The sequence below is a fragment of the Sphaerodactylus townsendi genome, linkage group LG04 (genome assembly GCF_021028975.2).
Source record: "Sphaerodactylus townsendi isolate TG3544 linkage group LG04, MPM_Stown_v2.3, whole genome shotgun sequence".
Lineage (NCBI taxonomy): Eukaryota > Metazoa > Chordata > Lepidosauria > Squamata > Sphaerodactylidae > Sphaerodactylus > Sphaerodactylus townsendi.
In genome coordinates, this window is record NC_059428.1 from 109,087,738 (window position 1) to 109,295,292 (window position 207,555).

The 207,555-nt window shown below is 41.9% G+C and overlaps 1 protein-coding gene across 24 annotated transcripts; it reads left to right on the forward strand.

Moving 5' to 3' along the window:
- Positions 1-3,414: 3,414 nt before the first annotated feature.
- Positions 3,415-175,902, forward strand: DOCK9 (dedicator of cytokinesis 9). 24 transcript variants are annotated; one of them, XM_048492448.1, is made up of 57 exons: positions 34,005-34,271; positions 69,563-69,679; positions 72,040-72,129; positions 75,669-75,751; positions 77,458-77,527; positions 79,639-79,734; positions 81,683-81,817; positions 84,166-84,340; positions 85,985-86,052; positions 93,298-93,372; positions 93,464-93,604; positions 94,267-94,470; positions 94,553-94,675; positions 96,010-96,092; positions 96,450-96,572; positions 99,341-99,420; positions 99,501-99,688; positions 99,818-99,883; positions 102,826-102,918; positions 104,246-104,369; positions 104,782-104,903; positions 105,934-106,020; positions 106,879-106,968; positions 110,233-110,348; positions 111,257-111,326; positions 111,434-111,559; positions 111,899-111,970; positions 116,476-116,622; positions 117,443-117,526; positions 119,172-119,283; positions 119,568-119,591; positions 121,690-121,868; positions 124,230-124,346; positions 124,482-124,602; positions 127,749-127,882; positions 134,488-134,602; positions 136,145-136,211; positions 145,273-145,320; positions 149,136-149,272; positions 152,103-152,218; positions 152,816-152,953; positions 153,168-153,350; positions 154,674-154,787; positions 155,815-156,030; positions 157,128-157,185; positions 158,789-158,895; positions 162,809-162,931; positions 164,592-164,705; positions 165,867-165,872; positions 166,255-166,290; positions 167,028-167,174; positions 168,897-169,107; positions 170,904-171,094; positions 171,703-171,803; positions 171,893-172,077; positions 174,204-174,211; positions 174,771-174,931. In XM_048492448.1, the coding sequence occupies exons 1-55, from the start codon at positions 34,110-34,112 to the stop codon at positions 172,065-172,067; spliced, it is 6,300 nt and encodes a 2,099-aa protein (XP_048348405.1). In that variant the 5' UTR covers positions 34,005-34,109; the 3' UTR covers positions 172,068-172,077; positions 174,204-174,211; positions 174,771-174,931. The 24 variants fall into 24 exon arrangements, with proteins under 24 accessions (XP_048348396.1, XP_048348402.1, XP_048348412.1 ...); XM_048492454.1 differs by having other exon boundaries at positions 34,007-34,271; positions 171,893-172,031; positions 174,771-175,902; XM_048492439.1 differs by lacking the exons at positions 34,005-34,271; positions 174,204-174,211 and adding an exon at positions 3,415-3,728 and having other exon boundaries at positions 171,893-172,031; positions 174,771-175,902.
- Positions 175,903-207,555: the final 31,653 nt, after the last annotated feature.

A 207,555-nucleotide genomic window follows, 5' to 3' on the forward strand; every position in this document is an offset into this window, starting at 1 on the left:
TGGAAAACAGATATAAGAGCATGTGTAGGAAAGTGGGTAAAGACTTACAGGATAGAAGAAAAAAGAAGCTGGAGCTAGAAGATGAAATTTCAAGTTCAAGAGGAGTAATCTGTAATTCTTCATTATGGAAGTCTTTTATGTTCTCCATGATTGACTTAGGGCTTCAAAACTTGAACTTCACATCCTAGGCACAGCCCTACTAGTGTCATATGCAAGACTATTCATTCTGTTTCTCTCCTGGAAATGTCACTCCTAATGACATGAAAATGTTGCATTCTCTCTCTATCAGCTCAATCACATTTGTGGTTGACAGCCATATTTGGAATATACCAAAACCATGAAAGCACCCAGTCATTGCCAGTTGAAGAATCCTGAAACAGTCACAAAAATGTTATTTCTCTGCAAATAGACTTATTGCTATTAAATGTTATATTACTTATTTACAGTTTATGAGATAATTTATTTCACCTTGCCTAGCTTGCCAGTATGTCTCAATTTAATGGTGCTTTCCACCTCAACTCCCTCCAGAAGACTACTCCCAATGCAGTATCTGAGGATTTCAGATGAGGAACATTACTCATGCGAAAGCTGGTATGAACTGAAAATAGGTGTTTGGAGTATTATTGCCCATCATATAAAGCACTTTCATATTGTCTTATGTATAGCAGTTTTGGAACATAAACTAAATACTAAGCATCCCAAGGGCTCAAATGACAGGGATAACAGGCAGGTTTTGTTGCCTTGCAAGTATGTCTCCTCTCCCACAAAACATATTTTATGCAGTGGGAATGAATGATATGGCTGGCTCATGTGGTTTTTACCCCTTGATGATCTGATGCTCCCATCAATTATTCTTTTTCTGTTAGAATGAAGAGAAGAAACTCAGGCAGAAGCAATTTGCACAAGGAGCTGATAAGATAACAGGTGAGGCAATTTCCTCCCTCTGAGGGAACATTGCACAAAACAGGGAAATGGTGGGAAAGCAGCTTATTGAGCAGAATGTGAACTGCAGCTCCTGACAATTGGGATGGATGGAAATTTCCAGTGCATTTTCTCTTCTTTCAGTGGCAGGCTCTTGCTTTGCCTTCCTATCCACCTCCACAGGGATTTTAATGGAGGAGGTGGGGCTTTAACTCGTCTGCTTCATTACCAGGGTTGCCTGAACCCCTACTGGTTCAGCTCACTGGTGTTTGCTGTTCGCAAACAAGAAGCCAATTTTTCATCAGCAATTTGTGTCTGATCATTGGGCTTCCTTTTATGCATGCACAATACAGTACAATACAGCGCAGCAGTTTTCATGCATTATCAGTCAGTGATTATAAATAAATACTATTTTAAAAAACCCATACTATATGATATTTAAGTTCATGCTTATGTTTTTTTCATGCATGTACAATTTCATGCAGCCTTATGGGAGGAGTATTTTTCCATTCACATAATTTAGCTACAAGATCAGCCATGGTCCTGGATAGAATAATCTCACCTACTGCACCAAAAGTCCCAATAAGGTATGGCAGTGAAACTTCACCACCACAAGGAAACTGAACTCCACTGTCAAAGCTGCTACATAGCCGCAGCTCTGTTCAATGTGAATGGCAGACAAATAAGCAGACCAGAGGTTCTGCTCACAAGCAAGCACAGCTGCTGAACACAGTACAGTTGCCTACTGAACATGTTCACTGGCATCCCTATTCCTTATTGGGAGGCAGATGTGTTTTAGAGGTTTGCGCAAGTTCTCTCTCAGTTCACCACTCCCACCTGAGATGGGTGGTTCATCATCTTATGGTAGGTAGGATCAAGCCTGCTGACAGCTATTCTTGATATTAATGTTGAAAAAAGTAGTGGGCCTGGCCCTATCTTCAGGCGCTCATTCATTAACACAACCTGAATAGAATCTAAATCTATCCAGTAGCTGTGGTGACCCTAGGATCTCAAATGAGAAGCAGGGTTTGCTCCCTTTCAACTGTTTCCCACATTCACTTTGTTATGCAGATGTCAATGGAAAAATTGAGAACCATCTTGGTAGTACTCCTGAACTTGGTACAGTCTCCTGGTGATGCTAGAATACTGAGAACTGGTGGACAGAGAGATAAGAAGCTTATGGGAAGCGGTCAGGAAGCCATACAGCAACACAGTACCTGGGTGTCAGCATACCTCCAACACAGGAGCCTGCACCAGTGCCAAAGGGGGTGATCCTTGGGGGAGAGCCTGGTTTAATTAGATTTCTGAGCTCTTTCGGTCCAGGAAACCTCCATTTGCCAGCACAGACTTTCATGGGAAGAATAAGTGGTGCAGCCCATTGGGTGCCAGAATACAATTTTACAGAGAAGGGGCAATGTTGCTTTCAGCTTGCTGTCTGCAGTGCAGCAAGCCTCTTTGGAGACAGCACAGCTTTGTTATGGCTGCACTATCTCTGGCAGTGGAAAAAAAACCCTTTAAGGATCACATTGTTCATGTAATAAGCAGAAGTAAAGCTATATCCACTTAGTAGTACAATGAGATTACCAGTCCTCCTTGACTCAAATACACAAATGAAAAAGAATCTGTTGGAGTATGGAACTTCCAGCGTTTTATTTGCAATTTTGGCTGTTGCGTTTATCTTCCTGTTTTTGTATGCTGTCTTGAATACTTCTCAGATAGCAAGGTAGGATATGCATTCCCCAAATTCAATTTACTAATTAGTATTTAAAATATTTAGGCCCACACTATTTACGTCTTTAAAACTAGCACCTGGAACGTTTTAAGCAAGCCAGTGCAGATGCAATATGCATTACTCATGGGAAGCTTCATTCCCCTCCCTTATGAATCAGCCCTGCAAAGTCACTTGATGAAAACGTACGTAAAGCAGCAACGCTGGTCTTCAAAATGCTGGTTTAAGAATTAGGAAGAAGTCTCATTTATTATTAACAATATAAATTGTGTGTTTTCATTGGCTACGGACCTACGCCTCAAAGCCTCCGCCTTGGCCAGCGTTGTGGACCGGGTGTTCTGAAAAAGGGAGACAAAAATAGCACTGTCTGCTAAGGACGCCTCTTCCATCACCCGCAGGATGACCTGCTCAGAGGTGCACCAGACAGACCCGGGATCCAACGCCTGGAAGGCTGGCAAAGCCATTTCCGTTTTCTTCTGGCCACGCCCTCTCACTGTTCTAGGAAGAACCAATCAGGGTGCGCGGGGCGGGGGACGAGAACTAAGAGTGGCCGTAGGGGAGTAGCAGCCCAGGTAATGCCCGTAGCCAATGAGGTGCCGCGTAAAAGAAACAAGCTCGGAGGTGGCACGGCGAAGGGGGAGAGAACGCCCAGGCCCCGCCCCATTAATTCTTTCCCCATCCGCCCGGGACCAATCAGCGCGCGAGACGCATCCCTCCCTTCCCCTCCCGCGTGCCAGTGTTTGGGCCAGGGGAACGCGCGCGAAGGGAGGGGCCACCTGACAGGAGAGGCAGCGCGAGCCCAACCGGCGCCAAGACCAGCTGCGACGACGCTCGAGTGACGGACCGGTCGGGGGAGGGGCCGGGGCATGGGCGCCCCACTCCGTCGCCAACGGCGCCCCTCAGCGCCCTGAGGAGCGGCTGGACCGCGTCTGCGGGAGCGATGGCTGTGATGATGCCGCTTCAGCCGCCGCCGGTCTCCGCCGAGACTCGCAAGTTCACGCGGGCGCTGAGCAAGCCCGGCACGGCCGCCGAGTTGCGGCAAAGCGTCTCCGAGGTGGTGCGAGGCTCCGTGCTGGTGGTGAGTGGCGGGGAGGGAGGGTGGGAGGAGGAGGCAGGCGCGGGGATGGGGCGCACCTGGCTGGGATGGCTCCCCTCCGCCTCTTCCAGACCGCCCTCGCGGGGAGGGGGAGTTTGCCGTAGTGCTGCTGAGTTTCTGTCCTGGGCATGGAGCCAACCTGCCTGCCCCTCTCTGCCCTCATGCAAACTCCAAGTACCTGGCAGACACGCAAGATTCAAGGGGGGGTTATCGCCAAGAAAGGGTATCGTTTTCAAACAGCCCTAGTTCCTGCACGCCTTCTTTCTGAGGGCTGCCCCCACCGTAGCATTCAGTGAGCCTTTCCCTTTGGCGTTAGTTCTTGGGTGATATAACGCAGAAAAAAAGGAGGAGAAAGAGAGCCGTGTTGGCAACTCGGTTTTGCTTCTGTCTAACACACACCGTAGACGTCACTATTTCTCTAAAAGTTTTCTGGCAGGATTTTTGCGTGGCTGAGGGAGGAAATGTGCGTTTTGGGAGTGAAGGCCATGCCTGATCCCGGGTGGTTTTCCCCTCTTTTCAGTGAATCGCGTATTGACACATATCCCGTTGCTCGGATGCTTCCTCTTTCCCTTTCTCTGAATCGGGATGCTGAATGGATAAGGATGGGAAAGGAAAGGAGGAGGGCGGTGCTTTTCCATCTGCAGCATCTGGCTCCAGACCTGGGCTTTTTCCTCCTGCTCTGTAAAAACTTCCGTCCATTCACAGCTGAGTCCCGCCTTCGCTTCCTTCCCGGAGATGTCTGCGAATGAATGAGTGGCTGGAAACTTGGATGGGGATTTCAGGTTACCTTTGCGTTAAAGGTAACAGTACTGCAGGAAGCATTTGTCTGCCCTGCAAATGTAAAATCACACATACCTAACAAAAGCAGAACGCATACTTGACTCGCTGATGTGGCTCTTGGCACGGTCGTTGGTATTAGGGTCATGCTTTGATTAATATCCTGTTTTTCTGGAAATCTGGGTTACATACATACTTGTCACTGCCTCTAGCAGGCTGTTGCATGAGTGTCTTTGTCTTGGTGTCTCTTGTTATGTGGGTAGAGGTCACAATGACAGGTTGGAGAAAAAATAAGAATAAGGTACAAGGAAGAGCAGTTTATCTGACCTTATAGATCCCATTGCATTCTGCTATACCAGAGCCCTTCGGGGATGGGCGGTTTATTAAATTGAATTAATATTTATTTATTCATTCATTCAACTTTTATACCGTCCACCCCATAGGGCTCTGGGGTAATAATAATAATAATAATATAATAATAATAATAATAATAATAATAATAATAATAAACAATAATAATTTTAGTTGAAATTGATAAGAAGAAATTTCTCTGTCTCCCACCATGTTGGGACCTAAAAGGTCAGATAAATAGCTCTCCCTTGTGGTTCTCCTTATCCCCCTCCCCCAAATATTAGATTGAAACACTTAAAGAAAAAAAAATATGTCTGTTATCTTGTTTTAAGCAATATTAAGTCTTGCTGTCCAGTGACCCTTCTGGCAACTTGAATACCTGCCTTATTTCTCAGGAAGAATTGATAGTTGCTTTCAGATAAAACCCCTCTAATAAAATTTTCGGTAATCCATGGAGAATAGAAATATTACATTTTTGGCAGGCTTCATATTTCATTCTTTGCTATTATTAATTCTTAGCTAATTCTGTATTACTATGAATGTATTTTAAATAGTTTCTCTTGAGTTAGTTCAGCTTTAGCTCCCTCTGTTAATGATTATTAATGTCTGCATTAAGTAACCAAGGTTCAGGCAAATCCTAGAATTTGATACCATTGCCTAATAATTTTGCCATGTTTCTGGCTTTATGTATTTTAACTTTTAAGATTTTGACCATGTCCTTGAATTTTTACAGTAGTTTTTTAAAAAATTTTAAATACTTTATTGAAAAAATTAAAAGAAGTTACAGAAAGAAAAGGAGAGTAAGAGAAGAAAAGGGTCCTTACAATATTCATTGATTCATTAATTCAGTGGTTTTACAGTAGTTTTGATCCCTTTCTAGAACTTAGGGTGACACAAGTGCCTATCAAATATCTATCTTTTCAGCTGTTAAGTCTGAGCCATCACGGAATCAGTGGAGTACAATATTCTGGCTAGATTTCAAAGGAACTGTATTAGTGTTTAGTGCAATATGAGCTCAATGTCACATTTTCCATAGAATCTCTTATTAACCTACCATGTTTTCATTGTGTATATTTCTTATTGTATACTCATTATACAATTTGTCCGCTATTTCAGCTGTACTTCCTTCTACCTTAAAACTAGCATTGTGGCTGTATTGTTGTTGAACACAACAGCTCCTTTCATTGCAGTCATATCAATCCCTATGTGAAATAACTACACATCAAATGGCTGTTGCATGCTTCGTTCATTTTCTCCTGAAAGTTCTTTGGTTTTTCAGATCTAGGTAATTTTTAAATGAACGGTTGCCTCTCAGATTTCTGCAAACGTTCCTTCTTGATCAGGGGGCATACCAGTGCTCCCTTCAGAATAACTGTGATGCTTCTGGCTTTGGCTATAGGTCTCCAAATATATAATGTTTTTCTTAAAGACCCTTTTAGCTTGTGTCTGGGGAGTTCTCTACCATGTTTATGCTGCTTTGTCGGTCCTCCTGGATTGCAGTTTCTATGCCCTGCTCAGTGACTCTTCTGTTTTATTTTAAATTCATTGAGGCACATCAACTGATCTTCTCTTGTGTGATATGTTTAAGTTTGCAATACTGTTGGCTCAGGATATTGGGAAAACTGCAACACTTGCTCTGTATACTTTTTTTGTTCTTAGAATTTTACTGCGCACAAGGATTCTCTGTGAATTCTTTTTCACATTCTCTCAGATTGTCCAGCGGTTTTTTAAAATGCTGGTGTGTTTTTTAATGAGATTGTGGTGTGCAAAAGTCATACATTTTGCTGCTGTGTGTGTAGTGTGCACACAAATAATTCACAGCTGCTTAAGTGTACTTGTGACCTAATGAATGAATGAGTTGGCTGTACAAATGTTAGATGCTTGCAGCACTTAGGAAATTTAGCATTGTAAAAGATATTCATAGGAACAGAACGTAGACATAATGAAGGAAATACAGCAGCTTGTAGCATTCTGCATTGATACACTCCCAGCTGCTATTTTACCTCCCTTCTTCCAAGAAGCCCCTCCCCAGGTTTCAGAGTCATATTTGGAACTCTACAGTTTGGCATTCTGCTCCATCTGTGTCTTGGCTATTATGTGATGAAGTGTAACTACTACTGTGATAAAGCAAATCTCACACACCCTGTGTACTGAGGTAAAATTTGGTGTTCTCCAGCTAATTATTAGGGCTATTGGCTGTTGTGGGTTTTCCAAGCTGTGTTGCCATGGGTCTGGTAGTTTTTGCTCTGAATATTTCACTTGCATCTACGGCTGGCATCTTTAGAGGTACGTCAGAGTGAGATGTGTTTCTCTGTGCCAGGGAGGAAAACACATCTTGCCATGACATACCTCTGAAGATGTCAGACATAGATGTAGGCATAACATTAGAAGCAAAAACTACCAGACCACAGCTGCACAGCCTGAAAAGCCCACAACAGCCAGTTGATTCTGGCGGTGAAAACCTTCATCAATACATATTAGGGTTTTGTTAGATTATGTGTGATGCAGAAAATATTGCTGTGTAATTTAAGTGTGATTGTGACTTAGAGGTTCTGTGCCTCTCTAACTGGCTAACCTGGTGAAGCTCATACCCCAAAAATGTGATGGTCTTGAATCTAGCTGTTTAATTGGCCAAGTTCAGCACAGTTAAATTCCTTTAATTTTCTTTACCATCTTTTTTCAATAAGCTGTTTCCAGACCTTGTGATATGTACAACTCCTTGGCTGATGGGTGAGAGGGCTGTTGAGAGACCAAGTAGTGTATCCCCAGAGCTCTGGATGTAGGCCCTAATGCCAGTGAGATCATATAATGGGGTATATATAAATATTAATGAACAATATATTTCTGTCAGTAAGTGTGCATAGTTCAACACAGGGCTTTTCACCTGTTCTCTTTGTAATTTATTTCTTGTTAGTACTTAACACTGACACTGAAAAGCTTTCCCATCGTACCCTAGAAAGGGCTCACCTCTGTTGCCTTTATCTTCTGAATACAGTTGACAGTTTGGTAAAAGTTCCATGAAACTGACAACATTTTGTCTGAAAAGTCTGAGAAATTGCAGAGGCGTTCATGTACTAGGGAAAATATCTGTTTGTTCTAAAACCTGCAACTGACAATTCAGTACGATGTGTTACCTTGTGAACGTATTTGGAAACATGGGGTTGCATTCAGACTAAATTAGCAATTTCCACTGGTTCTTCCTTCCTGCCTCAGATCCTCCACATGACATTCCTCAGTCTCTTACCCACCCACCCCCACCAGTATTTCAATGGCTGTAGTGTGAGAGAAAGGGGAAAGTTCCATTTTGCCTTTGAAAAACAAAATCTGGAGCCAACCCATAGAGTTTCATGATGTCAGTTATACCATTAGGTAGACTTAAAGTAACATTTCCCATTTTTATTTTCAACAATAGTGGAATCGTAAAACAAGTTTTGAGAGCCAGAGCTAAGGTAAAGTCTTACCAACATATATAAATAGAACCTCTGGAATTCTAAAACAACAAAACCTTTATTCTATAGTCTGAGAAAGGCAAAATAAAATGCCATTATTGTGCTGAGGTTGCCAGCTCAGTTTATTTTTATTTGATTTATTTATTTTATTTGATATACCGCCCCATCCCCAGAGGGCTCTGGGCGGTGTACAACACAAAACGGTATACATAAAATCATTAAAATATAATTATCATAAATGTCATTTAAAAACAGCGAATATTTCCTAACCTAGGCATCCCACGAAAGCCAGTGCTTAACCATAAACTAAATCTCTCCCAGGAAAAGAGGAGAGAGGGTAGATGATAAAACCCGATGATATTAGGGACTAATGTTCTATTTTCACTTTCATGATGTATAGTAGATGGGTAGCCCAATCCAGAGCCGTGGGCAACCAGGGATAGTACCACTGCTGTGCCACCCTGCTGCCTCCAGAGGGCTTTCTGGTGGCATGGGGAGGGTAACTCCCCCCCAAAAAAACTGACAGAAAGCCCACCATATGGCTTAATGGACTTACACCATCCCAAAAGAAGGCATATGGCCCAGGCCCCGTGTACCTGGAGATAATGTTGGCTTAACCTCTGGCCACAACTCCAGAACACCTCTGCTATAACGGCAAGGCTGGTAGTGACACAGGAACACTGATGTGGTGGCCGCCTGCTGGTGGATTGCCCCTTGGCTAGGATAAGTGCCCCGGGGAGGGCAAATCTGCTGACGCAGGCCTGCAGTACCTCCAGAATTCGCTTCAGTCCCCCCCTCCCCTGGATTGGGCTGTGAGTTAGCAATATTGAAATTATTGCATATATATTTTATTAAAATCAGGATTAATTTAGGGATATGTTCAGAACATTCATTTTATTTATTCAAGGAAGTCGATATAGAATATAGGCTTTTAGACAAAGTAATATCACAATAATTCAAATATATTATATTAGGGACATTTGTTGCTTTGAGAAAAATGATCAAATACATATTTTAAGAGAGCAAATTAAAATTGCAGGTAAAACAATGACAGAATTAGAGGATATTTAACTAGGCGCTGAGTTAATGTCAGTAGCTTGAATTTTTAGAGCAGCTAAGATGCATTTGGCAACTGTCAGAGAGCTGTAAAATTTGTTTCCAGATAGGAGATTGAGTAAGTGATAATCCTTCAAAAGCCTGGGAAAAGTTGCAAAAAAAGGGGGGGATATCAGAGAAGGTTTTAAACTGCCTTAGAATTTGCATGAGAGGAAAAAATGTGACAGTGTTTCAGCACCTCAAGACCACAGGAGCAAATCCTTTGGCCACATGGTATGCTAGAAAATCTCCCAAAAAGATCAGTAATGGGTAGTCCATTGAAATGGTCTAGGAAGAAGAGATGGCGATAGGAGGGAACTGTGAGAAAATGTAGTTACTTCTTTCTGACAAATGTTCTTGAAGGAGTAAAACCAAATGCCACTGAGAGCAAATTTGTCTGACATCTGATAGCAAATGACTGTAGTCTGATAGTTCCAGGTTTTTTTTAAACATCAGAGTGCAAATTCTATCAACACCTTGCTCAGGCAAGCCAGAGAGGGAAGACCCTAATCCTGCTATTTTAGAATCCAGAAACTGGGACCATGGACTTGCAATGGGATTAGAATAAACCCAGAACAAAAAAGCGGTGGGGTTTGAAGTGTAAGAACAGTCTGAACTTTAAGGCAGCAAGCCAAGCAGAGGTGGCAAGCTGTTTCATGCCAGTTTCAAGGCACAGGACTAAAGAGGCCACATGTCTGGAAGTGCCAAATGATGTATGGAGGAAAGATGATTGAATGATTTCCATGTTGGGACCAATACTTGGATCCACAGAGGGACCCCATATAGCAGTTGTGCCATGATTTTTGCCTAGACTCCTGTAAAGCTGATGGAATATGTTGGCCACCATTATTTTTTAAAAAATTGGATAGCTGCTATATTGGTATTTGTACTTGCTAGGGTGCAGTGGGAATGGGGAGTCCATGGGAGAAGGACATGAAATAATAAATCTGAATAATTAAGCAAATAACCCTGCTCAAGTTGATGTTTTATCTAAAGACCGAGAGGATTATTAATACTGTCTAGATTTGGAAAAGACCATTGGTTTGGATTTATGTTTATGTGGAGAAATTCAGCTGCACAGTATTGTGAAAAGATTTTAAGAGCTAGCTGCAAGGCCACTGCTGAGAGGGACCGTAAGACAGCATTGTCAGCATAGAGAAGAGAAGGGATTAGATGACCTGCCAATTGAGAGGCATGCATGTCATTTGCTGAAAGTTTCTGGGTAAGGTCATACAGGTAAAGATTAAAATGTGGGGGCCAACACATAACCCTGACAAACTTTGTGAGTAGCTACAGTTGAACTGGTTAAAAAACCCAGGTAGTTATACTTCACCATCAGCTCAGAGAGTGCATAAAGATGTTTAATTAGATTTAAAAGCATAGAGGTGTTTAATTAGGTGTGTGGTGCCCAATATTTCTTTACCAAATATCAAACCAACAGAAGAGAGTTTTAAGTAGCTTTATTTGCAAAGAAAGAGGAGCCGTCCCCACATGGGCAGACTCCGCCAAAACAGTATATCCACAGTACGTTTATTCCCTTCTCCTGAATTCGCCTCACCCTCTCTGTTCCCCCATTGGCTAAGGGTACTTAGACTGACAACTTTATGATCTGCCTATTTACATGTTCCTCCTTATTATGTGGCTCCCTCCTGTACGTTCATTATAATACAGTTTGTCATCAGAGCAGGAGGAGAAGTTGATATGTATTAGCCTATTAAGCATGCTCAGTACATACAATCTGATACAAGCCTTGCCTTTCAGCCTAGTCATCCAGTGGTCTTATCTTGTCCTGCCACAAGCATCCTCCCTTATGATTCATCTCCTCATTCCTAGTAGAAAACACATTTCTCGTTTATCACAGGTGCATAATTAAGTGCATAGTTTAATCAGATTAAAAAACCTATATAATACTGAGGTAGCTTCTAATTTCTCCCAGAATGGTCTGTGGGAGATTGAGTCAAATACCATTTGCAGATCAATACATGAGGTTTAGAACTTTCCCTTCTTTTGAGAAGTGTACTTTGCTGCAGGGGGATGCAAGAGATGGGCATGATACAAAGTCGGATTCTTCATTCAAATCCAATCTGTTCAGGGCCTAGAACAACTCTGTTTCAGGACATGTGAAAATCAGGACTCTTAATCAGACTCTTATATCATAAATGAACTCCAGTTGTAAAAGAAACATCTGTATTTTTCTGATTGAGAGGATATTCAGCTGTTTAATTTTCGCAGGTTTGCAAAGTTGATTCAGAAGTGAAGTTAGGAATGTCTTTTATGTAGCATTTCTTGGTCAAACTTTTCATTTCCTAGTTTAGTTTAAGTGATGCTACTTTAATGAATTTTGAACATGATCACTTCTTTGTTTCTGTTCTGTCAGCTGACATTACACATGACCCTCCCGGTTGACCTGGACTTCTCTATGGCCTTGAATGCCATTCAAATTTTTGGAAGTGAAGAACTTTGCTCTGACTCCTGCCTCAATGACAGAGGGGGACTGATCAGTAAGTCAGATAGCTAGAGGGGGTCAAGACACTGGGCACCTTTTCTCTACTGCTCTGGCACGGTCACTTTGATGTATAGATTGCTACTCTTCGAGAACTTCCCTCCTGCTTCTCCATCACACACCACTTTTCTTGCACACACTCCTCCATTTTATACCACGTGTGCCAAGAGACATAGACAGCATCCCTCGCCATCCAGGAAGTTAGATTAGAATGAAGAACCTATCTCGCCACTTTTTTATCCATAATGGAGTTCACTAATGGCCGGGAGCGGGGGTAGCCCTCACCCCCTCCCTGGACTCCCCGGACTTACCGGCAGACGTTCCCTCCTCTGGCTGGGGAAGGTCTCGTGTCCGGCGCAACGACACCGGGGATCCGAGGGTGTTCCCCACCCTCTCCCCAGACGGGTTGCCAAGCGGGGGCCCAACCTGCGGAGAAAGCCCCAGCAAAGGGGGGGAATGGCGAGATGCGCGAGCTAGGCAGGCTCCCAATGGGCTGCAGAGACAATGCAGAAGTTTTTACCCCCGCTGAAGAACAGGAAGGGGATAAAAGGCGGAAGAGTGGCAGAAGGGGGGGCAACGTGGTGGAAGGCAGGAGAGGTGGCGGGAGGAGATACGGAAAAGAGCGAGTAGAGAGAGGTGGAGGGGAGAGCAGAGGAGTGGGGGTTCAAGGATGGAGAGCGTACAGATAGCGAGAAGAACAGTGAAAGAAGGAAAGAAGAGGGGAAAGTAGAGTAGGCTGGCGGTACTAGGGAGAGGGAATGCCCCAGAGCAGAGGCTGGCAGGAGGGCTTCTCTAGCCATTCGCCCCAGCTTCTGACAATTACTAGGCAACTGTGGTCAGCCTAAGCAAGCTGTAGCTAAAAAGGATGCCCCACTTAATCCACTCCCCAGAGAATGGGAATGAAGCCAGAGGTTCCAACATCTGGGCAGGGGAAGGAGGGTTGGCAACAGGAGCCCCGGTGGGGACCCTTCCCGTGGCACACGACAAATAATAAAGACTTATTAGCTAGAAACTATGAATTGACTCCAAGTTTCTTTTGTTTTCAGTACACACACATGGGTAATCTCTGCTGTGGTTTGCCTCTGCGCATACTACTTGAATGAAAAAGTATCTCTTGGCAGAGCAAGAGATACCAACACAGACATGGAGTCCTTCTGGAATGTCTGTTCAAGATGGACTTGGAAGATTTAGCATTGCATTAATTTTGTTTGACCTGTTGGTATATGGGTACCTCATGCTTCAGTTTTGTACCTCATTCTTATCTTCTATGTAAGCCTACTTGGACACATCTTCCAGAGATTTGGAAATGCCAATGATGTATATATCTGTTTTTCCTTTTTAAATACAGGATAGTAAGCCAGTGGTTGAAACAGTGATGGATTAGGTAAAGTCAAATACATTGGGAGTAAATAAATAGAAACTTAATCCAGACATGATATGTATTTTAGTGGTTCCGGGTGGCATAGTCCATCCCTTGTAATACCACAATATCAGGTATGTTTTATTTAAAAAGCCACATTTTTAGTCATGTGTACCTTCAACTAGCTGTTCTATTGAGCAGCATAGTAGTACTGTAACCAAAAATGGAGCAATTACATCCTCTTTAACTCTCTTATAATAGTTGTAAGCTCATGGGATACATTCTCTGTCACCACAATGACATAATTAATTGTTTAAAGGTGTGTGCTTATACTGAACCTCAGAAATTGCTGACGGCAAAACATTACAAAGATTCTGTCATAGTTTGGAATATTTAATAGCTTTCACATTCTTAAGTACTGGAAAACCTAGATCTGTATCACAAAACCTTTGTTTGACTAACATCTGGGTTTTTAAAAACACTAATAGCATGATCCTAAGCAGAGTTACTCCAGCCTAGGGTTTGGTCCTATGAACGTGTTTCTTTCATGCTTTTCTCCAACCACTGCAGAGACCACTATGGCACTCGCTTTCTCTGTCACTAGCACCCACTTGTTTAAGAGCTACTGGAAAAACACTGGTCCTGCAGAAGTGCTGCTAGCAGAGAAAGCAAGCGCCTCAGTGGAAGACCGCCTCCACAATGGCCAGAAAGAAGCAAGATGAGAACAGTGTCACAGCAACATAAATGGGGGGGAAATGCAAGCTCGTCATAGCTGTTTGAGGATTGAGGTTTTAAGTACCCCTAATTAGGGGTTCTGTGGCCTTCAGGCCTATCCATGTATTTCAGATGACTCAACTGTACTGTGCCACTGATTCTCATTGTTGATATGAGGGTATATCTCTGTAGCTAGCTGCAACTCATCTGCATGCAATGGATTCACAATGATGATGGTAATTTTCAGGACTGGGGAAAAAACCCTGGCTGATCCTGGGTGCCTAGGAATCGGAAACATTCTGTTTGGAGTAATATAAGCACCTGCCTACATACGTGAAATGTTTTTTCCTATGTTGGTCTCTGTCTATTCCAGCCTCATTAGGCTTCTATTGATGTGAGACTTTACAAATCAGCCGACTACTGGAATAATAGTAAAGTTCATTTTGTATTCTGTTGTCTCTGTGGCCTTCCACTTGGCATCAGATTACTTTTTAAAATTATGGATTTATTGAGAATTGCTTTTCTCCAACCAATAGTTTTAATTGCCTTAATTTCATGAGAATGGCTTGACCTGTGATGTGAAGTCTGATATGAATTGATAGCCATTTGGTATAGTATACAGTTCCAGTCAGCCACATACAATTTTTGTAAGAAGAGGAAAAAAGCAGTTAATGAACATACCTAAAAATAGCCCTGGGTGTGTGTCAGACATACACTAGACTAGGCTTGTTTCCCTTATCACTGAATTATTTGCCAGCATTGCTCTTCATTACACATCTTAACTAACAATGAGTTTTAACTTGCCAATTTTTGCTGTCAAGCAGCATTCATTCCAGCACAGATCAGCAGAGTGTTACGGAGAAGCCTGAAGCACCACTTCAGAAAATGTGTATTGCACAAGAAATTGCTAGTGTACATATTGCAAGATGCAGTAACTAGTAAGTCATCTGAAGTTTTAATTGATTTTCTACGGCTTTGGGCAATAATGCTCATGAACTTCCCAATATTATAGGGAAATCCCTTGTATTGCTCAGTAATAATCCTGCCATATATCATGGGGGTTAATTGAATTGTAACAATAGTTCTAATATTTTGCCTTATATATTGGGCCATTGAAGGGATTCCGAAACCAAGCGCACTGGAGTTTGGTCAGCCCAAGCCCAAATATGATTGTGAAACTATGATAGATTATTGACAAGGTGTCAATATTTGTGTTATTTACATTGTTAACTGGTAGCATTATTTTGTTTAGTAGTTTCAAGGAGAACTTTTGTATGTATGTGAACACTTGAATTTTTGTTTTAAAGATTTACAAAGCATTGCTGTCTCAGGACCAGCATGTTAGCCTTCAGGGTGTAAAAGTGGTTTGTCTGTGTATTACGTATTTGTAGGGCAAAACATACCCATTTATTTTAGATATTTTTACTCTGCTTTTTTCTCCCACTATATGGACCCAAGTGATTTACTCCTGCTGTTCAGGTAGAGGTAAGGAGGTATTTGTGTGGAACTGGTGGATTCCTGGAAAAAAAATAGCTCTTTCTGATTAATATTTGCCAGCTAGAATAACAGTGGTATTTGTAGTGTTTTATAATACCCATCAAGTAAACAGAAAGCCTTTATTGGCATTACCCATCAAGTAAATCCCAGTAACGTAAAATAAAAAGAACACTAAAAATTGAGTTATTATGCTAAATATATATAGAACATTTCTTATTATATCCAAATGTAAATTTCTATTTCAAAGCAAAAGCCCTATACCCTTTAATAAGATCTAGTACCAAAGTGGGTGGCCCTGTGCCAAGGTGCCATAAGTTCTCTTGGAGGCTCGGGGCATCTTGGTGGGTGATTCTCCACCCCCAATTCAGAAAAATAAGAAAAATAAGAAAAATAAGAAAAATTTCTCCATGCCTCCCAGAGGCATTTTCCAGTTATGTAAAAAAATCCTGGTTTGTACAAGAAAAAAAAGCCACCTAAATGCTGTGAATTTGTGCTGCATTCACGCTGCAATGAAATGCTTGCAGTGCAGGTGCTACTCTCAGAATTGGGTAGCCATTAAGCTAAATGGGGAAGGAATACTTGGACTGGGAAAACTTTCCCTGTCAGGAACTTTAGTAATTCAGTTGTTCAGTCAACTGCTGCTTCTCTTTCTGGTTTCCTGCTGCTTAGCTTCTCTGCTTTATACAGTCAACCTATTCTGCAGGTGAGGAATCTTCTGCGAAGACCAGAACAAGCAGAGTGACAGGCAGGCAAACTTTCCATTCCCAAGGGGAAGAAGAAGATGAAATCACGGTGTGCAGTTCGGCAGCCAACAAAAAATTATAGCTCCAGCTTCATTTATATAAACACCTGCGAGCATGGTATGAGAGATGAGGCATTTCCATGATTAACATTTCTTCTCATAAGCTGCACACGTGCCCAACTTTAATTATTTAAAACACTGCGGTAGTCCAAAGGATAGAAAAGGATATAAACACATATTATATCTCAGTTACATTAGGTCTTGCTGCTAGGTATTTATAAAGCAGTGATAGTGTTTGTAGAAAGAAGTCACCAAATTTATATACTGAGTTGAACATTCAAGTGGACATTTTGTATGGTTCAGGAATCTGGACTTCCAACTTCAAGCATTATAGAGGTAGTTGGAATGTGAATTACATTTCCTTGTACACAGTGCTTATTTCTGAAGTTTCAGAATCAGTCCTGTACACTATTTGAGCAAAAACTGCTTCTACTGTAGGAGTGGGGCATCTTGTGTGGGTGTGATCTCGACCAATCGCAGAGAGGCAGGAAATGATGAAATTCTTCCCTGTACTTCCTGTGAGGTCTTGGGGTCAATTTGCTTCAGTATTTTCCTGCCTCTGCAGAGAGCAGACGCGTTTTTTGTGGCTCTGGCAAAAAAACCCTATTTGTGTTCTGTTTGTCTCAGTCTGTGTCTGTCTGAAGTCTTAGAGTGGTGAGTAAGCGGGGGAAAAAACAATCCGGATTGAGGGGGAGTAGTTCAACCGTCGCTTGAAAACAACCTGTTCTCTCCCGCCCCCCCCCCGCCCCCAGTAGAAAAAAAACGGTCGTTTAGAACATGGAAGCAAGATCATTCTCCCCAGAGCGCGAATCCTTCGCGGTCTCTGCGGCGGAGCGCACACGCTCCGCAAAGTCAGGCGGCCATAACGAGGGGGGGGAGTTCCAAATCGGCCCAAACAGACGCTGCATCGCAGCGCGCGGGAAAATCGGGCGCCTCCGAGCATGCGCAGCCGCCTCAGCCTGCCAAGAAAAAGAAAAAGTCTAAAACGACCGGGAGTCTAGCGCCTTCCCAGGGCGCACCCTTAATTGGAGACTCCACAGCTGACTCCTCCAGCCTTCCCAGGGTATTGGAGCAGTCAAGCGACCCTCTAAGCGGGCACTCTGATCAGCTGGCTCTTCCCTGTGAACTCAACAGGCAAGACCCACAGTCTTCTGCGCAGGAAGACTCTATAACTCAGGGCAACTGACTCCAGCCTCGTCCTGGATGAACGCGCCCCCTGCTGTTTTTGCTGAATTTCTCAGACGTGAAATTGACAAGGCACTCGATGCCAGAGAGCAAAGGACAGCCGCTGCCCGCCCTGCTACTCGGTCCCATAGATCCCGCAGTCCCCATCGAGAGGACTCCGGCTCCTACAGGAGGGACCCTTTAGCCCTACCCAATGAGGAGGAAGAAGAATTCTCTAGCCTAGACGGCTCTGAGGGGGGAGAAAAATTCTCTGACACAGAGGAGACTCCCGAACCAGCTACAGAGCAATCCATACAATTCTTTAAATTAGAGGAAATCCAGTCTTTAATTTCCAAGACTATCTCCGCCCTCGATTTACGCAACCCAGAGGACGCGGAAGAACAAATTCCCCAGCCTTCCATCACTACGTCCAACAAGCCAATTAAGGGGTATCCTAAAGGAACATCATCTTATTTCCCCAATGACAATGCGGGGGGGGGGGGAATACTTCCCAGTTCCCGAATGCTTTGTTAAAAGGATCCAAAGGGAATGGCTTAACCCCACTGCCCATAAGGGCTTGCCCCCAAATTTTAAGAAGTATTTGATGCCTCCGCAGTTTCACGTTCTTCTCCAGAATCCCCCAGTAGATGCCCCTGTGTCCATTCTGCATTCCGGCGCACTGGTAGCCAAAGAGGGGGAGGGCAACATCAAAGACCCGCTTGACAGGAGATCAGAAGCAGCCCTGCGTAGATCCCACGAGTGGCTGGCAGCAGCCATCAAGACCCTCACGCCCTCATCCACAGTAGCTAGGGCCTCCATGGTGTGGCTAAAACGCCTCCTGGAGATGATGCCAGTCGAAGCAAAAGGTGTCAGAGAAGGCATTGAAAGAGTTCTCACAGCCAATTCCTTTATAGCAGACCCCACCTTCGATGCCATGGCCCTGATAGCGAGATCCCTAGCCTCTAACATGATAGCGAGGCGCAACGCCTGGATTCGCCCTTGGCAAGCCGACTTACAATCAAAACACGTAGTGGCTGGATATTCATACTTCGGGGGGGCACTATTTGGAAAAGAGTTGGACGAAGTCCTTGTCCAAACCAAGGACAACAAGAAGACAATGCCTAAATCTGTTCGGGCACCCGATAGGTCATCTGCCAACAACAAATTTACCTTCAGGTCCCACAAGGCCTTACCCCGCACGCAACGCGACGGACAGAGACCACACTGGCAGAATCAGCATTCCTTTCGGAACTACAAGCCTTTCAAACAATACAACAAGCCGGGCAAGCCCTTCAATTCCAACAAGAACAAACAATGACTATCGAAGCATTCCGGTGGGCGGCCGTCTCCAACACTTTCAACACCGCTGGCAAGGAGACCATGTGGACAGGTGGACAAGGGAAGTCGTCTCCACAGGTTATGTGATAGAGTTCAATGTCATCCCACATCACCACTTGTTCATTTCGCCGCTGTCAAACGATCCGACCAAAGCCAACAGAACTCTGGAGGCGGTGTCTCACCTGGCCAAGATCCAAGCTATCGAACCAGTACCGACACCGGAACGTTTCTTAGGGACTTATTCACATTTCTTTACAGTCCCCAAAAGAAATGGGGACTGGAGAGCAATCCTGAACCTAAAACGCATCAACAAGTTCATTCGGATTCCCAAATTCAGGATGGAAACCCTTCGGTCAATCACGTCAACGCTCCGCCACCAAGATCTGCTGACCTCATTAGATCTGACCGAAGCCTATTTGCACATCCCAATTCACAGTGCTCACAGAAAATTTCTGAGATTCGCCATACAGGATCAACATTACCAATTCAAGACATTGCCCTTCGGGCTGGCCACGGCCCCAAGAACCTTCTCCAAGGTGCTGTTGGCTCCGGTCATCATGCTGAGGGAACAGGGGATACACGTCTACCCATATCTAGACGACCTCCTAATTCGGTCACGCTCCGTCCCCAAAGCCATCACCGACATCGAGGTAGTCCAGGAAACTCTTGCGCATTATGGTTTTATCATAAACAAAGAAAAAAATTCCTTCATTCCCTCCACGCGACTGGAACACTTAGGCGCAGTGCTGGACACGGTCCAAGACTCCCTTTTCATCCCAGAAGAGAAGGTGGAAAAAATCAGAAAGACGACACTACACGTCGTCGCCAACAGAAGGTCATCCCTACTAAAACTGGCAAGTCTCCTGGGAACCTTCATCTCTGTAATCGACCAGACCCAGTGGGCACGGTTTCACGCGAGACCGCTCCAACGATTCCTACGTGCTTATCAGCTGGACATTATTGCCAAGAAAGACAAGAATCTGACCATAACCCCAATTGTTCGACAAAGTCTACTTTGGTGGACGAACCGTGCCAACCTCAGACGGGGGAAACGCTACCTACACTCTCACCGCGCTCAAATTTTCACGGATGCCAGCCTCCAGGGCTGGGGGGCCACTCTCAACCATCAGTATGTCCAGGGAACGTGGTCTCAGGGAGAAACTCGGCTACACATCAATGTTCTGGAAACCCGAGCGATTCTTCTCGCTCTTCGACACTTCCGGCCACAGATTCATCACCAACACGTCGTCATAAGAACAGACAATGTGGCCGCGAAGATGTATATCAACAACCAGGGAGGTTCCAGATCAGTAAAGCTCCACGCGGAAGCAACCAAAATACTCAGTTGGGCAGAACAGAACTTGATATCACTAGAAGCCCTACACATCAGAGGGGTCCAGAACCTAGAGGCAGACTGGTTAAGCAGGCAGAATCTGTGCGAAACCGAATGGCGACTCGATCCGCTGGTCTTCAAACAGATTTGCAACACCTTCGGTACTCCAGAGATCGACTTATTCGCCTCTCAGAAAAACCATCAATTGCCGCAGTTCATGACCCGACATTACCACCCACAGGCAGTGGCAACGGACGCACTAAATGCGATATGGCCCCCGAGTCTTCTCTACGCCTTCCCTCCCTTTCCCCTAATCCCACGCCTCCTACGCAAGATCATATCAGAGGGCGCCACGGTAATCTTAGTAGCCCCCAGATGGCCCAGGAGACCCTGGTTCTCCACCATCCTGGAACTGTCCTTCTCAGAACCACTGATTTTGCCAATCACTCCCGAGTTCCTGACACAGGGCCCTATCGTGCATCCCGATCCCACTTGGTTCAAGCTGACCGCATGGCTCTTGAATGGGCAAACCTGAGGAGCAAAGGTTATTCGGAAGAAGTTGCTGCTACAATCCTGACAGCCAGACACAGGTCCACAGTCAACATCTACAACTCCTCATGGAAGGCCTATGTCAGGTGGTGCCACCGCAAACAATTTGATCCCACAAATCCATCCATCTCCGTCATTCTGGAATTTCTGCAACAAGGATATTCAATGGGGCTCAAGTGTTCCACCTTACGCAGACAACTAGCGGCTCTCGCTACCGTTATTCCTTGTGTGGACAACAACCCTATTACCAGACATCCAGATGTCTTAAACTTCCTGAGAGGGGTAAAACTGTCCCAACCTGCGGTAGTCCACAGGTTTCCATCTTGGCGACTGAACGCCGTCCTGTCGGCACTCACTAGGTCCCCGTTCGAACCCATACAATCTGTACACATCAAATGGGTACGAATGAAAGCGTTGTTCCTAATCGCAATAACATCGGCCAGAAGAGTTGCGGAACTTCGTGCCCTTTCAGTAAATTCTAAATTCTGCGTTTTTCACCAGGATAGAGTATGCCTTCGTACAGATCCAACCTTCATTCCGAAGGTTAATTCTCCTTTTCACGTGCGCCAGGAGATCGTTATTCCAAACTTCATGCCGAATCCTTCTCACCCCAAGGAGAAATCATGGCACACCCTGGACGCGCGGCACGCCTTAAAGGCCTACATAATAAGGACAGAGGAATTGCGCAAGTCGGAGAGTATGTTCATCAACATCAGCCCGCCCAACTTGGGAACGCAAATGTCTAAGGCTGCGATCAGTAGTACCCTGAAAGCTTGCATTTGCGAAGCATACAAGGCATCAGACTTACCGATCCCTAGGGCGTCACTGCTCACTCAGTTCGCAACGCAGCGGCCAACGCTGCGTTCCGAAATCATGCATCGGTGGAGGACATCTGTAAGGCCGCTACCTGGTCTTCCATTTCCACCTTCATTCGTCACTATAAAATTCAGTCCCTAGCCTCGGCAGAATCGGCCTTTGGCAAAAGGGTGCTGGAGAGTATCATCGGGGAATAAAGAAACCCACCCGATTTCGGGACACTGCTCGGGGAGGTCCCACACAAGATGCCCCACTCCTACAGTAGAAGGATCCATTGGATACTCACCGTGAAGGGTCTTTCTACTGTAGGTAAGTGGGGCATCTTGGCCCTCCCTAGTTTCATTTGGTTCCCGATTTTACTCTCTTGGCCATTAACTAAATTCATGTTTTCAGACTGTTCAACGTTTAGGGTTGTTGTTGTTGTCGTTGTTATTACTGTTACTGCCGAGCCGTTGTTTTCTTCCCATTTTTTTTTGGTCATATGTTCCTGTGACGTTAAGTGCTATACTACTATGCCAGGAGGGGGTACTGAAGCAAATTGACCCCAAGACCTCACAGGAAGTACAGGGAAGAATTTCATCATTTCCTGCCTCTCTGCAATTGGTCGAGATCACACCCACACAAGATGCCCCACTTACCTACAGTAGAAAGACCCTTCACGGTGAGTATCCAATGGATCCTTCTAATATATCACTTTAAGCACAAATGTTGGGATAGAAGTAAGAATTCAAAGGGTATAAATGCGTTTATTTCTTGTATTATGCTCTTGCATGAATCTTTTCTGCTGATGGCAGTCATGTAACTAATGAACACAGAAGTGTGCAAATATTGCATTCAGTGCATGTTTTCTTGTGAATCCCTAATCCTTACCCTGAATCTGATACATCACGTTGGTGCTCTATTAGAGCATGGTTCTTGGGGTATAGTTAATTATGTTCTGTTCAACTTTTATAATGAGAAGCAACACTTTGTTAAGGTCATCTGAGTATGTGTTAATTTTTTGCAGGAATCCTAAACAGAGCCATGTCTTAACCCCATAGATTTTAGTGGTTTTAGAAGAGTGTTACTCTGCGCAGCATTGTACTGGAAATTACTCATCTCGTGCTTTAAATCCAGAACTGGATTAAGGCACTCTGAGACCCTAAACCTTGTAAAGTTAAGAGGCCCCACAGGATTACCAAAAATAGTAATTTTTAGTCATTCTGTTTGTATTTATAGGTCCTTCATAATCTCAGTCCCTAATCTATAGTTTACTTTGCTTTTGCATAGACCCGGCTCTGTTTAAATCAATGCGGTCTTGCTGTGGAACAGCTGGATTGTACAGCTATAATGTGTATTGGATTTGTCCATCATCACTGGCACTATTAAGAGTTACTTTGGCAAGTGTTTATATGTAGGTCAAAGCATCTAAGTCAGCTTAGTTCAAGAATTGATACTCAAGAAGGATAGTTGTCTCTAACTAATACAGCCTGTGGAAACAGAAGAAGCACATTGCCTTGCTGAAGGATTTATTTTTGAAGCCCGGATCCAACTTCTTCTTAGAGAGTAGTCCTTCTATTCTTTGTTCCTTTACCTGGAACAAAAAGATATTGTGGTTTTATTTTGCTGCTGTATAATGCTGAGCCACTAAGGCTATTTTTGGAGCATTGCTCTTCACCAGGTTCTGGGGACAGTAGGAAGCCGAAGTTACTAACTCTGTAATGGTCTGTCAAATGACACCGTGCTCCTACACAATGGTTAATGCACAGCACTTTATAAGAATTTTTGCCTGCCATGTTTGTAAGCACTCTAGCTCAGGGGTAGGGCTGATGGGAATTGTAGTTCCTGAACATCTGGAGAGCCGCAGGTTCCCTACCCCTGCTCTAGCTGCTATTCAGTTGCATTCTAAATCAGGGCTTGGAAGATAATTATGTATTGAAGTAAGTAGCTGATACAACTCTTGATGTTTTGATTATGCATTTTGCTGGTCCTCATTAGGGGGTTCTCTGTTCCGGGATATTAAATTCTGTGCATGTCTCCTTTCCCTCATTCCACTAAACGCTATCATTTGTATCTTGTTGCCCATTTCAGAAACGTATTTGAAGAGCAATTTTGTATTGCTTATTGTAGTACAGGCTATTGTTGGTGTTACTCACATTTTAGTGCCTTTGGGTGAGTTTACCTATGAATTCAAACTATTGTCTGGTTAACATTCTATGCCCATTATTGCTTTGTCATTACCGGTAATTGAGGACCTTTTGGAAATTTGTGAAAATTTATGGGAGAAAGGGTGGATTTTTAAAAAAAACTCTTGAGGTGATGCTTTCTTCTAAACTGTTTTGCTTTGTCAGGAGATTAGCTTTTTATAACATCTTTATGGTCAAGTAAGCAATTCTGTTTTTAAATTAAAAGGCATTAAAGAGATACAACTGGCTCTGAAAGATATGGAGAGTTATTCTGTGTCAAGTGTTGCTGATGTTATGATTTTGTGCAGCATGGAATATGTGTGAATGTGTGTTGATGTGCGCTCCTACCTCTCAGGGAACAACTTACTTCCCTTGACACCACAGTTGCTGACCTGAAGCAGTAGAGAGAGGCAGGGAGGAAAATACTTAATTATGCATTGTTTTTGTTAAACTAATTGACAACACTAGTGAAAAAGGGGGATTCAGCTTTCAGTGTGGACATTTGACATTGTCTTGAGCAAAATGCAGTTTAACTGCCATTCAGAAGGAAATTTGTGCTGTGGAAGAAAACTTGTGCATCCAAGATGAATGGCAGAGCAGTAGAATTTAGCGAAACATACTTTAAGCTATATTTATCTGAAATGCTCCTATATTGGCCTCTGTATTGTCTGGAAATTTCAGTACTTGCAGGCAGCAGTACTTTCCCAAGTCCTTTTTTTTAAAAAAAATTATTGTATCATTTGAACATTACAGTTTATATTAGTACTCTTCTTCATTCATTTTCAAACAATACATTTTCCCCTTTCCCCCCCTCCCCTTGTGTTTTCTTCATGATTTTATCAAACAAACAGCAGTAAGTTCATTCTTTGTGTGAAAGTGAAAAGTGATGGAGCTCCAAAGCAGCCTTAGAAAGGAAACCGAGAGTGTAAGAAATTGGAATAATCAGGGAGAGCAGCAGATCAAAGAGGTAGGCAGTCAGAGTAATACCTCAGTACATTTCAGTGCAGAACACTTCATAGCCCATCATTACTTAATTTTGGCTCCTACCCACCAGTTACACCCATGCACCTAAGAGAAATTTTTTGGGCAAGAAATAAGCGGAAGAGTGAAAGAAGACTGGGGCGGGGGTGTATGTTGCCTATCCTTTTTTTACCTTGGGGGATTATGTGTGGTGGTCTAGTTGCATTGATTCCCAGACTAGCATATCAGCTATGGTTTGGTCAGGTATCCAAGGAAAGACATTTGGCAAGGGAGTCAAATGTGATCCAACAGCAATTATAGGTTATAAATCCAAAGAGGCTGGGTCTTTTCAGCTACCTAGAACCCAGGGCACACATGTGGCAATTAGTCAGGGTAATCTAGTGCAAGTTGGTAGTGAAATTTGGTTCTCAAGTTATATATACTGAGCACAACAGCAAAACAAAGGTTTACTTTTGCAAGCTTGCAACAGGGAGGATAAAATCAAGGCAAGTTATAATTGGCATGTCTGATGGCCCAGGAGAAAGTTCAAAGTAGTTTGCAGGTTTCTTCTGCTTCAATTAGAGCAGGAGGCAGGAATTGGAGTCCTGAAAGAAGCTTGTTTGATCCTTTTGACTGAGAGTTGACTAAGAAGAATCCAATTGGTCTAGTTGAGTGAGAACTTTTGCGAACTAATCTTTGGTATGAAAGAAAGAAAGTCAGCTGTACAGCCTAGGTTTAAATTAAAATATGCTGGTTGTGTTGAGCTGGAGTCTGCTTCCCAGGACATTTACAAAGGCTCTGCCTACCTTGACTTTTTCCTTGATGGGTATCCATCGGTTCTGTGCTAAAATTCACTCATGCTGAGTGGCTAGTCCCAGCCTCATGTTTCTTTTACCAGCACGCCTCCTCTTTTTGCCTAGAGATTGTGTAAAATCTGGCAAATTGTTTGGATCTAATCAGATGCAAACCAAAAGGGAAGAGAAGCCAACAAAAATTGAGGCATATGTCTTAAAATAAAAACGACACTGATTTGTTGTATTACTTTGATTCGGCTGGAGACTAGCTGGGCATCAGAGACAAACTCTAATTTGCTTATAGTAGGGACAAGCTTGGCTTATTCCAGGGCTCATGTCCTTTTTTCATTTTCTTTTACCTCACTTGTGAAGTCATAATTGAAGGTGTCCTGTTTTGGGAAGTCATCAAACCACAGTTCTTTTAGATTCTGTATTGGATTTATTTGCCTTGACCTGGATAGCCTAGACTAGCTTGGTCTTGTCAGATCTCAGAAGCTAAACAGGTTCAGCCCTAGCTAGTATTTGGATGGGAGACCTCCAAGAAAGTCCAGAGTTGTTACTCACAGGCAGGCAATGGCAAATCACTTCTGAAAGTCTCTTGCCTTGAAAACCCTGCAGGGTTGCCATAAGGTTGCTGCAACCTGATAGCAAAAATAAAAATGGGAATAACTTGATCAATTTATTAACATTCTAATACCAATCTGTAAGCAAGAAACAATCTCCAGTTTATTCGCCTCAGTTGATCAATAAGCTACAGTTAGATAAAAGACTTTGTAAATCAAGAAACCTTACTGTGCCGGGCAGATGAGGGAAAAAAGTAGTATTTGACCGCAAACATAAACCGAGCTTATTCTGAAAAATAAATAAAATAAAATACAAGATGACCTCTAAAGGCAATGACAAACCACCACAAAAACATAGTTTGCCTAGTAGATGTCGTGATGTGACGTCACCCCCTAGATCAGTAATGACTTGGTGCTTGCACAGTGGGACTATCTTTACCTTTTTACCTAAGTGCAGCCTAACCTACACTTGTGCATTGTAGTGGCAGCACAAGCTAACCAGATCTGATTTGAAATGCTTTGTCTGTCATTCTAATTATACAATTGTTATATGTAACTTGCCACTTATTAAAATATCACACTTTTAGCTGAAGCATTTGCCTAGAACACACATCGAATGACTCAAAACGATGTCTTCCAGCCACTAGATGGAGTGATACGAATGTGTTTTAGTTAGAATGCTTTATTTATATTTTGAAAACAAGCTGCAAGGTTAATGTTCTTAGGGCTTAATAAGTTGATCATCTGACCCTTTTTTCACTTGGCATCTTCAGTGTTATACTTAAGGATATACATCATAGACCCAATTGTTAACACATATTCTACTAGCAACTAGCACTCTAAAGCAAGGCCCTTGTATTTCTGCTTTAAAATATAATTAGTGTGAACTAACATTTAGTTCCCAACATCATTTGGGGGTGGGGGATACAAATATGTATCTTCTGTGCATATACAACAGTTTCATCCCTGTGTACACACAGTGTCATAATGGAAAAGTTTTTAAATTTTGAATTACATTTTCTGTTATAATCATCATACATTCTAATAGCAAAGAGTTTCCTTGTGTGTAGACATTTAAATCTATGTCTCAGGCCATACTAACAGAAGGTAGATGTTTCACCAAATGCGGGAGGGACCCTTCAGATTTGCAGAAGAGTCTGACACTGAAAAAAGAGCGTTGTTTGCACAGGCGCAGACAAAATCCTACTTATTGACTGTGGCCAGACTGCTGATCAAGCAGATTGGAAGAGCCCTTATGGCTAAGCTGGGTGGGTTGGACAGGAGATGCTACTGAGGTGGTAAAGCTGGGCAGAATGTGGGGTGTTGCTGCCATGGGAAACTTTGTGTTGGCTGGGATGCAATTCTTGTGGTTCCCCTCTTGTATTTTTACAATTATAGCATGATGTGCACTAGGGATTTTTCCTGTTTCCCCCACATAAACACTTTTCTGTTTTAACATAACATCCAGTTTGAAGGTGAGTCCTACAAAATTACTGTTTTGTAATGTTTTGGGTTGGTTCTAATGTATTCTCCTGTTTTGTAAAGTTTTGGTTGGTCTTGAGGTATTATCCTGTAGAGTCTTTGATCTCTGTTTTATTATGGACCAAGACATGGTAATAGAGTTGCAACCTGGGCTGGTTGGACCTTTGTGGCCCCAGTAAAATGTCCTCTTCCACCCAAATCTTGGGCCATGCAAGCTTTACTTGTTTATGCTATTCTATTAAGTCACAGAAGGTAACATTTTTATTTCTACTTACATGAGTGAAGTGCTGTTTGGATTTGTGCAAACAAGTGCAGAATTGGGTGTAAGGACTGTTAATTTATTTGTTCAGCTGACTCCTGTGCCTGAAATATTTCAGATTCCTGGGCTCTAGTGAGAATGTTGAGCATGGCGGAAGAAACTACAGAGGGGGGCTATAATGATGAACAGACAGAGAAAGGGATGCAAGAAGAAGATGATTTAAGATTATGGAAACATGACTACATGTTCTCTGACATTCATGCTTAAAAACAGTAATAAGCATTTTTCCTATTTCTTGTTCTGTGATAGGCTATTTTGTGTGTTGGGGGGGGGAGCTTTATATTATGAACCATCTCCAGATTCTCCCACAATCCTCTTGATGTTCTCCTGGAGGCGGAGGCCATCTTGAATGGGTGGTTCTTTACCCTTCTCTGGGAGGCAGGAATCTATTTTTTCTAACTTCCTGTCCTTTTTGCCAGGCTCCATCTTTGCCAGTATTGTTCCTGCCTCTAACGGAGAGCCCGGATCTCTGCTAGGCTCCTATGCTTTTTTGCTTATATTGCTAATTCTTTGATCTTGTTTTTTCTGTGTACCTCTGATCACCTTCTGTTTCCTATAACTCTAAATGCAAATTCTTCTCCTGCCCTTTTCAATTTTCGGAATTCCTCTCTCTCTGGTGATTCCCGCCGAAACCTCTCCTTCAAGATGGCCAGAGAATTTTCTCCTCCGAGAGGGAAGGATTTCTCCTTGGCAAAGGAGGCTGCAGGGACCTTTTTCAAATCAGCAGCGGAGGCTACAAGGGCAGCCGTGGCCCGTGATGTCACTGCCCCTCCGGGAGATCGACAGACTGACCCGGAGGAGGCCCAACCACTTCACCCAGGAGACCGCCAGGCTGACCCAGGAGCGGTGAAGAAGGCGCAGAGTAAAAAGAAGAGGAGATGCGACGGGAACTCCAAGCCTCTCCACAAATCGCTTGCCTCCACCAACAGCAATCCCAATGAAGGGACCTCCAGAGATCATCCCAACTTCAAAAGGAATCCTTTCAGATCATGTCATGGGCAGAAAAACATCTCTCAATTCAGGCAGAACATATTCAGGGGACCCTCAACATCACAGCGGTCTGGCTGAGCAGACAGACAATCTCGGAAGCGGAATGGTCCCTCAAACGCAAAACTTTCCAGTCCATCACCAAGAAGTTCAGAAAGCCAATAGTGGACCTCTTTGCCTTCCCAGACAGTGCCCAAATTGTGAGGTTTATGATGAGGTACTTTCACCCCAGAGCCTTGGCTGTCGTGGTCTTGAGAAAGATTGTTGAAGAAAGAGCAACGTGATCATTGTGGCCCCATACTGGCCAAGACGCCTCTCATTTTTAATAATAATAATAAGCCTTTATTTGGCATAACAATAATCATAACAATAAAAAACCTGAGATAAAAGGTATACAGATACAAAGGTTTAAGATAAAAGGTATACAAATACAAAGGTTTAAGATAAAATATAAATTATTGATTGTGCATCACCTCCAGTAAAAATTGTGCAACCAATTCACAAGTTTCATTGTCAGAATTGTCCAGAAGAAAAGGAAGTCTACTTGATTCTTCCATTTCACTAGGTATCCTAGAAAGAATGTTGGAATATTTTGATCTGATATTAGCAGATTTAGGGCAGCAAAGCAGTTGATGTGCCAATGTTTCAATTTGTTGTTCACCACAAGAGCATACCCTTTCGCTCATTTCCAAGTTGTTAAATCTACCACGCAATAAAGCGGAGGGGAAAACATTGAAGCGAGCAAGTGTGAGGGCTCTTCTCTGCATTGGATTAGTCAAAAAATACAAATAGGGAGCCATCCTGTTTTGATATAGGGGGCCTCTCATTTTTGGTGCTACAGGAGCTAGTGGTCAAGCACCCGGTCCATCTACCATTCTCTCCAGACCTTCTGATCCAGGAATCACTCTGGCACCCGAGGCCAGAGTGGTTCAGTTTGAGTGTGTGGCTGTTGAGAGGGAAAGGCTGAAGAAAACAGGGTATTCCGAGAAGGTCATAACCACTCTATTAGTGTCCCGCCGCCAAGCTACAGTCCGCATAAACAATTCCTCCTGGAAGACCTTCGTCCGTTGGAGTAGACGACATCATCTTGATCCAGAGCATTTATCACTGTCTTCTGTCTTGGATTTCCTACAAGACGGCTTCGAACGTGGTCTGCGCTGCACCACACTCCAGTGGCAGGTGGCAGCCCTATCTACCGTATGGTCCACCTTTCGAGGTTTCCAGGCTTCCGTCATCCGGATGTCACTAGATTCCTCAAAGGAGTGCCTCAGAGTCAGCCTCCACAACTGCACAGGTTTCCCTCCTGGAAGCTGCACTCAATCTTCTCAGCACTTACTGCTTCGCCATTCAAGCCCATCCAAACAATTCATCCGCGTTGGCTAAGGATGAAACTGTTACTCCTCATAGCCGTCACCTCAGCGAGAAGGGTCTCAGAACTTAGAGCCCTCAAAGTTATGCACCTTCCATCGTGACTGGGTAGTGCTGCGCATGGACCCCACCTTCAAACCAAAGGTGAGCACAGAATTTCATCTGCACCAGGAAATTGCTCTCCCTAAGTTCTACCCAGAACCCTCTCAGGAAAAGGAATGACTCTGGTATAATCTGGACGTGCACCAAACCCTTAAAGTGTTCATCCTCAGGACCGAACATATCAGTAAAACAGACAATTTGCTTATCAATGTCTCTCCTCCAAATGTGGGATGTCAGATATCCACAGCGGCCATCAACTTGACATTCAAGGCATGCATAATTGAGACGCACAGCCAAGGGACTGCCAATCCCTCCCAGGATTATGGCCCATTCGATACAAAGTGCAGCTACTAATGTGGCTCTTTGTTATCAGGCTTCAGTGGAGGACATATGCAAAGCTGCTATCTGGTCCTCAACATTATCCTTCATCAAACACTATAAATTAAAGTCTTGGGCAAATGCCCAAATGCTCTTTGGTAGAAAGGTCTTACAACATGTGCAGGAGGACTAGCGATGACCCACCAATTTTTGGGACACTGATCAGGGAGGTCCCATTCAAGATGGCTCCGCTTCCAGGAGAACTACCCATTGGATAATCACCATGAAGGGTCCTCCTCCTGGTAGGACAGAGGCCATCTTGGCCCTCCAATGGTCATTGCTAGCACTTCTACTTTGTGTTGCTCTTCAACACTTATGATCCCTACTGTTTGTTCTAACTAGTTACTCTGTTCATTACCTGTTACTTGTTTCTTTCTGTTAGACTTGTATTCTATTTAGTGTTCAGAGACTGCTGGTCAAGTACTGGCAAAGATGGAGCCTGGCAAGAAGCACAGGAAGTTAGAAAAAAAATCCTGCCTCCCAGAGAAGGGGTAAAGAACCACCCATTCAAGGTGGCCTCCGTCCTACCAGGAGAAGGACCCTTCAAGGTGAGTATCCAATGGGCTGTTCTCTCCCTCACCAGTAGATCCTGTCAGCTGTTTATGTATTAATTGCCTCCTGCTTAAGGAAAAAACCTTCAATCTAGTAAATTCCTCACGAGGCCAGTCAATCCAATAATAGATGGGGGCTTGTGGTGTTTGTTTGCAGTGCTCTCTGAGGGAGAAACCAGGTATAAATGTGCCTCATACATCTCAAGTAGCCTTGGTTAGCTTTGGGGCTGTGTAGGGCAGAGAGAGTGTGTTCAGTCTTTTCTACCACCACTGACTTTCACTAATCAAAACTGGCCTCCCCATTTTGTTGTTGCTTTATAAAAATCCACCTTTTTTCCTTCTAAAATGCTAACAGCAGACTGGGGGAGTTTGTTTTGCTCATGAAAACTGAGCAGATGTTGAAGGGTAACGTTTTTTTCTCCATTTCCCGTACACTCTATGGCAAATTGAGGCTTCAAGAGCCTTCCATTTGCATTTTTATAGAAGTGATGCATAATCTTTATCATGTCTGAATAAATCTTCAGCAGAGTAGTTCCTAGTTTGTTTTGATCCTGGTTGCCCCTGTACAGCACTTATACTTCTCTTTCATACTACTAATTTAATACTAAATGGACAGACAGATGCTTATGACAAAAAGTGATGTAAAATCATCACAATTTAAAATGTTTTAGTCATTGTTACAAGGATTATGAACAAGCTCGCTGCATACATCATAATCAATTTAAAAATTTGTATTTTAAAGAAGATGTTAATCTTGACTTGCTGTTCCAGTATATATTGTGGTTAGAATCATAGAGTTGGAAGAGACCACAAAGACCATCAAGTCCAACCCCATTCCATGCAGGAACAGTTAATCAAAGCACCCCTGACAGATGGCCATCCAGCTGCCAAAGGAGGAGACTCCACTACACTCCAAGGAAGTGTATTCCACTGTCAAGCAGCCCTAACTGTCAGGAAGTTCCTCCTAATGTTTAGATTGAAGCTTCTTTCCTGTACCAGGAGTGCCAAAGGTTCGCCGCCACTGTCCTAGTCTCTGGAGCAGCAAAAAACAAGCTTGCTCCCTCTTCAACATGACATCACCTCCAATATTTAAACATGGCTTTACCTCTCTGTCAAACTAAACATACCCAGCTTCCCTAGTCTCTCCTCATAGGGCATGGATTCCAGATCTTTTACCATTTTGGTTGCCCTCCTCTGGAACCGTTCCAGCTTGTCAATATCCTTTTCGAATTGCAGAACTGACCGCAGTATTCCAGGTGAGGTCTGATCAATGTAGAATAGAGAGGTACTATTACATCCCTTGATCTAGAGTAGACACTATACTTCTATTCATGCATCCCATAATTGCATTGGCTTTCTTGGCTGCCGCATCACACTGCTGACTCATGTTCAGCTTGTGGTCTACTAAGACTCCCAGATCCCTTTTGCATGTAGTGTTGTCAAGCCAGGTGTCACCCATCCTGTATCTGTGCATTTCATTTTTTCTGCCTAAGTGGAGTATCTTACATTTATCTCTGTTGAAGTTCATTTTGTTAGCTTTGGCCCATCTCTCTAACCTGTCCAGGTCATTTTGAATCCTGACTCTGTCTTCTGGGGTATTAGCTACTCCTCCTAATTTGGTGTCATCTTAAATTTGATTAGCATGCCCTCTATTTCATCATTCAAGTCATTGCTAAAAATATTGAATAGCAACGGGCCCAGGACAGAACCCTGTGGCACCCCACTAGTCACTTCTCTCCAGGATGAAGATGAGCCATTGATGAGCACTCTTTGGGTTCGGTCAGTCAACCAATTGCAAATCCATCTAACAGTAGCATTGTCCAGTCCACATTTTACTAGCTTACTTGCAAGAATGTCATGGGGCACCTTATCAAAGGCTTTACTAAAATTTAGGTACACTACATCAATAGCATTCCCTTTGTCAGGCGTGTCACACAAAAAGAGATTAGGTTAATCTGGCATGATTAGGTTTTGAGAAACCCATGTAGATTTTTAGTGATCACACTGTTCCCTTCTAAGTGTTTAAACAACTTAGTATACTTGAGTGTTGCATATTCTGTAACCAAGTATGTTTAATATTGGCTGGCGGAAAGAGTGGCGGCTGGGAAAGAACATTGGAGATAAATGCTGGCCTGGATATTGTTTTTTTTAAAATTAATATTTACATCCATAGTTGTAACTTTGTTCTAATTACATTGATATAAGTCCCATTGATCTTGATGGGAGTCATTTTCTTGGATACCTGAAGCTGTGTTTTAGCTTTTACTCAATGAATGATTATAGTTCTTGTGCAGAAGGGAGGAAGCAAAATGAATATTGACAATCTTTTGCTCTCTGTTGATTTTCTACTAGTAGCACAGGCATATATATGCTTTTTTGAAGCAGACTTATACAGTGCCATGTGTTAAAGTGTTTCCATAGCAGCAGTAGGTGGGATATTTCTCTTAAATTTTGATTGGGGTGTGAGTCTTCTTGTCAAGTTTTTCTCAATGCAATGCTGAAGAAAATACATTTAGGTCAAGCAGCGAAACATCGTCTACTGGTACGAACTCCATGCTGAGCATTCTGAGAGAGGCTTTTTCTTACAGCAGATGAGGGTTCTTTGTGCCTGGCTGCAGAAACGGAAGCGGTATCTTTGCTTGAATTGTGAATAGAATTTAAGGATGAAACCAAAGAGATTTCTTTAACAGTGTTGCTTTCAGCCCGCTTGTATTGACATTTTAGAGAGAATCCTGTTGAGAAGATTGCACTGTAAGGCGTGGCTTTTGTGGAAACCTGCTGAATTTTTGCCACTTAGCTAAAATTACAATGCAGTGACTGATGACATTTAGTCTAAATAGATACTACGTGCCAGACTTGGCGAAGATGGTAGAGAAAACTATTCTTGCGAGACAAAAAATATTCTGCAAATAGTCTGCTAGAAATTCAATTTTGAATGTATTTGGAATGGGTTGCACTGCTAGCGTGATTCTATTTAAAGGTATTCGTACAGTTATTGAAAGAAACTGTTCCTATATTTGCAAATATCAAGGAGAGAATAATGTTTTGGAATATGCAGTGCCTACTTTGATGAAAGAAGACTCCGGAATACTGATCCATTCATTCCTGGTAAATGTCGATTTGTTTTATGAAGATCTTTGATCAGTGTAATGTGGTTGTATTGATATCCAGTGTTGCTGAAACTGTCCAACCTACAATGTATTCTGTTAGCACTATAAATGCCTTTGGAATAGGTGTGGCATTTTACATGCTACTGTTCTTATAGGAGTGTTTGTAGAAAACATTAAGAGGTATCTGTGTAGAAATGCTTAAAATATTAAAAAATTATATTTTTATATTCAGAACCATATCTTTGGAGATGCAGATGTTGCTGTACTAAGCTATTATTTGGAACCAAGCATGGGGGTGGGGGGCGGAACCAATTGTGTTAATCTTGCATACAATACACAGAAGACAGGTTTAAGCAGGTCTACTCAGAAATAATTCCATTTTATTCAGTTGGGCTTACTTCCAGGAAAGTGTTCTTATCATTGCCACCTAAAAGTATGTGCTTGTGACAATGAGCAAAATGCAACCGGGGTGGGGGGTAAGTGAAGCGAGAGCTATTCAAAGTCTTTATATTTATATGTAGATGCTTTTTGGATTGGTAATATTTGATTCATTGGACAGTGATACTGATTGGCAACTGTTAAGGTATAGTAACATTAATTTTTATTAGGCTTATTGTAATTGTACTCTAGCTAAATGGAAAATTTAGTGATATGAGATATTTGCCTAGAAGTCTAACAGTAGTGCATGAGAAGACATGACTTTTATTTTTAAAAGTGTTTTAGATTTAATATAACAGTATAAATTCTAGTTCCTTTCTGTTCATGAACATGACTGTCAACCAAAATGGCATGTTAGCCTGGAAATGTATTTTTATATACAGTCTTTCATCAGTGTTTTTGGAAAATACTTTGCTTTAAGAATTGTTAGAGTTAGGGTTAGTGGTTGGTTGGTTATTCCCTTAATCCATTGGATATTCGTCTTTATTATTTCCCACATTTCCAACGAAATGAGAAAGCAGTGAGCAAATCTGACTTTAAGAAATTTTTCTGCACTTCCAGTGCTGAAAATGATGATCCTGCTCTATGAGCTAGTTGAAAAATATACTGTGTCAAAGAACTGACTTTGGATCTATATTGAATATTTCAATCAGCTAGTTTTAAAATGTCGGTGTCATAGGTTACGATGGTCATACAGATCATTTGTACAGGTCAATAGTTGTCACTTTGTGGTTCATGGAGTGTCACATTTTCAATTACCATCAACCAAAAGAGCCACTTGACTACTCCATAACCTATGACCACCCCACTAAACAGACACATACAATAATTTATTAATATTAAATATAAACTAGAACCTTTTAAGTCAACAAAGTACTTGCATGCCTGTAACCTTGTTTCTCCCCACCATTATAGAAACTTGGGAACAGTCCTCCCTCCCACAATGTGCAAAACTGCATTACATTTTCCCTGCTTTCCGCCCATGCCCTACCCCTAGGACCAGGCTCTTCCTTCTTCTCTCTGACTCTTCCTTCCTCTTTAAGACCTCCATTAGCTCACGCTGTCCTCCACCAGCCCTTCTACCTCCTCAGCCTCTCCCCTGCCCTGGACCTCAAGGTAAGCACGGTTCTGGGGTACTGTTGGGCGGTGACTTTCCACCTGCAATCTGGAATGTGGAAAGTCGTGAAATGGGAGGGAGGGTGTACTCTCTGTTCTTTCCTTCTGTCTTCTCAGTCTAAAGCACAGAATGTCATGTAGGAGAGTGAGATTACCAACCCCCCCAGAGAAGGGTCTGCTGGCTGTATGGAAGAGAGAATAAAATCACCACCATCTCACTTAAGGTTGCCAGGCCTATGCCTGATAATCCCATGAGCATTTGGGAATGGTGTCTGGGAAGTGGAAGTATCATGCAAAGTGGTGACATCGCTTCTGGATGAAGATACAGAAGTGACATTACTGGCATTACATGCACAAAACTGCCTTATATTGAATCAAACTATCAGTCCATGAAAGTATTATCTATTCAGACTGGCAGAGCTGTCCAGAGTCTTAGATAGAGGTCTTTCACTGCCTGGTCCTTTATAAAACATTTTTATTGTGTGGTTTTTTAACATCTACAACAAAAAAGAAGAAAATCGGGGGGAAAGACACCAGTGATCTAACCACCCTATTCTACTTACATGACAAATATTAATACTACACAGATAGAGTACATATACCTAGATGACTTTCCACCCATATTCTGCTGACAGTCTTATTCATCACATTTCTTCATTGTTTGTGAAACTTCTAGTGCCAATCTTTGGCACTCATTATTGACATAATTCTTTGGCACTCATTATTGACATAATACTTTGTTGTCCCTTGAAAGTGAAGAAAACTCCTTTCCATCTGAGCCATGAAAATCTTATCTGTTTTTTTCTTAAAATGTTTACTAGAAATGCATAATCTTTCCTTTTCCATAAGACTCTTAAGGGATTTCTGTCATGGTCAGTGACAGTATAAATTCCTCTCATGGTCAGTGAAGGTATATATTTTATGGAGTGGGTTTGGGGGGACCACGCCCCACCTGGCCCTGGGGGCGTGGCCATGCCTCCCCAAGCCCCGCCCCTGGCCTCAATGCTTATAAAAGCAGCTCTCTGAGACCAGGGATGACAGATTCCTCTGCCCCACCCTCCGCCTCCCCCATCATCTGGGCTCCCAGCTGGCAGTCCCTTCTGCCCTCCCCTCCGGGCAGAGGCGTAGCTATGGAAAATGGAGCCCGGTGCAAAATCTGAGTTTTGCACACACACACACTCCCCCATGGGTGGCCACTGTGATGCTGGAATACACCCCCAAACAGCATCACTTTCAATGGTGTTTAAACTAGGGAGTCCAGATTCTTCTTTTAAATCCACCTTAAAGGGAGAATCTGGGGTCCCCAGTTAAAACAACATTGAAAGTGATGCTGTTTTGGGGTAAATTCTCCCCCACCCTGAAACAACAACTTTCAATGTTTAAATTGGGGACCTCAGATTCTCCCTTTAAATTTAAGCCGAAGGCGGTGGATTTAAAAGGAGAATCTGGGGAAAATTGGGGGGTACCTGCTGTGAGGGGTGCAACTGTTAAGCTAGTAGCACCAAATTTTCGGGTATCTTTAAGAGACTCCCCTGATGATAACACTCAGGTTTGGTGAAGTTTGGTTCAGGGGGTCCAAAGTTATGGACCGTCAAAGGTGTAGCCCCCATCTTCTATTAGCTCCCATTGGAAACAATGGGGGATGGGGCACCCTCTTTGGGAGTCCATAACTTTGGACCCTCTGAACCAAACCTCATCAAACCTGGGTGAGAGTCTCCCAAAAAATTCCTGAAATTTTGGTGCTGCTAGCTAGCCTAAAAACTGCATCCCCTGCAGGCCAAAAACTAAAAAACACTAAAAAAATACAAAAAAAACCACAAACGGGGGGGCGGAGCTTCGGACATGTAATGGGGGGTTTAAACCTGGGAACTCCCCCTTACCTACGTCCTTGCTCATGGTGATGTTGTCTTTGTCTTCTGTCTTGATGGTTGATTTCTTGTGTATTTTCAGAATCTGATCTTCCATTTCTTTAGAGTAGAAATAAAGTCTCTACACAATCCTTGATAAAAAAGAATTGGGAATTAAAATTAAATACAACTATAAAGGATAATGATTGGAATAAAATATTTAAGCAAGTCCCATTTAAGTCAATTTCAAGAATGTGCAAGAATATGGGTGCTTCCAAAATTCTGGTTAGGATTTATTATGTAATAAAAGTCAGAAATTATTTATTTATGGGTTAAAGGGGCTTCCAAAATGGTATTATATTTTGGTTAGGATTTATTATAGAATAAACTTCAGAAATAAAACTTGTTGGAATGGCTGTGGGAAATTGGTGACTTTTATACACATGTTGTTGTCCTGTCCCATGATAAGAAAGTTTTGGGAAGCTATTTTTGCTGAGATTAGTAGAATAATAAAAAAAAACTGATGATCAAATTAGCCCTATTAAACTTATTTTCTAATGGAAATGAGCACTGTAAGCAGAAAACACTCATACATTTTTAATTAGTATTGGCCAGGATGGTCATTGCCGCAAACTGGAAAAATGCAAATAATATTTCGATGGAGAGAGATGGTGGCTTAAAATTAGGAATGTTATAGTACTAGAAAATTAACTAATATTAGAATAATATAAGGAAGAAAAAAGGAAGATGGAATAATCTTGTAATATATTTAATAGGATTTCCAGAATTGAAAAGATGTGATCATTTTTAATATGTTGAGCACGGGTCCTGGGAATAGTAATTTGAATATAATTTGTATTTGTGCAGAATGTATAGAATGTAAATGGAATTATTGCCAACGATGGAAGATTTCTTTTTCTATTTCTTTTTTTAATGTGCCTTTTATTGGCTAACAAATGTTTTGTGTAATTTCTTCATTTCCTCAATTAAAAAAAAGAACTGTGAGTTCTGGAGGCCTTCTGGAAGACTGGAGAAGACTGGGGATGTGTCAGGCCCTGTCTGATTCAGGATGGGACAGGGGAGCCCATGTGCCTCTTGGCATATTGTATGTTGCCTTTTAGGAGGCTGGAGGGAGTACGATACCCACATTAACACACTGTTTGAAAACCACGGTCTTAAATCAGTATGGTTGCAACAGTTACAGAAAAATAATGGATTGGTTTCTATTGAAATTTTTTGCATGGGAATTTCCCCCTCCTGAATTTCTCCCTCCCACACCTGAAGTAACCCCTGAAATGCTACTGCTGGAGGATGAGGGACTGCTAGAAGTAGCATGAGGAAGGCGCTGAAGGGCCTCTTCAGCAAGTGGGAAATGGGCAAACATTGCATTCCCCAGTTTTTTCAACACTGTTGAAATATGCATATATCACCGTGATTACTGTATTTAAAATTTATTAAGTTCCTCTTACTCTGTACACTCTCAAGATTGTGGGGTTTTTTTTTGTAAGCTTAGGTTTACTATGGCAATGGGCAGTTCATCTCAGAAATGCACATTTGAGAAAGTGGTTGTGATTCCCCTAATGTTAGTTATCTGGAAGAAGCAGGGGCAGCAGCCTCTTATCTAGAGGAGCCTGGAAGGAGGACAGTGCAGGTGAGGCTGCCCTAGAAGAGCTCTGTCAGGGCTGAGCAAGGCAGCCCCCACATTGCAAGTGGCAGCTAGAAGCAGTCGCTAACATCCAGTTGCTAACTTTGAGACCACTCTGGCCGGTGTGGGACTTGGTGATGTGGTTTCTGGGTGCCACCTGGCATCAGGTAAGATGTTAACAACAAAAAGGAAAAGTAGATCAACAGGCAAGCTGAATGTTAGTTGAAATTCAACATTCAAACAGGAAGGCTGGAGAGTAGAGGCAGAGGCAGGAAGGATAAAGTGAAGGCAGCCAGAAAGTTGCTAGAGGATACTGTCATGGTGAAAGAGAGAGGCAGGTGAATCCAAAGGAGAGAACGAAGAAGGTAAGGTTGAAGAAACCAGGTTGGTAGAGGCCAAGAGTAAAGGGGCAAGGGGGATAATCCTGAGTCAGAGGGCTTCCCTGAAGTGTGTTAGAGTTGGAAGATGTTGCTCTAATCATTGGGGCTGGTTATACCCTGAAAACTGCAATAAATCCCTTGATAAGCTAAACAGTAGCTGTTTCTTCTTGCATTAGCTATCAAGAGTGGGTTAAACATGCCCCTGTCACAGTTATAAATAATAGATTTCTTGTGTAGTTTCTCGTGGCCTGATATGAAGTTGATGTTCTGTAGCTTTTCAGTACAATAGTAAATGGGTTCACACATTTTAAACTGGGCAGTTGCTAGTTCAGGGTGTAAAATATTGACAGACAATGCATTCTTTTAGTGTTTGTAACGTGCGCCATTACAATTCATGCACTTGTCTTATAGTACCTTGTCTGGTTACAACTTATCTCCTGCGCTAATATAACACTCCAGTTTGCCTATTTTAGTACTCCCCTTCCCAATTATGTGTTATAAATATGATAGCACTGTGTGAAGCCTTCCCACTAAGAGGAGTCGTTGTTAGGTAGTGTGCTCACTTTTTAACTTCCGACTAGTTGGACAATATGTAAGCATTGTTTAGCACCATGGCACTGAGCCAATGACTATGGAGAGCTCAATCAATGCATTTAAGTCCAAGCAATAGCATGTTCAGAAAAACTAATTGTATGAACGCCATCCATATAATTTGCTAGTTTGTCATTCTACTACTGACCACTGTAGCAGAAATCAGCTATTTGCCTAGCTGGTAAGGTTCTGCTACCAGCTATGTGTGTGGCTCAACAGCAGTTACCAACGTTGTATGCTACATGCACAACTAATGCTTTGAGACAGAAAACAGAAGATCTGTGCACACATTTTCTACAGGAGTTAGGAGCAAAAGCAGTCATGGCATCTGCATGTAGTATCCTCAAGGTTATGACAGCAGTTAGCACTAAATTGGGCAAGAATTGTTCAAACCCCAAATTTTATAGCAAAGTGTGTATGGGCGAAAACAGTCTCATACAGTCGCAGTAGGATTAGCATCTTATTTGGATATTGAATTAAATGTTACAACACTGCAAAGAACTCATCAGTAGTGTGTTGCCATAACATATGTGGCATATTTTGTGGATCTAATTGGTCATAGTTAAACACACATGAAATTATCACTCTGTAATGCTCTGTAAAATGTTTACACTATACATTTGAAATGAGTCTTTTAAAAAATCCCAAAAATAGACTATTTCATAGAAAGTTGCTCACCAAAATTTCATATCTTTCTGTTAAGAAAAATTATGGAGAAGTTCTTAAGAACAGGTGACCCCAGATTTTGCGAGGGGTTCCCCTCTTGCATTTTATATCTCTAGGAATGCTTCTTACTGATTAGTTTGCTTCACCAGCTCCAGTTGTTGCTGCAGACAGCATACCTGGTATTCTTGCATGTATGGTGGAATTATATGAACATATTTGCTATAATGTACTTTACACAGAGCTCCCTATAAAGGTAGTTTGGAGACACTAACTTTTTTTCAAATGTGATGGCAAGAATGCTGATATGCATGCAAAAGCTGTGCTATATCAACTTCACTTGTGTCCATTTCGTTTCTGGGCTAGGGTTGTTAGCTGGCAACTGATGGGAGACTTACATTGTGGTGGAAATCCTCTATAGCATTTTAGAGGGCATGTAGTGAGATGACATGCTAGCATTCACTCCAAACTTAACTAATACAAAGTGCTGGTTTTATTCTTTTGTAAAACCATTAAATGGCTTACGTCTCAAATATCTGAAGGAGTTCTTTTGCTTCCGCCCGTATGGGTGAGAGTGAGGAAGAGCCTGGTGGCTTGCTAGCAGCAGTTGAATTTCAGCTGACTACTCTTCTTACTTAGGGTTGCTCTGCACTGCTTCCAAGGCACCATTCCTTGGAAGCAGTGCAGAAAATTATGTTATTGTCCAGATCTTAATTCCCAGTGACTCGTGTTTTTAAAGAAGTGAAAATTCTGACAGTTTGTGTGGACACATGTTTATATGAAGAGCTGGATGACTGCCAAATGTTAAAGCAGTTAGATGTATCAGAATCTGGAAGTAAACTGTATCTTTCATGGGAGTATGCATAAGGCCTTCAGAGGATTACTGCCATTGAAATTATCTGCAGTAATTGGAATGGCTGCAATAATTCTTGGATGAAGTTGTTGACTTACTTGTCTTGTGAAGTTACTGCATGAGGACTGAGTTTGTTTATATGTGCATGGGTCCTGATTTGAAGCAGCATCTTGAATTTAAAATGGTAACAGCATAGTCTTTTATCTATTGGCTGCTATTAGGGAAACTAATGTTATTTCTGTGGGATAAACTACATTTGACAAGTTTCATGTAAGGTGAGCTCTCTTGCTGTGGAAGCCTAGTAGGAATTAAAGGTGCTTGTAGGTGCTCTACATTGTTGTGCCAATGAGCGCTATGATGCCTGCTGACACCTTACCTGGTTCCTGTCAAAATGGATGGCCTTGTGGGACTCTTACCCAGCACAGCTTCTGACTGGCCATTGAGGATCTGATTGACTGTGCCAATTAAAATAATGTCGCTTTGATAGCATCTGCCACCATAGGGTTGATTTTATTTTCTATCACTCCTGTTTCCTAGTATTGTTTAAATTATCCCTCTTCTTCAGTTGAACTTTTTCTGAACGGTGTGTGTGTAACTCCACCTACTTCAGCAGCCATTTTGTGATTTCACCCATCACTCTGGTTTCAGAATTCCAAAGATGCCCACAGAATCAAAAAGGTTGAGGACCTGATCTCTACATGCTCAGTGAATTATAGAACAATACCTGCAGTCTGTCCATGTCCTTATCGTGTATATTTTTATTCTATGGCCTAATTCAGAATTAAATATAATGATAATAGGCTGATCCTGGTTGTCATCAGCACAACAAAATAACTTCTGCTCAGTTTCTCAAAAGTCCGTCATTATTTTTAAAAGTCCCATTTAATTGAATATTGGGAATCATTGTAGAAACAAACCACCTAAGAAATTAAACTCACTAGGAGATCTTGGGAATTCTTAATGGCAGTTAAAAGCTTATTTATAATTTTAAATCAGAATATGTTGGTGTATGACAATATAAATGTACATGAACCTCCCGTCATTGTTTATATTATATATCAACTTAATCTCATAACAGTCAAAGATTGAGTCAGATACATTTGTCTGCCGTCAAGGTTTCATATGTTAATGACCACAAAACACAATCCTAACCTTTTCACAGTTTCTTGTAATTTTATTGAAGATATGACAAAAATGTAGTTGCGATCTGGAAAAGGTCACACTTTGGACTTAATCTTTTGAGGGGAAGTCTGATTTTGTGCCTTACCACTTTCTGCTCAAGACAAGGCTGAATGGGACTCCAATGCTCTGTGAGGATAATTAAAATGAACCATCTGCAGAGATTCTTGGATCCCACTGGATTCCAGAATGCTCTGGAGGATTTAAAATTCCAAACAAATTCTCTGTTGAGACTGGGAGCTTGGAACTAATCCTGTAGTTTACCACGCAGCTGGGTAATATGAAAAGGGCTAGGAAAGATCTAGAGTGATGCTCGCTAGAAACTTGTATCAAATCCAACAAAACATTCTGCAGAGCTTTCTGGAAGATTTATGAAGCAGCGATGACAGGAGCAAAGAATTCTTACTTCTCCGCTGTCATTGCATTTACTAGTTAATGACCATCACAGTTTTTAAGGTATTTTGGTGTCTAGTGACATTCAAATCTGAGTCTTTAATATCTCTGGAACAGGAAAAGCTTTAAAGATTTTTTACACAGCTTTTTGCTGATAAAGGGCGTTTCCCCACTCACAAGGATCCCCCCTATGCCGCGCGCTGCGTCCCCACGACCCTGCACTCATCAAAAGGCGCCGTTTTCTCCAGCGCCAGGGATGCCGCGCGCTGAGGGGGCGCGACCATGGCAGTGTTGGGGCGGCTTCGCTGTCGCCGCCCCTGTCGTGGGGAGTGCAGGGGGACCCCGCGCTACTTGCGGAGAGTAGCACGGGGCTTAAGGTAAGTGGGGAAAGCCCCAAAATCTCTCAAATACATTCTGGTTATAACTGGATGGTTGGTGACAGGATTCTCTGATCTGTGAAAGCAATCACATGCTCTGGATCCATGTCCATCCTGGTTGCTGAAATCATTTGGACTCTTTTCAATCTGGTTTTAGGCCAAGGCAATCTCTGTCTGAATATAAATAAACCCATAACACTTTGCTTCTCCTACTGGATGTATCTGCAGCCTTTGATGCTGTGGGTCATGCTATCTTACTGAGATGTTTGGAGGTCTCTAGAGTAGCTATCCAGAGTTGTGCTGTGGATTGGTTTTTCCTTATAAACTGGACATAAAGCTTGCTGTTGGTGAACAGTTTTCAATGTGGGATTTGTCCTGTGGGGGTTCCTTAGGGTCCAGTCTGATCTTCTGTGGTATTCAATCTCTCTGTAAAGTCCCTAGGGAAAGATCATTGGCATTTTGGGCATTGAATGTCATCAGTATATTGTTAACATCGAGTTGTATCTCTCTTTATTCATATTTCCTGGTGATGTAGAAGACTTGAGGTATGTCCAGACTACTGTCATTGGGAACAAATTGAAACTGAATCCTGACAAGATTGAGATTTTGCTTGTTGGGACCTGAGGTCTTGAAGGACATTATACTTCCCACTTTCAGTGTAATTCAGCAGTTCCCTTGCTGACTCAGTTGAGAGCCTAGTGTTTATATGAGACCCAGATTACTCCTGGAGAAGCAAATTAATCCAGGTGTAAAAATGCTTTTTTCCAACTTAGTTTAGCCCAGAAGATAGCCCCCCTACCTTAACTCAGTTGATCTGGCCTTCTGGATCTGTCCCGTAGTAACATTGAGACGAGTGTATTGTAATACACTATGAAGATTTATTTATTATTTATTTGTTCCATTTATACCCCACCCTACACCAAAGTCCCAAGGCAGCTTACATAAAGGGGTTAAAAACCCTATCATGAGATCTGCCCCTGATCAACTTGAAGACTGCAGTCAGCACAAAACGCTGCAGCTTGACTATTATCACGAGCTAAGTAGAGCATACCTATTGTAACCCATTCTGCTGCCACTCTATTTGCTGTCCATCAATCCAATTCAAGGTATTGCTTATCACATACAATTTTGTGGACCTTCACATCTGCAGGACCACCTCTCCTCCTGTGCCTCATTATGAAAGCTTCACTTACTTTCACAAGGCCTTCAGTCTGATGCCCTCCTGCAAATGGACAAGATCAGCAACTGCCCAAACACATTCACTCTCTGTTTTGGCTTCAGCTTATGTAATGGCCTGCTTGAAAAAGGCAGACTCCCACACTTCTGGCATTCCACAAATAACATAAAACAGATTTTTTCAGGAAGGTATTTTTGTAAAGGTATTATGATGCAATGGTTCAAGAATGTGCTTTAATAAAGGATATGGAACTGTGGTTACATTACTGTGAATATTATATAATACCTGTTTGCTCTGTGTATTATGTTGCTCTCACTACGCTTTTTTCTACCTATGTAATTTCATTTTTGGTATCATTAATGTATGCCTAACTCTTATATTTTGTTTCTGATTTCTGTAATCTTACTCCTATTGCTTTGTTTATCAGATGTCTTATTTTATTGATTGCTCTGACTTACATTGTTTAAAGCTTCTTGACTCTTAGTGAGAAAGGCAGATTAAATAACATAAATAAATTTACCTGTGGGTAAAGCAGTTCCCTCTAACTTCCAATCAAATTTAAGACTGCCCTCTCTTTTTTGATGTCCTGTATGTGGGAAAAACATTTTTGTAGGTTTCTGAGATGCATGTACACTCCAATGTGTCCTTCACATGTAACATGACTTTTAGGACACTGTTATTCTTGCAGCAATCCTAATGAGATACACAGCCTCCATAGTAGTGCTGAAATCTTGGGGCGGGGAGGTATCAAGCCGAGAAAGAAGAGCTGCGGGGGGGAGGGAGAGAGAGAGGGGGGGAGAGGGAGGGAGAGGAGGAGGAGGAGGAGAGAGAGAGAGAGAGAGAGAGAGAGAGAGAGAGAGAGAGAGAGAGAGAGAAAGTCAAAAGGAAAGTCAGACAGAAAGAAAGGCCGAAAGACAGAAAATCAAAAAGAAAGACAAAAAGAAAATAAAAAACCAGAAAGTCAAAAGACTGCACTTCATTTATGCACAGCTCCTCCTGCGCCCCCCCCCCCAGCCTCACCCTCTACCCACAATTCACCTGACTTTGGCTGCCACCACCTCGCCACAAAGGGTGTGGCACTCGGAGAAGGCTGTACACACTGTGGACTTCCAGGCTCATCTCCCTTGCCACCCCCCTCCCCGGGCTTCATGGCCATACTGGAGTTCAAAAATATGGGAGAACTAGACACTGCTGTGCCTCTGAGCAAGTGCAGAAGGCAAGTGGGGGGTATTTAAAGTAAAAGGAGGTGTGGCTGCTGGCAGAGGAAGAGCATCCTGAGTGTCCTGTCAGAGCCTCTAAGCCCAGGCAAGAGGCCTTTTTACCTTCAAGGAACTGGGACCCGCCTTCCAGGGGGGAATCAAGTGGCAACCCTTGGCACCCTCCCAGATGAGGCCCAATGGGGCAGGCAAAGAGAGCCACTCTCTTCTCAGAAGAGAGTGCAAGGCAGTAGAGGAGGGCTGTGTCTTGTCCTCCTTCAAGAACTGCTCACTGGGGGAGACTTTTGCCTGGCCTTACCTGCAGCGCCCAGTAGACTACCTAGCCCAGCAGGGCCACCAGGCAATGGCAAGAGGAGGCCCCGGGTCTCAACACCATTACCACAAATTTCAAGCACCACCATGGTGGGTGCACATGCATGCACACACTCACTGCCAGCAGCACAGGACCTGTCTTTCTTCCCAACCTGTTCTTGTCCGTATGCTGCCTGATGGGAGTCCCTTGAGCCTGCGGGGAGAGGCACACAGTGCTTCAGGGGAAGCAACTGACTTGTAGAGGGGCAGTGCTATGTCCTTGGCCTTGTTGCCGCCCCCAAGCTTCCTGCAGCCACTGCTCCTTTCCTAGATATAAGTACTGTAAAGCTTAATTTTAAAACCACCAGAGGTGATGGAGGGGAGAGCTTGCCTTTCTCTGCATGAGGGCTACTCCTGCTGCCTTCCCGGTCTGGGTGGGAGAAAGAACGGGGGTTGACAGCCAAATGCATCCCCCACATGACCCAGGAGAGAGCCCCCTGCCGTCCTCCCCCAAGGTACACCAAGGTACACCTCTGAAGCTACACTGCTTTTCAATTTGTTTTCAAGTTGAGTTTGACGAGGGAAAGTAGGAATTTCTCTGAGCATAGTATAATCCATACCAGGAAATATATACAGCATCTCTTCCAGATAGCATTACCATTGTGATTATGCTTCCCACGTGGACTGCGATAGTGTGGGGGCTCAGAAGCACTTTGTGCTGATGTTGATTTTTTAAAAAATTGACTGACTTCTGTGGCTTCAGTTTCTTGAACGATTTGAAATGTCACTACCAAAGTTCTGGGGTCAGAATATTAAAGCAAATAAAAATAAATAATGCTAAAGTGTGTTTGATTTATCTTTTTGTTTTGTGGACTTTGTTTTGGTTGAGATGTGAGCAAAATGAGCTGAGAAAGACAGGCTGAGGTGCCTTTGAAGGAGGAGGCAGTCTGGCCTCCCTGACGCTGACCATGAAATTGACAGGCACATCTCTAGTAAAAGCAGTAATTGTCAGTTTCATCCTCTAATAATTGGTATCTCTAAATAATATTGCTTCTACTAGACTGCTGATGATCTCTTTTTCATTACAGACCTCTGTATTTTGGCAAATGTTGCATATGGAGGACTCCTGGCTCTCAGGATTTTGTGGGGGGAAGCAGCAGTGCTGGGGTGGGGGGAGATCTACATGGTCAACTCCTTCTGCAAGTTTTTCTGCAGGTGATTCAACTCAATATCTGTAGCCATATTTCAAAAAGGAGCAGGTCTTATCAAACTCCCTAGAAAAGGAATTCCAGAATACAGGCATCACCACAAAAATAACTGCATTTCTAATAGGGGTGAATCTTACTTTAGACAACTGTGACGCCTGAAACTGTATCTCTAAAGCTAGTGTTAGTAGGACGATGACCTATATACTCCAGTTGTTAAACATGGACTACACTACTGCATTTCAGCCTCCGCCAGCATGGCAAATTGGCCATGCTGGCAGGGGCTGATGGGAATTGTAGTCCATGAACAACTGGAGTGCCATAGGTTCACCAGCACTGCTCTAAAGGGAGTATGCTGCAAATGAATGATTGCATACACAACAAAATGTTCAAGGCTAGGGAGGGGACTTTTGTCAGTTTTTGTGCCCCTAGTCCTTCAATAAGTGCGGGGAGGGAGCAGTAGGAGCCATGTGTCTCTTGGTTTAAGAGATGCCAATTCCTGGTGAATGCTATACTTCCCAGTCTCGCTACAGTCTCTATAAAAACAGCCATAGAATTATTTGGACTGTCTAATGGCTGGGGTGCAAGCTTGCACCAGCTTTGAGTGTCTCTTCCTACCCATGCTGTGCAATCTCTGGTAGTGCCAAAGAAAGGAACAGCAATTGTTTGGTCCTTTAGGACATTTCTGTGCTGCCTGATCAGAGTAGTGCACAAGGCAGCTTACAGTGGAAACAGGAGGAGGTGCTACTGACCCACTATTGAAAAATACTGTGATAACATCATCAGAGATTCACTGTGTCCATCTTAGACAAAATATGTTCTGTGAATGGTGAAGGTGTTTGTCTGTTCTGTAGTGGGTGTGAGAGGAAGAACTAGCAGTCATGGGATGTTTGTGGCTGGGAAATGAACGGGATGCTGACCCCCCCCCAAAAAAAGTTGACATGGTCATGAACTATTGTGTAGGCAAGAGTGTTTGGCGTCTGCTTAATATAGCTCGATTTGAAGGACTGTTAACTTTTCATTCTCTTTGTCCTGTAAATATTCAGACTAGCTTGTGTGTCGTCTGCCCCTTAGCTCTCTGGTATCTGGACACTGAAGTACTGGCATCTTTGTTCCACTCTATTGTTGACTTATCTGAGAGTATAACAATTTGCCTAAAGGAATGAAGAGAGCCTGTTTCTGAGGTTTCTTATCTTATGAACTGCATGTGCTGTACTGTAGTTCTCCCAAATTTCTGCTTTCCTGGCAGCAGGAAAGGAACATGTGTACAAGGTACAGATATGTTTGCAAAATTACATTTTTAAGTTGTGAAAGTTGTGTGCAGAAGGAGTCTGTTAATAGCTGGGTTTTTTGGCATAAGAAGACTGTGCAGCGAAGGCATGTTCAAACAGTGCATCTCTCCTGGGGATCACATATGGAACATGTTTTGAACTCACTTGCTGCTTTCCCATTCAGGTCTCCCCAGGGAAAACCTGAAGAATCCAGATCCTTCTTGACCCAGTGCAATAAAAATCACATATTATCTTCCCTGTGCAGTACAAAGGTTTCTGGAATGTGACCTCCCCCTCACTTGACTAGGATTCCCTGAAGACTAGGTTTAAAACTTTCTGAACTGTTTGCAAATGAAACATGGTAGCTAGGAATCTGTTCATGTAAAAATTACAAAATTGTTGGAAACTCTTTTACGTTTTTGAGGCATAGACATCTTCTTCATCATTGCTCAGAATGATATAGATTTGCCATATTGGAGGATGATAAACATAATGTATTGTCAAAGGCTTTTATGGATGGAATCTGTGGTCTCGTAGTTTTTGTTTCTATGGCTGGCATCTTCAGAAATATGTCTTGCAGTGAAATACCTCTGAGGATGCCAGCCATACATGCGAATGAAATGTTAGGAGCAAAATTACCAGACCATGGCCACACAGCCTAGAAAACCCACAACAGCCAGGTGATAGACACAGCTTTTTTCAGTAGCCTGCAAGGGAGAGGTTTTAGTTGCATATAAGCAGCCCTGCTCAGTGAGGTATCTCTGACTTGAATTAACATAATGAATTGGACGGCATTTAATTTTTTTAAAAAATCAAAGTGTGTGGTAATGGTCGTCTTGGCTCTGCTAACCTAGAAGATTTTAAACGGCAATATTTTGTGGAAAAAACCTAGTTTTGTGTTGCTGACACTGAGAAGTTGGTCCGCCTCCTCTTCTCCCACACTCTCCCCTCCCTCCAGGCTGGCCTTCATCTGTCATGCATTCCCACCATAACTTGACTCAGACTACTGTAAAGTAGTACAACTGCTTTGAACTCTTCACAGCTTGTAAGTGGAAGAAGCTTTTGCTTTCTGTAGACCACAGGCATGCTGTTGTCAGAACAGAAGATTTCTTAGGTTTATAGCTGTGTTAATTCTTTTCATTTGAAGAATGCTGGCAAGAACAAACAGCAAAAATGTTAAAAAAGAACTTGTCATAGAGTCACCACAAAAACGTCTGGATGCAGCCGCTGCTGAAGCAGAGGTGGACAATCCAACAGAAGTTTTGGTAAGTGAGTGGGTTGGGCTGTTTTGTGAAGTGTATTAATTTGCTGCAAAGTAAAAGGATGACTTCTGATTATTGCTGTTCCTTTTTGGTTTGCTAGTATGTCTCCCCTGCCCCAGATGCTGTGATTCTAATGTAGCATAAAATGTTTTAAATACGGTATAGTTTTTATTTCCTAAATGTGTGTCTTTTGCTGAATTTGTAAAGTAAATCCAGTGTCCACAATTTTCAGCTCAAAGTAGTTTGATCTTTGAAGAATATGTATATTGTTGCTTTTGATGTACTTGCCTTAAGGCAAACATTTAATGTGGGCAGACTCACATATTTAGTACTCTGTTCTTGGTGAATATCTGCAGTGGGGGAAACATTGCAGTGGACATGTACTGAAATGAGCCTGCTTTATTCTGCTGATGGGTGTTGACCATTTGTGCTGAATTGGAAGAGCTGTATGATTTACTTCTGGTTGCATTTCCTTATGTTTTGCTGTGTATTTTCTTATATATTTAAGTGAAGGGAAAAGGAGGAATGTTCTGATTTTAACAGTCTGTGAGTCGACACACCTAATTTTAAGAGGTCCACTAGCACACTTCTCTCATTTGTTCTTTCAGCTGTTTGCCAAGGAATTAACTAGAAAACTGTGTTTTTAAACTTCGCAACTTCAACTAAGTACCTGTTACAACTGCCAAGCCATCAGTATTGGACCTAGGTGTATTGTTAATCTATCAAGGGTAAAGTTTACTGAATAGTTCTCAGACATGGGGGTACTCCAAGGAGGAATAGACCTGTTGTATTAGAGACATTCACATGGAATGTGAAGGGTAAAAACAACAACAAACCATCAGGGAGTGGTATTCTAGATTCCTGCCGGGTTTTGTTTCTGTATCCTTCCTGCAAAATCCGTACGGATTCATCATTCCAGATGCATTTTATTTTCATAATTTTTTGATGAGGGCAGTAGGTAATTGAGGAGGGGGTTATGTCCTAATAGCTTCTTAGTTGATACCAAAGGAAGTATGTACTTGTACAAACTTTGGGAGCCACACCCAACATTTCCTTTTTCTGTGTGTGTTAAGAAGCCAGTAATCGTTGGGTGTGCATTACGCATGAGGTGCAGTTTTCCACCAGAGACATTTTCAGCAAGTGTTTGTTGTTTCAGCCCTTTTTTAAAAATGCTTGTTAGATTCTAAATAAAGAACAAATGTGTTCTCCAAGGTAAGGATTTAAAGAGAATGGTGTTGTTTATTTGTAGTACGTTTGCCCTTTGCTTCTGAAACAAGGGAGCTGGGAAGACTAGCAACAGCCTTCTTGTTCTTCTTCCCATGCAGAACTGACATAGGAATCACGCGGGAACCTGTGGTCTGCTTTTGACTTTTATTACATATATCCACCCAGTGCTTTCAGGTGAAAAACTTAGAAGGCGGCTAAGAATTAAAACAGTAACCTTTTAGTTCCATATTTCATTTATATGTTGTACCCTTCCTTTCTGTCCAGTAGATATTCAAAGTAGCTTACAATCCTTCTCTTCTCATCCATTTTAACTTCACAATGGCCCTGTGATATAAGTTAGGCTGAGTGTGAGTGACAGGCCCAAGTTCGCCAAGCAGGCTTCTGTGGCAGAGAAGTAAAGTTGCTAGCTGCAGCCAACATCATCCCAGGGAGAGTTTGGCAGGGGTGGGGGGACAGGTGTTCCCCTGTCAGGTCAGTGCACAATGCCACCTATGGCAAAAAATGAAGTGGTTGCCCAAAACTATAGATTTCTGGGTGAATCCTAGATCATTATGACATCACTTCCTTTCCTATCATGTGTCAGCATGAGGATGACACACTCTTCAGTTTCCTCCATTTCCTCCCGCTGGCCTTGAAGCACCAGTGAAGAATGGAAGGATGTCTCCCAATATAGCGGGAGATCTGAGGAATTGAGATCTGGATCTCCCAGATCCTAGTCAAACACTCTACACTGCCTCTTAAAAAATGTAGAATAGTAGCCTACAGCTTCAGTAGAAACTGTAATTTTCCAAATCCTGAACAGTAATTGTGTTGCAAAATCACAGTATTGTTCCAAGTTACGATACAAAAAATAAAAACAAACGACCACCTTTAATAAGACTCCACAATTGCTGTACAGATGATGTTTTTAACCATCATCAAAACAAATTATGAGACAGGTAAATGGATACGGGGATGGAGTTCTGAAGTAGTTTTGAAGCAGGCTTTTGAAGGTGGTCTTAACTAATGGTTAGGTTTGTGTGGCTTCTCCTCTGTGAGCCTCTCCAACAGTTAAGATTGTCTTCAGAAATAGGGATTCATTTGGATACTCTGGTCCTCAGACATTTAAAGGAAAAAACAAGCACTGAAGGTGAGACTTGTACCTGAAATTGAATTACGACTAATATAGATTTGAACATGGGTAAGGTATTCCCTGTGGGTGGGTTAGACCTTCTGAGCCTGGGAAAGTTTATTTGGGAGCTCAGGAACTTGTATAAGGTAATACGACACTTGTTGGATAGCTGCAGTAGGGATGGGGCAAAAATCTCTACTTTTTCTTTCATAAGTGGTGTGGTGCTCACACAAAAGGCAGAAGAAAGAATCTAATTCCATCCCTCTTCCTCACTACAGCTGTCCAACAAGCGCATCCCTGAGTTTTGGGAATAAACTTTCCTGGGATTGAAAATGGCTTCGGGGGGAAGGGAAATTTGAAAAACATCCTGAACTATCAGTACTTTCCACTGATGTTTTGTGGGATTGAAGCCAAGATTATCTTTCACACATATTTTCAAAAGTCCCAGGTGGAACGTGTGACAGTAACCTGAGTGTATGTATAACTGTGGCCAGATTTTCTTCACAAGGAAGCTGATGTTCCAGCCAAGATGTTTGAAGGCAACATGTGCCATAGATGAGACATACACACCCTTCTGTAGCCACTAATCTAAAAGCACTCCTCAAGTGGAAACCTGCTTCTTGGGGGAGGGGGTTATAAACCCGTAAAGCAATAGTTTGCTTTCTGTAAATATTAGTCAGGATTAAAGGTTTATCCAGAAATGAAATGTAATGTAAAACGTGGTTAGAATGAATCTGGAAAATATGACATACACTAACCCTGGTTCAGTATTGCCTTAACCATAGTTTACTTAGTGCAGATATAGTTTCCTTTTCCAGTCTCTGTTGCAAGCAGGAAAATCTTACAAGCTAACTTGTGTAGAATTGCAGTCTTCTGTATCCAGGAAGTAACTATTGTGTTGAGTTGCTGTTTTCTTACTCCCACATAACCAGCTGTTTATAAGTATATGGAGAATAAGTATAAACCAACATCTGTGTCCCTGATGAAATAATTTAAATATTTGGACAGCATGTAACATGTCTGTTTGCTATAAAATCTATAAAATCTGTCTCGTGCCAACTCTGGTGTCTCCATTCATACATGTCCTACAAGTCTTATTGCTACGTCTATGAATTTTCAATGGATTAAATTAAAAAATAATTTAGTATTTTACAACATATTACATAGTCTTTTAAATTTTACAATTTTGCATATTTGGGGTTAAATCCATGTTAAGATTCGAGAAAGTCATAGACTAGCTGTAGATTTGAGTCTAGTAGCACCTTGGAATCCAGCAAGATTTTCTGGGTATATGATTTTGAGAATCAGAGCTCCTTTTGTCAGATAAGAATTGGAATAGAGATCTCCAAATCCTTATATCCCAATCAGAAGGGAGTCAGGATGTAGAGGTACAATGCACACTGTAAACCACTTGATTAGAACAGAGGGGAAGTGCTTGGGTACAGAAAATTAGCATATGTAATAGCGTAACCCTGTTTATAAGTTTTTATAAGGTTTTTTGTCTCAACATTGCAGAATGTTTTTGAATTTTTTATAAATGACAGCAGAATAATGACTTTTAAGTTTCATGCTGAAAAATTACCTGTGGAATCTCAAATGGGAAGGTGGCTCTTGCAACAGATCACTATCTCTACATAGTTCTAGAACCTTTTATGACACGTCTTAAACATACAGATTTCTCTCCCACATCTTTTAAATATGAATGTGTTGTAGCTCGAGCATGTCTGTTTTAATCATAATTTGTAAGCCCAAATGTGAAGTAACTGGACTTGCTAGTGCTGGAATTTTTTTTTAGTGTATTACTTTGTCCGTTATGTCTTTTCTTCCACTTCTCCCACTTTTGGGGGCCAAGCAGCACCCCAGGAATCTCTTATAACTTGCAAGATTTTGAAAGGGGAAAACATTCAGGAAATAAGTTGCTTTCTTTATAGACATCATCTAAGAGGCATGGTGTCTTCCTTTTCCCCTTGTCTGTTCATTTCTTTATGTTTCCCAGCTTCTTCTGTGTGTGTGTTTGGTTTTTTTGCCTTTTGTCACCTCTGCTCTTTGCTCCCTTTGCTTCTTCTTTCTGGTTTCCCTTTGATAGGAGGGTTATTTTCTGATTTTTTTTGTCATGATTGGGTGCTCAAGGAAGTTTGCAAAATAAACACTTTAGTTGTGTCACTGCGGTGGGGGAAAGTGGTCCCAGCAGACATGGGGTCGTCAAGGCAAGAGACAGAGGTGATTTTCCATTGCCTGCATCGGTGGACTTCCTTGCTGGTCTCCCATCCAAGTATTACCTAGTAGTGCTGACCTTGCTTAGATTCCAAGATCTGTTGATATTAGGCTAGTCTGAGCCATTTTGGTCAGGGCTGCATCACTGTAGCAGTGCTAAACTCTTTTGTTGTTTCACAGAATTCTTAGTTCTTGGCCTTCTTCTCGTATTGCTTGCATTAGTAAATTAATGAGAAAGGACACAGTTCTAGATTCTGTTTTAAAGAGACATAGGCTTCTAATTCAGGGGTCTCCAGTAGGCAGGTCGTAAGCTATCTGCAGTTTGTGAATCCTCTAGAAGACCCAAGAAAAGGCTGTGGAAATATCTAGACTTTTTAAAATACCCGTATATACTTGTGTATAAGTCGACCCAAATATAAGTCGAGGCATCTAATTTTACCACAAAAACTGGGAAAACTTATTGACTCGTATAAGTCGAGGGTGGGAAATGCAACAGCTACTGGTACATTTCAAAAATAACAATAGATACCAATAAAATTACATTAATTGAGGCATCAGTAGGTTAAATGTTTTTGAATATTTATTTCAAAGAAAAACAGTAAACTAGCTCTGTAAGTGGACAAAAGGGTCAACGAGAACAATATGGTAACAACAATAACTTTAACAGTACAAAAACCTTAGCTTTTTTGTAAGGAAGGGTTTTAAACAATTGATCTTACAATAAAAACTGGAATGAACATGCCTGTTCATTGTGACTCAAAACTACCCTGCTTTTTAAAATAATAGTTCATTATTTTTAGTGCACATATTTTTAAAATTGCACATGGCAGGTGTCATTTTAGAAGGGACATTCACACACAACTCTGTCCAGGAGGGAGGAGATGTTTATGTTATGTAGTACCAAACCATTTCAGAGTATCTTTAGGAGACCCTCCTGATGATGCCACCCAGGTTTGGTGAAGTTTGGTTCAGGGGGTCCAAAGTTATGGACCCTCAAAAGGGTAGCCCCATCTACTATTAGCTTCCATTGGAAACAATGGGGGATGGGAGCATCCATGTTGGGGATCCATAACTTTGGACTCCTGAACCAAACATCACCAAACCTGGGTGGTATCAGCAAGAGATTATCCTGATGATACCACCCAGGTTTAGTGAAGTTTGGTTCAAGGGATCCAAAGTTATGGACCCTCAAAATGTAGCCCCATCTACTATTAGCTCCCATTGGAAACAATGGGGGATGGGGCACCCCCTTTGGGGGTCCATAACTTTGGACCCCCTGAACCAAACTTTATCAAACTTGGCTGGTATCATCTGGAGTGTCACCTGATGATATCCTGAAATTGTGGTGCTGCTAGCTAGCCTAAAAACTGTGCCCCCTGGTGGCCAACAAAGTAAAAACCCTAAAATATTTTTTAAAATACAGCTGACGTGTATAAGTCATGGGGGGCTTTTTCAGCACAAAAATGTGCTGAAAAACTCGACTTATACATGCTTATATACAGTAAGTTCTGGTAGGATTTTTCTTTGTGCTGCTTGGCTAATCACATCTTCTTTTAGTGCTCTTCCTGGTCCCTGTTCTGTTTCTAGGACAGAACAGAATCTACCGTATATACTCGGGTATAAGCCGACCCGTGTATAAACTGAGGCACCTAATTTTACTGCCCAAACCTGGGAAAACTTATTGACTCGCGTATAAGCCGAGAGTGGGAAGCCAGGAGGCAGAGGGAGCTCCTTATTTGGGCAGTGACTCCCCCTGATGTCACTGCCCAAATAAGGAGCTCCCTCTGCCTGTCGGCTGTGGCTGGGCTTCCTCAAACCCAGGGGGGAGGCAGAGGGAGCTCCTTATTTGGGCAGTGGCTCCCCCTGATGTCACAGCCCAAATAAGGAGCTCCCTCTGCCTCCTGGGTTTGAGGAAGCCCAGCCAGCCAGGGTGCCTCAGGGTTCCTCCTTCACCCTCCGAGGAGGGCAGCAACAAGCGGCTTGTGCAGCCTCAGGGAGGTCGTCCCGGCCACGCCCCCAGCCTCGGCAGAGGCCTGAAGAGCCGGCTGGTAAGCAGTGACTCGTATATAAGCCGAGGGGGCATTTTTCAGCCTTAAAACAGGGCTGAAAAACTCGACTTATACACGAGTATATACGGTATTAGTGCTCTGGATTTTGTTCTCATCTGAGAGAACAGTAAAACCTGTCTGGGAATAAGAAAGATAATGCAAGGCACTTTAATCTCTGGTTCTTCGCCTCCAGTAGTACATGGCTCTGGGTCTGTTCAGGTCATGTGCAAGTAGAAGTTCTCATGTAGGAGGTTCTTGTTTTCCACCCTTGAGCCCTTAACAATTGCATTCTGAAAGCATGCATGTACATCTAGCATTTTGCCTTAGTAGAATTGGAACATCCTTATAGTAAGCTGAAATCCAGTTTAGGTTTCTGTTCATCATGTTGATTTCAGTGGGATTTCTTTGGTTTCCATTAAACTTACTGTCACTGAAATGTGAATAAGACTTCAGCCCTAAAGTTTAATCCCGACTTACTCAGAAGTAAATCCTTTGACTTTAAAATGGGGGTAATTTCCCAGCAAGTGCATATAATACTGTTGCCTTTAGACCTCTACCAACATGTAGAAATATTGAGTGTAAGAGATTCCATGCTCAAACAATTGGACAGGCACAAAACTGAAGATTAATATATCAGCCCATATCCTCAACCAGTTAAAGAAGTGCTGTCACAAACTCCTGGCCAACAGCATGCTATGATGATTAACCTGCTTTTATTGACAGCTGAAGTCGAACGTAGTAAGAACTTTGAGACCAACAAAATTTTGGGGGTGTAAGCTTTTGAGATTCAAAATTCCTTTTGTCTGAATCATTTTGGTGCAGACCAACATGGCTACCCTCTGAAACTGTTTTTATTGGCATATCCAGTCAAAGTATATGATGAAGTTCATCAGCTAATAGGAAGAATTATCCCATCTCATCATCACCACCAAATCTGTTGATACGTAAATCTAGAGATTAGAGACAGGCAGGACAGATCTTTCTAGAAATGTGAACAAAGCCTCAGGATTGCAGAAAAATCTGAAATCTTAAAAAAGCAAAACATTGGGGAGTTAGAACCCTCCAAAATAATAGGAGCAGCACCTGTAGCTTTTAGAAACAAATGACAACAATGGTTATTGGTAGATAACCAAAACTAAATTTTGGTTTCTGTCTGTAAAAGATGGGAGATTGGGCCTTTTCCAGGGCTGTTTGGACTTTGGATCCAACCAGTTCTCATGACTTCTCTAGAAGTGGTTACTAATTTTTTCTGAGTGCTGAGAAGGGGTTACTAAAGCAACCTCCCTTGTGCTAAAGAGAATGGATTCTACTGTAGGTGTGGGGCATCTTGAATGGGTGTTCTCCACCAATTGCAGAGAGGCAGGGAGTAACCAAAAAAAATCCTTCTCCATGCCCTTCCTGTGTCATGCCCGGGTCATCTTCCCTCAGTTCCCCCAGTATTTCCCTGCCTCTGCAGAGAGCAGACGTGTTTATCAGGCTCTTACAGAACCCTTCAATTTCTGTCTGTGTTTGGTGTTTGTTTGTTCATCTGAGGTCTTGTGCGTTCCTAGAGGTGGTGAGTAGGGGCGCTCGGATTTAGGCTAGTCAGCAGCAGGAAACCAAAGCCATTCCCATCTGCTTGCCCTCCCCTCCCCCCCCCCTCAATCTCCCGCCCAGCCAACCTCCCCTCCGTGCAAACTATGGAGGCTAGATCCTTCTCTCCGGAGAGAGAACTTTGTCAGCCTCAGCTGGCTGAGCTTCAATGACAGCCGCTCTTCCCAAAACAGACAAAAGAAAGGGAGCGCAGGAGAAAAAACTGCAAAAGGCGCCAAATCGGCCAAAACGAGCGCCAAAGAGACCGAGCAGTCGACACAGCCCTCAAAGAAGAGGTGCATGTCCAACCTCGGTCAGGGAGCTACAGCCTTCCCAGAGGCGCCCAGCCCGTAGGCAGGTAGTTCTGGACGCCACTCCTCCAGCCTTCCCAGGGCTCCGGAGCAGTCGCGTCCTCAGGTGGGCGGGGCTACCGCTCTGGTGATTTCCCCTGGAGTTCAAGCGATGCAGGCTTCGCCAGCCCCAGAGGCCTCTCATCCAGAAGGGCAGTTGACTCCAGCAGCAGCTTGGATGAACGCCCCACCAGCAGCCTTCGCTGACTTTCTAAGCAGACACAAATAGAGAAGGCACCTGGATGCTAGAGATCAACGTTTAGCCTCTGCCCAATCAACACAGTTTTTTAAAGTGGAAGAGAGATCCAATTATTAATTTCAAAGACTATCTCAGCTTTGGATTTCATTGCGATACTGAAGATGCTGGAAGTAACAGCCTTTCTCAGTCCCTCCCCCACTCCTAACAAACCAATTAAAGGGATACCCTAAAAGGGAAAACCTGAGTTACTTCCCCTGGGTGAGTGAATAGCTTAAGGGGCTACAATTCTTCCCAGTACCAGAATGCTTCGATTTAAAAGAATACAAAGAGAATGGTTGGCTCAACCCTACCGCATTACATAAAGTTAGTTTGCCCAACAATTTTAAGAAAAGTATCTGATGCCCTAACAAATACCTCATGTCTTTTACTCGCAGTGAACCTCCTTGGTGTAGATGCCCAGGTTCGTTACTGTTTTACACTCCGGAGCCCTTGTTGTACAAGGAAGGGGAGGGAAACATCAAAGACCCACTTTGACAGGAGGTCTGAAGTGCGCATTGGCGAGATCCTATGGGAATGGCTTGGCGGCAGCCATCAAAACCCTGATCTCTCATCCATCAGTGGCCAGAGCCACTATGGTTTGGCTAAAAGACTCTTAGAAATGATCCCGGTTGAGGCTAGAGGCATCAGAGAAGGTGTTGAGAGAGAATCTTGTCAGCAAACTCTTTCACCTTTCATAGCAGATGCCACCTTTCAACGCTGATGGCCCTGGTATGAGCATCCATCGCTTTAACACTTGAAACAGCTAGATCGCACGCGTGATTCTTTGGATTGCATGCTTAGCTAGCTGAATACCCAATCCAAACATGTGGTCACTGGCTACTCCTAATACGGAGGGGCCTGTATTTGAAGTAAAGATCTGGAAGAGGTTTTAGTCCCAACTCAAGGACAATAAAAAAGACAATGCTAAAAGCAGTCCGGTTTCTGATAGACTAAAAACAACACAAATAGAAGTGTCTTTACGCTCCAGATCCCACAAAACCTTACCTAGAACTCCAACGGAAGGTCACAGACCAAATTGGTAAAATCAACAGTCCTTTCGGAGTTACAAACAACCCTTCAGGAGGCGGGTGGCGGTATAACAAACAAGGGAAGTCCGCGCCCCACACAAATAAAACAAACAATGACTATCAAACCATCCCGGGTAGGGTCATTTTCAATGCTTCCAGGACGCTTGGCAGGGCAGTCACGCGGACAGAATGGACCCGGGAGGTCATCTCCACAGGTTATGCCGGTGATAGAATTCAATCACCATCCCATCGCCACCATCGTGTTGATCTCTCCCCTCTCGAATGACCCTGTCCAAAGCAAACAGAACTCCTAACAGCAGTCTTCCTCACCTGATCCAGATTCAAGCGATCGAACCTGTGCCTACAGCGGCGGGAGGCGATTCTTAGGGACTTGATCTACATTTTCTTTATAGTCCCTGCTTAAACGGGGACTCGAGAGCACATTGAATTTTAAAAACGCCTCAACAAATTCTATTCGCTCTACCAAAATTCAGGATGGAAACTCTCCAGTCAATCATCACTGCAGCCCTCCGACACATTGTGGACTTCTTGACTTCGTTGGACTTTAACCAAGCGTATTCTTTACACATCCCGGATTCACAAAGCTCCATCGGAAATTTCCGTTCATGGTAAATCCAGGGACTACCACCACTACCAATTCAAAAACGCTAAGCCGCTTTGACTGGCCACAGTCTCGGCGGACTTTCGAAGGTCCTCCTCTAGTTCGGGTTCATCTTGCACTACGCGGAACAGGGTATCCCATGTATAATTCTTATTTAGAGCGCATCTTTGGTTCGCTTCCAGATCCGGCCCATCAGGCAAGGGAGGGATGTAAAAAAAGGGTACAGGACGCACTCTGTCACGTATTTACACGGTTTTATCATGAGACAACAAAGAAAAGCTCTTAGGTTCCTTCCACAAAAGAGCTGGAACATCTAGAGGCGACTTCTGGACACCTCCAAGGACTCACTCTTTATTCCATGAAGAGAAGATCGAGAAGATACGGTACGCTATACTGGACACTATGACCAACAAACTCAACTCCCCTACTGAAACTCGCCAAGTCTCCTGGGATTATTTATTTCCAGTATTCGATCCCCTAGCCTTCAGTGGAGCCAGGGACTGCACTTAAGACCACTGCAAACTATTTCCCTGAGACCATACCAACTCAGACACATCATCAACAAGTATGACAAAAAACTATCACTACCACTGATAGTACGACACAACCTCCACATGGTGGACCAAACGGTCCAAATCCCGCATAAGGAAAACGATACCTGCATCAAAACCGCGAGTCAGATTTTTACAGACGCCAGTCTTCATGGATGGGGAGCCACTCTCAACCAACAATATGTTCAGGGAACCTACCAGTCCCTGGAGGAATCCAAAATGCACATCAACCTGCTAGAGACTTTCGCCTCCATTTTCCTGGCTCTCCATCATTTTCTTACCACAGATTACAAGCGCTAACACATGTCCCTTGATCCAGACACGGACAACATAGCCGTAAAAAATGCATATCAACAACCAGAGGCGGCTCAAAATGCGGCAACACTCCATCGGAAGCCATGGAAAATCCTTCTCGATGGGCAGCACCCAACCTACTCTCAATAGAAGCCTCACACATCAAAGCGAATACCAGAACTCAACGGGCAGACTGGATTTAAGCTGGCCAGGAAATATGCGCCGAAACCGACTGGAAACTTCGGGATCCGGGCGGTCTTTCAACCTGATTCATAAACCTTTCAGTCTCCTGAGATAGATCTTTTGCCTCCCCAGACAAATTCCCAACTACCAAGGTTCATTATGTCCACGCAATTATCATCCTCCTCCTCCAAAGCGTAGTGGCAACAGATGTCCTAAACCGCGACGACATGGCCCAACCTGCGCTCCCTGTGCAATGCAGCGTTCCCCTCCAGTTCTATTAATAACACCCCTCGGACTAATGCGCCAAGGTACAGGTGATTGTGGAGGAGTGCTTGTGCGATCTTGGTAGCACCCAGATGGCCCAGGAGACCGTGAAGCTAATAATTCGACAATTCGAAATTTGAGTATCGACAGACCCATTAGCGCGGATCTGCCCCATCACTGCCAACTTTCTGACTCAAAGGTTAGTCCATTAGTCCATCCCAATCCCGGGCTTGGTGGTTAAAGCTAACCGCTGTGGTTCTTTGAAGCGGGACAATCCCTTGGATAGAAGCAACGAAAGCATATGGCAAAGGTGATATCTCACGATGTTGGCAGCCAGGTGAGCCATCTACTTATATTAAGTAAGCCGTAGACAGTTTATCCACTGTTAATATCTACTAACTCATCATGGAAAGCCTTCTTGTCAGGGTGGTGCCAACGTAAGAAAGCTTCGACCCCATAGGATCTTCGGTCAAGGACATCCTTGAATTCTTGCAACACGGTTACTCCATGGGACTCAAGTGCTCCACTACTATGTGAGAGCAACTGGCTGCTCGCCATGCTGCTTAAATTGCCTGTGGTGGACAACTGTCAGATCACCAAACACCCAGATGTTTTGAACTTTCTGAGAGGTGTGAAACTATCACAACCAGCAGTAGTTCACAGGTTTCCCTCTTGGCGTTTACATGCAGTATTTGTCCCAGCTCCCCTCACTAAGGCCCCTACTGAGCTCCATCCAAATAGTTCATCTCAAATGGGTTAGGATGAAGACTCTATTCTTGATCGCTGATAACATCAGCAGCAAGAAGGGTCTCGGAGTTGAGAGCCCTCTCTGTAAACTTCGAAATTCTGCGTTGTTCCACAAAGATAGGGCATGCCTCGCATCGGACCTCTACGTTTCCTGCCAAAAAAGTGAATCCCTACACAATTCTTCGCCAATGTACGACAAGAGATGCGCCATTCTCCAAAACTTCATGCCAAACCCATACGTGATCCCAAGGAAAAAAACTATGGCACACCTTAGATGCACGCCGGTTCTGAAGGCTTACTATCATCGTAGGGACAGAGGACATCCTTAGCAAGACGGAGACCCGATATTCGTCAACATTAATCCGCCCCAACACCGGATCTCAGATGTCTAAGCAGAAGCGATCCAGCAGCACTCTGAAAACGCATGCATTCTCGGGGCTTACAAAGCATCAGGGTCTCCCTATTCCATCGGGAATTACCGCGACACTGCTCCGTTCACATGATACCGGCAACTAACGCCGCTTTCAGAATCATGCCTCAGTGGAAGACATCTGCAAGCAGTGACAACTTGGTCTTTCATATCCACCTTTGTCCGTCACTACAAAATTCAGTCCCTAGCCTCGGCAGAGTCAGCCTTGTGCAAAGGGTACTGGAGAGTATTATCGGGGGGGGATTAATGAAACCCACCAGGTATTCGGACACTGACTTTCGGGGAGGTCCCATTCAAGATGTCTCCCACACCTACAGTAGAAGGATCCATTGGATACCTCACCGTGAAGGGTCTTTCTACTGTAGGTTAGTGGGAACATCTTGGTCTCTCCCTGGTTTGTATTGCTCCCGATTCTACTCTCCAAAATAACCAGAACGCTTATCTGTTCCTCTCATGTTTCATAGTTTAGGGTTTCTGTTGAGCCGTTGTTTGTCTCCATGTCAAAGTTATATGTTACCTGTTCCTTGTTTTTTGGTACTACTATGCCAGGCGGGGGAACTGAGGGAAGATGACCCCGGGCATGACACAGGAAGGGCATGGAGAAGGGGTTTTTTTGGTTACTCCCTGCCTCTCTGCAATTGGTGGAGAACACCCATTCAAGATGCCCCACTAACCTACAGTAGAAAGACCCTTCACGGTGAGTATCCAATGGATCCTTCTCCACATATTTCTTGCTCCTACAACCTTACATGTAGAGCTTTGAAAGGGATTGAGAAACATTGCACATTTATATTGCTTGAATCCTTTCCAATCTTATGGTTATGGGACTATATTGTAATTCTATGTTTTCTTCATTTCACAACTAAAATTCTTACTACAACTAAAATAGTGTTTATTTGATTATAATGCTAGAAAAATGAATTATGCAAAAGAACAGAGAATATGTTTGGGTGATAGCCACATGATTGATCAGTCTACATAACGAGTTCTAAACTCTTTACCTGCTTTACCAATTTTTCCCATTGTGAGAGAATATCCAATGGAAAATGGTTGTAAGGAAATGTAAGAGGTCCTGTTTCCCTGGAAAGAGGTAGTGTTAGTTTAAGTAATGCCAAAGTCAATACTTTGTCCTCATTTTCTTTTGTTTGAAATGATGAGATATCCTTCCTGTCACTGATTATACATATTCTTAGAAAATGCAGTGAATAACAATTAAGAGAGAAAGAACACGTTGGATCTTATTCCAGACACAGAACTAAACAAATGTATGTAAGCGACTGATTTTCGAAGTAGTATAGAATCTTAATGAAGTTTTTAACAGCTATGTTTTAGCAGCTAGGTCATCCAGCAAAACTGGAGGAACTTTGTTGCTATCAATTGCAAAACCTTCTTAGGAGTTTGAAATTAGATAGGCAGAATAATATCCTTCAGTGACAAATATGAAACATCCAAACCATAAGATTGTTATAGTGTTTTGGGATAGTAAAGAACTTGTTGTATCTTGTGGATCTATTTTACTGACAGCAGTACTTTCCTTTATTGCAAGGAGACTTTTCCTGATGGAAGAGGCTCTTCTGTTGCAGAAAAACCTTCTGTGTTAGGCTGATTATACCCTACTGCCCTGTGCAGAAGTTGCAGAGCAGCAGGGGAGTGTGCCCTCAAGCACTCTGTGTTTTTCAGCCTCTGTGAGCCTTATCGCCCCCCCCACACCCCCGTTATCTTTTCCAGCCAGCAGAAAACAGCTTTCGACTGACTGAAAATGGACCTGGGTGGGTGGGTGGGGCCAGGCCTGGCAAGGTGGGGTGAGGGGGTGATTTCCACATGCCTCAGGCGCACCCCCGGTGCAGCATGCACACACACACCCCTTGTAGCTCTGCCACTGGCTCTGTGCCACAGCAAGAGAATTTCAGGCTTTCCATCTTCTGTCTTGTCTGGATTCAGCTTAGCTTGTTTTTCCTTATCCACATGTGTACAACATCCGCCTCAGCACACCAAACACTGAAGCTTTACTGAAACATGAAAGTAGGTTAATCAAAGAAAGCTCAAACTAAGCAGCATGATTGTATTTTAAATTAGTAGCACCTGAATAAAAGTAGTAACGATAATAGTAAATCCCTAATAAATATATTTGAATAACTTATTGTGTATCACTTGAGCAACATTACCAGGAAATGTGAATGTAGAAGAAATGAACAAATTAGTTGTGTACGAGGAAGTTTCTAAGCAATGGAGATGTAAAAATATTCTGACTATAAATATAAAACTTACAACTATGTGAAGATCTGTACTTTATTAAAGAAACAGAAGGTTCCCAATAGTGTTTCCATTATAGTGGGGGTGGGGGTGGTACATGAGTGGGCATGTTCATGCACACAAGCATGTTTGCAGATTCATGGGAGAAAAATAGTGGGTAGGAGATGTCTAGCTTTCTCCTGGAGGCGTAGGGCATCTCTATGGGTTGTTCCTTTCCCTTGCTTAGGAGGCAGGACTTTACTGGTTTTTTCTTCCACTTCCTCTTCACGCGCTCACTTCCTCTTCACGCGCTCACTCCCCCCCCCTTCAACTGCCAGTAATGTTCCTGCCTCTTGATAGGAGAGCACGACTTCTTCTTTGCTCCCTGTTGGCATCCATGAGTTGTACCTGTGTCTGCTGCACCAGTTTGAAACAATTTTTAAAATGCCATGAGAGTCTAATCTTGACCAGGTCTGCAGTGTAGCAGGTTGGAACCAGTGCCGGATTTACCTATAGGCTTGGCAGGCAGAAGCCTAGGGTGTCAAAATTTAGGGGGCTTCTGGCCAAGGTGTATAATATTTTTTAAACTGTCATAGGCCTTTCTTACATATGCTGTCATAATGCACTGTGGTCTCTAAACAACCCTTCAGTAATTTTCCTTACACTCCATTTCAGAATAATACTGTCTTAAGCCAATAACTTGACATTAGCATTGCTTTCTGTGTTAATTTTGTCACATGCTAGACTTCACTGAAGTGGACCCCATCTTCCTCTAGTTGTGAGGGTGGAAGATTGGGAGGGGCCTCAGAAGTGGAATAGCTGAAGACCTCTCTTTATCTAAATCCAGCATTGACTGAAAAACTATTGTGTCTCACCCCCCCCCCCTCACTTTTTCAAGTGCTGAACCAGTAATATACCACAACCCCCTCTTCTGTTTTGGCACTTGAAGAGGTGCATGGGGTAGATCAGGAGCCACTCAGATCATAGCTTTGTGGACCCAATTGGGAGCGAACTCCCAATGGCATTTTAAAAATGTTTTTTAAATGGTGTCATTCACTGGTCTGGCCTGCCTGTAAGTCTAGTTTGGCTCTCAGATTTGGGAACTCATGTTAACATGTTATGGTGAAGTAGAATAATTTCACTTGCTTTTGGAAACAAACATAATTTTAGTCAGAAAATGTAGTTGTCTAACGTAACTAAAGATGTATAAAAGCAATCTAAGTGGAAATCTGGAATGTAACTTTTTGTTAAAGAGTTGAAGTTTATAACTTTCCATACTCACAAAACCTTAGTTAAAAAACAATTGGAATGTGGCTATACTTAAATGGATACTGGAACCTTTGCAATTAAATCTCATGTTACATATAAATATTTTCATGGAAGGTTGGTGCCATTGTTATTTTCTTATAATTTCACAAAATGCTTGTTCCACGGTGAAACTTCCCATATTGTGCCCCAATTGGAAGTTTTACAGGAAGTAAGAGTTTTCAGGAAACATGTGAAAACAATAGTTTTAGAAGAGTGCAGAAGAAATATTTCCACTTGAGAAGTTGTAACTACTTGCTTTTTCTGCTGCTGTTGGTGAAAGATCTGCAACCTGATCTAAAAAATCACAGAAGTGCTAAGCTTGTCTGTTTTCAAGTTTTAATTGGAACAGAAATAATGTATTCTTACCATTGTTGAAAGAGTAGGGGAAAGGGATGCTTGGGCTAATTCGTTTTATTGAAGATAGCCCTTTAATAGCATTTGACTCCTCCCCATAGTAGACTAATGTTGTGAAGTCTCATAGTGGCAGTGGTTGGTTTTGCAGGGAGAGCAAAGAATGCATGGTTATGCACATGACATATACTCCTAATACAGGATATCCTCCTTACCCTCGCTGGCTTCTGATCTTTAGTTTGACTGATCTGGAGCTCAGTATACCATGTGAATGGCATTTGCTGCATCTTGTTTATAGAGTTATAGAGTTAAATAATTGGAAAAGGACTGAATACCATCTAGTCCAATCCCCTGCACATGCAGAATTACCTGAAATATTCCTGACAAATAAATGTCCAATATCTGCTTAAACACCTTTAAGAAGCCACAACATCCCTGGGTAACCGGTTCCACCACTGAACTGCTCATATTTGTAAAAGATTTTCGTGATATCTCACTGGTATCTCCCCACCCATAATTTAAGCCCATTATTATGAGCCCTGTCCACCACTACCAGTTGAGATAGTGCCCTACCCTCCTCTAAATGACAGCCCTAAACATTCTTAAAAAGGAAAAGTAAATTCCAACTTCAATATTGTCTTCTTCAGACTGAGCATTTCCAATTCCTGCATCCTTTCTTCATGAGGCCTTGTTTCCAAACTCTTAATCATCACTAGCTATAAATTGTTTTGGACAGTTAACATGCAGGGCTAATGGATCCTTGTTGCAGCCTCATTTTTTCTTTCTTTCTTTGAGATGAACTAAAGAAATGTTTCTCACTGGCACTATGTAGAATTCTGATATAGTAGGATGAGTATTTCAGTGGAGATAGTTAAGTCTCTGTCCAGTCACGGCAGATTATTTTCCAGCCTCTAATTGATATGTGACAAAATGAGTCTGGTCTTTTAAGAATTTATTGTGTATATCATCAAAAGACCCTAGACAGCTTGCAGATGTAGGAGTGGTGGGAGATTGGAATCATACGTTAATTCTTTTTCCCATGTGACTCTTTGATTTAAGATCAGCCAATACCCTGCCTGCGTGTTTTTGTATTAAACTAGTTTCTGTTGCGAAAGAAATTTCATCACCTTGGTGGTGAGTGATAAATTGCATAATTCAGCTGGTTGCTTCTGAGAAGATATCTGAATATCGGTACAGTACATTGAGATGTAATTACCCAGTCAGCCATCAATTAAACTGACATCTGAGCAGATAAATTGCAATAGGTGGTATGCCATGTGCAATGTAACTATCAGTCAAAATTATTTGAAAATTTTCCCCTATCCTTCTTAAAAGTGTTTCCCCCACCTAGATTATCATATTAATGAATATTTTCACAATGAAATACCTTTCTATGCTAACATTTGCTTATTTCTTTGCATGTGAGTGTTCTTATTATTCTTAAATGAACCATGATCTGCTATACAAACAACTAATGCATACTTTTCCTTTCTATAACAATCTTTCAGCAGTGTATTTTTTAAAGAAATTGTTCTAGTTGCATACTCCTAGTTCTCTAGCCTCTCCTTGATAGTGAGTCTTTCCAAATGTAACATTTTGTTCTTTTGAACTCTGTCCAATTTAACATTTTGTTTAACAAGAATGTTCCCATGTGGTGGATATAAAATCTGAAAAAAAAAATCCTGTTGACTTTTCTAGATATGTGTGCTTCTGATGGCGTTTTCTAGGAAAAACACATCCCAGTATAATTTTTGCATTTTTGGTAAACTTGAATTATACTAGAAAGGAAAAAAAACCCCTCTGGTAATTCTTAACAAAAACTTTTCTTGGTGGTACTAATTTAAGTAGTCTACAATCTTAAATATTGTAAAAATGGAATGATATATAAAGTACCTAAAAATTGTATGTATCCAAACAACATTAGGAAACGACAGAATTTTGTATTTGTGTCTGTACACATGCACAGCCATGGCTTAGGTCCTAGACCTTTGCTCCCTGAATGGTTCTCCCTGGGTGCTTTGGACCTTACTTTCTCTGGGGGAAGCACTTAGGGACTTACTGAAAATCATTCCAATTGCGTCAGGGGAAAGTGAGCACCTTGGCTCTCAAAGAGAAGTATGCTTGGGGCAAAGGTGTAGGACCCAAGCCGGTGACTTCCACAGTCACCAAAACCAGGCTGCTGAGGTTAGAGATGCTTACCCAGTTTAAGAACATAAGAACATAAGAACAAGCCAGCTGGATCAGACCAGAGTCCATCTAGTCCAGCTTGCTACTCGCAGTGGCCCACCAGGTGCCTTTGGGAGCTCACATGCAGGATGTGAACGCAATGGCCTTCTGCGGCTGTTGCTCCCAAGCACCTGCACTGTTAAGGCATTTGCAATCTCAGATCAAGAGGATCAAGATTGGTAGCCATGAATCGACTTCTCCTCCATAAATCTGTCCAAGCCCCAAGTTTAAATAAATACATGCTGCACAGTGGTCAGTGTTGTAGTCAGATAGTTGACTGTTTGATGAGGCAGTGACTAGATAAAAAAATTACTCAATGCAGTAATGAACTGATTTAAAAGAAACATTGTTTATCTTGATTCATGAAAATATTTCTGTTACTATACAGGCAAAACCGAAGCTAATTGAGCCAATAGACTATGAAAATGTTATCGTTCAGAAGAAAACACAAATACTCAACGATGCCTTGCGTGAGATGCTACTCTTCCCCTATGATGACTTCCAGGTAGCTTAAAAATTTTTCTATATAAATACATGTTGTATGTATTAGAAATGTAATGTACAATTGCCAATTTAAATCTATTACATAACAGTCTTCTCATAATCTATTTTAGTCATTCGTCAAATTTCTCACTAAGCTGCCATTGCTGTATGTTTTTATTATCTTCAGTTTGACCTCAGCAAAAAAAAACCCAAAAAACTAAAGAGCAAATGAAGTCTGAACTTCATTCTTTATGTGGTCACATAAATCTGGATGGGAGACTTGTATTTTTATTTTAAGTCTCTTTTTCAATGCAGGATTTTTTTCACTCTAGAATATGCATAAACAAAGATTATGCTTCCAACTTAAGGTTTTAGGCATTGTATACTTTTCTTTAATATATGTCATGCTTTCAAGACCCTCCCCCCTATATTTCAAAGCCTGTGGTTTAAGCCACCTAAAGCCTAGGCATGCCTGTTATTGCTTTCTGTCCTGTTTTATGTTTGATAGTGTAGCAGATACAGAGTATAACAATAGAACAAGTGGAGGTCTGTTGGTTCATGAGCAGGCTGAGAGTGTGTGATTGTTGTAACTGCTCTGGAATTAGCCACCATTGTCGGTTTGGCATTGTAATAAAGCCTTGTAACTACATACCATCCTGAAGCTGTTCAGCTGTCATGGATGCAGCTGTGATATTTCAAGTTCATATGCCATTGTTTTTGTAGAAAGGATGCCCTGTACACACACAGTAGCATGAGGGACCTGTCCCCCATTGTCGTAAAGCAATGTGTTATCACAGCTACTGTGGAACTGCAGAGGTGGTGAGCTGTTTCAAAGGTTTATTGTTTTGGTTTACAGGCTGGCTATTGTCTGTAGCAATGCTGCCTTACAAGTAATGCTGTCTTTAAAATCAGGCCTTTACTTTAATTAGTTGCTAGGATTATTAGCTGGGTTTGCTCAGTTTTGGATTTAAAAAAGAAAATCTGTGAAGAATATTTTCCTACTCCTGAAAATTAGGCACTTCTTGCTATTTAAAAGATGTACTATGTTGCTGTTCTGTGGTGTTATGATGGCAATGCAAGACACTTAATCTTGAGGAAGGAGAAATCAAGGAACTAGCAGAGAATATGGCAATGAAGGAAGAGGAATCACCATTGTCACCAGTCAAGTATCTTGTAGTACTAATTCTTGAAAATGGAAAAGTGTTAAGTGGAACTGAGAAAATGATGGGTGTTGTAGCTTTTGTTATGAGTGCTTGAGATTGCATGATAAACAGCCGCTTCAGCTGAACCTAGGAATTAATTTTTTAAAAAAGATATAGTGTCTTGATCGCTGTCAGTTTCTTTTGACTGCAAGGTAAAATGAAATGATACCGGTAGATCTTTACTCAGATTTGCTGTCAACCCTTGATTGTCGTACTGGGTTTTTATGTTATCTTCTCAGTGGAATTTTTAAAAAATTCATGGATATTTTCAACTTTTTGTAAGTGGCTCTTGTTTTCAAGAAGGATGTCCTTTGTAAAGGAGAGAGTGAGGTAGGTTGAACTGTATGTTTGGATAGTGCTATTTTTTGCTACAAACAGGAAGAAATATGTAGAGCATCCATGGAAAGACCAGCATTGAATGCAGGAAACAGGTGTGCCTGCAAACAATAGAGCATGTGCCTCAAAACAGGCTAAATGTCTTGTACTAGTAACTCATCCTAGTGAGGCTCCTTTTATGCCTTCTTAAAAGTATGGGCAGAATTTCTGCATCTGGGAGAATATTTTTTACTTGTTTGATGCTATCATTCCAGTCAATTGCTGCAGCTGCCTAGTATATTTACTGTTTCTAATTTTACATCACTCTGTACATGTCATTTCTTTGTTAAATTTTAAAGTGATGAATATGAGCAGATTTTACTTATGTTTCTGTGAACGTCTTCTCTGAATAAAGAGGTGTGTGCTGAATATTGTAATAAAATCCATGTCAGTAACATTTTCAAATAGCATGTGGATTTTTTACTCAGACTTCCTTCTCCTTGCTGTAAAGTGATTATAGTCTTAAATTGCTGAGCTGCACAGGAAGCCAAACCCTTCTGATGACAAAAACCATAAAAATTCCCACCATTATGTCTGTTTTATAAACATACAGTCTAGGAACTTGAATGTCAAGGACCACACTGTAAACTCAGAAACATTACCAGTAGCTCAGAATGGGACAGTGTGTCTTGGAAAATTAGTTGCATCTAATTGATACAAGATATAAAAATTAGTGCAATAAACTTACTTTCCTGGGTTTTTTGATTTAAAGTAAATTATTGAATTGAATTATTTTTAAACATTATATGGTAGTCATAAATACAACTAACTTTTGCGGTTAATCCTACTTTTTTATCATTAACAGACAGCAATATTGTCACGCCACCGTCAATATGTCTTCTCTACAGTTCCTGATAACGCAGAGAAAGAAGCTCATAGTTTATTTGTAACTGAGGTAATACTACTTAATGTACATACTACTAAATGTCCACAGTTTTGTTCGGATCCTTCCAGTTTTCTGCCGGTGCAAGAGGGAATAGGGGCAATCTCGCTCAGTTCCTCTCCTCACTCTATCCCTTCCTGTACCACATGGCTTTTTGATCCTGTAGGTCCCCTGGCTCCCATCATAGCCTGATCAGGCATCAGAAGGGACTACAGAGGGAAAGCAAAGTGTTGTGAGGAGGGAGGAGTTCAGTCTGCTTCCGTTAATGAAGATATTTAACATTATTACAGCACATATATTTGCCAAATATTTGCTAGATACAGTTTGAAAGGTAAGCGTAGACTTGCATTTGGAATTCAGAACAAACCATTATGTAAGAAATCCTGAAGCTACAATCTGAGTTTGAAGTTCTTCTAGAGTTCCGTACTTGATGGCAGCATAATCTTTTTTTTAACATGGATCTGATTATTTAGATAATGCATTTTTAGCCATCTTTCAACCAAAAACGTTGTTAAGTTAAATAATACAAAATTATGAAACTGTATCATAAGTACAGGAGCCGCATGGTGTAGTGGTTAAGTGCTTGCACTGCCACTCACACGGTCAGGAGTTTGAGCCCCCTGTGAGTCAGATAACTTGGCAGCTGGCTCATGGTCAACTCAGCCAGCCAGCCATTCCTTGGTCGGTAAATGAGTACTTAGCACATAGCTAGCAGGTAAAGAATAGCCAGGGAAAGCAATGGCAAACTACCCCAAAAAACAGCTTGCCTATGAAATCATGGCTTGCAGTGGTACTCCAGGGTCGAACACGACTGAAGGGGAAACTTTATCATAAGTAAGGAAATTCTTCTTGTTCTTAGTGCTGTGTTTCTATAGAGGAGACCCCAGTGTGGTGCCTGTGGGTACCATGGCATCCACAGACACCTTTTCTGGTGCCCGCCAAGTGTTTTTAGGATGTGGGTGGGACCTGGAAGGGCTTTCACCCAGCAAGGCTTCTGATTGACTATTGGAGATTGATTTAAAATGTTACTTTGGCAGCAGCTGCCACTTCAGCACAAGCACGTACACAGTGTTACTGAATTAAGCTATGGCAATCATTTTGTGGCTGGCCTGCCCTTCCGCAGCAGCCATTTTGTGGCAGCCATACTGTTGTTGCACCCACCATGCCATGTCAGAATTCCAGATGTGCCCACAGAGTCGAAAAGGTTGGGAACCCTTACTCTAGAGCAGGGGTAGGGAACCTGCGGCTCTCCAGATGTTCAGGAACTACAATTCCCATCAGCCTCTGTCAGCATGGCCAATTGGCCATGCTGGTAGGGGCTGATGGGAATTGTAGTTCCTGAACATCTGGAGAGCTGCAGGTTCCCTACCCCTGCTCTAGAGGCTTGCTTCAGTATCATGTTGTGAGCTAAAATGTTTTCTTCTGTTTTGGCAACCACACAGTATGATGGTTTAGTCATCTTTCCCCCACCCTTAATATGTTTTCTCCCAAAGTGCTTTTACCAGATCTTTTTTTCAAGATTATAGCTTAAGTCCCTTACCAGACCATCTGGATGGGAAGGTGATCATTTTCAAAGGTACTAGCCATGCATAATTTTCTTTGCTTCAGCCCCTTGCACCTACAATCTCTCCCACTGTGCCACTGCAAATCTTTTGGGTTGCATTGGTAGTGGGTTATAGCACTATAATTCAAACAGCCAAGAATACAATCCACATAATACATTTAATTAGGACAGAAGAAATGGCACAGAACAGTGTACAGCCTTTCAAGCTCACCGGCACTCTTAATCAGACCAGATGTTACAAAATATTTTTTTTACTTGTGAAGCAATACAGTGCTATAACAATACAACTTATAGCACTATAATGATTTTTTAAAGCTCCCCGGTTTCACAGCAAGAAAAATGGCATCTGATACAGAAAACTCTAGTATGTGGAACCCCACTACTTCTGTGAATTCCTCTGCCTTTATAGCATATTTAGTGTTAGCAAACTGCACATTCAACTCAAACCTATAGTGTTTCATTTTCCCACCCAAATTCTTATTAAATAAAAACAGACACAAAAATCTGGCTATTTCTTATAAGCAAATACATATTGTGTCATGTTAAGTTTCTGTTTCTATGAAAAACGAACAAAACAATACTGATAGTTTTACAACCGGTATAAATATGTGTGAACAATGAGTCCTCGTTTCATAAATAAAAAATTGCTCTGGTCTTAAGCCTTGTACTATGATCTCCAGTAGATACAACTAAGAATATTTCAAATCCAGTAGATACAACTAAGAATATTTCAAATTCCTTAAATCACTGACAGATATAGATAACACTTATCTAAGATTTGGTTTAATTGTTTCTATTTTAAATAAAGACAGCAATGTTATATCACTTTACATCTTTATGGACTTCTCCATGAATTAAAAATCTGAATTGATAATATTCATTCCTTTTCTACTATCCTCTGTCAGTTTCTTTCCACATTCTGGTTACATGTCATGCTAATACGTTACAAGTACACTGAGAGTTGTCATTGCCATCTCGCAATAAATTTATTACCCCTGGAAGTAGATTTGTAACCTAAGTGCCATATTACGCAGGCATCATTTTTATAATGTTGTATTTTTCTGTATTTTAATGTATTAATTCTGTCTTTTATGTTCTATGCTATTTTATTGTATTTATGTTAACTGCCCTGACCCCTGTTTTTGCAGGAGGAGGGCAGCATACAAATAAAATATTATTATTTTATGAAACCACAGCCACCAGATTTCAGCCAGTGTTGGCCTTCATACAAATTTGGTTCTTCTCAAGAACCTAGGGTGTCATGCTGCATCAGCTAGTATATGTAGCTGTATAGTATAAGATCCAAGCAATAATTTATTAATTTCGACACTAATGTGAAATCCCAGTATTCTCTCTTTTTAAACTATAGCCTTGTTTTTCAGTACTTCACAACTGAAAATTGAAAACCTTGTTTTGAAAATCTTTGTTGTGTAGCCTGTGTTGGGTGGTTCATCTTGTAGTGTAGCCTGTGAACAAAGCTAGCTATGAGAGCTGCTAAATTAACTTTTATTACCAATTAGTTACTGACATAACCCTTGTTGTATAATGTTTTTGACCGAACTCACAAGATAAGCTAACGCCACAGCCAAAATAAATGAGAACTGTTATGTTAGTACAGCATGGGTGGAGTGCAAATGTATTTCCTCTGACCCAGTGTTGGGATGGCTTCAAGCACAAAGCTTAAGGTTAAGACGTTTTTATAATCAGATTAAAAATAGAGCCATATGATCTAACCATTTCTTTCATGATATAATGTTTGCTGGAATGTTAGAATGGTTAGAATAACATGAGTGAGCTTTTGGTTTACAATTTTATTGTTTCTAAAAAATGGTAGGCTTAAAGTTCATGATAGTGTGTGTTCTTTAACTAGCACTGTATAAAAATTGCAATTTAATCAAAATGAACTTTCGCTGCATGAGAAAAGTGTATTTTATGCAAGGAATTTCTGCTCAACCTTTGTACTCTATGCTCTCTCCTTTTAAAAAAGTGCATTAAAACATACAACTCTGACTGGCATGTTGTCAATTATAAGTATGAAGACTACTCAGGAGAGTTTCGACAGCTTCCCAAGTGAGTCTAATTTTCTAGTATGTATCCTGTACATCTGCCTAAAATGTTTTCTTAACTTTTGGCTTACTTATTCTGTCAAAAACTAGAAATATGAAACTTAGCATCCACTGAGATATCACAACATTTTTAATGCTGATTAGCATGTTTACTCCCTGACCTGGCCATCTCTAGACTAGCCTGATCTTGTCAGATCTCAGAAGCTAAGAAGAGTCCCCCTGGCTAGAATTTGGATGGGTAATCTCCAAGGTCTATCACGGTCATAATGTGGAGGCATTCAATGGCAAATGTCCTCTGAACATCTCTTGCCTGGAGTTGGCATAAATCAGCTGTGACTTAACAGGGGGAAAACATGTTTACAGATCTTTAAATGAAGGTGAAGTTTGAAGACCTGTAAAGCGAACTGCTACACATGTAGGGTTTGGGAGGAATTTCTTTTTACTGTAATTTCAAGAATATGGGGAAATGGTCTCCTAAAATACAAGGGATTTGGCAGTGCAACTGTTGAAACAGTATGAATAGTTGCAGTTGGAAGAGCATACCTACAGAAATCTTGGAATGCATGTATGGTCCTCCTTGGTTTCAGGGAAGTAACATGTACTGTGTAATGTAAGTGGCACATTGATGGAGTCTTATTCCCATATTTTTTGGCGCAAACTTTTTAAAATGACAAAATAGTGCTAAATCTTAGGGCAACTCTATGAGTGAACAATTTAGGCTCAAATCTCATCTCAAAACTGCCCCAAGTTAAGATTTTAAATATCAATAGATCACTGAATGCATTCAGAGATCATGTTTAGTTGTGTGTGAACCTGTCTCATTGCTGGGCTAGAGTATGTATGCCTTATTCTTCCTTCCTCCCCCTTGTATGGAATGCATTGGGGGAAAATAGGATGAAGGGATCCTGGTTTAAAACTTACTTCAGTTTCTCACAACATACAAATAGAAATGCCTGAGTTAATTGCAGTTGGTTTCCCCCCACAATCTGAGATTGTAAACCAATACTTAGTCTGGGTTTAGAGTCTTGGACTGTGCTTGTATATATGTGTGTGTAGAATTAACTCCAGTTAACTCAGACACCTGCATTCATAAATCATAGATAACCAGATTGTTGAGGATTTGGGGTCTTTCAGGGTTCCCACCTCCAAGGGGGTGCAGAGTTCAAAGTTCAAGCACTGCCTTTAAGATGATGCCAGATGGACCTTGGCAGCTGGTCATGTAATGGCCCATTGCCTGATGCTCAGGTGGGAGATAGTCCTGGGGTGGGGAGGCCAAAAAGAATGAAATCATAGCTGTGTTGTAGGGGTAGTGCCATTTAACATAAAGTCCAGACAGACCTTTTACTGATGTGAATGGTAAATGTGGTCAATCAGTTGGCATAAAAATTGTCCTTCCGTTCAGGACGTGGAAGATATGTCCCAAACGTTCTTCTGTTTTTCCCCATAACTGTGGTTGATGTATGTTGTTACCTCTTTCCAACAAACTTTTCAGTGAGGAGATCCAAACAATTCTTGAATTAACTACATTTCTAAAAAGGATGTTAAGGTAGTTTTGTTCTTGGTGTGCATTTTCCAAAAAATAGTGGGCACATCCGTGTATATGTTTTTTTCATGCATGTTGCGCTTTGAAAAGCTGTCGCCATTTTTTTGTGAAACTACTTTGGTACAAAAGTTTTTGTTACCAGATTTGGGATTTTTTTTCCTCCATAGCAAAGGAACCAAGTTAGAAAAACTCCCAGTTCATGTGTATGAAGTTGATGAAGAAGCTGATAAAGATGAGGTGAGTGTATGGTTTCTAGCTTCACTTTGCTGTTCAGATACAAAAATAGCAAAGTAAAAAATAAATGTTTGTGATGGGAATTACTAGAACACTGAAGTAAGTTGAAATGTGTTGTGTGATGTTTCACTATCTGTATTGGGCACTGGAAGTCTTTGGATACACATGAAACTCTGATCCTCAGAAAGATTTCCCATTAATTTCAGTTGTTACCCTGCTTTATTAATTCCTTTGCTCCTGTAGATCAGGTTCATTCACTGAGCTTACTGGGAATAAAAAGGTCCTCCCTTTAAGATTCCATCTAGAACCCTGGATCAGAATGAAAGATAAATGAATGAAGGGCTGGTGATAACCCAGAGAGATTAGCTTTATGGTGGTAAACTATTATGCAGCTGCTGACAGGACAGGAGTCCTAACTAGTAATATCTACTTTTCAGGCTTAGGTGCCTTGTTTGTTGAAGAAATGCTGTAGATATTGTTGAGGAGCTAACTCTTAAACATACAGTACTCCTCTTCCTTTATCAGATTTTGACTTCTATGGTGCATTTTTATTCTACTTCATATAACATTTTGTGTTAGAAAAGTAGGAATGGGGGAAAGTGGTCCTGCTGATAGGTTGTCCTGGATTTTGAAGCAAACTTTACAGCAAAACAAGTCCACTAGCTGGCTCTTTATTAGGCATTCGGTTTAATCTGTGTGGCACACATGGTGGTCCATATTAATTTTAGTTAAAAGTACACCACAGTGCACAGCAGGGAGAGTCGGTTGTTATCTCTATTGTAAGCCGGCAAAGTTGTGATGGCTCTGGATACCACTGTGCTGTACTTTTGTTGATTTGTTGTAGGTCTTGGCCAGGTATGTGACAATTAGTCCAGAGACTGGCAGGCTGGCATCTCACATCAGAGTGTCACGGGAGAAGAGTGTTCAAGCCTATGACACATAACGTAATCCAGTCAGCAGCAGAAACTATAATATATTGGGAACAGGAGGGGAAGGGAAAGAAATAATTACTAGTACTTTCACAATGTGAAAAACTGCATGTTTATTTTGGTGTGAATCCCTTAAAGTACACTACTCTAATCTGGAGCTGAAACTAGAGGAAGTATAATAGCAAATGCTAAACAAATAACATTTGAAAAGGTGATCTGTTAATGCAGAATATGGACATTTATTTAATAGGTTGTATATGGCACAATGATCATATCAGGATTCAGTGGGGGTTTTTGTTTGATTCAAAAGCAATTAGAAACATGCCCTGTAAGTAACTGGGATGGGGAAATGACCTGATCTCCAAGAACCAGGAAACAGCTTTCTATTGTAAAATTACTGCATAATTGGCATCCGTTGCCTTCTATTCATTTAACAGATGTTTTGGTCTGAAGTGCATTCGCAGTTCACAGTAGACGACTGATTCTCATACCCTGTCTTATGCGATGAAGGAAAAACATGTAAAAGCTGCGCAGTGTGATCTACAATAGTAACATCAAAGAGTATCAAACAGGTTGCAGAGAAGTGAATAGACAGTCTTCTGATGCAATGTTCATGTGAGAGGGGTGGTGGGATTTTTTTAACTCATTTTTGGAATACCTGGTGGTTTGGTTTGGGTTGAAGTTTGAATGGTGAACTCTTAATTGATGTCTACATTGAATTCTTTGTCAGAAGTTGTGATGTCTACATTAAATTCTTTGTCAGAAGTTGGTGTCAGCACTGCTGGTAGAACTTGACTTGTATGTTACTATTCTTATGGTACTTCTGACACATCAAAAATATGAGTAGAACTTTTCGTAAAGGGGTACAGGCAGTACTGTGGAGATTTATGGCATGTGCTGTACGATTCAGCAGAATGTTAGTAGTTTTCTACTACTTGGAGAACTAATTACCTCAGCCCTCTTTCTGGTAGCGTGCTTCAGCATCAGGACTATGCAGGGAAAAACAGGTGCAAGTAACATTCTGTTAAAATGACATACAAATTATTTTCTCTTAGCATGATGTAAGGTTTTTAATCATGGTTTTATCTTCTTAGTCATGGTTTTTATCTTTGATATTTTTAGAAAACCATCTAAGCATGTATAAGTAAAGGACTCAAACACTGTTTTTACTTTTTAAAAAAATAGGATGCAGCATCCCTAGGATCTCAGAAGGGGGGCATTACGAAACAAGGATGGCTGTACAAAGGCAACATGAACAGCGCTATTAGCGTGACTATGAGGGTATGGTTAATCTCTTCCATTAAATTTACAAACTCCCAACGGATTGCAATGATGTGTCTTGTTATACAAACGTTAATTGTTACTGATTTCAGCATCAGTTTTTGTTATGTGACCTGTCGTAGCATGATGACCAGAATCCAACTTCCAGCTTCCTGGAAACTGACAGCAGCTTGTCCCAGTTGATCAGTAATGTTCCCAATCTTCCAACCCATTGGCACTTGGGCAAAAAGAAGTGCAGGATGATCCAGCCTGCCCACTCCTTCAGGCATGTCACTCGCTCGTGCTGGCAGCTGGGCAGCCCAGCCCTATGCTGGACTGGATGCCAGTGCTGAGCCTGCCCCACCCCAGTCAGCAACGGGGGCCAAGATAAATCTCAGCCGCTCTTTCTGAAGGGTGACGTGTTGGTCAAGGCAAATTAGAGGAGGTGAAGTGGGAGTCCACAAACCGTGTGGTATCACTGTCAGCCAGAGACCAAGCCTCTGGCCCTCCCATGTCTAAGGCCCCTTCCGCACACACAGAATAATGCGTTTTCAAACCACTTTCACAACTGTTTGCAAGTGGATTTTGCTATTCCGCACAGCTTCAAAGAGCATTGAAAGCACTTTGAAAGTGCATTATTCTGCATGTGCGGAATGAGCCTAAGATCAAGAAGTCAGCCCTGCAAGATAGGACATCTTACAACGTGAGTCCCTAAAAACAGTTATTCTGGTAGTCCCTGCCTGGTGGAACACTCTTCCTCCAACTGTCCGGGCCCTGCGGGATCTTGGAGAGTTCCGCAGGGCCTGTAAGACCGAGTTGTTCCACCTGGCTTTTGGGGAGGCCAGCCATTGATGGTGAGCGCCCTCTTTGCCTCTCCCTTTTTAACACCCTGGGAGCTGTGACATCTAGATCTACCGTCCCCCTCTTTGGGAGGATTTTATCGATAGTTTTAATACTGGACGCCAAGTGGTTTTTGTAGAACGCTGTAATTTTATGTTTTAAGGATGTTATTTATATTAATTATTTATTGCTTATGTGATATTAATCTGTTGTTCACCGCTCAGAGCCCTCAGGGGATGGGGCGGTATATAAATATGATAATAAATAAATAATATGGGCTAAAGTACTGTATTCAGACTGAAGTCCCTAAACCGAAGAACACTGCAAACTATAATTAAAGTGATTTATTAAAAGATTGTTCAGGAATATACAATAAAAGTGCAGTGAATAGTAAGAATAAAATGATAAAGATAAATATCTAACCTAAGAAATCTAGATGTTACCTGGAAACACTGAATCCTATATAGTTTCAGAACCTTAAGTCCAAACAGGTATTCTGGTCAACCTGGCCCACCCAGAATCAAGAAGTGTCCCAAAGTTAGACGTAATACAGACGGTAAAAGCTAGACTGAAGAATCCCATGCCCGGCAACCACATTGGCATGATTCTAGTTGACCAGTGATGTAACTTGACCAATCAGTTGTGGTGCTAACCATGTAAAACCAGTCATTAACAAGTAATTCAACCTGGTACTAACCAGGTAATCAATAAGACTATATACTATAGGGCATAGCTGTATAGGGTTTGTGTCTGCACTTACAAGATGGAATGTATCCTTTCGGATTCTTTTAACCTTAAACTGCTAGACCCGATAGTCTGCCTGGCACCTCTGACAACCTCCCATCTCCTGATCTTTTCCTTTGAAGCTATAGTCAGCTTGATCTCAGTTCTCAGGGAGAGAAATGCTTCCCTGATTTGTTGTTAGGCATCATGCTGAACCATTGTTTGCATTGACAAGGGACTGCAAAAAGAAACCAGTCTCCTGACTGGAGGTTATATAAAGAACCCTGCTATATGGTCATAAAACCTTGGATGTTCCAAGGAAACTTTTTGGATCTTAGCCTACAAACATTCAGTATTGTTCTTTGGGTTTTATCATTTTTAATACAATGTTATTGTTCACCCCCAGTCATTCAAAAGAAGATTTTTCCATCTACTCCAACTTGGTGATGGATCATATAATCTCAATTTCTACAAAGATGAAAAAATATCTAAAGAACCAAAGGGATCAATATTTCTGGATTCCTGCATGGGGGTGGTCCAGGTAAATATACTGTTTATTCTTTTTAATACTTTGCTATTCAGGACACATAGAGACTGCTTAATCTGCATGCTCTATTATCTCTCCATAGCATTTTGTGTACTAACATTAATGTGTGCATAGTTTAACCAGTTTTTTGGTGTTTTGGGGTAATATTTTTAAAATGTGCCACTAAATGTCATATTGGAGCCAGCTATTTGTGTGTTTATAATGACTTAGGTTATATATCTGTTGAGTCAAGTAATAAAGACTGGTTGTGGAGAGCAGACCATTTAGAGCTGTGTAAAGATCTAATAGGAGTACAAGCAGTGCTGTTAAATGTTTTGCATAACTTCTTGTGTGGGATTTTAGTTGTGGGAGCTTCATTACAGCCGTAGCTTCCCTCCCAAATGTTTTCACTTGACCTTTACAATATTAACTTTTTATTATTTTTTTAAGAAAGCTTTTGAAGCAAATTATAAAATAAGCTCTGCATCAAAGCCTTGCCAGCAGCAAGTGCCAAAAAGGGGGTCGTTTGCCTGTGTGTGTTGATTGTGCAGCCTGTTCAAAGAATCTTATGTAGCCGTGTTGATGGAATGAACCTGGAAACAACTGAGTTTTCAGATTTTCTGGCAGTTATTTCTGCACTGTAGCATCCATCTCCAGGGTTTCCTGGATAACATAACTGCCCTTGACTCTGTCAGTCTGGTTTTCGGCCTGGGGAACTTGGCCTTTGTTGTTCTGGTACACAATCTCCATCTGAGGATGGATTATTGTTTAGATCTGTCAGCAGGCTTTTCCATTTAGAGGGTGAAATTATAGTTAGAGGAAGAATTATTGAGCTTTTAACCACGGTATACCACTGCCCTGAAGACAAGCCAGATACTTCAGCCAGCACAAAATGGAATGACCTGGTTCTTATTGGAGGTAGCTGCTGCATACACAATTCATATTTAGCAAATACTGTATTGACTACCTGTGTATTTCCAGGTTTAAAGTGCTGGTATTCAGTTTTTCAAGTCCTTGTGGCTTGGGAACCATCTGCCATACTGCCTCTCCTGCTTTGTTTCTGTGTGGTACTTGTGCTCTTTAGATCAGGGCATTATTGGTCATTTCAACCTTCAGGCAAGCAAAAGCAGTCAGGGCCTATTGTCATGTATTTTCAATTGTTGCTGCTGTGATATGGTATGGACTTTTTTAATGTTTCGGGATACCGCTGGAGATCTTAAGTCTGAGGGTCTCCTCAAGTGAGAGCTCCAGCTGATGATAATTTGATCAGTCATTGTATTGTGTTACATATGTTTTATAAATATGTTTTAACTAGTTGTCTTTCCTCAGGCCCTTGTGGGAGAGAGGCAGGCTAAAAGTTCTCCAATTAAGGAAATCTAAATGAAGCAAAATCCAGCCTAAATTATTGTGCAGATAAAAGTGTATTTTTAAGCTCTGCTGTATTCTTAGTTCATGAACTTCTAAAGAACTGTTATAAAATGTGTGAAATCTAATGTGTTTGAAAAACCAAACCATATTTCCCAATATAGTTCCTATAATCCCCCAACAACCATTTTATGGACTGTTTCTGTATCCCTAGTTTGTATGTTCCCCCCACATTTTGTGCAATGAATGTGGCTTGCAGAGAATGTGGCTTCTCTGAGAAATAACTGCAGTATTGTGTTTAGAGAACAGGGGTAGATGCAGATATGTACTTTAGTGGTTTTGTACAGAGTCCTGGTGTGTAGCTTAGTCCTGCTTGAGCAAGGTCAAGGAGATCCTGTTTATCTAGACCTTACCTTTCATTTGAACCCTGTAAAGATTCCATTAATCTGACTTTCCCACATAAAAATTAATTAAACCACTGATTTTCCAGGGTTCTGCGTCTTTCATTCTGCTCATGTCCTTGACTGATAATGCCTTTCACTCACACAACCCGTTTTCACTTAGATCTTGATCACTATAGAAAAGCACAGTACTTTATGGGTTGGAGGAGGTTTTCTTAGCATAGTTAGAAGTTCCTAAAGCTAATGTTACATAATTCCCCTCCAGCCTGAGGAAAAGAAAAAGAGCTAAGATTCTTTTTGTGATACGCCGTCGATTTTAACTAATGCAGATAGATTTTTTTAAAAGTGAATATCTCATCTGAAAGGTAGTCTTGCTGAAATAAGTTGAATGTGCCCATTTCTTTCTGTTTAATATAACTTGTTTTTTCAGTGTGGCTTCCATAATAGGGGTTTAACTCTTAATACAAGAATGCCTTCTCAGTGTATTTCGTTGTGTGCGTAGACGGAAAGAGAGAAAGATGGGGGAGGGATAAGGAAAGCGAGAAGAAAAACCTAGGTGTTGTGGCTAATACTGCAGTATTTTTTAATCTGTCGCAGAACAACAAAGTCCGACGTTTTGCCTTTGAGCTCAAGATGCAAGACAAGAGCAGCTATCTTCTGGCAGCAGACAGTGAAATAGAAATGGAAGAGTGGATAACAACGCTAAACAAAATTCTCCAACTAAATTTTGAAGCTGCAATGCAAGAAAAAAGAAACGGAGACCCTCATGAGGGTAAATACAAGTTATTTTTCCTTACTGATGTTGACAGAGTTATTCAATAAATTTGAAGTTTTGCTGCTGCCACTCACACCATCACTGTGTGTGTTAAACATAAACCTGGATGTCATTTCATCTTCCAGAACCTGGATATTATTTCATCTTCCAACGACCTACGTCAGCCCTTTTCTGTATCTTCATACCACTTGATTAAGTGTTTTCAGAAAATCTTGACTCAGTCTTAGACATAACCCTTCTACCTAAAGTAGTGATCATGTTTTGGAGTATGTCATTTTGTCCAAATTAATGAGCAACTTTTCCAGACTGCTATCTGTTATGATCTCTGTTACCTCCCCTTTGGAATAGCTCTTCTTGGTCCCTGTTATGTCAGTGCATTTTTCCTAGATATTGTATATCGTTTGGCACAATCTGCCATTCATTCGCTTCTTTCTCACAGTCAAAATAGCCCTTCCTCCTGACCTCACCATAGTAGCAAAAACTTTTTAATCCTTCCATCTTCTCTTGGAGGTTTTATTTGTAGTAAGGTTGACAGCATGATGACCCTACATACCCCAGATATTAAACAGGGGCTCTCTTTTTACATCCTTCACATAAAGAGTTCTGTAATGATCAGAATCTCACCTTTTGCCATAGTGGACCAAAGGAAGATACTTCTATCAGATATTTTTGTAGTGGATAGTGTCTACTGCAGTGATCCTTAACATAGGGCCCACCAATGTGTTCCATAGCTCCTGCTTGTCTCTTTCCAAAACAAACAGCCAAACCTGGCTCTCTTCCATTTCACTGGAGTAGGAGGGACTTCAGAAGAGCCCTTGAAGTGTCGCCTTTGCATCTGCATGGCATACGCATTCAAAAACAGCTTATTTCATCATTGGAGCACATTTGGCTTGCAGTGGCCACAATATTTGCGACTGACTCCAGGCCCCATGGCAGCTATTTTGTATTGGTGCTTTCTTAATGTTTTCAGTGTTCCAACAGTGCTTGTATGCGCAACAAAATATGTGCAACAAACTTGGGGACCCCGGTCTGCTTTTGTGTTGTGCTATTAGTTGGCAAAACTACTACATCCTCCTTGGGCTTACTCTGCTTGAACTGTGACTGCAACTTTCTTGAAAGAAATTCTACTTCAGCATCTGTGATGACTATATAATGGATATCACCTGGGCAATAGCCTGTATGTTCATCTTGCATTATCCTCTGCACCCCAAGGACAAAAAGATGCTATTTTGGCCAGCCTGTACTTTGCAGTGTTTTCTTTTGAGGAGACACTAGCATTGACCTTTGGTGAACTAGTTTGCTAATGTTCCAACTCTAAAATTCTCTGGAGTTACATCTGCACCAGCACAAAGCCTGTATGACTGTGCAGATGGCCACTGGAAGGACTTCAGTTATGAGCAAGCAACCTGACTCACCACTGTGGTTGCTATTTTCATGCAGTCCATTGTGGAATGGCTACAACTGAAGAATACCAAGCAAGATTTTCTGACTTCAGTTTTGAAAATATGGGGCACTGATTACTATACTGTCGTTTGTAGCAATTGTCTCTCTAACAAATAGCCAAAGTTGCTAGATTGTTTAAACCTGTAAACTCCCTAAAGTTACCAGTGGTTTATCATTATTTCATTTTAAAATTTCCAGATGATGAACAAAGCAAGATGGACAGCTCCTCATCCAGTTTAGATAGTTATCTTCCTGACATTGCCAAGGTACGATTCTGTTTTTCCTTTGAATGTGAATCAGTGATGAAATGATGAGATCTAATTGTAATGAAGACATTTTTACATTGTCATAGCTCCATTTACTTTTTCTTCTAACAGCTTCCCCCCCCCCCCCCCAGCATAGTGACATTGATGCTAACATGTAATCAGATGTTGTCATGTTTTAGAATAGAGGAGAAATTTGTGATACACTTGTTAATATTAAGTAGTCCTGAAAACTAGTGGATTTTGGAGAAGTTCATGTATGCTCAGTGTATTGTCAAAGGCTTTCACAGCTGGAATCAACTGGTCATGGTCTGGTAGGCTTTGCTCCTAATGTTTCACATGCATCTGTGGCTGGCATCTTCAGAGGCATGTCACGGTGAGATGTGGGTCATTCATGTTCCTGTTCTTTATTTCATTTACAAACATATTCCTAATGCAAACTAGATTCTATTTTTTGTAATGTGTTAAATATGAGGGAGAAATTATCACTCAACTTCTGTCATACAGACTTTTTCACACCAATCAGGCTCTCCCCCCACCATCACATAATCCTGTATTTAGAAGTGACCTCCTTACACCACTTGCAATGGAAGAGATCCATTGTCTTAAATTAGATGGAGAAATTAATTTGTGCTTTAAATATTTCCATCCTTATATAATATGTTGAAGAATGTAATGAGGTGGCCTAGAATGAGGTTTTAATTTAAATGATCTATGGAATTCAAACTGTAAAGCAAGGAATGGCAGATCTCTCATTTCTAGTACCAGATTTCTGACTCAGTAACTACAGACCGTGGATGTCTTCATTGACATTTAGTGGCACTTTAATATGTAGTGTTGCCTGATCTAAAATGGAACAGTTCTCATACTATCTGCATTCAGACAAAGTAGGATTTTTAGGGTATAATAATGAACATGCCTACAATTGAGAAGCCAGGGTGTTAAGCTTGCTCCGATAATAAAAATAAAAGGTACTTGTCCAAAAGGTTGTGGTCATCCCTGGCTCAAAGTATGAAGATCAGAGTAGGGAAGCATATTTGTTCATGACATTCCTTTATGGAATACTATTGTTGTTTTTTTGAGGTTCCTCTTGCCAAAATAAAATGTTTCTCTTTATCTGGGACTGTCAGTTTAATATCTCCTCTAATGTGCCTACCTTCACAACAATTGCCTGCCCCCTCCCCTCTCTGACTCTCCCAGAGGCTAATCATTTTAAGGAAGGAGAGAGAACAGGGCTTTTTCAAGCTGCAGTCAGAACAAAGTTATAGTGTTGCTGTTAACTTGTTCAGTCCTGAGTATCTGGTTTTATTCTTTGGTTGTGTAAGCTGTCTCATGAATGTTTTAATCTGAAGGTGCAAAATATTGATATCCTAAACAAATATTTGGGGTTTTTTGCATGTACACTCTCCAGGGAGTAGTTGTAATTCATATTTTTCTGTATGTTTATACAATGTATATATATATGACTCTGGTGAGCTAAACAGGAGGAGGTACTCTTGACCTTCTAAGGGAGAAGGCAGCCTTTAAAAGCTTCGAGGGCTAAACTCCCTCAAAGTTTTCCCATGACTGGGAGAGTGAAGAGCCACTAGGATACTGTAAAGTCTCATGCCTAATCTGCTGTCTGTTTCAGATTCTCTCCTACAACAGCTTCCTCCTTGGTTTGCTGCCTGGCTCTTCAGGTAGATTTCAGTTCACTTGAACTGCTAAGCTTGATTCTTGGCCCAACATTGCTAAGTTGTCTAGTGCCAGGTTATTTCAATAAAGGTTTAGCCTGCTATCATCCCATCAGTGAGTTGATGATGATAGCCTTTATTGGCATTCCAAAATACAATAAATACAATAAAACAATAAATACAATAAAACAATAAAACCATAAAACAATTGTCCATGAAAGACAGATAGTTACAGCAGCCATTCAGACTCTCATCAAAAGTTTAGTCCAAATGGACTCATCAAAAGTGCCATTCCTATACACCTCTCCACAGACCTGACTAAAAACCCACCAACAGAGCCCAGGCCTCACAACAGCATACAGTGTCAACACTCCACATCAGTGAGTTAATGAGTGAGTTAACCCCTTCCTCCTCCTTCTACTGAGGACAAACATGGCATCTGTAGAAAATTTGAAAAGCTTAAATATCATGTGGAAATTTGTCGCTAATTTCTGTAATGTGAAATGCCCAGACTAGAGGTGGCACAATGGCATGTATTGTCTGTATTATCTTCATGATTTGCCAGATCATTTTGTTAAAGTATGGAAGTAAAGGTAAATAAACAATTAAAATTCCTTAATGTAATTATTATAAAGTGCTTTTAAATTATGCTGTTAAAATGCATAGGAGCATACTTTTAAATAGTGACTATGCCTTAGACATGTGGACAGTCACAAGGATTTGGCTTCTCCTTTCAGGTGGTGCAATGAATGCTGTACCTTTTCCCTTGAACTTTTGGAACTAGTTTGGCTTCTCTCTTTTTATTTTTGTGCATATGTGCTTTCTATTCTGTCTTCTGAAGCTATATCCTTTGTTGCTATTTACAGTAAACTTTACTTCTATTTTTAGAACGTCTTCAGGGTTTCAGAACACTAGTCAAATCTTTGCTATTTACTTTTTATTTTCAGTACCTTTATCCTATGCAGAATCAAACTTGCCTAATGCAAGTTGAGCACCTCCTCAACTTACCTGGGAGAGAAATTCCAGCCCCTTCTCTCTCTGTGCCCTCGTTGCTACTGAGTTTCACCCAGGCTGCAGTGAAGATGGACCTAGCTAGGTCAAGCTTGTACTTCCGCCTCTTCTCACTCAGCAAATCCACAGCTTGTCGTTTGATCCTGGTTTTTTGGTTATGTGTGCACGTTTTGACAAAGGGGGCAGAGCTGTGCCTGCCAGGCTCTGCAAAGTAAAATTCATAGAATCCTAGAGTTGGAAGAGACCACAAAGGCCATCAAGTCCAACCCCCTGCTGTGCAGGAATACACAATCAAAGCATTCCCAACAGATGGCCATCCAGCCTTTGTTTAAAAACCTCCAAAGAAAGAGACTCCACCACATTCTGAGGCAGCGTATTCCACTGTCGAACAGGCCTTACTGTCAGGAAGTTCTTCCTAGTTTTTAGGTGGAATCTCTTTTCCTGTACCTTGAATCTGTTACTTCTTATCCTAGTCTCTGGAGCAGCAGAGAACAAGCTTGCTCCCTCTTCAGCATGACATCCCTTCAAATATTTAAACATGGCTATCATGTTACCCCTTAACCTTCTCTTCTCCAGACTAAACATATCCATCTCCCTAAGTCTTTCCTCATGAGGCATGGATTCCAGACCTCTTAGCATTTTGGTCCCCCTCTTCTGGACCCATTCCAGCTTGTCAATGTCCTTCTTGAATATCGGTGCCCAGAACTGTACACAATATTCCAGGTGAGGTCTGACCAATGCAGAGGTACTATCATGTCCCTTGATCTAATCGCTGTATTCCTATTGATGCAGCCCAGATTGCATTCGGCGTTTGCTTACCTGCCTTTACTTGCTTACCTGCTTGCTTGCTTGCTTGCCTGCTTGCCTGCTTGCCTGCTTGCTTGCCTGCTTGCTTGCCTGCCTGCCTGCCTGCCTGCCTGCTTGGCGGGCGGGCGGGCGGGCGGGCTGGCGGGCTGGCGGGCTGGCGGGCTGGCGGGCTGGCGGGCTGGCTGGCTGGCTGGCTGGCTGGCTGGCTGGCTGGCTGGCTGGCTGGCTGGCTGGCTGGCTGGCTGGCTGGCTGGCTGGCTCTGGGCGGTGCACAACATAGATTCCACATACAATATATACAGACAAAAACCCCATTAAATTAAAATAGTTTAAATTTAAATTTAAGAATGTAAAACACAGTGGTAGATTCAGTAAAAATGGCGTCAGCAATAACCCCAATTAAACCCTCCCAAGGAGGGGGAAACAGAACAAAAGGGGGTCCCCTAGATGACAGGGGGACTCCGAAACCAGAGGAATAGAAGGGGCACCTCGATCAGCAGCTGGGCACTCCAAAAGCCCGGTGGAACAACTTAGTCTTACAGGCCCTGTGGAATTCACCAAGATCCCGCAGGGCCCGGACAGCTGGAGGAAGAGTGTTCCACCAGGCTTCTGCATCAAACTGCTGACTCATTTTCAGTTTGTGGTCTACTAAGACTCCCAGATCCCTTTCACATGTACTATTGTCAAGCCAGGTGCCCCCATCCTATATCTGTGCATTTCATTTTTTCTGCATAAGTGTAGAATCTTACATTTATATTTGTTGAAATTCATTTTGTTAGTTTTGGCCCAGTTCTCTAATCCATCCACATCATTTTGAATTCTGCCCTAGTTGACAAAAAGTGGCATCGCTGCCCAGTGTGCACGTTGACTGCGTGTGGGATGGTGTGGATGCATGCTGCCCCTGCTTTTGGCAACTGAGGGTCCGGGGAAGATTGGGAAAGCTGGGTGAGGAGTGGCAGTGCGTTCTCTCTCTTTCTGTCCTCCCCATGTGGATCTGACTCATTGTGCAGGTTTTTGCATCTGCTTCTAGGGCCCTGTCCAGAATTAGATATATTGATACTAAGTGTGGGTGCCTACTGTGTCACAGATGCTGTTCAATCATTTTCTAGAAAGTTATACTAAGTATCAACATCGCCATCAGTAATTTGCTTCTTACAGTAATTTGCTTCTTACAGGGCTGTTTCCTTCTTTTTAAAGAGAAGTACTAACTTTACTTAGTTCATAGTATCATCCTAGTTTCAGGTGGTGCCCAGGTCTCCTACACTCAGCCTATTTTTACCTTACCCTTCTTGAGCCAAAATACTTATAAACAGGATGTGTGTTGGTGAGGAAAGTTATATTTTAGTCCAAAAATAACGAATCTGCCAGTGTTACAGAAATAGGCCCTATTCTTAGAGAACCATTCTGAACTGAACTGCATGCTGACACTGGCAAATGAGAAGCATGCCTTGTTATGCTAACAGTCTGTTCTCAACAATTTTGTACTTCCTTTTCACCTCCCACGACTACTCAGTAAGAGAAGATCACTCATTTCCTTCTAAGAGACAGAATTTTTTCCTTAATCTTTCTCCCTGTTCTGTTGACTCCTTTTCACCTTGTGTGTGTTAACCCTCTCAAGCTCTGCTGTATTTAAGCTTTCATCATTTCACAATATGAACAAAGGTGTGCCTCAGGACAGCAGATGTTCCACAGCTATCCTCTGGGAAGACTTGCGTCTAAGTTTGTTTCTAGGAAATTCTGTTGAAGGAAGAAAGGAGAGACAAACGAAATGTGCGATGAAGAAGGGACGTACAGGAAATGGAACAATACATTTTGAAGGACTTGTTCAAACACTGTGATTGTTTACCTTCTCTACCGTTAGCTAATCTTGCGTTTATCATTGCATGTACAAATTATGTTGCTAGAGCACCAAGACTGGAAAAAAGTTTTACTTCCTTTATACTCTGCTTTTCTTCCTACTGGGGATCCTAAGTTGCTTGTATTGTTTATTCCTGCATCTCTAAGGAGTCATCTTTGAAGGGGACCTTCTTTTTCCCTTAATTATTGATACCATAATTTAAATAATTATTTCAGATTGCCTTGAATTAAACCAATCCAGGTGGGACTGACCTGAGAAAGGAATGATAGGGACTAGGAAGCAAGTGAGATCCCTTCTTATGACCAGTAGCAGCACCTCGATAGCAATTTGCCAAGTTAGATTTCTTGAGCGATTTGTGAAAGAGCTGCTAGGGGAAAGCATGGAGCTGATTGTGCCATATGTTATCACAAATACGCATTTTATTCATCATGGTTTGTCAATTTGTTTAACATCTATGCATGAAAAAGCACTATTTAAGAAATTTATTTTTGTAAGAGGTGCCCATGATACAGAGCAAGGAAAATCCCAGTTTCCCTGTTGGTCCTTCAAATGTCCCCCCCCCCCCCCCCCCCCGTACTTCCTCCAGCTCCCCTGATCATTGACTCCTCTTTGTCCTTTGACCAATCTTGAAAAAAAAAACTTTCCTCTGCTCATTTTTCTAGAGAAGCCAGTGCATGTGCAAACCATGCTTTTTACTTTGCATTGGTTTATAGCTATTTTACCCCTTCAAGCTGGCTGTTGTAGGTTTTCCGAGCTGTGTGGCCATGGTCCGGTAGTTTTTGCTCCTAACGTTTTGCCTGCATCTATGGATGGCATCTTCAGAGGCATGTTACAGTAAGATGCCTTTCTCCCTGTGCAGTGCATACACATCTTGCCATGACATGCCTCTGAAGATGCCAGACATAGATGTGTGCAAAACATTAGGAGTTAAAGCTACCAGACCGTGGCCACACAACCTGGAAAACTCACAACAGCCAGTTAATTCTGACCATGAAAGCCTTCGACAATACATTCAATTTATTGCCTCAGATTTTCCTCATGTTTGTAGGAATGTTGCTTTAGCCCTTGGCTGCCCCATTGTTTGTTTGATCCATACAATGAAATTGCTTGAGATTAAATTTAGAGATGTTGCTGTTTAAAATATAATACTGAACAGAAACTGGGGGAGGGGGGGAGTTGTTTTTATTTTTGTTGGGAGATAGTTTGCCATCGCTTGCCTTTTCGTCATGACCCAGGTATTCCTTGGCAGTATCCTAGCTAAATATTAGCCAGAATCAGAGTTGAGAGTATGTGATTGGCCCAAGGTCACCTAGTGAGCTATCATGGCATATGGGGATTTGACCCTGGATTTTCCAGGTTAGGCTGAAACTTTAACCAGCCTAGCATGCTGGGTCCTCCAGCAAAGCTTACAACTAACAATTTAGGATACGCTTAAGTATTGAGATACAATACAATTAATCTAGATGTCTAGGTGGTACATATGTAGCAGTTTGTATGTTAACCTCTGAAACAATCTTCTTGCTCTGTGCACTATACGCTTTGATTATGTGTGTTTCATAATAAATAGTTTCGGTGTGAAATAATAGAATAGCAAAGAGGACCTTACTAACCTTTCACATCTATTTCCCATGAACTAGGAAACTGTATAGAAAAGGGCCTGTCCCTAAACTGGGATTTCACAGTAAATTTGAATAAAGTAGACAGTGCGTTTAGAGGTCCATCTTAAAGTGATGCTCTGAGTGGTGGCAGAAAAAAGGGAATAGAAAGTAAAGGGTAGCCTAGAGTCAGAGCAGTGGTGCTTTCCCTTTTATTCATGTGTATTAATAGCCAAAAGACTTCCTTTTTCAGATACGCTGTAAAATAATAATAATTTCCAAGTATTATCTCTTTATTTTGCAGGCTTCCAGGGATTCAGAAACTAAATTCAAAAGTGAAAGCAGGGTTAAACTCTTTGCACTGGATCCAGATGCACAGGTTAGATTAATGAAAAGGAATCAATTGATATTTTTTTTGCCCTTCCCCCCAACCGTAAATTGATATTTTGCTATTTTCCCCCCTTTCAAAGAAACTGGACTTCTCCGGTATTGAGCCTGAAGTAAAACCGTTTGAAGAGAAGTGTGGAAAGAAAATTTTGGTGAAGTGCCATGATTTGTCTTTCAATCTACAAAGCTGTGTAGCTGAGAATGAAGAGGGACCAACCACAAATGTAAACACTTTTGAGATTTCTTAAATCCCCCTAATGCTGGAATAATGAATTCGTTTCATTCCCAATATTTTATGACTATCTTTGGTAATAGTGTCACATGATTAAGTATTGCTGAGGATACAATATTGAGAAATTTAATTACATCAAGAGAATTCTCTTTAAAGTTTCATGATGCTGGTAATGAGTAGTGGGATGGCTCTTATTATTGGAGGGGAAAGAGAAAAGAGGCAGGTTAAGGAAGAAGCATGACAGTTTGTAGCTGATCATAACAGTTTACCATGCAGGGTGTTATCTGAATTCGAAGTGTCTTCAATGCCACTTCAGTGAATGAAAAACAAGTGCTTAAATTAGACATATCGTGTTCCAATAAACATTTTGCTCATAGACTGCAATCTGTCTTTAGCTGGTGTAAAATATTTTAAATGATTTGTTATGTCTACTCCTTCCATTTGTAAAGTATAATGCTAAAGATGTCCAGTAAGTTATGTAGGGAATCATCCTCTAATGAAGACATTTTTAGTTAATAGAATCCTTGGATAGGAATGTATAGGGTAGGGATTATTCTGTTCGTTCCATGCTTCCCAAAGCTTACAAAAGCATGTATCTAACAGCACTTTGCGTTATTTGCTTGGCCGTATTTAAAGTCTCTTTTTAACATGCAGGTAGAGCCATTTTTCATCACACTGTCCCTATTTGACATTAAACATAACCGGAAGATTTCCTCAGACTTCCATGTGGATTTAAATCATGGCACAGTGCGACACATGATATCTAATTCATCTCATCCGTTGTTGAATGGCAGCAGTGATTGCCTACATCGGATTCAGGACATTATTCCAGAGATTATGCTACAATACCCAAAACAGGTAAGCTTGAAGAAGCTACTGTGTTAAACCTTTAGGGCAGAATAAAGACCCCTATTTTCAATTCACTCTCATTTCTCTTCAGGGAGTATTCTCCGTAATGTGCCCACATCCTGATATATTCCTGGTAGCTAGAATAGAAAAGGTCCTGCAGGGGAGCATTACTCATTGTGCTGAACCATATATGAAGAGTTCTGATTCTTCAAAGGTATGATATTTTCCTTATGGTTAAGAGATGGATGAACTCAACTGTTTGGAATGTGATAATTCAGCTGAACATTGTGATGCTCAAGTTAACTAGGTACATATATCCAAGGTACAAATCTATGTCATATTTGAACATTTCCAAAGCCATGTTCTGAAGTAGGGGAGCAAATGCAATGTGGTATCTCACACCAAATGGATCATCTGAGTCATGATCTGTGCTATGTGCTCTCCCTCCCTACCCTGTGAACATGAATTTTCTCTTGCCTTTCCTTTTTTCCTCTGACTACACACTGTTTTTGTGCTATAACTGGAAAACTGTTGACTGTCAACTTGCTTCTGAACCATGTTTTAAAAATTATAGATCAGCTTGAGCTTACAAAACTGTCATTTGAAGGCAAGATATTAATTGCAGTTTTCCAGTTTGGGCATATTATTATTTTGGGGACGAACCAGAAAGTGGAAGACACGGGTGTGCAGCAGGAGGGAGGAAAAGAGAAGTAGTACATAAGATGCAGTCTGTTCCCAAGCTCCAAACCATTGTTTTAATCTATGGCAATGAACTCAGCAATGAATGCAGTAGAAAGAGACAATGGAACAAAAATTGGTGTAAACAGTCAGGACAGTTATCAGTTTTATCAGTTTTTATCCCACCTTCCTCCCCATGTTCTTCATCAGCTTCATGAACCCCACATGGTTCTCCTTCCCCTTTTCTTCTTGATAGCCCAGTAAGAGATGGGCTAGGCAGAAAGAGTGAATGGGCCAAGGTCAGCCAGTGAGATGGGTTCAGCCAGAATCTAGTCCAGCATTCCAGACGCTATGCCATACTTCCATCCCTTTTCAGGGATAAAGTCCAGTTCAGCCTATGTACTTGTTCGCAAAGGAGACTGGGGAAAAATGTAAAATAGTTGGTCGTGTGGAATCTGAAGCTATGCTTCTTAAACATGACTTCACTGGTTATGGTAAAAATGTAAAGTAGAAAGCTGGTTTTCACTGTATTAGACTAAGATCAGGAAAACCCTGCTGGACCTTTTTGGGTGAGTCAAGGCAATGGGGCTAACCTATGATGATATTTTTAGTATCGATGACATCATCCACAATCCCTAAAATTCCAGCAAGAATTATCAATCATCATGATTTCATTGTCAAACAAAAAATTATGTATACGTAGGGGAAACAGGAGAAAATTCCTGGTATGGAAGAATGCTGAAGGATATATATCTGTGGGTATGATTTGGCCCTCAAATGGCTGCATATTGGGGTAGAGTCTGTGTTTGCTTCTACAGGGGTGTCATTTATAGTAGTGACTTCCAGTTATTTCTGTGATCTCTTATATAGGTTGCCCAGAAAGTTCTGAAAAATGCTAAGCAGGCATGTCAGCGACTGGGACAGTACAGAATGCCATTTGCCTGGGCAGCAAGGTAATGACTAAGGCTCATCTTATAATTCTTCAAAGTGGATTTGTTTAAGTGGGTTTGCTTTGGTCTCGCCTCAGTTTGAAATTTGCGACAGTTTTTATTTTTTGTACGTAATGATGATAAGGCTAAATTCATACTATATTAAGTCTGAATTGCAGAATTTGGAAAAGAACAGACCAATACTTTGCATAAATGGTAGTCAAAATGTTTTTGGCTTTTTTGTAACTTTTTTGTAACATGTTTCACTCCATTGACTGGGACAATACTTGTTAAATGGGGCTCAGGAAGACAACCCATGCATTTATTGTTGCATTGTGAAATTTTTGTACCAAGGTTCTTAAATAAGAATTTATCTGTCAGGTCACTTTTTAAGGATGCATCTGGAACACTGGACAAAAATGCACGATTTTCAGCACTTTACAAACAAGACAGTAATAAACTCTCCAATGAAGACATGCTTAAACTGTTGGCAGATTTCAGAAAGTGAGTATCTTGTTCCTTACCACAGATCAAATGTATTAATATGTATTACCCAGAATAGAGATTGTTTACTGCTCATATGAACACATTTTGTCTCTAAACTGAGACCTGTGTGGAGCAGTGCACTGACTGATTATTCTGGGGTTCTTCACCCCACCTCTTCTGACACCTTCATCTCCTAAGCACTTAATGGTTATATTCTACCCTGAGGAAACAGATTTAAAGGGAAAGAAGTAATGTTTGCTTTACACCAAAGACCAAGACAAAGGACATGGGACAGTTCTCTTTGGAGAAGGCATTCCCTACATATGATGTCTCAACAACAGCACAGATTACCTATCTTTAGTTACCTACCTGGAGCAGGGCCTCAGATGACCATCTAATAAAATGTTCATTTGGAAGGAAACTGTCTTTCAGGCATCCTAGAAGGTGCATGTGATGACCTGATAAGACTCCCAAGGGTTTGGAAGCCTCACCAGGTTGTTGGTAATAAAGAAAATAAAGACTGGAGAAAAAAACAAATGTGAACCTAGAAAACACACACGGGGGGCTCTGAGCTTTTGAATTGTAAGTCTCCTCCCTACCAGAGGCAGAATTGAGTCAGCTGCGCTGGGAGACTGAGCTGAGGAGAGAGCATCTGGTGAGGGGAGTGTTTGTTTGTTGTTCCCAAACTGCAGGGGAGGATTAATTGAGGTTGCTGTGTGAGAACAATGTGTGTGAGAGAGTGGTTCTGGGAGGCTGCTGGAGAGGGGTTTCTGATTGGTGTTCTGTGTGTTCCTTTGTCTAATTTGTTGTTGAGTGAGGAAGGTCTGTTTGCCTGGCTTGATTTCTGGCCCTGCTTTCTGCTGAGGCTATTGAGAGGTAGGGGCTATGATGAGCCTTCAAATTACAAGGCTCCTCCTTGCCAGATGCACGAGCTGAAGGATGGGAGCCAAAGGGCTCTTTGCCTGTAGCTCTTAGCCTGGGGGCTGAACCCTGAGGACCCTATAATTAGTTCACAGGTTTTCACTTTGTGGTGTTTGTTTTCACTCTAGCCTAGCTAGGCATTTGGTCAGGTTTGAAAATCTTGTTAGAAGGTGATCTCAAGTTAATCTCAAGTTAGAAGGCCAACAGACCATTATCATTTTTAGATATTTTAAAAAAAACATTTTTAAAAAAATATTTCACATTTTTCTGCAAACCCGAGTCATTGTTCAAGTTTATAAAAAGATCTGTTTTGCCTATTCACAGCTCCAGAAGCTGGACTTAATTAGTCAAAGATTTGGCCTATTTCACGGATAGAATATAAGATTATATTTTTTTAAACAACTGCAAATCAAATGTTTATGCCACTGTATCCCTCACTTAAAGGAATGTTGCCAAGATGAGGCTCTAACAGTCACTCTGCCTTTTAAAATGAAAGGGCCAGATTTTCCCATGCATCCACCCCATTCAGTACTTCCTATAGTTACTGCTGGAGAATGTCCTGATTGGCCTGGTAGCTTCCTCTTGATGCTGGAAGAGGAATGCATCAGGCTACTTTGCAGTCTTCCCTCCAGTCCTGCTGAGGCACACTTTCCATCTGGTCAGGCAGACTCAGCCAGAGATCTTCTAGGTTAGAATCTGTTTCTCCAGATGTTCATCCATATCAGTTTCACCAGCATGGCCAATTGGCCATGCTGGTAGGGGCTGATGGGAATTGTAGTTCCTGAACATCTGGAGAGCCGCAGGTTCCCTACCCCTGTTCTAGGCTATCTGCTCTCTTTTTCCTGCCTTCTCCTGGGTGGCAAATCCTCCTTGCCTCCGGTGCCTCTCTTACTTAGCTCTTAGAAGACCTTGGCTGGTATCCTTCTTTTTGAAGATCATCCGTCTTCCAGCTGCTTCTCCCCTGCCTCTTTCCCAACTGCTCTCAACTACCACTTCTCTGCCCTTCCACAAAGGTTCCACCCAATTAGCTGCTGACACTTGGTCAATCGTTGTTCTTATTGGCTTTGAAATCCAGACTTTAGGAGCACCCACACACACACACACACACACACACACACCCACACCCACACACACACACACACACCCACACACACACACACACACACACACACACACACACACACACACACTCCCTCCTAATTGAAATTCGATTCCTAGCTTGAAAAATCTTCTTTAGTGACCTTAGCAACAGTCACCTACTTCACCCACTGAAAAGACATTGTGACAATTTGAAACCCTCCTGCTATCCCATTACAGACCCAGGTTTCCAACCTCACTGTGCTAAGCTTGCTGGGTGATCTTGGGCTGGTCATACACTCTCATTCTAACCTATCTTATAGAGTTATTAGGAAGAAATTGAACGGGACTGATTGGGACTAACAGTGGGGTTTTAATATAATGAATAAATGTACCTTATTCTGGTAAGTTTGTGTGTGGGAGTGGTAATCTTTTTACAAATGAGCTCATTAACAGTAAAACAGTCACAACTGGAAGCAGTGGTCAGTGCAAGCACTCTGGGATGTAGCCTGCCTTCTACAGACCTAGTCTGTGTTGATTAAGAGAAAAAGTTGCTAAATGTACCTGCTGTTCATGTCAATGAAACAAATGAACAAATGAATCTGTGCACTTCAGAGTATACAATATAGTCTATTGACTAAGGTGACAATCTGTCTCGCTTAAAAGGGTTGGATTACATGATCTGTAATCCTTGCCAAACCTGTTCTTCTGTTTTTCTTCTTTGGTTTTTACTTTATTGTCTGCCTCTAACTTCCACTGAGTCAATTGTGTCTTTTCCCTCCCCACAGACCTGAAAAGATGGCCAAGTTACCAGTTATTTTAGGAAACCTAGACATAACAATTGATAATGTTTCCCCAGACATTCCAAGTAAGTATTGCGAAGTACTACTAAATAGCTGGAAAGCTTTTCCTCTTCAATTTTTTTATTGGTTTTTAATATATTTTCAGATTATGTTAACTCATCATACATTCCCATGAAACAGTTTGAAAACAATACCAAGACAGTAGTAACGTTTGAAGTAGAAGAGTTTCTTCCCTGTATACCAAAACATACTCAACCTTTCACCATCTACAACAATCACCTTTATGTTTATCCAAAGCACTTGAAATATGACAGTCAAAAGTCATTTGCAAAGGTGAGCTCACATTCAGATTCAAATGACTGACTGAATCTGAATTGAATAGTCCTGTTTCTGTTGAGAATTTTCGTTATATATTTAGCACTATATTAAAAATCTTTATCTCTGTATATGTTTCCCTTTTAGGCAAGAAATATTGCTGTATGTATAGAATTTAAGGATTCGGATGAGGAAGATTCCCTTCCTTTAAAGGTTTGTTGACCAGACCTTTTGCTGTTAGAAGCTATTCAATCAGATAATTATTGCCTATAAGGTGACATGGAAGTTAAGTAAGGTTTGCATCTAGATTCTTTATGGCTATTTTTAATAATCATAGTAGCTTGTCTGCTGTAAGGCTTTTGAATCCATGAGGCATACTTCAAATGTACCCCCAAATGTTCTCTATCAAGGGAAGTTCTGCTCCATCCAGCCCAGACTGTATAACCCTACTCTCCCTCAGACTTTTTTCCCAAAGAACATCACTTCCTTCTTTTCTGGATTCAGTTGGTTTGCCCCCATCCAGCCTGTAACCCCTACTGGGCACCAGTTTAAGATTTCCACTGCCTCCATGAATTTAGATGGAAAGATTCGCATGGCATCAGCATATTGATAGTACCATCTGGAAGGCTGGGCACACCTGTCCAGGGGTTCAGATATCTTTCCTAGTCCTGCTAACTGAGGTTTTTTTAAAACTGGAGATGCATAGTGTTTAGCCTGGGACTTGTTACCCAGCTTTCACAGGTTGTGAACTTATTTCTAAGGAATCTCCACCAGCTGCTAAGAGTGTAACAGCACACAAATATCTTAAAGTGGCAATGGGGAAAATAACTCGGCTTGGCAATGCTAGAGGCAGGCTGAGTAGGGATCTTTTTAGACTATGTATACCAGAAACGGCTTGAAACGTATCTGCAGAGAATTCACAAAAGACCAAATTGCAGTTTAAATATTTTTATATAAATTTTGGTTGCAAACAATCACACAGTAAGACGTTAAGGCACATACACACAGTTCCTAAGTATATAAACAGGGAGGTTTTGGATGATAGAATAGGAGGGGGAGCAGGGGACTTATACATTACCTAAATTCTGCAGAGAAGTTCTGGAAGAAGGCAGGGATTCCTATGCCAGCATGGAGAGTGGGGGCCATCAGCAGCTGAAGCCATCAGCAGCTGAAGTCAGCAGCAGCTGAAGCCAGCCTGGAGGGTTTGAGCCAGCATTGAGAGCCAGCATTGAGAACTTGAACCAGCAGCAGGAGCTGGCTAGCTAGCCAGCTAGCACTAGAGTAAAGAACCAGCATTAACAACATGGAACTTGGGGTGCTCTGTATTTTTATACCCCCGTGAACAGTTTGGGGCGGGAGCTAGTAAGTTTCTATTCCTGTAAATTTCTATTCCTGGATTTTCTGGGTTTCCATGCTGGGATTGCTGGTTTGAGCTAATCAAAAGCTCTATCTATTGTTCTAAGTACCCGGGACAATGGAGTCAATTGCTCTTAGATTATATCAGTGATACCATGAATGGTTTATGCAGAGATACTTCCTACAGGCTCTGCCTTCAGTATTCAAATTTGGCTGAGGCTGAGTGATTTAGGATGGGATCTTGTTGTTAGGGAAATCATATCTAAAGGTTGGGAAAGTGCTAGGAAGAAGCAATTGTTTGTAAATGTGTTTTCTCAAGAGCACAGTGGCTTTCAAAAGCAGCTTAGTGAGGTGTGGTGTTCAGGAAATGTGCAGATTCCATTAGGTCAATGGAGCACTTTGGCTGGGTAAGATAATCAAAGATGCATGTCCTTGTTATGAGACGTCCAGATAATTGCCTGGAGTAACTCATAGATTAAACAGGCTGTTTTGCCTTAGGCTTGCTGTTGGCTGGAATACTCTGCTATCTACCCATACAAACATGAAAACTGGCATTTTTGCAGCACATAGTATGAGAAATAATATGAACTTCAATATTTTATAAGGCAGGGTATACAGGGCAAAATTACAGACTGTAAGCCTGGCAACGATGTGTATTGCCACTGAACAACTGTGCCTTTCTTGACTCCCTTGTAAATGTAATTAATTAATCAACAAACCAATGGTATTTATAAACTGTTGTTCAAAAGATAGTGTACGGAACATTTTAATTAAAGCTATTATGTGTAAACCTGATAATCAATAATGAAAGCATCAATAACACAATCTCAGTATCTGGGTTCATGACAGAATCAGTTTCCAAACAAGGACAAGATTGTAGGTGGATACAGATGAGCCTCGAGAAGGAGAGTGTTCTACAGCTTCTGGACCACAAAAGAAACTTTTGCTACTGGATGAATGGACTTTTTGCAAAAGAGGACAGAACATGCAGTGGGCCTCACTGACAGATTTGTTAATGCCTGGGGTGGAAATCATTTTGTTAAATGTTTAAGTTGCATATTGCCATAAATCAGGATTTCTGTAAAATATCCTGAATCCATGAACTGACAGGTTATGAAGTAGACTGTTCGTCAGCTACACATTGTCTAAATCTTTTACATGCCATTCATTTCAAGTAAGGAGAAACAAGTGCAGCAAGCATCAGCAAACTTCTCTGTATAACCTCAGCAAAATTTTAGATTGAATAGTGCACACTAGAAGAAGTGAATGAAAGGGAAGACCTCATTAGTTTCCTTTTTTGAAAACTTTGTAACCTGATTTGAATGTCTGGGGTAGAGAAATGAAGTTCCCTAATCGATGCTGATCAGGAGGCAGTGGCGTATTTGCCGGGGCGCCACTCTTCTGGTCACGTGGGGGGCGCAAAATCAGGGGGCCCACATGACCAGGAATATGGGGGGCGGAGCCAGGTGCCCTTGACCCCGCCCATGTCTTCATCAACATGGACATGGGCAGGGTTGAGGGTGCCTGGCTCAAGCCAAAACAAAGCTTATGTTTAATACTGACTGGGTGTGCATTTGTATCTTAAAATTTACACACAGCAACATTAACTGTTAACATGGCAGGTTGCTTATGTTATCAGTCATCAAGCATGACCAATGATATATTGACGAGCACACACTTCCTCTCCCACTGCATGCTGGTTAAGATTCTAAATTTTATGTCTGTTCCTGGTAAATGCCAAAAGAATATTATGAAGTTAGAGAACTTTTTCTCTTTTATTTTGTTTTTGATTATGCTAGTGTATCTATGGAAGACCAGGTGGACCAATATGGACAAGACAAGCATTTGCTGCTGTTTTGCATCACCACCAGAACCCAGAGTTTTATGATGAGGTAACCAGATTTATACCCATATATCTAAACTGTACTCCAAAAGTGTGGTGAGGTAATGCTGGAAATTCAGACATTAGTTATCCTCATCAATTCATCGGTTAGTCCTAGGCAGACCAGTATTCTCTGCCTCTGGTAGCCTGGGTCCTTCTAATCGATACTATGTGTTACCAATCCCTTGACCTGGCCAGTTTTACCTCACCACTTCCTTATCCTTTCTCTTTGCTGTAACTTTCTGAAGCTCAGCTGCTCTCAACATTCCAGGGTATTTGAAGGGACAAAAGTGTGGTCGGTAATTAGTTTCCTTATTTTTAATGTTCAAAGTAAATTTTCACACATACCTGGTGAGTCCCTTGAGTGTGCAAAAACTCCTGCATTGTCTGTGAACAGTCCCATTTCCCCAGCCTTCTGATGGGTGTGGGTCTGTCAACTTCATCATTGGCTGTGGTTAAATTGAAATCAATCAAGGAAGTCTTGGTTTTTTTTATTATTTTCCACTCACTTTACAGTTTAGACTTTACAGTAATAATCTTAATGCATTGGAGCAGGAGCATCTCTTTACATTAAGGGCATACTTAACTACTTTAATGGAGGAGGAATTCAGCAAATGCACCTGTGTTCAGAGCTGCTTCCACCATTGAGGCAAACAGAACAGTCCACATTTATTTAGGACAGTGGTGGCGAACCTATGGCACGGGTGCCAGAGGTGGCACTCAGAGCCCTCTCTGTGGGCACACACAAACAGAGTCGCCCCCACCATCTAAGCTGGCCTGGGCTGCTGGGCTCAATTATTAGCATTAAACCCAAGACCTAGTTTTGGGGAAGCAGTGTAGGTAACCCCGTTAAGCGCTGTTAAACCCCATTGATTTTCATGCGACGAACTAAAGCGTGATCCTTTTCCTGGCAGTAAGCTCAGTCGCTGGCAATGGGAATTGCTTCTGATTAAACTCTCCTAGGGTCGTGATTCACCCGTTGGAAGAGTTGCCCGGTTGTTTCAAAGCAAAGACACCAACTACCACCAAGCTTACTCCCGAGTAACGCACGTTTCAGAGCCAACCGTTTTTTCCCAAACGAAAGCCTCAGTATTCAGGTTAAATTGCCGTGTTGGCACGTTGCGATAAATAAGTGGGTTTGGGGTTGCAGTTCGGGCACTTGGTCTCGAAAAGGTTCGCCATCACTGATTTAGGACTTGCCTTTAAGCAATGGGCCCCACCCACTACCCCAACCCTAACCCTAACTGAATGTGATTGCACTTGCATCTAGTTTACCGTTCAGCTATTCCAATTGAAAGGTACTTTCTAAGGCCAAACTGATTTTGTTCTCTTCTTAGGTGAAAATAGAGTTGCCCACACAGCTACATGGAAAGCACCATTTGTTGTTCACCTTCTACCACGTCAGCTGCGACAATTCAAGTAAAGGAACTACCAAGAAGAAAGACATTGTAGAAACACAAGGCACGACCAAGTATCTTTTAATGTGTTTTGTTTATTTTAATATATATTTCCCAGTCATTCATATCTTTATACACTTCTGATGTGCACTAATTTGGCAGTTTTCTGGCACTTGATTTCTCATTCAACTCAGCTGGATCATAAACCATAGCTACTGCCCCTGGTAGGATTTGCTTTCTGTGAAATATGCAACCTATTCAGCTCTTTCAAAGAGATACTACAGTTTTGCTGTTTTAAAATTTAATACTATATGCTGCGTTATGCTGGGTAATAGGTTTTTAATTGTAACACTTCTTCTAAAATATTAACACCAAAATTTCCCCAAGGCTGATCAGGTCAGTTTGAGTTAAGATGTGAAATATACTTGTGTACATTTAAAAATAAAATATTGTTTCTCTTTTGCGTTTTTTTGTAGTTGGGTATTCTTGGCTCCAGCTACTGAAAGATGGGAGAGTGGTGACAAATGAGCAGCATATTCCAGTATCTGCTTATCTTCCATCTGGATATCTCAACAATCAAGAACCTGGCCTGGGCAAAGTAAAATAACTGGATTTGTTTGTTTGTTTTTAATGTTGTTTGTAACTTATCAGGGCAGAATTAGAAAGATAATTTTAAGAAATCTCAAAATAGTACAAACAAGCATATATTTCCTTTTGTGTTCAGAATGTACAAGATGTGATTAAACTGCCCTATTAAGTTTGTGTAGCCCCCCACCCCCACCCCCAGATTGACAGAGGCTATTTAGTGTTTTGTTTCATTAATTGTGAAATATTTTCTGTTCGCAGAAATAAAAATTACAATAATTTATTTGGCAAGATCTTTTGCTCCTTACAATATGAAATAGACATACTTGGGGAAGTATTTCCATTATTAGAAAAGCTTTAGTTATAGTTGTGATTAGAATTTTTTTTGCATAGTTGAAATATTAGCATGAAATTGCAAACTAGAATGTTCATAGTGTTTAACTGAAGCAATGTGGCATGTGTTGTGGCGGTTTTGTTGTTGTTTTCAGGTGCTGTATAACAGCTCTAATCATGGAGAAATAATCAAGAATTTCTGAAATTGTATCAGCAGTTTTACTTTTTAAGAGTTTCGTACTATTTAGCATCTTGCTGAGTTTTCCCCTGAGTTACCAGCTAAATAATCATTGGAAGTTGCATTTTATTGATAACTGTAAAATAGCATTTCTTTGTAAATGGCTGTGAATATTTTGTATTTTGTCTAAATGAATAGTCTTTAATGTTATGAAGCCCTTACCTGGATAGCTTCAAGTTAACCTGATTTCATCATATCTCAGAAGCTTACCAGGGTGGGCCCTGGCAAGTATTTGGATAGGAGACAGCCTAGGAATATCCTGGTCATGTTGCAGAGGCAGGCAGTGGCACACTACCTGTGAACATTTCTTTCCTTGAAAACCCTACTGGGTCACCATAAGTCAACTATGAGAGCAAAAAAAAAACCCCTTATGAAGCAGCTCAAGATGTTCACATTTCTCTCAGAAGTGTGTTTTCTTTTAGTGCATCATACAATGTACAGGAACTTAATCTATTTTTCCCCTTTTTATTAGCATTCTGGACTTGAAATTAAATGGGTAGATGGAGGCAAACCTCTGTTAAAGGTTTCAACTCATCTAGTTTCTACAATATATACACAGGTAGACTGTATATTCCATATTTATTCCTATAATTGTGTCAAAATGTTTGGTTTAATTTTTGTAGGTTTAAAAATTATTTATAATTAAAAATTGGCCATGCTTGCTTAAAACTTGTATAAATATGCCCTCTTCAGGCAAAAGTGTGCATTGCAGGTGATATAGCATATTCAGAATCAACCTACGAACTGCGCATAGTGTTTGCCGATGTCCGGTAGCAGTTGAGGATTTATTGAATGGTCATTTAAAAGTACTGAAAACACTCTATATTTGCCCCAGTATGTCAGCCTCTTTTCTTAAAAGGGAGCCATTATCAGGTAATGCAAGGGAAAGAACAGAATAATGCAGGAGTGTGAAACTCAACTGGGGGAGAGCCTGGGCTGGTGAGCCCCTGCAGGATCGGGGAGGGGCTGTCTTGAGAGGGATTATCAGACCTGCAAGTCAACTGAGGCAACCCCCTGCCACCACTCCCAATCTGGCCTGGTGAGCCCAGCAGGGGGCCAAATCCAGAGCAAGGGGGGATTGTCTCAGCTGTCTCGTAAGCCTGATAACCCCCCTCAAAGGGACTGATCTAACCCCCGGGCTGCATGTTTGACACCCTTAGAATAATGGAATGTTCATTCTGTGGATCCTGACTTTCATTGGAGTAGTTCTAGCCTCAGTTTAGAAATCACTACTTAGTAAGCAGCAAACATGAGAGTCAACACAAGAAATCAGAACTATTTGTCTGTTACCAGGTGTCTAATTTTAATTTTGGTGAAATTAAACACCAGTAAAAGTAAAATATAACTGTGTCTTAGATAAATCAAATTCATATCACATGTTCAATGCCTTTTCCTGTGCTTCTGTTTCTTTTGTTAGGACCAGCACTTAAACAATTTCTTCCATTATTGTCAAAAAACAGAGTCTGGAGCTCAAGCCTTAGGAACTGACCTTGTGAAATACCTTAAGGTACAAAACTACACCAAACAATGTTGTGATGTGATGAGAGCAGCTCAGTGGCAGTTTGGCTGCCAACTGTTAATAAAAATATTTTGTAGTCAACTGTATTATTATTATTATTATTATTTAGTTTAATATCACAGCTGCCAGTTCTTTAGCTGATTGTTGGCCTTTCATTACAATTCGTGCCTTACCCAGAGGCCTACAATGTTGTAGGCTATTGCAGAGGCAGAGCTTCCACCGGGATATATGGAGTCATATGTCGCCTGGGCAGCTGCCGTTCATTCATGTGTGGGGGCAGAAAATCGCCCCACACACTTCTAGCCTCAGTTTAGAAATTTACCTTTCAGCAGGGTGGCAGATTTGCTGCACGTGCAGGGCATGGGCTGGGTGGCCGTGCCCACCCCGTTGGCCTCTTTGTTGGGGGCGAGGCAGGCACTGGGCTCGATGTTGCAGTGGCAGTCCGACAGGTGTTGGCTGGCTTGGGCGACCTTGTGCGCCAATGTGCATGTGACACATGGGCAGGCCTTGGCCAGCCTTGTGGGCGTGCTGCTGCCCAAGGGCCAAGGCAGAGGGGGTGCACTCACTGCGCAGGTGCTGGAACAGAGAGGTTGAGCGGGAAGGAAGTGGTATGGGTGCAAAGTGGAGGCTGGCTGCATTGGTGAGTGAGCGACCGAGCTGGCTAAATGACTGGCATGATCCCCCCCCCCCCCCGATCTGGCCTCCTTTCTGCCCCAGCCAACAATACAGGTTGAGGAACCCATTTGTGTATTTTTGTGTGAATGCTTTCTTTTAAGGAAAAAAAAAGTAAAACCTTGATATGAGCACAGACTTTAGGGAATTACAAATTGCTTATTGTATGTGTGCTACTAGATAGGACAGAATTAAGTTCCTGAAGGTGTGGACTCCCTTAAAAAAAAGACACCCAGTATATGGCTTGTTGCTAGAATAATCTCTTGAAACCTATGGATTTTGGGTATATTTTTAAAATCTTTTTTTGGCAGCATTTTTAATGCTCTGTGTGAATCTACTTTTCTGCTTAGGGTTTATCACCTACCCAGGCAATTTGAGATCTCCCTCCCCCTCACCCCGATTTTGCTGTGTGGCATGGACCATTGCTGGGTTTAGATTTGTGAGCTGGGCATGTTCTATAATGTGATGGTGACTTTGAGATGACCTGGTGCAAAAAATCATTCTTAGGTCGGGGGGGGGGCTGCCCATACGGGGGCAGGGGGGGTGGAAAATTCAGATTTTGCCCTGGGCTCCATTTTTCCTAGCTACACCTCTGGTACATCGGCGTAATATTCTCCTAAGTGAACAGCAAATGCAGTACTTCATACAGAGGCTGGCCTCCATGAGGTGGATACCAGAATTTGGAGGGATATAATTTATTATTGGTTGAAAATCCATCTACAAACAAGTGGCCTAATAACAAAACTTCTAGCAGATACGTACCAATCTTCTTGGCATAAGAAAGTTATCTCAAAATTATATATGATTGGATTAGATCCCACACACTTGATAGAATTTGGATTGAAAAGGGCAAGAGAAGTGGTAAGCCAATGCCTCTTTGATATAGAATTACAAAATAACATTGCCCAACTTCCAAATCCACATAGAGTTCTGAAATCATGGACAGAAGTTGCCCCAGTGTACTATTTAACTAACCTTACATTTCTAAAGTATTGATGGGCTTTTTCAGAGGTGCGCTTTAATGCATTTCCATCTGCTCTACTGACTGGAGAATTTCAAAAGCATCCTATGGAAACACATTTATGGCCATGTACTAATAATGTGATTGAGATAATTGCTCACATATTACTATGTTGTCAATATTATATAGATTCAAGGGAGAGATTAATATTACCTTTACTATCACAGCGATTTGGCTATGTCAGTTCTTTTAATAGTTTGGATGAAATTTTAATCAATTCTTTATTGGAAGACAAAGTTCCTAATATAACATATCAAGTGGCTAAATTTCTGTATATTGCCACAATATTATGATAATCTAAGAATCAATGTATTTCGTTTCCTTTTAACATTTATGAGATGTTTCACCTTTTATGATTAATGTGACTTTATTTCCTTGTGATAGAATGATTATTAATCTTTGGAAGATCATCTGCTTGCTTGCATATGTTTTATTTATTTGTGGGTCAAAAACCGAATCAATACTTATCTATCTATCGGCGTAATATTGGTGCAGATCCCATCAGGGCTGCCTTCTGAATCTGACCAATGTTGATTTTATCGAATTATTATTATTTAATATCGCACTCTTCCCACTAAAACAGGCTCATAACAACTAGCAATATAGATAAGATACAATTTATAAAAATCATAAAATGCTATTATAAAATTCATATAATGATGGTGCTAAAAACTTTATACTCAACTTGATTGACTTAAACCATATACAGAAGATGGTTATTCCAATCCAGATGTGGGGGCTAAACGGCAATAGGAGGTAGCGCATTTGCCCTCCTGGCTGGCATAAGTGACACTTACGCCAGCTGGGAGGGCAAACAGGGAGGCGAGTGCCTGACCCACTTCTGGCCGCAGCTTCCAGAGTTGCATCAGCCTAACTTGTAGGCCAGTTGAACTGGGGGTGTTTCTGGGGTGTTCTCAGAAGCAGATCTGACTTAGGTGGCTTCCATTGGGCTTTGGCCCCAGGAATTCCAGCATCAGGAAGGATGAAGTTACACCACCCCTTTTGTATGGCATAGCTCTTGTTTTCCTCTATGGAGGGCTTTTGGGTTTCTGGGGAGGCTTTGTGTTTTTTCTGCCTCCCCGGCTGCCCGAAAACCCTCGGGAGGTAGCACAGCAGGAGCCCCGTCCCTGGCCACTTCCCAGATCTGGATTTTGCTCTAAGATCCTGAGGGATGTGGAATGGCCTTATCTTGGAAGCTAAGCTGGATCAGTACTTAGCCTTATCTTGGAAGCTAAGCTGGATCAGTACTTAGAATGGAGTACTTAAGCTGGATCAGTATTTAGAATGGAGACCTCCAAGGAAGATTCTGCAGAGGAAAGCAATGGCAAACACTTCTACTTAATCACTTGCCATGAAAAAACTACCAGGGGTTGCTATATGTCAGCTGTGACTTGACAGCACTTTACACACAATACAAGTTACCCTGTGGCAAATTTTCACACTGAGATAACTTGGTTCCCTATACTCTAAGAGATAAGGATGCTTTTTACCATACTTTTGGAACAAGTTCTTATTTAAGATGTGCTTATTTAAGATTTCAACTTCTTCTTTTACTGTAGAGCCTTCATGCTATGGAAGGCCATGTGATGATAGCGTTTCTGCCTACTATCTTAAACCAGTTGTTTAGAGTCCTTACTAGAACAACTCAGGAAGAAGTTGCAGTGAACGTGACAAGGTAAACAGTTTGCTTCGAGAGTCCCAATAATTATGAACTTTTGGTTTTTAAGTTGCTGATGGGGTATTATTCCTTGACTTCACATTTTCTCTGATTGCAATCCCAGATGGGTAACCAAGACCCCTTCCGCACACGCAAAATAATGCATTTTCAAACCACTTTCACAACTGTTTGCAAGTGGATTTTGCTATTCCGCACAGCTTCAAAGAGCACTGAAAGCAGTTTGAAAGTGCATTATTCTGCATGTGCGGAATGAGCCCAAGTTAGTCTGTAGTAGCAAAGTAAAGCATAGGTCCAGTTGTGCTTTATTCCAGCATACTCTTTTGAACATCATTTCACTTCATCAAACGCACGAAGCATACATCCATAGAGCCAATAAATTTATATTCATAACCAAAAGACAGTAGTAAAGAGGTGTTAGTAAGAAAGGCTGGGATGAAACAAGGAAATAGTCATTCACTCATAGTGAGTGAGAGCCATTCCAAACTTCTGTTATTATGTTAATCCTACTCTGCCTGTATATCTAACATAAAATAAGTGAATACAATAGAAAGTTATAGAATGACAACTGAACTAATTAACTCTATAAAAGGTAAAACTACAGTACAGTATAGCTGAAGTAAATAGTTTTGTAAAAGGTGGATTATGCAAGACAGCAGCATCTGTAATTTGTGAGTAATTCCAGGTCCTTGATAAGGGGAAGACTGTATTAATGAATTCTAATTCAACAAGTTTGCATTGGCATCTACCTTTGAAGTAAAGGAACAGTGACTAATAGATCAGCTGTAGAACGCCCTAGAATCTTAAAACATTTGCCCAGTGGTTTCTAGATACTGCCATTTTCAGTGTTAAATTAGAATGCTTTGTTACAGTCAATAAATCATATGATGTATTCTCATTTTATTTAGGGTCATCACCCATGTAGTTGCCCAGTGCCATGAAGAAGGGCTGGATAGCTACTTGAGATCCTATGTTAAGGTAAAATATACTAGGTATCATAGGTGGCATCATTACTAGGTATGTTTTAATTATGTTTTAATCACATTTACATTACATAAAGCTGACTCAGTTTCTTCCTTCTGAAGTACGCTTATAAAGCAGAGCCTTACATCACTTCAGAATATAAGACAGTACATGAAGAACTTGCCAAATCCATGACAACAATCTTGAAACCATCCGCTGACTTCCTCACAAGCAATAAACTTCTTAAGGTATATACTTTCCATCTTCTGCCAGTGGGTGAAGATTTTGTTTGTTTTATCATATTCTCTCAGTGATCCCTCCTTCAGCTTTAATTGTTGTTTTTATATTTTTGTATGTATGTGTTCACCTTAGGTTTTCATTGTTTTAATCATGTGTTTTTGTTTGCTCTTAATGGTCTTTTAGTTGTGTTTGTATTGGGCAGAATGGCATGGTATAAATTTTGTAAAGAGTGTTATTTTAAGCCAGAGGATTATTTTGAATTAGTAAACTAATTTATTAATCAGGTTGGTATGTAGGTGAGATATTTAAACATGTATAGCTTATGTAACATATTTTGTTTTTAATAGTACTCCTGGTTTTTCTTTGAAATTCTGATCAAATCAATGGCTCAGCACTTGACTGAAAATAGTAAAGTAAAGGTATGTAAATTAATTTTAAATGGTTGAATAAACCATAAGGGTATTTCATTGGCCCCATTTTTTACTTTTACAAGACATTAGGAAGATTTAGGTTGCAATATGAAAAGGTGGTGAAAACATCATAATTGTGAATAGCTCTAGAGGGAATGCCTCTTCTAATACTATCCAGCCCACCTGTTAAGGTCCTTGTCTAAAGAACTGCTTTCTCTGCCTCCACCTGCAGAGGTGAGGCATGGGGTAACCAGGGAGGGCTTTTCAGTGGTGGCACCTTGCCTGTGGAATGCCTTTCCCCTTGAGGCTTACCTGGTGCTTACCCTACCTTATTTCTTTTCAGGTGCCAAGTAACGACATTTGTTGTTTCTCAAGGTTTTATCTAAGACGTAGGTAGCCCAATCCAGATGGGGGAGAGCAAATCCCCCTCTAGAGCTAGTGTAGCCCAGCACCATGCTCACTCCACCAGTGCAAAGGGCAAATGCGCTGGTGAGGGAGCACTTACCTTGGCTGCCAGATGCCATGGAGCTCTATGGCACTCGATCCAAAAGCGACCACTGTTGCCCCAGCCCACTGGTGCAAAACGCTATGACAGCATGACTGGGAGCAGGGGGTGGTGGGGCTAACCTTAGTCAGCCTCCACTGTCTGCCCAGGTTCTGTGTATCAGCACAGTGATTTCATGGCATATCTCTATTCTTCCCTGTGGGGGATTTTCACAGCCTTATATTGTTTTTTACTTTTGGGTGCTTCCTGTGCTGTGGGAAAGTTCTTTGCAAGAGGAGGGGCGGTTGTGTCCCCGCCTGCCAGGCCCTTCTGGATGGGGCTGACAATCTTTTAAAGTCTTTTTTTTTGTATACTTCTAGTCTGAGGACTGTTGTATTATCACCCTTTTTACACTGGCTAGTTTTTCACTGCTTTTTAAATCATTGTATACTGATGTTATTATTTTATTGTATTTTATTTTGTGATTCACCTCAGGTCTCTTGGGAAATGATATATGCATTTTATAAATACTGTATATTCTCGTGTATAAGTCAACCCACATATAAGTCGAGGCACCTAATTTTACCACAAAAAACTGGGAAAACTTATTGACTCAAGTATAAGTCTAGGGTGGGAAATGCAGCAGCTACTGGTAAATTTCAAAAATAAAAATAGATACCAATAAAAATGTTTTTTAAATATTTATTTCAAAGAAAACCGTATGGTATCAACAATAACTTTAAAAGTTCTGAAGTGGAATATATAACTCTCACAGACAGTATCTTCCCTTTCATAGGGAAGATGCTCAACAAGATCCCCCTTTTAAAAAGTTCTTACAGGTTCTCCTTCAACACAGTGAAGATGCTTGCGTGGTGATGATCTGCAAGCTCAGCTGGACAGAAGTCCCACCTGCTTTCCAAAAACAGTGGGTGGGGGCCGAGAAAGGTGCTGGCAGTGGCTGCACCCCAGGTCACCTTGTGTGTGTGCGGGTTGGGAAGTGGGATTCCTACCACCATGGGCTCCAATGGTGCAGATTTCCCAATGAGTATGGCTCCCTAATATTCATGGAGCTTCCTGGCCTAAACAAAAATTCTGTAACATATAAATTTAATATTTAATATTCATACCTATTTACTGAATATTCACTGTGAATGAAGCTACTGGCTACCTGTAGTGCAGCGATGCAACAGCCCAAGGCTTACCTGGGAGCTGCCTTTGGGTCCACATAGCAGGGAGCAGGTGCAGAAAAACACCCTCAGCTCCCAGCCTTTTTTTGCTCGCCACCCATTCCCCCCACCCGTTCGCCACCTGTTCACTCGTGTATAAGTTGAGGGGGGCTTTTTTCAGCATAAAAAATGTGCTGAAAAAGTAGACTTATACGCACGTATATAAGGTAGTAGTTAATGAAAATTCTCAACATTTTAGTTTTTAACCTCTTTGTTAGTATCTTGAGTGAGAGATCTTAATTAAGAGCATCTTAAGATCAGACAAGCTCCATCTATTGCAGCAATCTGTTTCTCGCATCACCTTGCCAGCTGTTTCTGGAAAAGTCAAAAGTAGAGCATGAAAACAAAACCACTCAGTATCTAGTACATTGAGGCATGCTGCCTATGAACTGGGAGATTCCATTTAGTTTTCTTGAGTTCTGTCCATTTTGATACCTGCCATCCATGAATTTGTGTCATTTTTAAAGCATTCTAAACTTGTAGCTGCCTCTTAATGCTGAAACAACAGATTTTCTAAGTTAATCATGATGTGCCACAGGGAGAAATGCATCTTACTGTGACATGTCTCTGATGCCAGCCATAGTTGCAGGCAAAATGTTAGGAGCAGAAACTACCAGCCACACAGTGTGGAAAACCCGCAACAGCCAGTCATCACCTATTGTCTATTTTGAATGTACTAACCATCTATTTGATTTGATCACCCAGAGGTCTAATGTTTTGTGAGAAATGTTTATCTTTTCTCAATACTGTGCTGTCAGAGACCTGATCCAGCCTTTGGGGTTGTAGCAGCATTGAGCCGTGGACTCTGAAATAGAACCCCAAATGCAAAAACAGATCTAAAAACATAACAGTGAACAAAAACCCAAGGTGCAATTCTGTTACATAAATAAAACAACAAAAGCTAAAGTCTACGTAACAGAAAGAAATACTTGCAGGCAAAAAGGTACTAGTTATCTTCAGTACATTTACAAAGTTCCAGTAAAATCTTCAGGCAGAGTAAACGGCAAAGCTTAGGACAAAGGTAGAATAGGGAGTAAATGCTAACACTAATAGAACTAATTTATGGTTTGGGCTGACCACATCAAGGGATCATTGATTAACTAATCAGGGTGTGCCATGATCAGAAAGTTCTCTAGATAAAGAGCGAACATACCCCCGCTTCCTCCTAAGATGAAACCTTTCCAATTAGTCTCTAACTGATCAATTCCAGATGGTTGGAATTAGTGAAGATGATTCTATATTCTCTAACAAGCACACCTTGAGAGAGACAGTACACTCATTCCCAATTGAACACACCTGCCTTCTAAACCCTCAGAGCTCATGAGAAAGGAAAAAACAAGTGTTTATTATTATGAATTTTCTCTTGACATATGCATAGTTTTATAAACCTCTAATAGGCCTTGTCATTTTTTCTTTACACAAGACATTCATCTACCTTTAAATCTCAAAACATACCTTCTGTTTCACATGTGTGTAAGCGGAAGTGGAAGAATCTGTTCAGCTTTTCTCTTGGAACCTGATCAAATAAGCTGGTTTAACTGTTTTGAATTACAGTAGAAATATAGAGACAAACAAATGAACATTAAGGGTCATCTAATCTAACTCCCTGCACAACATATAAAATTAACCTTTACATCACCACTCCTCCAATGACCCCTGCTTTATGCCCAGAGGAAGGCAACTCCCCCCCCCCCCCCCAACTAATCTGACCTAGAGAAAAATTCCTTCCTGGCCTCAAAGTGTCAATTGGCCAGTGGCGAAGCTGCAGTGGGGAAGAATGGGGCGCCTGGCCCCAGGCGCACGCCATTGGCGTCATGTGGGAGTGGAAAATCATCCCCAGACCCCCCCTCCCAGGGGCAGGGTGTGGGCAGGGTGGGGGGCATGCGCAGGCAGTTCGTGCCCCGGGTGCAGTTTCCTCTCCCCTTGTCCCTGTGATTGGCATTACCTGGGGATGTAAGAAACAGTCATAAGAGCCAAGCACTGATATATCCATTCCTGCCCTCCCCCTCATAATCCACCTAAGTTCACAGAATGAACAATAATTAAATCTGAAACTGTTTTGGTCAAAGACCATCTTTACATACCCTAACATGGAACATAACAGTACTGGGGAGATAAATCTTGTACGTTTAATAAATCTGTTCGTCTTTAACAACCAACAAGACAGATTATCTTGTATTTGCTGCAACAAATCAGCACAGTTACCTGCTTGACTTTCTATAATACTAACAGTAAAACAGTGAATAATTTTAAACCACTAATCTTCCAATACTTAATATTCATGCTGCAGAAAACACCAAAAAAAAAGAGGTTTGTGTGGGGGTGGGGGGTGGGCTTTTCTGCCCCTATTCTCCTTTTGAGAAGGGGGTAAGGAATAATGACTTCTGCTTCTGTTAGTAGTTACTCAGCCTGCCAGTTGAACAAATTCCTTCCTATATTTCTTTACTCTGGGTACAGAGAAAGCTTGAGCAACGCTTCTCTATGCTATATTGTCCAGGCAAGTCTGAGAGCTCTAAATGGATCAATATTAAGATTCTTGAGGGATGTCATGAATTGACTGGCTGTTGTGGGTTTTCTGAGCTGTGTTGCCATGGTCTGGTAGTTTTTGCTCCTGATGTTTTACCTGCATCTGTGGCTGGCATAGATGCAGGTAAAAAGTTAGGAGCAAAAACCACTAGACCATGGCCCTGCAGTCCAAAAAACCCACAACATCCAGTTGTAGCAATTCCGTGAGACTGCTTAAAACTTAACATGCTAATTAAGTGCTCACACTTGAAAATCACAACTCTCAAATCTGTTTCTAGTTACTACGAAACCAGAGATTTCCTGCCTCTTATCATCATGCAGTAGAAACTGTTGTCAACATGCTGATGCCGCACATTACTCAGAAATATAGAGATAATCCAGAAGCTTCAAAAAATGCAAACCACAACCTTGCTGTCTTTGTAAAAGTGAGTGAACTTCTTTATGGGCCTTGTCCAAATAAACCTTCAAATGCTTAACAAAGCAGTGGCTGAATTTTTAAGAGTTTCCTTTTAGAAGGTGACATCTTGTATATAGTTCAGAATCCAAGAATTGGACTGGGTTTGATTATATAAATTCCACTTCATGTAAAAAATAAGTCAAGAAATCGCTCATCATTCATTAAACTATTATTGTCTACACTGTGCAAATTGTCCTAAATTGGATAATGGGCAATTCTGAGTGGATAGAAGATGAAACACAGTTGTGATTAAACTGTGTGATTTGTACTAAATTTTAGCAAGTATCATTGATTGACATTGCACTTAGTGAAAAATCACTGTCTAAAATGTGTTGCACTGTGATAAATTATAGTCCAGTTTTGCTTCAGCCCACCCTAATTGGTAACACAAATTTTTTAAAACTGTATTTAGAACTTGGCTAACAAAATGTAACTCAGATTAGAGCAGCATGGCATCTTTTTTTTTCCCATTCACAAGCAAATAGAGTCATGTGTTAAGATGTTTAGTGTTTGGCTTATGATGGCTGAAACCAATTCTAAGGATTTGGCCCCTAATGTTAGGAGAAGGTTGAAAGACAGCAACTTTGCTGACTTGAACTGGGAATGGGTCAGGTCAGTCTCTAGGTGGGAGATCTTCATGAATCCATAAGTGTCATACCCTGAGCATCACAACAGAAGAAAGATGGATATAAGCATAATAAACACTATGGAATCTTTCCTGCAAAGATCTATGGGAAACATACCAGACACTATGCTTTAAAAACATTTTTATTCTTTTTTCTTTTCAGAGATGCTTTACCTTTATGGATAGAGGATTTGTGTTCAAGCAAATAAATAATTATGTCAGCTTCTTTGCGCCAGGCGATCCAAAGGTATCATATTAAACAAATAATTTATACTTGAAGAGTTCTATGTTTGGATAGCATTCTGACATGGGTGCACAGTAACTTTATTTATTTATGAGTTACCTATTTATTATCTAATACTGCTACTTCTAAGAAAATAATTAGTCTTATCTTGGAAAGAAAGCAGATAAGACTGCACAAATGGTTATGCTGCTGCCTGTCCTTGTACTATCAAAATATCTTGTATAGAAATCTGTTGCAACAGATGAAATTACTTAATGAACCTTAGGATCCCATTTCGGCTTTGTTCAACTTTTGAAAAGGTTTGCAGGTCACTGCTTCCGACACGTATCTGATATTGAAAGTGGCAGTGTTCGGTAAGCAGTTGAGAGCACATTTCTGTCTCCTACAAACACACTGTTGCTAATCTAAAAGATCACTTTTCTTGATCAAAAAGGGGGCTCCAGCACATGGCTGCTGAGTTGAAATAATCCCAAGAAGACTCTGAAATTCTCCAGCTATTATATGTCTTACCTCATTTAGCAAAATTACAAAGATTATGTTCTTGTCAGTTACACCTGTTTCGAATGGTCTTGGTATTTTTCTTGATCACATTTGATAATGTCTGTCTGGTGTGTCTGATGGGATGAGCTCTAGCACATGTTTGGGATAGCACATGTTAGCTCTTGAGGAGCTGGAGTGGTGCGATGTCAGACTGGGACCTCCGAATTCTTGCTCAGATTCCTGCTCTGCAGCAGACACTCCCTCGGTGACTGTGGTCCTGTCTCAATTTCTCAGCCAAACCTGCATTACAGGATTGTTGTTGTGAAGATAAAGTAGAAGAGGGGAAGATTATGTGATCACCTCCTTTGAGTCCTGATTAGGGAGAAAAATGGGACATGAATAAAAGTTTGTTTTATACAGTTATCCCTTGCACATCATGGGAGTTAAGGTGTGGGACCCCCGTAATCTGGGAATCCACGTAAAAAAATTTGGCACGCCCTTCATTCAGAAGAAGTCTGAATTTTTTATTTGATTTTGATGCTAAAATATTTATATTAATGTATATTTATGATATTAAGAGATAAAATATGTTGATATTATACAATACTATACATATATATTATGAATTTCTGAGTTTCTAAACTTCTTCTGTGGCTTCTGCAAAACTTCCAAAAAATTCTCATTTAATTTCTTACGCTGACCTACAATATGTCAAAATCACGATGTGGTAAGTTGCAGTGTGGAAGGGATCGCTGTAAATGTAAATCTGTTTGTTTTTCAGTAATATTGTATTGCTTATTAGATGTCTCATCCTATTGTTTTCATTGACGTACAGTGTGTAATCTGCCTGGTTTTGAGTGGGACATGTGGGCTATAGATAACATAAATAACAATAGCTGCTGTTGAACTGCCTTTGGCTGTGGTGGCGAACCTATGGCACTCCAGATGTTCATGGACTACAATTCCCATCAGCCTTTGGCCATGCTTGCAGGCGATGATGGAAATTGTAGTCCATGAACATCTGGAGTCCCATAGGTTCGCCACCACAGGCCTATGGCATTGCTCATGGGGACTTTCTTGGACCTGGAATAAGTTATGCTTTTTAAAAAAATATATTTTCTAGCTTTTAAAAAAATTAAAATTCATCTCTGTTAAATGTATTTTGCAGACTCTTTTCGAGTTCAAATTTGAATTTCTCCGGGTAGTGTGTAACCACGAGCACTACATTCCTTTGAATCTTCCGATGCCGTTTGGAAAGGGCAGAATTCAGAGATACCAAGGTATTTGAAATGTGAGATTGACATTAGCGGGACATTCAAATAGTTAAGCTTCTAAATCTTATCTGATATTGTTAAAAGAAATATGCTGATATAGTTAAATGGAAGTTCTGCCCCCTTTGCATAATTTTCATTCGGACATGTAACAGTGAAATACTGTGAAACTATGTAGGCTGGAAGTAACAGGAGAAAACAGAAACTTTGACAAATCAAAAGTTGGATTAACTTTTTTTCCCAACAATAAGAAAGCTGCTATTTACTGGTTTTATCCTTCCTTTCACCAACAGTGGATTCCCGCACTACTCCTGTAGGTAGGTGTGGAGTGTACTGCTTGCTTCTAAACTGTTTTTCTAGCATTAAAAATGATCTATGCAAAAATGAATGCACAGCATTTCCATTTGTGGGCTTCGGTAGAGTGGTGTGTACAAATATATAACACTTTTTAAAAGAAATTATCTAAACCATATTGAACTAAATGAAATTGCATGTGATTTGTCATTGTAATTTATCTGAAAACCAGTTCAGAACTCTCATGTTGGCCAGTCTAGTGCTAGCAAGGTAATATAGGTGTATGCCTTAAAATGTAATCATGAAAGTTGGGATCTCAAGAACTGCACAACTAATTCCATGTCCCAGGGCACCTGAATGTGGTTTTCTTGAACAGAGTTCTCCATGTTGCATTACAGAATGCTCTTTGAAACCGTGGGGTCCTTTGAGAGTGTTTTGACATATGGCTTGCTTATCAAAAGAAAACAGTCACAAGTTCCTATAGGCCATAGTCAAGTCCTCTCTGGGCCCTGACATGCCTTTTCATTGTATTTGTATCCCACCCATCTGCTAATCAAGTTAGAACTGCACATGTTATCACACTTTATCTCCACCCGAAGAGAGATACTGACCTGAATTAGCCCATTAGCATACCATCCTTTCATCTCCACACAGAGACCAGTTCTGCCAAAGGGCTAAACTCACAGTATGAACAAGTTTCTATATGTTACTCTGGTCCAGTTTCCTTTCCTAATCTTTAGAGTTCTTCTGTACTGTACTGATTGGTAGGAAGCCACTTGCTAGCATTTGATAGTGTGTGGCGGGTTCATCAGATTCTGCGAAATGGGAACAGATGAATTTCCCTTCTCCTGGGCTTCCTGATTCCTGATGGCTGTCATGGGTCAGAATCTACTACTGTTTTAGTCATTTCTCCCCCACGCCCCACAGTGTCAATAAGCTCTGGTTGATCATACACATGATTGGAGCAACATTAACTAGAGACTCTTTTTTGAGTGATTTGCTGAAAATAACTGGGTAGGTGATAATGCATGTTTTCTTCCTCAGTCACATTCAGTGTTTTTAAAAAGTAGGAAGGGGGGAAATGAGATTATCAGTTTAAAAATCACGTTGTTCCCCTATACATTCAACCTATTGTATACATTTTGGGGGTTTTCAGCCTAATGGTGCAATTAATCCAAAGAATGGAGTTTTCATCCATAAAATGAGCCAGATGTATAGAAAGATCCAAGACACTCTGGAGACTTCAAAAGATTTTGCTCACAGTTTCTTAACAGCTGTCCCTGACTACAGGAGTGTTTTATGCTGAGATTTTCCCCTCCTCTTGTTGATTCAGTGTGTATATCCATTAAGTCTTCCAGTGCTATTTACATCTTCCTAAATGCATTATATAGTATAGCTCCATAGTCAATGCTAAAGTGATTTGAAGTGTCATGGGGGTATTACTTCTTTAACCTTCGTGGGTTTTGCTAGGAATATTTGAGTAACTAGGAGCAAGCATCAGGTTTTTCTAACAACAGAGCAGAAGTCCATTAGCCAAGTATTCAGCTCTTGAATGATGCAAGATGACAGTAAAACAGAGGAAGTCATTACTCATTTCCTTTTTAAAAGTCCCACTGTATTTCCTCAGCGTACCAACAGATTCCTCTAAATTGCATGTTTCATTTGGTTAGTACCTAGCCCTTTGCTGGTAGTCATCGACATGCTTGATCTTAGCAGAATTTTCTACTGTGGATGTATGGCTGTTTGCAGTATTCTTCAAACTGCATAAACACTGTTCTTGTTAGCACATACTGCATGGAATAATTTTTTTGGGCCGCAGCTACTTTTTAGAAATTTATGTCTTTTAACAGTCATATCTTCATTAAAATGTGTATCTTCATTAAAGTCGGCATGTGCTCAGAGAAGAACTATAAATACTGAATTGCTGTGTTTATAGTTGAACATACATATGTGTTTTTGATCTTTGCGCTGGTTTCTGTGAATCAGAGCTGTGCATAGACACACATGTTTTAATTCAAATATAAATGAGAACACTGCCTGTGCTGAGACTTTTATACTAATAAATGACAAGCATTAAAATTATGCCATTCTTCAACTCCTGGCTTTTGTTTTGGCTTCCAGACCTTCAGCTTGATTATTCCTTATCAGATGAATTTTGCAAACATCACTTCTTAGTAGGACTGCTCCTCAGAGAAGTGGGAAACGCACTGCAAGAATTCAGAGATATCCGTCAAATTGCTATCAGTGTTCTGAAGAATTTGATGATCAAACATTCTTTTGATGATAGATATGCTTCCAGGGTAGGTATATTTCAGCTTTTCTGTTTACGCCTTTTCAGCTGTCTTGCTTAAGGCATGTACATTTTGTATACAAGAGGGTATAGTATTGGATATTTGCAAAAGTCACCCAGTTCACTGTTATGTGTTCTGACTGGCAATGGATTTCTAGGCAGAGGAAGGTCTTTTCAAACACCAACTATAATGAAGACCTTTTCATTGGGGATGCCAGAGTCTGAGCTTGGGATCTCTTTGCATATGAATCATGTGCTGTACCACTGAACCACAGGCCCTCTCCAAAGTTCCACCAGCCTTAGAAGTCGCATGTTGAAGAGGATTCCTGCTCATGATGAGGGTACAACAATGTAAAGATCCCCTCCAGGTGTAACATGCCTGGCATACAGCATTACCTCTTGGAAGAGTGAGCAAAAACTGATGGGAAGGATCCAGCTGGCACCCTTCCATCTTCCTCTGCAGTTTTCCTTGGCCTTAGGATCAGTAGCATACTGCTGCCACCATCAAGGCTTGATTTCTGGATACCTTGGACTTCTGTTCTCCATTTAGATAAACTAGAGGTCCAAATTCTCCTGACTCGGGTAGCACATCTGCCAGAGGGACGTGGGTGGTCAATTAACCCCCAGATGCCACCCATTAGATCATGTGGGGGATGCCCAGCAGGCCGCAATAGGCTCCTGGCCCAGCTGATCCTTCAGCAGCAGCCAGACCGGGAGCCTTCCATGGGCTGTCCCTTGGCCCGGCCCCATCAGGCTGCTCCTTCAGCCACCGGAGGAGGGCAGCAGTGGTCCTGGGCAGCCTGGTGGGACTGGGCTGAGCAGCGACCCGCAGCAGGCTCCCAGCCCAGTCTCTGTTGGCTGAAGGAGCAACCTGGTAGGGCTGTGCTGAGAAGCAGCCCGCAGCAGGCTCGCCCCCACCAGGCTGCCTGGGCCTGTAGGCAGCGGCTAAGGTAAGTGGAGCATGGGGGGGGGGCTCCCTGAGCAGGTATTCCCCTGGGTGCCTTTCCCCCTGGCACGCCTCTGCCTGACCCCCTTAGTGGTGGTAGACTGCAATGAACTCTTTGAAAGTCTGCACCTGGGTATGATGCCTTAGTGCAGTGGTGGCGAACCTTTGGCACTCCAGAGGTTAAGGACTACAATTCCCATCAGCCCCTGCCAGCAAGGCCAATTGGCCATGTTGGCAGGGGCTGATGGGAATTGTAGTCCATAACATCTGGAGTGCCAAAGGTTCGCCACCACAGCCTTAGTGTCATTGGAGTTAAACTCTTGATCTCCAGGGTGGGTAAGGAGTTCAGGCATTGAACAATGGAAGACTAAGCTAAATAGACCAGAGCTCACACAGTTCTGAAGCAAGTGTTCATTACCAGAATCAAAAAACATACCAACCAGTATGGCAATGTCTTTGATGCCAGTTTCCATAGGACTACAATGTTTTTGGAAGTGTCTGTTTCTTTTAACCATAAAGCTATTGAAAAAGTTCCTTGACCAGGCTGGCCTGATCTCATCTGATCTCGGAAGCTAGCAGGGTCAGCCCTGGCTAGTATTTGGTTGGGAGATCCCCAAGGAATACCAGGGTCATTACGCAGAGGCAGGCAATGGCAAATCACCTCTTAATTTTTTTATGCCTTGAAACCCCTATGGGGTTGCTATACATCCGCTGTGACTTGATAGCAAAAGATGTACCTGGCCCACTTAAAACAGTCAAGAGATTTATTTGTGGAAGTTTCAGTGAACAAGTGTTACTGGGCTCTTTTGAACCTGTACTGTTTTGCCTGCCGCATGCAGTTCTCTTACCACCAGCAGAAAAGATACTGCAGGACAGTATCCCAGAAAAATAATAGGCAAGAAGGACTGTGCCCTCCCCCAAATCCTGAGATTAAAGCAGTAAGTTAGTTGTATGTACTAACTTTTCAGATATCTAAGCATCCAGACTCTACCATGGCCAGCTATTTTGGCAGACCAGTTTGGCATTAAGTGGTACTTTTAAATGTCTTGCCATGGATCCATCACATGTTCTTGGTATGGGAGGCACGGGGGCAGAGAAGCCATGAGTAAAACAATATATTAGAATGTCACACTCGGAATTTTAATGGTCACCACCCAAAGTAATTTGAGGTCAAGTGATGAGTGGCATATCAAAAAATGTCTAGTGAGTGAAGGTGGAAAAGAGTTGTCCCCCCCCCCCCCCACACACACACACCTTTTACTGTGAGGCGTGTTTGACATAAATTATTATACCTACAAGAAGTGAGTGTAAAACTGAAGAGAGGTTCTGATATGGAATTTCTGGAGCTCTGTGGGAACTGATCTTCTAGGGAAGAAATATACTTGGTTCACTCCCATAAATGAGAGCAAATATGCTTTGTTGCAGAGCCATCAAGCAAGAATAGCAACATTATATCTGCCAACATTTGGTTTACTGATAGAAAATGCCCATCGAATTGATGTCAAGGATATTTCACCTTTCCCCATTAATGCTGCTGGCAGTGTAAGTAAATATTTCCTTTTTAACATCTTTAAGCTTTTGTTGCAGTTAATGATACACAAATATATTATGCTGCCATGCAAATTAAGCATATAAAAGGATATGCAATAATATAATTTTTTGTCTGTTTCTTAACAGAGTACTAAAGATGAAACAGTTAGCTTACCCGCTACGAATCCATTGATGACTCCCCAAAAATCAGCGAACACGCTTGATAACAATCTCCACAAAGACTTATTTGGTGCTATATCAGGCATTGGTAATTATTTGGAAACCATTTCTACGTCTTGTTAATCTTTCATTGACTTTTTAGTACCTCAGTATACATTCTGCTTAGAACATTAACATCTTGTATTTTGCATGTAAATATTCTGTTGCATAAAATTGTGGAGGGGACTTTAGAATGTAATGCCAATATTGTATTGTGGCTTATACTATGAACACATGTGTACACATTCCTGATCAGCTTTTGAAACTGGTTGATCATAGGCCAGTTGTTTTCACTCAGGCTAGTCTACCTCTTGCATGTCTTATGAGGATGAAAGGGGATGATAGATCCTTTTAGATCATCCTAAGTTGCTTGGAGGGAATTGTAAGGCATAAAATGATACTGTCTAGAACAAGGGTAGTCAGCACTAGGCATTCATGATGAACAGCAGTACATCAGACCTTTTGCTCCTGACACAGGCCTGGCTATACTCCTGAGGGACAGAGTTTAACCTGTGAGGTGGCATCGTGGGGTGGCTAGGAGCAGCAGTGAGGTGGCTAGGAGCAGCAGTGGCATAATGGTTAGGAGCAAGTGCATTCTAATCTCTTCTTTTTCTTCTTCTTCTTCTTCTTCTTCTTCTTCTTCTTCTTCTTCTTCTTCTTCTTCTTCTTCTTCTTCTTGTAGCACTTCCAAGGGTTGGCTTTTTCCTGGTTTGTCTGGCCACGTACAGTCCCTCCTCTCTTCCCTACCCTTGTTTTGTTGGTCATTTCCCCAAGTACATGCTGCGGGGGGGGGGGGGTCTACTCATGGTCACAAGCAAGGGTCCCCAGCCTTTTTGATCCTAGGTACACCTTTGGAATTCTGACTGTGCTTGGAGGCAGGGCCAACAACATACATCAAGGATTGAGATCAGGCATAACTCTAATAGTAACTCTTCAGCAGTTCAGATGGAAACGTTGCCTGAATGAACATACCATTTAAAAATATTTTCTTACATATACACAGCTTATCTTGCAGTGAAGATCTTTATTTTGTGTTGGCAGCCACTCCTATAGCTGTGTGTTTGAACTCTGCACAGCTAATCAGACGCCAGTAGTCAATTAGAAACTCAGTGGACAAAAGTCCCATATGGCTCTGCCCACTTTCTAAGAACACTTGGCGGGCACCAGGAAAGATATCAACAGACACCAGTACACTTTCAGGCAGCATGCTGGGACCCCTGGTCTAAAGCTGATAAGTAACTTTCCTTCCTGAAACCAAAACTACTGAGAAACAAGCTAGAGTTATTTTCTGGACATGGTGATTATCCCGTTTATGATCCAGATGTTATCCTATCCTGCTGGTAGGGTTAAGAGGGGAATCTAACTGTTCATCTTCGTGGCATCTGTGCAGTCCCATATTGGGACTGTGTGTGTGCACGTCAGCCATGGAAAAGATTTTCAAAGCTTTCTAGCAGACTAGGGTCACCCCTCCTCCTTCTGGCGCTTACCCGCCAAAACAATCACATGATCAGGAGGAGGGGTGCTACACCCTCAGTTCTCTTTTTGCCACTACAAAGAGAAGATCTCCATTGCTGTTCTGTGTTTGTCCTCACCTCATTCTTGGGCTGAGGTAACTAGTTTCTCTCATCAAGAGTCATTCCAATGAAGAATAAACTACATTTAAAGAAGGATTTGAAAGGCTTAACTGTGGCTGAGTGAACAAACCTTTTCTGGCTGCTCAGGTGGAAGAGCGGAGAACCAAACCCGGATTAGAGTTCAGATTCTCCAGATTAGAGTCCACCTGCTCTTAACCACTACACCACACTGGCTTTACAAAACATATGAAGATTAGGATGGTTAATGTGAAGCTGCTATATTGTTTTTCCTCCTCTGTTGAGCATTAGTTGCTGATTCTTTCCTGGTGTACTCTTTTAACACTACGAATTGTGTTTTTGTCTTTCTCAGTTTTTACTCAGTTCTTATTCTTCCAAGTTGGTTAGTTTTTTTCTGGCTTCCCCAGCTGCAGTTTCTGGCATTTTTAGATGCCTGCAGGTGACACCTTGACAGATGTTGTTTTTGGTGTATATTTCAACCCTCTGGGGTGTCCAGATTTGGGGGTTTTCCTTTCTTCTGAGACAGAGTTTATGAACATTGTTTGGGGTGACAGAAACTCTGCATTTTTCTCAGGGCACTCCTTTTGACTCTGAGCCTCTAGAAGTCAGTGTCCTCTCAGATGCCTCACTTTTTATAATGTGGGAACCCTGCTGTGGGCATGTGTCTCCCAGTGGTTCTGGGTCTTTGCAAATGAGTTGGTCATACTGCTACTACCAGGGATTGTCTCTCAGTCCTCATGGCCACAATGCTATCCACACACTTGTTTCTGGTACCAAACATCTGTGCACTTCCTACACATCTGGAATGACTTTTCTTTGGTTCAGTTTGTTAGAACAACTGGTCAGCATCCTCACACTGCTTGCCCTTGTGGTCTGGTAGAAGCTATCCCAGAGTGCATGGCTGCTCAATGCCACATTACATATCACACCTCTCTCCAACAGAGGTTTGTTTTTCTTTGCCACATTCCTGCATGTATCTCAGCAGGGACATTTAGAAAGTTCCCATTCTCGGTTATAAGATAGTTCTGGGTGAATGTCAGTACGGGATGCTAAACAACTGTTGTTCATCAAATGGTCCTCTGTGCAGGCACATATACCTCCCTCCTGCCCCGCTGTGAACTCCTTGGAACTTTAGTTTCTTGGGATCTCCAGTAGTGGCATGGAGAGAACTGAGGGAGTTGCACCCCTCCTTCTGGTCATGTGTTCATTTTGGCAAGAAAGCCAGAAGGAGGAGAGGCACTCCTAATCTACTAGAAAGCTTTGGAAATCTTTTTTGCAGCTGGCCTGCACATGCATAATCCCAATGTGTGCCTGCACAGAAGACCACTTGATGAACAACAGTTACAGGTAAGTTCAACACTGTTTATTTCTCCTTTTCCACAAGCCTAATTCTTGCAATCTACCTGATACTTTCACCACCTTCCCCAGACAGGCTATCTGTTGAATATGAATTGAATCCCATTCATAAAACTGAGCTCTGTTCCATGTTATGGGGTGTCTGGAGAAAGCTTAGTTGTGGGAATGCCTTGCCAGGTTATTCTAGAATGATTGTCACTGTAATACAGACTGTAATGCATCCCACTTCTCCTATCCTCCTTTTCAGCATCACCATATACCTCTTCCACACCAAATGTTAATTGTGTGAGAAATGCAGACTCAAGAGGCTCTCTTATAAGTACTGACTCAGGAAATAGTCTTCCAGAAAAACACAGTGAAAAGAGTAACTCCCTTGATAAGGTAAGAATTTCTTTTGTACATATGTGTCTGTAATTTTAGTTTTATTGTTGTAATTGTATGCCTGATGTCAGAAAAACTGGTGTTTTCTAAAACTGTTCCTATAGTTCATCTATGATGTGAATCAACCCCACTGCTTATATTGTCCTCTCTATTACAAGAGACAAAGTTAACATTCTCATTCACGCAAGAAGGCATAGATTAACATGTGAGGGAGCTTGTCCTCCCCCAGGATCCTCAAGTGATGTATAACAGAATAGTTTTAACAAAGAGCATGCCGTCAAGGGAAGCTGATCCGTTTGTGACATTCCTTGGGGAGAATACTCTGAAATCTTTGCCTCACTGGATATTACCCTGGGTTTGGCACTTTCCCACTTGCTCCCTTCACAGGTACCAGTAGGAATGTTGATTGGATTGAATTCAGTTTGAATATAAAACCCAACCAAGCCTAAGGTAAACAAGACGCTGATAAAAAATTTTAAAAATGGAACAAGAGCAATATTAATTTGGTATACATTTAAGATATACATGGTAAATATGACCCCTAACATGACTTCGCAAGAGCCAGTGTGGTGCAGTGGTTAAAAGCAGGTGGACTCTCTGGAGTAGCTGACTCTGCCCCACCTCCCACACCAAGCTTCTTACACCCTGCCCTGACACTGCTCTCAGACTCCAAGGCCCACTGGCTTCCTGGTGAGAGCCACTGAGTCTTGCCTTCTTGTCAGTTGGGCACACTCACCACAAGCTGCCACACCACTGCTGTCTTTTCTGTCCCCTGCAGGACTGCCCACCCCCCAACCCCCATCTTCAGGCTGTCTTTGCCTGTGGTTGTTGCTCCTTGACCTAACTTCATCCACCATTGTCTGTCACCATGGAAAATTGGGTTCTGAGCTTTTGGGCAGGGGGTGGCCTCAGGAAGGGCTAATAGTACTTTGCTGGGGCCAATGCAGGACACTATTCTTCTTCTAACATTATGTATGGCCAGCAAAAAAAATGTATTACGTTCCAGACAGCAATAGTGGGAGGAAACAGGGCTTAACTCTTCTCATCTGTGCACACTGTTTTAGTTTAAAACAAACATCTCTCCTTTCTGTGCAACTGAATGGTATGTTGTGTGTTCCTATTAGAATTAACATCAAGCAGTGAGAGAGAACAGATTTTTATTGAGAAAAGACAACACTCTTAGTGCTTTCTCATTCAGTAAAACGTTTTGAGAGATCTCAGATCTTGAGTCAGCATTGCCTTACACAGAGCAATAGTCTGCTGATTCAGTGAACAAGTACGGATACTTCCTTTGAACTCATATGCCACATCTTGTCTGGTTTTATCTCTCTGTATGTTTGAAGGGAGAAACCTGAGCCACATTGTTTTAATTCAGTATATCCGGATGCCCTTTCAGGGAAAATTATTTTTAAACAGAAATTTTCTCCATGGCTGTTTGGTAATGGCGAAGATTCCAAGAACCTTGAGCTGTGTTTAATTGGTGCTTGGTTGGATTTGCCTTTACTTGGCATATTTTTAAGGATTTATTTTCTTAGAGGTTGGTGCCTGTGCTTGTCACAAAATGGTTTAATGTTTTCTTCTTGTCCTTAACGTGCCTTCATGTGGCAGAGGGAGAAACTCCTCAGAAGGCATTCTGCTCACGCATTATGTACTAGTGGAGATGAAGACCACCATTGCCTGTCAACAAAGAAAAAACGTGTCACAGTGGATTTTTCACTATTAACAGTTCCACCACTGCCAGAGAGAAATTTTGATGCAGCTCTGTCTCTTCCATTACAAGAAGTATTTTCTGTGGTTTGTTTTAATTAAGACTCTGAATGTAGTGTAGTGTCAGTTCTGCCATCCCTTGCAGCTGTTTACACTTGGGGAAGGAGATCAAATCTCTTGGTATAATGGAGGCACAGCCATTAACTTGTGACAAAACAAATGTCCATGTTGGCCGCATCAGCTAAATGGCAAAACTGTCACCTTGTGCCTTCTTCTTCCTTCATGTCTGTAGGCTTTAATTTGCAGTGTGGAGCAACTGATGATAATGTGGAGCTTTTGAAACTTTCTCTTTAGCCTTTTTGAAAATCTCAGGTTTGGATTATATGGATTTCGTGCCTGATAAGCCTGCTCTTTGATATGTTTTCAAGACAGTGTTAGCCTTTCTGACTACCTTTCACCATTTCTAGTGGTTTATTGCTTGACCTCAGGCAGAATGCCACGTAGGTTTGGAAGATTGGAAGGGGTTTTCATGTAGCATAAAACAGAAAAAAGTATACAGCATAAAAAGAAAAGGCAGAAGGTTTGAGTCAAACTTGGCAAACTACACTGCAGGAATGACAGAGTCAAATAAACCATTAGTAGAAGGAAATGGTTGTGGGGAACCCCCCTGCAGAAAGGATATGGAAAAGCTTCAAACGGTTTTGAAGTGTTAGAGTAGTTAATACAACCTAACATGGTCAGAGTCTGTCAGATTCTTTGACTTCTATATATTACCATATTTCCTCTGCGAAATGAGAACACTCTGGAAGACATGTGATCATGCATGCCTACTAGATATTCTGAAACTGTCATATATCAAAGTGAGTCTAAATTCATACATTTTCGTCCTAGACATGAGCCTTTTGTGCTGGCTCTTTATTCCAACCTAAAAGTGGTGTTCTGTAATTCAGCATTGGCTTGAACTATGTTGTATGTGCTTAGATTTCACATTGACTTTTTTCTTGATGTCCTGTGTGAATTCTTGGATTGAAGTGATATGAGCATGTGCTATATTTGTACTTTACTTTATATTTACTTTACTTTACTTTATATTTGTACTATAAATAGGATCTGGAGTCTATCCTCCAGATAGGGAGGTGTAGGGGTTTGAACTGTTCATGCAATGTGTGTTCATTCTTAAGTGGCTTGGACTTAGTTGAGACCAGTTGTACCCAAGTCCTGACTTTTCTCTATTTCATTGTGCTTCAGAAGAGCCCGGAAAGCATCACATTTGAATTTTTTTATTCTATTTTTATTTTTTTAGGCTTACAGAGCGGTGAACATACATGAATAAATGATACAATATCTAAAAGAATTCAAAAGCAAAAAATTAGAACCAACAATAATAAACATTAAAATATTAAATATCAGTTTTACCAATAATGGTATTGTATATTCTCGTGTATAAGCCGAGTTTTTCAGCCCTGTTTTAAGGCTGAAAAATGCCCCCTTGGCTTATACACGAGTCACCGCTTACCAGCAATCACAAGCGCTTGTTGCTGCCCTCCCCTGTGAGAGGCTGAGAGAGGGAAACCCGACGGCCAGCCGGTCTCCTTTAGAGCCTCTTGCTGAGGGCTGGGAAGTGTGGCCCAGGATGACCTCCCTGTGTGGCATGTGCACAAGCCAGCTTGTTGCTGCCACTCCCTCGGAGGAGGTAGGACCCGGCGCTGGCTGGGCTTCAACCTCTGGTGCCAGGAGGTAGGCCCATTTGGGTAGTGACATCAGGGGGGGGACACCGCCCAAGGAGCTCCTCTGCCACCCCGGCTGGCTTGAGGGAGCTTCACTCAGAGCCCAGCCAGGACGGCAGAGGGACTCCTTGTTTGGTGACATCAGGGGGGGGGTCACTGCCCAAATAGGGAAACTCCCTCTACCCTCCCTAATTTGAGGAACTCAGCTTTCAACCAGTAGAAGGAGCTCTGTTTGGGCAGTGACTCCCCCTGATGTCACTGCCCAAATATGGAGCTCCCTCTGCCTGGCTGGCTGGGCTTCCTTAAACCCCAGCTTCCCACCCTCAGCTTATACGCGAGTCAATAAGTTTTCCCAGGTTTTGGTGGTAAAATTAGGTGCCTCGGCTTATACACGGGTCGGCTTATACACAAGTATATACAGTAGCTAGCCAGTTAAGTAAATCAATTGGGGTACTAATAGAAAGACTCCAATCTAAACTAAATTAACATCCCCCTGTTCAATTTAGAACAGATGGTAAGAAGGGAAAAATCGGGGAGGCCAGCAAGTATGAAAAGACTGTAGCTTTCTTTACCAAAGGCCCGATGGCTACAGAACTGAATTAAGTCCTGTAGGGCCCTGATCTCAACTGAACGAGAGTTCCATCATTCTGGGGCCAGGGTTGAGGCCAGCCAGACACTCTTAGGGCCAGGGATTACTAGAAGACTACTGCCAGCAGAGCATAATGCTCTCCAGGGTGATACAGATCCTGCAGTTAAGTTGGCGAAGCACAGGTCAAATATGCGCTCTTACCGCATTTTGGACCAGTTGTAATTTCCTGAGCAGTCATAACGGCAGGCCAGCATAGAGCGAGTTACAGTAATCCAATCTGGAGGTGACTGTTGCATGGATCGCTATAGCTAGGTCTGAATGACATCGGGACAGGTAGGGGGCCAACTGTCTAGTCTGGTGAAGATGAAAAAATGGCCATATTTGAGACCTGGGCCTCCATACAAAGGGAGGACTCCAGGGTCACACCCAGGCTCTTATGTGATTCTGGAGTCCTCAGGCAGCTGGAAACTTGTTCCCGCCCCAGCCACAGGACCTCTGTCCTTGATGGAGTCAGCTTCAGCCTGCTCTTTTTAACCATTCTGGCAGCTTCATCATGAGTTTTCTGCCAAACTCACTCTAGTTGTCTTAGCTCTTGCTTCACCAATTGCAGCTCCTCATTATTCCAGGGAGCCAGATTTAGGTCCTTTCCCCACTTGGACCACCCTTTGCTGCGTGCTGCTCTCAGCGCGTGTCATCCTTGGTCCGCGCCCGGGCTTCCCCATGACCCCGCGCAGAGATGCTGCGCACGTGAGCGGCAGCGTCGGGGCGGCTGCGCTGTCGCCGCCCCTGTAGTGGGGAGTGCCCTGGGACCCCGCGCTACTTGAGGAGAGTAGCGCGGGGCTTAAGGTAAGTGGGGAAAGGGCCTTATTTGAGAACAAAGAGGGCATTGGGGGGGCGATGTCATCAAAGGCTTCAGAGAGCCAAACAAGCCAGTCCTCTACCAGCTCATTGAGAGAATCGCCTGGGGGCTTCAGATCCCGCAAAGCATTTTGGAAACCAATTGGATCCATGAGTCTCTGCAGGCCGCCATGAATCTGCCTGTCACCTAAGCAGGGAGGGATGTTAAGGTCCACTTGAATCTTCAGGACAAAGTGATCTCTGAGTATGGCACCCTATCAATAGAGATCAGATCCACATTCACCTGCTTGCCAATGATCAAATGCAGTTGGTGGCCTACTTGATGTGTGGGATCCTTATTAAGCATGGAGAGTCCTAGTGCTGCCATGGAAGACACCAAGTCTGCTGCCTGAGACAGTGAGGCAGAGTGGATATTGAATTCCAGGTCAATCAGCCACCTCAAAGCTCAGTCTGACGCAACCTCTAACAGGTTCGCTAAGGTATCTACTGGTGCACTAAGTGGCCGGTGCACCAGCAGAATAGCCAAACACTCCATGGTATCCCACATGAGGCCTGCACAATCAGTGCCAAAGATAATTAGAATGAGGATTAACCTGAAGGAGAAAGCCTGCCTAATGAGCATTGCTACTCCTCCATATCCCGTTTCTTTGGGACTGATGGAGGACCAAGAGACTGGGGGGTGGGGGGGTGGAGGCAATTCTTTCGCCATCCCAAACTGTTTCGCCATCCTGAACCCAGGTCTTGGTCACGTCCGCAAGGTCCACCTTATGCACTGCAAAATAAATTTGCAATATCACAGTTTTATTATTAATGGACCTGATGTTACACAGTGTCAGTGTCGGAGAAGGACATATCTTCCTAGGCCCACCACTGTTGTCTCTCAAGTTGAGGCAAAGGTCAGAAGGAGATCGAGCCTGACTGTATCCCTCACCCTGTGACCACTGGAGTCCCCAACCCCGTGCTGTCCTCCCTAAGCTCAAATGATGATTCCATCCCTCCTTAATACTATCCACTACCAACCTCACACTAATTAAGTTCAAATCATCCCTACTGAACACTATATTAAAATCCCTCCACGGATGAGCTTCTACAGCTCCCCTCTAACTGATGTTCCCAGTCCCTTACTATCCGGAGATCCCCCATTGAGTTTGTTAAAAGATGTTAAATCACCGATTGATTAAAACATCAGCTGTTGATTAAAACATCAGCAGATTGATTAAAACATCAGTAGGCTACAGACTCTATTAAGCAATAAGCAATGGTTTGGGAAACTTCGGCCCTTTCCCTGGGATTTCTTTGATCGCTGGCAAACTCTAAACTTTTCTGAGGTATTCCAGAAGAGTCCGATTGACCCCAACACTTCTGCATGGAGTATTAGAATCACCTAGCATTATGTGGAACCTTCCAGTGTTTTGTGATTCCCACTCCTCCTATGGAAGCCATTTTGTTATGGCATACAGTTTCTCTTCTCAAAGTTCCTAAAGGGCCCTCAGGCTGTAAAAAGGGGGGCGGGGCTGATCTAGACTTTTCTACCAAATACTAAAAGAAAGATATACAGAGCATCTCTGGATTTTGTACAGTATGACTATTTATTTTTAAGTACTATCATTTGGCAGTTCCTTTTTCTCTTCCCCCCTTGCATACACGTTTTTAAAAAGGCAACAACTGTATCAGATATAGACATAAGTTTTAAGAGCCTCTAATGATTTCCGTGTTGTTTTCAGAATCAACAAACGTGCACACCAGGGAGTTCTGTAATTCGTTGCGACAAATTTGATCAATCTGAAATCAAGAGTCTTTTAATGTGTTTCCTTCATATTTTAAAAAGCATGTCAGATGGTAAGAAAAAATACTGTTTACTACTTGGTTGTTCTGAAAATGTCCATATAGAACTTTAACCTTTCAAACTTCATATTCAGGAATCACTGTATTATGTTATGTGGTTCCACGTGGAACTTTCTGTACAACCTGGGATATTAAAGCATATCTTATCTGTCAGATTTATTCCTTGCTTATATTCATAATTTTTCTTGGTTAACTAAAGCTGCAAAATGTTTTATAATCACCACCATGGGGTGCTACGCTTGATTTGCAGGGTTTATGCAAGTAACAAATTTGGGGTTACCATAGCAGGTTATTTTTTTTGTTTGTTTGTTTGCAAAGCTCTTTAAGTTTTTAATTTGTGTAGTTCTCCAAATTTCTATATTGCAAAATTATTCTGTTTCTGAGGTTATGAGGTGTGACAAGGAACTACCTTAGTTTCTACTAAACTACATCAACTGGCCACTACTATGAGGATTTCTAGCTTTGTAATAAAGTGGCTCCTGTTAATTAATTAATATTGAGTCTATAGTTGGAGGAATCCCACCCCCTACAAGAGTGGATCAAGAAATAAGTGGAAAAGTATCTCTAGTCTGTATCCATGATCACTGCCTTGTTCAAAACAATATATATAGAAAGACAGGTGAGGTCAGGGTTCATCCACCTGTGTGTGCCTTATAGTTCCTGCTTCTTTCCGAACTTCTGACTTGGCAGCCATCCAGCGAAGTGTTTGCTTTTGACATAGGAGCAATATCAGCAGCCTCAAATACGGCTCAAGTTGATACTTGTAGAGAAGAATAGGTTAAATTCTATTTCTGTGATTCTGAAAAAATCATAAAATCAATTAAATTCATAAGTTCTGTAGGAAACCTGAATCAATTTTGGGTTTTGGCCAGTGGTGGGATCCAAAAATGTTAGTAACAGGTTCCCATGGTGGCGGGATTCAAACTGTGGCGTAGCTTACCAGGTGGGGGGCTGGGCGGGGCACAACGGGGGCGTGGCTGGGCATTCCGGGGCGGGGCATTCCTGGGCGGGGCTGTGGCAAGGACACAGCCGCTGCACCGGTCCTTGGGCGGGAAACGAATGCACGCAGGCGCAGGCTGCCACACACGCTGGTACACCTCCTGCTAGACTGCTTCAAGTTCTGCGTGCTACTGCTAAGGAGCAGAGGAGGGGCGTAATTAAGGCAAAAATCACGTGGCAAAATCACCAATTAGTAACCCCCTCTCGGCACACACAAATAATTAGTAACCTACTCTTGGGAACCTGTGAGAACCTGCTGGATCCCACCTCTGGTTTTGGCTAGGCATACATAAACTTTATCATCAAAATGCATATATAGGGAAAATCCTCCATAGGAAAACAGAAGCTTAACTTGTTTCTGAAAGTATTTTATTGCTAGAAAGTATTTTATTACTAGAACTTCAGTTTGAGAGCAGGTTTCCATTTGTATAACATGCTACTTGATTCCTCAGGAATCTTTAACATTAGAAAGTAATTGAACGGTAGACAGTGATGTTGGTATATTTCATTAATTTTTCAAAATCGTTTACTTTGTAGATGCTCTGTTTACATATTGGAACAAGGCTTCACCATCAGAACTTATGGATTTTTTCACAATTGCAGAGTGAGTTTTCTTAGCTTTTCTAATGCACTGTATTGTTCTCAAGCTTTTTCAACCAAAGCAACACTTTTGACATAAAATTTGTAAAAAGAGGACCTAACAGAAGCCACTTTTGTTCATGGGAAGGGGTAGAGGTCCATTTTCTTTGGATTTTCCCTCTGGCTGTGGCCCATCCTTACCCCATCCTTCCACATTCCAGGGGGCCACTGCAGGGCATACATCTACAACAGGAAGGATTATGCCCCATTTCCACAGGCATGGAACTTTACAGAATGATCCATATATGAAAACAGGGAACCGCAATAAGCCGAAGCAGCTTACCTGTAGTGGAGTCACTTATTAAGAAGGGTGCAATGCAAACCAAGAACCGAAGAGACAAGCAGTCACCGTGCAGTTCTGTTTTATTTGCTAACTACCATCAAAGTGCTCCGCCAGACACAGGTGTTTCCGAGCTCTTTTCACTCAGTGGTCTGTGCCACCTAATATACAAAACAGGTGCCAATCCGATGCCCATGCCTTATCAGACTTTGCACACGTTACCCAGTTGTGCACACAGCCCTAATGTGCACACGGCACTGGCAGGAGGGAGTGTCCATCTGTCAGTTAGATCATGTCCCATCTAAACACATGTTCTGACACTCCTGCCATGATCGGTATGACAGACATTACATATTTACACTTTATACATTTGTTACAGACATCACATTCAGTTGTTTACACAAAAGCATATACTTTTCTTCTTGCTTAGTAGGCTTGGATTTAAAGGCGTCAGCTACATTTAACTTAAATCCACATACTGCAGCTTAATGAACCCACTTTGTACAAGTTCGTTACCTGTTCATATTTCAAGCCTATGTATTTGGTTCTAGCCTTTAGATTCTCTGTTTCTGCTAGATGAATGGCTGTCTGTGAATCTTCCAACACGAAGAGTTGGTTGGTGAACTGTTTCCCCTAGCTCTGACAACAATGCCTTTAACCAGATCAGTTGTTGCATGTCTCAGAGATGGCGCAGAACTCAGCCTCAGCGGTTGAGAGACTAACTTTGAGGTCTGTCTATGGGATTCACCAGGATACTGGTACATTGGCATAAGTCCAGACGCCAGGGTCAGACCTATCCAGACCTGCTGCGTTGGCTTAGCAGCATCGACTTACCATGCTACGGCAAAGCCAGGTCTGGGGCGTCAGTTGATGAAGTAAAGCTTCTAATAGAGACCGCAAAGTTCTGGATCACTACACAGTTCTGTATCAGATCCCTTACAAAACTCCACAGTTATTGGTGTTACAGCAGTTTTCCTGCGATCTAACTCAGCTTTCTTAACTATGGCTTCTATTTTCTTCTTCTGGCACATGAAGAAGCCTTGGTTCGTTACTTGTTTAATATCTGTGCCTAGATAGTGAGTTATTTCACCTAGGTCTTTCACTACGAAGGTTTCACTTAGTTCTTTGTAGATGTTGTCAGCCTGCTGGTCAGTTTGTGTACATACACAAATGTCATCAACATACACCAGTATGATTTCTCTGTCTGATGCTTGACCTCTTACATACACACAGGCGTAAACCAAGAGTACGATAAAACCACACTCTTTTTAGTTTTCGCGTCTAAGCAGCAATACCAGTTCCTCCCACTTTGAATAAAGCGTACAGGGAGCAGCTGCAACTGCAGAAAGCCATGTTTGGGTCATAGCGCCCACTTAACCAGCAGAGCCATATAGGCGTTTTGCCTTAAGCGAACATTAAGGTAAGCGGTGAAAATCAAATGGCGTAACCTCGTAATTATATTTGCTTTCGCTAGAGCAAGGACGGGCAATAAAGACTCTGGTCTGGCTGTGGGAGCTCTGCTTCTCTTCCTCCGGTTTTCCTGTGCAAAGCCCGAGCAACAATTCTAGCCTTATAAATCGAAGCCCTGGTGGCCGGACAGCAGTTTCCCTTTTAAATACTCATTTAGAACCGATTACTTTCTGCTTGGGGTGCAGTTACCTTCACAAACACATTTTGTTTTACAAGGGTACTATGTTCCGTTTCCATAGCTTCCTCCCACCTCTCTCTTTCTTCTGTGGGAAGAGATAAAATCTCTGCATAGGAGGAATTGGTTCAAAACAGAAGTCAGTACACATAAGACATTTTGGCTAGCGGCCATTACCCGGTCAGGTGGTACACCATATTTTACCCTTTTGGATTAATGCTTGGGGGGGGGGGGGATAGTTGGTTCCACCTCCCTCCCTTCTGACTCTTCATCCCAGTGGGGGAGACAGTTTGTTTTACTTCTAGGGCGTTTCACACTTCTCTCCGAGGCTCTGACCTTGAGACAGCAGCTGGCAAAGCCTGCTGTCCATTAGTATTTCAGGCTCGAGTAAGTAGAATGGCGCTGCACTTCAGTGTTTGAGTGTATCTTCTCCCCGGATTACATGCTTAACAAAATTACAGGACGCGGGGAGATGACAACTTCGTCCAAAACAATGAAAAGAAGCGAAATCCCTTTAGTCGGTGGCTCATAGCCAACAAAGGTCAGGATTTGCCACTTGATTTTCATCGCTCTCTGCTGTAGTGGCACCAGTTATGAGCCTTACTGCCAAAATCCTCATATTCAACCAAGTCTGGATTTTCCCATACAGCAGGAAAAGCGGGGTTTGTTTTACTACAGAAGACCACATTCTGTTCAGCGCATATGTGGCTGTATTCATTACTTCAGCCCAGAACTACTCTGGCAAATCCGCATCTAACAGCATGCTTAGTTTCATGTGGTCTTTAGTACATTGCTTTCCTTTCAGCCACCCGTTCTGTGGCAGGAAATGGATTAGTTTTGCGATGCTGGATTCCTTTACTTTCCAGCCATGACTAGGGAAATTTATTGCTTGTCCATTTCTCCCCCCCCCCTGTCCGTCTGTACTTGAAGTCACTTGCTTGCGACGGCTCCTTCCTCATTTCCACTTGGTTTTCGCGACACAGAACCATGAGGTGCAGCCTTTCCCTGACTGAGTTGGAATGGTCCTGCAAGATCCATATGGACCAGTTGGAGTGAATGGACAGACTCTCTGGTGCTTCTGGCAGTTGAAGGGATCGCCTTCACTTTACGTTCTGCCACACTAGAGCACTCAGAAACTTTGCAGGGTTTCACCTTCAAGACCGCACACACCTTTACTAGGTTAGTAGTGCTCTGAAGTTCGCCTTAATAGGCTTACCACGATGGTAATAATGTAGCCATTGGTCTAGCGAGGAGGAACATTGTTACTGACACATTTGCTATAGACATACAGACAGTACTATTATCACTGTGTTCTAAATAATACAAGCCATTTAACAGTTTCCCTTGCGCACACACAACACCATTCTTAGATATGGTACATGTTTGATCAGCAAAAGTAACAACATACCCATCTGTAAGTCATTTTAGCGGCGCTAAAGCAAACAGTATTTATTCAAACGAGAGCATAGGGACATTTTAATGTGTCCATGCAAAACAGGCGTAAGCTGTTCGCGCTACTCCACCAGAGGCTGGAGTCCCGTTTGCCAAACACACATGTTTTGATGTCTGGAATGCACGTTGATCCTCTGTTAGCAAATGCTCGGTTCCCGCGATGTGCATAGAACAGGCGAAGTCAATGAGCCAGTTCCATCTGTCCTTGTCATTTACGTGACAGCAAGGCGAAGAAGAGGCAGGAGTCCCTCTCCCAGGACCTTTCTTCTGTCTCTGTTTGGAGAACTACGTCCGGTCCAGCACTTTCCGCGCATGCTCGCCAGGTGGCCAGGAGCTCCACACCGGGCGCTGCGCCTGGTAGCACAAACAGCAGGCAAGGCGGACGAACTCTCAGGTTGTTTCCCTCTGAGGCTTTCGGCAACACTCTTCTGGAATTCCCTGTCGCTTCGCAATCCAGCAGCTTGAGGGTGGCGTAGTCAGAGTTAAGGCGGCATCCGCCCAACCCGTCTGGAGGCTGCTGATAGCGACTCCACGATTCGTCAGCGGCCAAGAAATCAGCAGGTAGGCTTTATGTGAGTCCTCATAAAACTGGCCGCGGTCAACCAGCTCAGAAAATAAAAGTCCTCGACTGCTGTGGCAGTTGCTCAGAGGCGAAGTCACCTTTCAGTAGCCTGAGGTGATGCAAACTGTCTTGGTAGTAAGACTTTCACTCCAGCAGACTCACGCTGGTAGAGCGTTTTCTAGAGTAGGTTCCAGCATTCCGATGCAGACGCATGCGTCCTTGATATACAGCGGTTGGGGAGCTCTCCAACTTACCAAGATGATGGATGCTCTAGCCGGCTCCTCAGCTCTAATCTGTAAAGCCGGAGGGCTGCGGCGGGTAGGGAGTTTCCACAAATGTCCACAAATCCTCTGCCCAGAAGATAAGCTTTCATCTTCGAAACACCAGGTCACATAGTTGTGCTCTGGGTCAGCCTTCGAAGGCAAGCCAGCAAAGAAGCAACCATGGTGCAGCCGAGAACTACTTCAAGCATTTCACAGCAACAAAAACAAAGTTACTCCGTGTAAGGGCGTACGAAGTATAGCCCATAACCTGTGAAGCAGCTGACTTACATCGCGAGTAGGTCACCGTGGAAGGGTGCAATAATGCAAAACAAGAACCGAAAGACACACAGTCACCGTGCAGTTCTGTTTATTTGCTAACTACCATCAAAGTGCTCCGCCAGACACAGGTGTTTCCGAGCTCTTTTCACTCAGTGGTCTGTGCCACCTAATATACAAAACAGGTGCCAATCCGATGCCCATGCCTTATCAGACTTTGCACACGTTACACAGCCCTAATGTGCACACGGCACTGGCAGGAGGGAGTGTCCATCTGTCAGTTAGATCATGTCCCATCTAAACACATGTTCTGACACTGTCATGGTGTAATCTGTAGTGGAAAAAAGACGTTCTTTCAGCTACCCCTCCCCCACATGATACGCCCTCATTTATTTTCACAAATAAATAGTGTTGCTAACATTTCACAAAAATTAGTTTGAAAATTGCTTGTCAGGTTGATGAAAGTAACGTTGTTAATCTAAAGATTTTGGTTTGTTCAGTTTCTTCCAAAAGCAATTGAAATATGCAGACATTTCTTAAAGAAACCACACATTAAGGGAAAAACCAAGGATTTAAAATTTTGATTTACGGGCAAGAAATAAAATTCCAGTGTCTTGAAGCACCTGAATGTGGATGTTGCAACCAGTTGTAGTTAAACTGAAGACTTGCTAGTCTAGTAAGTTTCTCTTCCACAATGAAAGAAGGGGTGGGGTTGAAAGTCCAAAAGTAAACCCAGGATCATTCATATGAACAAATCAATATAAACAAAAATACAGATCAACAATTAGTGGCATTATTTTTATCCCATCTTTTAGCCAGTTGTTATATTTATTTATTTATTTATTTATTTATTTATTTATTTATTTATTTATTTATTTATTTATTTATTTATTTATAATTACATTTGTATACCGCCCCATCCCCTGAGGGCTCTGGGCGGTGAACAACAAAATAATATTCCAGAAACAATAATAACAATAAATAATCAATATAAATATACATATTTAAAACATGAAACTACAGCATTCCACTTTAAGGCGTCCAGGGATTTAAAACTAATCAATAAAACCCCTCTCCCAGAGAGGGGGCGGTAGAATCTAATTACAGCTCCCCAAGATGTTAAAAGGGAAGAGACAAAGAGGGCGCTCCCCCTCAGCAGCTGGCCTCCCCAAAAGCCCACGGTGGAACAACTTTCGGTCTTACAGGTCTCCTGCGGAACTCTCCAAGATCCCATGCAGACGGCCGGGACAGCTGGAGGAAGAGTGTTTCCCACCAGGCAGGGAGCCAGGGCGTCAGTAAAGCCCTGGCCCGGGTGCAAGGCCAGCCGTGTCATTGAGGGGCTGGGAACCACCAGCAAATTGGCCTCTGCTGAACGCACTTGGGAGGCCGTGTAGGGACATATGGGGTAAGGGCGGTCCCGCAGAGTGGCCGAGGGAGTCCCAGGCAGCGCCAAGCCTTCCAAAGGGTTAACCACCGCATACCTTGTGGATGATTCGGAATTCCACTGGAAGCCCAGTGCAGCTGGCCGAGGAGTACAAGAGCTGAATATGGTCACGGTAGGCACCTCCCTGTAAGTAAACGCGCCGCAGCATGCTGGACCAGCTTTAACTTCCGAACTCAGGCGCAAGGGCAGGCCAAGCCGGTGAGCTTAATTACAAATAGTCTAGCCTGGGAGGTGACCGTTGCGTGGATCACAGTGGCCAGATCACGCTTGCAGGAGGGCTCTTTGGCGGGAGGTGGAAAAAAGCAACCTGGGTTGTATGCGGAGCCACCTGGGTCTCCATTAGAAAGAGACTCAATCCAGGTGGACCCCAGGCCTTGGGCGAAGCGGAGGGGGTCGGTGCCAATGAGGCCACCCCTCCCACACCCGGCGGCTGAAAATTCCCAACCTCCCCTCAGCCCTAGCGCCAGAGGATTCTCCGTCTTCCGATGGAAAGTTTTAGTTTTAACCTGCTCTGTGCGCGAACCAACCAGCAAACCGCCTCCAAACAATGCTGCACCCAGAGCTGCAGAGGCGGCGGCCGCTCCCCTCTCCATCAACAGGAATGAGCTGAGTGTCATCCAGCGCATACTGGTGACAAGAATCAGCCCAAAGCTCCGTACCAACTGAGCAAGGGGTCGCATATAGATATTAAATAACAGCGGGGATAGGAGCTGGCACCCTGGGGCACACCGCAATCGAAGCGGTGCACCTTCGGGAGGCCTGATCCCCGCACCCACACTTGCTGACTTCGGTCCCGGAGAAAGCGAAAGACAATCCACTGAAGGACCCAGTGCCCCGCGACTCGAGGCGGTGGCCACGGTGGGTGGGTCAAAGGTGCGAAGTGATGCGACCACATCAAAGCGCTTCGGCGGTAAGATCTAATAATACCAGCAGCGCCGATCCGCTCTCGGTCAAGCTGCATACGGAGGCGTATCTGTGGCGGCGCACGAGAACAGTACTCCGTCCCCATGCCCAGCACGGAAGCCGGACTGGAAGGGGTCAAAAGCCAATGTGTCCTCCAGGAAACCCTGAAGCTGCTCCAACACAATTCACTCTCTCAATTACACTTCCCCAGGGAAACAAAAGATTGAGGAAGCCAGGCGTGGTAATTGGCCAGATCTCCTGGATCCTAATGATTTGGTCTTTTTAAGAGTGGGCAAGGACCACTGCCTCCTTCCAACCCACCAGGAAAGACTCCTTGCTCAAAGAGGGAGACCATTGATAATATTCAACAGGAATGGGAGATTGCGTAGCTCCTCCCGGCAAACTTTAACAAGCCAGGAGGGGCAAATGGATCCAGAAGGACGCAGGGTAATCAGTAAGGTCTAACAGCAGCCAGGGGCCCTGTCAACAAGCGGCTTCCAGAGAGCAGGGCAAACCCGGGCCAAACAAGGAGACCCAGAAGGCGGCAAGGGAGCCTCCAGCTCAGCTTTATTGGTCTCTAAGGTGGCCCGGCGGGTAGCCATCGTGGCGGCGGGTGACGACATGACTTTTATCTCCGCTTGAAAAAAGCTCATAAGAAGTGCGCTCCCCTACAAAGCTAATAGCCAATTGATCATTTGTGGACCCCTGAGGTAGTAGAGGTCAAAGGACCGAGATCATACGGAACTAATTGTTGCCGAGCTGCGCGAGCTTGCAGGACGCCGTAGCGAGAGGAGGAGGAAGAAAGCTCTCTTACGCTCCTTCATCAGCCAACTCATAGGCCTTCATGGCAAAGCGTCCTATAAGATGTTCGCGCCGCTCCCGTCCGCGAGACTTCCTCCACTTCCGCTTCTAGACGTCTGAGTTCTCGGTTTTGCATCTGGCGTGAAGCTCCTCGGTTATATACCAGGGGCTGGCCAGCCGAAGAGAATGCGGGCGTGCCAGAGGTCGCCAGGGAGCAACTATTTCGATGGCATCCGGCAAGACAGGAATTCCAATCTGCCACCTGCTCGCCGAAAGTGTGCGGCATGGTTCAGGTTCCCGCCAGAGCATTCAGAGGAAACCAATTGGATCCATAGAGGTCTCAGCGGAAGGCGGATATAAATCAGTCCAGAAATCGCCCTAGAGCAAGAGGGGAATTGAGTGAGGGCATGGTCCACCCGAACCTTCAGAAGAGGCATACGAATGGTGGGACCATGGCACTCTGTCAATAGAGGATACCATGGGCCATATCAACCCCTGGAACCAAAGACCAAATCCAGAGTGTGACCCGGCTCTCATGAGGTGTTAGGGGGCCAGAGTTCCACATCAAGGAGAGGCCTAGATGCCGCCATGGATGACACTTACCAAGGTCTCAAGCAGCTACTGTACAAGCGGCAGTGTCGACCTGGACATTGAAGTCCCCCACGCCAACCAGTCTGGGAAACCGCCAATGCCCAGATCGGGCCAGCCACCTCCTAGCAACTCGCGGCAGGCCGCCTCCTGGTGTCGCCTAAGGCTGACCCGGTTGCACACCAGGGGAGGGACGGCCAACCTCTCCGGGGCCAACCACTCCAGGCCGACACACTCCACGCCAATGATCTCCTCGGGACAGGGGCAGCCCTAAAGGGGATAGAGATTCTCCGGGATGAACAATGCGACACCGCCTCTCGGCCCTGTGTTTGAGACTGGGTGGAGGGCACCTTGCTTGAAACTCTGGGGGGTGTAACCTTCTGCGCCAGAGGGCAACAGTCTGTAGCCAGCGTACTCCAGGTTTCGCTGTGACACAGGCCAGTGGGTCCATCTGTAGCTTCTCCTCGAGAAAGTCCCGGAGTACTGGTGGATCTTATTATTGATGGACCTGGTTAATCTTCAACACCAGTGGAGACGGCAGGGTGTCTCTGAGCTCTGCCACCCTCGTGCATTGGGATAGGACAGAGGTCAGAAGGCGAGCGAGCATAGCCGTATCTCGACCGCCTTCTCTCATACGGCCGCCGCCTACCGCTATACTTACCCCGTCCCATCAGTACTGGGATCCCCAGCCCCATAGGTGGCGCCCCCATGTCCCAATCGCCCCCTTTATCTAAAACCCGCTAAAATGTTACAAATTTACTAAAGTAGTATGTGCATTTAAACTATAGTAACTCTTTCTGTGTTCTTTCCAGAGTGTGCTTACATCAGTTTCAGTACATGGGAAAACGATATATCGCCAGGTACTGTGTATAACTTAAATTCATTGCATAATTGTATTACTATAACATAACATATATATAGAGTAATTGCAACGCTGAGAAGTCTGTCAATTTGGCAGGTAAGTAACTGGCCTTTACAGTGGTCCTTCCAGCATGTTACATATGATGCCTTATTTTATTTCCATTTCATCCCATCCCCAAATTGTTGCACTGTATAAAGCCCCATAGCATTATTATTTGAATAGATTCTTGAAACTGTGACAATTTTGCCTGCTTATGAGTCTCTCAAAGCCATGCATGACACCTGATGATTATTACCTACAATTGAACATACTGCCCTCTCCACTCCAAACTCTCTCTGATCACATAAGGCATGCATAGACCTTATGCCTAACAAGTCTATTTAGTACTGATCACACTGGATTTAGTTCCATGAGCCCCTAGTAACAGTGGCTACTTTTAAATTTCATTAAATCTGTAACAGAGATCTGAATTCTTGAGAGAGAACAGAGGCCTCTAGTCCAGGTTTCCACATTCTCAATCCTAGTTTTCTCTCTTTGCTTCACCAAATTTCTAAAGACCATCTACTACTACCTCTTAAGCTATCCAGTAGGAGGTTGAATTTTCCTGCTAATTCATACTTTTGCACCCTTAAATATTTAAAGGTGCAGTTCACTTCTTTTTTTAAATTCACAAAAAAAATACTAATTGGGTCCAAACGCTGGCAGAACGACAGGGCCAATAATGTTTCCTAGCATGTTACCTAGATGACATGTCTTTGTATTTAAAAAGTAAAGCTATTAAAGAAAAAGAAGTGAAAGGTAACAAAATGGAAAACGTACAAATAGTTCTCCAGTCTTTTATCTTGTGCAATTTTACAAAGGTGTCTTAACCATGTGGACTTCTAAACAGAGAAGCAGTGGGAAATATTGGTGGGGTCCCCTAAAGAGCTAGTAGAATAACTCTGGTGCCTCCAATGTATCTATTAGCTGCTGACTTTCTCATTCTTCCAATAAACAAAATTCCTAAAGAACAGAAATAATTACTGCTAGGACTGACTTGCAAATGAGCTTTTCAGGGTAGTCACAAAGTATAACAAAAAATAAGGTAATTTGAAACAGGTACCCGTGAATGACCACAGTCATCAATGTGATGGGAAAAGCTTATTGACTACTTAAACACATATGGATTGTCATCAAAGAACAAAGTTCTCCCAACCCACCTTAACATGTATAAATACATCATTTAAACTGAAGAGGGATTAATAGGGCTGCTGCTGGAAGTTCCTGTTGGTGTAAAATGTAAAATAATTAGCAAAGTAAATAATCACAGACACTGCTGGTTAACTTAAGTAAACTTTACTAAGAAGATAGAAGGGAAGAATAACATGGTAGAAAAACAATAAAACATCCTCTCGAAGTTGAGCTACATTCGATTCCACATTTTGAGATGTAGCTCACACACTGACTGAGAACAAAGAAAGTTTACAGCTTCCTCCCAAAGTGCCTACATGCTCAGAAACATATCCTCTATGGATCATTTCATTAATACAGACACCTAGTTACTCAGTGCCCTGTTGGCTATGCTAATCTAGCTAATGTTTACTAATAAACAGCATCATTAACTCTTTCATGACTGAAGAGCTGACACTCACTATACGAACAGTTCCCAACATAAAATAAACAATACATTTGCAGACCAGTAATCTGCTCAGTTTTGGTTGGTGGACAAATTGAATTTTACCAACATAAAAAGGCAGCAAATAAATGCTGGAGTTAATTTGCAAGCCCCTTTGGACAAACTCCGTGATCTGCATTCTGATATTTACTTCTTCTTGATAGAAAGTAGTCTGTGCAAGACACAAAGAAAATAAGCATCACAACATGGAAGTATGGAACACCTTACTATACATTACCTCTTTCTCTGTCAGGATGCCTGTAGAAGCTGCCTTTTATTCTTACTTGGTTCTTTACAATGACACCTGTTTAAATGAAGACAGAGAGTCAGAATATAGAAGGGTGTCCTGTTCTATGAGCCAAGTTGAATGTATCTTCTGCATTATTGTGCTACGTACTTCGCAGTTCAGTTTTCATTTGCAAAAGTAGCCATTAACCTAACTTAATATGAAGTTCCATTACCTTCATGGCTTTCTACTCTAGTTTTCCCAAATGTGGCTGTATCACTCAGACAGCATTAAAAAGCCAATTTGTGGAGATAGAGGAAGCATTCCTCACTTGCAATCTGAAGTGGTGCAGTTTAGATGAAGATTGACTGCACAACCCGTTTGTGTGAAGTGAGCCTCTGTTCCTGGAACTAATGTGGCCGTCCTGCTGGGGCTGATATCCCTTTCGAGTGGGTGAATGCAACACTGCGCTTCTTTATAGTGCAATCCTAAAACCACTTCCCTGGGAATAAACCCCAGTGCATAAAATGGGTCGTAATTCTGAGAAGGCCTGCTCAGGGTTGCCTAAGTAATATTTAGTAAGTAATATCTAAAAACGTATTTTGGCCAAGTACAGATACAGGGTTGGATTCAGCCAGCTTTTTTGCTCAGTCTTAGTTAATCCCCCTTCATTTTACATCTGCCACCCCATGTGGATGTTGCCCCTGCAGGTCCCATAATCGACAGCATAGTTTGTGTATGTGTGTGTGGTCAATGGAGACACCTTCATCCCTTTTTCACCAGTGGAAAAGCTGGAGCCACCCTGTAGTTTTAAAAAGTTGATGATGATTTCTTTTGAACTTTGTAGGGTTTTTTTAATATTTTGATGTAAGTTACCAGGTTTTTGATGTAAATTCGAGAAGGTGTATTGGTAGCTTCAATCACTTTGTTAATACCCTTTTTCACTAATAAAGTTTTAATTGTGCTGCATGTGGACACTGAACTGAACACCGTGCACGTTTCTGATGGTTTGAAATTACTGAAGAATTTTTCACAGAACTTTTTACACTGAGATGCACCAAAGGAATGTGTTTGCATAAAAGTGCATGCAATCTTTACACACCCCATGATTGTGGAAACAGGGATGCATATAATTCTGGTATTGGTTTTCATTTCTTGTCAGCTCTGGTGGTGGTACACACTAGGAAAGGTTAGTCTGTACTGATTGCTAACACAGATTACTTTTCTATTTCCTTCACTTGATTGCTGGCAAGTTTAACAAAGTGTATGGCTCAACTCCTTTCCTGTCTTGGTAAGATACAGTTGTTAGTATCTTGCATAATTCTACATTAACTGCATGTGTGCTTTCTAAGACTGTGTATGTGATTTATTTTAAAACTTTGACTTCCCTATAACACAAGCTTTTTTAGCCTTAATTTTATTATTTTTACTCATGTAGTGCATTTAAAATCCCAAATTAAATATTTCTAGAGCAAGTTGTATGGTTTAGCCTTCACACATTTTAGAGGCTTTTGAGAAGTAACTTGCTCATGATTCTTGTGGAATGCTGCCTATTTTGTTTTAGATAATTAAGATAAGATTTGTTGTTGTGGTCAATTGACCCATCATAATTTTAGATGATCAAAAATATCAACAGTCAAGTGTCTAGTCCTTTTGACAGATGTAGTCTTTCAGATTTTGGGTTGCTTCCATCTGTCCATTCTGGTTGGAAAGCAAATTACACAGGCTGCATTCATTGATGAGGCACAGATAATTGCCTTGGCTGGCTGTATAACTTCATCAGGATGTCAACTAAAATAGATAATAGGGTGCATTATGTTTTCATCCTTCTGTAGTGTTTTTTGGCTTGAGCTGCTTAACTAACTCTCTCCCTCTCTTGCTGCAGTGCAACATGTTTAACTTTTGCTTCTGTCCCATTTCACCCATCTTACAGGAACCAGGAGGGGTTGGGACCCATAGTTCATGATCGAAAATCTCAGACATTGCCTGTTTCCCGTAACAGAACAGGGATGATGCATGCCAGATTGCAGCAGCTGAGCAGCCTGGATAACTCTCTCACATTTAGCCACAGTAAGTTCCATGGCATCATAACAGCTGAACTCTCATCCAGTACCACAACACCAGAGGCAGGTCAAAACCCACACCAGAACATGTCATGGATTTTGTTTTTTTCAGATCAAGCAAGCAAGTAAAGGAACTCAGGTCACTACTGAGTAACAATACCAAACAATGACCACAATGTGGAACACGGTTCACTAGCAGCATTTAACGTATCATAATTTTAAAAGACCACAACTATATAGTACCTATTTAGATGGGCGTAATCCAAGGTGGTTTTATTATGCCGTTCCCTTCCTAGTATTTTTATAATAATGAAATGTGCTTGGCTGAACATGTGACCACATTTTGTCATCAAGTTTGAGGGGAAGAAACTTGAAGCAGTTTTAAAGTACAAGTCCATGATTTAGTTTGGTTCTGAAATGAACACCTGGTAATAAAGTTACTTTTTCTGTGTTTTCAGTGTGAGAAAAATATCAAGTTTGCTTGGGATTACTGTAGACAATGGTAAGACATAAGCAGGTTGAAGTCAGATTCTATTAAAATGCTTGAAACAAAATCTGGTTTTAAATTCTATGCAGAATTTTGTGACGCTTCAAAGGTCAGAAACAGGCAGTTTACTGAAACTAATGGTATATCCACTGCTTACTACCTGTATGCTAGCCAGATTACGATGGATACAGATGACATTTCAGCCACACTTCTGCACCTCCATGTGGTGACATTCTCCTTAGCACTCAGAGGATGATACAGACAACTGGCTTACCAAGTAGTTACAAGCACTTTGTGGTAAATGATTTCTTGGTATATGCAGATTGGACAAATAAAACTCATTTGCTTCCAAATGTTACAATTTTAGTTCAGCTATTGCACAGGTAAGAACCGACTGAATGTTAAGTTTTGCTTCAAAATATGATTATGCTTAATTTCATCAATAGATTTTAAACTGTTTTTCTTTGCAGTGGGCTACACATCCTTTATATATCCTTATGATGTAAAGAGCATATGTAGCATTTTGTTAGTTTGTGTAGAGTATCTGGCCAGAGTACAAGTTGTATTTGCCAGATGTACACTGAGAGCATATGCACCGGAGACAAATTCCTTGTGTGTCCAATCACACTTGGCCAATAAAGATTCTATTCTATTCTATTCTATTCTATTCTATTCTATTCTATTCTATTCTATGTTTGTAATACTGGTATATAAACTGACCAAGATTTCAAAGCTTGAAATAAAATATTCAGTATATGAAGTCTGAAGGATAATATTTTTTTAAAAAATGAGACTGCTACAAAATTATTAAATTACTCCTTCCTCTTAAGCTTTGAGGAGAATGTTTGGAGATTTCCCAAGATCTCTTTTAACCATTATCACCATCGTGCACACATTATTTTCTTTCTCAAAAAAAAAGCTCCTGTGCCAAATCCCTTTTTGCATTCAGTTTTTTAAAGAACAATTTAGGAATTCCTCAAGAGCAATTTCTGTGAAGGCATTATGTAGAGAAAATCACTTTCCATGTTACTGACATAACATTTTCCTTTCAAAGTGAAGATGACTGTTCCTTGCATGCTCCTAATCTAGAGGTGTGTGCTGTGCAGTTTGCTTTGGTAACATCGGCTGATCTGAAGTCTGTAGAAGATAACCACATCCATGTAGGGAAATGTAGGAGACAGAAAGAATTTGGAAATTAACACGCATATATAGTCTGACGGTTTTTTTATTTCTCTGGTTATACAAGAGGACTATAAGTTACTTGTATCTGCTCTTTAAAAAAAAACACCTCAAAAACATCCAGAAAGTTCTTTACAGTGTGTTTTACAAAATCTTACACTGTGAAAAGGTAAAGGAGGGCAAGTCAGATAACTTAAAATATTACACTGGCTGCCTTGATCATATAAAAAGTACTATCTAGACATCCATTTGGTGATTCATTAGCCTCATAGCAGTGATGAGCATCTTCTGAGGAAAGCAATTTGTTATCTCTCTACTGGGGCACAGTTGTGTGTTGCAAGAGACCACCTAGTGTGCCATGAGAAATTAATGTGAAGGCTCATGTTAGCCTGAAGTTCTCTCCCAAGAAGAAGCTACTTGGTCTTCGTATGACTCACCGCTGTGGTATTGTCTGTACTTTATATGACTAGAGCATGTATCTAGTCCTCTTTTTAACTTTATTGCCTTCCTGTGGATGAGTCCCATCCTTGCTGTATCCCTTCACAAGTCCCTCCTCCTGATATGCCTCCTTCCAACTGCCAGGCACACCCTGGAATCCTTACTGGGCTGAGAAACACAGGCAATGGGAGGCAGATACTGTTACACTGAAAAATAAAATGTTTATATGGTTACAGTGAGTTAAATAAGCTTCACTTTTTGTGGGTACCTGTACTATCAGAAGCCTGGAAATCACTGTTCTGGACCAAACCAAATGTGTGTCTTAACTTCTAAACACATTTGTGAATAGACTTACAGTTTTTCAGACCACTTATTTTGGCTACAACTTCATTATGGTTGTAACATACTTTGTACATTGATACTACTTGTTACACTGTTGAATCTTTCTTTTATCTGAAAGCTGTTCAGGAAACAAAATAGCTGCTGGCATAATCAAAACTTACTAACATGCATATTGTACATGTGTTGAGGTCCTTTAAAGGAGCCACCGCGATATGTTACCAACTTTGGTGTTTTTTTTTATTATATCTGTGACAGCACCCTTTCTAGTGGAACTGAGCAGCACCACAATTTCTGATCTACCACCTTTTAACTAGCATTACTCAGGCAAGAGTTTGAAACTTGGACTTTTGTAAAAGTGACACAGAGTAATGGTTGCTACAAATTTTCACAGGTTATGGCCATTCGGAAGCAGATGTCCTTCATCAGTCTTTACTTGAAGCCAACGTTGCCACTGAAGTTTGCCTTACAATTCTGGACACTTTATCTTTATTCACCACAGCATTTAAGGTATTTTTTCTAGCTGTGCATAGCTAGATATTGGCAGCAAATGGCCTATTTTAGATTATACAGATACGTTTGTGCATGCCCAGCAGAATGTTGTCATTTTTCCAAAACCACAGGTCCCTGTTCATATTATCATCTCTCCTGTCCCTCCCCAAATTAGCGGTAGGAAAACTGCACTGCTCATATTCAGATTACTGCAAACATAATTCTTAGCAATTAATCTGCTAATAGCCACCATCCCCCTTACTTCATTTAGCTGCTTTTGAAATTCTTCTCAGTTCAAAGTGGATTGCCATATAGCACGCAGGGGTTGTTTTTGAGAAAGCTCTGGTATGTGGAAGCATTGGCAGTTCATTGGCTCTAGATGGTAGCCAACTCGTATCAGAAAACATGTGAATGGTTATAAAATACAAGAAAATGGCACATAATCCATTTTTTAAATTCTTCGCTATAAGGATTCTGCCAGCTCACAGTCTGGTGATGGGGTCTCCAAACAGCCTACATAGCAATATTCCAAAAGCCATCCTTTGATATAGCCACACTCTTTGAGGCTTGGTGTAACAGATACATAATGTTGTCAATTTGTCTCTTGAATTTAAGAATCAGTTACTGACGGATCATGGGCATAATCCTCTGATGAAAAAGGTATTCGATGTCTACCTTTGCTTTCTGAAAAAAAACCAATCAGAAACAGCATTAAAAAATGTCTTCAGCGCTTTAAGATCACTGATTTTTAAGGTACGTAGTTGTGTGACTTTAACCCCTTCATTATTGGTTATCATTATTGCTTGAATTGCAGTCTCTTAAAATGTGTGCTAATAATGTGTGTGGGGGTTAACACTCGAATGTTCTTATTTTTATCCTGTCATGGGTTAACACTAGAATGTTCAGAGTTTTATTCTGCTCTCCTTTTAAAGGTTAGCCACAGTAAATATTGTTGTGTTTCCTGCAGTTTCCTTCTACATTTTATGAAGGGAGAGCAGATATGTGTTCAGCACTGTGTTATGAAATTTTGAAGTGTTGCAACTCCAAGCTGAGTTCAATTCGGATGGATGCTTCACAACTCCTTTATTTCTTGATGAGAAATAATTTTGATTACACAGGAAAAAGATCATTTGTCAGGACGCACCTACAAGTTAGTACATTTTATTTTTATATGTTAAAGTAGCAACAGTTTTTGCTATCATGTCATAGACCATCCCAGTTCAGCAAGGATATGCTAAAGTAGAATCAGATCCCTAAAGTAGAATCAGATCCCTACATTCCTTAAGCACTATATTTGGGGGGGTGGGGGAGTGCAAAATCTTCCACATTCAGCAGTTTCTCTAAAGGGACACCATTTGGCGTATAATTGTATGTATATATATTTTCTTTACAGAGGTCTTGGAACACTTCAGGGTTGCTTGGAATATTTTGCACTAAATCCACCAAGCAGGTTAAATGTCATGTTGTGGTAAATTTAACCATTACTGAAACTACAGTGATATAATGCAAACTACCTTATTTTACACTACTACAATTTCAGTCTTTCCCACAAAAGTGTGTCTGTATGTGTGTATCAGATCCTTTTTTTCAGTATCTTTACTGTGAGAAATCCCTTCTTCCAGAATGAAGTAGGTGATATTAAGCAAGGCTTTATTAAGCAAGTGTTGGGCTTTCATTTGTGCTTCACTTTTCCTCCTTTGGATCTAATTTGGGACGCCAGCCTGTCCCACTGCCCTCCCACCATTAGCTCCCTTTGAGATTGTACAAAGATAGTTCTAAAAGTTAGGAAACTACTTAATCAGCATTCAGGGCGAGGTTACACTGTGCTTTCTGATCTCAGAAGTTTTCTGCTACTTTAGAATTTAAGACGAATTGTAATTATTTAAGCAGTATTAATTATATTCAAATTTCAAACTGTTAAATGTATCTTAAGCTTTTCATTAATAGAAAGGAAAAAGGGAAATAAATAAATATTTATTTTGTGACTGTTTTTTCTTGATCCAAAAGGATTTTCAAGGTGATTTATCATAGAATAATAAAATACAATTAATTTGTAGATGTTTTAATCCTCTTTGTCACAGTATTGTTCTTGGACGGCATCCAGTGGTGGGATTCAAATAATTTAACAACTGGTTCCGGTGGTGGGATTCAAATAATTTAACAACTGTTTACAAGCACCATTTTAACAACCATTTCTGCTGAAGTGGTGCAAACCTGCTGAATCCCACCACTGGTGGCATCCCATTCAAACTGTATTTCTCATTAAGCTCTTACGATGACCCCAGTCCTTCTCATGTACTCACATTCCCCATTGTGGCGATTTCACAATCACTTCCCTATGGGAAATCCCCAGGAGTGCAGGTGGTTTTTTCCAATAGAGGTTAATTTTTTTTAAACTCTGATTTTGTGTACTTTCAAAGTGAATAGTTACAGTACGCAAATACCATAAAATATGTTTCTGCTTCTTTACCAGGTTATCATTTCTGTGAGTCAATTGATTGCAGATGTTGTTGGAATAGGAGGAACCAGATTTCAGCAGTCTCTTTCCATCATTAACAACTGTGCTAATAGCGACAGGCTTATTAAGGTTTGTCCTAGTTTTTCCTGTGTTGCTGTACACTTACTATGATCTTAATCATCTGGGGAAACATCTTGGCTACTATGGGGACCCTCTGCATCTCAAGATAAGAAATCACACGGATTTTCTTGCAAAGTCTAGTTTGTATCTAACTCATAATGTCATGCAAATAGAGAACAAAACACATGGAAGTGCCTCTGAGATGAAAAATACTCTTTAACAAAAAAGCATTTTGATGAAAAACTGATAATGCCAGATGAGCCAAAGAAAAAGTAAAGCATCCATGCGCCATTTTATCAATACATTCCACAGCTTGAAACATTTAAAAATTCTGTAATCCAAATAAAGGTAAAGTTTCCCCTTCAGTCGTATCTGACCCTGGGGTACCACTACGAGCAATGATTTCATAGGCAAGCCTCTTTTGTGGAGTAGTTTGCCACTGCTTTCCCCAGCTATTCTTTACCCCCAAGCTATGAGCTAGGCACTCATTTACCGACCAAGGAATGGATGGATGGCTGAGTTGACCATGAGCCAGCTGCCAGGATATCTGACCCACAGGGGGCTCGAACTCCTGACTGTGTGAGTGGCAGTGCAAGCACTTAACCACTACGCCACACGGCTCCTGTAATACAAATACCGGTAATTGAAGTGAATCTAGTTCTCCTCTACAAGTATTGTGTTGCTTTTTATGAGTAAAATAGTCGTGGATGTAACAGACTTTTTATTTATTTATTTTTGTTTATTTATTTTTCAATTTCAGTATACTGCCCTATCCCCAAGGGGCTCTGGGCAGTGTACAACATGATCATCATAATACAATAATAGGAGGGGCAAATAAGCAGATATCATGAATTTAGGGTAGCACACTGCTAACTCTGAGACTTGCTTAATTATTCTTGTTCTTTGGAAAGGGACTTCTGGTAACATGGCCTTTAAGCTGGTGGGGAAAGTCTGGATGTGCCTAGCTTAGACTTCTCACTGCACTCTACTTCTTGTCATGCTTATTTGCATGTATTGCTGACTCTTCCCATCATAGCATACCACGTTCCCTTCCGATGTGAAGGATTTGACAAAGCGCATCCGCACTGTCCTGATGGCTACTGCACAAATGAAGGAGCATGAGAATGATCCAGAGATGCTTGTGGACCTTCAGTACAGCTTGGCAAAGTCTTATGCTAGCACACCTGAGCTCAGGAAAACCTGGTTGGACAGCATGGCCAAAATTCATGTCAAAAATGGAGATCTTTCAGAGGTGAGCAGAACAAAGCACTTTTGAGGGGCGGGGGGAGTTGTGTATGATTGCTATAGGAACCACTTGAAAATCTTCATACTTTTAAGAAATATGGATCTAAATCTATGGTGGCAAACCTATGGCACTCCAGGTGTTCATGGACTATAAAGCCCCCGCCACCATGGCCAATTGGAGTGCCATAGGTTCGCCACCACTGATCTAAATGCTCTAGGTTTAAAAATATGTCAACAATCAATCTCCCTGTTTTACCATATCCTTGAAAAGCATGCAACTGAGCTGATGTGCTAAGGAGGGCGGTATATAAATATAAATAATAAATAAATAAACTTTGCCAAGAAAGCAATTAATTTGTTTTAAGAAGGTACAGAGATACTTGCACATTCCTTCCTTCACAGTATATAGATTCCACTTCCTTTCACAGTCCTCTGTAGGATCATGTGCAGCATTACATAGGATCCAGATCATGTTCAGCATTACTGAGGATTGTTTCAAATCCATGACTTTAGAATCCATGTTAGAGGTCTGTCTGTGAGTTACTGTTTTCCAGGGCATAGCAGTCCCTTTTCAGGCATAGTAGTAAGTTAGAGCAGAAGCTGGGGGTATCTGCATGTAATGGGAAGGAAGGACAGTGCAGATCTGAGGTACGTTCTTCATCTCCAGACTGGTTAAGGAGATGGAAAACAAGACATCTGAATTTAGCAGGTATTAACTTCATCTGCACAAATGCTGCATTTGCTATATTATTGCTTTTCTAATTCCACTATAAACAAGGAAAACAGAATGTATTTTTATATTCTTTTGCAATTACTGTTCTTAAAATGAAATACAATATGTGAAGATCTGTATCTTCTCAACACACAAATTGGAGGCATCAAAGAACATGCTTAAAAGGAATTAGAATGTCTGTGCTGCTCTGTCTGACAAAAGGAGTTTTAACTCTTGAAAGCTTCTACCCCGAAAATCTTGTTGGTCTCTAAGGTGCTACTGGACTCAGATCTGGCTGTGCTGCTCTAGCATCCTAATTTGTAATAGATATTTGCATCATTTGATATCATTGCAAAAGGCCTATAATATTGCTGGCTTTGCTCATATTCTAGGCAGCCATGTGCTATGTCCATGTAACAGCCCTGGTAGCAGAGTATCTTCTGCGGAAAGGTAAGCATCACACAGCTATTCAATAGTTATTTCTAATAAACTTTGGTAGGCTTGTTTGGCTTAGCATTTTGATGAAATAAAAACGTATGAACTTATTTCTAATAAACTTTGACTTATGTTCTCTCCTTTCCCACCTGAGAACATAAGCATGCAAGGAGTTCTCAAGTTGATTCTTTAATAATGTTCTCTACTTCCCCATTCATATGCTCCTTGCATGCTAATATTCCCAACCTCTAATAATAAGTAATTTGCTGATTTTCCCCCACCCCCCACCAGTCCAAAAAAAATGTAAATATGCTCATTGCCTGTTCCATATAATCATTTTCTCTTTACAGTCTTATTTTCTGGGTTTTTTAAAAAAATTATCTCTTGGTAGGCTTGTTTGGCTTAGTATGTTGATGGAAAAAAAACTTATGGACTTATGTTCTCTCCTTTTCCTCCTGAGAATAATCAGACTTAATCATTGACTATTTCCTGGTATTGTTTCCCACCTGTCCTCCACCCAGGCAAGCATGAACCCTCTCATTCTTGCTGTGTCTCTCTGCTGGGGAGGGAGTTAGCAGCACGCAACAGGCTCCACACCCCAGGTCCACAGCAATTATCTGAATTCTTGTTCTCTTCTCAGCCCATAACTGAACTCAGGCTCTTCTCTGCCAACCCACACAGGTTTTACACCTAGGTCTGATTCTCACTATTTAATAGTTTCCTAGTTTCTAATCTTACCATTATCTTTGTTGTTTTTGAATTGATCTGCCATGAGAACTATTTTCCCTGTACTTTACAATTTCATGTTTCAACAGCTCTGGCTCTGCCTTCTCTTTTTAAAATAGTTATGGGGCTTTGGGATAGGGGACTATACTGCAGGAAATTTTAAAATAATAGTCCCCACATTTCCTGGCAGTATTTCCTGTTAAACACATCCATATTGCATATTGCCTTTCCACACTGTATGTGTGCTGTGCTGAAGCAGCAGTTCTGTTTTAAACAAATGTAAGGGAAACGGATAAATTTGTACACAAATGATGGCTGTAGCAGAAAAAAGGCTAGTCTGAAGTCCCCATGTTATAGCAGCACCTCAAGATGAGCCTGCAAGAAACTGTTTCCCACAGTGTCTCTCCAGCATCTGAAGTCACATTTGCTCATGCTTTGAAATAACTGTTCTTCTTTTGATAAGCATGCTTACTGCCAAGTCATTGTCTCTTTGTATGATCAATGGAACTGACCTGAAGTTCTGATGCCCCAGATCGTAATTACTGATTAGTCACATTTTGTCTAGAAGATACTGCTCTTGTATCATTTCGGTCCCTCTTACCATTGAGCCATTCTATGTGTCCCTTGTTATGAAGGTGTTTTCTGATGTAACCTTTCAGGTGGATTGCTTGGTTTATGAAAAGCCATGGCAACATATTTAGTCCCTGTGCTGCCTCCACCCAAGGAAATAACCTCACAAGGCACCCACATAAAGGTCACTTGAAATGAACACAGTTATCAGGAGCTGTATCTTTATTTTTATTATGCCTGCACTGCATTTCCAGTTTCCTCTCCCCTTTTTACTGATTAAGTTACCAAAGCCGGTGTATGTATTTCTTCCCTAAATACATAGGTATGTTTAAGCAAGGCTGCTCAAGCTTCAGAGTCATCACTCCAAATATAGATGAAGAGGCTTCAATGATGGAAGATGTGGGGATGCAGGATGTTCACTTCAATGAAGTACGTGTCGTCAGGTCATGCCTCTGCATATGTAAAGCATAATATTCAGGCGATTACGCAACTAACTTATTTTCTATTTCTCTCTAAGCCTTACATCCTACTGTCCAACCTCAGGAGCTCCCACAGTACCCACAACACATAAATGCAGCAGATACAGATTGTAAACAATACAATGAATAATGTATACTATATTAATATATAGTATCATTTATAATACGTCAAGAGAGTCCACCTTACAATATGGTGGGGTTACCAATCAAGGCCAGGACTAGGTTTGGACGAACAAGTCATGACTTAAATATGTTATTCTATTAGAATGAGGAGATCCGTTTGCTGACAAATCTGGTGGGGGTTGCATCCTTGTCTGGAAATATTGTCCTGCAACAATGAGTTGGAGGAGCCTTGTTTTGAGGCTGCTGTCTGCCATAATGTGGAGGTTGCATATAATGGAGTTTTTAAAGATGGTTTTTAAAAACTGTTGCGACCTGAAGCCCTTGTAGTTTGCCAGAAGTCAGCAATAAAGTTAAATATTTTTATTTTAACATTCTGCGTCTTATATTTTTTTACCTATGCAGTTGGTATAAAGTATTCCAAAATTTAGTTTTCACTACTACCAACTTGTCGAATACAGTTTACAAGTTATATTAAACCTTTTTTTACCTTTCCAGCCCCTGAAAAAAACTGTAGTTTTGCTACACTGATAATTAATGCACATGCTTTGCCATGCAGTTAAAGGCCTTATCTTTTTATGATAATCATATGAACTCTAGACCTTGTTAAAGATATACGCGTGTCTTAAAAATAGAAAGCAAACCATTTTTTAAAAGCCCTGAACAGTAAATTGCTGGATAAAGCATATAATGTAATGTATTGTTGAAGGGTTTCACTGCCGGAATCACTAGGGTGTTGTGGGTTTTCTGTGTTGTATGACCGTGTTCCAGTAGCATTTTTTCCTGATGTTTCACCTGCATCTGTGGCTAGCTTCTTCAGAGGATCATCTTCAATGATCCTCTTGACGATGCAAGCCACAGCTGCAGGCAAAACATCAGGAAAAAGTACTACTGGAACATGGCCATACAACACAGAAAACCCATCATATAATTTAAACTCATATGCATCATTACCATGATTAAATGTTGTGATATTTTGGAAAGCAAGGTAAATGTGTCTGATGCAGCCATTCTTTCAGTTTATGTTTTAAAAAATGTTGAAAATGTTGGTATGTTAACTACCATTACTTGTCAAGTATCTGTACAAAATCAGCCACCACATTTGGAAATGTTACTGGTGCGGCTTGGGTTACTGCTGCAAAAAAAAAGTGCAGTCTTGTTACTCATTTGTCTTTTGCTCCACTGGACTTCTATTCTCTCATGGTGCCAGAGCTACTCATGGATGCATTTGGTTGGAGGACTGTAATATGCCCCAAGTAGGTCTCTTCTTGAACTATGTTCAGATACAGTACATGTTCAGATGAATGCAGTGCATGGTTGCTTGCCTGTTTAAGTGGGACTTGAGAAACATATGCCAGTTCTTTTGCTGTGATGCTTCCCACCCAGTATCAATCAAAGTGCTGCTTATTACCTAGCAAGTTTTATGGATGTAGCCCAGCATTTGATAGAACTATTTCTTCCCCATTTACAGCTCTGATCAGGGTTACACTATAGATGTATAGTGTAAAATGCGCTCCCAAACTTGTGTTTATTATCAGTTTCTGGCATATTATAGACAGCATACTTACAAAGCTGTGACAATAGATGGAAGATTTTTCAGTTATTGTTCCAGAATGGATACTTTTTAGGAAAGGTTCATCTGCCATTCACCGTACTTATACTCTACTTCCTTTCCAATAAATATATGTCTTTACCTAAAAAGAAGCTATATTCAACATTTATCATTTTATGGGTTGCTTTTGATTCAATCTCTTGTCCTCATCTATAGATTAAATTGAAAATTTTAAATATGCCTGAACAATTGCTGTTTCTCATTAAAATACTGTACTCTTCTTCCTTGTCAAAGGTTAGGTGTCATCTTTCTGGGTGTTATTCAGACCCCATCTTTGTGACAAGAGGTGTTTGTTTTAGCACCAGAGTTCTTTATATCTACACGACTTGTCTCTTAGATTAACTGTAGTGAATGTCTTCTTCCTAGACTGAACTTCCATCTTATTCCTGTTCTGCTTTATGTAGATGACACTATAATTTTGTCCTACACCAGAGTGGGACTAAAGCACGCACTGCATACTATGGCAGACTTCTGTAAAAAGAACCATCTTGTAATTAATTATTCTAAATCTAAGATTTCGGTATTTCAGAAGTTTGGCCGTCGTAAAAATTGCCAATTCATTTGGATTCTAAATGGTCACCTAATTGAGCAGGTACAATTATTTTTGTTATTTGCAATACCGTTTTCCGTCATCTGATAAATGGACTGCACATTAGAATTACATGCTTGAATTAAAATTCACTTGTCCTCAGTTTTAAGGTTTCTTTCACCAAGTTGGTGGCCAATATATTTATATGACTCTTGTAGTATATCATGTTAAGATCTTGTCTCTTCTGCTCCACGGAGCTCCTATATGGGTGGTGTTCATAATTTCTGCTGAAGTGAAATCAGCTCAGGCTTGCATTCTTCATGTCCTGGTGGGGGCCCCAAATGTGTTTTTAATTCCAACTTGTTTTTGGAAGCAAACTATAATTCCATTTCATTGAAGGCTTGGACTGCTGCAGTTAAAATTAGATATATATTTTTGTTAGATCACGATTCTTTGCCAGTACTACTGCAGTGATCACATCAGGATTCCCACGTGCCATCTTAGAGCATCTTAGTAGATACAAAGTTAAGAAGCATTGGAGTAGCTTTACCATCCACTTCTTTGACTATCCCTAGCATTAGGTAGAGAATTTTTGAATGGTTAAGGAAGTATAACCAGGATGTTAAAAGAGTTTGTTCAGCACTTTTGGGGGTTTTTTCAACCCCTTTATTTCCTGTTCAGCAACAATAGTTTAACTTCATTACAGTTTCAATATATCATCAACTTTTCTTTTTAGCCCAGGGGAAATGTACTACCTTTAGAAGAAACAGTGGGCTCTTATTCGAAAGTCCCTCTACTGTAGAGATCCTGTTCATGTAGAAGAGCAGACATTGAATCATTTACTAATTTTTTTTATTAGCTGTGGTTTATATTCCACTCAAAGGGTTTGCTTTATAACACCTCTTGTTGCTAAGTTTCCTGTCTGCTAGCAAAAGATTTTCACCTTTTATTTTTCTTGGCTGGTAGCAATAAGTGAGTTACATTCTCTGCAGTTAAAATTTATCCTTTCTGCTCTTAAAATTAGGACCTATCATCTAAACCCAGGGAATGAACTTGTTAAAAAATGCAATAATTTGTGACTTTTTAAATTCACCCATGTGATATGGCACATAAACTCTGAAATTTCTGAACAAGAACAGGGTTATGGGCTATTGTTGAAGTATATTTTTAAGAACAGTTATGCTAAGTTACTATCATCTTATTGAATAAGATTTGCAGTATTGTGTATACACAGTAGAGCAATCTTGCTAAAGCTAAACAGATCTTGAACTGATTAGTGCTTGAGTGGGTGACTGTTTGGGAACCCTCTGTACACATTCTGTAATTCATAGAATAAAGTAAAAGATAATCAAGTGAAATAAATAAAATAATGTATATGCCATGGCAATTGTATGTTTTTATTATTTTAATACATTTTAAAGCATTGTATTGAAATAGAATCTTTACTCCTTGAGAACAATAAACCCAGATTAGTCTTTTTGCAGTTAAAAGCTCCCAGGGACAGTTTCCTGGTTGCAAAACCCATTGAGTATGTCAGATCAAGCAGACTGTAGTCAGAATGTTAGGGTTGCCCTCTCAATGTCCTTGTCTTCTCTTAACTAGGATGTGCTGATGGAGTTGTTAGAACTATGTGCAGATGGTCTGTGGAAGGCTGAGCGTTATGAACTGATTGCTGATATCTATAAACTTATAATTCCTATTTATGAAAAGAGAAGAGATTTTGAGGTATGTGATTAAAAGCTGTGATAAAGATCTATGATGATTTCATTTGATTTTAATATAATATTGGACTGTTTAATGAAAAAATCCAATTTCAGCTAAAGGTTTTTGTGGCTTTCCACAAGAGACTTCAGGAGACTTCAATGATCACAACTAATTCTGTTCCATTGATTTTGACTGGGGGCTTTTCCACATGGGGTTTTTTTTTCTGTCCGTGGTTTTTTTCTGTCAGTTATGACCCCATGCTGCTTCATCCCACAATTTGTGCACACATTTTTATCTCTTCAGTTTTCATGTTGGGGTTTTGCAGTGATTATTGTTCCTGTCTTTTCCTAGTATTTTTTGAAACCACTTTCACTCCAGTCTTTTTCTGGAATTTTGAGTCAACTTTTTCATTGTGTATAATGTTTCTGTTGGTTTTCTTTGTCCCACCCACTTGAACCTATTGTTCAGCCCATGATTGGACTCTTGTCATTGTCAAACCACTCCCTTCTCCCTCCCTTGTTTTTGTATTTTGTACACCCTGAAGATGAGCTGTTTCTGTTTTTGTATTCTTTGAATTCCTGTCTTTTAGGTCTTTAAAAAAGTAAGTCTCTGGCCCTTTTCCCTATTGAGATATAAGGGGAAAGTCATATCTTTGTGAGGGAAGGAGATACTTTTTTAACAAAATGAAACATGGTAATTCAGAGAACCAGCTTAAACTCCTAAATACCCCATTTCCCCGAAAATAAGACCTACCCCAAAATAAGCCCTAGCATGATTTTTTGGGATTTTTGAAGGATGCTTGAAATATAAGCCCTACTCCAAAAATAAGCCCTAGTTACAGATTCCCCAGTGCAGCTGATCTGGTCATGTGGGGGGCACAAAATCATGGAGAAAAACAAGACATCCCCTGAAAATAAGCCCTAATGCTTTTGGAGCAAAAATTAATATAAGACCCTGTCTTATTTTTGGGGAAACATGGTACAACTCTACATTGATGTATCAATATTTTATGGCCATTTATTAAATAAGGGGGGTGCTTTGATACTACCAATAGTGACAGCACCTTCCCTTGAAAATTCTCATTATTTAAGGCTTATACAGAAGAAAAGAAACTATGAAAATGCACAGAGAGGGCAGACATCAGAACACCATGCCCAAATTGATTCTAGTGCTTGTGGATCAATTGCCAAAAAAATCAGGAGTAAGTCAAGCATGCAGAAAAGATCTGGATGTAGACAAAACTAATTCTAGGGGTTTTTTTAGTGATCAGATTTTCTGAGCAGATGCCACTAGTAGCGATGAACAAAATCAGTAATTTATTTTGACCCCTGGAAATATTATTCCAGATATTTCTGGACCCTCAGAGACAAACAGATGTTCAGGTCAGGGGACTGAAGTGAGGAGGAGGCCGCTTTGCATTCTTTCCCCCTCCTCACTGCAACCCACACAGCTCTTTGTCCACGTGGGTTCAGTGACCCCAGGAATAATCTTTCCAGGAAAGGAAACGAATCAGTGCCTTCCACTGAGGCTTAGTAGAATATAAGCCATTATCATTGTTGAATATTTCACCAGACAAACAGATCCTGAAATCTTTTACTCTGCTGTGGAGTGCAAGTAATATGAAAGTTATGCTTTTAAACGGTATTGAATAGCACTGCCATGTTTTTCCTCTTATTCCCAGAGGCTAGCTCATCTCTATGACACACTGCATCGAGCATACAGCAAAGTCACAGAAGTTATGCATACGGGAAAGAGGTTGTTGGGCACCTATTTCAGAGTTGCTTTCTTTGGACAGGTGAGCATTATATGTTACGGCTTATATGCAATTCACGGTCCTATCCAAAGGGGGAGGCCAAATCTGCCTATGGAGGTGGCGCAGGGTTGTGCCAGTGGATTTGACCTCACTTGTCCCAGTGGAGGGACAAATCTGCCAGTAGGCAGCCACCATGGTGGCTAGATGCAGTGCAGAGCACCGTGTCAGCACTGCTACAGCTCTGCTGGTGTAGTGGGTGTGCTCCAGAGGCGTGGCCAGGGGTTAAACAGACATTAGACGGTTTGCACATGGCCTTTGCCTGCCAGAATGCCAGGGCCAGAGGCATGGAAGGGTGGCGTATCTCCATAAAAGCCCAGTGGAGGGCTTTTCGGCAGCAAGAAGGCTTTTTGTGTTTGTGGCTTCCCCATGCCATCAAAAAGCCCTCTTGGAGATAGCAGGGCACCATCAAAATGGTGCTGCATCCTGCTGCCAGGGGCTCTGAATTGGCCTGCCCATGTTTAACAGAATGCAACATGTTACATTGGATTGGACCTATCATTCCACACAATTAGAACTTTCGTCTGGTATAAAATTTTTCCCTCCTCAGAAGAGCTGTTGGCAGTGGCGTAAGGTTCTTGTGCTGGGTGAAAGTGCTGCCATTACTGAATGGAGCTGTAGGATCCAGTGAAATCTATTTGTTACCAGTGTACATTTAATGTCCATGTTATGAAGACCTATATGAGGTCTGCAACCTTTTTGAGCCTGTGGGCGGCTTTGGAATTCTGACATTAGTGTGGGGGTAGAGGGCACAACCACAAAATCGCTATTATTGGAGGCAGCCTCAACACACAAACCCTCAAAGGAAGTTCTAGTTCAGAGGAGAAAAGGAATAGTTTAAAAATACACTGTGAAAAAGGAGTGAGAGAGAATAAAAGCAATACTGGGATAACAACTGCTGCCAAATCGTCATTATTTTAATCTGCACAGTCATTCAGAAGACAGGAGTCCCAGCTGGCCCTATCCATTTTCTGAAAGCTGTTGACGGACACCAAGTAAGATGTCAGTGGGTACCGTGGCACTCCCAGGCACCATTTTGGAGATCCCTGATTTAGCTAATCAACCTTGTTCTGAATGAGAAACCTATCTCCTTCATTAGTAAACTTTCTGCTTTTGTCTTTTTTTCTTATCTGTTACTTTCTTAAGGCAGCGGTAAGTTTTTCCAGCAATGGCCCTTCATGGCTATTTATTGTTTTTAAAATGCCTTCAGCGCTTCAGTGTGGTGTGCTAGCTTGCTTTCTGACTTGTATCTCAGTCTAGCTGTTACACTTGGGAAAACAGTATTCGGCCGCACATACAGAAAACAGCACATCGTATATCTCTTTAGATTGCATGCTTATATAGAGATTTCGGATTTTCTGCTGACTTTGTCATTCCACTCTTAAGTCGTCTGTCTGTGTGTGAATGTGCATTCGGTGGAAGAAAATCTGTTTTAAGCCTTAATAGAAATTTGGACTGCTATATAAAGGGCACTGAATTGTAAAACTAGAGTATTATAACGTTCCATTTATTCTGTTGTCTCTTATGACTGTAGCAATACCAGTTTACAGACAGTGAAACAGATGTGGAGGTAATTACAGAAACTGCTATTCAAAGCAAGCAATGCAGTAAAAATTACTGCATATATGCTTAGTTTGATATGGGAATTTTTGTCAGTCTAGCCTGCATTTACACATGCTATGTTTTGTTACTTTCACTACAGTGTCCATTTCATCTTGAGTTAGGAATATTTTATTTTTCAATTTAAAACATTAACTCAGAACTAGCTTTCCTGTTTCACCTCCCATTTGACCTGTTTTAATGCAGGCTTCAACATAAATTAGTAGGCTAGTACATGAATATTTTTCATGTGTTTAAATTTTTTAAAAAACTAAATTGAATTTAAGGGTTACATTAAGAATAGCTCTAGTTTGTCTTGTATTGTGCCACACAGCTTATTTGTGTGGAACACGTTGCCGGTTTAAAATGGCAAGAACCGGTGATTGGAGAGACCTAGTATATTGGCATGTGAAACAGGCATGTGAATAATCAGTGGAGAGAGGGGGTTGTCCTCTCAAAACATTAATGTTATCTCATGAAATTTACAGCATCCCCTAAATAACCTTGCGTGCTTCCATTTCCAATACACCCATCATGCAGTAGGTTCTTCTTTATTTTTTCTTAATTCCTCAACAGCATTTTTATTTTTGCTTCAGGCTTGGCTTTATACACTGACATTGCTTCTAAATATTTGGTGGTGTTATTTTTTTCATTGCTTATCCAGTTAAAATTGAGGGTTTTTAATGGTACCTTTTTCTCCCCCCAAAGGGATTTTTTGAAGATGAAGATGGAAAGGAATATATTTACAAAGAACCTAAACTCACCCCTCTTTCAGAAATTTCCCAGAGGTTACAGAAACTCTACTCGGACAAATTTGGATCTGAAAATGTCAGGATGATCCAAGATTCTGGCAAAGTAGGTCTTTGCTTGATATATTAACAGTGTGTCTTTTAAAATGACTCTTAATAATTCTGTTAATCACCGTTCATTTAGTAATGTGTACACAAGAACTCTTTTAACAAGCTGTAGACAAAATGGCTAACATGGGCACAACTGAAAATTGAGCAGACTGAGCAAAACTGCTCCACTTTATTCAGTGGGGCTTACTCCAGTGAAACCTTTCTGGGATTATAGGCTGTTTACATATTGTTTACATTCTGTTTACATATTGATAGGCTAAAGAAGCAATCACCCAATTAGTTTAAGTTGTACAAAGAATTTAAATGTTGTATTAATTGAACAAGTATTACCATTATCATTTCCTCCGATTCATGATCTGGTGCAGGAGGATAGGGACGCAAGGCCACTCATAGTCCAGTTAATCACTGGAAGCTCCCCAGACATGCCGGAAAAAAGGATTATAAATGAAAAAGAACATGGTCCTGTCCCCAAGTGGCTTAATGAAGAATGATGTGGAGCCATGAAAGTGGGTGGGTGAGAGAAGACAATTGGCTTGTTCAGGCCATTAAGATCTTACACCATCTTGGAGAGGAAGATTTAGATCAAAAAGGAAGCTTCTCAGTTGTTTAGCACTACAGTGATTCCTGATAGGCCAAAATATGTTCCTTCTAACAGCAAACCTGTTGGCTTAGTTCTGTCCACTGACAGGAGGAGTTTCTGCATACCCTGGTCACTCCTCTGGTATAACAGCAATATGATTTCATAAAGTTAGAGGAGAGCAGAAAGGAAATAGTTTGTACTTATTGTCCCCAGGAGGCACAGATCACTGAGTGCTGAAAAATATTAATTAAGAAGAAAAAATAGGAAACCAGGCAGGGAAGGGATCAATGGCCTGCTCAGCCTTCTTATTTAGCAATGTGGAATGGGAGATCTGGATTGGGGCATTTATTGTGTCAGGCATACATGTCCCAATTTCTCATCACCATCACCAACCCAGGCTGTTGTGAACTTTAAACCAGACTCCTTTGAAGCTAAAATGCTCCCTGGCTGTACATGATAAAGGATTCTGATCAAACCAAAAGGACTTTTTTCAGATTTTAATTAAATATACCTCCTGCCCAAAAAGATGCTTCAAACTGGGAAGGTTGCAAAGTTTATAGTATAACTGGGGACAAGGGAATATGAGGCAACTCTTAGTTTTATCCCCACAAGGAGGGAAAGAGAGGTTAAAATGATTTTGCCCCTCTCTAGCACACATACTAATTTAGCCTTTATGATCAGGGTTTTTGAGCAGCCAAATCTCAGCAGTTGTGGCAGTTGTCCTATGGGTGCTAGATTTCTGGAGCACAAGTTTAGATAATCTGGTACTCCAAGCCTCAAGTACAACATAATGCATTGTGATGAGGATTTTGTAATTGTTTATTCCCCCACAATTGTTGTCAGGGTCTGTTCCCCCGCTGTGTCTGACAGTGAGGATGATAGCCTGTTATGCCGGTCTTTTGTCTCAGCAACACCTAGCCGCAGTACCTCATTGGAGGATGAGGACCCAGCTGCGGCCAGCCCATGACAATTGTTTATTCCCCCACAATTCATTCCAGGCCCTCATTTTACTATTGAAATTGTCATAAGAATTCAAGACTTTTCAAGTGGAAGACTTTGTTAGCTCAAGGCCCAAATAAGTGTTTAATTGTCTGCACTGCTAGTTTTAAATTTTAATTCTATCACTGTTATTTTAAGGTAAATCCTAAGGATTTGGATTCAAAATATGCGTACATCCAAGTTACACATGTAGTTCCATACTTTGAGGAAAAGGAACTGCAGGAGAGAAAAACAGAGTTTGAACAAAATCACAACATTCGACGTTTTATGTTTGAGATGCCTTTTACACAGTTGGGTAAAAGACGAGGTGGAGTGGAGGAGCAATGTAAACGGCGCACCATTCTGACAGGTACTGGACAGAGCCATTTCTGGTAGGGCTAGCAATCTTTTCCCGTTTTCCCCTTTCCTCTCACTTTCTCTGTTACCTGCTGCGTGCTTCCGTCTATCAAAAAAAGGCCTCAGTGGAATCTCTACCTGTGTTCATTTCTCCACGCTTTCTACAGCAATACCAAACTAGTACTTAACATCTAGCTTGTAAATTTCAACCTAAAGGAGCAGTACTACTTTTGTTGTTGCTCAAATATGTGTCCACTCCTTGGGTACATATTCATGATGCCACCTATTTAAGATTTTCATTCCCCATTACGCTTGCAAATTGTGCAAAGGTTTCTGGAATGTTTTGCTTGCTACTGACAAGCAGAAAACAAGCCATGTTACAACTATGTTGTAGGATATGCTTACATTTTGAAGATGCATTAAAAACATTTTAAAATGTCAACATTTCCAAGTTTAGTTCTTCATATCCAATTAAAAGGAACTTTGACTGCAGGAAGTGGGAAAGCCACCTTGAGCCATGAGAAAACACAGGAAGGGTATAAATGATTGAATAAATTATAAGCCTCAAGGTCTAAGAGAGCTGCTGCCAGTCAGAGTAGACAAAACTGGATTAGATGAACAGAGTGTCGGCTTCCTGCATCTGTAGCTGCACTTTAGTGAGTATGTATTTATTGGCATGTACAGGAGGCTACCAAATAATACTATTTGGTAGCAGCAAGAACAATAAGTTGATTCCCACTATCTTGAATTTTATTGGGCTGATGCTCTGCTCAGGCAGGAAGTCTACTAACTGCTTTTCAGACATGGCTTCTGAAGCTATCCAGCTGCAACCCAGAGAAGAGGATTCCCTTCAGTATTTCATTAAACATTTCTTTTGGCGTGGGTAGAGCAGTGAGACCTTGTATCAAGAATCACAGCCTTGACTCAATCTTATTTTTCCTTCCTCTTTTCTTCCCCACCTCGTTCCAATGTGACCAGTTGAACGGCTGTTTAAGCATATTATTTGTTTATTGCCTTATGTTCCCTAATACAACACAGCCAAGGTCCAACTGTTTGATATGCTGACTAATGGGGACTCCATGCATCCTGATTGTTACAGTCACTAGTTTTCAAAACAGCTGCACTTTCTGGTAGTCAGCAGTGCTATAAATTCTGGTGTAGGGGTGGGGTTAAATTTCTTTGGGTAAAAAAGCTATGAATAGCAAGCTAAAGAGAAACTATCAGGAAGGGGTAGAAGACCAGCACTTTAAAATGTTTCAAGCGTTCTCTTTCAAGCAGCAGTGGCATAGTGGTTAAGAGCAGGTGTGCTCTAATTGGGAGGAACCGGGTTTGATTCTCTGCTCTGTCGCTTGAGCTGTGGAGGCTTATCTGAGGAATTCAGATTAGCCTGTGCATTCCAACACATGCCAGCTGGGTGACCTTGGGCTAGTCACAGTTCTTCTGAGCTCTCTCAGCCCTACCTACCTCACAGGATGTTTGTTGTGGGGGGGGGGAGGAAAAGGAGTTTGTAAGCCCCTTTGTGTCTCTTTATAGGAGAGAAAGGAGGGTTATAAATCCACCTCTTCTTCTTCTTTTTTCCTCTTTGATACTTCCAGTTGGCCTTTTTTCATTATCTAGCACTGTCCCTGTCCCCACGGAATGGAAGAAGCATGTAGGCTAGCCTTGTACTAAAGAACCGCAAATAAAAAATAAGCACTAGCTCCTAGAATGGGCACTTTCACCCTGAACTTCATTGCATGTTACACAGCTGAGTTATTTGTTCTTCTACAATGTTTTATGACTTTAGTGACTGTGGTTTTCTTTCCATAGCTATACATTGTTTTCCCTATGTAAAAAAGCGAATTCCCATAATGTACCAACACCACACAGATTTAAACCCCATTGAAGTAGCCATTGATGAAATGAGTAAGAAGGTCGCAGAACTCCGGCAGCTTTGTTCTTCAACTGAAGTGGACATGATCAAACTGCAGTTGAAGCTTCAAGGCAGTGTCAGTGTCCAGGTAAGGTAATAGTGTTTATCTCAGCTCAATCTTCTCTTTTCTATGCTTTCTTACTTCTTTTGTCATGTTATAAATTCTATTGAGAATCAATAGTGCCTAGTGAATAAGAGAATGTGTGTGTGGCTTAGAGATATACAGTCAAATTTCTATGAAACCAAGAGTCCTGGTACATTTTACTAGAACTCAATAATTACATATATATGTTAGTGTCATCAAGTTACAGTCGACATATGGCAACTCCAGTAAGGGGTTTTCAAGACAAATGAGAAGCAAAGGTGGTTTGCCATTGCCTTCCTCTGCAGTGTCTTCCTTGGTGGTCTCCCATCCAACCTTCCTCAGTTTCTATTTTCTGAGTTTATACCATTCCACCTTCTCTCCCACATTAATTCATATGAATTCACTCTCTGTATACTGATAGAAAAGGGGTTGTAGTTGTGTAGTTCATTTTATATTAAGGCATAAACTGAAATAAAGCATAACTTCCTATTTTTGATTTTTTTTATTTTTATCCTGGCCAATTTAGAAGCCTCAGGGCCAAGAGAAGAATGCTTTTAGTAGTGTTGAAATTTAAAAAAAACACTATTACTACTATTTTTTTATTATTTTAGGTTAATGCTGGACCATTAGCATATGCAAGAGCTTTCCTAGATGACACAAACACCAAAAGATATCCAGATAATAAAGTGAAGCTACTGAAGGAAGTATTCAGGTAAATGATCTGAAAGCTGATTAAGTTATTTTCTGGACGCCTGACTCTTGAATCGTTATTATAAACTTTTGTTTTACTGACATTTTCAGACAATTCGTTGAGGCTTGTGGCCAGGCCTTAGAAGTCAATGAACGGCTCATAAAAGAGGATCAGATAGAATATCAAGAAGAAATGAAGGCTAATTATAGAGAAATGGCGAAAGAGCTCTCTGAAATTATGCATGAGCAAGTATGTACTGAACTGAACCTAAAGCGTTTTGTTTAAGATGCTACAGGTAATACTGAATAACACTTTTCAGTAGATAGCAACTTTTTTCCTTCTGAATTCTTAATTTGCTTCAGAATATATAGTTTAAAAAGAACCAGCTCTGAATGTGTTATTCTCAGATCTTCACCCGTTGATCAGCAATATTTTGACATGGAATAATAAGACAAAACAAACCTCATTTAATGTCATACTTTTTTACACTTGATTGTCAGTGAACAATGTAAACTGGCCTCCTATAGAAGTTTGCTTGGACACATCTTAATCATTTGTTTCTTGAAGTAGAGACATTTACAAGACTTTTTACAAATTGATAAGTAGTAAGTAGAGGTTTATTTAAGAAAGAAATTATGGCGATTTCATCTTGGAATGGCTTTAATCAGAGTTGTAATAGAAATGCTTCGACAACGACCCCTACCTTGTAGCTTGTGCTATGATTTTACTTAAATCTTATTGATACATTTGGCCACCTTCCTCTTCTTAGTTACTGTTTTCGTGACAAAAAACAGCAAGCTATCACACACTAAAGACTGACATTTGCTACCTTAGTTACATGATTTTATTGCAGCCACCGAAAATGTATCTCCACAGAAAGTTACTTCTTGGTCTTCATCTTTTAGTAACCAAGAAGCTTCTAAAGAGAGAGAGTCCTGCTTAAGCAAAGAAAAAATCAGTTCAGCTCTCAAATCTGAAAACTCCGGGCAACCCAAAAGACTATAGAGTCTGTTTGTTTAGGACCACATCCACAGAGTTTTCTTTTTGCTGTCAAGACTTATGGCCACCCCATAGAGTTTTCAAGGCAAGAAATGTTCAGAGGTGGTTTGCCATTGTCTGCCTTTATGCCATGACTCTGGTAGCATCCAAACGCTGGCCAGGGTCAACCCTGTTTAGCTTCTGAGTTATGATGAGACTGAGCTAGCTTGGGCTATCCAGGTCAGGGAACAGAGTATGGAATACTATTAAACCTTCCTAACAGCACTGCTACTGGCAAGCATAAATGCCCTTCTGTACTTTGAAGGAGATAATTCAAACAAGTTATTTGGTCTTTTTGTCTGGGGAAGAATGCCGGCTGAAAAAGATGACCATACTGTATGAGTTCTAACCAGCATATTGTCATTATCAAGATCCCTCAAATGTCTTTTAAGTAACTGACTCTTCACAACTATTCATAGTTTCTATCATATTACTGGTGACGCCCAGACTTATTAATTTAAATTCTAAGTATTTGCCCCAATCACTTGTATGATGATCCAGCATAACTAATCAAGAAGATTCCAAATCTGATTTCAACATCCTGATTTTCAGATTAAATGCTCTCCACTAAGCTTTTGCTTCAAAGGACAGCTTGCTAATCACAGCTTTCTGTCACAAATCTTAGAGTTCCCAGGATATTATGTAAAAATCTTCATAATGGTCCATCAATATTATCTGTTACCACACTAATCCAAACCCCTGCCCAGAAATTTTAGCATTAAGTGCTTTACTGCTGCAGGAACATATTGTCCCTTTAAATACACTTTGCTGTCCATCTTCCACTTTGTCTCTTATGATTTACAAAATCTGTTTCATTGTAAGAGGTAGAACTACAAGAAATGTCTTTAGATGTTCCAAAACCTGCCCCTGATCGACACAATGCCAGAGAGTCAAGACTGAATGCAACAGCCCAGGTGCTATCTTACCTTTATGATTTTGTGCATCATACAGGCATTAGGGCCTCTACCAGACTTGGCTGAATGTAAACAAGGAGGACTTTTGCTAGGACAATGTTTCCACAATGCCTGGTACAGGTAGAGGTCCAGCATATGGATTCACATGTGTGCAAATCCTTCCCTGCAAAATTGAATGTAAATTTGAAGATCTGAGATTTTTTACTTGGATTTTATACTTGGATTATTAGTTTTCAGATTTTCACCTGGTTATATGCGGGAAATAATCTAAGTTTGTGTCTTATTTTCTGAAATCAGTACATGTGGCACCACTGTCTGTTCTACAAAGATTGAATTACCCTTTTGCTTTCTTAAGTACATGTTGTAGAAATTACAGTTTGTCAAGAGAAGTGTTAATGTTGTAGAAGTCTTAATGAGCATCTCTCTCTCTTCCTCCCTTCTCTCTATGCTGCTTTGAAAATGTGATCAGCTGGGATGGTAATACCTTTTAGTTTCTCTTTCTAGTTCTGAATTGCTTTTGCTAATTTTTTCCTGTCTCTGTTACTGTCCAGGTCAAGTTGTATATCGTCTGTTCAGTTAGAGAAGAATACTTTTTAACACTCCTACTTGTGAAATAAATAGAGTGATCAAGAGAAGGAAGGGAATCTACTTTCTTGCAAGGAATAGTTGGGGGGGGGGGGGGAAGCCTGCATCATAATGTAGCTGTGGATGTGACTTTATCCTTTTCCCCCCTCCTATCATTATACAATTATAATTTAATACTAAGGACTAAAATTGAGTTAATAAGGTCTGCTGACGCCTGATACTTTCAACTCTTGTGTCATTTAAGGCTTTGCATCCTATCCTAGTTGCAGTTACCTTGAGCTATATAGCACTTACAACAGTGGGACTTTTCATTAAATACATGCATTTCCACTGGGTTTCCTACTGTCTTTTAAAGTTAGGTAGATCTGTTTCAGCTAGTGGCTAATCTATAAAGACGTGGCTAAGTTATGGTTTTTAATAGTGTGTAAAATGTATGTATTTTCTCTTTAAGATTACTGCTGTGGAAGAAAAGACCAGTGTAATGCCTAACTCGCTGCACATTTTCAATGCCATTAGTGGGACTCCAACAAGCACAACAGTTCACGGGATGCCCAGCTCTTCTTCAGTCGTATAAGTGATGTTTTTTTGTAAATTAAAGTACCTAAAATCCAAGTGGATTTTTGTCATTTGCGAACTCAGGAGGAAATCAAACAGAAGGTCATTAACACCTGAGGATGCTTAACCTTTTGGGTCAGTCAGGAAAAAGGAAATAGGAGTTGATTTCTGAAAATATACTGATGGTGCACATATTTTTTATATTCTGCTGGCAATATTAGAAGTTCTCAGCCTTCACAAAAGTGTTCTGGGAAACATACGTGTTCTTCCTCCAATTGTATTATAAACTGAATGGCACACTACAGACTGGTGTTATGGAATGTAGGTTTGCAGACACAAGCCATTGCAAGCGTTCTTCAATTTATGCACATGGACTCAAAGTATAAACACTATTTGAAACTAAGTAGGCACTAATTTATGAGGGGTTAACGGAAGTAATGGTAGCTTTCGTACTGACAACTAAACGTTTGTGCTCCATTTTATACTTTGTTGGCATTTTGGAAAGCATCAGAGGTTAAACTCGATCAAGCAGTGAAGTCCAACCAAAGGTTACCATGTGATACTAACAAATTATCTAGTAAGCAAAACATGTACATATTTGTTAATACAGTTCGAAGTCTGTACATAAACATATTGCATTTTTAAACATTTTTAATATTCATACCAGCTTTCATCATTCTACAATTGTGACAAATCTAAACTCATTCCAAGTATATGCTCTATTTTCTTTTTACAGTTTATTGTATATAAATAAGTGCAATATGGAGTTGTATACAGTTTCGGTAACATTATGCACTGTTTTTAAAAAGAATACATCATTTTTGCCAAAGTGATGGAGTATGTAAGTGGTGATAACTACTGTGGTAAATGGTGGTGTAATTCAAAGCTTTTACTATCTTATTTTAAGACATTAATTAGTAATTTTATATTTGAGAAAGATAAAGGATTTAATTTTATTTAACTGGAATCACTGTCCTGCTGTAATTAAACATCATGTACAACATCTATATTAAAAAAGGTTTAATTTCTTTGCAGTGCGGTCTGTGTTGCTTTGCTAGATGGAGAGTATATGCTAAAAGTAAACATTAAATTATTTTCATAAATATGACAATTGAACATTTTTATGTGTCTTTGTAGGAAATAAATTGCTTTGGTACATCCAAAGAATACTGCTCATAAATACAGCGTAGAAAAGGATTCCTGATTTCTCTTAGGCCCTTTCCGCACATATAGAATAATGCACTTCCAATCCACTTTGAAGCTGGATTTTACTGTGCAGAATAGCAAAATCCACTTTAAAACAATTGTAAAAGTTGTGCATTATTCTGCATGTGCAGAAGGGGCCTCTTAAGAAATTTTTTTTCCATGGAAATTTTTTTCATCTACTCAATGATTACACGTAAACACACACATATGAACAAGACCACATGATTATATGTAGGGATATAGGGATGTGCATTAAAAAAAATCAGTATTTTTTCAGATTTGGGTATATTGGAGCTGAAAAATACTGGTATTCCCGATATCCCTGAATTCCAGCACTAGTGTTGCATTTGAGCTTTATTTGAGAATCCAAATTTATTCAACTGCATTGTAGCCAATAAGGAAGTTACCTGGGGGTTTGGGGAGGATGTTTTTTTAAGTTACAGGCACCAAATTTGCAGCAGAAGAACCCCCAAATTTCAAGGAGATTAGGTTAGGGGGTCAAATTATATGGGTCCCCAAGAAGTTGCCCCATCCATTCTCCATTATTTACAACTAGCAGTACCTGACCATGCGTTGCTGTGGGTTATTGTGGTGAAATGGGAAAGGAACAGTAGCAGCAAATCAATTGCAGAGGCCAGCGGTACATGCTCATGGAAACGCGCAGCCTGATACTGTGTGATGTCATTGATGTGTGTGACTGCATTCCTTGGGGGAGGGAAATGGAAAGGCACCCCTCCCACACATCTTGGCTGGCTGGTCACGTTCCTTTACCTGGGAGTAAGTTTGGTTGGTGGCAATGGGTGTTGCTTTACTGAGCTTACTCCTGAGTAATGCGTGCCTCGGAGGCAACCTGATTTTCTGAACTGTAACCTCAGTATTCAGGGAATCTAGGCTGGCTGGCCCCTCCCTCCCCTCTCTTGCATGCCACCCCTCACTTCTCTTCCCTTGCATGCCACCCCTCCCCTCCCTCCCTTCCCTCTCCCTCCGCTAGGGTGGGTGGGTCATATCCAGATGCTGGGCCCCCTATTTCCCCTTCTGTTACCTGTGTGGGGAGGGGAACCCCACCTGACATCTCACATGGCAACGTCTGTATGTGTTTCACTTCCACTCGAGTTATTACCTATGTACTGTTTTCACTGCTCATATCTGGCCATCTGAGTGAACATTCTATGGGTGACAGTTAAACACAGCCAGCTGCATGTCTTTCACCGTGGAGTGCCAGGAAAAAGACGTTTTACCTGGGCCAGGTGTGAAATTTCACGTATGTGAACATCTAAAAACACTCTTGCCTGGCTGACTACTGTGGCTGGGAATTTTCAGAGGATTTGGCCGAGCAGTTCCTGTGCTAGACCATCGTGAACAAACTCACTGTTTTCTTTTTATATATATAGATAGGGGAAAACTGCCTTTGTTCTCCTGGATAAAAGCAAAGAGGCAAGCCTGCAGCAACCACTGCTCAATGCCTCCTATGTCAAGAACCAATACAGTTGAGACATTTGTGTGCAAGTGGATTTGGAGTGGAATTATAAGGATGAGGGGAGTTTTGCCAGTCAAGCTGGTTAACTGCCATGCTGCCTCTTTCTAGTGACATGTTGACCTTGGGAACAGTGTTTTGCCCCAACTTCCCAACACAGACAGAGAGGATGCAGCCACAAGCACATTCTAACTTCACTCACCCTCGAAGTCCAGAACTAGGTAGTTGAACAGTGGCAAGGAGACTTCCAGGAAAACCAACTGCTCAGCTATCCAGGGAAACAGACATGGGCAATGTGGGCTGACAGTATTGTCTGCATGGAAGAAAACATGCAACCTGCATGCTCGTTGGAGGGTACGAGAGGAGCCTCTGGGTCATGGCAGGGAGGTCTGGCCAGTCCATCTCTTTCAGGACCCAGTAGCTCAGCAGATTGGTGGTCTGCAACTTGTAGGAATCGGCAGGGTACTCCCTCGCCATTGCAGCTACCATGTCCTGACTTGTTCATCTCTGCAAGAGCACTCTAGCAGCAGCCTCAGTGAAGAGGGTTTGCAAGGTCTCTTCACAGGGGTGGTGGTGGAAGGTGGCTTTTGAGCAGGCTTCCACCCAGGTGGAAAAGCCACAAAACTTTCCTCTCCCTCTAGTCTTCTCTTTCGGCTTCCTCCCAGAGACCCACTGCATCCCTTCCTGCCACTCATTCTGTCCCAGGGCCAAACTCTAACTACTTGAGGGAACTCAAGTCCCTCCACTACAAACTAAATGAACTCTTTTTATCAATCCTCCTCCCCCCAATTTTTTTTGTTTTGTAAAAACGAACCTAACCTTGCTTCAGTGTTTTTGTTTGTTTTTAAGAACTAGTGACTTTCTGTTCTAAAATCTAATTAAGGTTTAATTGAAATTATCCTTGAGATGGAATTTGAAAACTTTTGAAAATGTAAAGGAACTGTATTAAATTTTTCCTTTCTTTTCTGCAATGATCACCTAATTCCTTTTCAAGAATTCAGGAGCTCTCTGGAACTATAAGACAGCCTAAAGCACTATTTTTCTAAAGCACTATTTTTCTAAAGCCACCTGGCTTCAATTGTTTTGAAGCTCAGAGCAGACGCTAAAAAGTTTTTACAGTGAATCTGTGTTAATTACGGTTTGACAAACAACCTTGCCTCTTTGCAATTAACTAGCACTAGACTAACTAGGGAGGAACACAAGCCTTATGCTGAAATGTAATTTGAGCTTTTTTAACCAATTCCTAACACACCCTTATTAAAGACTCTATTTGAAACTTTACCAGAATCTCAACAATTAAATGGCTCAACAGAAACCAACAGGAACACATCACAGTATCTCTGCCAACCACAAAGCAGCAGTGCTAAACTTCCAAAGAACAACTCTCCAAAACCACAGGAAAAGAATAGGCAACAATAAACAGTCCTCAAATCCCCAATGCAATTCAAAGCAGAACAGAGGTTTTTCAACAAATAAAACCATCAGAAGGTGAAGTGAAAGAAGGAAGGAAAAATAACCATAGCAGGCAAGCTAAGTAACAAGCCCCCATCCCAGATTCTCCCCCCCCCCAAAAAAAGGAAAAACCTGGCAAAGGATAGGAATGGATTCCACATTTGAAATCAAACACCCTGCAGAACAACAAGTTGGGAGGGATGATTGCCTCCTCTGGAGTAGGGAACTGAAGCTCAGTCACGGGGTCTCTGTGATTCTTGGAGCCATGCTTGGATTTTTTCTTAGTGATCAGTTCCATAGTGCAGGAAGGAACAGAGAGCTTAGATGAGGCTGCAGTCGTGTTTGCTGACTGCGTGTGCCTGGATGGAATGGAGGATGGACTGAACCAAGTGGGCTGAATGGTTCAGATCTGAAAGTGGCAAGGGGGCAGTGCTAAGAGGGAGAAAGAAGCACCGGGGGTACTGGAGCCTTCAAGAGTACTCCCTCTCCATTGCAGCTACCGTGTCCTGTCTTGTTCACCTCTGCAAGCAGCACTCCAGCAGCAGCCCATGGATAAAGCCCTCTCCCAAAGTGCCACTTTGAGCTGGAATGCTCTATCTGAGTGAACTTTAGGGGTGAAAGCCTGACAGATCCAGCGGGCCTGGGCATTGTGTGTCTCTCCCAAGCATAGGAGACAAAAACCATGCTCATCGCTCTGCGTCATCTTGGTAGACCATTGGGCGCACTTTTTGAGATAGATGCTCTCTCTGGCTCCTATGTGAATGTAAAGTTTTACCATTTTTAAAGGTGGCATTTTCCTTTCTCTCCCAGGGAAACCCCTTAGTTTCTTCCAGCATGCTCCCTGGTGTTGCTCTCATGCTACCAGCCTTGGCTGTATTGGAAGCAAGCTTGGGTGAAAGAAAATGAACGGTTTAAGAACAGCTGATCAAAAAAAGCTGGTTAAGAAAATGTATTTGATATAGAAAGGGACTTGGAGAGGGTGGACACCAGCAGAGATAACAAAATCAACAATCAAAATGCTGGGAGAAAATATTTTGACTTGGCACCAAAAACTTAAAATTCCGTGCCAGCTGAATGGTTGTAGGGAAGAAATTTAATTAGTGAGGTGCCACAGCCAAGAGGGCCCTGCCTTTTGTTGTAGCCTGCCTAACTTCAGGCAGCAATGATGTCTGATAAAGGCTGTCAAGGCCATTTTGAGTCAGTGGGACAGATCTGTTATTAAACGTGTGGTCTGCTACAATGGCATAGAGCATGGCGGGCACACAACAGGGTCACAACAGAACTGTTCAGGCATGTAAGGGTAGTCCAACGTTTAGTGATCTTAGCAACCATCCCATGTCTATGAGATCCATTGAGATGTAGAGGTTAGCATGTTGAATCTGACCAGGTTCGGATCCCCACTTGCCATGGAAAACTAATTAGGTGTTCTTCAGTCAGCAGTTCTCACCCTCACCTGGTCAGTGGTTGGGAGGATAAAATGTGGAGGAGTGAGACCTATTTATGCCAACCTGTGCTTCTTAGAGAAAAAACAGAATGAAAATACATCAATTAAAGCTAATTCTAGTTTCTGATGATAGAGGGAGCCAGTTCGTCCACACCCTTCCTTTACCCGTGACCCAGGCATCGGTCATGTTCACTGAGCATGGTGTTTCCTTACCTTCAGAGAAACTGCATCCTGATGTCCATGCAAAAGATGGCTGTGGTTCCATGCCGTAAAATGCAACCCAGCATACTATGTATGTGAGATGTAGTGTGTATATATAGTATCTTTGTATGGATTCAAAACAGGTGCCCAAGTGGATTCTACTCCTATCCAGTAATTGCATCCTGCAATTGCTGCTGCCCTGGATTTCAGTCAGTGCTGAATTAACTATCTGCTTTCTCAGTCTTGTCTCTTACATCATAAAATTGCAAGGCCTTTACATAAAAGCAAATACTTTTTATAGTGCTAACATCAGTCGTGGGGTTCAAATAATTTAACAACTGGTTGAATACAAGCACCATTTTAACAACCGGTTCTGCTGAAGTGGTGCGAACTTGCTGAATCCCACCATTGGCTAACATGCACATTACTTCGAAGCAGATAGTCTTGGTGGTTATTGGTTAATGTGCCTTTTTGAATACCCTTTCTTCTAAAATGTAACTTGGAATGTTTTAATCGAGAACATTTGCAGATCTTCCTTGACATGATTTTTCAGTTCCACCTACTCTAATAATTATAACAGAAGACTGTTAAACTGAGAAGACCAGCTCTGGGGCTTTTGTGTCTAACTTAAATCAGCTGCAGAAAGCTCTGAGAGAACTGTTAAGGTCCAAGTACATTGCAATAGTCTCAGCCATCTTAAACTGTGCCTCACTTTACTGTTAATCTTCCTAGCTGCTGTTGACAGTTTCACTGACACATTTCAAGAAGGGGCATGCCTTCCGGAACATTTCACATTTGGACAGGCAAGACTGGTTGTTACAGACTGGTTGTTACTCCTACACCTTTTAAATACTTACTTCATCTATCAGAGGATATTCTCTGTCTATTGCAAGTAAGAAAACCTGTCAACTGGTATAACGCCATCTTCTACTGCCATTAACAGATTCCTTGAATTGTTGTTATGAAAGAAGGGAGGCTCCTGCTCTTCCAGATCACACTAGATCACTACAGGGGAAAACCCTTCTTTCAGCTATGGCACCAAGTACTGCTGCTGACTATGAACATTGTTAGGTGATTTTTAAAAAGTTTTTGTTATGTAAAAAGGGGACATGGCAGGCCGCCTTGGCATCCCCAACTCAGTCTGTGTGGAACTTCAGGCTGCAGGCGAGAATCCTCAATTTGGGGTGTGACCCCTAAAATCCTAGTGGGGCAAGAGTGCCACCTAGAGTATTGGCTCCTGGGGGTTTACATTAGAGTGACTTGTTCGTTTCCATTTTTTCATTGGACCATCCTGATAGATCTAGTCTCTTTGGGACAAAGGACAGTCTGATTTGGGCCAGACAACCTATGTGCCATGGAACTGCAGAGCCATTAACAGATGCTTGATGGAGGTGGGACTATATTTTGTACGTTTCTGATTGGTAACAGCAGCCTCTGGCATCAGAGACGGGGCTTTGTGTGGGATTGGTGAAACAAGCTCACCACTCTTAAAAAGGAGGCTGGCTTAGGTCCAATTCCATTGACTGTAAATATTTAAAACATTTTAGATTTTCTCTTGTGTTCAGTTCCCGTCTTCAGCAGAAACTGAGTTCATAGAAGGCTAAGTAGGGGTGAAGGACTCCTCCAACATCTTGTTACTGCCAGGAATTCTGCATATGCTGAGAAACATACTGCATCCTAGGTAACATGTATTGCTAGGTAACATGTATTCAACTATATTGGTTTTTATTTGAACATCTGTGCACTGTGTTGCTGTGGCCCTTTCCCCGTATGTTGTTTGTGTGTTACACAGTTGGTTAAGAGGCATTTTCTAGGGTTTCTATGCTGTAACTTTGTTGTTGTTGCAGAACAGCACTAACAGAGTACATTCGCAGCAGGTCATATTCTCAGGAAATATAGAATGGTGGCATCTAGTAACCAGAATGTTTTCCAGGAAATCCTTGGTCTGTGGTGGGATTCAGCAGGTTCGCACCACTTTGGCAGAACCAGTTGTTAAAATGGTGCTTTAACCGGTTGTTAAATTATTTGAATCCCACCACTGGTCTAAGGGAGTTCCCCAGCAATGAAAGACACCGTTTTCTCCTTCCTACCATAACATGGGGTAAGAAGTGAATTGATCCTTTGGCACTGTTGAAAGATCTGTCTGTTTTCATAAGTATATCATTCATCTCAGTAACCAGTTTATTACTGTCGTAGCTATGAACTATTGGGAATTGCTGGTATAAATCTTTTTTTGTTTGATAACAAGGTGGCGTTATCTCACAAATCAAGTGAAAATTAACATTGTTAAGCTATTATGAAATAATTCTGTATTGTGCGTTTGGAAACTAACAGAAGACACCCATCCACAAGCCATTCATTGCTACTGTTTTGCCATACAACTTTTTATTTTTTAATGTTTAAAGTTCCAGGAAACTGTTGAAATAAATGGGGAGAAACTGTAAGTATCTGGGTAGATTGACCACCTCTGAACCTTAAAGGAAGAGTTCATTTAAAACTGTTTATGGCCTTTGGTGATCAGCTGGCTGCTACACAGGCATTTTGGATACCTTCCTGCATTAGCCAAGAGGATCATCCGTCAGCAGAATAAGATTTGGTGGACACCGGAAATGCCTGAACCGGTTACTTGTACTGCGTATGTGACCTTTATGTATGCAGTTTGTATATCAACAGTCATTGGGTCAAGCTATGCAATACATTAATATACAGCTACATGAGGAGAAACTTTGAAACATAACATCAGCAATTTGTAACACACAGGGGAGGCCTTTTTGGTAGCACTGCCCATGACCAATATTATGTCTAGACTGGGTCTCAACCTAGGGGAAATGTATTTCCTGTTTCATTCCGTAGGCACCCAACCTTTGAGAATGAGGCATAGAACTTGCTTATTTTGTACAGGGCAAAATATTGCCTCGTTTGTGAAATAATATTTTGGGGGTTTATTTTCAGATAAAGAAAGTTCATATAGCAAATAGTGTATGTGAGAATTAATTGTCAGCTGGTTGCAAAACCGTAAGGAGTGTGAGGCAGTATAGTACCACTTTAAAGCTAGAAGCACAAGCTGAAGTTCTTTTGGCTTTTTCAGTGTTGATCATCTGAAAACAAAGCAGCATTTTAATCATGTGCAACTGTTACACAACAATTCCAGGGAGGAAGTGAAAAGTGTAGCTAACTAGACCTACTTCGGGAATGTAGGTAAGTAGAACATGATTGCTGGCACTTTGCCACTGCTTTGGCTTGCCTTTTTATCCCAGCCTTATTTTAACAGTGGTGAGTCACTCAGATGGGAATCATTTTTCTCAGCTGCTGAAGATGTACAAAATGTTGGCCAAAAACCGCTATAGAGTTTTTTGGTTTGTTCCAAATGTCTCATGGCAATTGCCTCATTTTAATATTTCTCAGTTTGGAAGCGTACTGCTGCTTGTGTTGGCTAGCAGTGGTTTTTCCCTTTCTTTATTGCCAATTTTCCCTTGGGAGATTCAAAAGTTCCTGCCATTTCTACCCAACCAATAAATAACCACATGAATCAAAGGGAGTAATGTGGATTAATTTGCAGAGGCGTATCTAGCGAAAATGGAGCCCGTGTGCAAAATCTGACCTTTCTGCTGCCCCCCCCCCTCACGGCGCCCAGGTCTACCGCCCGGAGCCAGCAAGTGCAGCCTGGGCTCAGCGGCCCCCACCACACATAATTAGATAGTGTGTACCCGGGGACATGTGATAGCCCATGTTCCTCTGATAGATACACCCGTTAGTTGGTCTTATTTTTTCAGTCCTCAAACTACTATTGTAAAATAAAAGTGGCCACCTCTTGAATTCATTATTTTATAAGTGAAAGGCACATTATGTGTATGAAGTGCTGTCAAGACTGTGACCCCTTCAGGGGGTTTCAAAGCAAGAGATAAGCAGAGGTGGTTTACCATTGCCTGCTTCTCCTTAGCAACCCTGCATTTCCTTAATGGTCTCACATCTAAGTACTAACCATGGCCACCTTGCTTAGCTCCCAAGATAATGACAGCCTGGGCTATCAAGATCAAGGCAATAACAATTAAGCAACACCATACTGCAACCAAATTATGACAATTCCCTCATGGGATTTTCAAGGCAAGAGATCAACAGAGGTGGTTTGCAGTTTGCTTCCTCTGTGTAGCAAGTGTAGCAAATCTGGCTTTCCTGGCAAACTATCATCCAAGAACTAATCATGGCCAACCTTGCTTAGCTTACAAGCTCTGGGAAGTTCAGGGTAGTTAAGGCTTTTCAGACTACTGAAAGGCACATTAGAATGGAAGAAGCTGCCACCTGAAGAGATCCTGCTAGAATAGAAAGATCATCCAAATAGGATGAAGGTAACACCCCCAGGGAAGTCAGCATTTCTTAACTATGTTGGCTAGCATGTGTGTTGTTTTTCTCCTCCTCCTCAAATCAATTCAGAGGCCAAGCCCTTTGCTTCTAAATAGGATGTCAATAATCATGTTACAAAACAACTGTGGACAGTTTAAAAGACTACAAAGTTTCAAGCAGGGACGTACCGCCCAGGGGGGACATATGGGAGCAAATGTCCCTGGGTGGTGCCCATTTAGTCATGTGGGAGGAAGAAAATTGCCCCCACATCCCTCCTCCTTCCCCCCTGGGTCCTGCGTAGCCAGCGCTCTCCATGGAAGGACGAGCCCGCCCCTCTGTGGATAGCGCGCCAGGCCAGCTGCCCCGAGGACACCACTGGGCCAATAGGAATACCTCTATGCCAATAAAGGCTTGCTTCAATAGGAATACCAATTTATTTTGAGTAAAGTATAGAGCTCTTGTTCTCCATTATTTTTTGGAATTACTCCCCAGAAATTCTACCCTGCTACTTACCTGCACAAACTGGTAAATTATAAACTTTAAATGTGTTATGTAATGTAAGATGTAATTCCCCTCAGCTTTACTCCAAGATCGCTTTTCTAATATTGCTCATCTTGAGCAACGCTGCCTGTTCTGTCTCCATATACCTGACTCGCTTGCTCATGTTTTGCTTTACTGCCCTAAATATAATAATCTTAGATCTGACCTGGTTGCGTTATTTCCTACAGGATTTGTGTCTCTTCCAGACAAAATAAAAATGATTAAGTTACTGAATAATCCCGAGGTAGAAATATCCAAATCTGTAGCCACATTCTTAATATGTGTTTTGCATGCCTTGTAAACTTTATTTAGTTTTAACTGTTTTGGCTTTTTCCTAATGCCTATTAAAGGTCTCTGAAATCTGGGCCAACCTCGCCCCTCCCCATCCACGCACCTTCTGGGTGGTTCCGCCAGGCGGCAGAGCAAATCGGAAAGGTGAGTCCCACAGGCTCCTGGCCTCCAGCCCCTCTCCTTGCCCCAGGAGCTGCCGGGGGGGAGCGGAAAACTTAGTTCTTGCCCCGAGCTGCATTTTCTATAGATACATCACTGGGTTCAAGATGAATATGGTGCAAAGAAGATGCAGCAAGCGAGCCATGTTATGAATACCAACACTGGAAACATACCAAAAAGGCTGGCCTCAACCTTGATTACCTCAAAGTTCACTTCATGACCTTGGGCAAGACACTGATCTCACTCTAATTCAGATAATAAAATGGAAGCAGCTGGTGAACCCAATCCTGAATTCCTTAGAGCAAGAGCGAGAATTGTGCCCAAATCTCCTAAAAAGGTAGGAAAACGTTTTCAACCTCTCCCCCACTTTGTTCACACTCATCCCCTTGAAATGATTCCTAGCCACCATTTTGTGATTTCCCCCTTTTTAAAATTCTGTGTTGAATTGCTGCTTTAGTACTTCACAGCTTCATGCTGCATTCTCTACTCCTTGTATCTTTGATATTTTGAAGATCCCCCCCCCCAAAAAATAAAAGAACAAATTGTTAAATGTTGCAAACAAACAGGCAAGGGGGGACTGAGTGAGCTCAGAAGACGGTGCTGAGGAGGAAATTCAGGGAAACTTTAGGGTTTTGAGGGTTAGAAATAAAATGTTTGGGGGTAAAAACAATGTAGAACTCCATGGAGGAAAATTTTATTTCCTGCCTCAAAACATTTTAAATGAATTGTGCTGAAAAGTCCAGTGACAAAAAGTAAAATGTTACTGTTCTCAGGAAATATGACTGACAGTAAAGATTAAACCATTTCCGTTTTTTCTCACGAAGTAAAAATGTGAGGAGGAGTTGTGTGAGAAATGTGGTTGGTATAGACATAAAAAAATAAAATAAAAAAGCTAGAATGTTTGCTTGTTTTTAATGTTCATGCCCTTGTACTACAAGGCGAAATGAAGTGCTATTTTTTAATTAAGAAAAAAGACAAATACAGGCAGGTGGAAAGTAATGGTGGAAATTCTGCACTGCAGAACCTGTAACAGTGGTGATAAAAACTGACCAGTCTGACCTGGAAGATTATGTGAGGGTTGAAATTTGGCTTCTGCTGTTTACCTGAAATGGGAGCTTTGTGGAATTATAACTTTTTAATAAGGACTCCTTGGTTGCAAGGCAGGGTCTGATGGCTGTGCAACCTGGAAATTCAGCGTAGGAATGTACAAAGGCAAACTTTCACCCACCTCTACACAGCAGAGGTGCCTTTAATTTAAGAAAAATGTATGATAGAGTAAGTACCACAACACAACAATTTGGTCACAGCACTGTTTAAATTTGTCATGTAGAAAATCTCAAAAGTAATCCATAAGGAGCGTTTGAACAAAAAAGAAAAAAATCTTCCCTCTTCTTAATACAGCAACTGTTTCTTAAAGCCTCTCCTCAACACAGAGAAAACGTCTCTGGGCCCATAGCCTTTGTCGTGTGGACAAATACTTAATTAGCAGAATTAATGCAATAATGAGGCAGAGACCAGTTGCTTTATTGAAATAAAGTTTACTTACTACAGGGAAGGGAAACTTGGAAGAAAAACAATAAACATCTTTCTTACTAGCTAGCACCAACAGCCAGCTTGCTGCTTAGACTATTACATGGCTACTAAGCTGTGGATAGACTGAACTGACCACGTGCAGAGTGCAACAAAGAACATATATCTAAAGCCTACGTGCAGACCTGCATGTAGCCCACCCAACCAACAGGTATCAATTACCTGGTCACTGACTTCTGACCTCACTAACTAATTAGCATGCAACAATTAACTCCTTCATTACTGGATTGTGTGACTGGCACTTGCCAAATCCCATCAAAATTCTCTTGTGAACTAATTATATCAGTACTGGAGCGGGGGAAAGGCTAAAGTGGAAAAAGTTATTGGGCACTTGCAGGAAGCTCCAAATTAGATGTTTCTCCATAAGTACTTCAGTCTTCACTGCTGTGGCCATAAAAGGCCTTTTTGGTTGTGGTGCCAAACGGAAGCCTCCATGCAATTATTTCACAGCCTCCACACAATTATTTTGTTGCAAAATAGGTGTTCCCTCAAAACTCCTGGTTAGTACAGAATGCTGCAGCTCTGTTATTATCAGAACATCGGGCCTAGGCGGTGCATCATATGACATCTGTTCTGCAGTCACTCCACTGGTTAATCTCAAGGTATGGGCCACTGCATGCCAAGCCCTTTGTGGCCTTGGACTGCCACAGGACAGCCTCTCCTCCTACACCCCAGCACAATACACCTGCTCATCTGAATCAGGCCTTCTACAAGTGCTACCTTCATATGATTTTGGGACCCCATTGTGGGACAATCAAAGGCCTCAGCCTTTGTGTCTGATCCCTCCAACCAGGTGTAAGCCTTGGTGCTCTCCTTCTCAGATAAGTTCCTCCAGGAACAATCGTCAATAACTATCTCATCTAAGAAGCAAAACCTTTCAGCCGCTGCAGAGAGAAGGCCTGGTGGGGCAATGCTGTTGACTGATCATTCCAACTGCTATCCCTGTCTTGATCAACATGCTTATGGATCTCCAGCTTTTTATCCCTGCCAAAGGAAAAAGCCAGCCTACCTCCAAATAGCCCGGGGAGGTACAAACAGGTTTCAATAGTTATCCAAAACTTTCCAACTCCTGTACAGATAGAACATTTGGGGGGGGGGGTGTGTATGTTAAAAGAAGATCTTCCTTGCACCTTTTGTTCTTTATTTTCTGAGGAAATTTTAGGGCGCTCTAAAATTCATACAAATTGTAAACTGCCAGGTAGGAGGAACTGTACTTAATTTAACTATTACAAGAGTCAGCAGGTGTGGTAGTAGGAGTAGGTGAACTCTAATCTGGAAAACCGGGTTTGATTCCCCAGTCCTCCACATGAGCAGTGGATTTTTATCTGGTGAACCAGATGTGTTTCTGCATTTCTACATTCCTGCTGGATGACCTTGGGCTAGTCACAGTTCTCTCAGAACTCTCTCAGTCCCACCTACCTCACAAGGTGTTTACTGTGGGGAGAGGAAGGGAAAGGAGTTTGTAAGCCCCTTTGAGTCTCCTTACAGGAGAGGAAGGTGGTGTATAAATCCAAACTCCTCATCCTCTTCTACTTTACTAACCTGTCGCATTTGATGCTTTTATACATTACTTAATATTACAGACAATTTGTAGATGTTACCAGTATAAAATGTTTAAAAAGCAGCTTACAGTTATTGTGCCTAAAGAAATTTACTGCGTGCATTGTGTTCATATTCTGCAAGACCTCTTTGATGAAGTTTTCACTGCATTTTTGGATCATATTGGTTTCTGATCCAATATGAAGACAAATCCCTTACACTGTTTTGTTTCCACACAGTCAAACTTCCTTCTCTCTGTCTTTGATTCCAAATCCTTTATCACTATTTTGGAATAATTAATTTTTAAATATTTTATTAAATTAATATCCCTTTCAGGGCAGGAAATTATTTCCTTTCTATTTCATCCACATCCAACAACTTAACACCTTATTTGATCAGGGAGATCACAACTGTTTATTACCAATAATTGTCAGTTATCAATTGCTCAATTGTTGCCCAAATTTCTCTTAATTTATTTACCTTAAGGTGACTGACAGGAGCAGTCAATGTAGGATTGCTCCCATTTTAAGACTAGCCTGGCAAGCTTCAAACAGGGTTGCAGTCTAGAAAGCTATGACTGCAGCCAGCACTCAAAAAGACTGTCTCTCATCTCAGAAAAAATTGTGGTGCTGCTATTCTGAATACCAACTTCCCTAATAAATTGTGGAAAGTTCAAAATAGCCTTTACAGAGGAGATTCTTGTTATCTTTACAATGCAGTCCTAAGGCCAGTTAAATCCTTCTATGCCTGTTGACCTCAGTGGACTTAAAAGGGTGTAACTTTGCTAAGCACAGCACTGAGTCACAATACGTTGAACAGTTACACTTATTACAAAGGTACAGAAGCAATTACAAAGACACACAACATTAGTCCAAACCAAGCAACACAATCCACCTCCACATACGAAAACAAAACAAAAACAAAAAACTCTTGCACCCTTGCCAAACCAAGCAAAACTGATTTCAGTCATCATGCCTGCAAGTGGGTGTGACTTCAAAGTACATTTCAGAAGCCAGGAACAAAGAGTTTTGCACTACAACCCACTGCCCCACATAAAGCCTAAAAGGCGGGGACCCTTTTCATATCAGGCCAAGGTGTTCCTTTGCACCAGTTTACTGAAGTTGAGATTACTGTGATATTTTAGGAACTCTGTTTTCTTATAATCAAGCTAACAATAATCATACACATATCAAAAAAATTCAGCAAGTATTTTGCTCTTTTGTTGATCCATTTTCCACATCCAATAGCTTCCCAGACTGTGGAAGGCTTGCAATATATCACTGATGGTAACAGAGTAAGGATATGGTGGTGGTGAAAAAGAAGAAGAGTTTGGATTTATATGCCCCCTTTCTCTTTCCTGTAAGGAGACTCAAAGGGGCTTACAAGCTCCTTTCCCTTCCTCCTCCCAGCAACAAACACCCTGTGAGGTGGGTGGGGCTGAGAGAGCGCCAAAGAACTGTAACTAGCCCAGTGCGTAGTGCCCACAGGGCAGGGAGTGCGACGCCACATCAGGCAGAGCAGCGGCAGAGGCGTGGCTGGGCCATCGAGGGGGCGGGGCAGGCAACACCTTGGTAGGGGCGCAGGCTGCACACGCGCCCAAAGCAGTTTCCCCTTGCTCCACCTCTGGACTAACCCAAGGTCTCCCAGCTGGCATGTGTGCATAACCTAATCTAGTTCATCACAGCTCAAGTCACAGAGTGGGGAATTAAACTTGGTCCTCCAGATTAGAGTGCATCTTCTCTTAACCACTATACCACGAGGGGCATTCTTTACCTCAGTTAGGGCTGAGCTCAATAACACAGGATTTGTTCTTTGCAGAGAAATTTAACATTTATGACATTCTCCCTTTAAGCCTATTGATGTAGGAGAATATAACTCTGCTTAGGATTTGTGCTGTAAAGAGGGTAAACATTTTCAACCCTTTTTGGCTCCTGAAAGGTTTATGAGATTTCTGGTGGCTGGGATAATATTCCAAAAATTGGCTCATCCTAGACATGTAAAAGCTATACTTATTATCTAGATCAATTTTCAAAAGAAATTAACATCAAAGTGGTTCAACCAATACATGCTCCTGCAAGCAGTAGGAAGGGGGAGATCACATATTATCCCCCCACTCCATCGCCAACGTTTCATGTCCAGTGTAACATCCTGTTTTGACCCAATCAAATGCATGTTGGTTGTCCAGTTCTCAACTTCATTTTTGTACTGGGTATGCAAAAAAGTCAGGTTCACTATGCACGGGACTGTGCATCATCTGAACTGACCCACCATTAGTTGATAAACAGTTTCTGCATTCAGATTACAGAACTTGAAAATAAAACACAGGTATTTCTACTGATTCTGTTCAGATTTCTTGTTTTACCAGATTCCAAACTGATGCATGCATATTTTCTTTCTGAGTTTCACTGCAAACAAACTTGCTGCTCACACACTGTACTCGCTCTAGCATAATGTTCATATTTGCTTTCATGTACGAAACAATTATTTTGAGTACACTTGCAGAGGACAGCAGGTTAAAAATTCCCTTTTGAACACAAGTAATGCCTGGTTAATTGAGAAAACTGTGAAGATTTGCATCCCATCTAATATTTTTACAATATGATTGTGCTTCTCATGTTATCTAAAACTACTATGGAACAGTATATTAATACTGCCAGCGAAGTCACAGGCACAGCTGATCTTTTCCAGCAACTTAGCATACCCGCAGCAGAGGTTGTATACATTTTGCAATACAACATTGGCCTTTGCTGATATCACCTGAAACTGATAGAAACTGCTGGAAAGCAATCAGTGAAAAGCAATCCTTGGATAGCAATCAAATCTCAGGGGTAGATTTCCTCTAACTTGTTTGGAAAGTTCCCAGGTAGCTGCTGCTGTGGAGATATGTTGATGTGTGGGAGAGTTGAGCCCTACCAATGCCACCAGAACAACTTCAGCTTGGATCCAACCAGTGGTGGCAGCAATAGGTAACTGGCTCGTCTGTTGCTTCCTTCTGCACTACGGCTGGCTCAGTCTGAGCCAAATGGCCCCATCAGCGCCATTTAATTTCTCTCTGCTATGAGTTCAGTATCTATTCAAAAACATTTGGTTTGCACAAATGTTTGCAAGACTGCTCCAGACAGTTGGGTGTTACTTGTGTTGTGACCAATGAAGCAAAACTTGTATAACTTTAGAAAGCTGATTGTATGATGCTTTGAGGCATGCGTTTGAAATAAACCAGCAGAATTTGCTTTACTTTCTTTTTCATTCTCCAACATGAAGTCCCTGCATAGTGTTTTCTCAGCTGTTAGACAGCCCAGCGTTCAGTATACAAAGAACTGACCCCCATCTTTAGCTTTTCCAATATCATACTCTGGTGTTTCAGGCACAACATTAATTTGTGAGAATATTTTTGTGGCACCACAAATTAGATCTCATTAGAAACTGTAGCATCATTAAAACAGTGGAAAGAAAGAAAGAACTCTAAAATATATGACTGGTAGAATATCAGAAAACATTTTTAATATACTCATGTTGGTGCAGAAGATCTCTGTCAAACATACGTTTTTAAAGGACATATTTTCTTCTATACAGTTGTATGGGATTGGGGGATTCAGTTTTGAATACCAAATGTAAGGGGAGGTTGACGGATTAAACATCCCCTCCCTTTCCTGCATAGTCCTGAAGCTAACTGAGGCTATATGAGCCTGCAGTCTGCATTTTATGGATATTTTGTTTAAGCCCTGAACATATATCTTTCAGGACAAAGTACACAAATTCAAGGGACTAAGCAAGGAATTTACTTGTGCTCATTGATGTTGGCTGCCTCTGGTAGTTGCTGGCCTTAATTTTGAAAGGCTGTTTATTTAGGAATTGCAACACCACCAAATATAGGCAAACATTATTGTCCTCATTTCAGAACTGGAGATGCTGGTACATGCACAGTGAAGAAATTAGCACCATTCCCTACAGTAATCCATTGTAAGCACTGCAAGATCATTATCTACATACAATTACTTTGCACATTCCAAAACCATTGCTACAGCTAAAGGTGGCACCTAGCTCTAGAGCTTGAAGTGGAGACCAGAAATGGCTTTTGCAGAAATTACTTCTTAAGAGTACCTCCAGAAGTATCATGAATGGTGAAACTAGACAGTATCTGCAAATGCATAACAGGACGTTCTACTTAAAAACAATAAAAGTTGCAAGGGCTCCTGAGACACAGCTGCAGTACTGGGGGAGGAAGGGGGTGAACTATTCCTTCCTATCAGAGCCATTTACCTAATTTAAATAACCACCCAAGACCTGCCACATGGTGGAAAATATGTAGGCACCATATGTGTATTGGTATTGTTTCCTGCTTGGGGCTAATAGTTTGTCAGCTGTTTAAATTAAAGGGAAGGGTTGTGGTAGAAAAGAGCAAAACCAAATCTAATGCCCCACCTACCTGAAAGATCCTACCTACCTTTTTTTTAAAGACTGCAAGTGTGCCTCAACTTTAAAGACACATTAATTCTTCAGATCACATATTTAAGAAACTTTTACTTCCAACCAATGTCCAGGGTTTTTTTTTCCAGACTGTTCCTATTAACAATTAAACATTATTTACATTAGGTATGTATATCAGAATCCTTTTTTTCTTTAAAAGGGTGACTTTTAACTATAATATGCGGCATTAACAACTCAATCATTGCATGGTGCATTTTTGCAGTTTAATCTTGAATACATCAAGGAGATGATAAGCCTAGCTGAACTTTCCTTCCCCTTCACTGAAACTGAGCAATTGCATTGTGGAATATTTGCTTTACAAGCATTTTCCCCTCGCTGTAGGTTTCGTAATGTCATTAACTTTCCCATTGAACCCCTTTCATTATTTGTGGTCCATCCTAATGATACTATGATGCTATCCCTCTCACTCATCCATATATACTTGTATAAAAACTGCAGGATGGGAGTCCACCTTCACAGATATTGCCAGTACTGCAGTATCCTCTAATACAGGGGTGTCCAACTGTGGCGCTTCAGATGTTCATGGATTACAATTCCCATCAGCCCCTGCTGGCATGGTCAATTGGTCACCGCCCTGAGCCCTCCGGGGGAGGGCGGTCTATAAACCCAATAAATAATAATAATAATAATAATAATAATAATAATAATAATAATAATAATAATAATAGTAATAATAATGGGAAGGACTCGATATTCAGAGATGAATTCCAGACACTTGTGCTGTGTTGTTATGTGTATAATAATAATAATTGTAGTCCATGAACATCTGAAGTGTCAGAGTTGGACACCTCTGCTCTAATATATTAGTATTTACTACTATGGAAGCCTCAGAGTCCATGAAAATATACCTAAAAACTAGATACTCTGTTGACAAAAGAGAATGCTGTGAAAATAATTACTTCGTAGAAATGCTGTAGTGATATACTTGTGTTGCAGATTAATTCTTACATTCATATCTCAGTTACTCTCCAATGGGTAACCACCATTTAACAAGAAGTGTATAATATCACTGGTTAAAAGAATAATTTGTCACATATTCTTTCCAAAAACAAAGATATACATCTACACATCATAGCCATTTAACTACACATAACTACTGAGTTCTGCATTTGCTCATCTTCCATTTCTGAATTACATATACTCTTAAGTGTGAAAATGAAAACCAAGTTTAATGCAGCATCACAGGATAGCCAAAGGTTGCAGTATAAGGATATGACATGGCTAAATCGGAAATAATTTGATGAAAATCAAATAATAATGTAAAATAATCTCTTCTATATAGTAGACCCCAACTGGAATCACTGTGAATGGCAAACTCTGACCATACTTTGAGGCAGGGGTCTAAAGTAGCTGTGTGAATTTATGATCATACAGGTCTGACATCCAGTATGTGGATTAATAAGTAACTAAATTAATAACAATTAATAAATAACCAAAAGTTATTATATAATGTTATAATTGTTCTTAATCAGTTCAAAAGAATTGCAACATTTTAAAAACCGAATGGGCAATTTTTACCATCGTGTTGAAGCTTCAAAGAGTGCACCCCACATGACCCAGGCGAATGGCACCTGGGGAGAATGCCCCCCCCACAGTACACCTCTGTTGCAGGGCGGGCCAGCCAACACAAGGACATCATTTGGCCTAATACGGACAGAATAGTCATGATGACAATTGGGACTGAGGCGGATGAGCGAAACAATTTCTGTTTTAACTTTTTCCACTCAATAGGGAGGTTTGGGGTGAAGACTTGCTTTTTTGATGAAATTTGCCCTTTGCCACTTTGTAATTTTATTGGCTTTGCAAACCAGAGAGAGAAAGAGAGAGAGAGAGAGAGAGAGAGAGAGAGAGAGAGAGAGAGAGAGAGAGAGAGAATTGCAGAAGCTAATCCAAACCTCTTTCATGCAAACAAAGATTTGGTTAAGACTCCCCTGTCATTGTATTCACTGGGATTTGGGGGGGTGGGAGGTTTTCACCAAGTGTTTGCCCTAAAAGCATATTTTCTGTAGATAATGCCTCCTTTGGTTCATGGGCCAAAAATTGCTACATACAGAGCTCTGTTGTATCGGTAGCTCCTGCAGCAACAGGGACCCAAGGCAGTCTCCACAGGGAAATCGCCATGAAGCAACCACACTATGTTATTGAAGCAGCCACACTACTTTCTGAGTGAACCAGAGTGCAATTATTATTCATGTTTTCTCAGAAGTTACTCCCACTGAATGTAAGGGTACTTACTCACAAGCAAATGTATATATGATTGCAACCATACAGTGGGTACCTACCTACTTTTCCCCACAGCTGCAGTTCACCTGCTGTCATATGAGTAATGACAGCATGCAACATCATTATAGGAGAGATTTTCGTACTTAATCCAGTTTCAGCTATTTCTCTCTTCAGACTACACTCACACAGTCATTTTGAATATGAATCACAACCATTGCTTTCCCAATTTCTGCAATTCCACCAGATTGCAATTTGAAGGGGTTTTTTATCATGTTTTTTTCAAAAAGAAACAAGTCCTGTTTCTTATTATGACTGCCTTTTATTGCCCCAAACAAGACAATAATTTGAGCAACTGTAAACATATAGTCTATTATTTTGGGACCCAGTTCATTAATACTATAATAGTGTATGTGAGGACTGGGACACAACATTCCCTAGAATGCAAAACACACATCAGACTTAGTATGTACAAGTAGAATCTATCCATTGCTTTGTGAGAACCACAAAGGATTGCGAAGAGCTCCAAGCGGACCTTGATAAATTAGGTGAGTGGGCTAAGAAATGGCAAATGCAGTTCAATGTAGCAAAATGCAAAGTGATGCACATATGAGCAAAAAATCCAAACTTCACATACACACTACAAGGGTCAGTGCTATCAGTCACAGACCAGGAAAGGGATTTGGGTGTCTTAGTTGATAGTTCCATGGGAATGACAACTCAATGCATGGCAGCTATGAAAAAGGCAAACTCTATGCTGGGGATCATTAGGAAAGGAGTTGAAAATAAAACTGCAAAGATTGTCATGCCCTTATATAAAGCTGTGGTGCGACCGCACTTGGAGTAATCGGTGTGTCTGTTCTGTCGCCACATCTCAAAAAAAAGGATATCAAGAGATAGAAAAAGTGCAGAGAAGGGCAACGAGGATGATTGAAGGATTGGAGCAACTCTTCCTTATGAGGAGAGAGCTGCAGTGTTTGGGACTCTCCTTAGTTTGGAGAGGAGGCTGAGGGGGGATATGATTGAAGCTCTACAAAAATTATTATGCATGGGGTAGAAAATGTTGACAGAGAGAAATTTTTCTCTCTTTCTCACAATACTAGAACCAGGGGGCATTCATTGAAAATGCTGGGGGGAAGAATTAGGACTAATAAAAGGAAACACCTCTTCAAACAACGCGTGATTGGTGTTTGGAATATGCTGCCACAGGAGGTGGTGATGGCCACTAACCTAGATAGCTTTAAAAAGGGCTTGGGCAGATTTATGGAGGAGAAGTCGATCTATGGCTACCAATCTTGATCCTCCTTGATCTCAGATTGCAAATGCTTTAGCAGACCAGGTGCTCAGGAGCAGCAGCAGCAGCAGGCCATTGCTTTCACATCCTGCACGTGAGCTCCCAAAGGCACCTGGTGGGCCACTGCGAGTAGCAGAGTGCTGGACTAGATGGACTCTGGTCTGATCCAACAGGCTAGTTCTTATGTTCTTATGTTTTTATGCTTTACCGCGTCAATGATATCTTAAAAGATACAAGATTCCCACTTATACATGGCACTTAATGGGCAACTAATGGAAAGTCACTCTTTCTCATTATAACCTTCCTTGCAGGGTGGTTGTGAAGAAAAAACTGATTGAATTACATATACCAACCTGAGCTCCACAGAGGAGGGGCATAATAGATGCATATAGATCCTCACACATTTTACTAGTGCCAAAATGTGTTATTCTTCGGTACGTGTCTTGTTCCTCTCAGATTAATTTTTGTATGCATCAGGCAATAGCAAACCACCTCTGAATGCCTTGAAAACCCTATAGGATTGCCATGTCAGCTGTGACTTGACAGCAAAAACCCCACCCTTCCTCAGAGAAAGGCATAATGATAAAAGAAAGCTTCTTCAGTGCATCCTCTTTAACTGCTGAGAGACAGTTATTAGAACATACCTTTATGCACCTTTTTTCCTTTTTTTTCCCTCTTCCCAGCTTCAGGCACAAACACAGCCTTCTCCCCCAGTCCCTCCTTCTCCCACCATATCCTGTTCTTATCATATTTTCCTACCTCTCTAAGAGTTTTCTGTGTGGCGGTCCTTCCACAGATTATTACTTTGCTTCAGCAGCAGCAAATGCCCTTAACTACCTCCTCACTGCAAAGAGCTGATCCACCCGTCTTCAGAGCAGCTGTGATTGGAGAGAGCAAGGAACAGGCCTTGTCATGGCTGAAGAAGTGTCCTCCAGCACTCTTGTGCATAGCTGGCCCACCTTGCCTTGCCAGGAGAAAAAGGCAGTTGCTCTTAGGGCCACCACCAAGCTCCAGGACTCATCCAAAGTCTTTCCAGGAAGAGTTCCTGCTGTGGCAAGAAGGACTTTTGGGGACTTTTCTTCTTCTTCAGAAGAAGAGTTTGGATTTATATCCCCCCTTTCTCTCCTGCAAGGAGACTCAAAGGGGCTTACAATCTCCTTTTCCTTCCCCTTCCCCCCACAACAAACACCCTGTGAGGTGGGTGGGGCTGAGAGAGCTCCAAAGAACTGTGACTACCCCAAGGTCACCCAGCTGGCATGTGTTGGAATGCACAAGCTAATGTGACTCCCCAGATAAGCCTCCACAGCTCAAGTGGCAAAGTGGGGAATCAAACCCTGTTCTCCAGATTAGAGTGCACCTGCTCTTAACGACTATACCATGCTGCTCCAGACTCAGGCTTCAGGTTCAGGCCCTCACAACATCCTCTGGCAGTAAATTTTAATGTACTTTAGGTCCAAACAGACAAGCAGATAGTTGATATGTGTACAGATTTGATGTAATTAGCATATTGGGAAAAGGCTCATGGGTATGCTGTCCAAATGCTCACCATAACCTGAAAAGATGGTGTGAAGGCAGACTGACTTTATTTTCTGAGTTATGTTTGCTATAAATACAAAGACAGATAGATTATTTTATTATTATAAATTCATGGTAACTTCCAAACTTAGTGATTTGTGACAAACTCCAACTGCTGTTGGGCAGAAAGACCTTATCTTTATGTTCTTATCTTTATTTGATGAGAAAGGCTTCATCCATGGGAACTATGGACATTGGTGCTGGTATTCATATAATGTTTCTCAGTTCTTAAAGTGTTCCACTGGTATAATTTTATTAACCACAGCAGGTTACTAGCAGAAATTAAGCTCAGTGATATCAGGCTGGCTGCATGTCAGGTTCTTCATAAAATCATAACTGCTTTGAATCTTTACTGTAAGGGGACATCCCTTTGTTATCTTTGTGGCAGCAGCAGTCAATCTCATAGGTATGTTATAGCCTGGCCTCCAAGTAACTAATTTAATTTATAGAAATCTAACTACACAAGAGTAATGGTAAGTATCAGATCTAATGTGATAATGCAAATAATGGCTAACAGTTATCACCTGCTAGAATGGCAGATAATGCTTTTGAAAAATAATGACATGGGGAAGTGTCATTAAAGGGCCTCTGACATGCAGTGGTTATCCATATGCATGTTCATGCATAAAATTGTATGTATATGTTGAACACACATGCACCTCTATAACTGATGTACTGATGTGTATTGTGCATGAGGGGGGAAATGGCCCCACCCACTCTAAACCTCACCAGGGGGCCTGTAAGAACATATGTTACAAAACTATAGTCTTTGCTACCCCTTTGTTTTTCCAACTGAATTATCCTGGAATCACTTTTTTCTGATGTTCAGCATGGGGCAGGGAGATCTCCATGCCAATACACCGAACTTGGTGCAAAAGAGAGCGAAAGCAGGGAAAGGGCAGCTCTCCAGCAGGTTTTTAAAGCTAAAATCAACCACTGGGAGATCTGAGGCTTGTGGGAAGCCGCATTTCTGACTCTTCCCCTAAAGACTTTTCCAGCATTTTGCCTAGTCTGACAGGTTTCCAACCTCTGGGTAAGGCCCCCTGGAGAGTTCTACCAGAATTACAAGTGATCTCCAGACCTCTATTTTCCTAGAGAAAGCGGCAGCTTTGGAGGAGGGAGGGGGGGCGGGGGAGGTGTTAAAGCATTGCATCGCTGAGTGCCCTCCCTTCCCTGAACTCTGTCCTTCCCAAGGTCCCCCCACAAGTTACCAGGAATTTCCCCACACAGAATAGGCAACCCCAAGTGTGACCCTCTGGAATGTCATGGAGAACACTTTCTAAAGTTCAGATTTTTCACACTGGGAAACCAATGGAGCTGGTTTCCACCCAGGGATCAACAATTGTTTCCCTGTTGCTGATGATGTAGCAGGGCAGTGGGCAGTGACGTAGGTATAGATTTTTTATGGGGTGGGTTCAGGGGGTGGGGGCTCAGGGGGCAGGGCCACGCCCACACCCACCCTGGGGCATGGCCACGCCTCCCCAAGCCCCACTCCCGGCCAGGGACGGCAGTCTCTTCAGAAGAGACTGTCGTCCCCGAGCTCAGAGAGCTGTTTTTATAAGCACTGGGGGGGGCCTGGGGAGGCGTGGCCCTGCCCCCTGCCACAGTGCTTATAAAAGCAGCTCTCTGAGGCCAGGGATGGCAGTCTCTTCTGGCCTCCCCAGAAGGGAGCCCAGCCGTTGGGGGCAGGGGAGTTGGGGGTCGGAGCCCTGTCTCCAGGCGGGGGCTGGTGGGGCGGAGCCCCATTCCCCCACAGAGGGGGGCGCCTGGAGACAATTTGCTTCGGACTTGTAATGGGGGGGTTGAACCCGTGAACCCCCCTTACCTACGTCCTTGGCAGCGGGGCTTACACATGGCAGCTTGGCCCACCACAGCTTTCCTGCCCTGGTTCCCCAGCAGTGGCCGTCCTTCCTTCACCACCAACAGGCCTTTTCACTTTTTAAAAACATTTGCCGCTTGTAACAGACCATGCCTTGGGCTCTCTGAATTCCCACGTGTGATTTAAAAAAATCTCTAGCTTCTTTGTTCCAGGCCTGCTGAAACATCTTCTTGGAATTTATTTGTTCGTTGCTGCTTTAAATTGCTAGTAAGACTGTTTAAAAAACTTGACTAGGACAGTAGGTCCAGGCCAGTTACTTTCTGAAGTACTACTACTCCAGAACCCAAAAGCGTACTATGTGAAATTTTGTTCTGCAAGTGATATTGACAAGATAGCATATATGATCAATTATTGAAGTTGGCACCACAAAATCACCCCTGCTTTTAAAAAAAATTATTGGCTGTACTAAGGAGTCACAAATTAAGTTATAGGAATGCCTTTATGACGGCTGCCACTCTTCTCTGGGCAGATCTCCATGCTTGCAGTATAAAAGTTTCTACCATTGGGTGATTATTGGAGTTACTCAATTTAATCCCAGGGCGGCTAGACTGGGGTAGTTTTTTGGAATGACAACTATGTGCCTCAGATGAACACCAGAGCTACAAAGCATAGGCTGACAAGCATGGGGAAATGGATACAGGGGAAGAAGAAGAAGAAGAAGAAGAAGAAGAAGAAGAAGAAGAAGAAGAAGAGGAGGAGGAGGAGGAGGAGGAGGAGGAGGAGGAGTTTGGATTTATATCCCCCCTTTCTCTTCTGTAGGAGACTCAAAGGGGCTGACAATCTCCTTGCCCTTCCCCCCTCACAACAAACACCCTGTGAGGTGGGTGGGGCTGAGAGAGCTCCAAAGAACTGTGACTAGCCCAAGGTCACCCAGCTGGCATGTGTGGGAATGCACAAGCTAATCTGAATTCCCCAGATAAGCCTCCACAGCTCAGGCGGTAGAGCGGGGAATCAGACCCAGTTTCTCCAGATCAGAGTGCACCTGCTCTTAACCACTACGCCTCTGCTGCTCTGCATGTGCAGAGTGGATGGACAGAGAGAAGAGAGGAGGGCACGGTTTCAAGGGGCACCGTAATGGGCAGGGAGGCAGGAGAGCATCCAGGAGATGACATGGAGGGAAAAGCACAGAGCCGTCTGTCCATGCACGTAGGTAAGGGGGGTGGGTTCTCGGGTTTGAACCCCCCCCCCATTCATGTCTGAAGCTCCGCCCACCCGTTTGTGGGTTTTTAAAACATTTTAGTGCTTTTTTGGTTTTTGGCCTGCAGGGGGTGCATTGTTTGGGCTAGCAGCACCAAACTTTCAGGGATTATTTGGGGGACTCTCCTGATGATACTGCTCGGGTTTGGTGAGGTTTGGTTCAGGGGGTCCAAAGTTATGGACTCCCAAAGGGGGTGCCCCATCCCCCATTGTTTCCAATGGGAGCTAATAGAAGATGGGGGCTACACCTTTGAGGGTCCATAACTTTGGACCCCCTGAACCAAACCTCACCAAACCTGGGATGTATTATCAGGAAAGTCTCTTATTGATACCACCCAGGTTTTGTGAAGTTTGGTCCAGGGGGTCCAAAGCTATGGCCTCCCAAAGGGAGTGCCCCCATCCTCCATTGTTTCCAATGGGAGCTAATAGAAGATGAAGGCTACATCTTTGAGGGTCCATAACTTTGGACATCCTGAACCAAACTTCACCAAACCTGGGATGTACTATCAGGAGAGTCTCTTATTGATACCTCCCAGGTTTGGTGAAGTTTGGTCCAGGGAGTCCAACGCTATGGACTCCCAAAGGGAGTGCCCCATCCCCCATTGTTTCCAATGGGAGCTAATAGGAGATGGGGGCTACACCTTTGAGGGTCCATAACTTTGGACCCCCTGAACCAAACTTCACCAAACCTGGGTGGTATCATTAGGAGAGACTCCTAAAGATACCCTGAAAGTTTGGTGCTTCTAGCTTAACAATTGCACCCCTGACAGCAGGCATTCCCCAAATTTCCCCAGATTCTCCTTTTAAATCCACCCCCTTCGGCATGGATTTAAAGGGAGAATCTGAGGTCCTCAGTTTAGAAGAAGAAGAAGAGTTTGGATTTATATCCCCCCTTTCTCTCCTGTAGGAGACTCAAAGGGGCTTACAATCTCCTTGCCCTTGCTCCCTCACAACAAACACCCTGTGAGGTGGGTGGGGCTGAGAGAGCTCCAAAAAGCTGTGACTAGCCCAAGGTCACCCAGCTGGTGTGTGCGGGAGTGCACAGGCTAATCTGAATTCCCCAGATAAGCCTCCACAGCTCAAGTGGTAGAGCAGGGAATCAAACCCGGTTCCTCCAGATTAGAATGCACCTGCTCTTAACTACTACGCCACATTGAAAGTGATGCTGTTTCAGGGTGGGGCATAATCCACCCCAAAACAGCATCACTTTGAATGTTGTTTAACTAGGGACCCCAGATCCTCCCTTTAAGGTGGATTTAAAAGGAGAATTTGGGCTCTCTAGTTTAAACACCATTGAAAGTGATGCTGTTTGGGGGTGGATTCCAGCATCACAGCGGCTGCCTGGGGGTGGGGGGCGCAAAACTCAGATTTTGCACCAGGCTCCATTTTCCCTCTATGCCTCTGCCCAGAGGGGAGGGGCAGGGGAGGGCAGGGCAGGGGAGTCTGCCATCCCCGACCTTGGAGAGCTGCTTTTATAAGCGCTAGGCCAGGGGCAGGGCTTGGGGAGGCGTGGCCATGCCCTAGGGGCGGGTGGGGGTGTGGCCCCACCCCCGAACCCCCCCATAAACAAATCTATACCTACGTCCCTGCGTCTGTCTCACCTGGCGCACAGTGGACAGATGGAGTCCAATTCCACATCAGCCCGGCATAGATGCGCAGCCTGGGGCATGATGTCACTCTATGATGGGACCACAAATGCCCATGCTGTTTGTTGCAAGGGCAAAATGCACGGAAAAGACACTAGCATGGAGTGGGGCTGGGGGTGCCAGTGCCCCGGGGAGGATGCAGGCAAGGAAAATGACAGACACCAATGCCGATCAAGTCAAGGGCAGAGAGCACCCAGACCGGTGGAGGGACAAGGATAAGCAACCTAAAGTAGCCTAGTAAATTAAATGGGGGGGGGGGGAGGTCGGGACTCTTGACCAGTCCCTGCAGAAGGCTCTTGCGGCTCCCCGCCCCCGCCCCCCTCCACGGCTCAAAATTTAGCAACCAACCGGCTCGAAGAGGGATCTCCCAGGAAGAAAGATTTCTTTGCAGGGACCGAGGGGAGAAAAAGGAATGTGGGTGGGAGAGAGAATGAAGAACATCTCCTTAGATCCAAAGAGATTTCTCAGGAAGAGAGGAGGGGAGGAAATCTAGATCTAAAGAGATTTCCTTTCGCTGGGCTGTCGGTGAACCTAAGATCGTCTTCCACAAAGCGCAGGGACAACCCCCCCCCCCCCCCCGCAATGGATCCTTTCCCTACAGATCTTGCAGGCAAAGAAGCATGCAAGGGACGGATGGTCATCGGTCCTTGCTGTTTTTCTACCTCCTAGCCAGATCCAGCTGCTCTTACACGGGATGCAAAAGGTTAAACCAACCAAGCAACCTACCAGCGGGGGCTCCGGTGTTGCACTAACAGAGTTGCAGGAAACCCCCCTCCCCCTTTTAAAATGCAACAGAAAACAAGATCTTGATGCTCGACTGAGATAGTTGTGCACAACCTTGCCCTGTAAATCTCATTTCTGGTGTAACTTTTGGAGTTCTCCATCTCTCCTCGCTCCCAATTTACTTCCATTTTAGTGGTAGTGGGCGCCTGGAAGCTACACCCTGGAAGTTGCCTCTTTAGAGATGAGCGCAAACTCGAAGTTGCCTCCCTGGGGAGCCAGCCCCTCCTCCCTGCCCGTCTCCTCCTCGCTATCCTGGCCAGGTATTATTGGGGTAGGGCTTGGCACCGGGCCAAGAGCGGAGGCTTTAAAGGCGATCCCTCGCCACCTTCTTCTTCCCACTCCATCCAGCCTTTGCCCAAGCAGCACCTTGTGACACCATCCGCGGGCGCACAATGGGTATGTGTCAGGGGGGACCGGCTGGAGGGCGCCTTTAAGGAAAGGCGTGGTCCTTGGGGGATGCAGGTGGTCATTGATCGGGAGTACTGGATTGCAGTGCGCGGGGGGCCAATCTTGGCATTGCCTGCGCTCAGGGGTGCAAGAGTGGCCCTGACTATTTAGCCAGACTATCATTTCGCCTTGCGCCCTGGCCAGCAGGCACTTGCAGGGGCCCTGTATAGAGCGCGAGGGAAACCTTCCCTGGAACTGGGAGCTGCACATAATTGGCACCAAATGGAGGTAAAGCCTGCTGGGAAACCAAAGCGCGGGATTTGTGCTCCGGAGGGCCTCGTTTGCAGCGTGGAAGGCGCGTGTTTGTCACTCTCCCGAGGCGCAGCGTTCCCAGCAGGATTTCTTCTCCCCTGGGGCGCTTGGCGGTTGCAGGAGCGGCAGGAATCTGTCAGGTGCAGTTTGCACCTTCGCTAGAATGGTGGTGCACTGACTGAGGGGAAGTATCTCCTGTTGAACTTCCTGGGAGGGGGAGAGAAGGTGGTCTTCTGAGGGCTGTAGGGCGCACCCCTTTGGAAACCTTAGTCCCTCACAGCAAAGCACAGCATGCATACCCCACTTCCGTGTATATGTTTAATTTAGGTGTCCTATATGGTTCTTCTCTCCATTTCCCCTGACAACAACCCTGTGAGGTACAGAATGAGTGAGTGGTTCGTTCAGCACAGGCATGGCAGAGCAAGGATTTGAACTCGGGTTGCTGTGTCCCCCCAGTCACTGGGAGGAGATGGAGGTAGGGTTCCCAGATGCAGGTTGGGAACATCCTAAATATTTGGGGATGGAGGCTGGGGAGGACCTAATTGGGGTAGTATGGAGATGAGCTGTAATTTGGGGGGGGGGGGTCCCAGGTCCCACCTGGAGTCTGGCATCCTTGAGAGACTGTGTGGTGTCTGGTGAAGAGCGATATGGAGAATTAAGTTTGATTTCCCCTCCTCCACATGAGCAGTGGACTCTTAATCTGAATTTGTTTCCCCACTCCTGCACATGAAGCCTGCTAGATGACTTCGGGTGAGTCAGAATCATCTCCAAACCATCTCAGTCCCACCTACCTCACAAGGTGTCTGTTGTGAGGAGGGGAAGGCGATTGTAAGCCACTTTGAGGCTCCTCAAAAATAGAGAAGAAGTGAGCTCTAGAAACCAACTCTTCTTCTAATTTGAACCTTGCTCTCCCAGGCCCTCATCCGGTACTCTCCCCATTAATCAACATTGGCTCTTATCAACAGTTCAGGAGGACACTGAACTGGTTCTGAGGCGGCCAGTATCGACAGATGGTCACCTGCTTGGGCTACTTTGGAGAGGGATGTGCTGAAGGAAACTCTTAAGAGGCAAGCAGAGGATATGGCAAAGGCTCGCCCACCACACTGAAACCAACAGTGCTTGTTTGCAAAAGAGTGTGTGTGGAGGGTTGTAGTGCCTTTTCTGTGGTGTCTGCGGATGCAGGCTTTTTAGTTTCAATTGGATGCATGTGCTTCAGTTTCAGTCTCTTTAATGAGGCAACCTATGTAATTAAAAGCAGAAAAAGGGGTGTGCCAAAGTGCTGCATCCATAGATCTAGGTCAGGACAGGTGTGTAGAATTTCAGTTGGGTAGCAAACTGTGGTCAACTAGAACTATTTCTTTTGCCTTTCTTTTTTAAAAAAATCTGTCTGGCTTAAAAAAAAACCCTGTAAAATTGCAAACCAGAAACAGCCTGGTTTAGCAGAAAAATAATAATCTACTCTCAGAATTATGATGTCATTTTGCCAGTATCCATATTCTCCTTTAGATAATTATCTTGCTTTGATAGCTTTACCTGGTGAATGAACGGTTGCCACCATTTATACCTAAGCTCCTGTTCCTCTGGCAGTTGCATCCCGAAATAGAGGAAGTGAAGTCTGTTCCAGTCTGTAGGCTGAAACAAATTGATCCTCTTGAATTTCTGCCTGTCATATAGCTGTTGATAACACAAGAAAAGGTTGCAGCCCTCCACTTGAGTGAGAAAAACATACTGATTCTAGTGAGACTTCTAAGCATGTATTTTGGGAAGTGCAATTAAAAACTTTTAAAGCTGTCCTCCTGTAGTTTATGTTCCTATAAAATCCTTCAAAATAACAAATTCTGGCAAAAATGAAAATGTTTAGTGTTCGAGTAGGATCTGGGAGCCCCAGGTTTGAACCTCCATTGACACATAAGCTTGCTTGGTGAACTTAGACCAATCACACTCTCAGCCTGTCCTACTTCATAGGGTTGTCGTGGGGATAAAATGGAGCAGAGGGGAACAATGTAAGCCCCTTGGAGGTCCACACTGGGGAGAAAGGTGGGGTATAGTATAAATTTTGAAATTTAAAAATCACTCAGAAATGTAGTCTTTTTTGTGAAGGAGTGTGTATTAAGTATATGTTTAGTTACAATTCAAATCAAGTCCCAGTTCTTGTAAAAACGTTTAGGATTATTCCATAGTTAACAAACATTGGGGTGGATCCTATTACACTGGTCCTATGTAACTATTCAACTGGGCAAAGATTATATTAAAATATTTGTACCATGTGGTTTTTTTGGCTCAAGTTTGAAACCTTCTTGCAACTTCAGTGGCTCTTTCGTAAGAGGAAAAACTCTTAAGCCCAAGAAAGACTGTTTGTAGGATGGATTCGCCTACTTTGTGGTGGAATTAAATCAATTCTCAGTTGAATGTTGAAGGAGGGCATGTTGTTGCTATGGTAGCCAACCTCCAGGTAGGGCCTGGAGATCTCTCAGAATTATGATCGATCTCTCAGTGACAGATCAGTTCTCCTGGAAAAAAATGGTTGCTTTGGAGAGTGGACTCTATGATCTCATACCATGATAAAGTCCTTTCCCTCCCCTCCCCAAACTCCCACCTTCCCCAGGCTTCATACCCAAATCTCCAAGAATTTCCCAATCTACAAGGGGCAACCCTAGCAGTTA

Coding starts and splice junctions, on each gene's coding strand:
- DOCK9 (XM_048492436.1), top strand. CDS start 34,110: ATGGGTTGCACTGCTAGCGTGATTCTATTTAAAGGTATTCGTACAGTT. Junction 84,341..85,984: donor AAACGGAGACCCTCATGAGG/GTAAATACAAGT, acceptor TAAAATTTCCAG/ATGATGAACAAAGCAAGATG. Junction 162,932..164,591: donor AAAAGAGAAGAGATTTTGAG/GTATGTGATTAA, acceptor TCTTATTCCCAG/AGGCTAGCTCATCTCTATGA.